Source organism: Uranotaenia lowii, chromosome 1, assembly GCF_029784155.1.
Source record: "Uranotaenia lowii strain MFRU-FL chromosome 1, ASM2978415v1, whole genome shotgun sequence".
Lineage (NCBI taxonomy): Eukaryota > Metazoa > Arthropoda > Insecta > Diptera > Culicidae > Uranotaenia > Uranotaenia lowii.
This window is the reverse complement of record NC_073691.1, coordinates 97959115-98247472: the sequence shown is the minus strand read 5'-3', so window position 1 is coordinate 98247472 and position 288358 is coordinate 97959115. Positions and strand designations below refer to the sequence as shown.

Sequence of the window (288358 nt, the reverse complement as noted above, 5' to 3'; positions counted from 1 at the left end):
ACGGGATTTAAAATCCAACGGGAAAAAAGCGGGAAAAAGCCGGGAATTTTTTCGAATAGTCGGGAATTTTTGGCTCAGTGAAAATCTGTTCAGTGAAGTTTAGTCGAAATAGGTCGAAACAAGTGGAAATAGATTGACAATTGATCACCAATCGCTTTCCAATTGACTTCGACCGATTTCTACCAGGTCGAAACGGATCCTCCTGCCGAACTGGATCGGTTTCGATTAGTTTGAACTTGCTTCATAGAACAATAAAAGGATGTTCCCGAACAGCCAGATTGCTAATCGAATAGAAATGGCAAGAACAAAAATAAGCTATTTGAAACCACACGGTATTGCTCTATTTTTTGAATGAAATTTTCAATTTACTACAGAATTGCAACGAGTTCGTGTTAGGATTTGACGAAACGTTAAATAAAATTGTGCAGAACCAACAGATGGATATTGGTGTGCGCTGCAGCTGTAATCAAAACACAAACCTAGTTGAAGCAAGTTATATTGGTTCTATGTTTTTATCTGACTGGGACCAGGTGAAGACGCTGGCTCCGGATCGTCAACAGTGGAGGTGTGGAGGTCTTTTACCACGGCCCTATGCACCGGAGGATCGGCGCGGGATCATTAAGTCATTAAGTAAGTAAGTATATTTTTATCGTCGACGCGCTCGAAAGACCTTCTGAATCGCGTGAAATTATGTTTTTCGAAAATCCTGATCTACTGAAACGAGTGATCCAGTATTTCATAGATGGTCCAGCAGTAAATTGGAAAATGCTCAAGGAACTAACTAGCGAGGTTCAAGAACTCGTTTCGAATTCGGCGTACGAGATTCTCACCATTGGGAGCTGTGGACTTCAAACTGTACATAAAGCGTTCAAGGAGGGACTGAGGGAAAGTGAATGGAACTTGGATGCATTTTTGAGGACGTTCCTCAAAAACATTCCACTTAGAAGGGCAGATTATACTGCAGTAACGGGTTCAACTATATTTCCGTTTAAATTTTGTGACTTGTGATTTTGAGACGAATATCAGGCAGAGGCACCGATGGTCCCGTTTCTCTTCGATGATTTAACCGGGCTTGTAAGAGATTGATGGAGAAAGTTGGAAAGCCTGAACGACTGAACTTAAAATCAACAACACTTATTGGAATTGAACTCTCAGAAATAAATCTTCTACCTCCTGGAAGCGTAGAAATTGGATTCTCAACTAAATCGGCAATTCAGAAAGCAAAAGAGCCTGGTCATGTTTCCGAAAAGGATATCCTTGTATTCAGGAATAGCTGTCGTTCGTTTTACTGTGTATTTTTTTTTTAAGAAAATGGCTATACCATCTCTCTTGTCTTATCCTATCACTCGGTATTTATCGTGCGTTAATCCGATGTGATTGCATACTATCCTTACCAGATACTTTCAGAGAAAAGCGGGACATTTCACGAAAAAAAGCGGGACATTGCCGAAAAAAGCGGGACATTTCAGAAACTTTTAAAAACCTCATTTTTATGACCATTCTTGTACATTAGTGAATGTTCCTTCAGCTGAAATAGTACATAAAAAGTAACAACATATGGGTATAAAATTGAATTCTCAAGAAAACTTCCATCTTTATATACTCCGAACACTCTAGTCAAGTGTTGTAGGACGAATTTGGACAATTATGTGCAATGCCTTCAATAAAAACATCATTTCGGGATATCGAAGAAAAACACAACCATTGGACATTTTTTGGATGGAACTTATTGGCGAACTGAAAAAGGAGTTCTTCAATTTGACGACCCTATTGAAGAAAATTCTTATTTTGTCTCATGGCAACGCGTTGATGGAAAAAGGCTTTTCCGTTAACGCGAAATGCCTAGTTGAACATAAAACCGAGAGTCTGACAGCCCAATGTATCGCACACGACAGAATCAACATGTTAGAGGGAGTTACAGCTATAACGATAACAAAATCGTTAATCCAGTATGTCCGCGATTCTGTAAAAATTTTGTTTGGTTTTCTGTTGTATAGAACCGGGAATTTCGTGAGACCATGCGGGAAAAAAACGGGAAAAATGCGGGAAATCAAAAATTGATTTTAAGTGGCCACCCTGGTGATTGGTTGTTGTTGTTGTTTTCTACCCGCCGGTTGGCGCGTCGATCAGCTGACAGAAAGGCTGCCAGCAGCGAGCCCAGCGGTATTGTTGTAGGGTGTTTCACGCCCTAACATCTCCTCCCTTAATACAGCCGGTGCGGGCTGACCGGATCGTCGGTCTTCTGGTTCGCGAAGAACGACGAGGCACCTGCACAGCTGTTCGCTCGCTAATATGAACTCCACATGGTCTTCTTCTTCTTTGTTTTAGTTTATTTTGGCCAGAGAATGGAACTCTATAACACCACTTTTCACTACTTTGATTTTAACTTGCACGGTTGTAACGTTATTAAGCAAAATTGAGTTATTTTGGCTATTAGCACCCAGAGTGGGAGAGATGATATTGAGCGTGTGGAGTTATGGGCACAGAATAACGCCAGTGCATCGATAAGTCAGGCAACGTCACAAAGAAAATTTTCGACACGCAGCTCACTTCAAGCAAACAACTGACAAATAAGGACAGCTGTCAGAAAGGCAAGCGAAAAAGAGCACATTTTTCACTTGTATACGTTACGAACGACACGCGTTTTAGAAAAGTGCGCGAATAAAAAACGTGCAAAAAGCACATTGTTCGGTTCGCATCACCGGAAAAAAGCAGCACTTGCCAATCGCTGCCACCTGCCAAACGACAAACAGGACGGAGAAACCCTCTAGGAGGTGAGTTAGCAAAATACCACCAGGCACATTCGGATGATCTAACCACTTCCGAAAATTCTAGGGCAACTCCGATTGTCGGCTTCCTCGAGCAATCGCTCGCCATCAAGCTCTAGCCAGCTGTGCCAACGGACAACTCTCCTAGAGGTAGGTTACGTTCTTTTATGTGAACAAACAGAGCCTCATAGAAAACTTTTTAATCCAGGGTTTTTGTTCGATACCGATTTTGGCTTCCGAACAATTTTGGATCGATTTTCCCCGGCTTCCGAATAGCTGCTACTGAGCAGGACAGGCCGTTGAATTCGATCGATCAAGCGAGTGAGGACCATCGATTTTCCTGGCAATCGATATTGGCCAGTTTGCCGAGCCGATCCTTAGTGCGCGCAGTAACTGCCCGGATCAAGATTCCCGGCAATCACGCGAGTGCGTTGGTCGTCTACTGAGTGGACAAGGCAGCGGATTAATTGGTGTAGCACTCGATGAAGGCAATCGCGCTGGTACGCATACTGGTGACCGTGTTGACAAAACAGCGAAGCATATTGGAAGACGGAAAGTCGGGTGTTTCCCGAGTGCATGCAATTAACTCGACAGACGGCGCGCTGCGTATCAACATCGGTTGGAATTTTCTCCAGCGGGCACGGCACATCGGTTGGAACCTTTTCCAGTGGGCACGGGACTCGCTTTCGCTCGCAAGCACGAGCGTGAACACCGACCTCACAGCGCCGACTGTTCGTAAATGCATGGTGCGAATGTGGATGGTGGAGATCCGGTTACCTGCGCAGCAGCTCAAGTTTGCTTCAAGGATTCCAGGTATCTGGGTCCCAAAGTCCCAGCACAAGCAAAGTGGGGAATGCAGAAGGAACCCGGCCACAGCATTCGTCGGTGCTTCAACAAGGACTTCTGATGGAACTTCCGTTTCAATGATATCACCGCGAAAGCAGATCATGTAAGTCCCATAATCATTCTCTGTAATTTTCTGGGGTGCGCAACAAAATGCTAAAGAAATCATGTAGCCATCAATTTTGAAATTTGAAATCCTGTTCTTATCTTGCCACGAATTACGCCAGATATTTGGGTAGAGTCTCACACTGCTACATTGGCGCCCAACGTAAATGAATCCAATCACTGAAGCAATCACTATTATTGTTCAGTTATTTTGAAGTTATATTTGAGAATTTTTGAAGTTTTTGTGGCATTTTGTAATTTGGTGCGACTTTTTGAATCAGTCCCACTTTTGTTCGTTACCACTACCACAAGTTATCAGCTCATTTAAACAACACTATGGATCCTTCTTGTCTAACGGAGGAAGAGATCAATTATGAATTGGCTCTGAGACACATTCCACGGCTCACTTCTATCAATCGCCGTGCGAGGGCAGTTCGATTACGTGCATTAATGATGCAGATGAAATTAGAGGAAGATTTTATGAAGATTCGTCTCACGTCATGGATGTTGAGCAAAATATTAGTACATGCCAAGGCGCAATGCGCGAACTTTTACCTGAAATTGAAAACGCATTTAAGAGAAGCGATTTGGACTTTATTCGCCAAACTCGTTCTCGCTTGATTCACTACCGAAATAGACTAGACATAATTGAAGCTCCTAGTAAATTGTCAGATACTTTTTCAACGCTGTCTCTTCTCGAACAATTCACGCTCGAAGATATTGACGACGCGCTCGGGAGAAAAAACAAACGTGCTACTAAATCTGTCAATACGAATAGTGCATCTAATATGAGTGGTCCACCAGATGTCAGAGAGGAAGCTGAGGCAATAGCAGATGAAGCAACGGCGAACGAAGGAGGAAGGCCAGCCAGGACTACCGGAGCTATTCCAAGGACGACTTCGCAAGCTAACTCGTCAGGTGCTTTCCGGGGTTTCGACGAAAATGGGAACGAACCGAGAAACAGCTCTTCTTTCAACGTTTCGCAACGTTCGGCAACAGCTCTACCGGTTCAGGCCAGCCGAAGCTTACATGATTCTGCAACAGCTAGAGCATCGGGTAGGAATATCAGGGGACGCAGTACAGCGACTAGTTTAAATCTTGGGCAGCAACACAACGACATTGCTGACTGGAATCCTTGGGAACCGCGGGACTCACAACGATCGAGGCAGCCGCACACTAAAGCCACATTAGGTTTTGGTGTCGGTGATACTCCACCACCACCTTACCGGGTTCCAAGATTCGATGCCGGTGAAGACAACGCTCGAGCTGAATACGACCGTTTGCGGGAAGAAATTTTGGCTGATTTGTGGCAACAAGGCTACGGCAGACAACACACAAATCCAGAAAACAACTTGGCTTTTGGCGAGGATCGAAGAACGAAAGCAATTCACAATTGGCGGCTACAGTACGAAGGCGAAACGGATGGAGTTTCGCTCAATACATTCCTGCTGCAAGTTGAAACCTTTGCGAACTCGGAAGACATTCCAGGAGAGCTGATTTTAAAGAACATCAAGCATTTCCTAAAGGGCGATGCTCTGCGATGGTACGTCAGCGCCTTCCGTCGTGGGAGTATTCGGACTTGGTCAACATTCAAAGCAGAAATCCGAAAGCACTTCCTTCCGAGCAACTATTCATACGTCGTTCGGGTAGAAGCTTATCACCGTCTTCAAGGAGAAGATGAGCCGTTCAGCAACTTTTATCAAGATATCGACATGCTTTTCAGTCACGTCCAGCCGCCGATGGCAGAGGAAGAGAAGCTGTTCATCATCAAAAAGAACGTCAACTCTACGTATGCAGCTATTGCCGCCGCACAGCACACTCGAACAGTCTATCAGCTAGTGGAGGCGTGCAAAGAATTCGACGACTTCAACAGACTTCAGCAGAATATGCGGCGCATGACAGTGCCTCACAACGCGCTGATAGAACCAACGTTAGCAACGCCAGCACCAACGCGTCAACACAGGACGGCGATGCAGAACCAACGCTATAGTCGCGTCAACGTGATGGAGGCGAATGCAGCTCAACAGGCGAAGTTGGAAGCAGCGCAGATGGAGTGTGAAGCAACCATGTCGGAGGAACGAAGCGACAGTACAGACAGCAAAATCGAGATGCTAATACAGCAGGTAGACGCTTTACGCATGAAGTTTGATCGCAACGAAGGAGCAACTAGATCGCAGAACCACAACCAGAACATCGTTCAGCCGCAGCAACCAAGAGAGGTCAGGGACGCTGTTAGAGATCAAGCAATCCATGATGAGTTTGTGGAAATCTAGGCAATCCATGGTTTTCACTTCTAACAATGTCATTAGAAAAATAAATTCATTCTTAGTTAAGCTATTGACCAGTACAGTCTTTCATTTACAAGACGCAATAGTTTTTGGCGACGAGAATTCAAGAATCCACTCAAGCAGTTACGATGTCTCCAGAGTTCGAAGCTAGTCTTTTGCGGATACTCGAGAACCAAACCCGAATGCTCGAAGAATTCACCCGGCAACGAAACGTTCCAGCTCAAACCACAGGCGAAGGATCCAGTCAACAGAACGGTCATCAGAATCCGGAAGATCCACGCCGGCAGAACCAGAGCGAATTTGTGATCGAATCCCTGTCAAGCGGAATCCACGAATTCAACTACGATCCGGAAGCCGGAGTTACATTTGAAGCATGGTTTACATTTACATTTACATTTACATTTATTTTACAACAATCCATCTGACAATTTAGTCTCCATGAAGTACTTAAATCTACATTATTTAACTGCCAAAGATATTGTTATTGAACATAAAATTAACCAGGAGATCAGAGTTCCTTATTCTTAATTTGAATGTTTCCGTGGAAATATTAAAATCGTACAGCTCGTAGAACCAATTGAAAACCAGAGACAGAGCTCGGATGGGTTCTTGTTGGCCATAATTGGTTCGCTGGAAGTTGATCCGCAGGAATTCAGAGTTACGCACGATACGTGGCCTGACGTTTATGTTCACGCAGGACAGGAGATCCGGACAGTCGATTCCACCATCAAGGAGTTTTTTGACAAAAACCGCACGAGCTGTGATTCTCCTTGCCGTCAATGTTTCCATTCCAAGAAGGCGACATCGGTCTGTGTATTCGGGTAGTTCATTGGGATTTCTCCAAGGCAGGTGGCGCAGCGCGAACTTCAAAAAGCGTTTTTGGACAGCTTCGATTCTATTTATCCAAAGAGCAGATGATGGGCACCAGACAACCATAGCTGTTTCGAGAGATGATCTTACTAGTGCAAAGTATAATGATCTAAGGCAATACGGGTCTTTAAAGTCTTTCGATACCCTTTTGATGAATCCAAGATTCTTATTGGCTTTGCTTATCACGTGTGAGTAGTGATCACGGAAAGATAACTTTTCATCCAGAAGTACCCCGAGGTCCTTGTAAACATTTGCTCTAGCAAGCGGCGTGTTGAAAATTTCATAATTCCAACTAATAGGACGTAGTTTCCGTGAGAAGGATACAATAGCGCACTTAGATATGCTTATTGAAAGGTAGTTGAGCTTACACCAGTTAGCAAACATGTCGACGTATGTTTGAAGTCTGTAGCAGTCATTTGCATTTTTGATTTTAAGAAACAATTTTAGGTCATCTGCGTACCCGAGCAGGCATTTTTCCGGGAAGTGTAGCAAAACGTCATTAAAGAAGATGGAGAACAGTAGAGGACCCAGGTTACTGCCTTGGGGGACACCAGAGTAGTTGCTGAATTTGGCCGATTCAAAGGGTCCTAGTTTCACTGACACACTGCGATGGGTGAGATAAGACTCGAGCCATAATACTAATCCGCTTGTCAATCCAAGGTGTCCAAGTTTTGCCAGTAGAAGTTTGTGGTTTACACGATCGAATGCAGCCTTCAAATCCGTATAAACTGTATCGATTTGGTATCCTTCTTCTATGTGTCTTAGACAGAAGGAGGTAAACAGAGTGAGGTTTGTGGTAATAGATCTGCCTGGGACGAATCCATGCTGATTGAACGATATATATGATCTCATTTTACTCGTAATAATATTTGAAATGAGAATTTCAAACAATTTGGAGCCAGCGCAAAGTGAGGTGACACCTCTATAGTTTTCAATATTCCGTTTGTCACCTTTCTTAAAAGTTGGGAACATCCATGACTCTTTCCATAGTGAAGGGAAAAAAGAATTTGATAACGAACGATTCAAGATTTTCGTTATAGGAAAACAAAGATTATCAGCACAGAGTTTCAATATAATTGGTGGGATGCCATCAGGTCCAGGGGTGCAAGAGCTTTTCAATTTCAACATCGCCAAACGTACTTCGTCGGGAGAGAACTGGGGAACAGCAATCGACACAGCACCTTCAGGTACATTATTGAGCGCTTGTTGAATTTGTAGATCATCAATAACTTCATCGGAGAAAACACTAGCAAAGTGCTTTGAGAAAAGTTCACATTGGTCAGTAGGTGAATCACAGGTTTCGTCTGACAGGAACATGCTTTTCGGGAGGCCACATTCATTTCGCTTTTCATTCACAAATGTCCAGAATTTTTTCGGGTCACGTTTAAGATTATTCTCAGTGCGAGCAATGTATTTCAAGTACAGAAAGCGATTATACTTTCTATACGCGTTACTGGCTGAGTTGAATGCCAACTTGGAGCACGGATTCCTGTGCTGGCTAAAATATTTGAGGGTTGATGCTCTTGTTCTTTTTAAGTATTTTAGGCGTCTGTTCGTCCAAGGAGGTTTCAGGAGAGGTCGATGGTGTGGCACTGTATTCTTGAACAACTGGTTTACTGTTTCAGTAAATTTGCCGACTGCGTGGTCAATCGTGGGTGCGGATTCAAGGTAGTTCCAGTCTACTACGCTAAGTAAAACGTTCAGTAATTCGAAATTGGTCTTTTTAAAATTCAGAGAGCGTTGTTGGAAATGTTCTTGGAAAGGAACGATTTGAATTTCTGAAACGTGGACAACTAATGGTGGATGGTGTTGATCATCTTTGGTAATGCTTTCCGGTGCTCTATGAACACAAGAGCTCCCTAGTGCGGTTTCATTCACAAATAGTAAATCGAGGAAACGGCTGTTCTGGTTGCTAACGTGATTAATTTGTTTGAGATCCAATAAAGCTGTTCTATCTAAAAGAGCAGAACTAGCTGACGAAAATTGAGATAGCGTAGGATCCGGTTTCGAAAAGCCTTTGGTGTGTTTTGTCCAGATTAAATTTGGTTGATTATAATCACCAAACAAATACATCATGTCTCGAGGATGCATTTGCTCAACAATTGCATCAGTGTGGTCTAAATGCTCATTCATAAATTGTTCGTTCCTTGCAATGTCTGGACTGAGATACACAACACCAACGAATATATAGTTGGATGACGTAGTTATCTTTGCCCACACTTGTTCGAAGTTGTTGGTAAGCGCTAGTGTTGACACTCTTTGTGAGGGCCATTTGTTTGAGATAGCTATGAGCGTTCCACCACCACGATTCTTCCCAGTGGTAAGTGGATCTCGATCACATCGGTACACGGAGTAGTGTTCGCCAAATAACAGCCTAGAAGTGAACTCGTCACTCAGCCATGTCTCAGTAAGAACGATGATGTCGTAGTCGTCATTGTATGTTGATATGAGGAATTCATTAGCCTTAGTGCGGAGACCACGGACATTCTGGTAGTAGATTGATAGTAGAGAACGAGAGGGGCCTTGTTTACTGGAAACAGATGACGAGGGCATGCGGAGAGTCGGAGATATCTGCAAGGGTATCTCATTTAATTGGTGTGTAGGATCTGGAAAGGCTTCAGATGAACATATACTCTGTAAGCTTTTACCTGGGAGACCAGGAGTTTCGACTGGCTTAGAGAGGTTCAGTGTGCTTGTTGTCTGTCGGAAATCCGTTGGAGAGTCTTTCGCGTCATCGTTGTGTGCGGTTGAACGTAAGGGGGAAAGTACTGGTGAGCTACCTCGGCGTGTGAGTGATCCGGCATGATAATTGGAAGCTTCAGAGGAAGCCACATGATGATGATGGGGTTCTGAGAGACCAGGGGACTCGACTGGCTCAGAGAAGTGGAATGAAGTCTCCATCAGTGGGCTTGTAGAAGTGTTGTGGTTGTGATGAATTCGTTGCTACGTCGAATAATCGGTACGCTGCTTGGTTCGCTTCAATTGTTTTGAAAATTGGTTGGTTTGCGAAATATGAGGATCTTTTTGAAGAAGACGCACGAAACCTGGACGATCCTGCTAAAGTTAGGCTCCTTCTCCGGAACCTTAGCACTGTAGCTCATAAGAAATATGTGAACTACATACTTCCGAAGAAATCAAAAGAAGTGACGTTTGCTGAGACGGTCAACACACTCAATTCCATCTTTGGCCGTCATACATCACTTTTCAATCTGCGATACCAGTGCCTCCAGCTCCAGAAAAACCAATTTGACGACTTCTACACGTATGCCGGTATCGTCAACGAAAGATGTGAAGAATTCAAGCTGTCCGAAATTGATGCCGACCAGTTCAAATGTTTGCTCTTCGTGTGTGGCCTTAGTTCCTGCAAAGATGCCGACATCCGAACGTCTTTACTTTCAAAAATCGAAAGCTCCAACCCTACAATGCCGATGACGCTGCGTTCGTTGGCTGAGGAATGCCAGAGACTTCTGAATTTGAAACGGGACACTGCGATGATCGGAAGCACCGGAAACAAGCCGTCCGTACACGCTGTGAAGCACACCCACTACCGGAAATCTTCGAGCCAACTGCAATCTGAAACGCCCAACACGCCTTGCTGGAGATGCGGTGAAATGCACTATTCCAAGTTTTGCCCATATCAAACACATGAGTGCAAAACTTGCAAACAGATTGGGCATAAAGATGGATATTGTGCCTGTTTCAAACCGAAGTCTCGCCGGAAGAGAAACAATAAACCAAAGCGACCCAAAGCCCAAGCCCAAGGAATATACTCCGTCAACCAGGTGAACATCGCAGCCAAACGGAAATTTGTTCATGCGGACATCAACGGCACAGCTGTTAAGCTTCAACTGGACAGTGCAGCAGATATCAGCATAATTTCTGAAGAGGTCTACAAGCAACTAGGCAGTCCGCCTGGTAAACAACCATCAATCAACGTTGTCAACGCTTCAGGTGACAGTATGGGTCTTATTAAGGAGTTCCCCTGTACAATCACCCTACACGACGTGGCCAAAGAAGGAAGGTGTTTTGTCTCCAACGCAAGCGGTCTGAATTTGTTCGGTGCTGAATGGATTGAACTATTTGGTCTCTGGGACGTACCGTTCAACGCGGTGTGTCGTCAGATTTCTACAAAATGCTACCCTCAAGCTGCTCAGCTAGTCGATGGCCTTCAAAAGAAATTCGTCAACGTTTTCAGCGACCAACTGGGACTTTGTTCAAAGAAGAAGGTTTCCTTAACAGTCAAGCCCGGTGCCAAGCCAGTATTCCGACAGAAACGTCCGGTTCCATACGCATCAACCGCCAAGATTGAAGAAGAACTCGAGCGACTTCAAAACCTGGGCATCATCACACCGGTTTCGTATGCAGAATGGGCCGCTCCAATTGTAGCTGTGCGCAAACCCAACGGCAAAGTGAGGATTTGTGCCGACTATTCTACAGGCTTAAATGAAGCACTCATCCCGAATCAACATCCACTTCCGCTTCCACAAGACATTTTCGCAAAGTTGGCCGGCAAAAAGTTTTTCTCACAAATCGATTTGTCGGACGCCTATCTTCAAGTCGAGGTCTGCGAATTTTCCAAAAAGCTGTTGACAATAAACACTCACAAGGGTCTGTTCCAGTTCAACCGACTTTCTCCGGGGGTAAAAACTGCATCAGGAGAATTTCAACATATTGTCGACAACATGATCGCTGATTTGGAGGACACAAGCGGATATCTCGACGACATCATCGTGGCAAGTGACACTTTGGAGGGCCACATTTCTGAAATCGAGCGGTTGCTACGTCGCATCGAAGAGTATGGTTTCCATCTGAAAATCGAGAAAAGTACTTTCTTTATGCAACAAATAAAGTACCTTGGTTTCATAATTGACGCTGCCGGAATCCGTCCTGATCCATCGAAGGTAAAAGCTATCATCGACATGCCAGCCCCCAAAGATGTTTCAACTTTACGTTCGTTTCTTGGAGCAATCAACTATTACGGGAAATTCGTCAGGTCCATGCACGATTTACGTCACCCGTTGGATGCCCTGCTCAAGAAAGAAGTCAAGTGGAACTGGTCGGAAGATTGTCAAAAGTCGTTTGACAAATTCAAGAAACTGTTGCAATCCGACTTACTTCTGACCCACTACAATCCCAAACTGGAGATGATTGTAGCAGCTGACGCGTCGCAGTATGGTATTGGTGCTGTTCTACTGCACCGTTTCCCCGATGGTTCCATCAAGGCAGTTTGTCACGCTTCTCGAACACTCACAAGCGCTGAGAAAAACTACTCCCAAGGCGAAAAGGAAGGATTGGCCCTCATTTTTGCCTGCACAAAGTTCCACCGTATGATTTTCGGCCGGCATTTTACCCTCCACACCGATCACAAGCCTCTTCTTGGTATTTTTGGATCCAAGAAAGGTGTGCCGGTCCACACAGCAAGCAGACTACAACGGTGGGCACTCGTTCTTTTACAATACGATTTCAAGATCGAGTTCAAATCAACTGAAAGTTTCGGGCATGCAGACGTCTTATCAAGATTGATTGGACAACATTCCAAGCCAGATGAAGACTACGTGATCGCTAGCATGCAACTTGAAGCCGACATACGCAGTGTACAAGCCGAATCTGTAGCAGCATTACCAGTCGATCACCAGATGATTTTGCACGAGACCAAACAGGACAGAACCCTCCAAAAGGTGCTCCAGTTTATCCGTAGCAATTGGCCATCATCCACATCCAACGCTGATTTGCTGCAATTTTTCAAAAGGAAGGACTCATTTTGCGAAATCGACGAATGTGTCATGTGATTCCAGCAACATTACGTGAAGCAGTTCTAAGGCAACTTCACGTGGGTCACCCAGGAATGCAGCGGATGAAATCGATTGCGAGAAGCTACGTCTATTGGCCTAACATCGACTGCGACATAGAAGATTTTGTTCGGAAATGTTCCAGTTGTGCCATAGCAGCAAAAGCTCCGGTGAAATCAACGCTCTCTTCCTGGCCAATTCCGACGGAACCATGGACTCGGCTACATTTGGATTACGCTGGCCCTGTTCGAGGTAAATTCTATCTGGTTATTATAGACGCTTGTTCCAAATGGCCAGAAATTTTTGCAACCAACAACACAACCGCCTCAACAACGGTAGCGAAAGTTCGTGAATGTATTTCCCGTTTCGGTTGTCCACATTCTATCGTCACTGACAACGGTACCCAGTTCACATCCGAACTTTTCGCCAAGATGTGTCAAGAATATGGAATCGAGCACGTGAGAACTCCAGCTTTTCATCCTCAGTCCAATGGTCAAGCAGAGCGTTTCGTCGACACACTTAAACGAGCTCTCCTCAAGATGGGGGAGAAAAATCCAGATGAAGCGTTGCTGACTTTCCTCGAAACCTACAGGTACACTCCGAACGCATCTCTTCCACAGAACAAATCCCCTGCTGAAGCTCTCCTAGGTCGGAGAATTCGCACCAAATTCGATTTGATGAAGCGTTCCAGACCCCAACCAACTTTGGTGAACGAGAATCAAAACAAGCAGTACAACCAGAAGCACGGTTCCAAGCAACGGTTGTTCCAGCCGAACGAGAAAGTGTTTGCTTTGATTCACATCCGAAATCAGCAACACTGGGCCCAAGGTATCGTCATCGAGCGAAAAGGTCAAGTCGTCTATACCGTTCTTCTGGATGATCCCAAACGCAAAGGATTGATAAGATCGCATGTCAATCAATTGCGTAGTAGAGCAGCATCAGACATGACGTCAACCGAGCAGCAAATTCCCCTTCAAGTTTTGCTAGAAGAATTTAAGATTCCGCAATCTAGAAGTGAAGCTGAAGACGTTGGTCAACCCGCTGATTCCGAAGCAGACGTACAACAAGATCAACTGCAGACATTGCCAGAAATCATCGATGAAGCTGGTCCATCTCATCCACGAATTCCTGAAGAGGTTCGAATTACAAGGAAACGAGCTGCGAAAATAACGCCACCCCGAAAGCGCCGATTACCATCCTATTTCCAGTACTACGAACTTTTCTAAGGGGGAGATGTTAGAGATCAAGCAATCCATGATGAGTTTGTGGAAATCTAGGCAATCCATGGTTTTCACTTCTAACAATGTCATACGAAAAATAAATTCATTCTTAGTTAAGCTATTGACCAGTACAGTCTTTCATTTACAAGACGCAATAGACGCAAATAGGCAACGTCAGGCAGACAACGTATGCTGGAACTGCGACGAAGCTGGTCACCGCTTTACGGATTGCAGAAAGCCTCAAGCCATTCTATTTTGTTATCGCTGTGGCCAGAAAGGCTATTCACTCCGAAGTTGTCCGTCTTGTCAACACCGATCGGGAAACGCGCAGGCGGGGACTCAACCACAGAGGGAGCAGAATCCTCGCACTATGTAGACAATCCCTCAAGCATTCCAGAATTTCGTCAAATCAATACGCTTATCATCAATTTAGAAAACGACAACAGACCACACGCCGTTGTAGACGTTTTAGGCGAGCAGATGACTGGATTATTGGACAGCGGCGCAAATTGTTCGCTTCTCGGTGGTCGTTTGGTGGAAGTAGTCAACCGTTTGGGACTTCGCAAAACAGCTTTGGTTGGAGGCATCCAGACAGCGGATGGTACACAGCATCGTTGTGATTCCTTCGTTAGGCTTCCGATAGCATACAACGGAAAGAACGAGACGGTTCCAGTGATTCTTCTTCCTTCGTTACCAGATTGTCTCATCCTCGGGATGAATTTCTGGAATACCTTCGGGGTGCAAGCCATTTGTAGCACCATTAAAGCTGACATCGCCGAACAGGTCGACGAGTCGGAGAGAATGAAGCCACTTAGCCAGCAGCAGCAGGAGATCCTAGCGAAGACGATTCAACTGTTTCCTGTAGCCGAAGACGGAAAGCTGGGAAGAACCGACATGTACAGCCATCGGATTGACATCGGTGAAGCCAAGCCTAGGAAGCAGCGGTTTTATCAAATGTCGAAATATGTGCTTGAAGAGGTGAATAAAGAGGTGGATCGAATGATACAGCTGGATGTCATCGAGGAGGCTCGTTTCTCACCCTGGAATAACCCGTTAGTAGCTGTGAAAAAGAAGAACGGTAGTTATCGTGTTTGCCTAGACGCAAGGAACCTGAACAGCATCATGGCGAATGAAGGCTACCCAATTCCACAAATCTCAGCGATCGTGAACAACTTGGGTGGATGTACATACATTTCTTCGATAGACCTCAAGAACGCGTTTTGGCAGCTGCCGCTGGAAGAGAACTCTAGGCCGTTTACAGCATTCACCGTGCCGCAACGTGGACACTTCCAGTTTAAGGTAGTTCCCTTTGGACTTTGTACAGCTAGCCAAGCGTTAGCTAGGTTGATGACATACTTGTTCGCGGATCTAGAGCCACAGGTGTTTCACTATCTGGATGACATCATCATCTGCTCGCGCTCATTTAACGAGCACATTACGACGCTGGAGGAAGTCGCTGCCAGACTGCGACGCGCCAAGCTGACGATATCGAAGGAGAAATCGAAGTTTTGTAGAGCGGAGATGAAATATCTTGGGTATGCACTCAACGAAAGGGGTTGGAACGTTGACGATGACAAGATCAAGTGTATTGTGCAGTTCCCGATACCGACGTCACGAAAGGAAGTCCAGAGGTTCCTAGGACTGTGCAACTGGTACCGCAGATTCATCGGAGACTTCTCCAAGATCGCTACTCCACTAACTGAACTGACGAAGGCGAAAACAAAGTTCCAGTGGTCAGAGAAGGCGGAAGACGCATTCCTTAAGTTGAAGTCAGCCTTAGTCTCGGCACCTGTACTTGCCATGCCAGACTACGCTAAGCCATTCTCCATCGCGTGTGACGCCAGCGACGTAGCGATAGGCGCAGTGCTGACCCAGGAGTGGGAAGGTCAAGAGCATCCAGTCTGCTATTTCTCACAGAAACTATCGTCATCGGAAAGGAAGTACTCAGTCACCGAGAGAGAGTGCCTTGCGGTGATTCGGGCGATTGAGAAGTTTAGAGGGTACGTGGAGGGCGTTCGCTTCGTCGTCTTCTGTGATCACGCCGCTCTAAGCTACCTGAAGCAGATGAAAAACCCGACGGCGTTGATAAGCCGCTGGTTGTTACGCCTGAATGCCTTCGACTTTGAAATCAAGTACCGGAAAGGATCTATCAACGTTGTTCCAGATGCCCTTTCAAGGATCGCCACTGCCACGGTGTTCACAATTTCTACAGTTCAGGACACCTGGTACACAAAATTGGTTGAACGCGTCGAGAAGGAAGGAGGAAAATTCCCAGATTTCCGGCTAGTCAATGGCGAGCTCTTCAAGAATTGCCTAGTCAAGGACGAGGTTGGAGCAACGACACACCGTTGGAAGAAGGTGGTGCCAACAGAAAAGAGAGCTGAGGTCATCCAGAAATTCCACGATTCGGCTTCTGCAGCACACCTAGGGTTCCGGAAGACTTGGTTGAAGGTTCAAGCTCACTTCTACTGGCCGAAGATGATGCAGGACGTAGCGAAATATGTAAAGGGTTGCGACACTTGCAAGGCGTGCAAATCACCGACCACAACGTTGATGCCGAGTATGGGAGCCATGAAACCAGCGAAACTTCCTTGGGAACTCATCTCAGTGGACTTTGTAAGCCCGTTCACTCGTTCCAAAGCTGGCAACACGGTGATGCTGGTAGTCGTTGATTGGGTGACGAAGTATGTGATTGCGCATCCGATGCGATCGGCAGATGCAGTGAAGATGGTCGAGTTTTTGGAGCAGCAGATCTTCCTGAAGTTTTCCAGACCTCGGATCGTTTTATCAGACAATGGGAAGCAGTTCTTGTCGGCATCGTTCAAAGCACTACTAGCCAAGCACAAAATATCCCACATGCAGACCGCTTTCTATTGCCCGATGGTCAATAATGCAGAGAGGGTAAATAGAGTATTGATCACCTGTATCCGTTCGCTTCTGGAGGAGGATCATCGTGCTTGGGACGAGAATCTACCAGCGATCCTTGCCGCGATCAACAGCGCAAGACATGACGTCACCGGTGTGAGCCCGCACATGGCAAACTTCGGTCGTGAACTCATTCTCTACACGGATCTGTATGACCAGCAGCACCTCAACACTTCTGACGATCCGAAGGTTGCTCAGGATCTGCGCATTTCTACTATCAACCGTATCCAGCAGTTCGTGGTGAAGAAGATTCGGAGCAATTACGACAAATCGAAGCAGCGTTACGATCTGAGAAAGCGATCGGTGAATTTCCAGGTTGGAGATGTAGTTTGGCGAAGATCGTTCACGTTATCATCGAAGGTCGATCACATAAACCAAAAGCTGAATCCGAAGTTTGTTCCGGCGTTGATCAAGCAGATTATCGGCGCAAATCTTTATCTTTTGGAGGATGTCATCAGCGGAAAGCAAGGTCGTTATCACGCCAAAGATATCAAGGCCGACTAAGCTTCCATTTTAAAGCTATGTAAGCAGCAACGCTAACCACAAGCTCAACTTGAGCAGAAAACACGAAATGAAGAAGGCTGAAGGACCAACATCATTTTGAAACCTCGCCTCAACAACTCGGAGAAATTAGGCAGAAATTCTTCCATTCGAATAACTCAACGGAACTCGTCGCTAGTACACCGATGAATACGAAGAAGTAGGCGTTCATGAAGGAGACAACGGCCTTGCGTGGGACCAGCGTCAGCTGTACAGACTCTGAGAACTCCGCCATGCAGTTCGTCAGAATTTGGGGAGGGCCGGCAACCTTGCGTGGGATTGCCGCCACTCAGTGTCCTGAAAGCAATCCTGTCATTCACAAGCAGCGTTATCGCGCTGGGGATAGTAGCACTGGTGAGTCACCGTAGCCAGGCGCTGCATACCATGTCGCTGTAATTGAAACGATTGTCAGGACACCAAAACCACAAAAACAACCGGTAGGAACACATTCAAGCTATGAAGCAGACTTCATGTTGTAGACCACGAGCAGTAAACGCCACCCAAACACGAAATGATGATGGCTGACGGACCAACATCCCACTCTAGAAACCTCGCCTCTCATACTCATCGGAGAAACAACCCGAGCAGACTTTTATGGCAAAATTATAGCAAATTTTGCTATCACGCCCTGAGAGCCTGATTTGCTCTCATTTTGCTTGACATAAGGTGGTACACAGCAAAAATGAGAGCACAAATTTTCATACTTGGTTAGCAAGGTGATGCCTTATTTTGCTAAAACTGAGACCATAACTACACCTCATTTTTTGAGAGCTTGAAGAGCACAATGATGCCAATTTAAGGCATCGCAGAATTATCTGTGATGGCAAAATTTGACATCACGATGCTTTCAAAATTTTTGGATAATGATAGGTATAATTATGTTCTCAATCACTGGTAAATTTGGCCGTACTTTGTTCTCTGAGTTTGATTTTTTTTCTTTATATTTTTGCTGTTTACTGCCTTAGGTCAACCAAAGTAAAAGCAAAATTGGTTATCATGGCGTGATAGCATTTGGTCTACTTTTGCCAAAAAAAGTTTGCTCGAGAAACCAGAATCGCCTTGAGTTATGCAACGTGTTAGCAGTATATTATGGAAATATAACATATGTGATTCCAAATTCATCGGTGTCTGCATAGCAAAAAAGTATAGTATACCTGAATTATTTTTAATTCACAATGAAGATGAGTGTGCCACTCGCTCTATGTACTGACAGAGGGACCGCTTCTTGATACGAGGCCCGTTCCGTTGACGCAACGATCCAGGATCTTTACTGAGTGTATTGTCCCGCTCCAATCCAAGCCAACTCTTCTGGCTTTGTCCATTCGTGGCTGCACCAGTGCGTCTGTACTCGGTTGTTCCACGGGTCTGTTTCATCTTACTCCTCAGAGTCGGAGTGCTGTTACTTTTCCTCTCTCAACCTCTATTCACACGTTAGATTTATCAACTCCAGCACTTCACTCAGACAACCGCTTCAACCAATCCGCTTATTGTCCCTCCAATTAAAAAAATCCATGATTGCACCGAACGTGTTGTACAAAAACATTCCCGTATGACTGGGGCCAGCTCCTGTAAGTTAAGAGTTAGGTTTAGAAAAGGAATGTTTTTTTAGCAACTCATATTATTTTGCAATACATACATAGATACCAATCATTGACATGCAGCTCAGCGTCGTGTTGAACTCCGAAATGTGACAAAGCACGAACGATAAAGTAGAAATTCCGAACCATTTTACGGATCCATCAAATTCGTTCACTCGAGTATAAGTTTTGACTTGTGACGTTGAGCTTGCTTGAGTAGTGGATCTGGATCTGGCAGGCTCCTACTTCTCTGCAGACCGTTATGATCCACTTTATAAGAAGTCTTTGTCGCTACCAGACATCGTAACCACATAAACGTTCTGGTCACTAGAGTGATTTTTTCCTTCTGTTGATCATTTTTCTGTATCGTTTTAGTCAGCATAATCCTGTTATTTCTTTTAAATATCAATTCCTCAATAGTGCACATAATTTCATTCACCATTCTGTCAACAAAAAGCACCAACATCAAAGGTAACTGGCTTCGTAGGATTTTGTGGCATTGGCAGCAAGAGGCACCAAAATTAAGAGAAATCGCGGTTGTTTTTTGTTCTCTTTCATTTTCCTTCACGTTCCAAATATGTTTCGATGCTTACTAGTCGGAACAGCCGTTAGACACCTTGGAGAATTTGAACAGGCTATGACACTTCGAGAAAACTTCTCCGACGTTTACTACATAAAGGATAATAGTTGGTAAAAACAAAAACAAAACTTACATCGCTCTATCCGTTCTTTATGAATACTTGGACATGTTTGCAGGACCAATCGACCGGAGAAACCTTTCATCGTAGTCCAGGTAATATTCCGTTTCATCGGCTGTACGGTCGTTAAATTGTCGGAGATGATGCTCCACCAATTCAGACAGTCACTGCTGCGGGTGCTTGCGATTTTTTGCGGGCACGAAGGAACACTACATTTACCCGAGGGTGCTATATAATCCACCATCGCTGCGCTCGCTTTTGTTGATAGGGCGGTGGGCCCGAACGCCGACAGCGTTCACCGAATTTTTGTCAACGGACAATTCACAAAGAACCGATAAATACGACAAAACAAAAACCGATTAACGATGACGCAGCTCCCTTTTGTGGGGACAATTCGCGCGATCTGTTTACAAAACTTTACGAATGAGAAATGGGGTGCGGCGAAATTTTTCGTGTAGCTGCACGGTCAAGAAATTTAACACAAAACTCAGTTTAAGAATAACAAAAAACCAAGTTCCATTTTGTGAATTTAATTTAGCACTTTTTTTTTGGTTTCTCACGTTTATCTCTCCGGAAATGAACAGGAAGTTGAAAATTCGTTAAAATTTCGAATAGGAGGTTTGTTTATTAAAATGTTTTAACATGTTTTTGAAACTTTTTTTCAACACATTTCTCCTGGACCAACTCACTTTGCAATGAATATTCTGGGGCAGCGCTTCTACTTGAGATAAAAAATCCCATCCAATAACAAAATTTGGAAGCTTCTAATGAATTGGAATGTTTCGAACAAATACACATACTTGTACGATAACACTGCTCCGGGAAAGAAGTATTCAATATTGGAAAATTCTCCGGTAAACATACTGTGAAAAGGGCTGAACTGTTCTAAATTTTTACGATATGATATTTTCAAGGCAAAAAAACGTCGGATAAAACATTTATTCCTATATTTCTGTTTTCAGCTGGATTAACAAACAAATTGATTGATTACTCATTATTTGATATGTTAATAACATTTAATTTCTTAACAACTAACTTCCTTTTAAAATTTATTTTTATTAAAATTGAACTGAGGACTGTTGCTAAAAATGTGTAATTGAGAATTTAATCAAGACCCAAATATTTGCTTTATTTCCTCAGCGTGTAGAATTGGAAAATGAGGAACGAAAACAGGAATCGCGAAGTGTCAAAAACAGTGAGGCCAGGCAGTGCGTGAATGGCGTGAATCGACCTTTTCGGCGCAGGGGAGCCAGGTGGTTTTGAAAAAGATCCGGACTCGTGATGAAAAAAATCAAGATTTTTCAAGACATTAATGAACTGATGGAATAACATGCAGCCCAGCTTAGATTGTACCAACAAAGATTGGCCCACAAATTATATCGAATAACACGAATTGAATATTATCTGAACCAAACCAAACCAATTATTATTATCGGTTAAACTATTTTATTACAGATTTGTTTGATGTTCACATCATTTAACTATAAATTCAGAAATAATTTGAATACTTTTTACAAAATCAGGACATTTTACGGACCATTTTCAAAAAATCAGGACAATTTCAGCGTTTTTGAAAAACCAGGAAGGTCTCTCGAAATTCAGGACAAACCTTGAAAAATCGGGACACCTGACACCTCTGATTTGCGTTTCTCTTTTAAATGCCTACTGGGATGCCAGTCATGCTCGAACTTCCTGATGCTTAACCTTTGAATAGTACGACCTAATCAAAATTTACTCTAGATTTTGACTTTGTGCATAGATTGTTTTTGTTTTATTTGCCCAAATGTTTACAAAAGATAGTGAAAAATTAAATTGGTGTCGTTTTGGTTTTGGATATTTATTTTACCAAGTGATTTTTTGGCTCAAGTTGGAATTTCTTTAAAATTTAGGATATTATAACCATACCTGCTTCTGCTTCAGACTCTATTTTACGTTAACCAGAAAAAAAACTTTGAACATGCCAGCTTGTTCGAACCTCGTTTTGGTCTTGGTATGCTATCGTTGGAAAATCATTGAAACCTTGAAAATGATACCGAACTTTGTTTTCGTAGAAGAAAAACAACACCAACTAGAGCTATCAACTTGCTGTTGACACCTTATGTACGTTTCACTTTACTATTCAAAAAACAATTCTCGAAACCATAATGATGCCTTATTTTGTTATCGCCTGAAAATGCATACCTAAGACTGCTATCATCGATGCCTCAATTTGGTATTACATATCATGTATTAAAGTCTGCTCGAGTATAACCATTTCGCTATTTATTTTGACAAACACTGATATCTTAATGATGTCTAGTTTTGCTATCAGTTGATTTGTACACCAAATTAAGCAAACCGTTTGCTGTCGAAACCTAATTTAGGTCTCACCTTGCTATCAAATAGAAATATTTGACACCTCAGTTATGCCTAGTTTTGCTATCATAAAATTGTTTTTAACAAAATATGCTATCAGTTTGCTGTTGACAGCTTATTTTGGTATTAATTTGCTGTCGATTTAGACATCAAAGTCTGCTCGGGAATCATTGCTGGAATGCCAAGCACAATCGTGAAGAAGCTCCTCAGTCCTAATGAAAAGTGAAAACCCTTGACACCACCAACGGCACGAGGCAGCAAGATGTGGAATAGAAACTACGGAGAATACTCGTCACTGAACAACATAGGCAGCCAGCAAACGCATGTAACAAACTCCGAAAAGGACGAAACGCCCCATTCGACAACACGTCCGATTATGACAGCAGTACCCGAATGCGACAAATCCCGAATACGACAACACCTGAATGCGACAACTCCCGAAAGCGACAAATCCCGAATACGTCAACCTGAATGCGACAACTCCCGAAAGCGAAACATTCCGAATACGACAACTCTCGAAGGTGACAAATACCTGATGCAATGACACACCGAACTCGACAACACCTGAATACGTTTAGCCAAGAACGCTTCACTTCGCCATTCCAGAAAAGAATCCAGCGAAGCATAGCCATCAGTCAAGGAGCAAAACGACGCAGGTACTCCCGAAAATGACACTCCAACGAATACAGCACTGCATTGCAAGTTGTGAGGGGTAGACTTCATGACGGCCGCTACCGCCATATCGACTTCAGTGTAGGCTGTGAAACTTCGTACAGGACGCACTCATACATTCGTTTACCGAGCCATGCAGAACCATCGCAGCAACCAACAAGCCTGAAGCAACAACAAACTGCGCAGCACGTAAGACTAGAGGACACAGAGCAGTCAAAAAACCTCGTCTACGACTTATCACAAGCACCATAAACGAGAACGATTAAAATGTTAAGAAACCATACAGCTATCGACAATTAAACAACTTCAGCATAATCTTATGTTGATCCATCTTAGTCTAGAATAAGAGCATAATGTTAAGGAGCATAGTATTGATTAGTATTTCTATGGTAGTGAATTAAAATTTGAGGCATGGGGTTTTGAGGATAGTCTTCGGTTGTAGGGGGTTGTCATGACACTTCCCTTCAAAAGCAACGCGAATTGGAAGCGCGGTAAAACTTCCATCTGGACTCATGACAATTTGGGTGCTAAATCCATCCTTTCCCGAGGAATACCGACATAGACATGCCTCCATATTATTGAGCTAATAATCTGTTCTTTTTGTATCTTGCAGTTCCTTTTGTGAGATCTCTTGGTTAGTCAATTGAACCAAATTAGATTTCGTATGAATGTTCACCACAAGACTGTTTGGTAGTAGAGTGGTTAGGGCGGCATAGAGACGACTTCGCCAGCTTGGCTGGTTAACTGATCACTTCTGGCAACATGGATTGTCGTTATGTATTTGTGGCTTTGTGGACGTTAAGGATCAACCGATCTGGTGAGCTGTGGGCTCATGTGTATTAGTTTTGTTGAAGTTTAGCTTCGTCGTACCGCTCAAGATATACTTGAGGATAAACATCTTGATCTGAATAGTCTCTATGTCGTTCCTGGGTTGAACAGATGTTTGAGTTTCTTGTGAGCTTGCTTCGCTCAGCTCACAAGAAACTTCTCTCTTGTGGTAGTGTTGTGTAACGTTATTAAGCAAAATCGAGTTATTTTGGCTATTAGCACCCAGAGTGGGAGAGATGATATTGAGCGTGTGGAGTTATGGGCACAGAATAACGACAGTGCATCGATAAGTCAGGCAACGTCACAAAGAAAATTTTCGACACGCAGCTCACTTCAAGCAAACAACTGACAAATAAGGACAGCTGTCAGAAAGGCAAGCGAAAAAGAGCACATTTTTCACTTGTATACGTTACGAACGACACGCGTTTTAGAAAAGTGCGCGAATAAAAAACGTGCAAAAAGCACATTGTTCGGTTCGCATCACCGGAAAAAAGCAGCACTTGCCAATCGCTGCCACCTGCCAAACGACAAACAGGACGGAGAAACCCTCTAGGAGGTGAGTTAGCAAAATACCACCAGGCACATCCGGATGATCTAACCACTTCCGAAAATTCTAGGGCAACTCCGATTGTCGGCTTCCTCGAGCAATCGCTCGCCATCAAGCTCTAGCCAGCTGTGCCAACGGACAACCCTCCTAGAGGTAGGTTACGTTCTTTTATGTGAACAAACAGAGCCTCATAGAAAACTTTTTAATCCAGGGTTTTTGTTCGATACCGATTTTGGCTTCCGAACAATTTTGGATCGATTTTCCCCGGCTTCCGAATAGCTGCTACTGAGCAGGACAGGCCGTTGAATTCGATCGATCAAGCGAGTGAGGACCATCGATTTTCCTGGCAATCGATATTGGCCAGTTTGCCGAGCCGATCCTTAGTGCGCGCAGTAACTGCCCGGATCAAGATTCCCGGCAATCACGCGAGTGCGTTGGTCGTCTACTGAGTGGACAAGGCAGCGGATTAATTGGTGTAGCACTCGATGAAGGCAATCGCGCTGGTACGCATACTGGTGACCGTGTTGACAAAACAGCGAAGCATATTGGAAGACGGAAAGTCGGGTGTTTCCCGAGTGCATGCTATTAACTCGACAGACGGCGCGCTGCGTATCAACATCGGTTGGAATTTTCTCCAGCGGGCACGGCACATCGGTTGGAACCTTTTCCAGTGGGCACGGGACTCGCTTTCGCTCGCAAGCACGAGCGTGAACACCGACCTCACAGCGCCGACTGTTCGCAAATGCATGGTGCGAATGTGGATGGTGGAGATCCGGTTATCTGCGCAGCAGCTCAAGTTTGCTTCAAGGATTCCAGGTATCTGGGTCCCAAAGTCCCAGCACAAGCAAAGTGGGGAATGCAGAAGGAACCCGGCCACAGCATTCGTCGGTGCTTCAACAAGGACTTCTGATGGAACTTCCGTTTCAATGATATCACCGCGAAAGCAGATCATGTAAGTCCCATAATCATTCTCTGTAATTTTCTGGGGTGCGCAACAAAATGCTAAAGAAATCATGTAGCCATCAATTTTGAAATTTGAAATCCTGTTCTTATCTTGCCACGAATTACGCCAGATATTTGGGTAGAGTCTCACACTGCTACACGGTTTTAACTCGAGTAAAGTGTTGCACTCCACATGGTCAGCAGAGCTTGATGATGAGGGAGGAGGAGACGTGGAGAGTAACGGTGACATCGGTGAGAAAACTGAAGACAGACTTGGGTCTCAAGTAACATGCGCTGATGAAACAGGCTGGAGTGCGCACATTTTTTTTTTATCAGTTCCAAGCGTGCAGCATAACGGTCAACGGAAGCGTTGGAACTGGCTGAGTCACCGGGTCTTGGCGCTGGAACCTCCGGTTGCGTTTGGCTGATGGATTTGAAGTTCTGATGGGCCTACAGAACATGGCTTCGCTTGTTGTCTTCCCGGCAGGTGTCGCTGAATTGGTGGTCCATCTGTAGGGCACGAAGAATTGTGCACCGGTAGGGCAGGAAGAATGTGCAAAAAACAAAGCTTCGCCGGTTGGTACGGAACTTCTCCCCCTCGAATTTTCCGTATGGCTGATTCACAACTGTCCACGAATCGTTCGATTGTGGGTGGAAAGGCGCTGTAGTGAAGTGCTAGGTGCCGAAAACGAAGAAATCGGCACTGACCAGAATCCAAACGCGTCGACCAAATCAATACCGAGTAAGTTGAGCGATTGATCGACCACGTAAAATGTGCCACGGCGCTGCAGACCGTTAACGTTGACGTCACACTCGAACTTACGAAGCAGCTGCAGAGGGGCACCAGAAGCAGTAAATGCTTGTTCTCGTGCAGGGGTGGTGGGAGGCTTCCTAATTTTCTCCCACACACGCTTCGATATAACGCTGATATCCGATCCAGTGTCCAGCTGGAGTTTCACCTCTGCACTGTTCAATCTAGCTTGCACGAATTTTCTTTTGTGTTGCACTTTGTTCACTTTTACCGTTGTTGCCCAAAAAGTTTTAATTTTGTTCTTGTTATGGGGCTTTCCACTTTTTTCCTCGTAACAGTAACCTTCTCGGTGTCCACTGTTGCCACAATCACTACACTTGTGGTCCATGTAGGGGCACTCACGAATGTAGTGAATTGCGCCGCACTTGGGGGAATGTTTTTGTTTGCACTTTTTTTGCTTCACTATTTTCGGAAAACTTTTCGGAATTCGCTGTTGATTCCGCTTCACTAGCTGCACTGATGATGATGATGATGATCCGGATGATCTTTCGATCATCGCTGTGTCTCTTTTTAGACACATCAGCCGCTGACAGTCCTCCGAAAGCTGCTCCAGGGTAACTTCGTTCCGGTCCTCAATTTTCGCCAACAGCCTAGTACGCACCTTACCATCACACTCCGATTTCAAACCGCAAACAAACAATAAGCATTTGAATTGCTCCTCTGTCAATTTGCTCAACTCAAAATCGACCGCGTTTTTGTTTACACGGCATGAATAGGAAATGTAATCTTCGGTGGACTTTTTCGTTGTTTGGAGGCACCGGTAACGCTTGCTGATAAGGGATTCAGCAGCACCAAACAAGACCCCCAATGTCCGAACGGTTTCGTCGAATTGGTGGTCTTTCGGTAGCTTCGAAAGAATTTTTTTTTTTGTTTCGATTATAGTCGTTTTACCATTTTTATAGCATTCGCGACTTTATCAACGTTACAGTTGGCGGATTGTTATTGAAAAACTTATCCGGTACAACTGTGTTCGATGTTTACTCTTGGGCTCGAACTCGCGGACATCGGCTCAGGAGACAACAGACTTGCCGACTGAGCTATATCACAAGCCCGGCTTCGAAAGAATAAAATTCACATACCGTTCATGTTCGGCTGAACCCATCTTCCGGAGGAGCAAACGGACTTTTGCATCGCTGTCGAGCCGGGTCCTTGTATCGCGCGTACCAAGCCGCAAACGTTATGTTGTTTTCCGGATCGTACCGGAACTCCTTGATGTGATGCGAAAGTGAGTCCAAAATCACTTCAGGGTTAGATGGTACCCGCACGCTCAATGATGACATCGTACGGAGGAACATCTCCTGCTGCTGTTGCATAAACTCCTGCTGCTGATTTAGCATTTGTGTCGCAAATGCTTGCTGCTGTTGGAGGAGCTGGGAAAGGAGTGCGTCGAATGATGAGCCGTCGAATGCCCGGGGAACTGTTGAGAAAGTCCCGTCGGTGGCTGCTGACCGAACTGTGTGGGGCGAATAAAGCTTGCCATGCCAGCTGGGTGGAACGGCTGTCCACTGGGGATCCCGTTGATGGTCCCATTTGATCCAGCGGATTGATCCAAAGTTGGGTTAGGATCACTCGAATTCATCACACACCGACGTCTTTTCCGCGTGGGGAACGTAATTTCGCGATAATTTACGAGACCGACTCGTCGCCACTGTTGTATACTGGGGTAGCACGGATACAAGAGAATAAATAACACGTAGTTACTAAACACTACATATTAAAATAACGATTTATTAGACGAGATAAAATCACGTCGCGACTATGCGTTTACAATACAAAACATAAGGTGATTGGTTGTTGTTGTTGTTTTCTACCCGCCGGTTGGCGCGTCGATCAGCTGACAGAAAGGCTGCCAGCAGCGAGCCCAGCGGTATTGTTGTAGGGTGTTTCACGCCCTAACAAAAAGCGTATAAAAATGTGCTTTGGGCGTGCTATTAATAATGTTTGTGGGGCAAGTCCAAACATGGCCTTTTTTGTTTATGTGCCAGTCAACGACTGGATCTATTTCCGTAGGAGCCATCGTTCCGACGAATCCTTCGCCGTTTTCGGGGTAGTCGATCCTCGAAAGATACATGTTCGATACCAACAACAGCCGAACATAACCCCAAACTGAACAACATCAACCAACAATCCTCACTGCAAATCGGAAATACAACAACGAAGCGAATTTCCATCCTGGTTCCGAACGCTGGTAGAAATTCGTTACAGCTGCTTCTTGGCCAGCATACTTCCTGGATTGGCTCAGTTTCTGAAGTAGTTTTGGAAACCTGAAAAAGCCCCCACAACACCAACTCAAACATCCAATTATACGCAAGTACAAATAATGTGACGTCATAAACATATATATGTAAAAACCTTAAAAGTAACTGTTAAATTGTTAAAATATAGGCCTAAATTATGTACACAAAGCTCAAAGTCGATCTTATCAAATATCGCTTAGGGTTCTTAAAAGTTTTCACCATTGTCGGGTTTTAGAAGTTCGAATACTCGAAAGAAGTCCTCCAAACCTTACTCGTCGATTGTTTGTTCCCTAAGGTCAAAGATTGCTATATTTTGCTCTGGATAATTTAAATTTCCGGAGGTACGCCTCTGTCGATGCTTTTTGTAACTTTGTGAGATCCTACGAAGAATCCTATGGACCGATAGTGGAAACAGCTAGCGACAGATTTTGTTTTCCTATCCCTCGGTTCCCTGCGCATTGAGAACTCACGCTGTCGGTTCTGTGCGCATTTGAGATTAGTGACCCTGTGGTAACATCAACTCCCAACCAACATATTTCTCCCATATCCCGAGTGCTAGCGGGTAACAAATTAGCGCCCAACATAATTTTGTTTTTAAAAGAATCTTTCTTAGCTTCCCTACCGAGGAGAAAATAAACAAAAGTAATACATTTTTCTATATACATTCATCGTTCTTCAAATGAGTGCTGAAAGATGGATTTAGATTATGATTCTCAGTATAAGAATATTCTTAGTCACCACTTGGAGCGTGATGAAATGGAGTACGAACTTTTGATAAGAGCTGTGAAATGTCATAATTCCGAGCCAAGAGGTGCCATCCTAAGAAGGCTGCGAGAACGTTTGAAGGAAGAAAAATATAAAAATATTTCAGATACAAATTTTCGTAGATTAGAAACTTCTATTGATGAAGAAATTGAAACTGTTGATCAAAACTTTAACCGTATACGTGACATTTTGGAAAAAAGAGTCAAATTTGATGGACTTAAGCAAAGCTTAAAGACCCGTTTAATTCACTACCTGTTCAGAGCCAGAAGAGCTCAAGACCGGGCTGAGAATGATCAGGATTTGAACGATCTTGATCAAATCACTTCAGTAATTACAGAATTACTGAGTACGTACTTTTCCCCCTTCCCTACATCTCAAAATATTCGAGATGAAGTGAGCCTTCAGATTGCTCAATCGTTATCTAATCTTCACCTGGCTCCTCTAGCTGGACCATCTACCTCTGAAAATAACACCAGAAGTAGGAAAAAACCACGAAACCGTAGAAAACCTAGTAGATCTAAAGCAGCAAAAGAGAGAAGAGAAGGAGGTGTCGAATCAGGTGTAGAAGAAATCGAAAAAATCGGTAATGTCGGCGTAAGTCGGTCATTGAAATCGATACGTAGTAATGAATCTCAGAACGATAAGCTAAAAGTGCAACCAGGGTATCCACCGATTTGGAACCCCTACGCGTTTCCCCCATACCCGTATCCATGGCCACTTCCTGGCGCTTCCGGTGAACATAAAATTCAAGAAAAAATTATTCAAAAGATTCAACTTGATCCCAACCATTCATCGAAGAACCGCAAATTGAAATATGATTCATCTGACTCGCTTTCTTCTAAGGACTCTATGCATTCGGATTCATCGTCAGAACCAGAACAAAAAAAAATCTCGTTCTAGACAAGTTCGGTATTCCCGACGGAGATATCGACCTGTCTTAGAATGGAATTTATTTTACGATGGTAGAGACAATGGTCAGAAGCTTATGAAGTTCCTTAGAGAAGTCGAGTTTTACGCTATGTTTGAGCACGTGTCTAAACGAGATCTGTTTCGATCGGGAATATATCTGTTTTGGGACCGCGCTAAAACATGGTATATGTCGGGTATTGAGAACGACGACTTCGCTAATTGGGATGAATTGGTTAGGGAGCTTAGACATGAATTTCTTAGTCCAGATCACGACCACGTGAACGAGATACGCGCCACTTCACGCAAGCAAGGCGCTAAAGAATCTTTTCAAGATTACTTGTCCGAGATGCAAAAATTGTTTAAAGTGTTAACGAGACCAATTTCTGAACGCAAAAAGTTCGAAATTGTATTCCGTAATCTTCGCTCTGAATATAAAGGTCACGTCGTATCGTCCGAAATTAATAATCTCGCTGACCTGAAGAAAATCGGTCGTCAATTAGATGCGGTTTATTGGTTTAAATACGCGAACCCCATTCCCGAACAAAACGTTCGTAGTCGTCCACAAGTCGACGAGATCAACCGCGGCGCGAAACCAGAGTCCAACCCGCCGGAGGACACGAAAAGATCAACCAAATCGCGAACGTTTTACAGGTCGTCGAGGAACGAACATGAATCATCAGGAGAAGAAATGTAAATTAACATTTTTCGCCGAGACAATACAAAAGTAACGAAACCCGACACCAGAAAGAAACCACAACCGAAAGGCTTACAAGCATTGTTAGAGACCTATGTGCTTCCGAAGAATGGCGTATGCTATAACTGCCGTCTCGCAGGACACTCCACCGTTGACTGTACTCGTCCCAAACATCAGTTTTGCGAAAAATGCGGTTTCTACAATGTCCAGACTTCGGACTGCCCGTTCTGCGCAAAAAATGAGCAGTAGACGACCTGGAGGGGCAGGTTTGTCATAACAGTTTTTGGAATCCCCTTAATCCTAACTTGACACACCATCTTACCAGTCATGGGTTTATTCCCATAACTGAATCCTCTTACGATTCCCAAGAAACCTGATTAGAAGGATTGTTCATCCAACTAAAAGGAGATGACCTTCCATTCGCTGAAATCATGGTTCTAGGTTGTCCCATAGTGGGCTTACTCGATAGCGGGGCTCATAGAAGCATTTTAGGAACGAACGCAGAATAATTCGTCAATAAACTTAAACTCCGAATTTTCCCTTCTAATTTAACGGTTTGTACGGCCAGTGGGCAAGAACTGCCAATTTCCGGTTACATTTACTTGCCAATGATAACGATAGCACCAAAGTTATCGAAACTCTTATAGTACCTCAACTCAAATGTCGCCTGATTTTAGGCACCGATTTCTGGCGGGTATTTGGAATCGTTCCACACATGCAGGCCCTGGCATTTTCACTTTCAATCGTCAGTCGTCACTCAAAAATACGCACAAAACGCATCATTCGAAAGAGCTTCACTGTCAATTCCATCCCACACCAGCTTCTCTTCACATTCGGCGAACGCTAATTTCACTCCGCTTTCACCTCGGTCTCCTTCGTTCGAAACTGGCAATCGTCAATTTCATTTCAAAACGAAATTCGAGCATATCCCTTTCAATGAAAGTTTCATTGCGTATACTCGCATACCTCCGAAAACAAACCCGGCTGATGCCGGCTGGAAAACATCAATATACACCAACAATTTGCTGGCGCCCAAGGAAGACACCAACAATTGCTTGAAGATGCACACGGTGCCAGGCCGACATGGCCGGTAGACGCATCAACAAAAATACCAACAATTGCACGGGGCACATCAAGAAATCTGTTGCCATGCGACTGGTGTGTTTGTGTATGCTATTTGCTGCCTGTTTTGCTGCATTGAAAGTCTCGTTTGACGTCGAAATTGATGACTACTGATTGCGGGCAGTTCCAAGCATCATTGAAATTCTCTTCTGCTGACTTTTGAATTTCTTTCTTTCACCCGAGCAGTGAATATGAGAGGATTCACTTTCATTCGAGTAATAAAAGTGAACTGCTCGAAATTGAAATTTGTTGGAGTGAGACGAATAAAGGGAAATTTCAATTTCATTCTTTCCTTTCGACGATGCCGAGCCCTGCACACATGCAATCAGTATCGGTTGATGAGCTGGCGGGGCTCGAGGACTCCTCAGAGTTAACCCCGGCTCAGAATTCCCAGTTAGACAAGATCAAATCACAGTTTATAGTGGCCGTTGATGGCAAGGTAGAATGTACATTATTAATATCCCATCGTATAGAACTGACTGATAAATGGTGGATAATGTGCAACACGAGACCCCATAGTGGTCATATCACCTCTTATTCACAACTCCTATCTCTACCTCCCCGTGGTACCGGCTGGGATGCTAGTAACCTAAGCGGAGATCGGGTACCCAACCCCGGTGGATGCTTTGGTCGCATGCAGACTGAGCAGGTGGCCGCACGGGTCTGTTCTCCAGGTCAGGGGCGGCGTGTTTTTTCTTTTTTTATTTTTTTTTATTTTTTTATTTATTTTTTTTTTTACAAGATGGAAATTTGACTTCAAACCATAACAGCCGGGTATTTGCTGTCGTGAGTGGGTTCGTCCCACTAAAACCACCTTGGGCTTCGTGTGCCAGATGTGCCCCTTGGTTTCACCCTATGATACTACATCAAGGGGTAGGCTGTGCTCATGCACTTATACATCTCACCCTTTTCCTCTTTCTCAATTTTTCCTCAATTTCTCCTTGATCATCGTTCTGCTTTATCCTTTTTCCTCCTTCTCCTTTTCCTCTATCGCCAACTTCAGACTGGTACGGAAGACCCCGAAACGTGTGCCGGTTAGGTAACGCTTTCATAATAACTCACGCCCGTCACAGCATCCACTATCCCGGGGACCTCGAAACGTGTGCCGGTTAGGTAACGCTTTCAAAGTAACTCGCGCCCGTCACAGCAACCATTTCCGCAGGATTTCTAACCACCAAGGCATGGCCGATTGAGAAACTACCAAGCTAGAATCCCGACACGACCACCCCGAATGGTATCTCCGCTTCCTTTTGCTGCAGGAAAGATCGTAGCTGAGTACGTGAGACCTTTTAAGTCCCACCACACGTATGAGTCCAGATTAGGGTTATACCGCGCCCTAAGATCGCGTTGCTTTTGAATTGAAGTGTCATACGAGGCCCAGGACCTTTCATTAGCTTGTCAAATTTGGTTGACTATCTCGCTCTCTCCGTTCATCATCTTTCCTGATTCTTATCAGATCGCGCATGATTTGCGAGATTTCGAGCGAGGGGCGGCTCAAACAGCGTCTGTCTCGCAGCGAGCGGCTGAATTTATGAAATGCGGCTCCTGCCAGCTAAGTCCAAGATGGCAGCCCCATCGTGGAATAGGGACTTTAGGCTAACAACCTACTGCTCCCGATTAAAAGAATTGTTACGGAATCCGAAAGAAATGACCGACCTGGAACTTTGGCGACGACTTTTAGCATGAAAACACGGACACGAATTGGAACTTGGAATGTTTTAACCCTTGCCCAACTAGGCAAACTGGAACAACTTGCTAGAGAGGCTAGCCGCCTCAAGATTGAAATTCTGGGACTGAACGAAGTCCGTTGGCCTAACACTGGAGAACACAAGACACAGTCCGGGCAAGTACTGCTTTACTCTGGCATACGAGGAGAACATGCTACTCGGAAACGAGGAGTTAGTTTCCTGTTAAGCCCGCAGGCCTACGCGGCCCTCATTAGATGGGAACCGATAAACGCGAGAATAATCGTAGCCAGATTTAGAACACGGGTTAGAAACCTTACAATGGTCCAGTGTTATGCGCCAACTGACGTTGCCGACTTGCAGGAGAAAGAGCAGTTTTACAGTCAACTGAACAGCGTGGTAGAGAAAATTCCGAAGGGTGACATTCAAATCCATTTGGGCGACTTCAACGCAAAGATTGGCTCCGATAATCAGGACCTTGAGCGCATCATGGGTCGCCATGGCCTAGGACAGATAAGCGAAAACGGAGAGCTGTTTGTAGAATTTTGTGGCAACAACAACATGGTGATCGGTGGATCGCTCTTCCCCCATCGACCAGCACATAAGGTCACTTGGGTATCCCGAGATGGCCGAACAGAAAATCAAATTGACCACATCTGCATCAGCCGAAAATTGAGAAGGAGTCTTCTTGATGTCCGCAACAAACGAAGTGCAGACATTGCATCTGACCATCGCCTCGTCCTTGGTGAAATACGACTAAGAGTTGCGCGTGTCCAAAAATGCGCGAGGAGAAAGTCGGGTGTCGATACGACGTTCGCCGGTTGGAGAATCCAGAGGTGAAAAGGGCATACGTTGAACAGCTAGAATCCCGAGCCTCGGAGCTGCCGACAGACGGAACAGTCAAAGAACAGTGGTGTGGAATCAAGAATGCCTTTATCACGACGAGCGATGGTACTCTCGGTAAAGTTTTTTTTTTTATTAGTTGATCACCCAGGTGGTAAATCCTTTTTACGGATTGCATTCCAAGGCACGGCGAGCGACCGAGTCCCCCCAGTATGCTACTCTGGGTCCATGGGTGCAATTGGACGACTCATGATACTATGTACCCCTACGCCATAAAGTCCACCTGGGGCCTCTGGCCATAATTCCCATCCGGACCTGCAACGAAGGCTGTACCCAAGATGGGAGACCAAGTCCGCGCTTAAGCGCTCTTCGGCAACTCCAGTTCGAGTCAAACTCCAGCATATATACCCTGCCTCTTGTTACGATTCAAGACTAAGGACCTCGCCTCTAACGACTTGAGATCCGGCCTTTACTCGCAAATCGAGACTAGCTTGGCTCCCACGAAAAACGTGCGCTCCGCCTCTGTTCGAGACCACTGCAAGAGACCAATGACCTCGCCTCTAACGACTTGAGGTCTTGGCTCCGCCTGGCTTGGCTCGAGGCCCTCTCCTCTTTGCCCGTCCGTGTGCCGATCGAGAGCAGCTTATCCTAGACACGCGCCTGTCACAGCACACGTCCGGGGCTTTACGAAAAACTACTCGGATGATTCCCGGCGAAGAATTCATCCTACACCGACTGAGATGACTCACCCGCCGACGACGTGAAGTCACCCTACCCGAGAGTGTTTCGCGGCGTAAATACTCTTCCCCCTACGAGTTCGACTACGAAGAAGGTCAAGTCTTATCCCGACGTACCTAAACAGCTGGGCATACGCAGAAGGTAGAGTCTTATCTTTGTATGCTTTGCTGCTAGGATCGGACGCACACTACTCGAATGCCCCCCGCCGAGAGAACATTTTACTCCGACCGTGGTCCGGTCTTCCTCCTCCCTTATTGGCTGGCAACCCTAGGGTTTTTGCCCGCCGTGTGCCGAATCGAGAGCAGCTTATCCTAGACTCGCGCCTGTCACAGCACACGTACGGGTCTTAGACGCTTGCGACTCAGATGAATCCCGACGGTGATGTCATCCTACCCGACTCAAGTGGCTCATCCGGCGGCGACACTCTACCCGAGAGTACTCCGCGACGTGAATACTCTTCCCCCTACGAGTTCGACTGCGGAGAAGGTCATGTCTTATCCCCACAGCCGCAGAGGGCGCGTTCGACTCGGATACTTCGCGACGATGACGATGGAGGTATCCTACACACAGACGCGCGACGTACCTAGCAGCTCGGCATACGCAGAAGGTAAAGTCTTATCTTTGTATGCTTTACTGCCAGGGTCGGACGCACACTACTCAGGTGTTCCCCGACGAAGGAGTCACCCTACACCGATCGCAGACTGGTGCTGGTTCCAACTCCTCTGCAGGGCAGTCATGATCCGGGTGAACCCATCGCTGACCACGCGCCAAGTGTTGGCGTCCTCGCACATCCCCTGCACGATGTTGTCGGCTGTGTCTGGTCCGCAGGCGGCAAGCATGTTAGCACGTACCTCCTCGAACCTTGGACAGCTGAACACTACGTGTTCTGGCGTCTCTACTGTGTCTCCGCAGGTTAGACAGGATGGCGAAGCAGGTTAGACAGGATGGCGAACCATGTCTTCGATCCATCCAGGATCCGATATTAGGGATCAAGCGATGGGTCCACCGGCCACGATCCGAGCTGTCCCACTGGTGCTGCCAGTTGGACAGCGAGTTCTCTCTGGCATGTTTCCGCACGTCGGGCATGTGCCTGTTCTCGTAGCAGAAGGCATCTTCCTCTAGTAAGACCGAGATGGGCATGACCCCCGCCACAACATCAGCAGCTACCGAGGACACCGTTCGGTATGCGCTGATTACACGCAGGTTCATCAGCCGCTGCACACTGCAGAGCTTTTGCAGATTGCACTGCCTGCTCAAGGCTGCCTTCCAGGTTGCCACTCCGTAACGCAGAATGGACGAGGTCACGCTCGCCAGGACCCTCCTTCTGCTGCAGCTGATCGCCGAGTTGTTCGACATGGCCCGTGAGAGGGCTGCTGTCGCCATTGCCGCTCGCTTACAGGCGTAGTCGACGTGGGCCGTAAAGCTCAGCCGGTCGTCGATCATCACCCCCAGATATTTTACCGCACGTTTGGACTCGATTGTGCACGGTCCAACTGCGATCGTCCCTGATTGTGCTGAAATCAGGTTGGTGATCAGCACCATCTCGGTCTTGTGGTGAGCCAGGCGTAGGCTCTTGGAGCGCATCCAGTTTTCCACCTTCTCAATAGCTACTGTGGCGAGTAGCTGGACTTCCTCTGTTGACGGGCCCGATGCCAGGAGAACTACATCGTCGGCGAATCCCACAAGTCTCACTCCTGTGGGGAGACGCAGTCTCAGTAGTTCGTCGTAGACGATGTTCCACAATACCGGGCCAAGTATCGATCCTTGTGGAACCCCTGCCGAGACTCTCACTGTTTCCAGTCCCTCGCTGGTCATATACTGTAGTTGGCGGTCACGGAAGTAACACTCCACCATCCTACAGATATATGCCGGAATCCTCATGTTGATGAGCGACGACGCAATCGCTGCCCAACTGACGCTGTTAAACGCGTTCTTGACGTCGAGAGTGACCACTGCGCAAAACCGATCTCCTCTCCGTTTTTTCAACCTGGCTTCATCTGCCCTCTCGATGACCAGTCGAACGGCATCCACCGTGCAACGGCCTTTCCGGAAACCGAACTGTTTGTCGGATAGGCCGTTCGCACCCTCGGTGTAGAGCTGGATCCTACTCTGTAACACCTTTTCCAGAACCTTGCCAGCAGTGTCCAGGAGACATATCGGTCGATACGCTGATGGTTCACCAGGTGGCTTGCCCGGTTTTGGCAGGAGCACCAATCGCTGCCGCTTCCACACATCTGGGAAGACCCTATCATCCACATACTGTTGCAGTGAAGACCGGAACATTTCGGGATGTTCCATGAGCGCAGCCTTCACTGCCACATTAGGGATGCCATCCGGACCCGGAGCTTTGTTCAGCTGAAGAGACTTAGCGATGTCGCGCAGTTCCTCCAGTGAAATCTGCTCCTCTACGCTCGTATCCCAGTCGAATGGAACCCTCGGCCATGTCACTGCCTCGTGCTGTGGGAACAGCTCGTTAACGATCTCACGCAGTTTTATCGGGCACGACTCCTGTGGCGCACCTCCGCTCCGCGTTTTGGCCATGACGATCCTGGAAGCGTCGCCCCAGGGGTTGTCGTTGGCGTCCTCGCAGAGTTGCCTGAATCGTGCCTTTTTACTCGCCTTAATTGCCCTGCAGAGGGCAGACCTCGCAATTGCGTAGGGTACTCTCCGCTCCGCTCTCGCTGACGGGGACCTCGCTCTCTGCATATGTCGCCTAGCCCATAGGCAGCTAGTACGCAGGTCTGCGATTTCCGCCGTCCACCAGTAGACGGGTTGTCGAGTGTCCTTCCGCTTCGCCCTCCGTGTCATCGCAGCGTCGCATGCGCGTGCGAGTACCCTCGCTAGGTCTTCCGCGGACAGGTTTTCCAAGGTCCGCTCCCAGTTTAACACTTCGACAAAGACGTTCTGGTCGAATTGTGTTGTCTTCCAGAGACGTGCTCCTGTTGTCGTACCTCTTCTATCTGCCCGCGAACTTGTGCCCACACGATAGCGGATCGCGAAGTGATCGCTATCGGTGAACACGTCGCTTACCCTCCAGTCGCTCGTCCAGCCCGGACTGCTGAAGGTGACGTCGATGATGGACTCGCTCCCATTCCTGTGGTAGGTCCTCGTGTTGCCTACATTCCCCAGGTCAACGTCTAGCCTTGCCAGGGCTTCCAGTAGAAGTTGTCCCCTGGGGTTTGTAAGGCGACTACCCCATTCTACGGCCCACGCATTGAAGTCCCCGCCTATGACAACGGGGCTCCGACCCGTGAGACCTTCGACGATTTTGTCCATCATGACGCCGAATCTCTCCAGAGACCACCGCGGGGGGGCGTAGCAGCTACAGACGAAGATCCCGTTGACCTTGGCTATAACAAAGCCTTCCTCACCAGCGGAAACCACCTCTTGTATGGGGTATCTTCCTGTAACCCATATCGCTGCCAGTTTGGCTCTATCGGTTACCCAATTGCTGCCATCCGTGGTCCGGCGACACGGGTCTGCTACTAACGCCAGGTCCAACTTTTCCTCAGACGCCAACTGCCACAACAGCTGGTGTGCTGAGTGGCAGTGGTTGAGGTTGAGCTGAACCGCTTCTATCCATGCGAAGGTACAGCCGACGCCTTTTGAAAGGCGGGGCACCTAGGGTTGCCAGCCCTGTGTCCTCCACCGCAGTGGAGACACTTCGCGTCTTTGGTGCAGCCAGCCGCCTGATGACCAGCTTCGCCGCACCGCCAACATAACCCGCTCCTATCAGCGCCCTTGCACGCAAAAGACTTGTGCCCATATTCGACGCACCTGAAGCACCTTTCCGGTTGCTGGGGGATGGCTATCTGGCAGATAGACCAACCCACCTTTAGCCGCCCACACTTGAGTGCGGCGTTTGCTGCCGCAACCGGAAGCTTCACAAAGGCCACCTGTGTCCCAGATCTGGGAGGGCCATCACGCATCCTGACCGAAATCTGGTCAGTCCCGATCTTACACAGATCCCTCAGCGCGTTTTGCACCTCAACATCCGTGGCTATCTCGTCAAGGTTTTTCACCCTGACGGTAACCGTGGTGCTGAGGGCACGGATTTCTGCAGCTCCCCCCACAATCTCTTGCGTGAGGGCGCTGTATTCCGAACTCTTGATCTGGGAGCCGCGTCGGAGCTCGAGGATCATCTCGCCGGAATGAGTTCGGCGGATTCTCCTCACATCCCCTCCGAGGCCCACCAGCCTATCGCTCGTCCTCATTTGCCGGAGGACGTCAGCGTAGGTGCCTTCGGGGGCCTTTACCACCAAAGCCTCCCCCTTGTCCCTGACCCGTTTGGGCTTGGGCTTGGGTTTGGGTTTGGCCTTAGTGGTCCTTTTCCTCTTGCGCTCAACCGTCTGCCACCCAGTTGACGCATCAGGAACCTGGCCATTCGCATTTCCTCCACCCTCTATTTCCTCTCCGCCCGGATCCTGCCGGACCGTAGGATCCCGGGCCCGCTTTTTTGGGGCACCTGGCCTCGTCTCGCCTGGTGACCCCCTTTTTCTCTTGCCGTTTCCGGTCGCCTCTAAACTGCCATCTGTCTGCACGCAGACGCTGACCTTCTTCGGGCGGGTTGTATCTGCCCGAAGGGGAGTTGCAGCGTCCTCTCGTGCCCTCGACCGGCATTCTGAACCTCGGCGAAGGGGTCTCCGCCCTCGCCGCTCTCGACAGGCGTCCTCACCGGCTCGGCGGGTTGCCTAACCGGCGAGCGCCTTAGCCCGCTTCTACCAAACGGATTGGGACAGGTGTCCCTCTCCGCCTCACTCCCATCCATCCGCGTTCTGTTGTTTCGATTATTGTTTGTTGTCATGTTGATACCACGAGTCGCGAGGTAAGTATACGGTCCACTGCGCCAGTGACCTGCTTAGCGCAGCAAGGACTGGGATACTGTGGGGTGTGTCCCGGTGCCCCACAGGCTACCGTTAGGGACTGGCGTGATTTAGCGACCTTCAAGCCTTCCAGGTACATCGGCACGGTTCAGCATAACACCTTCACCAAATGGAGTCGGTTTCCGATAGTTTTTTCCATTTTCGTTTTCCGCGGTCGTTGCATGGGTCTTCATAAGGGGGGGGGGGGGGGGGGGGGGTGGGGTTGTAGTTCTCTCGGCCGTACATCTGCATAAAGCAGACACGTTTCCACTCTGCACCACGAGGAGGTGGAACTACTTCGCAGAGCAAAGTAAAGTTTGTGGAAGAAGAAGTGAATGGATGTCGGATGAAACTTGGAGGATGGTCGATAATCGGGGAAAGGTGAAAGTCGGAATTGAGCAGGCATGTACCGGGTCAGCCAAAGCAGCCGCCCGCTCACGATATGCGGAGCTGGAAAAGGCAGTTAGACGAGCTTGTAGACGAGACAAGAGAGCCTGGACAAACTCCCTAGCCGAAGAGGGAGAAAGTGCCGCTGCCAATGGAGATATCCGATTACTTTATGACATCTCTCGCCGCCTCAGTGGTGCTAGGACTAATGCAAGAATGCCGCTAAAAGACCGAGCAGGTCAGTTATTGATCGATCGAACAGATCAGCTCAAACGATGGACTGAGCACTTCGAACAACTCTTCCGAGTCACGAATAGCGATGGCCAACAGAACCCTCAGCTTGATGCGCCAACAGTAAGTCGCATAAATGGCTTCAACTCGGAAGCGCCTTCGCTGGCTGAAATAGAAGCGGCAATCAAAAACATGAAATCTAACAAAGCACCTGGGATCGATTGCATCCCTGCTGAAATGCTGAAAGCCGACCCTACCCTGTCAGCACAAATGTTGCACCGTCTTTTCGCTGACATCTGGGATACTGCAACATTTCCGGCCGACTGGATGCAGGGTATCCTCGTAAAGGTCCCGAAGAAAGGAGACCCGACAGAGTGCGGTAACTGGCGAGGCATAACTTTGATCTGTATAACCCTCAAAGTACTCTGCAAAGTGATCCTGAACAGGATCCAGGAGAAAATCAACGCTACACTCCGACGGCAACAAGCTAGATTCCGATCCGGACGATCATGTGTGGACCACATCACAACGCTACGAATAATACTGGAACAAATCAACGAATTCCAGGACTCCCTTCTGCTGGTGTTCGTTGATTTCGAAAAAGCATTTGACCGACTGAACCATGAAAACATCTGGGCGGCTCTAAGGCGACGGGGGGTCCCAGAGAAACTAGTCCATCTCATCGAAGCACAGTACGAGGCATTTTCGTGCAAGGTCTTGCACGACGGTGTCTTGTCCGATCCAATCCCGGTAACTGCTGGAGTGAGACAAGGATGTATCTTATCACCGCTACTTTTACTAATCGTAATGGACGAGATTCTGACTGGATCGATTGACTGTGCACCGAACCGAGGATTACCGTGGAATCCTTCAACAATGGAGCAACTGAACGACCTTGACCTGGCTGATGATATTGTATTGCTCGCCCAAACACAACCGAACATGCAGAGCAAACTCGACGACGACGACGACGACGAAGTAGTTGTAAACCGCTGCCTGCGGAATATCATCCGCGCTTGATGGCCTGGCAACTGGATCTCAAATGAGGAACTACATCGCCGGTGTCATCAAAGGCCGCTAGAAATCGAGATTCGGGAACGTAAGTGGAGATGGATTGGGCACACGCTGCGAAAAGATGAAAACGAGAAGGTCATCGAAGAAGAGGCAGACCCAGAAACTCGTGGCGGCGAAGTCTAGCCGCTGAAATCCGAACTGTCGACGAGAATCTTGACTGGGACCGGGTGAAGACGCTGGCCCCGGATCGTCAACAGTGGAGGTCTTTTACCACGGCCTATGCACTGGAGGATCGGCGCGGGATCATTAAGTAAAAGTAAGTATAGAACTGACTGATGAGGCGAAGAAATTACCACCAGTTCGAATTAACCCTTTTCCCACATCACCTCAACGACAACAACAAATAAACACCGAACTAGATAGAATGCTAGAAGTCGGTATAATTGAGAGATCATACAGTGATTGGGCTCTCAGATTAGTTCCGGTAGACAAACGGGATGGTTCGGTTCGCCTGTGCTTAGACGCGCGCAAACTGAATGAAAGAACCGTTCGGGACTCCTACCCACTTTCTCACGCGGACCGTATACTCAGTAGACTTGGCCCCTGCAAGTACATTTCGACCATAGATCTTTCACAGGCTTTTTACAAATACCACTACATCCCAAGTTGAAAAAGTATACGGCCTTTTCCGTACTGGGTCGTGGGCTGTTCCAGTTCCGTCGGGCTCCTTTTGGTACTGTTAACTGTCCTGCCAGCCTTTCGAGACTGATGGATAGGGTACTGGGGTCCGGCGTGCTGGAACCGAACGTATTTGTCTATCTAGACGACATCATAGTCGTTAGCGATCCGTTCGAGGAGCACCTACGGTTCCTTCAAGAAGTGGCATCACGGCCAAGCCAGGCAAACCTGTCAATCAACCTGGATAAGTCTAATTTTTGTATCAAAGAAGTCCCATATCTGAGGTATATATTGACCCACGACGGTCTTCGCCCAAATCCAGATAGAGTAGAAGCTATTTTGAACATAGTCCAACCCACCACGCTTAGGTCATTAAGAAGATTCCTAGGGATGTGCAACTACTATAAGAGGTTCATAGCCAACTATAGCGAAGTTGTACAACCCCTAACGGAACTTCTTAAGGACAAAGCTAAGTCAGTGAAGTGGAACGATAAGGCAGAAGGGGCTGATAATTGCACCCATTCTTAAAAATTCTGATTTCAGCAAACCTTTCGATATCCACTGCGACGCTAGTGATATTGCAATTGCGGGTGTATTGACACAGTCACATGAGGGGGTGGATATGCCCATCGCCTATTTCTCCCAAAAGATGGGGGAGCCCAGCAACGCTATTTTGCAACAGAAAAAGAAGCACTAGCCGTCTTGAATTCGATTCAGAAGTTCCGCTGTTATGTGGAGGGTACTGCATTCACGGTCTACACAGATGCCTCGGCCCTTACATACATTCTTCGAAGTAGCTGGCGTACCTCGTCAAGGCTCTGTCGCTGGAGCATTGAGTTGCAACGCCATGACATGCAGGTTAAACCCCGGCGAGGCGTAGACAACGTGGTACCTGACATGTTATCCCGGTCGATTGAGGTCCTCACTGCTCCAGTGACAGGCCAAGACTGGTATAGCAAAGTATACAAAGGGGTGCAGGAAGAACCCGAACGCTATAAAGATTCCTCCATTGAGAAAAACGTCTTAAAAAAGTTAGTTTCCTCTCAAAACGAGTCGTTAGACTACCGGTTTAGCTGGAAGATATGTGTTCCACCGGAACACCGAGAAAAAGTCCTCGTCCAAGAGCATGATGACTCTCTGCACCTTGGGATCGATAAAACGATCGCCAACATCAAAAAGAAGTACTACTGACCTAAACTCGCACAAGATGTCAGTACTCATGTTCGACGATGTTCGATTTGCCTACAATGCACAGTGGTGCAGAACATCAATCTGGCTGTACGAAATTAATAGCGCCCAGGAATGAAGAGATAGATATTTGATGTCTTCAGCAACATTGTTCAGTTTTACATGGAGCATGTTATAGTACGAAAATTTTTGCCGAGGGGTCCACCGATAGCGAGATAAAAATGCTAACTTTCTTGTTTTTCAAATTAGGGCTTTGATGTCTTCGACAAAGTTGTTTATCTGATCAAAATACATAAGTTTGTTGAATATGTCAAAATCCTATCACATCACCCTCAGCTTTTACAGTCAAAGTAAAAAAAAAATCTTGAAAAAACAGTTTTTTGAACCTGACACGTTGTAGATTGGATAAAATTCGCTGTCTTTGAAACAAAGTTGGAACAAGCCACGATCTACATTTGTCTCATACACTATGATGGGTTTAGAAGTTACTGAAACTCTATAGAAAGCATTTAGTGTATTTTATTGGCAATTTTGGAAGGCTCGTCCATCGAAAAGTGCATATTTCGCAACACCCCCTTTTTTGAGATTATTTTTGATGACAAGCGGAACCAATTCCATTTGAAATTAGAGCGGAAATCGGTGGAACTAATAGAGAAGATTGGTTTTTGGATACAGTTACTTGGAACCAGTTGAAACAGTTATATTTTAGTGACAAAATTCTATTATTCTTTATATGATATCAAATACTAATTTTGTACTCTACCAAATTTAACAGATAAGTTCCATTCATTTATTTTGGGGTTTAAATGATTTGAAAAATCGAATTTAAATGTCTTTTAATCAAACAAAATATATAAAAAGATAACTGCAACATCAGCCTCCAACGAGACCGGTCGCTTTCGTTTTCGGTCCTCGTTAAACAAAGGCTATTGTTTTTCGAACTAAAAGTATAAAGTGAGAGTGGCGCGATGAGTCCATCGCCGGGTGAACCCCCCGATAGGACAATACCAACATGGATGGATCCACAGGACCTGCACGGACGATTATATTACTTGACCCTGAAAGCTGCAGATGGACATAAACTTCCACAAAACCCATTTTTGATTGGGCGATCCGTGGAACAGAAAGCGGGAGGAAAAATTGACGGCGCGTTCTTCGAGAAAAAACATGAGTGGTATGTGCTGAAGTGTAGGAGTAAAGACCAGGTTAAAGAATTGGCAAAATTAACTTGTTTGACTGATGGCACTCCGATCATTATCGGACGCCATCCCAGTTTAAACAAACGCAAATGTGTTGTTACTTGCCACGAAGCCCTAGAAATGGAAGAAAAAGTGTTGTTGGATGAGTTGTCGCCCCAAAAAGTGATTGACGTGCGCAGAATAACCAAAAAAACACCCACTGGAATAATTGGTACATCTACACTGATACTAACTATCAGTAGTACCGTCATTCCGGAATTTATCCACTTTGGATTTCTCCGAGTGCGAACTCGGTTGTACTACCCGCTGCCCCTACACTGTAAATTTTTGCCTCGGTTTCCAGCAAAAAAAATTGCTGGAAACGTTCAGCAATCCAAATTTTTGCTGGAAACCAGCAATCGATTTTCTTATTGCTGGATTTTTCAGCATTCGGTTGTGTTCTTGTCATTTTTGCTGGAAAATCAGCAATCGGTTTTCAAATTGCTGGACTTTCCAGCAATTGGTCTAGTTTGCTGGAAAAACAGCAATCGAGTTGTCAAATTGGAGAGTCTGTTTGTTTTTGTACGCTGAAGCAAGGTGAGACTCTTTTTCACGAATTTTGTTTATGTTAATACTATTTTTTTATTTTCCTCTATATTCTAGCAACCAGACATCAAGTCAAGGGTGAGTTTGTATTGGAAAATGGATTTATTAGATTCATGAAAAGAATTAATCAAATCTCTATATCAGGTGGCGGATGATTATCACATTGGCACAAAGCTGCCACCCCGGAGGCGGTGTTAATATATTCACAGATAATATATTGACAAAACATATATCTCTGCTAATTCATTTAATTCATAATAAAAAAAATGGAAGAAAACAAATGTTGTTTATTACTTATCATGTGCACAGCCATTTTCGATATTTAAATTTGAATTGAAATATAAATTTGATACCAAATTCAGCCGAATGCTATGATAGAAATAGCTGGTTTCCAGCAATCTGGATTGCTGATTTCCAGCAATTTGAATTGCTGGAAACCAGCATTGATGTTTACTGATTTTTTCAGCAATCGATATTGCTGGAAATTTTGCTGGAAAGTCAGCGGGACAAAAACCAGCAAAATTTTGCTGGTTTCCAGCAAAAAAAAATTTGCTGTGTACTGTGTAGGAACTTGTAACGTTTGTTGATCAAAATTAAGTATTTTGGCTATAAGCACCCAGAATATGAGAAATAATATTGAGCGTGTGGAGCTATTAGGAACAGAAAACGACAGTGCATCGATAATGCAGGCAGCGCCGTCAAGAAAATTTCGGCACGCTGCACAAATTTCAAGTCAAAAACGGTCACAGGATGACGATGACAGCTGTCAGAAAACGGACGAAGGCGAGCACATTTATTTTTTCATTGGAACGCACCACACGGGTTGCGAAAGTGCGCGGCAACAAAATTTAAAAAGAAACGAGCGCGAAGCAGCCATTTCATCCATCGCGTTGCGGAACGACAAACCCGACGGAAAAAACCCTCTAGGAGGGCAATTCCGACTTGTCGGCTCCATCGAGGAACCGCTCGCGTCCAAGCTTGAGCCAGCAGCGCGAAAACGGAAAACCCTCCTAGAGGGTTTTTCTTTTCATTCCTCGATTTCGCGTTTTCGGCAATCGAATTGTCGCCGCCCGATTGGGATTCGGGCATCTTCCGGATCTGTAGCTGGCAGAAGCTGAGCCGCACCATCGGCTCAAAGTTATTTGTTCGGTCGAGCTAGGACCGCTTTTACTCATCCGAGTTATCGGTGTTGGCCCATTCGGTGGCTGGTGCCTCTTCCGATAAGCAGTGGTCGAACCGAACGTCGCGCTGGGCGCGATTCGAGTATCAAGTGGCAAGGTGGAAAGGCGCATCGGAACACAATCTGGTACGTTGGATTCGGGCATTCTCCGGATCTCTGCTTGGCTGAAACTGAGCAGCATCATCGGCTCAAAAACCATTTGTTCGGTCGAGCGAGGACCGCTTTCATTCGCCCGAGTTGTCGGTGTTGGCCGATTCAGTGGCTGGTGCCTAATCCGACAAGCAGTCGTCGAACTGAACGTCGTGCCGGGCGGGAATCGAAAATCGTCCGGAGAAGGTGTTGCAGAAATCTAAAGGGGCCTGACAGGTGCCCCATTAGTGCATCAAGTGGGTCAAACTCATCGTGCCCTGTGGTCATCTGACCGTCCTTCTGCGCACAGACTGCTCGCGAATGCTTTGTCTGGGTGCGAGCATTGTAATTCCGGTTCCGACGCTGCAGCTAACGTCGCTTGGAGGATTCCAGGCATTTGGGTTCCAAGGAACAAGTGCCATGAAAGGAAGGAGGAACGAGGAATTCGGGACGCTGGTGCGCATCGGCATGCCAACGAGATGCCCTGGCGCATATTCCGTGCAGCGATATCACCGTGTGAGCAGCTCAATGTAAGTAACCCATTTTCTCCATTATTCTGGGGTGCTCGGCATTAAGCCATTAACATCAGCCGACTCATAAAATTTTGTTTATTCTTTGTTGTGGCCACAGATTGCGCCACTTACCATTCGAGGGTCTCACTCGCTACATTGGCGCCCAACGTAAATGTAACCTATCACTGAACCATCCACATTAAATGTTTCAGTTACTTTGAAGATTAGTTCGGGAATTATTGAAGTTTTTTGATACAGTTTTGTGGCGTTCTGCTTAATTTGTGTGACTTTTGAGATTTTGTCGCACGTTATAATTAGTTACCACTACCATAAGTTATTAGTTCATTTAAACAACACTATGGATCCTTCTTGTCTAACGGAGGAAGAGATCAATTATGAATTGGCTCTGAGGCACATTCCACGGCTCACTTCTATCAATCGCCGTGCAAGAGCAGTTCGATTACGTGCATTAATGCAAGAAGATGAAATTAGAGGAAGATTTTATGAAGATTCGTCTCACGTCATGGACGTTGAGCAAAATATTAATACATGCCAACGCGCAATGCGCGAACTTCTACCTGAAATTGAAAACGCATTCAAGAGAAGCGATTTGGACTTTATTCGCCAAACTCGTTCTCGCTTGATTCACTACCGAAACAGACTAGACATAATTGAAGCTCCTAATAAATTGTCAGATACTTTTTCAACGCTGTCTCTTCTCGTACAATTCACGCTCGAAGATATTGACGACGCGCTCGGGAGAAAAAACAAACGTGCTGCTAAATCTGTCAACACGAATAGTGCAATTAATGTGAGTGATCCACCAGATGTCAGGGAGGAAGCTGAAGCAGTAGCAGATGAAGCAACGGCGAACGAAGGAGGAAGGCCAGTCAGAAGTACCGGAGCGATTCCAAGGACGATCTCGCAAGCTAACTCGTCAGGTGCTTTTCGAGGTTTCGATCAAAACGGGAACGAACCGAGCATCAGCTCTTCTTTCAACGCTTCGCAACGCTCTGCAGCTTTTCCGGTTCAAGCTAGCCGAAGCTTACAGGATTCTGCCACAGCTAGAGCACCGAGAATGGACATCAGGGGACGCGGTACAGCAGCAGCTAGTTCAAGTCTTGGGCAGCAACACAACGACATTGCTGACTGGAATCATTGGGAGCCGCGGAACGCACAACGATCGAGGCAGCCGCACACTAAAGCCACATTAGGTTTTGGTGTCGGTGATACTCCACCACCACCTTACCGGGTTCCAAGATTCGATGCGGGTGAAGACAACGCTCGAGCTGAATACGACCGTTTGCGGGAAGAAATTTTGGCTGATTTGTGGCAACAAGGCTACGGCAGACAACACACAACTCCAGAAAACAATTTTGCTTCTGGCGAGGATCGAAGAACGAAAGCAATTCACAACTGGCGGCTACAGTACGAATTTAGGGGATGAATAACACGAGAGTGTTAAAATCCCAGAAAAACAAAAAACAAAAAAAAAACGGCTACAGTACGAAGGCGAAACGGATGGAGTTTCTCTGAATACGTTCCTGCTGCAAGTTGAAACCTTTGCGAACTCGGAAGACATTCCAGGAGAGCTGATTTTAAAGAACATCAAGCATTTCCTAAAGGGCGATGCTCTGCGATGGTACGTCAGCGCCTTCCGTCGTGGGAGTATTCGGACTTGGTCAACATTCAAAGCAGAAATCCGAAAGCACTTCCTTCCGAGCAACTATTCATACGTCGTTCGGGTAGAAGCTTATCACCGTCTTCAAGGAGAAGATGAGCCGTTCAGCAACTTTTATCAAGATATCGACATGCTTTTCAGTCACGTCCAGCCGCCGATGGCAGAGGAAGAGAAGCTGTTCATCATCAAAAAGAACGTCAACTCTACGTATGCAGCTATTGCCGCCGCACAGCACACTCGAACAGTCTATCAGCTAGTGGAGGCGTGCAAAGAATTCGACGACTTCAACAGACTTCAGCAGAATATGCGGCGCATGACAGTGCCTCACAACGCGCTGATAGAACCAACGTTAGCAACGCCAGCACCAACGCGTCAACACAGGACGGCGATGCAGAACCAACGCTATAGTCGCGTCAACGTGATGGAGGCGAATGCAGCTCAACAGGCGAAGTTGGAAGCAGCGCAGATGGAGTGTGAAGCAACCATGTCGGAGGAACGAAGCGACAGTACAGACAGCAAAATCGAGATGCTAATACAGCAGGTAGACGCTTTACGCATGAAGTTTGATCGCAACGAAGGAGCAACTAGATCGCAAAACCACAACCAGAACATCGTTCAGCCGCAGCAACCAAGAGAGGTCAGGGACGCAAATAGGCAACGTCAGGCAGACAACGTATGCTGGAACTGCGACGAAGCTGGTCACCGCTTTACGGATTGCAGAAAGCCTCAAGCCATTCTATTCTGTTATCGTTGTGGGCAGAAGGGCTATTCACTCCGAAGTTGTCCATCTTGTCAACACCGATCGGGAAACGCGCAGGCGGGGACTCAACCACAGAGGGAGCAGAATCCTCGCACTATGTAGACAATCCCTCAAGCATTCCAGAATTTCGTCAAATCAACACGCTTATCATCAATTTAGAAAACGACAACAGACCGCACGCCGTTGTAGACGTTTTAGGCGAGCAGATGACTGGATTGTTAGACAGTGGCGCAAACTGTTCGCTTCTCGGTGGTCGTTTGGTGGAAGTAGTCAACCGGTTAGGACTTCGTAAAACAGCTTTGGTTGGAGGAATCCAGACAGCTGATGGTACTCAGCATCGTTGTGAATCCTTTGTTAGGCTTCCGATTGCATACAACGGAAAAAATGAAACGGTTCCAGTGATTCTTCTTCCTTCGTTACCAGATTGTCTCATCCTCGGGATGAATTTCTGGAATACCTTCGGGGTGCAAGCCATTTGTAGCACCGTTAAAGCTGACATCGCCGAACAGGTCGAGGAGTCGGAGAGAATGAAGCCACTTAGCAAGCAGCAGCAGGAGATTCTAGCGAAGACGATTCAACTGTTTCCTGTAGCCGAAGACGGAAAGCTGGGAAGAACCGACATGTATAGCCATCGGATTGACATCGGTGAAGCCAAGCCTAGGAAGCAGCGGTTTTATCAAATGTCGAAGTATGTACTTGAAGAGGTGAATAAAGAGGTGGATCGAATGATACAGCTGGATGTCATCGAGGAAGCTCGTTTCTCACCCTGGAATAACCCGTTAGTAGCTGTAAAAAAGAAGAACGGTAGTTATCGTGTTTGCCTAGACGCAAGGCATTTGAACAGCATCATGACGAATGAAGGCTACCCAATTCCACAAATCTCAGCGATCGTGAACAACTTGGGTGGATGTACATACATTTCTTCGATAGACCTCAAGGACGCGTTTTGGCAGCTGCCGCTGGAAGAGAACTCTAGGCCGTTTACAGCGTTCACCGTGCCGCAACGTGGACACTTCCAGTTTAAGGTAGTTCCCTTTGGACTTTGTACAGCTAGCCAAGCGTTAGCTAGGTTGATGACATACTTGTTCGCGGATCTAGAGCCACAGGTGTTTCACTATCTGGATGACATCATCATCTGTTCGCGCTCTTTTGACGAGCACATTACGACGCTGGAGGAAGTCGCTGCCAGACTGCGACGCGCCAAGCTGACGATATCGAAGGAGAAATCGAAGTTTTGTAGAGCGGAGATGAAATATCTTGGGTATGTACTCAACGAAAGGGGTTGGAACGTTGACGATGACAAGATCAAGTGTATTGTGCAGTTCCCGATACCGACGTCACGCAAGGAAGTCCAGAGGTTCCTGGGATTGTGCAACTGGTACCGCAGATTCATCGGGGATTTCTCCAAGATCGCTACTCCACTAACCGAGCTAACGAAGGCGAAAACAAAGTTCCAGTGGTCGGAGAAGGCGGAAGACGCATTCCTTAAGTTGAAGTCAGCATTAGTCTCGGCACCTGTACTAGCCATGCCAGACTACACTAAACCATTCTCCATCGCGTGTGACGCCAGCGACGTAGCGATAGGCGCAGTGCTGACGCAGGAGTGGGAAGGTCAAGAGCATCCAGTCTGCTATTTCTCGCAGAAACTATCGTCATCGGAAAGGAAGTACTCAGTCACCGAGAGAGAGTGCCTTGCGGTGATTCGGGCGATTGAGAAGTTTAGAGGGTACGTGGAGGGCGTTCGTTTCGTCGTCTTCTGCGATCACGCCGCTCTAAGCTACCTAAAGCAGATGAAAAACCCGACGGCATTGATGAGCCGCTGGTTGTTACGCCTGAATGCCTTCGACTTTGAAATCAAGTACCGGAAAGGATCTATCAACGTTGTTCCAGATGCTCTTTCAAGGATCGCCACTGCCACGGTGTTCACGGTTTCTACAGTTCAGGACGCCTGGTACACAAAATTGGTTGAACGTGTCGAGAAGGAAGGAGGAAAGTTCCCAGATTTCCGGCTAGTCAGTGGCGAGCTCTTCAAGAATTGCCTAGTCAAGGATGAGGTTGGAGCAACGACACACCGTTGGAAGAAGGTGGTGCCAACAGAAAAGAGAGCTGAGGTCATCCAGAAATTCCACGATTCGGCTTCTGCAGCACACCTAGGGTTCCGGAAGACTTGGTTGAAGGTTCAAGCTCACTTCTACTGGCCGAAGATGATGCAGGACGTAGCGAAATACGTAAAGGGTTGCGACACTTGCAAGGCGTGCAAATCACCGACCACAACGTTGATGCCGAGTATGGGAGCCATGAAACCAGCAAAACTTCCTTGGGAACTCATCTCAGTGGACTTTGTAGGCCCGTTCACTCGTTCCAAAGCTGGCAACACGGTGATGCTGGTAGTCGTTGATTGGGTGACGAAGTATGTGATTGCGCATCCGATGCGATCGGCAGATGCAGCGAAGATGGTCGAGTTTTTGGAGCAGCAGATCTTCCTGAAGTTTTCCAGACCTCGGATCGTTTTATCAGACAATGGGAAGCAGTTCTTGTCGGCATCGTTCAAAGCACTACTAGCCAAGCACAAAATATCCCACATGCAGACCGCTTTCTATTGCCCGATGGTCAATAATGCAGAGAGGGTCAATAGAGTATTGATCACCTGTATCCGTTCGCTTCTGGAGGAGGATCATCGTGCTTGGGACGAGAATCTACCAGCTATTCTAGCCGCGATTAACAGCGCAAGACATGACGTTACCGGTGTGAGCCCGCACATGGCAAACTTCGGCCGTGAACTCATTCTCTACACGGACCTGTATGATCAGCAGCACCTCAACACTTCCGACGATCCGAAGGTTGCCCAGGATCTACGCATTTCTACTATCAACCGTATCCAGCAGTTCGTGGTGAAGAAGATTCGGAGCAATTACGACAAGTCTAAGCAGCGTTACGATCTGAGAAAGCGATCGGTGAATTTCCAGGTTGGAGATGTAGTTTGGCGAAGATCGTTCACGTTATCATCGAAGGTCGATCACATAAACCAAAAGCTGAATCCGAAGTTTGTTCCGGCGTTGATCAAGCAGATTATCGGTGCAAATCTTTATCTTTTGGAGGATGTCATCAGCGGAAAGCAAGGTCGCTATCACGCCAAAGACATCAAGGCCGACTAAGCTTCCATTTTAAAGCTATGTAAGCAGCAACGCTAACCACAAGCTCAACTTGAGCAGAAAACACGAAATGGAGAAGGCTGAAGGACCAACATCATTTTGAAACCTCGCCTCAACAACTCGGAGAAACTATGCAGAACTCTTTCATCCGAACAACTCAACGAAACACAGATGATGCTAACTCGTCGCTAGTACACCGACGAATACGAAGAAGTAGGCGTTCATGAAGGAGACAACGGCCTTGCGCAGGACCAGCGTCAGCTGTACAGACCCTGAGAACTCCGCCATGTAGTTCGTCAGAATTTGGGGAGGGCCGGCAACCTTGCGTGGGATTGCCGCCACTCAGTGTCCTGAAAGCAATCCTGTCATTCACAAGCAGCGTTATCGCGCTGGGGATAGTAGCACTGGTGAGTCACCGTAGCCAGGCGCTGCATACCATGTCGCTGCAATTGAAACGATTGTCAGGACACCAAAACCACAATAAACAACCGGTAGGAACACATTCAAGCTATGTAAGCAGACTTCATGTTGTAGACCACGAGCAGTAAACGCCACCCAAACACGAAATGATGATGGCTGACGGACCAACATCTCACCCTAGAAACCTCGCCTCTCATACTCATCGGAGAAACAGTCATTGCTGGAATGCCAAGCATAACCGTGAAGAATTTCCGCAGTCCTAGTGAAAAGTGAAAACCCTTGATACCATCAACGGCACGAGGCAGCAAGATGTGGAATGGAAACTACGGAGAATACTCGTCACTGAATAACATAGGCAGCCAGCAAACGCATGTAACAAACCCCGAATAGGACGAAACGCCCCATTCCACAACACGTCCGATTATGACTGCAGTACCCGAATGCGACAAATCCCGAATACGACAACACCTGAATGCGACAACTCCCGAATGCGACAAATCCCGAATACGTCAACCTGAATGCGACAACTCCCGAAAGCGAAACATCCCGAATACGACAACTCTCGATGGTGACAAATACCTGATGCAATGACACACCGAACTCGACAACACCTGAATACGTTTAGTCAAGAACGCTTCACTTCGCCATTCCAGAAAAGAATCCAGCGAAGCATAGCCATCAGTCAAGGAGCAAAACGACGCAGGTACTTCCCAAAAATGACACTCCAACGAATACAGCACTGCATTGCAAGTTGTGAGGGGTAGACTTCATGACGGCCGCTACCGCCATATCGACTTCAGTGTAGGCTGTGAAACTTCGTACAGGACGCACTCATACATTCGTTTACCGAGCTATACAGAACCATCGCAGCAACCAACAAGCTTGCAGCAACAACAAACTGTGCAGCACGTAAGACTAGAGGACACAGAGCAGTCAAAAAACCTCGTCTGCGACTTAGCACAAGCACCATAAACGAGAACGATTAAAATGTTAAGAAACCATACAGCTATCGACAATTAAACAACTTCAGCATAATCTTATGTTGATCTATCTTAGTCTAGAATTAGAGCATAATGTTAAGGAGCATAGTATTGATTAGTAATTCTTTGGTAGTGAATTAAAATTTGAGGCATGGGGTTTTGAGGATAGTCTTCGGTTGTAGGGGGTTGTCATGACACTTCTCTTCAAAAGCAACGCGAATTGGAAGCGCGGTAAAACTTCCATCTGGACTCATGACAATTTGGGTGCTAAATCCACCCTTTCCCGAGGAACACCGACATAGACATGCCTCCATATTATTGAGCTAATAATCTGTTCTTTTGTATCTTGCAGTTCCTTTTGTGAGATCTCTTGGTTAGTCAATTGAACCAAATTAGATTTCGTATGAATGTTTACCACAAGACTGTTTGGTAGTAGAGTGGTTAGGGCGGCATAGAGACGACTTCGCCAGCTTGGCTGGTTCACTGATCACTTCTGGCAACATGGATTGTCGTTATGTATTTGTGGCTTCGTGGACGTTAAGGATCAACCGATCTGGTGAGCTGTGGGCTCATGTGTATTAGTTTTGTTGAAGTTTAGCTTCGTCGTACCGCTCAAGATATACTTGAGGATAAACATCTTGATCTGAATAGTCTCTATGTCGTTCCTGGTTTGAACAGATGTTTGAGTTTCTTGTGAGCTTGCTTCGCTCAGCTCACAAGAAACTTCTCTCTTGTGGTAGTGTTGTGTAACGTTTGTTGATCAAAATTAAGTATTTTGGCTATAAGCACCCAGAATATGAGAAATAATATTGAGCGTGTGGAGCTATTAGGAACAGAAAACGACAGTGCATCGATAATGCAGGCAGCGCCGTCAAGAAAATTTCGGCACGCTGCACAAATTTCAAGTCAAAAACGGTCACAGGATGACGATGACAGCTGTCAGAAAACGGACGAAGGCGAGCACATTTATTTTTTCATTGGAACGCACCACACGGGTTGCGAAAGTGCGCGGCAACAAAATTTAAAAAGAAACGAGCGCGAAGCAGCCATTTCATCCATCGCGTTGCGGAACGACAAACCCGACGGAAAAAACCCTCTAGGAGGGCAATTCCGACTTGTCGGCTCCATCGAGGAACCGCTCGCGTCCAAGCTTGAGCCAGCAGCGCGAAAACGGAAAACCCTCCTAGAGGGTTTTTCTTTTCATTCCTCGATTTCGCGTTTTCGGCAATCGAATTGTCGCCGCCCGATTGGGATTCGGGCATCTTCCGGATCTGTAGCTGGCAGAAGCTGAGCCGCACCATCGGCTCAAAGTTATTTGTTCGGTCGAGCTAGGACCGCTTTTACTCATCCGAGTTATCGGTGTTGGCCCATTCGGTGGCTGGTGCCTCTTCCGATAAGCAGTGGTCGAACCGAACGTCGCGCTGGGCGCGATTCGAGTATCAAGTGGCAAGGTGGAAAGGCGCATCGGAACACAATCTGGTACGTTGGATTCGGGCATTCTCCGGATCTCTGCTTGGCTGAAACTGAGCAGCATCATCGGCTCAAAAACCATTTGTTCGGTCGAGCGAGGACCGCTTTCATTCGCCCGAGTTGTCGGTGTTGGCCGATTCAGTGGCTGGTGCCTAATCCGACAAGCAGTCGTCGAACTGAACGTCGTGCCGGGCGGGAATCGAAAATCGTCCGGAGAAGGTGTTGCAGAAATCTAAAGGGGCCTGACAGGTGCCCCATTAGTGCATCAAGTGGGTCAAACTCATCGTGCCCTGTGGTCATCTGACCGTCCTTCTGCGCACAGACTGCTCGCGAATGCTTTGTCTGGGTGCGAGCATTGTAATTCCGGTTCCGACGCTGCAGCTAACGTCGCTTGGAGGATTCCAGGCATTTGGGTTCCAAGGAACAAGTGCCATGAAAGGAAGGAGGAACGAGGAATTCGGGACGCTGGTGCGCATCGGCATGCCAACGAGATGCCCTGGCGCATATTCCGTGCAGCGATATCACCGTGTGAGCAGCTCAATGTAAGTAACCCATTTTCTCCATTATTCTGGGGTGCTCGGCATTAAGCCATTAACATCAGCCGACTCATAAAATTTTGTTTATTCTTTGTTGTGGCCACAGATTGCGCCACTTACCATTCGAGGGTCTCACTCGCTACAAACTGTTTAAAGTATGGACACACGAAAAAGAATTGCACCAGCCCTCTTTCGTGCAGTAAGTGTAGTTCACAAAACCATAACAGCGAAGACTGCAAGAATCACCCATTCTGCGGGAATTGTGAACAAGAAGGCCATTCACCCATTAATCGAGCATGTCCAATCTGGCTAGCCGAAACAGCAGCAATAAAAATTAGCACCGAGAAGTACATCTCAATTGCCGCCGCCCGAAAACTGATCCAGCAAACCAACAGCAAACAACCAACATTCGCCAGCATTCTAAAGAGGACGGACGAGCACCAACCTAAAACAAAGGACAATAGAAATTCGCAACCAACAGTCGAGAAACAACAGACCGAAGAAAAAAACCAACAGCAGCAGCCAACACAACAGAAGCGGACAAACCAACAAACTGCAAACCTCAAACCAGGCTCTCCTCCTCGGAAACGAATTACCCCTCAACCCTCACCGGCTCAATCGTCGGACGAGGCAGATGATCGTAGCAACACAAAAGGATCCCCCAGTACCCGATCAAAGGAACAGTTATTATTAAAAACTCCAATTCCCTCCCAACGCCCCCTTCCTTCTCCTTACCCCTTCCAACCTCCCCCTAGTCTTAAGAAAACACCTGACCCTCGGCCCACTAAAACTTTGATTAAAAAGTAAATGGCCTAATAAATTTATTTGAATAAAAAAAAATCTCTTCATCCCTGGGCGCTATTAATTTCGTACAGCTAGATTGATGTTTTGCACCAGTGTGCAATGTAAACCTTCCAACCGCTCACAGCAATCAGAAGTAGGTTCCCAACGAATAACAATAAAACCCTTCCAAATTCTTGCTTGGATTACATCCAGCCGCTTCCAAGAAGTAAATCTGGAAACACCCATCTTTTTGTCACTATGGACCTCTTCTCGAAGTTTTGTTTGCTGTTCCCGGTTCGTAAAATATCATCGCAACAAATCTGCCAAATCCTGGAATCCTCCTGGTTTCGCCGTTATTCTGTTCCAGAGTGCATAATAACGGACAATGCACAGTCATTCCTCTCGAAAGAATTTAAAAATTTTCTGGACAGATACGGTATCCAACACTGGGCTAATTCCCGATATCACAGCCAATCGAATCCTGTCGAGCGGCTTAATCGCACGATTAACGCGTGCATTAGGACGTATGTTCGTACCGATCATAAATTATGGGATACTCGGGTACCCGATATCGAATTTGTACTAAATAATTCTCCGCACAGTGCAACAGGGTTTAGTCCTTACAAGGTTCTTTTTGGACATGAAATTATAGACCACGGAGAACAACATCGCATGGATCGAGACACAAACGTAGTTTCCGACCAAGAACGGGTTTCTAAAAAGAAAGAAATCGATGAAAAAATCTACGATCTTGTTTATAAAAACGTAAGAAAACACTTCGATAAAAATTCACAATACTACCAAACGCGTAATAAAACATTCGCCCCTGTTTATTCAGTTGGACAGGCGGTGATGAAACGTAACTTTCGTCTCTCTTCAGCCGTAGACAACTACAATGCCAAATTAGGTCCGTGTCGCGTATTGGCCCGAGTTGGAACCAGTTCATACGAACTGGCCGACGAGAACGGCAAACCGATCGGTGTATTTTCCTCTGCGGACTTTAAACCAGCTGACCCCTGAAAAAATAAAAGAAAAATCCACAAAGAATTATATTCATCGAAACACTATTTTGATCAACTTATCTGATGTAAACAGTGACTCGAGCCAGTCAGGGCTCAGCCTGTAGGAAGCTTCCTGAAAAAGAAAACAACGATTAGTAATGGTTAATGCAACCAAGCTTTTCCGGAAATGTTTAGTTCCCTCCCGATCATCGAAATGATTTGTTTTTATGATCTTTGGAAATCGCGCGACCCAAAGATCACAAAAGTGACTTATTTTAGCTCTTAATTCACAAAATCCAATTGAAACTTACCTTAATCTCCATTCCACGTACAGCCCAAGATAGGTAGATCAAAAGGTATGACCAGACTTGTAAACCATCGACATTTTCTCTGACAGTCGCACAGCCTGCTTTTATCAGTATCATTGTTCGTGCCATCAAACGAATGCGACCGAAAACTTGCCGAACAGTCGACTACCATCAAACGAAACGACATTCATTCTTCTTTGTGTGATTGTCGAACGAAATTTCGTGTCTTGGTACACGAGAGGGATAATTTGATGGTCAAACGACCATCATTCCCGACAGTTTACGACATCGCCTATCTCTTTCACGCAGCAGAACTTACAGACTCAATAAGCAAATGCAATCTTTTCTATTCACTCCCTCCTGTTGAAAAAAAATTCGTCACTCTGCAGCGCCGGGTGATGTTTGAATGTGTTGGTCGAACAATGTGGAATGATTATCTCGATTATCTACGCAAGAGGGATGACAGTCAAACGACTAACCACAAAAAAGATCAAAATTTCGTTTGACATTTTTTTGCTCTCCGATCAAACGATTGTGCTCTCCATGATTGTCACGAACGATGTGTGGTGGTTGTCTCCGGAAAAATTCAAACGATGGTGACCACTTACAAGCCTGGGTATGACATTGCGCTTAACCTCAATCGACAGAGCCGTGTAAACACAGGGTCAAAAATAGTTACGAAATTTCGAACAATATGTATGGGATTTGAAACATAATTTCAATTTATGGAAGATTGAGGGGTCTTATTGTCCAAATAAGTAATCAGTCACATTCTTTGAAATACGTTGTGTAGTAATTCGTAAAATTTATGTTCAAATGCTTTCTTTATTTTGACTACGAGATAGTTTTTCTTTGGCAATATTGCAGTATTTCAGCAAAATATTCGAATTTCGGAGAGCATTTTTTCAGATGTAGTTGTAAACATATGGTGAAAAAATGACTTGTTATAACTTGTAATGATTGCTTCTTTATTTTAGATACTAAAAAAATTAATAAAGTTTATAAGGTTATAAGGTTATAAGGAGTTTAGCAAAAAGCAATTTTTTTTAACTGTATAAAAAATCCGCTTAAGAAATATATTTTCCATCCGCAGAGCGCTTAATGCATTGTAAATACTTTGGTAAACATTTCTATATTTTTTGCAGAATTTTAAAATTAGTAGTTTTATAATAAAACTAGTATTTAAAAAAAATTCCATACATTTCTGTGGAATTTCTATAACTATTTTTCGGTTGGCCTACTAATACATATGCAAGCAACGGAGTAGTATACCTAAGGAATCTAGCTATCCTGCGTACAGCCATCTTCAGCATTCAACTTTTTGTTCATTCTTTCCATATTTGACAGTTCACATTTTAGAATAAAAGCTTGTGTTGGTGAGTGACCAATCTAGAGCGTGCTTTGCTGTACGATATATACAAGGCAAGGTTGCCAAGTTTACGGATTTAATTGCAAATATTTATTTAAAATAAAATTTTGAAAAATTAATCATTCCCAATAAATTTGAAACTCTGATCTAGAGAAAAAGAAATAAGTTCATTTTCCTCCGGGAGAATGGGGTAATGTAACCGATAGTTCCAAGTTAACTTGTTGGCTTCGCCACAGTTACATTATAATACCTATCTAGCCAATTTATTTGGGGGCCGGACATTCGGCCAAAGGCCGATAGACCGAAAAATGTTAGGCCGATGGTCGCTAAGCCGAATGGGTTAAAAGGCCGACGGATGTTCGGCCGAATAGGCCAAATGGGACATAAGGCCGAAGCTTATTTGGCCGAATAGACGATAGGCCGAATGGTCATTAGGCCGAATGGTCACTAGGCCGAATGGTCACTAGGCCGAATGGTCATTAGGCCGAATGGTCATTAGGCCGAATGGTCATTAAGCCGAAAGGCCGTAAGGCCGAAAGGTCGTAAGGCCGTAAGGCCAAAAGGTCACAAAGCCGAAAAGTCGTAAAGCCGTAAGGCCGAAAGGTCACAAGGCCGAAAGGTCGTAAGGCCGTAAGGCCGAAAGGTCTTAAGGCCGAATGGATGCTATGCCGAAGGGTCGTCGGGCCAAATGGTCATAAGGGCGAATGCATGCTTGGCCGAAACGTCGTAAGGCCGCATGGTCACTAGGCCGAATGGTCATAATGCTGAATGGTCGTAAGGCTGAATGGATAAATATATCTACGATTATTTGAGACCCCTACCTCTTTCCAGTAGAGAGATATAAAGGAGGGAGGGGCCCTCTTTTTAGTTTTTTACATAACTTAAAAACTAATCAAGCAAATGGAAACAAATTTAGCATGGGCGGATATTTGGGAACGTGACATGTGCTAATCATTGTTTGAGGCCTTTCCTTCTTCCAGAAGGGAGGAAGGAAAAGGGTGACGGAAGTTTCATACAATTTTTATTGCATAACTCAAGAACTACAACAGCAAATGAAACCAAATTTGGCATGGAACGATATTTGGGTACGAGAAATGCTTCTATGAATATTTGGTATCCCTCACTCCTTCAAAAAGGTGGATGAAAAGGGGAGAAGAGGTCTCCCTTACAATTTTTAATATAACTGGAGAACTGATCTAGCAAATGAAACCATATTTGGCATGTGAGGGTATTTGGATACGAGAAATGTATCTATTATACATTGAAGTCCCACATTTTCCCAACGGAAAGATATTAAGGGGGAAAAGGGGGCTTCCATACAAATTTTTTGCATAGCTCGAGAATTAATAGAGCAAATGAAATAAAATTGTTTATCAAAAAGTATTTGAGTACAAAAAATACTTTTATGAATATTAAGTTCTCACCCCTCCATTCAATGGGGAGAACGGAAGGAGGATGGTACTTCCTTTTAAGTTTATGCATAATTCAAGAATTTACAACGCAAATAAAACCAAATTTTGCATGGGATGGAATTTCAATACGAGAAATTTTATTATTGTAAACAAATCCTCTCTTGCAGTGGGATGATAGAATTGGGAATAAAGGAAGGGAAGAGGAAAGCTTACATTTACCTTTTGTTTTTTACAAAATCCGAGAAAAGGACAAAACTTACCATGGAAAATCGTTTTGGTATGATTCTATGATTATCTGACACACCATCCTTCTCTCAGTGAGAAGGAACATAGGAGGAGGGTAGGTGAGCCCAATACAATCAATTTATGCTAACGAAGCCAACAAATGGAAACAATGGCATGGAAAGATGTTTGGTTACGAGATATGTTTCTACGGTTGTTATAGACCCTTACGCCTTACAGTGTAGAGAGGGGAAGAAAGGAGAGGGTTCCATGAAAATTTTGTTGTAAAGCTTAAAAACTTATCAACCAATGGAACAATATTTTATTGAAGAAGATTTTTGGGAACGAAAAAAATGGGTATTATTAAAGATCACAATCTTCATTCAGCAGGGGGGAAGGGAAGGGCAGAGAGGGGGGCTCTTTTATCAGTTTTTTAGCATAAATCCAGAACATATCAAGTAAAAACAACCATATTTTATCAGTTGGATTGTTTGCGTACGATTAATTTGAGACCCTCCTTTTTAGGGCGAAGCTTAAAGAAACATATTAAAATCAGATCTTTAACACAAATTTATAGATCAAAATTCAGAATATTAGTTTAAGTTATTTTTGTGTTGCTATCCGAAACTCCAGCTGCAGCTCTCAGTTTATAGTGGTTGCTTATGAATTATGTTATAATTTGATTTAAAAAAATGCCAACAAAACAATAAAAATATGAATAAATTCTGAAAATATCATTAGATTATGAAAGGTGTAGCAAAGCACACCGGGTCAGCTAGTACTATATATATAAAAATGAATTTCTGTCTGTCTGTCTGTCTGTCTGTCTGTCTGTCTGTCTGTCTGTCTGTCTGTCTGTCTGTCTGTCTGTCTGTCTGTCTGTCTGTCTGTCTGTCTGTCTGTCTGTCTGTCTGTCTGTCTGTCTGTCTGTCTGTCTGTCTGTCTGTCTGTCTGTCTGTCTGTCTGTCTGTCTGTCTGTCTGTCTGTCTGTCTGTCTGTCTGTCTGTCTGTCTGTCTGTCTGTCTGTCTGTCTGTCTGTCTGTCTGTCTGTCTGTCTGTCTGTCTGTCTGTCTGTCTGTCTGTCTGTCTGTCTGTCTGTCTGTCTGTCTGTCTGTCTGTCTGTCTGTCTGTCTGTCTGTCTGTCTGTCTGTCTGTCTGTCTGTCTGTCTGTCTGTCTGTCTGTCTGTCTGTCTGTCTGTCTGTCTGTCTGTCTGTCTGTCTGTCTGTCTGTCTGTCTGTCTGTCTGTCTGTCTGTCTGTCTGTCTGTCTGTCTGTCTGTCTGTCTGTCTGTCTGTCTGTCTGTCTGTCTGTCTGTCTGTCTGTCTGTCTGTCTGTCTGTCTGTCTGTCTGTCTGTCTGTCTGTCTGTCTGTCTGTCTGTCTGTCTGTCTGTCTGTCTGTCTGTCTGTCTGTCTGTCTGTCTGTCTGTCTGTCTGTCTGTCTGTCTGTCTGTCTGTCTGTCTGTCTGTCTGTCTGTCTGTCTGTCTGTCTGTCTGTCTGTCTGTCTGTCTGTCTGTCTGTCTGTCTGTCTGTCTGTCTGTCTGTCTGTCTGTCTGTCTGTCTGTCTGTCTGTCTGTCTGTCTGTCTGTCTGTCTGTCTGTCTGTCTGTCTGTCTGTCTGTCTGTCTGTCTGTCTGTCTGTCTGTCTGTCTGTCTGTCTGTCTGTCTGTCTGTCTGTCTGTCTGTCTGTCTGTCTGTCTGTCTGTCTGTCTGTCTGTCTGTCTGTCTGTCTGTCTGTCTGTCTGTCTGTCTGTCTGTCTGTCTGTCTGTCTGTCTGTCTGTCTGTCTGTCTGTCTGTCTGTCTGTCTGTCTGTCTGTCTGTCTGTCTGTCTGTCTGTCTGTCTGTCTGTCTGTCTGTCTGTCTGTCTGTCTGTCTGTCTGTCTGTCTGTCTGTCTGTCTGTCTGTCTGTCTGTCTGTCTGTCTGTCTGTCTGTCTGTCTGTCTGTCTGTCTGTCTGTCTGTCTGTCTGTCTGTCTGTCTGTCTGTCTGTCTGTCTGTCTGTCTGTCTGTCTGTCTGTCTGTCTGTCTGTCTGTCTGTCTGTCTGTCTGTCTGTCTGTCTGTCTGTCTGTCTGTCTGTCTGTCTGTCTGTCTGTCTGTCTGTCTGTCTGTCTGTCTGTCTGTCTGTCTGTCTGTCTGTCTGTCTGTCTGTCTGTCTGTCTGTCTGTCTGTCTGTCTGTCTGTCTGTCTGTCTGTCTGTCTGTCTGTCTGTCTGTCTGTCTGTCTGTCTGTCTGTCTGTCTGTCTGTCTGTCTGTCTGTCTGTCTGTCTGTCTGTCTGTCTGTCTGTCTGTCTGTCTGTCTGTCTGTCTGTCTGTCTGTCTGTCTGTCTGTCTGTCTGTCTGTCTGTCTGTCTGTCTGTCTGTCTGTCTGTCTGTCTGTCTGTCTGTCTGTCTGTCTGTCTGTCTGTCTGTCTGTCTGTCTGTCTGTCTGTCTGTCTGTCTGTCTGTCTGTCTGTCTGTCTGTCTGTCTGTCTGTCTGTCTGTCTGTCTGTCTGTCTGTCTGTCTGTCTGTCTGTCTGTCTGTCTGTCTGTCTGTCTGTCTGTCTGTCTGTCTGTCTGTCTGTCTGTCTGTCTGTCTGTCTGTCTGTCTGTCTGTCTGTCTGTCTGTCTGTCTGTCTGTCTGTCTGTCTGTCTGTCTGTCTGTCTGTCTGTCTGTCTGTCTGTCTGTCTGTCTGTCTGTCTGTCTGTCTGTCTGTCTGTCTGTCTGTCTGTCTGTCTGTCTGTCTGTCTGTCTGTCTGTCTGTCTGTCTGTCTGTCTGTCTGTCTGTCTGTCTGTCTGTCTGTCTGTCTGTCTGTCTGTCTGTCTGTCTGTCTGTCTGTCTGTCTGTCTGTCTGTCTGTCTGTCTGTCTGTCTGTCTGTCTGTCTGTCTGTCTGTCTGTCTGTCTGTCTGTCTGTCTGTCTGTCTGTCTGTCTGTCTGTCTGTCTGTCTGTCTGTCTGTCTGTCTGTCTGTCTGTCTGTCTGTCTGTCTGTCTGTCTGTCTGTCTGTCTGTCTGTCTGTCTGTCTGTCTGTCTGTCTGTCTGTCTGTCTGTCTGTCTGTCTGTCTGTCTGTCTGTCTGTCTGTCTGTCTGTCTGTCTGTCTGTCTGTCTGTCTGTCTGTCTGTCTGTCTGTCTGTCTGTCTGTCTGTCTGTCTGTCTGTCTGTCTGTCTGTCTGTCTGTCTGTCTGTCTGTCTGTCTGTCTGTTCCCTATAGACTCGGAAACTACTGAACCGATTTGCGTGAGGCAGGGGAAGGTTCCTATTATGGTTTGAGACCCCTCCCTCTCTCATGGAGGGGGGGAGGGGCCTTCCAAACAAAATATAATTTTTTGTATAACTCGAGAACCAATCAAGAAAATGGTATCAAATTTGGCATGGGAGGGTACTTGAGTACGAGGAATGTTTCTAAAAATATTTGGTACCCCTGAGAAATCAAAGGGAAAATCTACCGTCCCCACTTACCCCATAAAGCGGGGTAAGTGAAGACACCAGCAGTCCATAACAATTCACGTGATAACTTTTTTCGCTTTTCGTTTATCAAGCCCATCTCTTCAGCATTTGTGAAAAACATGTTCAGCATCACATTGAACGCGATTTTATCAAAATTGATTCACTGCTGATTTTTAATGATTTTTCAAAGTTGAACTATACGAAAAACCGTCCCACTTACCCCGGTGTACCTTAATTAAGATTTCAAAATAGAAACCGTTGCAATTTTATTTTTTACATTTTAATTAAATTGAAATTGAATTTAGTATTTTGCGCAAATAAATGAAAAGTTTAATAACTACGGACAACTAATTTCAATAATTTTTGGAAGATGTAGCAAAGCACTCCGGGTTAGCTAGTATCTATATATATAAAAATGAATTTCTGTCTGTCTGTCTGTCTTTCTGTCTGTCTGTCTGTCTGTCTGTTCCCTATAGACTCAGAAACTACTGAACCGATTTGCGTGAAACTTGGCAGGTGGGGGTATTGGAGGCAGGGGAAGGTTCCTATTATGGTTTGAGACCCCTTCCCCTAACAGGAAGGGGGGGAGGGGCCTCCCAAACAATAGTCAATATTTTGCATAACTCGAGAACCAATCAAGCAAATGGTATCAAATTTGGCATGGGGTGGGTTTTGGGGACGAGGAATATTTTTATGAATATAAAGTACCCCTCCCTCCTCTCAGTGGGGTGATAGGAAGGGGGGAGGGGGGCTACCTTAGAATTTTTCATATAACTCGAAAACTAATCAAGATATTGGAACCAAATTTGGCATGGATAGGTATTTTGATACGAAAAATATTTCAATGATTATTTGAGACCCCTCCCTCTTTCCAGTAGAAAGGGGGAGGGGCCCTCTTTCATATTTTTATACATAACTCAAAAACTAATAAAGCAAATGGAACCAAATTTGGCATGGGAGGGTATTTGGATACGACAAATATTACTATGATTATCTGGGACCCCTCCCTCTTTCCAGTAGGGAGATATAAAGAGGGGAGGGGCCTCTTTTATAATTTTTACATAACTCAATAACTAATTAAGCAAATGGAACGAAATTTGGCATGGGCGGGTATTTGGGAACGTGACATATTCTTATGATTATTTAAGACCCCTTCCTTTTTCCAGCGGGAGAAAGGAAAGAGGGAGGGAAGTTTCATACAGTTATTACTGCATTTTTCAAGAACTACAACAGCAAATGGAGCCAAATTTGGCATGGAACGATATTTGGGTACGAGAAATTCTTCTATGAATATTTGGTATCCCTCACTCCTTCAAAGAGGTGGATGAAAAGGGGGAGTAGAGGTCTCCCTTACAATTTTCAGTATAACTAGAGAGTTGATCGATCAAATTGAACCATATTTGGCATGTGAGGATATTTGGATACGAGAAATGTTTCTATTATAAATAGAGGCCCCATCTTTTTTAGCGGAAAGATATAAAGGAGGAAAGGGGGGCTTCCATAGAATGTTTTTGCATTACTCGAGAATTAAGTACCAATTTGAGTACCAAAAATACTTTTTCTATGTGAAACAATTCCTTTCTTGCAATAGGATGATAGAATTAGGAATATAGGAGGGGAAGAGGAGGCTTACATTTAACTTTTTTTTTACAAAATCCGAGAAATGGACAAAACTTAACATGAAAATCATTTTGGAATGATTCTATGATTATATGACACACTTTCAGTGAGTAGGTACAAAGGAGGAGGGAGGTGAGCGCAATACAATTTTATTAGCATAAGTTCTCAACGAATAAGTTCTAACGAAGCCAACAAATGGACACAAATATGACATGGAAAAGTACTTTATTACGAGATATGTTTCTACGATTGTTTTAGACCCTTACGCTTTACAGTGTAGAGAGGGGAAGAAAGGAAAAGGCTCCATAGACATTTCGTTGTAAACCTTAAAAACTTATCAACCAATCAATGGAACTATATTTGATATAAGAGGATTTTCGGGAACGAAAAAATGGGTATGATTATTAAAGATCACGACCTCCATTCAGCAGGAGGTGAAAGAAAGAACAGGGGAGGGGGCTCTCTTATCAGTTTTTAGCATAAATCTAGAACATATCAAGCAAAAACAACCATATTTTATTAGTTAGATTGTTTGCGTACGATTAATTTGGGCCCTCCCAGCTCAGGGTGAAGTTTAAAGAAACAGATTAAAATTATCAGATCTTTAACACAAATTTATAGCTCAAGATTCAAAAAATTAGTTTCAGTCATCTTTGTACTGCAATTCAAAACTCCAGCTGCAGCTTTCATTTTATAGCGGTTGCTTTAGAATTATGTTATAATTTGATTTAAAATAATGCCAACAAAACAATAAAAATTTGAATAATTTCTGAAAATACTATTTGTTTTTGAAAGGTGTAGCAAAGCACACCGGGTCAGCTAGTATGTATAAAAATTTCAATGGAAAGAAATCGCTCCCTATTCAAGTCACTTCAGGAGTTCCGCAAGGATCTCATTTAGGACCTCTACTTTTCATACTTTATGTAAACGACATTTCCTTTATTCTCAAAAATCTCAAAATGCTCTTTTATGCCGACGACATGAAGCTCTATTTGGAAATAAGAAATGAAGAAGACATCAGCATATTCCAGAATGAAATTCACATTTTCTACCAGTGGTGCAAAAAAAGCCTTCTGAAGCTCAATGTAAAAAAATGCAATTTAATATCATTTAGCAGAAAAAGAACAACACCAAACATCACAATTACATTAGGAGATCAGAATGTAGACAAATGTGAACGAGTTAGGGATTTAGGAATTATCTTAGACTCTAAACTTACTTTCACAGACCATTACAATACTATCATCCATAGGGCAAATAACATGCTGGGCTTTATTAAGCGCTTTTGCTTTAATTTTCAAGACCCATACACAATAAAAACACTATGTATTGCCTATGTAAGGTCTTTACTGGAATATTGCAGCGTTGTTTGGTCCCCTTATTCAATTTCACACGAAGAAAGAATAGAATCAGTACAAAAGCAATTTCTACTATATGCTCTTCGTAAATTAGGTTGGACATCATTTCCACTTCCATCATATAAAGCGCGCTGCATGCTCATTGACATACAAACACTAAAAGAACGCCGTGAATATGCAATGGTTTCATTTGTAAACGATATTGTTTCGCAGCGTATTGACTCAAAAGAAATTCTATCAAAATTAAACTTTTATGCACCTTCTCGGCAACTCCGAAATCGAAATTTATTTTTCATTAATCACTATCGCACAAACTACGCGAAAAACGGGCCAATAAATCGCATGATGGCCTCTTACAATCAACACTGCGAAACCATTGACTTTACAATGTCTCGGCAAAAACTCAAACAATATTTTAATCGAAGAAATCTTAACTCTTAAGTAGAAATTGTAAAGCAGACACTGCTTAAACCTATTCTTAAGGAAATTCACATGTATCAAACTATGTAGTCTACGTTACGGTTGACGAAATAAATAAATCTATATATATAAAAATGAATTTCTGTCTGTCTGTCTGTCTGTCTGTCTGTCTGTCTGTTCCCTATAGACTCGGGAACTACTGAACCGATTTGCGTGAAACTTGGCAGGTGGGGGTATTGGAGGCAGGGGAAGGTTCCTATTGTGGTTTGAGACCCCTCCCTCTCTCATGAAGGGGGGGAGGGGCCTCCCAAACAAAAGACAATTTTTTGCATAACTCGAGGACCCATCAAGCAAATGATATCATATTTGGCATGGGGTGGTATTTGGGAACGAGAAATATTTCTATGAATATTTGGTACCCCTCCCTCCTTTAAGTGGCGTGATAGGAAGAGGGGAGGGGGGCTCCCTTACAATTTTTCATATAACTCGAGAACTAATCAAGATATTGGATCCATATTTGGCATGTGAAGGTATTTGGATACGAAATATATTTCAATGATTATTTGAGACCCCTCCCTCTTTCCAGTTGAAAGGGGGAGGGGCCTCTTTCAAATTTTTTATATACTTCAAAAACTAATAAAGCAATTGGAACCAAATTTGGCATGGGAGGGTATTTGGATTCGAAAAATAATTCTATGATAATTTGAGACCCCTCCTTCTTTCCAGTAGGGAGATATAAAGGGGGAGGGGCCTCTTTTATAGTTTTGAACATAACTAAGAGAGTAATTAAGCAAATGGAACCAAACTTGGCATGGGCGGGTATTTGGGAACGTGACATGTTCTAATGATTGTTTGAGACCCCATCCTTCTTACAGCGGGGAGGAAGGAAAGAGGGAGGGGAGTTTCATACAATTTTTACTGCATAACTCAAGAACTAAAATAGCAAATGGAACCAAATTTGGCATGGAACGATATTTGGGTACGAGAAATGCTTCTATGAATATTTGGTATCCCTCACTCTTTCGAAGAGGTGGATGAAAAGGGGGAGGCGAGGTCTCCCTTACAATTTTCAGTATAACTGGAGAGCTGATCAAGCAAATTGAACCATATTTGACATGTGAGTGTATTTGGATACGAGAAATGTTTCTATTATAAATTGAAGCCGTACCTTTTAAGCGGTAAGATATAAAGGAAGAAGGGGGGGTTTCCATTTTTTTTTCCATAACTCGAGAATTAATCGAGCAAATGAAACCAAATTTGGCATCAAAAAGTATTTATGATTATTAAGTTATCACACCTCTATTGAAAGAAGAGAACGGAAAGGGGGATGGTACTCCCTTTCAAGTTTATACAAAACTCAAAAATTTACTACGTAAATAAAACCAATTTGGCATGGCATGGAATATAGGAAGGGAAGAGGGAAGCTTACATTTAACTTTTATTTTACAAAATCCGAGAAATGGACAATACTTAACATGGAAAATTATTTTGGTATGACTCTATGATTATTTGACACATCATCCTCCTTTCAGTGAGAAGGTTTATGGGAGGAGGGAGGTGAGCCCAATACAATTTAGATAGCATATGTTCTCAATTTATGCTTACGAAGCCAACAAATGGAAACAAATATGGCATGGAAAGGTACTTGGTTACGAGATATGTTTCTACGATTGTTATATACTCTTATGCTTTACAGTGTAGAGAGGGAAAGAAAGAAAGGGGCTCCATACAATTTTTGTTGTAAAGCTTAAATACTTATCAACCAATGGAACTATATTTGATATAAGGGGATTTTTGGGAACGAAAAAAATATTTATTAAAGATTACAATCTCCATTCAGCAGGGGGTGAAGGGAAGGACAGGGGGGCTCTCTAATCAGTTTTTTAGCATAAATCCAGAACATATCAAGCAAAAACAACCATACTTTATAAGTAAGATTATTTACGAACGATTAATTTGGGACCCTTCTTTTTTAGGGCGAAACTTAAGGAAACAGATGATTTAAAATAATACCAAAAACAATAAAAATTTGAATGATTTCTGAAAATATCATTTGATTCTGAAAGGTGTAGCAAAGCACACCGGGTCAGCTAGTAAATATATAAAAATGAATTTCTGTCTGTCTGTTCCCTATAGACTCGGAAACTACTGAACCGATTTGCGTGAAACTTGACAGGTGGGGGTATTGGACGCCGGAGAAGGTTCCTATTATGGTTTGAGACCCCTTCCCCTAACGGGAAAGGAGGAGGGGGCCATGCAAACAAAAGACAGATGTTTGCATAACTTGAAAACCGATCAAACAAATGGTACCTAACGTGGCATAGGTGGGTACTCGGGTACGATGAATTTTTCTAAGAATATTTGGTACCCCTCCCCCCTTTCTATGGGGAGATAGGAAGGAGGAAGGGGGCCTACCTTACATTTTCTTACGTAACTGGAGAACTAATCAAGCTAATTGAACCAAATTTGGCATGAGAGAGAAGTGGAATACGAGAAATGGTTCTATGATTATTTCAGACCCCTCTCTCCTTCCAGTGAAGATACAGGAAGGAAGGATAACTTGAAAACAATTCGATCAAATGAAACCAAATTTGGCTTGGAAGGGTATTTGGGTATGATACATAGTTCTATGAATATTTGGTACCCCTCCCTCCTTCCAGTGAGAAGATAGAAAGTGGGGAGGGGGCTCATTTACAATTTTCAGCAATACTGTAAAACTAATCAAGCAAATAGAACCAAATTTAGCGTGGGAAGGTATTTGGTTACGGGAAATGTTTCTATGACATTTTGACAACCCTCTGTTCCTCCAGTCGGTAAATCTTAAGAGAGGAGTGTGCTCCCATACAATTTTTTAAATCACTCGGGAACTTACCCAGGAAATTGAACGAAATTTTGCTTGGGAGGGTATTTGAGCACAAGGAATGTTTCTGTGAATATTTGGTACTACTGCCTCCTTCCAGTGGGGTGATAGGAAGGAGATAAGGGGACTTCTTTGCAATTTTTCGCATACCCAAAAACTAATAGAGCAAATGGAAAGAATTTTGGCATGGGAAAGCATTTAGATACGTAAAACGGTTATTTGCATATTTGAGACTTCTTTCTCCTTCAATTGGAGAAGACGGGAGCTCACATACGATTGTTTTGCATAAACCAAGAAATTATCTAAAAAATGGAACCGAATATGGCATGGACCAATCATACAATCGAGCAAATGGAACAGATTTTGGCATGGGAGTGTATTTTAATATACGCAATGTTTGATCTTGATCCCCTCCTTCCAGGTAGGGGATAGGTAGGAAGAGGGGTTCCTATACAAATTTTATAGCATTAATCGACAACTAATAAAGCAAACGAAACCAAATTTGGCATGAGAGAGTATTCGAGTACAAGAAATGTTTTTCTGTGATTTAGCACCTCTCCCTCTATTCAGTGGAACGATAAAAAGTGGGATACATTTTTTTTTTAAATTTCGATAGCTAATCGAGAAAATGGAACCAAATTTGCATGGGAGCATATTTGTGTACGGGAGCATATTTTTCTTCGATGGTTTGAGACCCCTTCCTCTTGCCAGAGTGGAGATATAAAGTGGGGAGAGGGTCATCAATTTTTGAATAACTCGAGAACTTATGAGACCCACTTCCTTTCATAAGGGATACAGGAATGGGGGAGGAGGTCACTCTCAAAATTTGAATAATAATTCGAGAACGAATGTGTAAAATATGTGTCCCGTGATGTTATTTTGTTACAATTTTTTTCTATGATAGCTTGAGACCCTCTGTTACCGATTCAATTCTGTTTTAAAAAAAAATCGGAACAATTCATATTATTTAATACATGTTTTGATCGCGTTACTCTAGTAGTTTATTAGTTTGTTGATTACTTGGTTTGGCTCATTTACCATGTACATAAAATTTCCTTACTTTTGCATTTATTGGAATTGATTCGGGTTTGGGAATGCCGAGGTTTATGCCAGTCTCAACTATGCCACCCTTCGTCTACAGCCGTTTAGACCACTTTTCACCGGAACTGGTGTAACGCAAGAGAGCCAGGCGGAGAGAGAAATCGTCCGAAAAAGATAGGAGGGGTTTTTTGATGGGCTGAAGTGCCGACTCGGTCACTGTTGTCGGGAATAGGAAGCGACTCACATCGTAGAAAAATCAGTTTTGTGATTCGTGAGATTCGAAGTGCGAAGTGTCCGGCCAAGAGGGCCGAAGAATAGGGAGTCGGAAACCAATAAAAATCTCCCCAACCGTTCCGAAGGGCGCTCCGCTGCTTCCTAGCGCTCTGTCGGATTTTAAATCCCGACCGCACCACGAAGAACCCCGCCAAACGGGTTCCTGATCGATCCGAAATACACCTCTGTCACCAACCCACATGGTGTAATTTTCGGACAAGGACGGACCACATCGCCCCTTTTTGTATATTGGCTCTGGTCCCAATCCTGTTGAACCGATTCAATTTTGTCAACAAAATTGCTCGGCTCGGATCGGCAGAAATAAATAGTGGTTGTTAGCCACCCACCCACGGAAGGAATCCTGTGCACCACTACCCCGGGATCATCTAATTCATCGAGACATCGTGCACCAACGAGCCCCGAGGACAGCTAGCTAGCGGAAGAAGGAAGTTCCCCTATGGTACCCCGAAAATCTGGCAAGTTCAATAAATGTAAAATGTCTCGTAACTTGTGATCGTTGTCTATATTTAAAATGAGCCATATACATGTCTTGGATGATTGATTGCTTCCACCTCGTTAAAACAAGCTTGGTCGTTCCCGTCCTCCCCGAGATCGCTAAGGAGCGACCCTGAGATCACGTAAGTACCGTTTGAGCTAGCTGGTAGTTACGGCCAAAACCTTAACTTTCAATTGGCGATCCTTCGGAAAGGAAAAATATTCTAGTCTTTGATTCGTCACTGACTAGAATATTTTGGCGTATCTCAGGGAGACTCAAGACCATCAGTGGCTTGTCTTGATTATTCAACTTTTATTTCAGCTTGCTTCATATTCGGAGTAACTTCCGTTTAAAAAAGAGTCAAAGCGGGTTCAGTCGTGTTGGGGGCCCTAACTTCAGCTATTTCTTGCCGGTTGTTTCTGTGCGTCGCCTTGTGGTTTCTTACCTACAGGATCACGAATTCTGACCTACTTATTCATTGCCTTTTGTATTACAGTTCTTTATTGCTTACGGTTTTATGATTGTGGTTCAAAATGGGGCCATCTATTAAGGAACTGCGGCAGAGATTCGTAAAGCGATATTTAAATATGCGTCCAGATCTATTAGACAGCGCCGACATAGATACAGAACTGGAAATGAGAAGATTTGTAGTTACCGGCGATAAATCAATAAGCCGTAGGAGACGCATTTTGAGAGATTTGTTGAGGCAGGAGAAAGAAGAAGGCTTACCGGAAATGATTGTACCGGGAATACCCGAACAGGAATTAATTCTTTGTCGTAATAGAGTGCTTCAGTTTCATACGGTGCTAACTACTAGCAAAGTGGCGCCTAAATATATGTATGCGTTGTTACATTTAGCGAATCGGTTAGCGGTGTTAGGTCACCTTTCAGATTTTGCGGGGAGTACAGAAGCTATTGATTTATTAAATAATGTTTGTGATAAACTTGATATTTACTTTAAAACGGATTCAGCAGATTCGAATCCAGATCAGGATATTGTTGATAATTTGTTTGACAAGGCAGAGGGAGGAATAGTAGGAGATTCGGTTGCCGAACAGGAGGCTATTGAGTGCTTGAAACGTATGGGAGTTATCTCCGGGGAGCTTGATAGACCAAATGCGAACGTTTTCCGCGATTCTTTAATAGCGTTGGAGAAAGAACTTACCGTGCTGCGAAGTAGACTATCTTCCTCTGAGCCTTCTGGCACTTCTAATTTGAGCACGGGGAACATCGAAACCTACACCGGAACAATTCCGAAGACATCAGACGGTGCTTGCAATCTTATGATCGTTACCAGCCAATACTCGAGGCCTGTAACGACCCCAATGGTGACGACATCCATATATACTTCCAATTACTTACCGATCCATACGAGAAATCAAAATACGACTCCATATCCTCAAATGTTACCATCCTATTCCAGTTTCAGTCAGGCTAACCATGTAACATCTTTCCCCCCTACTGAGCTGGAAAATTCTGTGTTTCATTCTTCGCAGCAGATAGCACCATATATTAACCTCACGTCAAATAGTGCCCAAAGCTCGGCAACTCATTCGAACGCACTCACATCTCACTTGCCACCCCCAATTAAACCGCCCCAATTACCCCAATCAATTGGACATCCTTCCCAGACTGCAGGCGTATCTAGACCGTATTCATCTGTTGCTGCGCCTCAACCCACGTTCGCGTTCCCCGCGTCAAGCGCATTTCCACCAGCCTCATTTGCGAATCCCTTTGCCTCAAATAGCACCTCACCTTACGCGTACCCGCCAGAAAGAAACAACACTGTTTCTCACAGATCCCTCCCCGTCTCACTGTGGAAAATTGAAAAATATAACGGCACAGATCGTGGTGTCAAACTGAATGAGTTTCTCGCGTTAGTGGAACAGTTGGCCCAGTCGGAAAGAATGTCTAAACATGAGCTGTTCGACTCCGCCTTTCATCTGTTTGACGGCCCCGCGAAAAGTTGGTACATGTCCATGCGACACCCGCACCCAGGGCGATTATTCAACTGGCAGCATTTAATCTTGGAGCTAAAGCGCAACTTTGCTCATCCTGAACTAGACATACTTCTACGTTGCCAAATTTATCAACGCCGACAGCAAAGGAACGAGACTTTCCAGGAGTATTATTTTGCTATGGATAAACTTTTCCGAAGTATGATGACTCCGATGGAAGACCGCGAAAAACTCGAAATCATGAAACGAAATTTGCGCAATGACTATAAAAAATCCCTTCTATGGCAACCAATTCTAGATTTACCTCAGCTTATACATGCTGGCCACATTATCGATTCGTCGAACTTCTCGATGTACAATCAGGTATTCGGTCAGGATCGTACGGTAAATGCAGTAACCCTTAATAATAACCCTACACCCAACCCTGATAACTCGCGTTCAACTCGTTCAACCCGAAATCAAAATGACAATTGGAAAAATCCCGCTAGAAAATCATCAAACGACAACCCACGACCTACGAATAGCTATCGCGATGCTAGAAACGCCCCCGGACCGAAATCGATCTCCCCTAGAGAACCAGAACCGGGACCATCTCAGTCTCGTCGCCCGATTGACTATCTCGTGGAAGGGTACAAGCCGCCACCCGCAAACGTATGTCTTAATTGCCGCCAACCCGACCGTCAAGTACAACATTGTAGGTCTATTAACGGTTTGTTGTGTTATATTTGTGGGTTCAAAGGATACGAGACCACTCGCTGTCCCTATTGCCAAAAAAACGGCAGGCCGACGACCGAAAATCGCCGAACGTCGGAAGAATCCGCGTGAGAGTCCCTGGTTTTGAACTGAGCTCTCTCGACTATGAGCCAGTTCTGTCTGAGTGGTATTCGGGTCGCGCGAATACCAATACCACCGAAGTCCTGCAAATAACCTTCCCAACTAGCTTTGATAATCGACCTTACGCCTGGGTCTACGTCCATGATCTACGCGTCAAAGGATTGCTAGACTCAGGTAATAATCGAACGCTTATCAGTGATAAGCTGTTCTCGCGTTTACGCGGGGTAAAACTGAAACCTTTATCGTTAAATTTAGATTTAAAATCCGCGGACGGCGGAAATTTATTAATACTAGGAGAAATAATGATTCCATATAAATTCAAAAATATAACAAAAATTGTTCCCACTTTAGTCATTAAGGATTTACTTGTAGAATGTTTGTTAGGAATGACCTTCTGGTCCAAGTTTAAAATCTACCCTCAGATTCGACAATGTGCCCTATTACAAGAAGAGAGTGACATTGAATCGACAGCTCCTGAATGTATGCTTACCCCTACAGAAGCCCAGGACCTAGAGAAAATAAAACTCATGTTTCAGATCGCCAAACCGGGATACTTACCCACGACTCCTGTTACCCAACATATAATCGAGATTACTGACGAATGGAAATCCAAACCGCCAGTCAGGCAATACCCCTACACTATGTCGCCAAAAACACGTGAAAAGGTGGTCGCCGAACTTGACCGAATGCTGAAAGTGGGTATCATTGAGCGCTGTCAGTCTGATTGGTCGCTTCCGGTGGTACCCGTGATCAAGCCTTCGGGCAAAGTCCGCCTCTGCTTAGACGCACGTAAACTAAACGAACGCACGGTTCGCGATGCGTATCCACTCCCCCATCCGGGACGAATACTGGGACAGCTACCCAAAGCTAGCTACTTAAGCACTATCGATCTATCCGAGGCGTTCCTTCAGATCCCTCTGGAGGAACGTTCTCGAAATTACACGGCGTTCAGCATTCAAGGTTCCGGGATGTACCGATTCACCCGATGCCCTTTTGGCTTAGCAAACAGTCCAAGTCGCCTGGCCCGAACGATGGATTTAGTTCTAGTTAATGGAGAATTAGAACCCTTTGTCTTTGTCTACCTCGACGATATAGTTGTAGTGAGTGAAACGTTTGGACACCACCTACAACTATTAGCCGAGGTAGCCAAGAGATTACGGGATGCTAATCTCTCCATAAACCTTGACAAATCCCACTTCGGAGTAAATGAACTGCCATTCCTAGGTTACCTTCTCTCAACCAACGGCCTACGCGCGAACCCTGAAAAGATAAAACCAATCGTCGAGTATGAACGGCCAACAACTGTAACCAAATTACGCCGGTTCCTAGGAATGGCCAATTATTATCGCCGATTTATACAGGACTTCAGCGGAGCTACTGCCCCTTTGATGGATCTGCTTAAAACTAAGGCCAAGACTATTTCCTGGACCGACCAGGCCGAAGAAGCTTTTTGCGCGATAAAAGAAAAGTTAATCAGTTCCCCAATCCTCGTAAGTCCGAATTTTTCAAAAGAATTTACAATTCAAACTGACGCCAGTGATGTAGCTGTCGCTGGCGTCCTTACGCAAGTCCTCGATGAACAAGAAAGGGTCATCGCGTATTTTTCTCACAAGCTTAGTACTCCCCAAAGGAACTACCATGCTTGTGAGAAAGAAACGCTGGCCGCAATCCTGTCCATCGAGGCCTTCCGTGGATATATCGAGGGTTCCCACTTCACGATAGTGACAGATTCTTCCGCCCTCACACATATTCTCCGTACAAAGTGGAAGACATCCTCCCGCTGTAGTAGGTGGAGCCTTTCCCTACAGCAATATAACATGACAATACGGCATCGGAAAGGAAAGGATAACGTGGTAGCCGATGCCTTGTCACGTTGTGTTGCTGTGGTAACGGCTGCTCCTACTTCAGAATGGTACGATGATCTCATTAAAAAAGTTTCAGATCAACCTGATAATTATGTTGATTTCCAAGTAATGGATGGCGCCCTTTATAAATTTGTATCAACTCCCATTCAACCTTACGACCACAGGTTCGAATGGAAGCTGGTAATTCCCCCCGAGAGAAGAAATGCCGTGCTCAAAGAATGCCATGATGATTTGATGCATATCGGTACTGACAAAACAATGGCCAAAGTTAGGTTGAAGTATTACTGGCCGAAAATGGCCAAGGATGTGAGGGAATATATCCAAGCTTGCTCTTTGTGCAAGGAAACAAAACCGGCCTGTATCCCAGTCGTACCCTCAATGGGTGAACAAAGGATGGTGACACATCCCTGGCAAATAATAGCGGTCGACTACATTGGTCCGCTTCCGCGTAGCAAAAGAGGCAATCAACACCTCCTAGTCGTCACAGACCTCTTTAGTAAATGGTGCATTTTGATACCGGTAAAGAAAATCAATAGCACTACACTATGTACTCACCTTCGGGATCAGTGGTTCTTCCGGTTCTCAACTCCTGAATCACTTATTTCGGATAACGCGTCCGTCTTCCTGTCCCGAGAGTTCAAAAATTTTCTCGAACAGTTTGGAGTGCGCCATTGGTTGAGCTCGAAATACCACTCTCAAGCCAATCCGGTTGAGAGAGTTAATCGAACAATCAATGCGGCGATACGCACCTATGTTCGAGAAGATCAGAGACTCTGGGACAGTAGGACCTCGGAAATTGAAACCGTATTAAATACTACGAGACACTCCGCGACCGAATTCACGCCGTACTTTGTTATACATGGCCACGAGGCCTTCGCGAAGGGATCGGACCATCAATGGTTCGGATCTAACGACGTGACTATTCCTGATCAAAGAACCGAACATCAGAAAGAACTATTTGATCAAATTTACGACCTTGTGAAAACTAATCTCACCAAGGCACACGAGTCAGCTAAGCATCGCTACAATCTGCGCCACCGGCGAAGCGCAAAGCCATTCGAGGTTGGCCAACTAGTTTATAAACGAAACACGAAACAGCCCAGTGCAGCGGAAGGGTACAACGCCAAATATGGTCCTGTATACCTGCCGGCTCGAATAAAAAAACGGATCGGAACCAGCTCCTATGAACTGGAAGGGACCGATGGTAAATCCCTGGGGGTGTGGCCAGGGGCCCACCTCAAGCCAGGGTAATTTATTGCTTTCCTGAACATTCACTTTCTTAGCGAGCCTCTCCTACCATGTAAGCAGCAATCTGTTTTTAGCAGCACCTCCTATCATGGGTCGTGCGTCTCGTGGTACTTCGGCGTCGGCTGGTTCTTTCTCCGTCTCAGAGGATTCGAATGACGTCATGGATCCTAATGTACGAAACCATTGCACCAATTAGTAATACAAAAAAAAGAAATACCACATACTTACAATGTCGATAGTAGTTCACCTGATTTCGGCAATTGTAACCGCGATTTCTTCCTCCGGACCCTGTCCTGATCATTCAAACCAGAAAAATGTTGCAGATTTCCATGTTTGCACTTCTGGAAAAAAAATACAAGTTCAACAGAGGTTTCAATTGGAGAGTATAACTTACCTTCAACCGAGTAACCCGTCTAGATCTGTTTCCTTTCGCACTTCCGGATCCTCCCATCGTTGCTCAGTACGCTTTTCCTGTTCGGATAGGAACCATAAACTCGAAATTAGCTTATTAAATAATTGATTTTTGATTTCAAATTTACTTGCAAAACAAAAAAAAGTAGCCAACCTTCCTGCGCCTGCTGATGAGAAGGTTGTTTTGTTTTTTTGACAGTTCACACAGCTGAACCGATTTGGTTCGTTTCATTCAGACTAGGCCTGAATCACCCCAGGTAGCATTTTTTAATATGTAGGTGTGTTCAATAGTCCGCTCTGTCGTTGTTAGAAATTACTTCGAAAAGAGGCGATAATTTGTTATAAGGAATCTTTCATTGAAATAATGTTTGAAGTGTAAAGTATTGATTAATTGGTAGAGTCAAGGTGTGCCAGTTTTTCGACCGATCGTTTTGTGTCCAAAGGGCGTTGCGCTGGAGACCGGAGTCATCGCGACGCTGATGGTCAGTACACGGTGGCTCGATTCTGAGCCATGCGCGAAATTTGAGCGGAGTTGATAACAACGTTGATGCCCTATGACCCCGCTTCTGCCCAGGACTCAAATAACGTGTCGGTCATCAACGCGGCAAGGCATTAGAGCCTTTAAGTAGAATAACAAAATCTCTGAGACAGAAATGAAGTATTGTCTCTAGAATAGATTTATAATAAGATGGAGAATGAATGAAGGTGTGAATGAGTATGAATGAATGTTATGGAGGACGCGTCCAATGAAAGGGAAAAGAATGAATGAGTGGTGTGAAAATGATTAACGGCTAGGTGTTTCTCTGTCATAAATAGAGAAGTGTAATACAATTGGCAAAGCATAAGTAGAGTTAGACGTGGTTCTGAATGGGTAGGAAACAGCGCGAAGGGGATAATCCTAAGAAAAGGGTGTCTATGGAAACACATAGGCGGGACCGTCAAGAAGGGCTTATTTTGGTGGAACCGACCGACTGAATAGGAAAAAGAAAGAAAATAGTCCAAGGAGCAAAGATGTGAAGCAAGCTGAATGAAGGTTGAATAATTTAAACACTGCACGAAAAATTGCATTAAATGTAATTCCAATGTTTAAATGCAATTTTTCTGGTCGAACTGGGGGAGGATTGTTACCGATTCAATTCTGTTTAAAAAAAAAATCGGAACAATTCATATTATTTAATACATGTTTTGATCGCGTTACTCTAGTAGTTTATTAGTTTGTTGATTACTTGGTTTGGCTCATTTACCATGTACATAAAATTTCCTTACTTTTGCATTTATTGGAATTGTTTCGGGTTTGGGAATGCCGAGGTTTATGCCAGTCTCAACTATGCCACCCTTCGACTACAGCCGTTTAGACCACTTTTCACCGGAACTGGTGTAACGCAAGAGAGCCAGGCGGAGAGAGAAATCGTCCGAAAAAGATAGGAGGGGTTTTTTGATGGGCTGAAGTGCCGACTCGGTCACTGTTGTCGGGAATAGGAAGCGACTCACATCGTAGAAAAATCAGTTTTGTGATTCGTGAGATTCGAAGTGCGAAGTGTCCGGCCAAGAGGGCCGAAGAATAGGGAGTCGGAAACCAATAAAAATCTCCCCAACCGTTCCGAAGGGCGCTCCGCTGCTTCCTAGCGCTCTGTCGGATTTTAAATCCCGACCGCACCACGAAGAACCCCGCCAAACGGGTTCCTGATCGATCCGAAATACACCTCTGTCACCAACCCACATGGTGTAATTTTCGGACAAGGACGGACCACATCGCCCCTTTTTGTATATTGGCTCTGGTCCCAACCCTGTTGAACCGATTCAATTTTGTCAACAAAATTGCTCGGCTCGGATCGGCAGAAATAAATAGTGGTTGTTAGCCACCCACCCACGGAAGGAATCCTGTGCACCACTACCCCGGGATCATCTAATTCATCGAGACATCGTGCACCAACGAGCCCCGAGGACAGCTAGCTAGCGGAAGAAGGAAGTTCCCCTATGGTACCCCGAAAATCTGGCAAGTTCAATAAATGTAAAATGTCTCGTAACTTGTGATCGTTGTCTATATTTAAAATGAGCCATATACATGTCTTGGATGATTGATTGCTTCCACCTCGTTAAAACAAGCTTGGTCGTTCCCGTCCTCCCCGAGATCGCTAAGGAGCGACCCTGAGATCACGTAAGTACCGTTTGAGCTAGCTGGTAGTTACGGCCAAAACCTTAACTTTCACCTCTCGACATTAAAAAGGGGCAGCGAAGATTAAATATATAAAAAAATATTTTAGCGTTAGTCATTAACATAGGAAGCAAAGAAATCCAGAATCATAAAAAGGATTAAAACACGGATTTAAAAAAAGTTGAATTAATATTTCAAAATAAAAAAAAGATGGAATATAATTTTGAAAAAAAAAAATTTAAATGATTTATAAATTGAATTTAAAATTTTGTGCAAATAATAAATTAAAATGAATGAAATGAATACCTAGGTACCAAAAATTTCAATAACTGTTGGAAGGTCAGCTAGTATATAGATAAAGTAGCTAATTTTAATTGGCAAAACATTTTGTTTTTCAGGTGAACTTACTGATTCTTGCTTGCTAGACCAATTGGAATTGTCCTATCAACAAACGAACATTTCAACCTGCGCTTTTTAGAGCTTGTCATGCATTGCCTAAAATACTTTTCGATCATTCTTACCCGCACCGTTAAGATCGTGGCTGCTTTTTAGCCGTAATTTTCAATTTTCTGATCGTTTTATTTTAATTTACTTAAGAAAACTACAGGGTCTGCTTGTTGGATAGCTCTATTTTTTCAAAGCAAAAGCTATGTTCTAAGATTTTAGTACATATCCGCTAAGCAAATGTTTATTCATACCAAACTAAATAAATGCTTTGAGCTTTTCCTTTGCTTGATTACGAGCTAAGTAAATGCCACCGAAGTAATTGCTAATCCTTATTCTTACCACTACTTATCTCATAATCTCTTATTCCACCAACAGATGCCAGACTTGCGATATCTTGACTGTCGTGTGGATTTCTCGGTCAAAACGTTCGGCGCCGTGGTAGCACTTTGCAAAGACCTCGGCATTCGGCATCCGGAAGAGCTTTCCCTGTGCAAACCATTAGAGGCCGCCCACCTAAAAAAAAATTACGCAGATTTTCCAAAAAAGAAAGTGACAATCGAGCAAAATGGTAATGGACGAGGAGAATTGTTTCGCCCTGCCTCGGACACCAACACGTTTATACCGACGATGTCAACCAGCTTCCACGGAAGCAACGGCAGCCTAGACGGGCCGACCAACGGAGGACCATTCTCCTGTGCACCAGTTCAGCATTCGCACTATAACGCAAGCAGACCAACGTTACAAAGCACACCCATCAGTTCACCAACCGGGGTAAGTATTTGATTAGTTTTTGAATAGTTCGTAAATCATGCTTGCTAGTTTCGGGCTAATAACGTTGAATAAGGCCGCGTTTTCACAAAACTCATTATTCATGTATTCAAAGATGAACGTACTTTAAAATTTAATACGTAATAAACACTTTTCAAGACAATCTGGGGTTTCAAAATATCAGAATATTTTTTTTAATGAAATGAACTTGTTTTTATACTAATTTTTCAAACACTATATTCAATGATTTTTAACACTAGAAAGACCGCACCAGTCAAAATGACTGGTTGGACACTCTGATTGTTGAATATCTTTTAAATACTTCGCTTTAAAAATTTGCAAAAAATACGAATTTTCATGAATTTTGAATCTCTACAAAACTGTGTAAGGTACACCGGGGTAAGTGGGGACGCGGGGTAAGTGGGGACGGTGGCTATTAAAACAATACTGTGTACTATTTTTTCAAACTTTTAATGCAGAATGTTAAATTTACTTGTAATCTATCCAATAACTGTAAAAGAGGTACGGTTCCGACAATAACGGATGTTTACGGTGACTTTTCGTTAATTTTCTATTTTTAACTAAGATGTGGAGTTGATGTGCATCTTTTTCAATCGCAAATTTCTCGTAAACTAGCTTGCTCTTGACGAAAAATTCTACATCGAAACAATCTTTACATTAGAAACCACCAGTTAAGAAAAGAAACAACGATTAAAAATTAAGAAAAATGAGTTTATTTTCAAAAATCTAAAATGTTGTCTCCAAACCCTACCTGGGGTAAGTGGGAACGGCTTTATGCATGTTTAGACATTTTTTCAATTTTCTCTCCTTCATTCAATACATTTAAGCGTTATTTAGCATTCGGATCATGAAAAGTTCTTGTGTTTCCTGAAATAAGTATATATTTTCGATAAAATCGGATCTCGTGTGTTGCAACATAAATTACACAAAATAATCACTACCATGAACTTTTTTCAAAATTTTGGATGGTTCGAGCAATAAAGTAACGTATTCAACCTAGAAAACACAAATTTGTTGAAAATTTCCTGAGAAATCAAAGGGAAAATCTACCGTCCCCACTTACCCCATAAGGCGGGGTAAGTGAAGACACCAACAGTCCATAACAATTCACGTGATAACTTTTTCGCTTTTCGTCTATCAAGCTCATTTCTTCAGCATTTGTAAACAACATGTTCTGCATCACATTGAACGCGATTTTATCAAAATTGATTCACTGCTGATTTTTTAATGATTTTTCAATGTTGAACTATACGAAAAACCGTCCCCACTTACCCCGGTGTACCTTATATTTTAATTAACTAGCTCTTTTAACCCTTATCCGCATTAGATTTCATTACCCTAATCAGCACTAGGAGTGTCAATTTGACACCACAAGCTCAAGTCGTTATAACTTTTGGCGTGTTAAACCGATTTAAACAAAACTTACATCAAAAGAAACCATATAATGTCAGTAAAATATGTTTAGAACATTATATACAGCTAAAGTTACAAGTTTGCTCGTTATTCAGCATGAAAGAAAAAAATCCGAAAAAACATGCCTCACGAAAACTGCTGTAGTTCATATATTACACGCCCAAAAAAATATTTGCCTTATGCATATGAAAGCTGAAGTTAATGCCTACATCATTTTTTTTTTAATTCAAATAGTTCTTTATTAAGGCCATTTACTTTTACAAGTTTCTTAGGACCGGGGGTCAATTATACAAAGCAAAAGTGTGGGGGGGGTGGGGAGGGGAGGATCGACGGAATGTCAGGATTTAGGAAGGGATGAGGAATGAGGATAAGTTTTGATGCGATTTGCACTCCGTGAACGGGTCAGAATTGGACAGTTGTCTCCAACTGTGGGTAGACGATTGTCTTCCACATTTTCTGTCGGCACGGGAGGGGGCGGCTGTGATGTGATTCTTTTCCTAGGGGGGAATCAGCATCCAACACGGGAATTGGGTTTGTGGTGGCTGCAGTGCACAGTGGTGCAGAACATCAATCTAGCTGTACGAAATTAATAGCGCCCAGGGATGAAGAGATAGACATTTGATGTCTTCAGCAACATTGTTCAGTTTTACAAGGGGCATATTCTAGTATCAAAATTTTTGCCGAGGGGTCCACCGATAGCGAGATAAAAATACTAACTTTTTTGTTTTTCAAATTAGGGCTTTCCCGCTTAATAATTATTCTACTAGGGCTACTAGAATTCTAGTAGACTTTCTAGTAGAATTCTACTAGAACTTCTGCATGCAGGCCTGCAGGCATCCAAGTAGAAAATGGCCCAGCCGATTCTACTTGGAATGAATTTCCCGATCCAGAATGACAGTTTGAATGAACGACTACGTGTACGTGTGTGAGTAAGGGCGAAACCTGTACTACGCCATTGCAATTTTCAGGAAAAAAAACTAATATGAAGAATTTTATGATTTTTATATACTTTCATTTTATTTACGAAACACATATAATTTTTTCACTAATAGCACTATAACTACACAATTAATCAATTGATCAGCGAGCGTAGATCCTCCCACTGCTGCACTCGCAGAATCGATCATTCCAACGAAACCTTTGCCTCCACGGCCTCCGTTGTGATTTTATTCACCACTGGATGGGGGTGTAAATCCTTCGCTATTCAAAAGTCCAACTCGGACGGAAGGCATCCCGAGTGCCCTGTGAAGTTGATAGATGCAAAATCCGGCACAATGCGAGCGGCACCCATGCTGATGCTGATTTCCATCGGATACGGAGGGATTTTGACGAAATCCTGACGATAAATGGATAAAGAGGTAAAAAAACTGGAAAGCTACGGTTGTACTGTTTTCTATTAGATTAATTTTCTTACCTGAATCTAAGGAATCCAAAAGGCTGTAGTTTTTCGTGGCGTTTGGCGGCCATGCTTACAAAGAACTAAAATTTTCGGCAGCTTTGCATGAAAGAACATGAGCCAGATGAACAAATCAGTGTTGTACAGGAGGGCAGTTCATCTAGTTTGCATGAACTACATCAAGTGTAGATGTATGTGTGACAGAATTCAGTTCAAAGGTTCACAGCCATACAAATACAGAGAAAAGTGACACTTGTGAATACACTGAAAAAAAGTCTAGTAGAAGAATTATTAACTGGGTTGATGTCTTCGACAAAGTTGTTTATTTGATCAAAATACATAAGTTTGTTGAATATGTCAAAGTCCTGTCACATGATCCTCAGGAGTTACAGTCAAAGTAAAAAAAATCTCTTGAAAAAACAATTTTTTGAACCTGACACGTTGTAGATTGGATAAAATGGTTCGCTGTTTTGATACAAAGTTGGAACAAGCCACGATCTACATTTGTCTCATACATGATGATGGGTTTAGAAGTTGCTGAAGCTCTATATTAGCTGCGTTCAATCGTAAGTAGCGATTGGTTTCGACTAGTTTCTGTCAAGTGGTCGTTGTTCAATGGGCTCATGTTTTGGTCGAAACAGGTCTGGTCGTTGTTCAACGGAGCAAGTTGAAATCGATCGAAACTAGTCGAAACCGATCCAGCTCGAAAGCAGGATTCGTTTCTACCACACTAACACACATGCAGCGTGTGTGTCAGACAGAGAGCATGTTTTTGTTTCGTTTTCGCCATTTCATTCTCATCAAGTGCTCTGGATGCTTTGATTCAGTCGGCAGTCGGTTCTGTGTGTTTCGAGTCGGTGGGATTGTTGCTGTGCTAACTCTTCCTACAATTATTCCTGTGCTGTGCGGTAGAAGACGTTAGCACTTGCCCCGGGGGGAATGAATGAAATAAACACTTGTCATAAAGTTATCTTATTTTAAGAAATTTAATGGTTTTACCTCTCGAATGCGTTTGAAACACGTCCACGCAATTTTTGTTATTCATTTTTTGTTTGCGGAAGGCTAAGACCAAGATGGTCTACTAATGTGAACACATCCACAAAAAGCAAACCGCCAAAATATCGTGGAACTCTGCAGATGCATGGGAAAATAAATTCAGATTGTCCCATCATCGCTTTTTCAGTCTCATTTAATATTACGAAATTTTCTATTTCAATACATTTAAGGATTCCATGAATATAAGCTTGTTTTCTAGCCCGGTCTGTCTAGAAATTCGTGTGCAAAACGCACAAAACATGCATTAGTATTGGTGTAAGTATGTTCAACGGACGACCTGGTTGAAATCGGTCGAAGTCAATTGGAAAGAGACAGATTACCAACTGTCAAAATCCATTCCTACTTGTTTCGACCTATTTCAACCTGTTTCGACTAACTTCCATTGAACACACATATTGTGTGCTGCTCTATATCATTTAGTGTATTTTATTGGCAATTTTGGAAGGCTCATCCATCAAAAAGTGCACATTTTCGCAATATCCTTTTTTTTGTGATTATTTTCGGTGATAAGCGGAACCTTTTTCATTTGAAATTAGCGCGGAAATCGGTAGAACTAGTAGAGATTTGAATGATTGGTTCAAAAAACTGTTTTTTCAAGAGATTTTTTTTACTTTGACTGTAACTCCTGAGGATCATGTGACAGGACTTTGACATATTCAACAAACTTATGTATTTTGATCAGATAAACAACTTTGTCGAAGACATCAAAGCCCTAATTTGAAAAACAAAAAAGTTAGCATTTTTATCTCGCTATCGGTGGACCCCTCGGCAAAAATTTTGATACTAGAATATGCCCCTTGTAAAACTGAACAATGTTGCTGAAGACATCGAATGTCTATCTCTTCATCCCTGGGCGCTATTAATTTCGTACAGCTAGATTGATGTTCTGCACCACTGTGCAGTGAAGCGATCTCTCTTCGCTATCTCCTTGCTTGTTTGCTGCTGCTGTTGATTGTCTTCTTGTTGGATCGGAACTTCTTGTTGTGGCGCTTGCTGGTCTGGTTGTTTTGTTCGGTGCAGATTATGTGCTTCAATTTGTCTCTTTACGATGTCGGCATACGATGAGTTGGAGTTATTATTGTCAACTATTTTGCGTGCGGCTGTTAGCGTTATTCCTTTTTCGGTTTGTAGTTTCAGAGCAGCAGATTCAAAAACCCATATTGGGCAGGACCTATCAGTAGGAGAATGGTTTTGTTTGCAATTTCGGCAAAATTTTACTTTTGAGGTACAATTTGCGCTTCCGTGGTTAGAAGAGCAAATAGTACACGCCATCGGATAAGGACATCTTGCTTTTGTGTGGCCGTAAGTAAGGCACTGCCGGCACAACATCGGTTGCGGATAGTGGGGCCTTGTTCGAACTCTTAGTAATCCAAAGTTAATGAATTCTGGTACAACAGTACAATTAATCGTCAACACCAGAGTTGGTGTGTTAACGATACCACTAGCACTAGCAGTCTTCTTAGTGATACGACGAACATTTGTTATTTTCTGGGGAGCAAGCTCAACCTCTATTTCTTTTTCAGTCATATCATCCACTTCGTTACACAAAACCACAAACTTTCGCGAATTCAGCTCTGGATGGCGACCAATTTCGATGGGCGTACCATCTTTCAACGCAGTTAAAGTGAATAACTTCCTACCTTGGTCCTTGCTACGAATTTTGATGACATACCATGATTTGCGTTTTTCATAGTAGCCTCCTTCCACCTTTCCTGCGTGTTCCTCTACTGATTTCCCAATCACGAACGGATTTTTGGGAAGCGTATAACCTGGTTTAGCACGTAAAACATATAATAAAGTCTCTCCCGCAGGTTTTCCGTGTCCATCCATTCTGGGACAGTCCGCCCAGGATGGTCTCCTGGTGAAGGACTCATCACCGCAGTTCGCTCTGTGCTTTGGTACGTATCAGACCTATATCGTTGTGAGCTGTGTTGAGCGCATTCTAATTCTCTTGTATTCCTTTCATTCTTTGCATTGAAAATGCCTGACGGCGATGATTCGGAACCACCGGTTAAGGAACGCCGAGTAAGAAAGTATCCTGAATCTTATTCCGGCCCGGTCATTGTTATCGTGGAATCTGTGACAGGTTCTAACCTTGCATGTGCCAAAATAGCCAAATATATGATGAAAACGTTTGGCGATGATTATGTACGTGCTATGCCCATATCGAAAACAAAACTGAAGATCCTCTTCCAAACGAAAGAATCGGCAAACACTCTTGTTGAGAAGCAAATTGCCGATCTCCGTTTTGTAATTCCACAGCGGTTAGTTGAATGTCTCGGGGTTGCATATATAGAAACGGATGTGAAAGATGAAGAACTGATAACGGCTCGTGCATATGAAAAATGCAAATTGATACAACAACATAACCCTGAAATCGTTGAATGTCGTAGAATTGTGAAGAAACAAGATGGTCTCGATATTCCTCTCTACACAGTTATTTTCACTTTTAGTGGATCGATCCTACCCTCGCATGTTGAGTTAAACAAAGTTCTGTACACGGTGAAGCAATATGTGTATCCTGTGCGCCAATGTGGGAAATGTTGGCGACTTGGACATCACAAAAAGCAGTGTAAAAGTCAGGTTAGATGCTACAACTGTCTAAACGGAACAGGTAATCCTGATCACAACTGCATTTCTGAAGCACCACAGTGTGTTAATTGCCACGGTCCTCACCGAGCTAACGATTTTAAAGCTTGCCCAAAAATCCAACTCAAGAAGCAAAAGGAACAACAACGTCGAGATACATTCTCGCAAGGGAAAACAGACTGGTTTTGTCAGTCTGGTTCCGATAATATTGCAAACCAACCACAAGAGATTCCTCAGCCATCTACTAATCAACACCAAGGTCCCCGCCCGAAACGACGATATGCAGCCGATGATATTGACGAGAATGACGAGCTCCCCCAACTAGAGGTAAACATTTCTAACGGGGTGTGTGAGTCCATTCAGTCAACTATCGAATCAGATGCCATGCTGAACATGATTGCAGATGTGTTCGAAATCCCCAATAATGATGTTGCCATGATCGAGAGAATTAACGAGGAAATACTCGTGAAAATGTCAGATGCGGTTACCAATCGAATGAAATCATACATCAGTACGCTGAGATTATGATAAAAGCTCACATCGAACGATTCAGAACTAACAATCCCCCTACAATGTCTGCAATGGAATTGCAGGGGAATTCAAAGTAAAATGCCTAGCCTTATCAATATGATAAACTCTTCTGATGTTAATATTGTGATTCTGAGTGAAACGCACTTGGATCAATCAGCAAATTTATCAATTCCACATCATGCGATTTTCCGATCCGACCATCGTAGCAATTCGATGGGTGTAGCTCTCGCCATTAGATATGAACTGCAACCGACGACATTCAATATTCCTGGAACTTTTGACATTCAACATACAGCATGTCAAATCAAATGCAACTTTGGAGTAGTAACAATCGTATCGCTGTACATTCATCACCAGGCTGTGGTGTCAAAATCCAGTTTTGAAGACTTTTTTTCGGCCGTACCAAAACCTTGCACAATTTCAGGCGATTTTAATGCGAAACACGTATTATGGGGAAATGCTTCAGACAATTCTCGTGGAAATTATTTAGCCGACGCTTTAGAAACAAGTGATCTAGTAGTTTTAAATAATGGATGTCCGACTAGATTTGATGTTAACCGGTCGTGGAGTGCCATCGACATCACACTGGTTTCCTCAGGTCTCAGTCTAAACTTCGAATGGAACGTTGAACAGAATCCGCACGGAAGCGATCACTTTCCTATTTATTTCGGAACGAACTTAATCAACGCGACGATACATCGAAATGGGATCAACATCAAGAAAACAGATTGGGAGTTATTCAACAATAAAATTGATGATTTGCTCTTCAACAACAACTTATGCGACTCCGGTTTCAAGACGACACACACATTTGAATAAGGTTCCACAACCCTACTGGGACGATGAATTGACCGAGGCCAAAAGAACTACTCGAAATGCCTTTCGAACCTGGAAGCGGAATTTGACGTCAGAAAATTATAATACATATAAAGAAACAGAACGTGATTTCAGGAAAATGGTTAGAGAGAAGAAGATAAAAAGCTGGCGAGCTTTTTGTGATTCATTTAATAGTGACACATCGCTGCAAACTATGTGGCGCTTAGCTAGAAGTTTTAAGTCGCGTACGTCTGCTTCGAGAAAGATGGTTTCACAGCAAGTCGTGATTGATCTTTTGGACAAATTAGCTCCTCAAACAGCAAGAAAATCTAAAATGAATTTTTTGGGATGTCAATGTACTGATCATTCATCTAACTCACCTTTCACAGTGAAAGATCTGAAAACTGTTTTCAAAACCGGAAAAGATTCGGCACCTGGAATCGACAAAATAACATATTCAGTTATAAACCGACTACCGCTTTCGGCTCTTCGACAACTAACGGGAATTTTCAATGATATATTCATCAATGGAAATATCCCTCAGGCTTGGAAAATATTTAAAATAATCATTATCCCCAAACCAGAACAGAATATAGATTCGGTTTCTGGGGTGCGTCCCATTGCGCTTGCATCTTGCTTCCGCAAAGTTTTCGAGTTACTGATAAAAGAGAAATTAGAATGGTGTATGGAGAGTAACTTCAAATTTCCAGATGAAATAAGTGGTTTCCGGAGGGGAAAAGGAACGATGGATGCTCTGTTTCCTTTAATCGAAGAAGGATCAAACGCTCTTAGTTGTCAGGAATATGTCGTTCTCTGTAGCATTGACATAAAAAGTGCGTATGATAATGTTGAAATAGAACTCCTAATCCGAGAATTGAGAGCATTAGAAATCCCTGAATGTATTATCCGCAACATATACATCCTATTCGAAGAAAGAATTCTATCGGCGGAAATTGGAGACTCCAATACCATCACAAGGACTACGTGGAAAGGATTACCACAGGGTTCACCATTGAGTCCAATCTGTTTCAACATAATGATCACCAGACTTTTGCAAAATATTCCGCAAAATGTTATCAAAATCAACTATGCAGATGATACAACTATAGCCAAAAGAGGAACAGATGTAAACGCATGCTGTGATGCCTTACAGGCAGCAGTGAACTCGTTAGTTTATGGCATAACAGATCTCGGTTTCGAAATATCTCCCACCAAAAGCAAGTGTTTACTGATCTCGACGCAGCAACCGGAAAATCCTCCTGACATCCTGATCAACGGCCAACCTGTGGAATACGTGAAAACGATGAAACTCCTGGGCATGCACATAACACGGAATCTTAAATGGACCTATCACATCTCTCAAATTAGGAAAAAAGTGGCACCATTCATCAATTTCCTGCGATGCGTTTCAGGACAATCCTGGGGTGCACATCCTTCCTCGCTTCTCAAAATTTATAAAGCTAGCGCTCGATCAATCATCGAATATGGTTCCATTTTGATGACGAAACTGAATCAACGGGATACTCTCACTTTGGACAGAATCCAATGGGCATGTATTCGCGTATGTTTAGGGTCAACTAAAACTACACATACCGGATCACTAGAAGTCCTAGCTGGATTATGTCCTCTGAGATTTAGGAGAGAAATGGCGATCATGCGGTTTATCAACAAACGAGCTCACTTACAAAATTGGAATGAACTATTCAACCCACACTGGAATCCGCATTAGCATCAACAGAATTTCAAAAAACCATCCACGATTTAAACGATTTCTTTCCTTTGCAGAATACCTTACAAACACATCCATGCTATCTATTTTCACCAAATCTGCGGAAATATGAGATAGATATCGACTTGTCGGTGGCTGCTCTCTTAGCACAACCCAGCCAGGCTAGTACAAAGGATACTGTAATGAATTTCATTGAAGAGAAATACCAAGGAACATTCTTACTAGCAACAGATGGTTCGAAAGACTTATCAAATGTAGGATATGCAGTTGTCAACAACTTTAACATTCCTTTCACATCACACAAGCTGTGTCAAGTAGCTTCGGTATATACTGCGGAACTTTTGGCCATTCGAAAAGCAGTTGAAATAGTTTCGGAAAGTCCAAACGGAAACTATGTTATAATGACCGACAGCATGAGCTGCTTAACAAGCCTGCAAAGCTTCACAGCCAAGTCGTCGTATTCAGTAGCTTGGTATGAAATCAAGGAAATGGTGAAATCCCTTCAATTCCGAGGATCCAAATTAACGTTAATTTGGGTACCATCACATCGTGGAATTCCTTTGAATGAGTTAGCCGACCAAGAAGCTAAGGCCGCTTCTAGACAAAGTTCTCCTGATACTTATATGTTAACTACCAATGAGATATCGTTCCCGTGCCGTCTTAGGAGTCGACAACGATGGCAGGCAGCATGGAATACTGGAGTTAAAGGTCGCTACTGTCATAGTATTTTATCTTCCGTTTCGTTACAACCGTGGTTTGCCCAGTATGACTTTAGTAGAAGAGAGATAGTAATATTATCGAAGCTCATAAGCAACCATTCACGTCTACCAGCTCATCTCTACCGGAACCGAATTATCCAGAACGACACCTGTGAGTGCGGCGCGTCTAACGCAGATCCAGATCACTTCCTGTTTACCTGTTCAAATTATGGAACAAGGAGATGGACGATATGGAAAATCCTGTTGGAGAAAAGAATTACACCAGATGTTCAAATAATGCTCAAAAGTCTTAACACAGAAGTCCTCAAAGTAGTAGCAAACTTTTTTATCGATTGCAAAATAGATTTGTAAATTTGATTTATGTTTTACCACTTGGCCCGCTATGTGTTAAAAGTTAAGCCAAAATTGTATAGTTTTAAAATAAAAAAAAAAAAAAAAAGGACTCATCACCGCTTCACTGACTCACGCATCCAACAAAAAAAAAAATCAGTTGCCTTTTAGATCCGAAATAAGCACACTCTTAAAATGCGACTGGTCGGCTCGAAGGCAGAGAGTGAACTCCCAATGCCTACATCATGAAGACAAGAAATATTTTTTTAAATTTTTTTTTTTAATGAAATGGTCACAAAAAGTTCAAAAAAGTGGTCTAAAAAATCTACTTTTCATTCGATTGCTAGTAAATACTGTTTGAGCGATAATAGAGTTTTAGAAAAAATATGACAACAAACTTTATTAAAATTCTAACTTCTTGGTTGGATTTCGGCATTATTTTGGCTCTCGGCTTGGCTCTCTTCCCAAATCACCACCCACCGTACCTTCTCCGAGAGCAAACAAACACGTTTTGCTGGACGTTTGTTGTCATATTTTTTTCTAAAACCCCGCCATCGCTCAAACAGTATTTACTAGCAATCGAATGAAAAGTAGGTTTTTTAGACCACTTTTTTTTAACTTTTTGTGACCATTTCATTGAAAAAAAAAAAAAAAAATTCTTGTCTTCATGATGTAGGCATTAACTTAAGCTTTCATATGCATAAGGCAAATATTTTTTTGGACGTGTAACATATGAACTACAGCAGTTATAATGTTCTAAACATATTTTACTGACATTACAAGGTTTCTATTGATATAAGTTTTATATGAAGTTCATAATAATTCAAACGACTTAAATAGATTTTACTTTTGTGGTGTCAAAATGACACCCAAAGTCGGAAAAGGGAGTTTTTTTGTCCAGGCTTCCAGGGTTCGTCCATAAAAAAAGTAAAGATGCAATACTGAAGAACTTTTGAATTCATTTAGGGTCCTCGAAGAAATTTTTGTATTTTGAAGCTTCTGAAAAAAGTAACAGGCCTTCAAACTTGCTATGGTGTCAAAATGACACCCTAATGCGGATGTCACATGTGAATAAACGTGCAAACGAGAAAAACGCTATTGAAATACCAGCTATATTTTCAATTTTTCTCTCAAACTAATAATTCACCGTAAGTTTTTTCTTAGTGAACAGTTCAAGTTAATCATTTTTCAATGTTTTCTGACAAAAGAAAATAACATTTCCTACAAAAAACAGCAAATTAGAGCCAAAAACGCCCCGTGTGACACTTTTGCGTAGAATCAGAACACATGCCGATGCTAGTTCTACGAAAAACTGTCACACGGCTACAATTTTTCTATCATTTTAAAAGCTCGCATAGTTCCTTTTTTTCCTAAAAACTCAAGTTAAGCCTTAATTTGGGAAATACGTTCCTCTTTGTTTATAAAAATGTATAGTTGAGAATGGATCCTTTAAGTAGTGCCTACCGAAAAATGTTTGTGAAAGTTTCTCTGAATAAAACACTCAAGGCTTCTCGCTCCTCCTCCGCCCTCAATTTTAGTGTTTTTTCAGTGGATAACATTATATTCAACAGTTTAAACTTATCTTAAGAGAATTTTTTGATGAAATTTGCATTTTTAATAGAATTTTCTCTAGTGTGACATTTTTGCGTAGAAACATTAACATAAAGACAACCACCTTGATGAAAATTTCGTATAAATTCAGAACAAAGTATACTTGTTTGTGTTTTTATTCGAAACTTAACACTAAAAAAGAGTGTTTCCAGCAAAAAAGTGAAAATGACCTAAAAGTCACATGGGACAGTCTTCCTTAGAACGGCAGTATAACTCAAACAAGATACATTTTTTTCGCTTGTTTTTGGTTTCATTTGCATTCTACATTCAAGAAAATGAGCCGTAGTTGCACAGAAAAAATTATTTACTGTAGAATTACAGCAAATATCCTGTAACAAAAAGGAGCAGGACATTTACCGCAATTTTACAGGTCGTAAAAAAAATACACGACATTTATTTTTACGTGTGCATATTTTTTTACAGGTTGCTTTAAAATTACAGGTCTGTAATTTAAAGCCGTGTACACTGTACAGGGTTGTAGTTTCTTCCTCATAAAAATATATTTGGTATCATATTAACGAATGAAATGAAATGAGACATAGTAAATACCAAAACGCCAATTTTTTAAATGATATACATAACAATTTTATTATGCAATAATAAAAAAATGCTCTACCTCCGTCTAAAAACGGCTGGTTATACAATCGTTTTCAATACGGCTGGTGTTGCTAAAACAATCTGGCGGCCAATTTTTCCTCAATGGCTGCCATTTTGATCAACAACTGGAACATAACCCGAGGAGACAATTTCATCAGGTAGATATCTGTGAGAATATCCTCCAGGTCTAAACAACCTTTATTGGATTTAAGCTCTTGTATTGATGAAACTTAAGATTTGAAATTTAGAATCTTTACAGAAACTTTGAAAATGATGGTCACTTTCGAGTTTCCCGAAAATGTTTAACATTTAGAAACCAATTAAAGATGTTGGTGATGTCGCTTCTCGGCTGGTGGCCTTCGGTTGTCCTCGGTTACAGCTTTGAAAGCCATCCAGGTACTTGCAACACGTTCAGAACCTTATTAGGGCTTTCTTCGCACATAGTCGGTATACTTTTCGATGATACTCCGAAGTACGAGGCCGAGGCATTCAGTTCCAGTACCATCTGGTTGAACAATTGGGGCTTATAAAGCTCCTCCAATAATGGGAGGATTTTTAATAGCTTCACGCTCGAAAAAATCGGTCAGCAAGTGCCAAAATGGTCCCGGTGACATCACCTAAAATGATAATATTATTGTAATTAGTTTTTTTTTCTCTCGATGGATTAATAAATAAGTTCAACATTGCAAATACTGCATCTAATCTTGCTTTCTTTCAAACTAAATTAACTGCTTTCACTTACCTGATAGAAAGTTCCACATCAGATTTCGATACACCCAATCCAGGTTTTCCAAATACTGGAAAGTTGGCTCCGCGCATGGCTACGATAGTGCCCTAGCGAAAAAAAGGGGGTGCTGATAATCTCGGGTTTTTGTCCCGGTACGCCTTTTCCGTTAGCACTTGGCCTCCCATCGGGAGAAATTCAAAAGATGCTGGAGGCATAAGCGACGACGTTTCAAAACAACAAACAGCACAATTTTTTTGTTGCAGTTTGTCGCTAATTTGATGAGGTAGGTCCTTTGTCTATGGTTTCGTTTCGGTGCTGCAAAGCTCCGGCCTCATTTTTGAAGATTCCTACCGGAAGCTGCTGATTTCGGCTACGCAAACTTATTTAATCTTCAATTCGGCCGTAAGTGACTTTCGGATGGCCTTCTGCTACCATGTTTTGGCTTTCATAAATCCAATGCCATCCTCACTGGGTCTGATGGCAACATCCAGCTCCGGACGATTCGCTGAAAACTCTAGTCCCTGCTTTAGTCGAGGTTATCTGAAATAAAAAGCACGTCTCAGTTATGCTATCAGCACTTATCTAATCTAAACAAAACTTATTGGTAAGCAGATTTTTCTAAAAAGAACTGAAAAATTGTCCTTTTGCACTTTTTCCTGTTCTGTGGCTGGAGTAAACACATCACTGGTAATTATGATTTGTTGTTGCGGTTTGTTGTGATCACGATTTTGAAGTGTCAAATTTCCATTAGTAGTGGTGGTAAATTTTTCACTTGCTTTGGTGAGAGTGTGAGTACGAAATACCGCCGATAGATGGCAATATAAAAAAATTAGCCATAAATGGAATCGATTTTTGTTCTAAGAGTCAAGTCAGTATGATCAGTGGCTATAGTATACATGCTACTGTAATGAACTGAAATAAATAACCAAAAAATGATTTACTCAAATTCTGTTAAACTTACAAAAATTTCGAAAACTGCTAAGTGCTGGGACGGCAGCTCACAGATTAGCAGCTTGGTGAACTTCCCGTAGCGACGGATTCCTCGTATTCACCGTTCCTGGTCAATAGAGATGCCGTTAATGTTAATGTTATTTCGACAGATATGATAGCGAACTGTTTAAGCAACGCGTTTTCCTCTGGTTAATTTTCTTTTTTACGAACTATTCCATGAAACGAGTCTAACACGATAATTGATTTTGTTTTTATTTGGATAAACAAAAAAATTTTACAGTCCTGTAATTTAGAACCAGCCTGTAAATAATGCTCTCATTTAAAAATAAATGCTTCGACCTGTAAAACTACAGTACATGTCCTGCTCCTTTTTGTTACAGGACATTTGCTGTAATGTTAAATGATTTTTCTTGTATTTTTAAACCAATCAATTGGAAATTACTTGTTTTTTAAATTACAGGTTGTATTATTTTACAGGAAATCATTTTCAATGACACGTAATAGTCATTATTTTTTTCTGTGTGATTTATGGTGGGCAGAAGTGTGTCATTCCTTATGAAATTATTGATTTTCGATGCGAAGTCATGAAGATTTGTAAAAAAAAGTTCCCGGGTTAGCCGCTGTGTGGCGCTTCAAGCACTTGACTCCCAATTTTTTTGGTCTGTTTTGTTGCTTGTTAAAATATCTTCTTCTTCTTTCTTCTGTTCGAAGTTATCATCTGACAACTTCTATTTTGTGGCCCAGTGACTGAGACTATATGGCCATTTTCATAGGTTGTCTGCAAGACGGCTAGCCGTATTGCTTGGCAACGGGTCGATTATGTGTACAAGTACCTTAGTGTTTTATTGTTTATAATTTTAAATTAGCTTTTTGGACAAAAGCAGTAACTTCTCTGTAAAGCTCATTGTCGTTCAATTTCAGTAAATCAGTTAGACACGTAAAACGTAATTCGAATGAATAATTGGACCTCAGGTTGTTAAATTTTGGACAAAATAGTATCGAGTGTTCTGCTGTTTCTGGGGACTGACAAATGTTACAGTCACCATCGTCTTCGATTTCCATGATGTTCAGCTAAATCTCGAGTAGTCGTGCCCTGTGAGTAGTCGGTTTATGAGGCGAATTTCGTGTCCTTCAAGATCCTTTTTGTGAAACCACGGTGTAGGCAAGTATTCTGGATAAACCTTTCTGAATGTCTTCCCTTTCAGAGTGCCTTGTGCGTCGCAGTACTCTTCGTACCATCTTTTTGTTTCTACGAGCTTCTGTTCTTCAAATTTATTGAACGCATCTTTCAAAAAAAATTGGTTTTCCAAAACTGGAGCAGTGTCAGACAGCAGAGGTGCAAAGCATCGCATCATTTTGCATGCAGCGTTCGACTTTTTCCCGACCAGATCAAACTAACTTCATCTTCGGAAGCGTCGGCTTGCGAACATAGCACGCCGACTTTTGATTGTAAATGAACGCATCGCAACGACGCTGTGGCACGATTGGTTCAAATGACTGCATCTCTTAAGTTCATTCCGATGCTTTGCGAACAGTTCGCCTACTGATTTTAAGGCGACGTCAACCGAAGGATCCGTTCGTTTGAATTTATCGGGGATAAGTTAAAACGACCTTATCGAGATAGGGTCGTTTGAACATTCAATTGAATGTTCACTTTTGAACGTTCAATAGAAGTTCGTCTGATGCGTTCGGCAGCCTAAGGCAAGACGCCGAGCCGTGTTTGGATGGGATGGATTATTGGTATGGTGCATTGCTTGCGTGTGATGTTCGGTCGTCGCTCAACGATAGAGGGTGTCGGGTGTCTTGTAGCGCGCGGACGACTTGGTAAAGAGAATGAGGCGCAGTTACAGTTTTTATTTAACGGTGCAATTTTACTGAATAAAATGCAAACCGCCCAACTACGGTTGGGCTTGTAAGGCTTGTAAGAGATTGTTTATTCTTTTTCATTCCATGTTAGGTTCAGAACTGAAGCAAACCGTCAATACCCGCGAAATTTAATTCAAATTTTCAGATTTCAGATTTTAGATTCAGATTTCAGATTCAGATTCAGATTTCAGATTCAGATTCAGATTTCAGATTTCAGATTCAGATTTCAGATTCAGATTCCAGATTCAGATTTCAGATTCAGATTTCAGATTCAGATTTCAGATTCAGATTTCAGATTCAGATTTCAGATTCAGATTCAGATTTCAGATTCAGATTTCAGATTCAGATTTCAGATTCAGATTTCAGATTTCAGATTCAGATTTCAGATTCAGATTTCAGATTCAGATTCAGATTTCAGATTCAGATTTCAGATTCAGATTTCAGATTCAGATTTCAGATTCAGATTTCAGATTCAGATTTCAGATTCAGATTTCAGATTCAGATTTCAGATTCAGATTTCAGATTCAGATTTCAGATTCAGATTTCAGATTCAGATTTCAGATTCAGATTTCAGGTTCAGATTTCAGATTCAGATTTCAGATTCAGATTTCAGATTCAGATTTCAGATTCAGATTTCAGATTCAGATTTCAGATTCAGATTTCAGATTCAGATTTCAGATTCAGATTTCAGATTCAGGTTTCAGATTCAGATTTCAGATTCAGATTTCAGATTCAGATTTCAGATTCAGATTTCAGATTCAGATTTCAGATTCAGATTTCAGATTCAGATTTCAGATTCAGATTTCAGATTCAGATTCAGATTTCAGATTCAGATTTCAGATTGGAAATGGACTTCCGCTCATTATGAGTTGATGTTTAACATATATGAGTTGATGGGTTGATGATTAAATATATTGAGTCCCAAATTCATGGCGTACACCATTTGATTAAGACCCGAAATCAGGAATTTGGAATTCATTTATTGGGGGTGGAATAGAAAAAATGAAAAATTTGGTAATATTTTGTTCACCAGAACTATCACTAAATGTAATGAAATGATTAACTGTTGGTGGTAAATTTTCAAACATGATTTACTTTTCAAATGCCAATTAAATTCCATATTTTTTTTCGTCCCGATGGAATGAACACTTTAAATGGAAATGACGTTTGGGTTGGTGGCAAAGGGATATAACTTATACCGTTTAAATAAATTACTTGGTAGCAAAGGGCTCCAAACAAAAAGTAATTTTCAGTAAGCAGTGAATCTGAAATCTGAATCTGAAATCTGAATCAGTAATCTGAATCTGAATCTGAATTCTGAAATCTGAAATCTAAAATCTGAATCTGAATTCTGAAATCTGAATCTGAAATCTGAAATCTGAATCTTAAATCTGAATCTGAAATCTGAATCTGAAATCTGAATCTGAAATCTGAATCTGAAATCTGAATCTGAAATCTGAATCTGAAATCTGAATCTGAAATCTGAATCTGAAATCTGAATCTGAAATCTGAATCTGAAATCTGAATCTGAAATCTGAATCTGAAATCTGAATCTGAAATCTGAATCTGAAATCTGAATCTGAAATCTGAATCTGAAATCTGAATCTGAAATCTGAATCTGAAATCTGAATCTGAAATCTGAATCTGAAATCTGAATCTGAAATCTGAATCTGAAATCTGAAATCTGAATCTGAATCTGAAATCTGAATCTGAAATCTGAATCTGAAATCTGAATCTGAATCTGAAATCTGAATCTAAAATCTGAAATCTGAAAATTTGAATTAAATTTCGCGGGTATTGACGGTTTGCTTCAGTTCTGAACCTAACATGGAATGAAAAAGAATAAACAATCTCTTATAAGCCTTACAAGCCCAACCGTAGTTGGGCGGTTTGCATTTTATTCAGTAAAATTGCACCGTTAAATAAAAACTGTAACTGCGCCTCATTCTCTTTACCAAGTCGTCCGCGCGCTACAAGACACCCGACACCCTCTATCGTTGAGCGACGACCGAACATCACACGCAAGCAATGCACCATACCAATAATCCATCCCATCCAAACACGGCTCGGCGTCTTGCCTTAGGCTGCCGAACGCATCAGACGAACTTCTATTGAACGTTCAAAAGTGAACATTCAATTGAATGTTCAAACGACCCTATCTCGATAAGGTCGTTTTAACTTATTGACGTCGCCTTAAAATCAGTAGGCGAACTGTTCGCAAAGCATCGGAATGAACTTAAGAGATGCAGTCATTTGAACCAATCGTGCCACAGCGTCGTTGCGATGCGTTCATTTTTTCCAACCACAAGTTAGGCGTCGTGGCTGATCTTAACCTTTTCAAGAAATAATCAGCTTGCGACTTTTTCTCGACGACGTTTGCGCTGAACGTTCATTTGCACCTCTGGTCAGACAGTCCCATGTTGGCCAATGCATCAGCAATATCGTTTGCTTCAATGTTGATGTGGCTAGGGATCCATTGAAAAGCAGTGCCAAAACGCTGTGCTATCTCTAGAATCTCTACAATCAGAGCAGGTGCTTGCAAGTCATCGAACGTGTTTCCAAGGATGGTACAGGCGGATCTTGAGTCAGTGTATATAACTGCTTCCGGTATTTGTTGATCCTCTATACACTTCATGGCTATTCTGATGGCAATAATTTCGGCAGATGTGATGCTTGTTTCGTCGTTCAAACGGTAAAAGTATCTAGTTTTAGCACATTCATTGTATGTATATGCCAACTGCACAAATGTTATCTTTTTTTGAGGCGTCCGTGAAGATTCTCCTGCGTCGACTGTATTTTTTGTGCATAGTAAACAAAACCGCTTGTTTCATAATTTTTGGGCTGATATTCTTTTTAGTTAGCGTTATTCCTTCCAACTGTGTTGCAATTTCGATGTGGGATGTTTTATTGAAATTTTTGGTCTTGGTAATTTTATCGTAAGTGTGTTTATTCTTGAGGTACATTATCTCTTGATAGCTGTATCTATTGATTGGTGTTATTCCTGTGTCATTCAAATTTTGAAGTTGGTATGCTACTATGTTGTTTCTACTGATACATCTGGCAATTTCTTTGCAAACAACTTTTTCCTGGCACAGGTTCAGGGGTTGCTGTCCTGATATTGCCATGAGTGCATTTAGTGGAGTGGATTTTGTGCAGCCGGTCACCCTGCGAAGACATTGATTGTTAACTACCGCTATTTTCCTTTTATTTGTGTTGTTCGCGTTATTTTGAACAGCTACACCATACTCTGTGATGCTTCGCATGAGCGCCTTGTATATATTGCTCATAGTTTGAGGATGTGAACCAGTTCGCGTGCCAGATATTATTTTAAGCATGTTTAATCTATCGTTTATTTTTCCTACTGTTTCTCGTGTGTTAATAATACCAAAGCTTAGTGAACGGTCCAAAGTAACCCCAACCCGGGCAGACTTTTATGGCAAAATTATACCTATTTTTGCTATCATGCCTTGAAAGTAAAATGAGGTATCATTTTGCCCGAATAAAGGTGGTACAATGCCAAAATTTGGGTCTCATTTTACATATACGGATACCACATTCATGCCTGCTTTAGGTTTCATTGAAAGCATAATGAAACCTCGTTTTGCAACTATCTCAAAACTAGATTGGATAGCAAAAGGATACCACTTTTTGGCATTGCACACATCCACAATTTGGCATCGTTGTGCTGTCAAAAATGTTTCGAAAAAAAAAAATTTCTAAACGAGGTATTAATAAGCATTTAAAAAAACGAAAATATGGCATGAATGTGCCATCAGCGTATGAAAAATAAGAGGCAAATTTTGACATTGTACCAGCAAAATTTAGCACAATGATACAAAATTAAGCTTTAAAGACATGATAGCAAAATTTGGAATAATTTTACCCTTCATGTCTGTTCGGTTGTTTGGTTTGGTCATCAGATTCTAAATTTTTCCGGTTAAATCTCTAATGAAAACAAATTGATTCATTTGCAGCGAACCCTAGACAAAACGCCTAAAGGCCGGCAATGTATTCGCCTTCAAAGATATGAGAATTAAAAAATTGAAAGAATAACTACACTACTACCAACTACGTTGTTGCACTTTTCACAAAGTTTTACATGGAAAACAATGTTATGTAAAAAATAAAAGTTCATGGTAAATATACAAGATAATTATCTCTGTGCAGTTGAACCAACATGAATGTCAAAAATTGTTGTTATTGAATGATTTGTTGTTAAAGCACCATAAAAACTGAAGAAGTTAAGCTTATATATTTACATAAGAAGCAGTATGAAAACAAAAAAATAATCATTTTTAACGGAGTAATTACAAAAAACGTAAAATACAACTTAAACGGCTTAGTTTAATTTTAATCAACTGTTTCAACTATTTCTTATTTGTATGAATCAAATAAAAAAAATACTGCTGTAATTTCATTGCATACTTTATTATTCAAGGAATTGTCAAATCAATTTCGACTCTTTTCTTAAAAACCGTTTAAATATATTTTTTTTTTCAATCTATATGGAGAATAAGTATTTTGATTAACCTTACGCTAGATGAAAAATTTATTATTCAAAGTATTTCTTTTCGCACGAAGTAGCAACGTTTTAAACCACAAGAGGGCATAGCTTGAATTTAACCGATTTTTTTTATTACCGCAAAATTTTATTATTTCACTTAACAAATATGCTGTTTTGGAAGACATGTCTTAATTTCACTTAAAGCTAAAAGTTTAGTTTAAACACTCGTTTCAACTTACATGATCCTAACGAACGACACAATTTGTTTTCTTTTCTTGTATTATCTAGATGTTTTTTTTTTTGCTGATTCCAAAAGCAGCGACATAAGACATATGGTAATATCGTTTACAACAATGTAGAAATGGTACCAAGGCACTCCGACCAGTGTCTAAGGATTGATGGAGTTGAGAAGATCGAAGTTGGTTGATGAAGACTAGACTCATTGATCCTCGAAGACGGTTCCAGCCTCCTTGCCATTAATAGGTGACCGGAAACAAGTAACAATGTACTGCATTATGTAGATATCAACTTCTAGATGATAATTCATATACCTGGAAAATAATTGGAAATATTCTGATTAATCTTTGTGAAGACTTAAAATTTTAGCTTTTAAAGGAATATAAATATCATCTTTTTTTTTCAACTAATGGATAAAAAGTGCGTAGTAAATATACTTTTTTTTAAATGATTTTCTACGACTTTTAAACATATAAAACAAAATATATTTCATTGATTTTTATATGAGAATGAAACGGAAAAAAATACACTTGCAGGGGTGTACGGTGTACTTCATCTATTTGAATTAGATTACAGTTATTATACTTTGATTCTTTTTTTCAGATACATACATTGTGGGTTCGTTCGCGGAAGTGTCACATACATGAAAAACTTCCAGCTGAATTTCAAAATCGATAATTTTGAGTTTGTCTACAAACTGAAAACACTGGGGAAGATTTATTCTTCTACGTTTCATTTCCAAACATTTGATTCAAATTTATATAAGTTAATAAACCAATGATGTAAATATTTTGTTTAAAGAAAAGAATATGCTTTTAATACATTGTCAATAATTGATTGTAAAATTTTAGGAAATAAATCATAATTAAGTCAACATTCCACATTTTGTTTTTACACATTATTCATTCAATTTGACCTGAAATATCGTGAGCAACTTTCGTTTGATCAGCTTATCGAAACATCACCATAAAGTTGAGATGCGTTAGATAAGCTATAAAAAGAATGGTGTTAGTTTTATTCACTTTGATTTGATGAATAACAGAAATATCGATCCAGGGATCCAGGGATGATTGGATGGGAAGAATAAATTCAATCGTTCCTGGACAAGCAGGAAATGGAAACGCTAGCAGCAATACCTATATAAACAAAGTACATTTCAATTGTCCAGGATGCAATACTACTAGATAGAACTTGGCTAATTCATAAGGTGGGAAAACTTTTAAGGGAGACAAAATTGAAGATAGGTACTTACCACTTTTTAAAAGTATCCAAAACATAAAACCAGTGAAGATATGGGCCAATTTGTCCTAGCTCACGCAAACCAAAAAAATCCAGCAAGAACAATTTGCCTGCTTTTGGGATGACTGTCGGAAGCTCTCCTATCAGCGATTCTGGCAATTCAGACTCCTTGTTTGAAATGGAAACTCCTGACACTGTGATTCTGAAATATTATTGAATGCTAGGTTAATGCTGAATGTCTTGCCGAACGAGCCTATAGTAGTCGCTTCAATCTTACCGTGTCCAAAATTGGCTTTGGTTTTCAAGCAATGTTTCCCGGCTGCAGTAACCTCCAGGCCCAGACAATAATTTGCTCATTTTGATTCGTTTTAACTTCACTGAATCTTCTAGGAATCGTTTCGGTCCGTATCACTACGAAAAACTCGCCGCAAACACCTTCGAATCGATACTCGATATTTGTTTATTTTGTTTTGTTTTGGTTGATGCTTACGATCCAGAGGTGCCAGGCCTACTGATTTTTCTGAAATTTTACAAAATCTCTCGCGAATTGTTCTGTTTTTTTTAATATTATCATTTTGAATGCACCGAATTTAACTGCTGTATGATAAATTTAAAAAAATATTCTATCGTAACATTTCATAAGGGCGAAACTAGCAGTTAGCTCGAAACGAGAAAAACGCGTTTGAAATTTCGGAACATCTTATCAAATACAATTAAAAAAATCGACCACTTTATGTTCAACAAAATCAAAAAATGTGCATTATATTAACTTATTGTTCGTTGGTTGTCAATAACTTCAACTCTTTTTACTTAATTTCAGAGATTTTGGAGTTTCGCCTTTTTTGTTTTCGATTCCAGTTACGCCTGCAAGTTTTGCCCAATTGATTTGCCCATTTTTGTTTCGGTTTTGAAGTTCCGCCCTTTGGTCCTACACGCAAAAACTAATAAGGCTATTTTGTCACACTCGGACAACTCAGTTACGCCTATTGGCCCTATACGAATAGTAAAATCAACTCCATTTGAATAGGCGTAACCAGCGTGCCTACAGCTACGGGTGGTTGCATATTGAGGAAAAGTAGGCAAGGGGTACCAAAAGTATCTCATTGGTGGGGGGTGGAGACGAAGCGCTTTTTGGCAGCGAATTTTTCGCCCACCATGCCTACGATTACGATTGCCTGTCACAAGATGGACTTTTTTTTCAGGGATTTTCATCCTATTGGACGATGCATCCCGTCGACCACAAGATGGACGATTCCGTGTATTGAACACACCCGAAGCTGTACACGCCCTGGGCGTAACTTCACGTTCCAACGAAAATTCATCAACAGGAAGTTTCGCCCAATTGAATTTTATCAATTTTTTGGAAGTTTAAAGTAATTTTCTTCTTTTCATACGCTCGAGACTTATGGTCTGAAAGGTTCTGTCAGAAAGTAAATAAAAACCTTCAAATTATGGAAGAAATAGATGTTAAAATTTAACTATTTTTAGAGAAAAATTCCTTGATACTAGAAAAGTTTCAAAAAATTCAACTTTATGTAGATTAAAAATAAAATAGTTTTTTGCAACGGTGAATCTGCGAATACGCGGTAATTAAAAAAAACTTTTTCGGTCAATTGAAGTAAACAACAGAACAAAGAAATATTTAATTATCCTTCGCAAATGCAAATCACCCGTTTCAGATTGTTGATAATTGGTTCGTTATTAAGCGTTGCTTTTTAATATTTTTTTGGAAATTAAACGATTTCTTAATGAAGCTTGGTTTTGCTATCAAATGAATGGAATGTTAAATTATACTATCATTATGGTCTCAGGTTTTAAGTTTATGAAAATTAAGGTTGCCTTAACAAAACCTCGTTTTGGCATCACATTATATTTTACACCAAAGTATGCTATCCGCTTGCTATTGATACCTTAAGCCTAGTCCACACTAGGAGACGGTTCGTCTCGAGACGGTCTCAGCGTCTCCCATTTTCTTCGGGAGACACTGAGACCGTCTCAGGTTTCCAACAACAACAACAGACAACAAAGTTCGTCTCATAACAAAAATCGCAGTTCATGTTGCCTAGTGTGGACTAGGCTTTAGTTTAGTCTCAGTTTGCTTTCAAAATAAATAATTTTGAAGCCTTATTGATGCCTATTTTTGCTAACATGTAAAAATCAATACCAAATGATGCTATCACTTTGCTATTGAAATCTTGTTTTGGCCTTATCTTGCTATCGTTTTGGGCATCAAAGTCTGCTCGGGAAGGTATTTATGACTCCTTACGGTTTCTAGTTGGGTTCCTTTGAGATTAACCGTTAATTTTTTGTTGCTAGCTTGGAAGATGATTGCTTTAGTTTTTTCAGGATTGATAGCAAATTTCAAAGACTCTGCCACTTCGACAAATTTGTTCATATATTCTTGTGCGTTTCTGTTCAATTCGTCTAATTTATTGCCTGTCACTAGCAGACTTGTAAACCATCGACATTTTCTCTGACAGTCGCACAGCCTGCTTTTATCAGTATCATTGTTCATGCTATCAAACGAATGCGACCGAAAACTTGCCGAACAGTCGACTACCATCAAACGAAACGACATTCATTCTTCTTTGTGTGATTGTCGAACGAAATTTCGTGTCTTGGTACACGAGAGGGATAATTTGATGATCAAACGACCATTATTCCCGACAGTTTACGACATCACCTATCTCTTTCACGCAGCAGAACTTACAGACTCAATAAGCAAATGCAAACTTTTCTATTCACTCCCTCCTGTTGAAAAAAAAATTCGCCACTCTGCAGCGCCGGGTGATGTTTGGATGTGTTGGTCGAACAATGTGGAATGATTATCTCGATTATCTACGCAAGAGGGATGAAAGTCAAACGACTAACCACAACGAAGATCAAAATTTCATTTGACATTTTTTTGCTCTCCGATCAAACGATTGCGCTCTCCACGATTGTCACGAACGATGTGTGGTGTTTGTCTCCGGAAAAATTCAAACGATGGTGACCACTTACAAGCCTGGTCACTAGGATGCCGAAATCATCGGCAAATTGAACGAGATTTACTGCACTATGATCGATCTTATGTAGTTCTAACGTGTACAGGTTGAATAGCGTAGGTGAAAGAACATCCCCTTGGGGTAGACCTTTACTGATCGTTCTGGAAATCGTTAAGTTTCTTATCTCGAGGGATATCTTTCTATTTATCAAAAACGAGGATATCCATGTTATTATGTCTCCTGGTATACACAGATTAATAAGAATATTTTCCAATTTGCTTGGATCTACTGCATTAAAAGCGTTACTTAAATCAACACAGATAAGGGCAACCATTTTCTTTTCTCTCTTATATTTTTTAATGGAATTAACAACGAAAGAAAGACAGGTAGTTGTGGACATGTTCTTTCTGAACCCGAATGATGTTTCTCGCAGAATTTTATTTTTATCTATGAATGCATTGAGATCTTCTAATACTGCACTGTTTATAATTTTTGTGGTTGTAGGAATGAGGCTTATCGGTTGTTTTCCAGATGGTAAATTTTGGTCCCTCCCTGGTTTAGGGATTGCAATCACTTTTATAGATTTAAGAGTGTCGTCAATAAAACCTCTCTTCCACATTTTATTCAGATCGTCTATTATGTTGATAATCACATCCGGGTTGATGTGTCGCAATGTTTCGTAGGAAATACGGTCACTACCTGCAGCTGAATGCTTATTCTTTTTAGCTAGAATTCTATCCCATTTATTCTTATTCATTAAATCTTGTGTGGCAACTGGAATTGGCCATTCCCAAAACTGGGGATCATGTTTGCCGAAATGAAGATCTGAGAATTCTTCAGCTAGCTTAGAATCCTCGTACATAACGTTGTTTTCTTTCGCCCTAACTCTTTTGCCTGTCAATCTACCAACTTTTAACCACAATTCCTTGGAACTAATGAACGGATTCAATTCTTTAGGGAACTCTTCAATTTTTTTCTTTGTTTCCTCTCGCTTTTTCCTCAAGAATATCGACGCCTTTTTTTTTTATTCTAAAAGATTTTGAAGGTTCGATTGCGAGTTAAATTTTTTTCTTGCTATGCATTTTTCTTTCCATGCTTGCTCCACTTCGTCGGTCCACCAGAATTTAGGCTCCCTCGTATCTTTTTTCCTGTTAACTTTATAGGTCCTTCTGACTACTGGGAGTAGATCCTCTACAGTTTTGATTTCCCTTGGATCTAACTTAGCCATCTCTTCATATATTTTTGCTGTGTTGTAAATGTACTTTTTAGTCCTGTGCTGTATATTGCCTATCAATGTTTCAATGACTATGTGATGGCTACCGATACTAAAATCTTTAACATTCCACTGTATCGCTGACATCAATTCAATCGAACATAACGTGACATCAATTGCCGAAGACCTCGCATTTAGTTGAACGGGGATAAAAGTTGAGGAGCCATCATTAAGAATCAAAGTATTGCTGTTATTTATTACATTCATCAGTATTGTACCTTTCCGGTCACAATCTTCACTACCCCATGTGTAGTGATGTGCGTTAAAATCGCCTCCAATCAAAACCTTTTTATAATTTCTAACGCTGTTAAAAATTTTTGTTACATCTTCTTCAAATTCCGCAGTAGAGATAGATGGGCTCATGTACACCGATATAACTACCAGATCAAGTGATAGTATTTTTATAGCACAGGCTTGTGTCCAACGACCGATGTTGGGCAAAGGGATTCTAACAAAGTTGTAGTTATTATTCAGAAAGATTGCTGCCCCCCCATAGTGATCATCTCTTGCCTGAGAGATCAAATGATATTTGGAAATTTTGTATCGATTTGTATTGATGTAACATTCATTTATCCATGATTCAGATATAAGAGCAATATCGTATGAAACCTCAACTAGAGTATTAGTGAGTTCTGCCTTATGTTTTTCTAAGCTCTGTATGTTACACTGAATTACTTTTAAAGTAGCCATTTTGGTATAATGTATAGATTTTTAAAGTATATGTCTAACTGAGTTTTTATTTTACTGATTGAAGTTACTGACATTTATTTATTTGTCGTAAATCGAGTTTGCTAATTTAAAGTACTTTTGTGTACACATTTTAAACTTACTTTTCGTTGTTTCCTCGTTGTCAAGCTGTTGTAAGAAGTCCGCATAGAAGCTCATTACAGTTGCTTGGGTTTGCTGGCTAGCCGTCATCTCTGCTTTTTTTGTGGCCATCTGGATCAGATGCTCCCACCTTTTATTCTCCTCTACGTTGTTCGGATTAGTTGGTGTGCCTGTCGACTTTTGTCCGGTGTTTACCTCCTTGATGATGTTGTTGCGTTCAGTCATGGTTTTATCCGTATTTGCGAGATTGTCGGATCAAAGCCGTTTTCCTCCAACTGGCTTACCATTGGGTCTGTCCGGGGAGGCTGGGTCATTCGGCCGAAAGTCATGAGGCCGAAAGCCATTCGGCCGAAGGTCATTCAGCCGATGGACGTTAGGCCGAATGGGCTATCTGGCCGAACAGGCCACTAGGCCGAATGGGTTATTCGGCCGACGGTTATCCAGCCGAATGCTGTTAGGCCGAAAGGACGCAAGGCCGAAAGGATGTTCGGCCGAATGATCACTAGGCCGAAAGGTCATAAAGCCGAATGGTTATTAGGCCGAATGGTCATTAGGCCGAATGGTCATTAGGCCGAATAGTCGTAAGGCCGAATGGTCGTAAGGCCGAATGGTTACTAGGCCGAATGGTCAATAGGCCGAATGGTCGCAAGGCCGAATGGTCGCAAGGCCGAATGGTCGCAAGGCCGAATGGTCGCAAGGCCGAATGATCACAAGGCCGAATGATCGCAAGGCCGAATGGTCGCAAGGCCAAATGGTCGTAAGGCCGAATGGATGCTAGGCCGAATGGTCGTAAGGCCGAATGGCCATAAGGCTGAATGATCGTCATGAATGGTTGCTAGGTCAATAAGAAATCTTTTACACATGTCGGCATGCTAAGCCGAAAGGTCGTAAGGCCGAATTGCTGATAGGCCGAATGGTCGTTTGGCCGAATGGCTGTTAGGCCGAATGTTCATAAGGCCGAATGGTCATTAGGTCGAATGATCACAAGGCAATCCATTAGGCCTGATGACCATTCGGCTTGATGACTATTCGGCCTAACGACCATTCGGCCTAACTACTGATCGACCTAACTACTGAGCAGCCCGACATGCAAGAAAGCGATAATATGTCTTATATTTATTTTATTAGTCATCGAAAAAATATTGTTTCGCACAGACTTATTATTCTAAGAGATACTAACACACTCATTAAAATAACGGTTACATGTGTCTATTGGGTTGTAGTAGGCCTTATAGGCCTAGCATAAATTCGGTCCAACGACCATTCAGCCTAACAATCATTCAGCCTAGTGGCTATTCGGTCTAACGACCTTCTAGCATCCATTCGGCCCGACGATCATTCGGCCTAATGACCATTCGGCCTAGCATCCATTCGGCCTAACGACCATTCGGCCTTGTGACCATTCGGCCTCATGAACATTCGGCCTAGTGACCATTCGGCCAAATGACCATTCGGCCTAACGACCATTCGGCCTAATGACCATTCGGCCTAATGACCATTCGGCCGAATGATCATTCGGCTTAGTGACCTTTCGGCCGAATGACCATTCGGCCTAACGACCATTCGGCCTAGTGACCATTCGGCCTAATGACCATTCGGCCTAACGACCATTCGGCCTTGTGACCATTCGGCCGAATGACCATTCGGCTTAGTGACCATTCGGCCTAGTGACCATTCGGCCTAATGACCATTCGGCCTATCGCCCATTCGACCTGATGACCATTCGGCCAAATAATATTCGGCCAAATAACCTTCGGCTTAATGCCGCATTCGGCCTATTGTCCTATTCGGCCGAACATCCGTCGGCCTTTCAACCCATTCGGCCTAGCGACCTTCGGCCTAACATCTTTCGGCCTATCGGCCTTCGGCCGAATGTCCGGCCCCCCTGTCCGGGTATACTTTGACTGCGGGTACAATTTTTCTTCGTTCCAAGTTTGTTAGTTGCCATTGTTCACGTAGATTATGAGAGACGCCCTGTTTCTTCGATGAGTTTTCGATCGATGGAAACTCATCCAGATTTTCCAAGGCAGAATAAGAATTCTGGGTCCAAATAGGCACCTGTTCAGTCGCTTCAGCAAATGTCATCGTTCGCTTTGCCATCAACGATTTAATGTTCTTTTGTCTCTCTTTTTCAGGACACTCATCGTGTTGCGACATATGATCGGGAGATTTACAGTGTGCACATTTTATCGGGTTATTACATTTTGCGAAGTCTTCAGAATTATCATGTTGGACAGCACAGCCCACATCGTTTTTTCCCTCTGCAATTGTCTGCCCGATGATTGAACCTGAGGCAGTTCTCGCAGACAATCAGTTTTTGAAAAAACGGTCTTACTCGGGTTGAGCAAGCGAACAATCGAATTCTATCTGGAAGCTCATTCGATCTGAACATTACACTTATGCGATTCGTGGGTACTGGTTGTTTATCAACATACCGTGTCAAGCGTTGAACCTTGATAATGGGAACATCACACTCAATATCCGCTAAAATCTCTTCGGGATCGATCTCCGTCGGGACTCCAAAAATAATTCCGGTCACACAAACCAGATGTTGCGGCATATATGCCTTGAAGACGCTACTTGGGTCTTTGTTTACTTCCTCCATAATCATGTTTGCCTTGACAAAACTATTAAAGTACACCATGATACGGTTCCTTCCATTCTGCTTCATATCTATTATGTTTTGCTTGAACTTCTCCTTTTTCCGTAGAGTTGAACCAACCATAAATTTGTTAATCCGCGCTCTTTCTACTTGTTCCTTTAGTTCGAAATAAACCCTATACGGGGTCGAATCCGCGTGTGTATAGGTGATGTTGATGAACTCTTTCTTTGCTGAACCACGTTCTTCATCCCGTCGCACTCGCTGTAGCTCTAAGCTAGCTGCTCCAGGTTCATCCATACTATCGTCGGTGAGTTCCCTCGCTTTCCTAATTGAGTTAGGTGGATCCGCCATTTTGGATTTTACCCACGTCAATGGCGTGCTTTTTCTACAGAGAAATCACTGTTAATCACTGTTTTCTTTTCACTTCTACTTCACAAAGCACTCAAATGATTCGAAGAAGTCCCTCCGTATATCCAATTCACTTCCAGAATCACTTCTAAATCTGTATCCTCTACTCCACTCGATATACTTAAAAACGCGTCTGTCTCACTCGTCGTTCGCGAACAGAAAAAAAAAAGTTGTTAAAATATGAATGATTCAAAATTTCGAAAATTTTCTTCCATAGTTTGTTCTGAGTTGCTTAACGGATAAACCAAGCATAAGATTACTTTTTTGGACGTAGCAATTGGCGTTGAGGATCAAAAATGTGAAAAAAGAGTGCGAAATAAGAATAGCACCACTTGAGTTTTTCAACAAAAACAAGATTATTTTTAAAAATTTACTGTGTAAAAGTAAATAATAATGCTTCTACGAGTTATTTGAATAGATAACTTACTGCATTTTAGGAGTTTTATAGAATTTTAAAGGTTTTCAAATGTATTAAAAGGAGGTTTTAAGAGATGCTCCTCTAGCGTTAAGGAATTTGATATTTGAGCTATAAAACTTTATCAAACTGCTTGATTTCTTCATTCAACTGATTGAACATTCTTATTATAAGAGGAAACACATCTTACCTGTCGGCAATTTATGGGGTTTGAACCCAAGAGTTTTCTTGCCGATACCGGGAATCGAACCCAGTACGCCTGGCATACCTAGACCAGACTCGCGCCAGCCTATCTGATAGACCACATCGGCGTTAAGATATTTCAACATGGGTGCACGGTATAGCTGCATTCGCCGATGTAAATTATATACATAGAAAGAAATAGTTTTCAACTTGCTTGAGAACACAAAAAAATTTTGAGTTAAATATGTTGGGTATATGAAATGCAATATTGGTCAATCGAAAAACTTTTAAGGAAAAACAAAAAAACGCGTACAATTGACAATGTTGATTCATTATTTTTATTTTCACTGATTTCCGTTGCACGACATAACTTGATGAATATAATTCCCAAAATTCACTCGGTCCATGGTACCGTTATTCCATTTCTTTGATGTTGATCAGTTTTTTTTTTTTAAATTTACAAGTAGTTTTATTAAGGCATTTAACTCAAAAAGTTTTTTTTGTGCCGAATATTAATTTCACTTTTGTGTGATGTTAGTAAGAGGGGGGCCGTAATCGTCGCGGCTACTCAACTGTTAATTAATTTAACTAGAGGAAGGGAAAGAGGATTGTGTAGTAGTGCCCAATATTCCTGAAATTTCCAGCAAAAAATGGGAAGAGCGCTTCATCAGTTTCATCGATCGAATCGCCTCAACGGAGCTGAGACTATCCGAATAGATGAAATAGTGGTCTACGGGCAGTGTGCGAATGTGTTCCAAGGTACAATAAATAGCGGCTAGTTCAGCAACGTAAACGGATCATGGCTCTCGAAGCTTGAACGAAGCTTCAAAGCGCTTATTGTACACTGCGAAACCAGTCGCGCCGTCGATTCTAGAACCATCAGTGAAGAACACAGTAAACGAAAATTACCGAGTTCGGTAATTTTTTTACCGAAATCCTAACATGTGTAACTCGGTAAACCGTTCGGTAATTTTTTTCATGGCAGAGGAATGACAGCTGTCAAATGTTACAGACCTTTTTCGGTAAAAATTACCGAAACTCGACTGATCATATCTAAGACCATCTGTCAAATTATTGACAGTTGTCAACGTGATACCTCGTTAGAGTACCGAATTACCGGTATTGTTGAACCGAAATGTCTGTAATTATTACCGAAAGGCCAGTAATGTTTAACCGAAAAACTATATGAGCTCGTTAATATGTACCGAGCAAACTGTAGAGTTTACCGAAATACCTGTAATTATCACCGAAATACCTAACATTATTACCGAAAAACCTGTAAATACAATCGAAGCATTTGAAAATATTACCGAAATACCTTGATATTTTTACCGAAAGGCTGTAAAAGCTCGGTAATATTTACCGAACAATCGGTAAAATTTACCGAAATATTTGTAATAATTACTAAAATATCGGTAAATTTTAACGAATGAAGTGAAAATGTCCGGTAATATTTACCGAATAATCGGTAAAATTTACTAAAATATCTGTAATAATTACCGAAATACCGGTAATTTTTACCGAAATTTCGTTGATATTTACAGAAAACTGTAAAATTTTTGGTTATTATTGCCGAAACCCGTAAAACGTACGGTTATTTCAGCTTATAACGCACAACGCATAACGTGAGATGATCAGAGTCTCCAGAAGGCACTTAAATCGAAAAATTTCAATTCTGATGAGCACAGATGAACTTAATAAAAATAATTATAATAGAACAATAAGAATTATAAATGTTTTCAAAGTCTCTTAAAAATATTATAACAAAAATATTAATAATTAATTAATAATAAAAATATTATAATTATTATATTTTTTTTTTTTTTTTGTTTCGATTATAGTCGTTTTACCATCTTTATGGCATTCGCGACTTTATCAACGTTGCAGTTGGCGGATCGTTATTGAAAAACTATCCGGTACAACTGTGTTCGATGTTTACTGTTGGGCTCGAACTCGCGGACATCGGCTCAGGAGACAACAGACTTGCCAACTGAGCTATATCACAAGCCCATAATTATTATATGTTATAATTAATATATATTATAATTAATATTAATAATCAGGTCCATCTGTTCTTATCAGAATAGAAATTTTTCGCCTCGAGTGTCATCTGGAGACTCCGATCATCTCATGTAATGCACTGTGCATCATAAACTGAATTTACGGAACATTTTACTATTTTCGGAAACAATTTTACAAATTTCGGTAAATATTCAATAAACATTGGCTCTAGCTTCCAAGTTTTTTAAAATAGGCCTAAAAATAATATTGAATAAACACTTAACTTCATTCATGATGAATAATTTAATTCATAATTCAAAGCTTTTAATAATTTACAATTTATTCAAACAAAAATGCTTTTTATTAATAATATATGTACCTACTAAAACACATTGATTAGAATCGAACATCGCACCCAATTGAACAAGATTATTCGACGTAAACCTATCCACTTTCGGCCTTTTCGGCCACCTGCAGCTCAACTTCCCCCTACATGGTTGTTTTCCTCGACCAGACCACAGTAAGGGTGGAGTCCGTTTTCTGCAACAGAAAAAATTTGAAGAAAAAAGAAGTTGAAATAAGGCCGCATAATTTAATTAGAAACCAATTGGAATTAGTTAGCAAATTGATATTTCAGGTAGAAAAAAATTATTTGAATGATTAAGTAATTATCGAAATATTGTTTAGTATAATAACTTGAATTAAAAAAAAATTGGCATCTACAAAACATAAATTCTGATACGAAAGATTCTTGCAATTATTGTCATTGAAAAATAACAATGAAATTTGATATTGCATTAAGTTGATTTTCACTATAGAAAATTTACCACATTGGTTACTCTGGAACCGACCTCGGAAAAGGTGTATGTAGTAAAGAAAGGGCCAGCTTATCCAAACCACGGTCTTCCACCACACAGACACTAGAAGTAAAATGGTTTTATTTTAGAACAAATTTTGTGTTTAGCAAATCAGTCTAACTTACCTTTTAGGAATAAGAAACTGACTCAACGTATCTGAGATGTCTTTCCATATTGCGCTTAATTGTTCGGGTATTTCCAGGCCACTAGCAGATTCGTATGCAAAACAGTCATCGATTATAGTTCTTTTTCCTTCATTGTAGGTTTGCTGGTAGTTACAATTTCACTGCAAACGTGAGGGCTTTCTAACCGAAGGGGATGTAGTTCATACTGATCCACTTTACTACGTTGCTTGCGTAGACCGCGTATAGCTGATGCGGCTGAACAGTGTTGCCCCGCTTCCTGAACGTGTCGATTTAATTGGTCTGGAATAAGGAAATACTCACTCTGAGGAATTCCAAAGTATTACCTCGTTTCAATTCGATCGAAGGACGGTGGCACACATGCAAACTTGTTCGTACTCAACAGCTGCTTGAATATGGGCGAAATCCTTTTGTTCAAATTGTGTCCAACATCCTTTCCCCGGCCGATAGCTCGTTTCTGAAATAGCTCCATGCAACTGAGGACACCGTTATGCAGAGGTGTTAGCAGCGAAAATGGTGGACAAAGTGTGAAAAGTTGAATCGCTGTGTACTGGAACGGTCACCGCACCGTACACAGCTGGATCAGATCCTTCTGGCTAAACCGGGTACGAATGGGCTGCAACAGGGCCGGAAAAATTTGCACTTTAACGTTGTCAGTAAGGCCTGAGTGAAAAAGAAGATCTCCTCCTGTTCCATAACGAAGTGAGGGTAGCCTAGAGGGTTTAGTTGAACATCGGTGCCGAAAGTTTGTACAACCAAACCTGCAAGGCTATGTTCCAGATATCGATTTCATTTGATTTTCCTTATAAGAAAAACAAACGATTTGAGATGCGGTGTTGAGAAGAGATAAAAAAAATGCATCTTACCCGTGACGATCCGGACAGGATCAGAACCTGCGTCTCTGCCCACTACTTTTGTGTGGTAGTCAAAATATTACCTCTTGTATCGAACATCCACTACTCGCACAGCTAAACAGTTCTTGAACCTTGTCCATCTTGCCACAGAACAACCTGCCAGGTAGGTGGATTCAAAAGATTCCCTTGAACATTACCAGGATGTTGTTGTTGTTTTCCACAGCCATGTGAAGGAAGCTAAAAAAACAGATTAATGAATGAAATAGAATTGCATGGAGTGGATGAAAAAATAGAAAATTACACTTAATTTTACTACTTACCAGCAATTTCATTGCCCACAATCGAACAAAAAACTTTTCACAACACCTCAACACACGGAACGCGTGTCACCATCTTTGAAAAGAAGGCGACGGCGATGATTGCTTCTATTCATCCCGCTCGTGCACACTTGAAAACTCGAGACAAATGATTACGGTAGCAGGAGTGAGAGGGAGACTGCTTAACTGCCGTAAAATGACAATAGAATTTTGACAGCCAGTTTTAATTTACAGTTTTCGGCGTTTTTTACCGAAAATTAATTGTAAAGTTATTTGTTTACATACAAACAAACGAGTTTTGGTAAGTCAACAAACGGTTCACGAAATTCGTTGAAAACAAGACGTCAGATTGAACAATTACCGAAATATTTCTAATTACAGAACTGTTTCTGTAAAATAAATTACCGAACTCGGTAATTTTCGTTTACTGTGAACATTTTTGTAGGGTCAATTTCACGTACTTTTGATGCAAAGATTGAAGGAATGACGTTGGGTCGGACGTGATCTGGTATTCCACGGATGTCAGCATTCATGGACAGATCGAATCTTTTCAAGGAACTGCTAATCGGGTAAAAGTGACTAGTGTCCGAATTTAATAAAGAAGGATTTCTAGAGTTTGTTTTGATTAGGTCGTATGCGCCACCTGACATGTTTCGAGAAAATCGCTGTTCAAGTTTCGTAACATATTTTCAATTCTAGAATTTAAAATCTCGCTATGAATTATCTGAAAATTTGATATGCTTTGTAAAAATAGATGAGGAATATGCTTTTGTATGCGATATTGGTATTAATTCAGCTCTTCGAGTGAACAAGCACTTGCGACCTTTTGCCTTACTTGTTTGGTACAAACGTCGTTTTGCTTCATGACAAATTTCATCTATAAACTTGATATCTGGTGTTTTGTACTTCTTCAATCCCTGCTCACTTGGTCAAGAACTAAAGTTCTAACATGTTAAGACTCTTCTGAAGAGTTGCGCAATTATTGGCATTTGATTTAAAGGATTTTTTCATATTGCAATTAGCCAAACACCTTAACACAAACACAAAACAAATAAAAGAGGACTTACGTTTTGTTCTTTGTAACATAATCATGATCTCCGCGGGTGATATGCGCTCTACAGAATCGTACGGCGGTCGTGGAGCGGGCCCTGTCAAAGTGTCTACCTCCACTCCAGTGGAATAAGCTGCTATAGCATCCGGGAATCGGTGCTGCGAAACTGCCCATCCTGTTTCTGTTCGACTGGAAGTTGCTGGTTACTATCTGTGACTCTGAGAGCCTTTGGAGAAGTGCAGGAGTTAATCCAAAGCGTTCAGTTATGTATGTTGGGCTGCCACTGTGGAGAAAAATATGAAACTCAGAATTTAAAAGCAAAAATAGCACTAATTGTACTTACCAGGTAACAAACTGCACTTATTTATTCCATCGAAATAGCTAAAACTATTGTCACCAAAGATTTACTTTAAAATTATTAGCCATTTCATCTCTTAGTATCGCGTTTTCTGCAAAAATGCAAAAGGTCACAAGAACCGAAACACCGAACTGGTTTTTACCATGATGGCTCTAGATATGGTGATCTCAGATGCCAAATCGCCATTCCGCCATATTGAAAAAAGTTTTGACAGCCGGCTGTAGTGTTTACGAAAAAAGGGGTCAAGGGATGCCAGGTGTTAGTGATAAAAAATCAGATGGGAAAAAAGTGTGTATATGTGCAGAAGCCAATCGTAAAGGAAAGTTAAAAAGATTTAAAACCGTACTGGGGTTTAGTTTATTTTATTATATTTAAATTGAGTTTTCGGAAAAAAGCAATGATATGAGTATATTCAATGAATTAATTTGTATTCTAAACACTTTTTTTCAATAAAATTACAATACAGTTCGGTCTATCCGTATGTTCCGAAAAAGAAAAACTTTTTTTGACCGTTATGATAGAAAGGATCTTAAAGGGTGGAACAAACAACTAAAACCCTAAACCGGATGTTTGCTCCTTATATTCTTTTTACCTTATCCAAAGAGCTATTTTGTTTCCCTTTAATCGAAACGAGTTGGATGAAAATAAACGTAAATCGGTTCTGCTAAAGGAATGCTCTAAATTCTGCTATTGATCATTTTCATGTACGATTTTATGATTCGAAATGCTACCCATCAGATCCGGATTACTCGATTGGATCTTCTGGAGCAGCGATGGCAACAGACGGGGTCCTCCTGAAGCAGCTTTTTCATCTCGATGAAGATCGAGTCCTCCTGAAGCAGCTTTTTCATCTCGATGAAGAACGGATGTTCCTGCAGGAGGGCCAGCCGCTTCTCGGACGATGGAATGTAACGCCTCGCTATGTTACCATCCGATTCGATGACTTTCTGCTGCTTCTAGATAGCTCTTGAAAGAAAAAAGTGTTGAATAAGCATAAATTTATCATAAGTAATGCAAAATTAATGTTATTAACCGCTACCGACAAAGCTGGCACCGTCGTTTATAGGTCCAACTTCTTCCAGCTTTGCTTACCAGCCCGGAGCTCAGCCGGAAGATTTTGTTTCGATTCTATGAATTATATTTGCAAAAATCAAGGCGAAATCTTTGTCTAAGCAATATTTTGATGATTGGCAAAACTTCGTGTTTTACAAAAAATCAGAGCACCTGGCATCCCAGCCAGCCAGCAGCCAGCCGAACAGCCAGCTGTCAAATTTCGGCTCCTCCTCCGCCTCCAACCCTCGTCTACTTTTTGCCAAAGAGAGACCACCATATCTAGAGCCATCATGGTTTTTACGACCTTTGTTTTGCACGATAATCCAAAGCAGTGCAAAAAGTCGTTAAAACCAAATTGCACACGAAAATGAAAAACTCATCATACGTCCTAAATTCAAATCATTCTGTAAAAGTTATTTAGTGATAAAATGAAACCAATTTTTTAGCAAAGATAAAATACATGTTTAGCAATCGTTTGCAGCAAATAACTCAATTTTGTTTATATTGGTTTATATTGGTTTATATTTTATTTATATATCATACGACCTAATCAAAACAAACTCTAGATTTATTTCTAATTGACTAAAAGTATGAAAATTGTTTACATATTTTACTTGCGGATTAATATTCATAAGCCTTTCCTAATTTTTTATCACCAAAGGATTCATAGTTACACTTCGAATTAGGAAACGTAGCGATTAATCGAAGAACCGATTTTTCAACGGCATGACTCCCGCCAGTACTTCGAGACTCATCGTATGTGTCGACTGCATACAATATGGCAATACGCAAACAACGATACTGTATTCGTTCTAGTTTAATCAAGTGGGTTTGCGCGGCGGACCCAAAGCAAAAGCTTCCATATTCTATGACCGACAGTATCGTTGTTTGGTATAACCTGATGAGGTCCTGTGGATGAGCACCCCACCAGGTTCCAGTAATCGTTCGAAGAAAATTGATTCTCTTTTGGCATTTTTGTGTCAAGTACCTAATATGTTTTCCCCAGGGGCATTTAGAGTCGAACCAGACACCCAAATATCTAAAACTGAGAGATTGAGTTAGAGTTCTACCCATCATAAGGAGCTCTATTTGAGGAGGGGAATGCTTTCTTGAAAAAACTCAGACTCGGTTTTACTAGGCGAAAACTCGATGCCTAGATTCCTGGCCCAATGTGATGAATTATTTAGAGTTTCTTGTAACGGAGGTTTAATTTGAGTGCCTGTTTATATGAACAACACAGTCATCCGCAAGTTGTCTTAACGTGTAATTTTGTGCCATACAAGCACCGATTTCTCGGACATAAAAGTTGTATAGCAGGGGGCTTAAATATGAGCCTTGGGGTAGACCCATGTAACTAATTCGTTCGACGATGGTTTCTTCATGACAAAAATGCATGATTTTTTCAGACAACAGGTTATAAAGAAAATTATTCAATATTGGTAAAAGTCCGCAAGAGTTAAGATTACTAGATAGCACTTCTATGGGCACCGAATCGAATGCCCCTTTGATGTCCAGAAATACTGCCCTTTTTGGGCAAACGCCAATTGAATGTCTGATGAAAGTAATGCTAGACAGTCGTTCGTACCCTTGCCTCTACGAAATCCGTATTGTGTACTTGACAAGAGATTGTTTGATTCAACCCATTTATCCAGCCGAAAGAGAATAATTTTTTCGAGCAATTTCCGGAGACACGAGAGCATTGCGATCGGCCATGTCTCGAGATAACCCATCCACGAATCGCCTCCAGTACCCACGTTTCTTGCCCCTGATCAAGTTCTTAAACTTGCGTTCCAAGGACAAGTAACGTTGGAACTTCTCTGGCAATCCAGTTCTGCGAAACTCAGCAAACGCCTTGCACTTTTCTCCTCGCGCACGTCAGCAGTCTCCATCCCACCATGGAGTGGGAGGTCGTTTTTGTATCGTGGAATTGTCATTCCGTCTGACCTGTGCCCCGATTGCACAGTCCACAATTGTTCCGGACATAAAGCTGTACTCTGCCTCCGGAGGTAGTTCTTCCGTTGATTCGATGGCTTCAATAACACCTGATGCATACTTTTTCCAATCTATATTTTTTTGAGGTCATAAGGAATATTGATCTCTTCAGGTGGACTACGACCACTGGTGATAGAAATATTGATAGGCAGATGATCGCTTCCCTGAGAGTCTTGGATTACCTTCCACGTACAATCCAAGCTCAGAGAGAAGAAGCTAAAGAAAGGTCTAAAATACTATGCTGTGATTGGGATCCATTAATTCGAGTCACTTCCCCATTGTCTAAGACAGTCATGTTGAAGTCGTCGCACAGCTCATAAATAATGTTAGCACGATCATCATCACGTGAGCTGCCCCAGCCCACGCCATGGGAGTTGAAATCTCCCAGAACTAACCGGGGTTCTGGGAGAAGTGAAACAATATTCGCCAATTGGTTCCGGCTCACGCTTGAATTTGGCGGAATATATACCGAGGCAAAAAAGAAATGCTGATCCCCAAAAGACCGTCACCCCCTCTTTGCCCATTTCGATCCAGGCGAATAATATTGTGGCTATGGAAGTTGAAATCAATGTTTGGAGAGAGCCAAGTTTCGCATAAGGCGAACACATCACAATTCAAATTGTGTACCAATACTTTAAAGGAGTCTAATTTTGGTAAAATACTTCTGCAGTTCCATTGCAATACAGAAATAATTTCTCTTACCTCAGTGGACTCCAAGATGAACGAAACAATTTCCGAGAATTTCATCTTACCATCAGACGAAAAGCTGGGCAAACTGTTCGACGATGGATCAGATGCAGTTTCTCTGGGAATTGTTACATTCTTGTTAGTTACTGATGGTCCTGGATTCTGAAGGGAAGCCTGGGGTTTTGACTTCCTAGAAAGTGGAGGGAAATCCTTCGGGGACGGATTAAAATCCGGAGGTCTCTGAATAGGAGGGGTAGAATAACTATTTCCACTTTGAGAATTTTTAGTTTTATTAACTTTGCTGGCAGCTAATCTGGGTTGTGTGTTAGTTGTGCGTTTCCTTTTTGGAGCCTGTGAATCATTGTTTTTAACAAATGGCCCAGCTGATGTTCCTTCTCATGGATCCTCCCCTTCAGATTCATTGTCACTTAGAAGGCCAAACTGGTTCTCTGAGACGATTGGCAAAGACTTCATCAGCATGTCTCTATATGATTTTTTAGAGCGAGTTTTCAAAGAAGTCTTGATTTTTTCCCGGCGCGATATGTACTTCGGACACGCCGAGAGAGCATGAGATTCCTCGCCTGTGTAATACAAACACTTGCTCATTGCTTGTACTTCACACGAAGCTTCCGCATGCTTCTCCCCGCACTTAAAGCAGCGTGCCTGGTTGCAACAGTAAGCAACCGTATGATCCAACTGTTTGCAGTTCTGGCAGAACATGACCGAAGGCACATAAAGTCTCACAGGTAGACGAACCTTCCCGATCGCAACGACCGACCGACCCGCCGACCGTGGCCTAGAGGATAGCGTTCAAGTCTTCTAAGCCAGAGGTCATGAGATCAAGTCTTGGTCACGGCGAACAAAGTACTCTTTCTGTGGGTTGGTGGTGTTAGCATTAATAAGATGCTAGCTATTATATCCTTGAAAGATGTACGCTTAGTCTTAAGTAGAATTTAGATCTCTTCAAAGAAACATGAAGTTTCACTGAGATCCTATGTGTATGTGTTCGTTTAATCAGGAAGTGCAGTGCCGGAAAAGGTAACCCGAAAAGAGTTCGACAGGGAAAATGTTCTCTTTTCCCCCTCGTCAGATGCTGATTTCAGTTGACGCGCGTCCAGCACCTTGACCGTGGGAAGACCAGGGTCTTTGAAACGGCCAACCCCGGACTTCACAAGATCATCGACGGTCAAACCCTCCTCGATTTCCACGTCACGAGCGGGAACGTAAACACGGTATTCGATCGTAAACTTCGGGTCACAAGCAATGACATTTGCTTCCTTCAGGCTACCAACAACAATGCGCATCTTGTGCGGTCTCATCGGCTGGTAGCTGATTACGGAAGGGTAAGATCGATCAAGGTCCCGGGCGATTGAAATCACATTGGGTGATTTCCCATTAGTTTTGGACCGCATGTAAACTACCTAAGGGCCCGTCGATTCAGGTTGGTAAACCCGACGGCGAGGGGGTAGTTCAGGCAACGCGTTGTCTTTTTGAGATGAGGGGTTCATTGTAGGAGGTGATGTTGATGGGGTGTTGCCAAACACATAGGGAATTTGAGTGAAAGGGGTTTGTGGGAGGGGAGAAGGAGTATCTCCCGTTTCCGAGAGGTACACAGGGAGGGGAGACGGAGTATCTTCCGTGTCCGAGAGGTACATCGGAGGGCCAACTACTTCCTCGGAAATTATTCCCTCGGAATTATCCTGCCGAAATGGAGGATCTTCACCCGTCTCGCCGTCGTCATCCATTAGACGGGAGTTTTCCAATCTAATGGGTAGCGGAGAACAAAACCCAGACTTAAGAAATTCTATGTAGAAAAATTTTTTTTTTTTTAATATAAAAAAAAACTTATAAGTAAGTAAAAAAGCAAAAGTTAAAATAACTATAGTAGGTATTTAAGAAGAAAGAAGCAACTTTTTGGAAAAAAACTCAAAAACATAGTTCCAAAAATGTGGTCTTTTGTTGTTGACCGACTATATACAGCAGCCGGGCCCTACCGGGCCTATTGTCTCTGCTGTAGAACGATCGATGATGCTAACGATCGAATGTTTCGACTAGCTGAGTTTTCGAAACAGCGTGCGGTTCTTAACTGCGATTATAACACTGTCGCACAAAACCGTTTGATGGGGTTGTCCCAACGGTATGAAAGCCCGGATAATATACAACCTTTTATGTTTTTCCACTCACTGTTGTTAAGCGATGATGTTGATCAGATCTTACCAGATAAATATACGATTGCAAAAACCTGTTTTTCAAGGTTGTATACTGTTTACCGGAATACCATTTACCGGACTGTACTATTTACAAAATTCCATTTACCGGACTATACCACTATATTACTAGCTGACCCGGTGCGCTTTGCTACACCTTCCAAAAATAAATTTAATTTGTAAAAATTTATTCAAATTTAGATTTTTAAAAGCATTTTTTTAAATCAAACCTCATCATAGTTCAGAACCAACAACTTTGAAATAAAAGCTGTAGCTGGAGTTCCGAATTGCAATTCTAAGATGGTATATATTAATTTTGTCCCCCACTGCTTGAAGAAGGTAGGCTGATTTACCCGGCTCGAGTTTCAATAAATTTCTAATTGAAAGAAAATAATTCGCATATTGTAATTTATTGCACTTTGTACTTTATGGAGATAGAATTATAAAAATCGATCAATAGCGTGGATCGAGGCAGTTTTTTGAGTAAATTCCTAATATTCTGTATTATGAGCACTTCCAGCTCCTAATGGGTCGATTCACGATGACGTATTCTCCCTTTTGTGGTGACAGTTCGCACGTCCTGTTTACAAAATTTTACGAACGAGAAATGGGGTGCGGCGAAATTTTTCGTGTAGCTGCACGGTCAAGAAATTCAACTCAAAACTCAGTTTAAGGATAGCAAAAAACCAAGTTCCATTTTGTGAATTAAATTTAGCGCATTTTTTGGTTTCTCATGTTTATCTCTTTGGAAATGAACAGAAAGTTGAAAATTCGTAAAAATTTCGAAAAGGAGGTTTGTTTATTAAAATGTTTCAACTTAATTTTCAAAACCCTTCTTTAACACATTTCTTCTGGACCAACCCACTTTGTATTGAATATTCTGGGAAAGCGCGTCTACTTGAAACAAAAAATCCCATCGAAGGTCCAAATGTGGAAACTTCTAAAGAATTCGAATGTGCCGAATCGATTGTACGGAAATTTCTTCTGTTATTTTGACCGGAAACTGTAAACAAATGCACATACTTGTACGACAACACTATTCAGGGACAGAAGAATCCAATATAGGAAAATTCTCCGGTAAACATTCTGAAAGAAAAGGCTGAACTATTATAAAATTATACGATATGATATTTTCGAGGAATAAAAATAATGTCAGATAATTAAACCACTAATCACACTGACATGAGACTTAGAACCAAATTCCTCTCAGTTTTTGGCTAGAAGCCTCCTATCCCCAGACAGGAAAAATCGCCCGAAAACGGCCCGATTTTTGTCCGTACATCTGCTCGATCGGTCCGAAATCGTATAAGAAATCGGGCCGAGTTTAGTAGAAAATCGTGCGAAAATGAAACACTTTTTCGGGCGACGATAAGTTTTTTCAACCAGTTCGAGCAGATCAAATGTCAAAACAAGCGGACCGTTTTCCAACTGAATCTGAACGGTTTTCGAACCAATTCTGGGCCGATTGCCATCGTCCCTCCAAAATGAAGGACCGATTTCGGGCCGAAACCGAACGCATTTTCGAACGAATTTCAGACCGATCGTACGGATCGAGCCTTTCAAATGTCAAAACAAACGGGCCGAATCCGAACCGAAACCGAACGCATTTTCGAGAGATTTTCGGGCCGATTGTACGGATCGAGCATTTCAAATACCAAAACAAACGGTTCGTTTTCGGGCTGAAACCGAACGGATTTTCGAATAGTTTTTGGACCGATTACCATGGTTGCCAGTATTTTAGAATTTATTTTATTTTCCAATTTTTTTTTATTTACATACAATTTACGAATACAATCCATTATAACTCAGTTAGTATACCAATATTTAAAGCTAATTCTGAAGTAACTCAAATCATTTGTTTGGTAATAAAGAATTACTTTTGACAAATCCTGAATCTTTGCCCTTCTGCCTGAATATATTTGTCTCAATTGAACTGCTTAGCCGTGCTGTTCTTCTTAGCGATTCTTGAATCATACAAATCTAATGGTGCCTAAAATATAAGTACACAAAAATGCACTTCCTGCCTTATTATTGTAGAATATACATTTTCCTAGCCAAAAAATATTTTATGTTAAGTTGCAATATGTCATTGCTTAGCAATTGTCTCGGGACTCCACACAACAATTAATTGCTTTTCCGAAGTTTTATCGGTGGATTAACCTCTTTGCCACATTTGTTTGCTTCCACCAGGAAGTCACGGAAGATGGCAGATTATGAGTTTTCGCTCGACAATTCTCGACGGGCCAAGATGCTCCTTTTGCCAACCTAAAAAGATAAATTTGAAATATTTTTCTCTTTTTTTTTTTATTTTATCAATGGATCAGTTGCCATCGAAATTGTTAAAACTCTTTTAGCCGGAATTTTATCAAATCTCAATAAATTAATGTTTCAATCAATGTAATTGACAAATGGTGATTGTATTATTTTACTCACGGAAATCACAAAAATAATCTAAATAGCTAGGGCTAGATCAATGAAGGAACTTTAAAGTAGGAATAAAACTTTTAGAAATATCATTTTTAGTCAATGCCTGACAATATTTAGATAAGGAAAAAATAAATATATAATCCATTGATTTTTTTGGAACTAGTAAATGAGAATTACGTATTACGAAACATTGAATAATGGAATTGAAAATATTGAAGAATTCCCAAAACTAGGAAACTTCTTATTCACGTATTGTTCAATAAAAAATCCAATATGGTGATTGAATGTTCCTTCGAATTTTTCTATAAGAGATTTTTCAATGAAGGCCTGTTCACAAATTCAGAAACATGTTAATTCGATACCTTATAAATATCTGACTGTAATATTCTCGCTACTCAAACCTCACTTATAGTTTAATATTAACGAAGGAACGTTTTTATGTTCAATTCAATTCCAAACAAAAATCATTACCTTATTTTCAACAGGCAAAAACATCATCGTAACGAATTTTCGTTATGTTCACCACCGGTACAACAGTTAACTGTTAGCACCATTAGAAGACTTATTACTTGATGACTTCACCTAAGGGAATTCCAGATAGATGTTGCATCTCTTAGTTGAGCTGGATGAAATTTTGCTATATTGTATATAATACAATGTAGTACTTGTTGAAAGAGATGATGCCGCCATGATTTTAACTTGTTTGTTTTTCTGCCAGTTCTAAAGGCTGATATCGAGATCATCGGGTCCACTGGCCAGCTGTGTCTGCGGCAATGTTCGATCTATCGACACACCCGTCGTGTTTCTCTAGGTAGTGCAATTTCATGGAAGGTTTCATTAACCTTAAATCGTATGAATGAAACGGTGGAAACGGTACGACAGTCCGTGGCCGAATGTCCCGGTATGCCGAAATTTCCATTAACGGAGAAGCATCTCCGAGAAATGATTAATCCAAAACGTTGTTAGTCACGAGAACGTAGTTCGGCTTTTTCGTTTCCTACCAAGCTGGAAGAGAAAAAAATTAATTATTATTTCAGGTATAAATAGCTTTTATTTAGTTAAAATTCTGATTATTAGTCGGAATCCAGAATATGTAGAATAAAAGAATCTAAATAACGTTCAAATTTACATTGAAATTTGCAGTTCAAAGATTTCATTTGATTAGGATTATTTTGACTATATAAACACAATTCGACACACCCAATTAACAAAACGTATAAAAGTTAAGTATCAAAGTTAAGCTCTTAAAGGAGAACTCATCCCCCAAAATCTGATACCACAATAAAATGGAAATCAGAATAAAAAAAAATATCGCCAGGTTCAGGAATCACACCCATACCTGCAACGTCTTTGCGATTAGCATCTCAGAGGATCAGGGAACGCCCTGATAAAATTTGCGCTCTAAAATGATAATTAAATTACCTATTGTTGCTGCTGCTGCTGTTGCGTTTGCATCTAAATAGGTCCTCCCGATGATCCTCCGACTTGACACTGATCTTGGAAGTCTTAAATCACAAGCTTTCAATCAGGAGCGGGATTTCATCCGTTTTTTTGGATTGAACATCATCATGGCTTATTGTGGATGCCGTAGAATTTTAACTCGAGGAGGGTTTTTTTTCTGGTCCGTCTGTTTTCAAAGTTCCTTTGCTCGGTTTGCTTCGATGCTTGCTGTTGGGCTGTCTGTTGCTGTGGTTTGATAACGGAGGGCGGAGATTTGTCAACGGTCATCATTGTTGGGTTGGCTGTTTGTGGGGTGTCTTCCTAGTTGTTTCTGCTTGTTTTTTTACACTGAACCTCGAAAATACCCAAACTTGAGAACTTTCTCCGCCAACCCGAATGAAACTCCCTCCCTACAGGTTTGGCTATTCGAGGCATAACCCAAAGTTAAGCTCTTAAAGGAGAACTCATCCCCCAAAATCTGGTACCGCAATAAAATGGAAATCAAAATAAAAAAATTACTGCAGGTACGGGAATCACACCCATACCTGCAATGGCTCTGCGATTACCATCTCAGGATGCTAACCGCTCGACCACCGAAGATTTGTTGAGAGAGGCAGCTACATCATCGTATATAAGCGAGACGTTCTGCGAACGAAGCGGGAATAAAAGTTATCCCCCAAAAAAAACAGTTCTTCGCTTTGAACTTACCCCCCAAACCTAAATCTGCCACGAAGGAGGTAACAGAATCAGATGCGCTTACAACAAAAACCCCCCAAAAAACAGTTCTCCGCTTGAAGGACAAGTTTGGCGTATTGGCAAGCTGTGATTTTTTCACAAACTTAAGTTGTCAATCTAGAACTTCGGTTTGGCGGGTGGCAGTTCTCAAGTTTGGGTATTTTTGATTTTCAGTGTATTGCGTTAAAATAGCATGAAGTCTTGTGGTTGTTATAACTCCTTTTGAAAATTTCAACCACCATGGAATGTTTATTTTAAATATCTTTTAACATTGTTTAACCCAATTTTCTTATTATTTTATCAAAAGTGAAATTGTGTTATTAATTTCCAATATTGCATTATTTTCAAGTGAAAATGGATTTATTCTAAAGTTATAGAAACATTAAAAACCGTTAAATTTCCATTTGGGCCAATTTAAGGTACGTAAACAAAAATTAAAAGAATAGCTTTTCTGCAGCCAGTTTTAATAAATAAAAAACATCTTAATTGATTGATTTGCTAATTTATAGAGGCTTTGAATAAGCTATATAACATCTTAAGTTTTGCCTCAGTATTCCAAATTTTAATTATTTATTTTGAATTCGAGGCGTGATTCAATATTTCTTAATACCTAATCGAAAGAAAAATAGGAACAAGATGTGACGTAGGCTTACCGTGGTCGATGCCACGAATAAATAAAATATTTCGCAAACATAGGATGGCAACATTTATTTAAGGTTGCTTAATTTTCTACACCCATTTTCTTTCCCACCTCAAATTGTGAAAAAAGCGACTTACGTGCATCTTCGCTGCCTTGCGGGTTTCACCTCGGTTGCTTTGATGCGGCTCCTTGGCTCTGTTCGGTCCACGCCTGGGACTCGCACCAGTCACGCCCACCCACAGCAATCCGTTCCAATACAATGCGGTGTGTGGGTCCACACCTGTTGTTTTCACACACGCTGAACGATTCGTACCACCTTATCGATTCACTCTCGTTCCCTCTTGTAAGGCTGCTTGCTGACACTCGACGATTCTTGGGCACCGCCAGGTGCACCTCTTGACGTGTACTCTCACTCCTCGTGCGAATATTCGGCACACACCCTCGACTTCCGCTCGTGCCACAGTAGAATGTCATCCGCTGACCGATGATGCTTAAATGCCTACGGCCTCGTCTCACCGAAACCGCACCTTGTCGGCCCACACGAATGGAAGTGCAGCACCTCGTCACTCCTGGCTCTAAGGAGGGTTGTCTTCCAGCGGCTTCCTAACTCTTCGCTGTTCGTTGATCGCCAAGCAAAAACTTAGCACCCCCAGGATGCTTCCAATCGACAAGCCTTGTGCCTTTCTAGGCCGTCGAAATAATCCGGGCTGAGATCGAGCTTTCGGTCGCGACACGCATGCAAACAAAAGTATTTTCCAGCAGACTGCGTCCGAGGAACGGAATCGGTTGATTCCTCAATTTGTCGGCTGGCTTGATCCTTTCCGCTTTCCGGAACAGGAAGTTCTATCCGGAAGATTTTTGCCAGACGCGTGGCTACCGGAATGATTACCACATGTAACAAAAGTTGTTACCGATGTTGGAGCAACAGGCTGATGAAAAAGGAGGCTTTGCAAAAAGAAGTTGCGCAAAAGAAAGTTGCGCAAAAGAAAGTTGCACAAAAGATTGCGCCTAGAAATTCCGCATAAAAAAGAAAGGGGTCCTGTCGAAGGGAAAAGTGTCGGTCAAGCTTGTAACGATTGTTGCGATTCTGTCACTTACGGTTTCCGACCCCTTCGTGATGTTTTTACAACTTTTGCAAGCGATCTTCTTGTTGGTGTAACCGGCAGTTTTTGTTGGAATTCTGGCAGAGCGAATCTGTAAAAATGCCTTGTTTAATCATCGGCAATGTTGGCGTTTGTTGGCATTCGCTTACCTAATCGGTTTCCTTCCCGCTCGCTCGCAACTTCGCAGGTTCCCGGTTTTGAGTTTCCGAGCGCCTCGTGGTGGGTCACCGACAAAATTTTTGCGCGATCGCAGGGTGTTTTTTCACCCGAAAGCGGTTCTGTTTCAAAGTTTGTTTTTGGTCAGGAATGAATCAAATTTAATTTTGCGACTACTCACACTTGGCCTTTTCCGGTCCCGGTTGTTGCCTATCAACCAAAATTTCCCGCTTCGCGGTAATCTGTTTTTTCAGTTACCAATCGGCGGAGCGAGCCTGTAACGACACGACTGTTAGAAGGCTTCTTGGTGGCGGTAAAAAAAGTTTCGCTTACCTGTCGGTTAAGCAATCCCACGCTCGGAAATTCGTTCCGACCGACGAGCGTCTTTCCGACCGATGGCACCTTTTTTCTTTTGCAAGCTCCTTTTCTTTCTCGCTTTTCACGGAAACTGACCTGACAGATCAATGCTGCCAACACGTCAAATTTTGCTTTTTGCTGTGCTCCTTTATCGACTGCACGCCGAGCGATGCCAACTCAAAATTAAAGCGGCTTTCCTTGCCTTTGCTTCATTTCAGTGTTCTTAACACTCAGAGAAATTTATCTGCGCTTTTTCAGTTTCTATATGAGGGGAATGGGTAAAAATGTAATGTTTGCAATTTCGCTCAAATATCGTATCAGAATAATAATGCAAAATATTAAATGTAACAAAGATTTTGTTATGTTGATGTTTTCTAAGAAAACGATAATGGATTAAAAAAAATATAAAAATAAGACTTTTTTATAGTAATTTAACCCAGTTAATTTCTCCTCGAAAAATAAACTTGATTATTAGTATACAATCAATCAAACATTTTTGAAATTTGATTGCACCACAAGAATTAAAATTTAAATCTTGAAAATGATAAATTTAATAAGCAAATAGTTAATAATTGTGACAGCGGTACTCACCTTGCTTTCCACTTTGAAAAGAACACACCGAAAACTGATTTAAAATAATCCAAGTGAAGCCACCACCTCTGAGCGTGTCCAGAATCTGTATCCGGATACGATGTTCGGGATGACATTCCACCAAAGCTCGTACACACGGGACTTTTTCTTGGAAGCTTTATTTGTATGGAACGAAGTTTTCTATAAAAACAAAAAGGGGTTATAAAATGATATAAATAAAAATTGATTATTTAGTATTCAATCAATCAAACATTTTATAAATTTGGATCTAGATAAGATCCAAAAGAATTTAAATTAAAATCTTGAAAATGATAAATTTAATAAGCAAATAGTAAATATTTGTGACCACGGTACTCACTTTGCTTTCCACTTTGAAAAGAACACACCGTAAACTGATTAAAAGTAATTCAAATGAAGCCACCACCTCTGAGCGTGTCCGGGATCCGGATCCGGATACAATGTCCGGGATGACACTCCATGGACACTTCCTTGGAAGCTTTGTTGGCATGGGTCGATGTTTTCTGTGGGGACAATAATGGGTTAGAAAATGATGTAAATAAAACTTGATTATTTAGGATTCAATCAAACATACCTTTTTTTTTTTTTTTTTTTTTTTTTTATTTATTTATTTATTTTTTCCTCGGATAGGGAAAGCCCAGTGGAGTTAAGCTTATTCCAAGCCTCTTCTCCAACAGGCACAAAACCCTATCAAAACAGTTTAACAATTCATTTCAATACAATTTTTTTTTTTTTTCACAAAATGTAAAACCATTCCAGTGAACAAATTATCGCTCTTTGAAGGAATGGTAGGGACTACTCGTAGGCTATTTCACAATTTTTTAATATAGAGTTGTGGTATATTCATTAGTTTGCAGCGTTGTGGTGGTGGCGGTGGAGGGTGATGAGGTGTTTTGATGATTGGCGGTGGCGGCTGGATGGAGTGGCTTGTGGGCGGCGGTGGTCTGGGTGGAGGGGCGAGAATAAAAAGAATAACAATTTTTTTAGCTATGTGGCAAGAAGATACTAGCGGAGGAAACGATGGATGTTTTGCTTGCAGATCGACAGCAGTTGTGATTTGAAACGGGAGGACGTTGGGCATTGCTTTAATGTGTCTGGTAGATTGTTGTATAGTTTACTTGCGAAGTAACTGGGTTTCTTCTTTCCAAATTCTGTTCTAACCCTGAGCAGACGAAGGTGATTTGCATTTCTGGACGAGCGGTGAGACGTCATTCTTTCGAAGTGCATGTTGTGATGGGAATCCCTGCTTGTTAGGAGTTTGTGGGTATATACCAGAGTTTGAAATTCCTGGGCACCTCGTATGGGAAGTACTGAATCGTCCATACTATATAACAGTTCGGAAGGGTACAAATACGGCAATCTAAAGACAGCCTTTAGCGCTCTATTCTGCATGGCCTGTAACTCCCTTAGGCGGCTTTTACAGGCTTTACCCCATAGTGACACCAGATATTGTAGTCTCGAGTGAAACAGCGCAAAATATACATTTTTCAGCCAGTGGGTTGGAATGAACGCAGAAATTTTCCATATGGCACCAACGACCGGAGCGAGTGTTCGTTTAAGATGCTCTATATGGGCTGCCCAGCTTAAGGTATCATCGAAATGTAGTCCTAGATATTTAAACTCGTTCACTCGTTCAATTAGAGTGTTGCCTATACGGATTATTGGCAGCTGAGGTATGGAGCGACGACCAGAATTGAACAGCATGTACGAAGTTTTCAACAAGTTTAACGAGAGAAGATTACAGTCGAAGTAATGCTGAAGGATTTCCAGATCGTTTCCAATCCATTCCACTATCTGGAGAGGATTGGAATTGCTGTACGATATCAATGTGTCGTCGGCAAAGAGCCGAACTTTGCCGTGCAGATTCAACAGAGGGAGATCGTTGATGAATATCAAGAACAACAGCGGGCCCAAGTTGCTTCCCTGCGGTACTCCCGTTGATATGAATCTTTTACTACTTGAAGCTCCTTTGAGGGAAACAAATTGATGGCGAGATGTTAAGTAGCTTTCGATAAGCCGAAGGGGTTGTCCACGTAATCCATACCATTCCAATTTCTGTAACAGCAAGGCATGATCAATGGTGTCAAACGCTTTCCTCAGGTCCAAAAATAGGGCACCAGCATATCTACGGTTATCCAGATCATCGTACACGTCCTCCAAAAGTTCGGTTGTTGCAGTTAGAGTGCTGCATCCCTTTCTGAAACCATACTGGCGTGGGCTTATGAGGTCATATCTAGTTAAATATTCATTCATTCGAGTGACGAGTAGTTTTTCAATAACTTTATTCAAGACAGAGAGCGTTGAAATTGGACGGTAGTTTGATACATTTGATCTGTCACCTGACTTGAAGACAGGAGTTACGCGGGCTAGTTTCAATGCATCAGGATAGACACCAGTTTCGATTGTTTCGTTGAAGATGTCTGTCAAGATGTTGGAAAAAGCCAAGTGATGGGCTTTCACTGTAGCTACGGAAATATTATCTGGACCAGATGATTTGTTGGTGTCAAGGTTACTGATCTCTAACAGAACCTCTGCAACAGATGCCGGTCTCAAGAACAGGGAGGGCGGATGCGAACGAATAGCATTGAACTGTTGAATATCTCTGGTGCTGACGATATTTGTAGCCAATTGAGGCCCCACGTTGCAAAAGTACTCGTTGATACTGTTCGATACTTGGGCTGGATCGGTTTGTACTTCATCGCCAAACTTGAGGGTGATGGGGTTGTGTTCTTTGGTGTTACGACCCAGGGCTTCATTTAGGAATTTCCAGGATTGCTTCGGGGTTGCCGTTTGCATAAGTCGAAAGTAGTAGGTCCGTTTGCAGTGGCTTTTAAGTTTTGACAACCTTTTAGAGATAAGTTTCAGGGCAGCTTTAGACTGTTCGTCCGCAGGATTCCGTTTACAGTGCTTCCAGATCTTGTCTTTAGTTGATATTAGGTTCCAAGCGTCGAAGGTCATCCACGGGCAATTCCTCTTCACTTTTGCTTTCACTGTTATTGTTTTTGTGGCGCGATTTCGAGTGTTATTATATGTGTCAACTATAAAAACAATTTTTTCATTTGCGGATAGATTTTCTGGGATGTTCATCAAGGCTTCTGCAAATTCAGTGTTCAGCTGCTGGTGGTTGACGATGCTTTTGCTCAGGGATTGGGCCTTTTTATCGGAACTGGTTGACAGTGTGGTAACGATCATACTATGGTCGCTTGTATCCATGCAAATGGTTTCGTTTATTGTCGAGCCGATGATACTCTGAGAGCAAGCAACGTGGTCGAGTATATTCCCACTGGCCGGACGGGTTACAGCATTATTAACAACGAACATGTTGTGTGACTCCAGGATCCTCGTGTACTCTCTGACGGTGTTATTAGACATGTTGACTGGCACATTGGTATCTCCGAGTAGAATCGAGTCAAGACATTTAATATTACTGGCCAGCTTACTTTCCAGCTTCTCTACGAAATTGGCGAACCGAAATACAGGTGGACGATATACAGCGTGTAGAAGTAGCGAGCTATTACCCAAGGGGATACGTATTCGTATGTAGTGAAAACCTTCATCCTCCTCTATTTCCTCGGTGTCAGCGTTTAAATCGCTACGTGTGTATACGGCCAATCCCCCATGCGATGTCTCGCGACAAGAGAATATTGCATCGAATCCATTTATTGTGAATAACTGTGTGTCGCCTGATTTTACCCATGTTTCACCCACCACAATTATGTCAATAATTTTAGAGTACCTATCTAGGAGGTCTCTGAGTATGTCGAACTTCTCAATATTGTTCATTCCACGAATATTCCATTGGAGTAATTTCAAACCCTTATCATATACTACTTTATATTTATTTTTTAGAAAATCATCAAAACACTCATATAAAAAGTTATTATTCGCACTTGTAGACATTGTTGAAGAAAAAGACTATTTGCTACAGAGATTTTTGTTATTATCGACGCTTGTTGGGGGGTTCGACGATGGACGATGATTGCAGGGAAATATCCAGGTTGGAGATCTCGAGAGCCCGCTTAGATTTTGGTGGTTCAAGCTTCACTAAATCCTCCTTAGCACGAACAATCTCGACCTTTGAATCGGAACGCCGCTTGGTAAGGATTGCTCCATCTCTACCGGGCCAAACATACTGCAGACCAAGTTGTTCCTGGGCTCCACGTACTTCCCGCAGCAGGTCCAGTCCTGTTGTGGTCAATTCGTCGCGTATAACCACTCTACCAACGGATTTTGTATACGGATTGCCAAGTTCAGCAGCATTCAATGGGCCTCGCAGTTTCTTTTTCATAAAAAGTTGTTCCTTTGCATTTTCTTCTCTGAAGACGACCTTTATGGGCGGATGTTTACCATCAGGCTTTGCTGAACGCAATCGCTTGGCTTCCACAATCGCATCTTTCGCAAGGTCACAACCTAATACTGTCGCTATGTTCGCGACGACGTTTCCTGTGGCCTCATTTTCTAATATTGGAACGCCTAGAATCATGGCATTTTTCCTGAGAGCCTGCCGATTAAGCCGATCCACTTCCTTTTCAAGTTTTCTAATATCTCCGCGCATTTGCGATTGTTCATCCTGAACGTCTCTGACTTCATGCTGAAGAAAGGTCTGGTCGATTTTCATCTGGCGAAACTCGTCCATGAAGCTGTCGAATTTATCTGCTAAGAACTCTTGACTCTTCTCGATTTCCTGTACCGTCTCTTTCAGTTTCTCCTGCGTAGCTATATTTACCAATTTCAGTTCCTTTAGTTCATTTTGGGTTGCAATGTTGGACTCCTTCAGGTCGCGCACTTCGTTCAGCATTTTCTTCATTTCGTTTAAAATTCGATCCTCGGCTACTTTATTTCCTCTCTCTCGGAAGTACATCGCTTGGCAATCACTGTTACAAAAATAGTCGGTTTGCTGTAGTTTCCGAACTGCATTTCCCCGAATGTTTTTGCAACGGAAATGCGCACACTGGTGACATTGTGAACACTCGATTATTTTATTCGGGTCGTTTTCTACCCGTTCGCATACCACACAGATAATTTCATCAGACTCCATTCCGATTTAACAGTGGTTAACTGTAGAAGTGAAATATTTCACTGCCGATCGCGGTTGAAATGTTGCGCAACAACTTGATGTGACAGCTTGACGCGAGACGCTACACAGCTGTGTATCAACAATAACAGTGAGCAAAGTGAATAAGAGGAAAACAAAATGGATAAAAAATGAACGTTTTCACCTGAATCCTCGGTGTTTTATATCGTTGAAATCCTTCGGGTAAGTTCCAAACACTCCGGTTTTCCAACGTAATCTTCGTCACCACCAGCAGTACTATTCGGTTCCACTTCTTTTTTAGTTTTACTGTGGGAATTACCCCTGAAATTATGACACGGACGGTTGAGCAAAATAATAGGCGGCTGTATTGTTTTCTTCCTTGAGATGGCCCTGCTTTTCATCAAATTATTGCTGGTCAATATTATATGGCTTCTTCTGTTTATACCGCTCAAAGCATTTCTGAGCACGAACAGCGGAAATGTCAGAAAAAGAACTGGGACAAATTTCAAACACACAATTTACACCAATCCTGCACTCAGAGGAAATCTTATTATAAATTTCATAAGATACATCTTATGAACCACTTTTCTGCGTCCAAACTAATATTTTATAAGAGTCTTATGAAATTCTTTCAATTTTCATACGATGTTCTTATGAAAAATAGAAGAAACGGCATTGTGAAAACGTGATGAACACATTCATTCATAGCATCAGTTTTTTTTCATCATCTAACAGAACGAAACAATCACCGGTTCATAGTTATTATATTATAAATGTTATTGTTATCTCCGGAACGGTAAGTTCGATTTGATGTTTTTGGTGTGAACGTTGAATATATTAGTAAACTAAAACACATTATTTGTTTACTTTTCAGCAAGCTGATCGGCAAAAAACGAAAGGTCGAAGACTGAGGTGCGGCAAAAAAAACTTTGATGGAGCCGTCTGTTGATGCGCTGCTGATGGTGACCATGAAGGATTTTTTTAAACAAATTTGGCAAACAATAAAGTGAATGTTTTCAGCATGAAATATCGAGAATTTTTCTTATTAGAAAGTGATTTACTGTTTCCATAAGAATCTCTTATGAAAAGCAACAACCTCTCATTGAAGTAGGCGTTCATCTTCAGAATTCATTCGCGTCATAAGACAATCTTATGAATTTCATTAATTTTTCTTATGGCGCCACTTCATAAGAGAATCTTATGGCATACATAATAGTATTTTTCTGAGTGTGCAGCAAAACAAAACACGCGCCCGGATTGCTGCGATTGAAAACTGCTCGTGTTTCGTTTTGTTCATCGCAGCACTGCAAAAAATATCGTCTGTTTTCGAGCAATCGAGCAGGCGGATGGAAATCGAGCCGAAAACGGATCGAATTCTAACCGCTGGAATTCGAGTGCTGGCATCTCTGTTTTGCAATCGACCCGATTGAGCAAACCTTCCTGACAGGGTCGTCGGTATTGCGCGGCAGCAATTCGAGCATGAAAATTTCTGGTATCGACATTCTCGTTGATTTTCGCGTATCCAGTCAGTGTGGTCAGTGGTTTATCTTTTATAGGTTTAAGTCCATTAATTCCAGCTGGATTAACAAACAAATGGATTGAGTTTTCATTATTTGATACTTAAAACATCCAATTTATCTTTCAAATTATTCTTTATCCCTAAATTGAACTGAGAACTTTTGCTAAAAACGTGTGAATGAGAATTCAATGAGGACCCAAATGTTTGCTTTGTTTCCTCAGCGTGTAGAATTGGAAAATAAGGAATCAAAACAGGAATCGCGAAATGTCAAAACCAGTGAGGCCAGGCAGTGCGTGAATCGACCTATTAGCTTCAGATGGTGTATTTTTTGGAATAAAAAAAAAAGATATACAAATTTGAAAAAAACGATGAAAAGATTTTCAAACAGCTTTTTTCACAATATTCGCCTTTCGAAGCAGTTTGAATATCTATTTTTCGCGCCAAAATTATTTTAAAAAAATGTTTCGTCAAATGCCAAACTCATGGCCATGAGACATTATAGCTTGAAGTTTTCCCAAATAGCACTTATCATGGTTTGAAAATTAACGATTTTATACAGTGCAATTTTTTTTGAATGCATTTATTAAAGTAAAAAATATTTTAAAAAAATATCAGTTGCATCATTAAATAAATTCTCAGCGTTTTTTATTTTATCTTTGAAAGTCAAATATTTAAAAATGTTGGCGTAAACAAATTTCTAAGTTAACATTTGTCCCGTATATTGGGGAAAATGTAAATGCAAAGCTTATTTTCAGATGCGTCAGAGTAATGGCTTTAAAATGGATTTAATACGTATTTCTGTTTGTTTGTTTTATCAAGTTTCATTGATATATCTGCAGTATTCCTGCAGAATTCCTGCAGCATAAATTTATGTTTGTTACTCCACTTTTAACAAATTCGGTTCAAAGCAAATGACCTTCATTTACAAAGACATTTAAGAATTTCAAACATCCGCTTTAATTTCAACATTCGAAATACCCCTTCTGGTCTTTCCAACATATTGAATCATTTTGAAGATGAATTTCTTAAAAGTTCGACATTTGCCCTCGCCCCACCGTGTAAGTTGACAGGAGGGAATATTGTTTTGAACACTTTAAGGCAGGCATGTCAAACTCGTTTAGGTGTGCGGGCCGCATTAAAAAAAAAATTATGACGTAGAGGGCCGCAGCCAAAATCAGTTAAATCGGTACATTCACCTTTAGTTTTTTTTTGCAGTAATATTTTACATAAAAATCAGTGGTGTTTTTTTGTGACAATTTAAGACGGGGCTACGCGGGCCGCATTGACCTAGACGGCGGGCCGCATGCGGCCCGCGTACCCCCAGTTTGACATGCCTGCTTTAAGGGTATACTAAAAATTTCTCATAAAAATTTTGCTTCCAGTTGAATATCAGTTCTAAAGTCTCACTTTAGAAGCAGATCAAAAGTCTCTTTTATGCAGCCAAGTAACACAAAAACACTTTTCATGTTAAGTACGTGCTTGAATTGGTATTGGTAAAATATAAAGCTCCCATTTTCATTCCTAAATTCGTTTCAGTTGTGTCTTTGGGCCGAAGTAACAATTTCTAGAAGAAAATATATTTATTCATTTTTTTTTTGTTACAGAGAAAAGTCGAACGTTTGAACATGCTCTAGTGTTCCTTGAATGAAAATTCTTTCGGAAAATAAATTCCCTCACTTTTGGTCAATAAAAATCAATTTATTTCACTGATACCTTTCACTTATGCACACGTCAGTCCTATCTTATCTAATTTAAAGAAAATGCTCTTGATCAATTCATGTGTCAGATCGGGTCTTTAAATCTTCTTTAAATTTAATTGGCGCTTGATAAAACTTCAGCTAAGTACATTTTTATTTATTTATTTATTTATTTATTTATTGGTCACTGTCTACGGCAATTTAATGTCATACAGACTGATTACTTAATCTTATCTTAAAACTATCTTTACTTACATTGAAATCAAAATATACATACACTTGGTTGAACAATTTACAAGATATGTCAAGCGGGTTATAAAATTCGTTCCTACCATAGTTGTTCAATCTCAGAGGCTCAAAACCCCGTAAGGAACGAGAAGGTACATGAAACGGTATCATTTCCACGAGGCTAGCACTATCAATATTACCGGATATGACGTCGAATATAAACAGACGACGAAGTAGTGTAATACGTGAACCAATCGGTTCGATGTTTAAAATTCCACATCGAGCATGGTAATGTGGTAGGCGTTGAGGTTCGTTCCATGGTAGGTTAGGCAGTGCGTATCTCAGGAATCGCTTTTGAACTGACTGGAGTAGCTTCAATCCTCCGATCGTGTTTGGTGCCCAGACTTGAATATTGTACTCCAATCCACAGCGAACAAGCGAGCAATATAAAGCTTTGAGAGTTGTAGTATCACTGAATCCTTTGGTATTCCTGACCAAAAATCCTAGGACTGTTTTTGCTTTTGCCACCGTTACAGCTAAATGTTCCTTGAATGATAGCGACTTATCTACAATAACACCGAGATCTCGAATAGACTCAACTTTTTCAATAGCCACGTTATCAGCTGTGTATTGATGCGAAATTGCAACCCTACTTCTGGTGAACGTAATAATCTTACATTTTTTAAGATTCACTTCCATCATATTCACTTTGCACCAAAGCATAAGCTTATCGAGGTCCTGCTGTAGTGACAGGCAGTCTGTGTAGTGAGCTATTGAGCGGTACATTTTGAGATCGTCTGCATAGAAAACTAATTCGGAATCGATAAGTTCACAAAGGTCGTTCATGAAGAGGTTGAACAAAAGTGGACCCAGATGGCTGCCTTGAGGAACACCGGATGGAACCATCATATTTCGAGATTTGATGTGACCTTGTCTGACGAAAGCAGTTCTGCCTTGAAGATATGATTCAAGCCATTTCACCAGCCAAGTTGGGAATCCCATTTTGTCCAATTTATCAATCAGGTGCTTGTGAGGTAGTCGATCGAAAGCCTTTGAGAAGTCCACGTAGATTGCATCCACTTGCGTCTTATTTGCCAAAGAACTGCTAACGAAGGGGACATAAACCATCAGGTTTGACAATGTTGATCTCTTTTTTCTAAAACCGTGCTGACATTCATCAATGATATGGGATGAAACTGTGCTCATTGCGTTAAAGATCAACAGTTCGAAACCCTTTGCCAAGCAATTCAATATAGAAATTCCACGGTAATTCTCTACAAGGTGAATATTCCCGGATTTATGGATAGGTGTTATTGCAGCAGTTTTCCAGGCTTTTGGGAAGGTTGATGATTCCAATGATTTATTAAAAATTATGCTTACTGGGAGTGCCAAAGAGTTACAGCATCGTTTAATAAATAGCGGGGGGAGACCATCTGGTCCAGCTCCCTTTCGCTCGTTTATTTCTTTAAGAGCCTTTGTCACGTCGCTTGGGCTAACTCTCATTTCGGGAATGCTGATATTAAACGATTTTACTGCAGTCAAATGTTGAGTGCTAACGTTATTTTTGTGATCAACGAAAGTGGTTTTAAGAAACTCTGTGCACAGTTGAACTGCCTCAGTCATGCCAGTTGATTGACGATTTCCATACGACAGATTCAGAGGAAGACCAGAATTACCTTGTTTGTTTCTTACATAGCTCCAAAAAGATGAAGGATCATTTTTGAATTTACGTTGGATATCGGCTAGGTAACGATGGTAACTGGTATCTTTTAGTTTTAAGTACTCTAACTCTGTTGCTCTCACATGTTGCTTTGACACGTCCGTGGGGTTGCGTCTATATAGTTTTTTAGCTTTTCTCAAACGATTTTTAAATTTGGATAACTCCCGATTCCACCAATCAAATTTTTTGGAGGTATGACAACGGCGCACGGGTACGTTTTTGCTCAAAATATCATTTATATAAGAGTAAAAAGCTTCAGTCGTTGAGTCTACGTCAAGCATACTGGTGGCTAAAATGGTTGGCCAATTTACTTGCTGAATGATAGTATCGAGTTCGTCAAAGTTGCAGTTTCTAAAATCATATCTTGTATCGCTGTCCTCGTCAACATTTTCGAACATGTTCGAGCAAAATGAAACTATGAACGAAGGGTGATGAGCATCCTCACGCATAAGTGGCTGCGGGGATTCAAATAACTGGAAACTAGTAGAGTCGCTAGAGAATGCTAGATCCAACAGACGTCCGTTGGAGTTTTTAATGTTGTTTATTTGATGCAGTCCAAAATCCGTTAAAGCGTTTATGACGATGTATTCCTTTCCTATTTTTACATGTTCAACAAAATGTTTCCGATCTACCACTGTAGAAAACATTGTATTCATATTTCTGTTATCAATATGATTCAAAAATAATTTTGTAGGCGAAATGGGTTAAAAATTGTATGTAAATTCTTTACTGTTAGTATTTTTTTTCAATTGTCCGCAAAGTGTCATAACATTATTTCATTAGCATCAGAACTAAATTTATATTTTTTCGACAACAAATGCTACCTACATAAACACGAACTAATTATGGAAGTATTTTTGCCAATCTTTCAATTGGTGATAAAATACCAACCCGAAAAAAATTGCGTTGCTTTTCCAAAGACGTTGTCATGATAATTTCACCATTTCTGCGTTATAGTATTTTCAACCACGCAAATTATAACACCAATTTTGTAAAGTACGCATGAAACATTATTGAAATTACTATGCACCTGGTAGTTTTCGATAAATGTCAATGTTTGTTGTCGAAAATACTATGGTCATGATGATTTGATCATAATTTGTATTACAACTAGCGTCCGCATATTAATTTCGATATTGTGGCACCAATTCATATCAACAAAACACTACGCACATGGTACTTTTGAGAACAAACCATATTTGACTCAAAAACATCAGTGCGTATGCTAATTTTACTATGGAAAACATTCTTGTTGTTTATGCTTATTCAGGATCATTAATCATCAAACCCGCGAGTAAACAAACAAATTTTGAGCTGCTTTCAAGTTTCATAACTTTGAAAAAATCTTTCCAGGGCATCGTAAGAACACACTAACATTGACCGACGTGTGTCGGAAGTGTGAATTTCAATGTTTTACATGAAGTCATAATGTATGCATGCAAATGAACAAACAAACATGCATAGTAATTTTAATATTCAAATCAAGCTCCTCGTGTATACTAATCTTTATCATAACACATACTAGTTTCATCATGAAACACACAGTAAACGAAAATTACCGAGTTCGGTAATTTATTTTACAGAAACAGTTCTGTAATTCGAAAATTTTCGGTAATTGAATAAACTGACGTCTATTTTTACAGATCTTCATTAATTCACATCTAGAATTACCGAAGCTCGATAGTTTATATGTAAACAAATCAATTTGCAATATATTTTCGGTAAACAACGCCGAAAACTGTAAAGTAAAACGGAAAATATCGTTTCTTTCAAGACAAACGTCAAAATTCGATGGCAGTATTTCTCATTCTCCTTCTCGCTTTTGCAACCGTGTTCAATCGTGTGCTCGAGAAGCCGTCCGCCAAATTATTTAGCAAGCAAGGGTCGCCATGTTCGTCGGTTCGCGTGCGTGGAATTGTTGGTGGATTTGTTTATTTCAGCGTCAAATTAATGGTAAGTATGAAATAGTTAATGGTGCCCCATCACTCTCACTAAAATCAGCAAAGCCGTCACACTTGCTGCAATAGGATTCGTCCAGCTGGAGCAAAAGTGCACAGCAGATGGAATGTCCCAATCAGCAAACATCCGCGATTTTTTTTCCTTTAATCAACTTGCATTTCCGTTTCTTCCAGAGCAGAACGACACCACTACCGGAATGGGAATTAATATAGTGGCGGCCGCAACATGCAGTTTCATACACATAAATAAAGGCAAATGTTTATTCAGAAACATAACCATATAACTTTAGTTGTTTTATATTAATTCTCACAATTACCTTTTACCGGATTTTTTGTAATATTATCGAAATACCGGTAACGTTTACCGAAAACTGTAATATTTTCGGTTATGTTAATCAATTTATTGGCCATATCGATGAAAGTTATGTTATTTTATTAAGAACATTCAAGATTATGAAAATTACAGATGTGTTAAAAATTAGAAGAAATCAAAAGACCTTGAAAATGATCGAGTAGAATTTGATTCAGAAGCATTTTCATCACATGTCATCAACGATCAATCGTTCTCACTGCAAGCCACACTTGCTGGAAAAACCACACTTTATCAACTACTTTGGGGTGGTGGGGTTAACTCTTTCTGACAGCCTTACTTTAAAATAGTTGATCGGTGCTAAACAAATTCATGACGTGTGATGAAAATCGCTTAATTTCAAGGTCTTTTGATTTCTTCTAATTTTAACACATATGTAATTTGCATAATCTTGAATGCTCCTAATAAAAGAACATAACGTCCACCGATAAACCAATAAATTGATTAACATCACCGAAAATTTTACAATTTTCGGTAAATATTACCGACATTTCGGTAATAATTGCAGAAATTTCGGTAAAAACTACCGAGCTTTCGGTAAAATTTACCGGTTGTTCGGTAAATATTACCGAACTTTAACAGCTTTTCGGTAAAAAAAAACACGGTATTTCGGTAATATTTACAAGTATTTCAATAATAATTACAGGTATTCGGTAATAATTTAAGGTATTTCGGTAATAACTACTGGTGTTTCGGTAAACTCTACTGGTTGTTCGGTATACATTACTGAGCTTTTATTGCTTTTCGGTTGAACATTACCGGCTTTTCGGTGTTAATTACAGGCATTTCGGTTCAACAATACCGGTTGATCGGTAATATAACGAGCTGTCACGTTGACAACTGTCAATATTTTGACAGATGAACTTAGACATGATCAGCCGAGTTTCGGTATTTTTCACCGAAAAAGGTCCGTAATATTTGACAGCTGTCACTTCTTGGCCATGAAAAAATTACCGAACAGTTTAACGAACTCCACATGTTAGGATTTCGGTAAAAAAATTACCGAACTCGGTAATTTTCGTTTACTGTGCATATCAATTTTACTAGACACGAAGTAAAAACATGCATCATTTCATTGACAATTTTACTAAAATGCAGTCGAATTTACTATGCTCAGCCAAATTTAGCACATGGTAAAATAGCTATGCGTAAGGTATTATAAACAACAAAACATATTTGACTCAAAAATATGGTTGCCTGTTGTTCATTTAAACCACGGATTTAGTAGTTTTACTATGCTTTTTTTTGTGTGTAGGCGTCATTTATGTCCACGTGCTGTGTACAATTAAGCAAGAAAAACATATCTAGGTTGCATATCGCCCCCACGTGCATAAGAAATATAGGTACTTGGTTGAGCAACAGACGCCTAATTGTTAAATTTTTCCAGCGATCAATGAACATGCTTTGGTATGTTACTATGCTTTGGTTACTATCCACTTGCGACGACATTTGCTTGACCATAGAGACGAAAAACAAACCCCTCAAAGAAAAGAAAATCTCTAAAAATGGATGCCATGACTTTTCAATTTCAGATTTTGACAAAAAAAAAATGTATATGTTTTATTCGATCGGCAAAATGTCAATCTGGGTCACATCTAGGCGTCATTCATAACCATGTGCTGTACAAATGAGCTAGGAATCAAGTAGAAAAAAAATCACATCAAGGCTTCATATCGCCACCCCTTGCATTGAAAATATGCTTGGTTGAGAAATACGCGCCCGAATATTCCCACTGATCAGTATGCTATGCCATGGCTACTATCCTCTCACGACGTTGGCTCACGACGCCTCGACCATGGAAACGAAAAACAAACCGCCCAAAGGAAAAAAAAATCTCGAGAAAATGGATGTCATGACTTTAATTTGTTTCGAAAAACTACAAATTTTGTATGGTAGCCCCCCCCTTCCTTAAGTCGGATGGAGTTTTAACTATTATAGAAACCATCTCCCAAAAACCTTTAGATGCCAATTTTGACGATTATCGGTTCAGTAGTTTCCGAGTCTATAGGGAACAGACAGACAGACAAACATTCATTTTTATATATATAGATTACAAATGTCTTTTTTTCGGACTTTGCACTAAATACACTAATTGAATGTTATTGTGAATTAACAGAGCTGAGTTTGACAAATATTTAACAATTCAGAAAAAGTTACTATTCATTTCATTTTACAGCAACACTTTTCTTTGAAAATGTCTTTTGTTTGAAAATGTCTTCGAAATTTGTGTCATTATTATCTTTTTTCAATTTTCAGTTAGGGATTGGCAAATTGCACTAAGAATTAAAGAATTTAGAAAAAAAAAAGAATTTAAACTTTCTTGTATTTAGATTATTTTTCTCTTAACAGGCAAACCCTGAATGAAAGCAAATCTATTTTGAGTATTTGGAATAAATACAAAATATTCACAAATTACTTAAATTTATAGTTTATGATCGTAAGATAAGAAACTGTTATCCAGACAGTTAAATTTAATTCTGAATTTTATTGTTAATTTGAATCAATATTCTAAATTTGGCTTTATGAATCTGGATTTTCAGTTATATTAAAACGTTAATTTAAAAGCTGGATTTTCGTTGATCTTGATTTTAATTCTTTTGGTCGAATTTAAGTGTTTATATTCTTTAATTTACTTATGGTTGACAGATTGTTTTTTTAGATCTTATATCTGGTACGAAACTTTTTTTTGTATTTTTGTGTATTGGTTCAAATTTTTCTCTATACTTTAATGTTCGAAATTTTAGGTTGCATGCTTTTTACTTTAAATTTAATTTTTATATTCTTTCAAGTTTTTAGTACTTGATGATATTATTGATTACGATCCTTTTTTCTGACTTTTGAAACTGAGAGTTGGATCTAATATCAAGATAAAGTCCTATATAGCAAAAATTTTCAAAAGTTCCGATTAACCGCTGAGCATGAAAGGTAGTGTGGATTTTTCAATGTTTCCTGATCCTCCAATCCGTTTTTAAGATAATGATTCAATTTAATTGGAATCACAAAATTAATAACCTTCAATTCTCAAACTAACTGGATAAAATCAACAAAAAATAAATTAAGGTGATCTTTTACCAGTTGTATGACTTTCTATTGGTGTTACCAAAACTAAAATGATTCGATAATGAAATGTTTCAATTCAATATCATAAATTTGTTTTGAGTCTATTGGAAATTATACAGCCATATTGCTTAAGTTGCTAAAAGAATATGACATTTCAAAAAAATTAACAGTGAACGAACAAACATCTATAAAAAAAAATCTTAGAATTGTCTGATTCTGATGCAAAAAATTACAAATTTTGTCAATATTCTTCATACAGGCTTTGCTATACTTCGTAGTTGCGGAACCCCGTAGGGAAAATCACATCCAAGTATCCATTTTACTGGTGCCACGTGAAAAGTACACTTGCAACGAAAATGGGCGCCAAAACTTCCTATAGAGAGATGAATGCACATCAGTAAGCTTTGATTGCTTTTGGCGCCTTCCTACTCTGGGTGATTCGAATAAAAAAATGGAAATTGGGTGCCATGACTTTTATTTGATACGAATAAAAACTAAAAATTAATTTTCAAATTCCACAAAAACATTTTTGAAATAATATCTCCGTTGTGTTATTCTTCGCGTGAAGACGAACACAACAAAAAAAATTGCATGCAAATCGGATGATCCAGTGAAGAATTTTGCGTGTTTGCACATTTCTGTATGGTCTGTCTCTCTCCCTGTTTTATATATATATATATATATATATATCCCAAGTAACAATTTAAATTCTTTAAGAAACTGCAAGGGCGCTACAAAACCTCGTTATAAAACAACGTTTAGTTATATTAACCCCATTAAAACATCTATATAACACTTATAAGAGTAAAAAGGCCCACCTACAGGAGGTTCTGAAGTGAACATTTCCAGCACCCTATAAAACCATCCGAGAGCAGGTTGCAGATAATTAAATTAAATCTCGATGCGTAAAAATAATTTTTCGTGAATTTTTTGTCCGAAAAGGGTTTTGAATTAGAATAAAATTAGCGTACTTAACAAAAAAGAAAAAGATTTTATTTGCAAAGGCTAAAAGAGTGACTTTTATGTTCCTATTATTATATTTATCAACTTCTTGATATCTCTATGTGTAAAGTTGTTGCGCGTTCAATTTTATCGATCAAAATTGAGAAAAACTGGGAGATAAACCGCGCGCCCATTTAAAGTGACGAAATATAAAAGTTCATTGCAAAATTTTGTTTTACAATCAAACTTTCACCGGATCTGTTTCAATGATATATGGTTTTTCCGACTAGATGACAAAATAGGAGCACTAAATAATAAAAATTAAAACTCACTGGGTATAAATCGATTAGAAAATATTTATTTTAACATTCAATTCATACAAAAAACACTTTCACATAGACGGGTACCGCAAGCTAATTCACTAAAATCGTAAGTCATTTCACTTCCGTGGCACTTCCCGAAGCTGTATGAGTTCTCCGGATTCCGAGAGTTAGCCTTGCATGCTGTAAGTCCTTGGGAATTTGTGCAGGATTCTGTAAAATTCACAATAACTTTAGATTTAAAATATAATAGATTAATTGAACACCTACCAATTTCTTTTTGCTCCGTTTATTTTGCATTGTTTCTATATTTTTTAAACGGTGTCGTGAGCGGCTTTTCCCTATTTTCTGCATGTCAATTTATTATGAAATCTGCTTCAGTTTTAATATTAATCAATAGATTAATCGTTGGAGAAAACCACTCCAAGAATTCGGATCCGATTTCTAAAATTATTTTCAATTTGTTTACGTTTAAACCAAAGGTGCCAAGTGTCCAGATCGATGCAGGATTAGCTTGATTTTCAAGACACCGTCCATATTAAAAAAAAATTTGAACTGTCCTTATTATTGAAAAAATAGTCTTGAAAAGTACCGATTGGTCCTGTTTTTCAAAAAAGAGTATCAACTATAATTATGTAAATTTAAAGTTGAACAATAAGAACATGAAACGTATCCGTAATAGAATAAATCAACCCATTGAACCGACGATAATCTTCGGTGCAAATAAAATATTTTTGAAAAAACCACCTGGCATCTCTGATTACAACCTCCCGATTTTTTTTTCTTTTTTTGAGCCTTTTGACAATTCATGCACGTTCATTTAAGAATACCTACTCCGGTTTTATACGAGGTTTTGAAGTTGCTGTATAGTGGCCTTGAATGCGGATATAAAGACATTAATATAAAATAATATTAAACTAGATACGGGTTTTATAATTTATTTTATAGTCGTTTTGTAGCCTTCTTGGAGATACAATATATAACGATCTTCGCCAAATAAGCTTTACAGCGATCAACACTTTTTCAATGCCTCTAAAAAACCTCCCTTTTTTCTTACAAAACTATTAGGAGTTTAAAATGTTACTTGGGTATATATATATATATATATATATATATATATATATATATATATATATATATATATATATATATATATATATATATATATATATATATATATATATATATATATATATATATATATATATATATATATATATATATATATATATATATATATATATATATATATATATATATATATATATATATATATATATATATATATATATATATATATATATATATATATATATATATATATATATATATATATATATATATATATATATATATATATATATATATATATATATATATATATATATATATATATATATATATATATATATATATATATATATATATATATATATATATATATATATATATATATATATATATATATATATATATATATATATATATATATATATATATATATATATATATATATATATATATATATATATATATATATATAGATTATTACATTAAATTAGGTGTTCAGTTCAATAATGAACTGTCCAGAGCCCTATAGTTCATTAATCACTAAAATTTTTTTATTCGACTTAAATTTGCTGATCACAATCAAGTATTTTTATGTAGGAGAACATCCTGTAGTGTCAAAAAAATTTAAACTTACAACTAAAAACTATCCGAAAATTAAACTAATTATAGAGAGAACGAATCTCTGCGATGGAAGACTGCATCGATTTGCCTCTGAAAGTGGAGATGAATTTGTTGGCCATCCCTTCGATCGATTCAATGCCCGCAATCCGATGAAGATCTTTGGTGCTGTGCCAAGGTGGAAGCCGCAAAATCATTTTCAGAACCTTGTTCTGAATCCTCTGGATGGCTTTCTTCCTCGTCGCGCAGCAGCTAGACCAAATCGGAACTGCATACATTATCGCTGGTCGGAACACTTGCTTATAAATAAGCATTTTTTTCTTCAGACAAAGTCGGGATTTCCTGTTGATGAGAGAATAAAGAGATTTAGTGTATTTATTACATTTAGATTAAATATCTTCAATGTGATTTTTAAAAGTAAGATTCCGATCAAGTGTAAGTCCCAAGTACTTCACGTGATCAGACCATTCTAATGAAACCCCATTGAAAGTTATGGAATGATTTTAATAAGGTTTTAAAAATTTTGCTCTTGGCTTATGGGGAAATAAAATAAGTTGAGTTTTGGAAGCGTTTGGAGAAATTTTCCACATTTTCAAGTAATTCAAAAAAGAATTTAAATTTTATTGCAATCTACTGCGTACCACCCGTAAATTTCGACCTTTGACTGAAAGCAAAGTATCATCAGCAAATAATCTTCTGCCTTTTCCTTCTGGTACATCAGGAAGATCAGAAGTAAAAATATTGTATAAAATTGGCCCAAGTATATTACCCTGAGGGACACCAGCTCTAATGGATGTCCTTTCAGAGCGTGAATTTTGATAGCTTACTTGTAAGGTTCGGCTAGTCAAATAATTTTGAATAATTTTGGTGAGATATACAGGAAATTCAAATCGAGCTAATTTAGCTACTAAACCTTTGTGCCAAACACTGTCAAAAGCTTTTTCAATATCTAGAAGAGCAACACCAGTTGAATAACCTTCAGATTTGCTAGCGCTAATCATATTAGTTACACTCAAAAGTTGATGTGTAGTAGAACGTCCTTGACGAAAACCAAATTGTTCATCAGGGAAAATAGAATTCTGATTAATGTGAATCATCATTCTATTCAAAATAACTCTCTCAAATAGTTTACTTAAAGAAGGGAGCAAACTAATTGGTCGATAACTTGAAGGCTCTGAAGCACTTTTTCCAGGTTTTAAAGTTGGAGTTACTTTGGCATTTTTCCATTTATTGGGAAAATAAGGAAAGTGAAAACATTTATTGAAGATTTTAACTAAAAAAATTTAATTGCTTTCAGGCAACTTTTTAATAAGAATATAGAAAATCCCATCTTCCCCTGGGGCTTTCATATTTTTAAATTTTTTGAAAATCAATTTAAGTTCATCAATATTTGTCTCACAAGAACTTTCAAATACATTTTGTTTAGAAAGAATATCATCAAATTCTAGGGAAATTTGAGCATCAATTGGACTTACAACGTTTAAATTAAAATCTTGAGCAGACTCAAACTGTTGGGCCAATTTTTGAGCTTTTTCTGCATTAGTTAAAAAAAGTTTATCCCCGTCTTTCAAACTAGGAATAGGCTTCTGGGGCTTTTTCAGAATTTTAGTTAATTTTCAAAATGGCTTTGAGTAGGGTTTTATGTCCTCTACTGCTTTGGCAAAATTTTCATTACGAATGAAATTTAAACGACGTTTGATCTCTTTTTGAAGGTCGCAATAAATAAATTTCAAATAAGGATCCCTAGTACGTTGATATTGGCGTCGACGAATGTTTTTCAGTCGTATCAAAAACTGAAGATCATAATAAATTAAAGGTTGATTAAATTTATGTTTAACTTTGAGTATTGAAGCGGCTTTAGCATTGACTATTGAAGTTGTCAAATTTTCTACAGCCAAATCAATATCTTCTATTGAATTCAGGGGAACGTTTACATCCAAATTACGTTCAATAAAATTCTTATATCGCTCCCAGTCAGCTTTTTGAAAGTTAAAAGTTGATTTTGAAGGGTTTTCAAAGGGACTTTGGGATAAAGAAGAAGTTACTGGAAGGTGGTCCGAATCGAGGTCCGCATGAGTAACTAATTGACTACAATGCTCGCCTAAATCCGTTAGAACCAAATCAATTGTGGAAGGATTTCTAATCGAAGAGAAACAAGTACATATGTCCATTAGGATATTCAACAGTATAATAACCTGCAGAGCAGTCATTAAATAAAATATTCCCATTAGAATTTGATGAAATATTATTCCAAGATCGGTGTTTTGCATTGAAGTCACCAATAATAAAAAAAATTAGATTTATTTCTGGTGAGTTTTTGTAAATCTCCCTTCAAAAAATGTTTCTGTTCACCGCTGCATTGAAAAGGCAAATATGCGGCAATAGTTATAATTTTCCCTATAGAAGTTTCTAATTCTATTCCAATTGTTTCTAAGACTTTTGTATTGAAAGAAGGAAGAAGTCTAAACTTGAGACGACTATTGATGACAATAGTGTAGTACCGGACGTCTTACGTTCCGAATGTCGAACCTTTTTTTCGTTACGCGTTCCATCACCCGAAGCCGTTTTCTGCGTCTGTACGTTCTAAATCTATTTTCTCAACTGATTCTTTCACCGTACTTTTCCCTACACGCCCTGAAGAACATTCACGCACATCAATACACATTCGCAATTCAATTCGAACCGTCGTTTGCTATGGGTCGATTCACGATGACGTATTCTCCCTTTTGTGGTGACAGTTCGCACGTCCTGTTTACAAAATTTTACGAACGAGAAATGGGGTGCGGCGAAATTTTTCGTGTAGCTGCACGGTCAAGAAATTTAACTCAAAACTCAGTTTAAGGATAGCAAAAAAATAAGTTCCATTTTGTGAATTAAATTTAGCGCATTTTTTGGTTTCTCATGTTTATCTCTTTGGAAGTGAACAGAAAGTTGAAAATTCGTAAAAATTTCGAAAAGGAGGTTTGTTTATTAAAATGTTTCAACATATTTTCAAAACCCTTCTTCAACAAATTTGTTCTGGACCAACTCACTTTGCATTGAATATTCTGGGAAAGCGCGTCAACTTGAAACAAAAAATCCCATCAAATGTCCAAATGTGGAAACTTCTAAAGAATTCAAATGTGCCGAATCGATTGTCCGGAAATTTCTTGTGTTATTTTGACTGGAAGCGGTAAAACAAATGCACATTACTTCTACGACAACACTATTCAGGGACAGAAGAATATAATATAGGAAAATTCTCCGGAAAACATTCCGAAAGAATAGGCTTCACTATTATAAATTTGTACGATATGATATTTTCGAGGAATAAAAATAACGTCAGTTAAACCACTAATCACACTGACATGAGACTTATAGTACAAAATTCCTCTCAGTTTTTGGCTAGAAGCCTCCTATTGTGGACATTGTGCGGCAGCAATTCGAGCATGAAAATTTTACTGGTATCGACATTTCCGTTAACTTTCGAGCAGCGCCAAAAATCGAAATCGAGTGTCCAGTCAGTGGTCAGTGGTTTAACTTTTAAGTTATTCCAGCTGGATTTCAGATGGATGGACAAACAAAATGATTAATTTTTCATTATTTGATACTTAAAACATCTAATTTTCTTTTTAATTTTATTTATTCCAAAATTGAGCTGAGAACTTTTGCTAAAAACGTGTGAATGAGAATTAAATGAGGACCGAAATGTTTGCTTTGCTTCCTCAGCGTGTAGAAGTGGAAAATAAGGAATCAAAACAGGAATCGCGAAATGTCAAAAACAGTGAGGCCAGGCAGTGCGTGAATCGACCTATTCGACTTGTGAATTCATTCGAACACACTCACACAGCTGCAGTTAACGGGAGGTATCGGCCATCCCTTTATCCGCTAGATATACATGCTCAACGAAACTTAATCATCTGTTGCATACATTTTATTCTATTGTATTCATTTATTTTATTTATTCACTCTTATTCTCTACAAATAGCTACACCCCCACGTTGTCGATCAAGTCGGTCATTTCGCAAAATTTTAAAGAAAGCATTGCTTTTCAAGTTATTGTCTGGCTTTAAAAAAGTTTCAGTGATTGCAGCAATATGTATGTTTTGAGTTTTTAAAAATAAAAAGAATTCATCTTGGTTAGCCAGCAAAGATCTAGCGTTCCAATTCATAATATTTAAACATCTATTTGGATCCATGAGGGAATCGTAAAGTCATAATAATTTTGTTAGCATAATTAAAAGAAGTTTGGAAAGCTTCAAACATTGAATTTGCTTTCAACATAACCCAGCCAACAATTTGGTAGGTACACAGAAAAAAAATCTGAATCCTTAACAACACTGAAATTAAAAACCTGTATCATTACATGACGTGCAACGCGATTTATTGATGTAAATTTACAAATTAAAAAAAGTTGAATCCTTAACAGCACTGAATTCGTATGACACAAATATTACTTGACACGGAACGCGATCATTTGATGTAAATTTACATCACATATGATGTAAATAAAAAGAAGCATCACATACGACGGAATTTTCAGTGCGAATTAAGTATTACACGTCATTAATATTTTACATGTCTTTAAATTTTACACGTCTTTTGAAGTTTACAGACGTGGAATATTCAACTCGCACTGAAAATTCCATCATATGTGATGCTTCGTTTTTGTTACATCATATGTGATGTAATGGAAATAGAAATTTCTTAAAATTACACTAAATGGAATGTGATGAGGACATTGAATTTTAATTTAATAGGATCAGACAAAATTAAACAAAGTGTCAAGTCAAAGTCGTGCAACAAAAAGTATTTTTTTAAGCAGTTTTCCCGCGATTAAAGTTCCCAGAGATCTTCGTGAAGCAGGAAGCGGTTCTGGAAGCAGAAGTTATTCAACTTTGGATCCGGTCTTCGAGAAAAAATTAAAGTGTAAATGTGACTCCCAATATAAAAAATTGTGAGATTAAAAAAATCATTGTCACCAAATGAAATAAATTAAATTAATTACAAAAAGGTTTTATATTTATTATGACATGAGATAATTCCATTATTTAATCATGAATACCAATAAATAAAACAAAACAGATTCCAATTGGAAAGTTTTTCTTCCAATATTCAGTGGTTTAATAATTTACATCATTTTTATTTTACATGTAGCCATACTTTACATCATTTTTTATTTTACACGTTGCAACATTTCACTGGCGTGTAATTTCCAACTAGCACTGAAAACTCCGGCATATATGATGCTTCTTTTTATTTACATCACATGTGATGTGATTTCACAGATTTTTTTCGTTGTGTGTATATCAAAAGATATAAGTACGTCTATGTCGAAACAAATCATCGTACATGACGTTAGAAAAAAGCATATACCTACCAAAAGTGGAGGCAATATACGTACATGTTTTCGTTATTTTCTGGTTTACGACATCGACAACATCATATGTGATGTCATTTACGATGTTAGAAATACTTTGGTACTTTATGTCGCATTGGCGTCGTTTTGTACGTTACATTAAAGGATTCGATTCATGCGCATTTACGATGATGGGAGGATTGACAGTTCCATCCACACTTTATGCGATGTGTGTTTTACCCTTTTACGACTTGAAGCGATGTGATGATAAATTGGCGATTTAAGCTACCCTTAATGCGAGGTGTGTTGAACTCTTGTACGACTTGAAGCAATCTGACGATGAATTGGCGATCTAAGTCACCCTTTATGCGAGGTTTGCCGAACTCTTGTACGACTTGAAGCAATCTGTCGATGGATTGGCGATTTAAGTCACCCTTGATGCGAGATGTTTTGTACTCTTGTATGACTCGAAGCAATCTGACGATGGAACGTCGATTTATGTCACCCTTTATGCGAGATGTGTTGCAGTCTTATACGATGTTAAGAGATTTTAACATCAATTGACAACTTAAGTCACATTTTATAAGATGTGTGTTGTAAACTTGTACGATATGATGCAATTTGACATTTGATGGACTCTTTAAACGATATTTTATGTGAGTTGTGATGTACTCATGTACGATTTGTATCATAAAACGATTTTGCGGACCATTTTATGTAGCATTTTATGTGTAATATTGTGATTGAAATACGACGCTAGGAAGAAATACTATTAATTGATGATTTTTATTATAACTAACATTGAAATGCACTACATATATTTTCGTAGGAACCGCAGCCGGGCATTGTTCCGCTCGCTACTTTCCTAACTGCCACCGCCTCCATGCCTCCCTCAGGATCTTTGACGCCTCTTTCTTCCGGGTTTACAGCGGAAATTGTCGGGCCACAATTCTGTCCGTGAACATTCCTTGATACTCGTAGTATGCACATGCAAATCGTCGGGTAATTATCCGGCGGATTTTTTTTTAATCTGAGCCTAGTAGGGGAGAGTAATCCTGTTATTTTTGAAAGGAAAATGTGAGGTTTCTGTGCAACGTTGTTTTTCCAAAACCTACCTTTATTATGTTTTTCATCCGTTTGCTTTAGTCGTCAACTTTCACAAAATTCAAATGCTTATACAAAATTGCAAGCACGATCGCAAAATTGCACATCCACTGAACACGATTTATCACGATGAAGTTTTAATATCATGATGAGATGTGGGCGAACGCTAAGTAGCTGGTAATACGAATCTGATTTGATCGCATTAAATATATTTATATCGTGGGTAAAGTGACCGATTATACGATTATAATTATACTTGTTATAATATTTGTAGCTATATCGGAAAGACACGGTGTTAATTTGCCTACTAATGTGACATTCTAGTAAACATACAACGTGATACGAAAGACGATGCTTACGTTGTATTCTTTACGAATTTATTCGAAGTCATTTACGATTTCGATTCGAAAGTAATTTGTGTACCAATAAAATGCTTCTTAAGAAATCTTATGCGATCGTTATAAGATTTCATTTGACATCGGCGGAAATAAATACGACTTCATCCAACATATCCTAACTAAGTCGTATTTCATTGGGAAGGTGCATCTTCTACGATGAATAAACGATATGGTCGAATGGTAAGTGTACATATTTACGATTCCGATTTGAGTTGCATCTGTATACGAGTTCGACGATGATTTCTTTTACGATTTCATGTTGGCTGGGAAGTTGCATCATTTCCATTAAATTTTGATGCAAAAATTTTAATTTTTCCTCAGTAATCTCACCCAAATCAACAAAATTGTAAGGATCAGAAAATGAAGGAGAAGAACAGGTATTTGAATTTGAATTTCGGGGACTTTCCCAAGCCTTCGCATGAATTGAGACTTGGTTTTTTCCCATTTTTATTAGTTACTAGCTGACCCGGTGTGCTTTGCTACACCTTTCAGAATCAAATGATATTTTCAGAAATGAATTCAAATTTTTATTGTTTTTGGTATTATTTTAAATCAAATTATGATGAAATTAAAAAGCAACCACTATAAAATGAGAGCTTCAGCTGGAGTTTCAAATTGCAACACAAACCATAACTTATATCTTGATTTATAAATTTGTTTTAAAGATCTGATAATTTTCATCTGTTTTCTTAAGTTTCGGCCTAAAAAAGAAGGGTCGCAAATTAATCGTTCGCAAATAATCTAACTTATAAAGTATGGTTGTTTTTGCTTGATATGTTCTGGATTTATGCTAAAAAACTGATTAGAGAGCTCCCTCCTTTCCTTCCCTTCACCCCCTGCTGAATGGAGATTGTAATATTTAATAAACATTTTTTTCGTTCCCAAAAATCCTCTTATATCAAATATAGTTCTATTGGGTGATAAGTATTTAAGCTTTACAACAAAAATTGTATGGAGCCCCTTTCTTTCTTTCCCTCTCTACACTGTAAAGCATAAGAGTCTATAACAATCGTAGAAACACATCTCGTAACCATGTACCTTTCCATGTCATATTTGTTTCCATTTGTTGGCTTCGTAAGCATAAATTGAGAACATATGCTCACAAAATTGTATTGGGCTCACCTCCCTCCTCCCATGTACCTTCTCACTGAAAGGAGGATGATGTGTCAAATAATCATAGAGTCATACAAAAATGATTTTCCATGTTAAGTACTGTCCATTTCTCGGATTTTGTAAAATAAAAGTTAAATGTAAGCTTCCCTCTTCACTTCCTATATTCCATGCCATGCCAAATTTGGTTTTATTTAAGTAGTAAATTTTTGAGTTATGTATAAACTTGAAAGGGAGTACCATCCCCCTTTCCGTTCTCTTCTTTCAATAGAGGGGTGATAACTTAATATTCATAAAAGTATTTTTCGTACTCAAATACTTTTTGATGATTATGATGAAATTTGGTTTCATTTGCTCGATTAATTCTCGAGTTATGCAAAAAAAAATGGAAACCCCCCCTTCTTCCTTTATATCTTACCGCTTAAAAGGTACGGCTTCAATTTATAATAGAAACATTTCTCGTATCCAAATACACTCACATGTCAAATATGGTTCAATTTGCTTGATCAGCTCTCCAGTTATACTGAAAATTGTAAGGGAGACCTCGCCTCCCCATTTTCATCCACCTCTTCGAAAGAGTGAGGGATACCAAATATTCATAGAAGCATTTCTCGTACCCAAATATCGTTCCATGCCAAATTTGGTTCCATTTGCTGTTGTAGTTCTTGAGTTATGCAGTAAAAATTGTATGAAACTCCCCTCCCTCTTTCCTTCCTCCCCGCTGTAAGAAGGAAGGGGTCTCAAACAATCATTAGTACATGTCACGTTCCCAAATACCCTCCCATGCCAAATTTGGTTCCATTTGCTTTATTAGTTTTTGAACTATATAAAAAATATGAAAGAGGCTCCTCCCCCTTTCAACTGGAAAGAGGGAGGGGTCTCAAATAATCATTGAAATATTTTTCGTATCCAAATACCTTCCCATACCAAATTTGGATCCAATATCTTGATTAATTCTCGAGTTATATGAAAAATTGTTAGGTAGCCCCCCTCCCCCCTTCCTATCACGCCACTGAAAGGAGGGAGGGGTACTAAGAATTCATAGAAATATTCCTCGTTTCCAAATACCCCCCCCCCCATGCCAAATATGATACCATTTGCTTGATGGGTTCTCGAGTTATGCAAAAAATTGTCTTTTGTTTGGGAGGCCCCTCCCTCTCTTCATGAGAGAGGGAGGGGTCCCAAACCACAATAGGAACCTTCCCCTGCCTCCAATACCCCCACCTGCCAAGTTTCACGCAAATCGGTTCAGTAGTTTCCGAGTCTATAGGGAACAGACAGACAGACAGAAATTCATTTTTATATATATAGACTAGCTGACCCGGTGTGCTCTGCTACACCTTTCAAAATAAAATTATATTTTTTAAAAATTATTCAAATTTTTTTTTATTGTTATTTCTTTATTTGAAACGGCTCATACCTTTAGGCTTTAAGGAGCCAAACTCGTTTTGTTTGATTACAATTGTGTGCTTATATCTAGTTCACTTTTTGAAGAAAAGATAGAAGATAGATAGGGAAATGTGAAAATAAAAAGAATTATAGACGAAGATCAATAGCTTTTAGGAAAAGATATATTTCGAACATGTAGTCCAAGTCTATCACAGCCAGCACATCTCTCACTGGAACATAGGGTGGTTTTCCTCGGGCCCTAAGGGAGTCTATAAAATTCGTTCTGGCGACAAGATGGACCTCGCACGACCAAACAATATGCTCGATGTCATGGTAACCTTGGCCACAACCACATAGATTGCTATTATTCAAATTATTATTGGTTTTATTGGCATTATTTTAAATCAAATTATAACATAACTCATAAGCAACCGCTATTAAATTAGAGCTGCAGCTTCCATGATGCGAGGTCTGCTTGCCGGAAAATTATAAACGAGGCAAAACAAAAATCATGGGAAGATTTTGTACAGAGCATTAACCCAGAAACCCCATCTTCCGAAGTATGGAATCGAGTGAACCGTCTACAGGGCAAACGAAATACCTCCAAGATCATTCTTCGACTGCCAGCTGGAGCGACCAGTGACGGTCCAACTGTTTGTAATGCACTAGCAGACGATTATGAACAACGTTTTTCGAACACAAGTTGTCCTAGAAGACTTCAAAATCACACAATATCCATGTTCACTACAGTTGACCGACCATGTCTGGGAGAAAAATACAACCAAGACTTTGGAATGCAAGAACTGCTTTGGGCATTGGAACGACGCGGAGGTAACTCCACTGGTCAAGACAACGTTGGATACCCCCTATTACAAAAAATGCCGATACCATCCAAACGGGCACTCCTAGAGCTCTACAATCGAATATGGACTTCAGGTCAATTTCCGCAATCTTGGCGACAGGGTGTTGTTATTCCGATCCCTAAACCTGGCGGAAATCGCAGCTCAACAGATGGATACAGACCAATTACACTCCTTAGCTGCATAGGTAAAATACTAGAGCGTATGATTAACCGTCGTCTTATCACTCATCTTGAATCCACAAACCGGTTAGATCGTCGCCAGCATGCGTTCCGCGCCGGTCAAGGAGTCGACACCCACCTGGCTCAGCTTGAAAACCTCTTAAAGTTTAACGATTCAGAACACATAGAACTTGTTTCACTTGATATTTCCAAAGCATTTGACACAACGAACAGGGTACACATTCTAGAAACTCTGAAAAAATGGAAGATTAAAGGTCGCCTATTAAATGTTTTGTGTAGTTACCTACAAAACAGAACCTTTAGGGTATCTGCCAATGGATCGCTCTCAAACTCGCGAACAGCAGAAAATGGAGTTCCTCAAGGATCAACACTATCCGTAACACTGTTTTTAGTAGCCATGCAACCGCTGTTCGACGTCATTCCAGAAAACATTGAAATCCTTCTTTATGCAGATGATGTGCTTCTCATTGCAAAAGGTACAGACAAGAATAAAATTCGCCAACAATTGAGGGCAGCTGTCAACGCTGTCATTAAGTGGACAAAAAACGTAGGTTTCACAATATCGGCTCCTAAATCAAAACTGATACACATTTGTGGCATTAAGCATCGTAAGCGCAGTCGTCCTATTAAGCTTAATAATGAACCTATACCTCAAGTAAGGAAAATAAAGATTCTGGGAGTGCTACTTGATTCCAAATAGCTATTTCGCCAGCACTTTGCAGGTGTTAAGCAGAGCTGTGCAAATCGTATCAGGATTTTGAAATTACTTGGATACAAGCTGAAACGAAGTCATCGAAAGACTCTTCTTCAGGTTGGCAACTCATTGATTACCTCCAAACTTATGTATGGGGTTGGTCTAACTAGTTGCAATATTGATCTCATGGATGAAATGTTTTCTCCCGTTTACAACGAAGTTATAAGACTATCTTCTGGTGCTTTCCGCTCGAGTCCTGTTGAGTCCTTACTAGCTGAATCTGGTTGCTTACCATTTCGGCTTCTACTAACACAGAGACTGGCACAATTAGGAATTCGATTAATTGAGAAAGGTATCGATCGGTGTTCATCCGTTATCGATAGATCTAGGCAGATTTTCCAGTCAATCACCAACTCTGCTGTACCAAACATCTATCCAGTAGCAAGACTATCTGACCGTTTATGGCACGATCAAATGCCGAAAATTGACAAAATTCTACGAAAGGGCATCAAAGCAGGTAGTCATCGATCCGTTGTACTCCCGAAGTTCAACGAATTCATAGCCAATAGATATTTAGGCCACGATCATATTTACACGGACGGTTCCAAACATGCCAATAAGTCAGGAGCTGGAATTTACGCATCGCCAAGGAAAATCAGCCGTGCTCTACCAGGTGAATGCAGCATTTTCTCTGCTGAAGCGTATGCTTTGAACGTTGCTGCTCAAGAAGCGAACAGAAATCAAAACACTCTGATTTTAACCGACTCAGCCAGCTGTTTAGATGCACTTCTAAAAGGAAATTCGAAACATCCGTGGATCCAATCACTGGAGAATCTTTTAATAGATAAAAACATAACTTTTACTTGGGTGCCTGGTCATGCCGGAATACCCGGAAATGAAGAAGCAGACAAATGTGCAAATATTGCACGCATCAGCTCCACATCATCTGTTGACTCCAGAATTCCAGCTCAAGACGCTGTACGATCCATAAAAGCTATCATATGGATGACCTGGGAACATCGATGGCGTTTAAACCAATCATTCCTAAGACAACATAAATATGCACCAACAAAATACGTAGACCAAAAATGTCCTTCCGACCAGCGCGTTCTCACAAGATTACGCATCGGGCACACTAGGCTGACACACGCTTACTTGTTTGAAAGAAGTCCTGCTCCAGTATGCCAGTTCTGCGGTGTACGAACTACTGTCCAGCACATTTTGACGGATTGCCACGGGTACAAAGAAGCTCGAGATGAATACAACATAAATGGAACAATTTATGAAATTTTAAAAAACGAAGACTTGCATGAAAAATCACTCTTAAAATGTTTAAAGAAATGTAAAATCTACGAAACATTGTAAAAATTAATTAGCTAGACACGAATGCCATAATGCTGGTAAAGTGTCAAAAATAAAACCTAAAAAAAAAAAAAAAAAAGAGCTGCAGCTGGAGTTTCGAATTGCAACACAAAGATAACTTCAACTAATATTCTGAATCTTGTTCTATTAATTTGTGTTAAAGATCTGATAATTTTAATCTGTCTGGAGGGTCTAAAATTAATCGTATGCAAACAATCTAACTTATAAAATCTGGTTGTTTTTGCTTGATATGTTCTGGATTCATGCTAAAAAACTCATAAGAGAGCTCCCTCCTTTCCTTCACCTCCTGCTGAATGGAGGTCGTGATCTTTAATAATCATACCCATTTTTTTCGTTCCCAAAAATCCTCTTATATCAAATATAGTTCCATTGATTGGTTGATAAGTTTTTAAGCTTTACAACAAAATGTATATAGAGCCTCCTCCTTTCTTCCCCTCTCTATACTGTAAAGCGTAAGGGTCCATAACAATCGTAGAAACATATCTCGTAGCCAAGTACCTTTCCATGCCATATTTGTATCCATTTGTTGGCTTCGTAAGCATAAATTGAGAACTTATGCTAAAAAAATTGTATTGGACTCACCTCCCTCCTCCTATGTACTTACGATGGTGTGTCAGATAATCATAGAATCATACCAAAAGGATTTTCCATGTTAAGTTTTGTTCATTTCTCGGATTTTGTAAAAAAAAGTTAAATGTAAGCCTCCTCTTCCCCTCCTATATTCTCAATTCTATCATCCTATTGCAAGAAAGGAATTGTTTCACATAGAAAAAGTATTTTTCGTATTAAAATACTTTTTGATGCCAAATTTGGTTTCATTTGCTCGATTAATTCTCGAGTTATGCAAAAAAAATTGTATGGTAGCTCCCCTTTTCCCCTTTATATCTTTCCGCTAAAAAAGATTGGGCCTCAATTAATAATAGAAACATTTTTCGTATCCAAATATCCTCACATGCCAAATATGGTTCAATTTGATCGATCAACTATCTAGTTATACTGAAAATTGTAAGGGAGACCACTACTCCCTCTTTTCATCCACCTCTTTGAAGGAGTGAGGGATACCAAATATTCATAGAAACATTTCTCCTACCCAAATATCGTTCCATGCCAAATTTAGTTCCATTTGCTGTTGTAGTTCTTGAGAAATGCAGTAATAACTGTATGAAACTTCCCTCCCTCTTTCTTTTCTCCCGCTGGAAAAAGGAAAGGGTCTTAAATAATCATAACAATATGTCACGTTCCCAAATATTCGCTCATGCCAAATTTGGTTCCATTTGCTTAATTACACGGAGAAAAAAGTATAGTATTTTGAACAATAATCCACTTTTATTCAATTATATTTCTAATTTATTCTCGGCTAACTATAAATATCAAACTTTCAATTATATTTACAATAGATTATCAGATTGTTTTTGTGTGCTCAACAATGCATATAATAGATTCAATTATACCGATATGATTGATTTTGTGCACTCAACTATAAATATGATAGATTCAACTATAATCGGTGATTGATGTCATAAATTCAACAATAATTATAGTAGATTCAATTATAATATTATGATTGATTTAAATATAAATATGATTGTTTCAATTATAATAATATAATTGATATAATTATAAATATGATAGTTTTAATTATATTTCTATGATTGATTCAATGAGGTCAACTATAAATATTCTAAATTGAATTTCTCTTTATATTAGAAGTTATCATCTCTACAGATGTTTTTTTCGGATTAATTTTATGGCACCTTTTATTTTCTTTTAATTTATTCTTTAACCATTTCGCATCTAATTTGTTTAAGCATCCATTTTTTGTTCGCCGCTTCGATCCCGGAAGAGCTGGCTAGAAGTACCAATATTTATATCCTGATTTCTCTGTCTGCTGTTGGAGATGCATGATTTGGAGTTTAAAAAGTCGTTCCCAGAAGGCGTCCTAAAAAGCTGCCGCATCAGAAGAGGATTGACCTGGTGGAGAGAAAATGCAATAATTTTAGTAATCAATGAAATCTAACAAAAGATACTACTAACCATTCTGATACACGACACTCCGGGGGTGACTCACTGGTGCTTTTTATCGATGGATTTGATTGGCAGGAAGATGGGTAGAAAGTTTTCCTCGAGCGTAGATCAGACGTCGAAATTGACGAAAAAACGAATACCTCTGAGGCCATCCGGCGAAATTAAACTCCAGGCTCCAACAAGCATGCAAGATATCCCGAATCAAAATTCTGAAACTCGCAGCCACTCCACTCCACCGTTTCAGTGGCCGAATTAATTTGGATTTCTTGGTTAGACTTGATGCACTGGGGAAAAGTCTATTTGAACAAAATTTCATTTAATGAAATAAATCTTCGATAAAAATAAACAAATTTCTTACCGGTTGTTTCCCGACCAATTTTAGCTTCCCGACGTTTCCGTTTTTTTCTTCTCCAAAGCCTCAGGGAACGCGACGTTGCTGGCCAATGATAAAAAACAGTTTCTCCCCTCGGAAAACGGTCCGGCTGCTGGTTAACCGAAAAATTTGCCGATTTTTTTTCTTTTTTAATTTGCTGACACGCTCATGTGCAATTTACTCAAATGTTGGTTAAATCTTGTATGTGTATGTATTTATTTAGGTTTCACACGACCAATTATAAAAATATAGTAAAACTTACTATATTTATAGTTCAACGCCTAAAATCAATCATACGACTGTAGTTGAATCTATCATATTATTGGTATTTGGACGAGAGCCGTAGAACAAACTACTCTGCTTGGCAGTTAGAACAGGATTAAATTTATTTCTAATGACATACTTATTACTAACATAGAATCGCTTACTATGATCTAGACGCAATTCAACACCACGTGTTTCAACACTCCTCCTCGTTTAGATCTCCGATGATTCCAATTCGATCACGCAGGAACTTGATTCGCTGGTGCTGCAACGGCTTCGTCAGAATATCTGCTTGCATGTTTTCCGTCGGACAGTACCGCATGTTGATAATACCTTTTACATGGAGATCTCGGACGTAGAAGTATTTCGTCTCGATATGCTTGCTCCGCTTCTCGATCCGATCACCTTCGACGAGCTTGATCGCACTTTGATTGTCCTCGAAGATGGGGATTGGCGTGGCGGTATCTTCTCCAAAATCGTTCAAAAGCTTCTTCACCCAAGTTAGCTCTTGACAACCTTCGGTGAGTGCGATGAATTCCGCTTCGGTGGTAGATAGGGACACACAAGTCTGTCGGCGAGATCCCCAGCTTACGACACCTCCTCCGAATCGTATCAAGAAACCAGAATTGGATTTCCGGTCACGATGATTACCAGCCCAATCAGCATCAGCGTACATTTCCAGACCGGCTTGAGTGGCTCCTAGATGTAGGCGATGTGAACTGGTTCCAATCAGGTAACGCAAAACCCGTTTCGCTTCTTGCCAATCTCGCTGTGTCGGACGACTTGACTTCTGAGCTAAAATGGACACGCTGGCTGACACATCAGGGCGAGAGTGAACGGACACGTACAGTAGACCTCCGATGAGACTGAGGAAGTTTCTGTTGTTCGGAAGTCGATCGTCCTCCTCCTCCTCCTTCTGCTGTAGGTGTGCAGGGTCCAAGGGAATTTTCGATGGTTTCGCGTTTTCCAATCCAAACTTTGCTGCGAGTTTCCGGATGTACTTCTGCTGGCACAACGAGTAGCTTCCATTCTCTCGCCGTATGTCGATTCCCAGAAAATGTTTGACATCTCCAAGATTCGTCATCGCAAAGTTCTTTTCCAACACGGCTAAAATTTGTTGGAACTCCTTCTCCGTTTGTGTGGCAATTAGGACGTCGTCTACATAAATGATGATGTAGGCGAAACAATTGCCCCGCTTTCGAGTATACAGGCATGGATCAGCTTCGGACGACTTGAACCCCATATCTCGAAAAACGCCGTCTATTCGTTGGTTCCATACACGGGCCGACTGTTTCAACCCGTATAGACTCTTCTTGAGAAGGCAGACTGTGTTGGCTCCTCCTTTAGCGTACCCCTCTGGCTGGCGCATGAAAATGGTTTCCTCCAGTTCACCGTTGAGGTAAGCCGTTTTCACGTCGACGTGCTTCACGATCATACCACGACGACTTGCCACAGTCATCAGCGTCCGGAATGTCACCTGCTTTGCGACCGGGGCAAAAACTTCATCGAAGTCCACCCCGAACTTCTGGGTGAATCCTTGAGCGACCAGTCTGACCTTGTGCCTTACGATGTTGCCCTTCTCGTCTTGCTTCGTTTTGAACAGCCATTTGCAACCGATAGCCTTACGATTTGGGGGTAACTGGACCAGTTCCCAGGTACCGTTGGAAATTAAAGAACGGTACTCCTCGTCCATCGCGTCTCTCCACAAGGCAGCATCCGGTCCGGCCCACGCTTCGGTTGGTGTGCGTGGATCAGCACTATCCGCTGTGCGCCTCGCGACCAGTCCCAGCTCAGCATCGTTCGCCGCTGGTTTGGATAACGACATCGTTTGGTTGGTTGTACCACTTCCCTCGGTTGCTGTAAAACGATTGGAGGACAAATATTTGCTCGGAACAAGAAAATCTTTTAACTTGCCTGGAATTGCGCGCTCCCTTCCGCTTCGCCTCAACGCCTGTGACACGGGCGGATTTGAAACTGTTTGCGTGGGGAGCGCAGAGGTTGTCACGTCACTGGATGGGAAGTTTTCTTGGCTGTCTTCTGCTTCAACAAAACTATCGTCGCTGACCTCGTCCATGGGAGGTACATCGTTCGGCTCACCATCGGCGTCGTTACCTTCAACCTTGGTCCCATCGATTTGCACATCGCCACTCAAGTTTAACGGTACCAACTTGGGGCGGCGTGCTTCGCTGGCTGGATCCTTGGGTTTCTCACTGATGAAAGTAACGTCTCGAGAAAAAACAATTTTCCTCGACTCCGGATTCCACAGTCGGTAGGCCTTCGTGTCTTCGTCGAATCCAGTGAGAATGCACTCCACAGCTTTCCGATCCCACTTCCGGCGTTTCTGTTTGGGAACATGGACCATCACCGGCGACCCAAACACTCGCACGTGACCTAGATGTGGTTTCTTGCCGCTGAACATTTCCTCTGGCGTTGATCCGTGACCTTTTGTAGGAGAGCGATTAATCAAATAAACTGCTGTTCCGGTAGCCTCAGCCCAGAATCTCTTCGGTAGATTTGACTCGAAAAGCATACACTTCGCCCGTTCCACGATGGTTCGGTTCAACCTCTCCGCCAGTCCATTTTGCTCCGGCGTGTATTCCGTCGTTGTTTGATGACGGATTCCTCGACGACGCAGACGATCTTGAAGTTGCTTGTTGATGAATTCCTTGCCATTGTCCGTGCGTAATGTTTTCACCTTTTTTCCCGTTTGGTTTTCCGCCATGCTAACAAAATCGTCGAATGCTCTGCATACTTGGTCGGCTGATTTTTCCGGCAGGAAATAGATGAAAACTCTGCGAGACTTATCGTCAGTGAAAGTCAGGTAGTAACGACTGCCACCGAGCGATTCCGTTTCCATAGGCCCACAGATGTCAGAGTGAACCACTTCTAACAGTTCACTTGCACGCGAACCAGACTTGCTGAACGGAAGTCGGGTTTGTTTTCCCATCGCACAGATTCTGCAGTTTTCGTCGTTGGTCGTAGCTCCAGCATCACTCATATCGACACCATTCACCAAACCGTTTCTCAATCGTTTCAGGCTGCTAAAGTTGAGGTGACCCATACGCCGATGCCAAAGTTCGGGACTTGTTTTGGACGAACATGACAACGCACACGACGACTCTAGTTGGTTCAGCTTGAAAAGGTTTCGCTCACGACTTCCTGTCGCCATCACCGTTCCTTCCTGGTTGGTAACCTTGACACCGTCGATGTTGAACGTCACTGTGTGCCCCCGTTTGACAATTTGATTGACCGACACCAGATTCGCCGATAACTCCGGAAGTACTTGTACATCGTGCATCACAATCGGAGGGTCTTTCGGACAGCATTCGGGCAAAATTTCAACCTCACCTGTGGCGACTACTTTCATGGCTCCTTTGTTCGCTGCTATAACCGTTCCGCTGGACTTCTTGACATTGAGCAAATTTTTCTCCGACTTCGCAAAGTGACACGATGCTCCAGAATCGAAGTACCAGCTGTTGTCTTCCCCAGCAAACGTGGACAAAACGGTGCACCAAGCATTACCTGAGCGTTTCGAAGTACATGCTTTGGCAAAGTGACCGAATTTTCCACATCGTCGACACTTGGGACCGTTGCTTGATGATGGTTTTTCCTCGGGCTTCGGTTTGTGACCATGCTTTTTACCAGCAAAAGCAACACCAGACGACGGCACTCTCGTTTCTTGCAGCAATTTGGTCTTGATGATGTCCGCATTTATAGCTGCTCCCGAATTTTCAAGCGCCATAATCATGGGGCGATACTCCTCAGGTAAACCAGCGAGCAGTAACGTGCCCACCCATTCGTCGCTGATATCGAAACCAATGCCACGCAACTGATGTGCGGTTGCTATGACACTGTTTACGAAGGTTTCCATGGAATCACAACAATCCAAATTAGTCGTGATGAGTTTCCGCAACAATCCAACTTTCCGGGTTAATCCGGAATCTTCAAATGCTGCTTCCAGGCGTGACCACGTTTCTCGAGCGGTTCGCACGTCCCTCACATGCACGTAATTAACGGGGTCGAGCAGGAGAATAATTTTCCCACGTGCTCGTCTATCCTTATCTGCATCCACGTTCTCGAAACTTCCGTCAGGGTTCTGACCCGGCTTGACCGCTTCCCACAGGTCTTCCAGCTCCAAAAATGTCTGCACAGCGAACTTCCAGGTTGACCAGTTGTCTCGTCCCATCAGAAGCTCGATCGACGGCAGAGCCAAGGAATTCTGGCTGCGACTGTGACCGGCGCCCGGCGCGTTAACTCCGTTCGGATTGGTTTGACCATTCATCTCAAACTGCTTGATGATTCAAATCTTCAGTTCTTGATGCGCTTCGATTTCTTCACGAACTCTCAAAAGGCCCATAACCTATTGGTATTTGGACGAGAGCCGTAGAACAAACTACTCTGCTTGGCAGTTAGAACAGGATTAAATTTATTTCTAATGACATACTTATTACTAACATAGAATCGCTTACTATGATCTAGACGCAATTCAACACCACGTGTTTCAACACATATTTACAATTGAATCAATTATACCACTACAGTTGAATTTATCATATTCACAGTTGAATCAATTATACCACTACAGTTGAATCTATTATATTTATAGTTGAATGCCTAAAATCAATCATACACTTGTAGTTGAATCTATCATATCTACAGTTGAATCAATTATACCATAACAATTGAATCAATTATACCATGACAATTGAATCTATTATATCCATAGTTGATTGCATAAGGTCAATCAGTAGTTTGTAGTTGAATCTATTGTATTTATAGTTGATTGCATACAATCAATCATACAGTTCAATCCATTATATTGATAGTTGATTGCGTAAGGACAATTAGAAGCTTGTAATTGAATCTATTGTATAAGTAGTTGAATGCGAAAAAATCAACTGTATTTCGATTATTGGTATAACAAGCTGAAACAATTGGAACAACTGTCGTCTTTTTTCTCCGTGTAGTTATTGAGTTATGTAAAAATTATAAAAGAAGCACCCTCCCCCCTTTATATATTCCTACTGGAAAGAGGAAGGAGTCTCAAATAATATTAGAAATAATTTTCGTATGCAAATACCCTCCCATGCCAAATTTGGTTCCATTTGCTTTATTAGTTTTGAGTTATGTATAAAAATATGAAAGAGGCCTCCTCCCCATTTCTACTGGAAAGAGGGAGGGGTCTCAAATAATCATTGAAATCAAAATACCTTTCCATGCCAAATTTGGTTCTTATATCTTGGTTTTAGAGTTATATGAAAAATTCTAAGGTAGCCTCCCTCCCCTCTTCCTATAACCCCACTGAGAGGAGGGAGGGGTACCTGATATTTATAGAAATATTCCCCGTCCCCAAATACCACCCCATGCCAAATTTAATACCATTTGCTTGATTGGTTCTCGAGTTATGCAAAAAATAGTCTATAGGGGGTCTATAGTCTGTTAGGGAGAGGGGTCTCAAACCATAATAGGAACCTTCTCCGGCCCCCAATACCCCCACCTGCCAAGTTTCACGTAAATCGGTTCAGTAGTTTCTGAGTCCATAGGGAACAGACAGACAGACAGAAAGACAGACAGACAGACAGAAATTCATTTTTATATATATACTAGCTGACCCGGTGTGCTTTGCTACACCTTTCGAAGTCGAATGATATTTTCAGAATTTATTCAAATTTTTATTGTTTTGTTGGCATTATTTTAAACCAAAATATAACATAATTCATAAGCAACCGCTATAATGAGAGCTGCAGCTGGAGTTTCGAATTGCTACACAAAAATAACTTAAACTAATATTCTGAATCTTGATTTGTGTTAAAGATCTGATAATTTTAATCTGTTTCTTTAAGCTCTGCCCTAAAAAAGGAGGGTTCCAAATAAATCGTACGCAATCAATCCAACTAATAGAATATGGTTGTTTTTGCTTGATATGTTCTGAATTTATGCTAAAAAACTGATAAGAGAGGTCACCCCCCCCCCCCCCCCCCCTTCTGCCCTTCCCTTCCCCCTGCGGAATGGAGATCGTGATTTTTAATAATGAAACCCATTTTTTCGTTCCCGTTTCTTCTTGTATCAAATATTGTTCCATTGGTTGATAATTTTTTAAGCTTTACAACAAAATTTATATGGAACCCCCTCCTTTCTTCTCCTCTCTACACTGTAAAGCGTAAGGGTCCATAATCAAACAAACTATCATACAAAATGTAACAAATCAAAAGATCTTCAATCTTAAGTTGCATAAATATACAAATCTTCTATATATATAAAAATGAATTTCTGTCTGTCTGTCTGTCTGTCTGTTCCCTATAGACTCGGAAACTAATGAACCGATTTGCGTGAAACTTGGCAGGTGGGGGTATTGTAGGCAGAGGAAGGTTCCTATTATGGCTTGAGACCCCTCCCTCTTTCATTAAGGGAGGGAGGGGCCTCCCAAACAAAAGACAATTTTTTGCATAACTCGAGAACCAATCAAGCAAATGGTATCAAATTTAGCATGGGGTGGTATTTGGGTACGAGAAATATTTCAAAGAATATGAGGTACCCCTCCCTCCTCTCAGTGGAGTGTTGGGAAGGGGGGAGGGGGACTACATTACAATTTTTCATATAACTCGAAAACTAATCAAGATATTGGAACCAAATTTGGCACGGGAAGGTATTTGGATACGAAAAATATTTCAATGAATATTTGAGACTCTTCCCTCTTTCCAGTAGAAAGGGGGAGGGGGCCTCTTTCATATTTTTTACGTAACTCAAAAACTAATAAAGCAAATGGAACCAAATTTGGCATGGGAGGGTATTTGGATACGAAAAATATTTCTATGATTATTTGAGACCCATCCCTCTTTCATGTAGGGAGAAATGAAAGGGGGAGGGGCCTCTTTTATAATTTTTTACACAACTATAAAAATAATATAGCAAATGGAACCAAATTTGACATGGGTGGGTATTTGGGAACGTGACATGTTCTAATGATTTTTTGAGACCCCTTCCTTCTTCCAGCGGAGAGAAAGGAAAGAAGAGGGCGGGGAGGGGTGGGGGAGTTTCATGCAATTTGTACAGCATAACACTGAAATTACAACAGCAAATGGAACCAAATTTGACATGGAACGATATTTGGGTACGAGAAATGCTTCTATGAATATTTGGTATCCCTCACTCCTTCAAAGAGGAGAATGAAAAGGGGGAGGAGCGATCTCCCTTACAATTTTCAGTATAACTGGAGAGTTGATCGAGAAAATTGAACCATATTTGGCATATGAGAGTATTCGGATACGAGAAATGTTTCTATCATAAATTGAAGCCCCACCTTTTTTCAGCGAAAAGATATAAAGGGGGAAAGAGGGACTTCCTTATATTTTTTTGCATTAATCGAGAATTAATCGAGCAAATGAAACCAAATTTGGTGTTGCGGGGCGAGAGAAATAAAACGCTGAATCTTGGCAGCGGATGTGATCAGCTTCAAGCTGCAATTTTATTTTTAGAGATTAGTTATCAAATTTTAGATTTTGATTTGATTTGAGGTTAAACTTACAAATTCAGTTTTTCAACTCCTAGACTTGGCACCCGAACAATATCTTTCAGATAATTGGCGTGGTTTCTAGCTATCTGTTGATTTGAGTGAGGATGAATTATACAAATTTTCTTAAGGATTTATAATTTACAGTTCGTACCTAGCTGTTACCTATCGCCTTGCGAACAGTGATTGGTACTCGTGTACCACTAATGTGAGGTATTTTAATTGGTTCTGCGGTAATTCCGGTAGTTACTGGAACTATATTTATAGGTTAGAATAGAGTAATCTTATTGGCAAAATAAAGTTCTAGAAATACCTTTGCGAGATTGTCCTATTGCGGTTCCTATCGCAGAGCCACTAAAATGAACTACAATACGCACAGAACTACTTAAATATGGATAGCAACGATAAATATAATTCTACACTGTTTTATTAAACTCGTGGAAATTCCGGGAAAAATTGTAGCGACGCTTGGTGTCGAAGACGAAGAGAATAATGCCGCGAAATCGTTCAGCCACTGAACTGGAATTTCGGTGCGGCCTGTCAGAAAGCGATTAGGCAGGGATGCCAGTTTCCAACATCCCCCCTCCCGTAACACTGGTATCTGGAGTGTTAGATCCAGGGTTTCCTCCTTGTGTGACCTCTAAGACCGCTAGCTTTGACACAGACTGACGAGTGAGTCCTTTACTTGTCTGCACGACTGCCCGTCTGATACGCCCATCTGACCCCGGAACCAGTTCCAACACCCGCCCTCGAGCCCAGCCATTTCTTCTTGCTTCATTTACTACAACAACCAAGTCTCCCAAACGAACCGGTTTCGTCTCACCGAACCATTTAGACCGTTGCGTCATGGTCGGGAGGTATTCGCGCACCCAACGACTCCAAAAGCGATCAAGTTGTAGATTTATCTGGCTCCACGCGTTTCTCAACCCATTGGCTTCGCTGATCGGTCCCGACTCCGGTTGTTTGACACCATTGCTGCTTCTCAACAAGAAATGGTTGGGAGTTAGTGCTTCTGCTTCTTCTGACTCGATGGGTAAGTAGGTCAACGGTCGACTGTTGACGATTCCTTCAGCGTCTACCAGCAGTGTGTAGAAGGCCTCGTCGTCCAACTTTCTTCCCGGAATCATGCTCCCCTCTAGCGCTGTTTTCACAGAGCGTACCAGGCGCTCCCACGAACCGCCCATGTGAGGAGTGCCTGGTGGAATGAATACCCATTTCGTATCCACGTTGGTGAACGTGACTGCCATGTTTTCGTGGAACTGTCGGACTTGTTGTTGCAGGATATTGTCAGCGCCCCGGAAATTTGTCCCATTGTCTGAATGGATCTCGATTGGAGCTCCTCGCCTTCCGATGAAACGACGAATGCTCATAATGCACGACTCGGTGCTCAAACTGTAAACGACCTCTACGTGCACAGCTCTGATGGTCAAGCATGTGAAGAGAGCGACCCATCTTTTCAACGCTTGTCTCCCAGACTTCACTAACATTGGTCCAAATAGGTCCAGACCAGTGTAACTGAAGGGACGAGTATATGCGGCAAGTCTTGCTTCCGGTAAAGGTGCCATCCGAGGAACCTGGGGTTTGGATTTATAGATTTTACACCACTGGCATTGTCGAAGGACACGCTTCACTGTTTGTCGAATACGGGGAATGTAGAATCGCTGGCGCAACTCATTGACGACGGTTTCGAAGTTGCAGTGGATGTATTTTCGATGGTAGAAGTCTATGATCAAGTCGGTTAGTCGATGGTATTGAGGAAGAATCACTGGATACTTAGTGCACGTTGACACACGTTTTGCTGCACCGATACGGCTGTCGACACGAAGAACGCCGTTTTCATCCAAGTACGGTGACATTTGGCGAAGAATGCTTTGTTTCGGTAGATCATTTCGTTGTTCTGTCGATTTTCCTCGATTGTGAACCGCAACGCTCATTTCGGCAGGATATGAACACCATTGGGCATTCCCGAACAGTGAATTTTCGGCATCACGGAGTTCCTGCTGACCAAGATGTTCTGGAAAAATTTTCACACGGTTTGTCTTGAGGGCAATGTAACGGTTCACATAAGCAGTGGTTCTTAAGACTCTCTCCCATTTAGAAAATCTGGTGAAGTCGACAGTTGTTTGAGTTTCAGAAAGTTGATGGACGAGACAGGGTATCTTGAGTTCTTCAGTAGTAGTCGTAGACGATCTAGGTTGAGGCCAGTTTTCTTCGGACTCTTTCAGGAATTCGGGTCCGCTAAACCAAGCGGAATCTTGTTGGATCTCAATCTCGTTGAACCACTTCGTAGCATGATCTGCAATGTTGAGTTTCGAAGGGACCCAACGCCATTCGGAGATTTCACTGTTCGAGAGTATTTCGCCTACACGACACGCAACAAACTGGGTGTAACGTCGGTGGTCCGAACGAATCCATGCGAGGACAGTGCTTGAGTCAGACCAGAAAACGGTGCGTCGAATGTTCAGTGAATGTCCGTCTACGATGAATTTCCTCAATCGAACTCCTATCACGGCTGCTTGCAACTCAAGACGAGGTATGGACCAGTGTTTTAAAGGGGCTACCTTGGTTTTAGCGGATACTAGAGAGCAGATAAATCCTTCAGGAGTGGAGACGCGAAAATACGCTACAGCGGCGTAAGCTTCTTCGCTTGCGTCAACGAAAATATGGAGTTCAAGATCTTGATAAAGTTCCCGGGATGCTTCTTGGAAGTAACAGCGAGGAATGGAAATTTCGGCAATCTTCGGGAAACATTTCGTCCACCGTAACCATTTTTCGAAGGCATTGTTGTCTATTGGCTCATCCCATTGCGTTCCTGCTCTCCAGACATCTTGGAGGAGAATCTTCCCATGGAGAATGATAGCTGCAAGGAGCCCGAGAGGATCAAAGAAGCTCATAAGGCATCGTAGCAGTTGTCGTTTTGTCGGACGGTTACCGGTGGCTAGCAATTCGTTGATATCTGGAGGTAGAATGGTCGAGAACCCCAGGCTATCTTCTTTCGACGTCCAGTGCATACCTAAGATGCGTTCATAACCCCTTGGGTTCTCCAAGTTTAGCGATTTCGGCTGTGAGGTTTCGGCTTCTCCGAGGCTTTCGAGGACCTTAGAACTGTTAGACATCCAGCCTCTTATGTTGAATCCACCCTTGGCATGAATCAATTTGACTTCACCCGCTATTCGTGACGCTTCTTCTTCGTTCTCAAAACTATCTGCGTAATCATCAACGTAGGTTCTTTTAACTATTCCCTCTACTGCCCTGGGATATTGTTTTTCGTTTTGCTTGGCGTTCAGAGTCATAACGTAGTGCGCAGATGCGGGAGAACAGGTGGAACCGAAGGTAGCTACGTTCATGGTGTAAACTTCTGGTTGACCTTGTGGATCCGGGTTCCAGAGAAAGCGCTGAGCTTGCCTGTCTTTTTCGATGATTCTAATCTGGTGGAACATTTCCGCAATATCCGCTGAAATGGCCACGGGAAATTGCCGGAAGCGAAACAGGACCCAAGGTAGAGGATTGAGTTCGTCAGGGCCTTTCAATAGCATTGTGTTCAGAGAAATTCCGTCTACGGTGGCGGAAGCGTCCCATATCATGCGCACCTTCTCCGGCTTTTTAGGATTGATGACTGCTCCAAGCGGAAGAAACCAAGTGCGTCTCGGGTCGGAATCGATCAGCTCCTCTTCAGTTGCACGGTGGGCATAGCCCTTTTCGATGTAGTTCTTTATCTGCAGTTCAAGATTGAGTCGCAACTGAGGCTGACGGTTCATTCTACGTTGCAAGCATTCCCAGCGTTTGTATGCCATCGGGCGACTGTCCGGAAGTTCAAATTCGTCGAATCGCCAGAGTAGACCCGTTTGAAATCGATCACCACATCGTGACGTAGTTGTCTGCAGAATACGTCGTGCTCTTGTGTCAGCATCTGACTCTATCTGTATCGCAGGTGATACACCTACGTCCTCTCTTCTGAAATAATCCCGAACTAGATCGTGCAAAGAATTGTCGGCCGTACATGAACAGGTGTGGTAGTTGACCATGGATAATGAGCTATTCTCCGCTACTCCGCCATACAAGCACCAACCAAGCCTTGTTTTTGCTGCTGTAGGCGCTCCTGGCTGGCCTTCTTTAATGCGCAATGGGACAGTTAAGTTGAGATTGTTCAAACCAATGAGCAAACGAGGAGTTATATTGGTATACGAAGCGACAGGAAGCCCTTTCAGGTGCGGAAATTGTTCGGAAAGATGCGAAAAATCGAGAGATTGCTTGCTCAGGGATAAGTTCTTGACAGTACGTGAATCTTTCAAACAAACTTTCATGTTGTTCTGGCCGGAGATAGTCAAGTCTAAAACTTCCGATTCTCTATCAGTTCGAGATATTTTGCCTGTCCATGTCAAACATAAAACTCGTGGAGTTCCCTTCGCACCTAATTCTTTAACAAGAGATTGCTCAACAAGTGTGAGAGAGGATCCTTCATCAACAAAGGCATGTGTATCAATTGACTTTCCTGCACCATGAACTGTTATCGGAAGTATACGGAAGAGGAACTTGTGTTCTGGGCTACGATGTGTTAGACATTCACCGGATACTGGTGCTTTCTGCACCGGAGCTGATGGAGTAGGATTTGTTCGATTATTGGATGTTGATGCGGATGACTTGTTTTGGAAGGAGCGATTTGAATGGAGCAGAGGATGATGACGAGTTGTGCAGCCTTCGATTCCACACCGACTGTTGCTGCGACACGACCTTCGACCATGGTAGTTTAAACAATTGCGACAAATACCTTCCCTTTGTACCGTATGCCAACGACCATCGACATCCAATGACTTAAATTTCGGACAATCTTTGAGAGGATGATTTTGAGTACAAAGCAAACACTTTTTCGGAACAGCGACCTCCTTCGATGTAGTTGGTGTTTCTGAATGTGTGTGTAGAGCGCCACGCTTGGCCCTAGGCTTGTCTTCCTTCACTAACGCCCCACGATACTTTGTCACCTTACCGACATGCTTGACCAAATCCGACATGAAATCACCAAATTCTCGTAGACTGACACTCGCCAAACCACTGCTGTAGACTGCCCACTGATATGCAGCAAACGCCGGTAATTTTTCAACAAGTTCCGATAAGAGAGAGGGATTGTTCATATGTGCTTGTTGATTCGCTGCTTCAATGTGGTCACAAAGATTCTGCACCTCCATTCCAAAGTCGGCCAGTGACCCCAGGTTCTCGGGTTTTGGAGCTGGTAAGACGCGGATCTTTTCCAAGAGGGAATTGATAAGTGATTCGGGACGACCGTAGAAAGCGCGAAGGGTCTTCATGATGAGCGGAACAGCATCAGGGAGCATGAGCTTGCTGCGAACAGCTGCTAAGGCAGCACCTTTCAAAGAGCGCTGTAGGCGGTTTAAGTTTTCCACGGGGGAGTAACCGCAGGCGAGGGTGGTGTTGGTGAAAGTACTCACAAATATTGGCCAATCAGATGGATTGCCATCGAAGATGGGGAGATCGCGGGCCATTAATTGACGTGCCGCAAGTTGTGATTGAGATGGTTGGTAGGTATTTATAAATGGGGTATATTGTGGGCGTTCATTTGGCTCAAGGCCTAATTGGTTCATTAAAGGCTCGAGGGGGTCATATTCAGGGGCAGACATTTCATTTTCAATTGGGGCATACATTGGAGCAGTCTTACCTTGTTCGTTGATGTGGTTCCTGGAGGGTGGAAGTGGTACCGTACTTGTTGCTGGCTGTTGTCTGTTGTTAGTCGGCTGCCACGGTTGCTGGGTGAAACGTTGTTGATGGCTAGACTGATTTGGCACACGATGTCCGAAGTCGGTCGGCGCTCCTGGATTCGTCGATGGATGCGACGGGTTTCTTCTCGGCGTTTCCGGCTCGAATTGATCCGAGGGATTAGCTGCTGGTGTGATCCGAGGGGCTGAATGACAACCGGATCTCGTAAAAGTTGGAATTTGTCCTGAGGTACCGGTGGTAGTCCCTGCATCGACCTGGGAGGCAAGCTGAATTGGTGCGGCAAGAGGTGGGGCCAGCGGAACTAGTGATGGGAAAGTAGGTCTGGATTTTGCTGCCCGGCTGACCGCATTTGGCTGGTTCGACGGCTGATATTCAAGACCAAGGTGCTCCTGATTCGACCTAGCACCTACGTTGGCACTTCCTGTTGAATGTTGTTGAATACCAAACGATTTGGTTTTGGGACCCTCCATTTGTAAGCGGCCTTTTTGTAGCAGGACGGATTCCCACTGGTGAACACCCATGACGGACCAGGAATTCCATTCCTGGTTATCTGGCCAAGGTTTGGCATTTTGGCTGAGAAATGCGGATGGATTTCTTCCTGCGCTGTTTTTCGGATACGCGCCAGTGCTTCGACCTTGCTGCTGGATCCTCGTGAGGACTTCCCTCGGTTGTTGCTCGGTGATCGCGCTGCTCATCGGCGGCTGCGGCTGACCACTTGGAGCTTGCGTTTTGTTGAGCCAGTTTTCCACTCGCAGGCGGTTGCCCCTGCGACTGCCTTGGCTCCTAATGCTTTCTTGTTCTTCTTCTTGACCGTTGTCTTCCTGGAGCAGATTGAATCGGTCTTGAACATATTGCTGTTCCGCAGCAATATCGTCCAGTTCCGCCTGAAGCTTCGCTTTACTAGCCTGGCGTTCCAGTGCGCGCTGTGCATCGAGCTGCTGCAACTGGAGAGCGGTCTGGCGCGCGCGAGATGTTACAGAATGCACGCTACCATCCGGAATGCAGTTCCGACAGCTCCAGGGGACCTTCTCAATAGAACTCGTCACGCCGGCACAGAGTTGGTGCCACCACTGATCGCAGGTGTCGCACTGCACCATGTCACACATGGAATCCGGCTTATTGCAATCGACGCAATTGTACTGCTCCACTGTTGGCACTGGAGTGCTGGTCCGGACGGTGTCGGTGAATTCGGCCATTGAATTTCTTGAAGAAATTGTTGCGGGGCGAGAGAAATAAAACGCTGAATCTTGGCAGCGGATGTGATCAGCTTCAAGCTGCAATTTTATTTTTAGAGATTAGTTATCAAATTTTAGATTTTGATTTGATTTGAGGTTAAACTTACAAATTCAGTTTTTCAACTCCTAGACTTGGCACCCGAACAATATCTTTCAGATAATTGGCGTGGTTTCTAGCTATCTGTTGATTTGAGTGAGGATGAATTATACAAATTTTCTTAAGGATTTATAATTTACAGTTCGTACCTAGCTGTTACCTATCGCCTTGCGAACAGTGATTGGTACTCGTGTACCACTAATGTGAGGTATTTTAATTGGTTCTGCGGTAATTCCGGTAGTTACTGGAACTATATTTATAGGTTAGAATAGAGTAATCTTATTGGCAAAATAAAGTTCTAGAAATACCTTTGCGAGATTGTCCTATTGCGGTTCCTATCGCAGAGCCACTAAAATGAACTACAATACGCACAGAACTACTTAAATATGGATAGCAACGATAAATATAATTCTACACTGTTTTATTAAACTCGTGGAAATTCCGGGAAAAATTGTAGCGACGCTTGGTGTCGAAGACGAAGAGAATAATGCCGCGAAATCGTTCAGCCACTGAACTGGAATTTCGGTGCGGCCTGTCAGAAAGCGATTAGGCAGGGATGCCAGTTTCCAACATTTGGCATCAAAAAGTATTTGAGTACGAAAAATACTATTTCCATGTGAAACAATGACTTTCTTGCGGTAGGATGACTGAATTGGGAATATAGAAGGGAGGAGGAGGCTTACATTCAACTTTTTTTTACAAAATCTGAGAAATGGACAAAACTTAACATGGAAAATCATTTTGGTATGTTTCTATGATTATCTGACACACCATCCTCCTTTCAATGAGTAAGTACATAGGAGGAGGCAGGTGAGCCCAATACAATTTATGCTAACGAAGCCAACAAATGGAAACAAATATGGCATGGAAGGGTACTTGGTTACGATATATGTTTCTACGATTGTTATAGATCCTTACGCTTTTCAGTGTGGATAGGGAAAGAAAGGAGGAAGCCTCATATAAATTTTGTTGTAAAGCTTAAAAACTTATCAACCAATGGAACTATATTTGATATAAGAGGATTTTTGGGAACGAAAAAAAGAAGTATGATTATTATAGATCACGACCTCCATTCAGCAGGGGGTGAAGGTAAGAACAGGGGGGTCAGTTTTTCAGCATAAATCTAGAACATATAAAGATAAAACAACCATATTTTATAAGTTAGATTGTTTGCATACGATTAATTTGAGACCCTTCAGACAGAAGAAGATCTTTAACACAAATTTATAGAGCAAGATTTAGAATATTAGTTTAAGTTATCTTTGTGTTGCAATTCGAAAATCCAGCTGCTGCTCTTATTTCATAGCGGTTGCTTATGAATTATGTTATTATGTGATTTAACATAATGCCAATAAAACAATAAAAATTTGAATAATTTTTGAAACTATCATTTGATTTTGAAAGGTGTAGCAAAGCACACCGGGTCAGCTAGTAAATAAATAAATAAATAAATAAATAAATAAATAAATAAAATAAGGGTCCATAATAATCTCGTAACCAAGTACCTTTCTGTGCCATATTTGTTTCCATTTGTTGGCGTCGTTAGCATAAACTGAGAACTTATTCTGAAAAATTGCATTGGGTTCACCCCCCTCCTCCTATGTACCTAATCACTGAAAGGAGGATGATGTGTCAGATAATCATAGAATCATACCAAAATGATTTTCCATGTTAAGTTTTGTCCATTTCTCGGATTTTGTGAAAAAAAAGTTAAATGTAAGCTTACCTCTTCCCTTCCTTTATTTGTTGACATAAAAATTGTTTGACATAAAAAAAATTATCGTATTGAAATACCATCCCATGCCAAATTTGGTATTATTTGCGATGTAAATTCTTGAGTTATGCATAATTTTGAAAGTACCAACCCCCTTCCATTCGCTCCATTGAAAATTTTTTGATACCAAGTTTTATTTCATTTGCTCTATTAATTCTCAAGTTATGCAAAGAAAATGTATGGTAGCCCCCCTTTCCCCTTTATATCTTTCCGCTAAAAAGGTGGGGCTTCAATGTTAATAGAAACATTGCTCGTATCAAAATTCCCTCATATGCCATATATGGTTCAAATTTACTCGATCAGATCTCCAGTTATACTGAAAATTGTAAGGGAGACCTCTTCTCCCCTTTTTCATCCACCTTTTTGAAGGATTGAGGGATACCAAATATTCAAAAAAGCATTTCTCGTACCCAAATATCGTTCCATGCCAAATTTGGTTTCATTTGCTTGATTAGTATTTGAGTTATGTAAAAATTAAAAAGAGGGCTTCTCCTCCTTTATACCTCCCTACTGGAAAGAAGAAGGGGTTTCAAATAATCATAGAAATATTTTTCGTATCCAAATACCTTCCCATGACAAATTTGGTTCCATTTGCTTTATAAGTTTTTGAGCTATGTAAAAAAATATGAAAGAGGTCCCTCCCCCTTTCAACTGCAAAGAGGGAGGGGTCTCAAATAATCATTGAAATATTTTTCGTGTCAAAGTACCTGCCCATGCCAAATTTGGTTCCAATATCTTGATTAGTTTTCGAGTTATATGAAAAATTGTAAGGTAGCCCCCCTCCCCCCTTTCTATCACCCCACTGAGAGGAGGGAGGGCTACCTTATATTCATTGAAATATTCTCCGTTCCCCAATACCACCCCATGCCAAATTTGATACCATTTGCTTGATTGGTTCTCAAGTTATGCAAAAAAATTGTCTTTTGTTTGGGAGGCCTCTCCCCCCTTCCTGTTAGGGGGAGGGGTCCCAAACCATAATAGGAACCTTTCCCGACCTTCAGTACTCCCACCTGCCAAGTTTCACGTAAATCGGTTCAGTAGTTTCTGAGTATATAGGGAACAGACAGAAAGACAGACAGACAGACAGAAATTCATTTTTATATATATAGATAGATGCTTGGAGAGGGCAACCCATTTTCAATCACCTCTGAGAACGATAAACAACGAGTCTGTGGTGCAGAATTAGCACCCAGCCGTGATTCCAATGTAGGCCGGGGCTGACCGCGAACAGGCAGGTTGTTTGCCGGCCTGACGTGTGGAGACGAAAAAGAGGAAGGAGGAGAGGAAAATTTTCTGACAACTTTGGGATTTTCCTTGAAGCAATAATTTTTGCCCTAACGGGACAGTCTAGAGAATTCGAGGAATGATTACCTGCGCAATTCGCACACTTGAAAAATTCTGTTTGTGGTTTATCACCACCAAAAAGGCATTTAGATTATTCATGATCGAATGAGCCGCAAAGCATGCATCTGGCATTCATTCTACAATTTTTAGTGCCGTGACAAAAAGCTTGACAACGACGACATTGCGTAATATTTTGAAGGAAATTGATTGAAGATTTTCGAAAAGGTTCGAATTTGACTCGACAATGAAACATAAGCCGAGCCTTTTCAAGAATTTGCAAATTAGGGGCTGTCCATTAATGATGTCACGCAAAATTTGGAAAAAAATTTATCCCCCCTCTCCCCTCCGTCACATATTGTCACAAATTCCGTAACCCCCCTTTTGTATTACGTCACGTTTTCCTAACCCCCCCCCCCCTGGAGTAAATTTTCAACTCATAGAAATTTGATTAAAAATGTTGCTTTTTCAAATTCATCAGATTTATTCAAAGAATTGATAAAAAAGGTTAACAACTTTTAACAAGCCTTCAATCCAACCCCCTGGCAACTTGACAGTTAAGTCGAGTTTGCTGTGCCGTCTTAAAAATTGTAGATGTCGCACTAGTCGCGTTTGTTTACAGGCATCCTGGGTCGTCCCTAGCAGCGGCAACGTTCATTTTCCATTGAAACCACTTGATTTTGTTTCGGCATCCTTGGATGCAATTCAACTGACGAAATACCATTTTAAAAGGACACATAATCAAAAGTGATGCAAAAAAGAAAAATAAATAACTTTATAATTAAATTTTAAAATAGTTGTCAATGAAATTAGTAATTTTATTTCAATCTATTTGTGTTCCATTCTCGGTTCCAACTTAATAAATTTTCTGTTTATAGCAAAGATTACAAAATGGCCATCTTTCATCCGGATCCGTTGTGTTTTTGTTACAAGGCGTCACCAGATAGAGTTATGAATTTCTTTCATTAAACATAACGTGGTTTAAAATAGTTCCGCTATTTCCTTAAGTTTATTACGGTAAAATTTTAGCCAGCTGAATGTTATGAAATATTAGTTTAACAAATATGTTGAGATAGTAAACACTGAGAATGAAAGCGGAAACGAGTTGAGGTGATGGCTTTGCATTTGCACAAGTGACGTACAGATAAAATTTCGGCAAGTTTGATTAAAAAAATTAGTTCGTAGCATCAAATGTGAAGATTGCAGAAATGAACTTTTCTATAGTTTTATTGGCAGATTAGAAGTTAATGCCGATGTGTTAAAGGTGTGCAGAATAACCGAGTTGGAGGTAAAAATTGTAGAACAAAATCATCAAAGTATAAACTTATTGTTTATTGTTTATTGTTGCTTTTAAATCGTCTGACATATTTGTCTTAATGATAAAACTTAATTTAAGGTTACATAAATAAATAAATTGCTCGAGCGATGATTTTTCAACTATTATTTCTCAATTCGTCTCTTAGATAAGATTCAATACGACGTTTAAAGGTTGTGGTACATACATTGAAGTCGAAAAGCGTATAAAATCGTAGGAAGCTAATTTTTGCAGACCGTAAAGGGTCGTTACTACCATACCGCGTACTTCTTGATGGCTTTCACTCGAGTCTCGATTTCGAAGAGCTCTTTCTGGAGCATAGATATTACAGCGAGATAGCAACCATGAGCAGTCGATTTCATTTCGTAAAACCTTCGCCACGAACAGAGATTGGCCGATGACATGACGATCCGAGAGTGTGTGAAGACCCAGTAAAGCACAACGCTGGGCATACGGTGGCAGGTTTAGAGGATTCTCCCAAGGCAACTCCCGAAGAGCATATCGCACAAATCTTCTTTGAATAGCTTCAAAACTTGCAATCCATACAGCTTCAAATGGCCACCAAACAAGGCTATTATTATGATATCATGATAATTCGAACTCTGACACGGATTTCAAATGATGCACGGGATGTTTATAGAGGATTAGCCGAACACATTTTGGATCAAGATGCTTTAGTTAACTATCGAAACTTGTTGTTGGAATTATGTGTTGATTTTTATCTGAAGTTTCGGATGGAGTCCTTCGCTAAGCAACATAATGATTCTAAAGAATCTCTTCAAAAAAAACTTACAAAGTTAATATTGTTTAGAAATGAATGAAATGTTGTTTTAAAATTTACCAAACCAAAAACCAATTACAAAGATTTTTGAATTAAAATTAGCTTGTGTATTTAATAAATAAAAGCCATTTGAAACGCTGACTTTTTTGACCATATTATCGTGTTTTTTCTTTAAACATCAACTCCCTTTCCGCTGGTGATTCTTAATAATTGTTTTTAAAAACTTTTTTTTTTCAATAAAAAAAAATATTTTTGAAACCTTAATTTGTCGAACATTTCATTATCCACCCTTTCGATATGTTTGTTGAGTGAAAATGAGATTTTGACAGAACCAGAGAACCAGAAAAACTGGCACACGCGATTAGTATGGGAAACGTCAAGTTGCCAGGGGGTTGCTTCAATCATTGCTTAAAACACATTTCAATCATGAGTCCAAGGATTATGTTGATACCTACCTACCTAAGGGTCCAGCGCCTATTGACCGGCGCATAGGGCTGAGATAAAAGATCTCCACTGCTGACGATCCGGAGCCAGCGTCTTCACTTGCTGCCAGCCAAGGTTCTCGTCAACTGTGCGGATTTCAGCGGCTAGACTTCGTCGCGACGAGCTTTTGGGCCTGCCTATTCTTCGATGCCCATCTGGATTCCAGTCAAGCGCCTCTCTGCAAATCTCGTTTTCATCTTTTCATGTTGATGACTTTCCATATCAATGACCATCCATCCAAATCTTGTTCCTCTTCTTCAATCCATTCGCAATCCAAATCTTCTCCACAGGTTAGAATAGCCAACCAATCCTGTTCACGTTTTTTTTTTGTAATGATAAGTGATGTCACGCTCAAGCTGACCCCCCCTCTCCCCCATGTCACAAATTGTCACAAAAATCAAAACCCCCCCCTCCCCCCCTAACGCGTGACATCATTTATGGACGGCCCCTTATTAACTTGATCCTTTTTAAAATGGATCAAATAAAGCTCAGGAGCAAAACCAACACTACTGATATTATTCGTGTTGGTTCTTTTCCTCATTTGAATTACTAAAAAACCTAACAAAGAATTTAATTCAGTTGTGATCTCATCCGGTGTCTGATCGCCAAATCAACAGAAGCTGTAGCGAGAGCATTCGTTGAAAACGTAATACTAAACTATGGAGTACCAGATGAAATAGCGACAGATCGAGGGACAGAGTTTATGTCCGATCTTTTTACGAAAATGTGTGAACTTTTGGAAATAAGCAAAATTAACTCGACAGCTTATCATCACCAATCGATAGGCGCCTTAAAAAACTCTCATAAAAGTTTGGGAATTTTTTTAAGGATTTATTCGTCAAATTCGCCAGGGAAGTGGTCTTCATGGATAAAATTTTCCCAATTTGCCTACAATACTACTGTTCATCTGGAGACGGAAAAAACGCCATTTGAAGTGGTATTTGGAAAATTGTGCAAATTACCATCGAATTTGATTAATAGTCAAAGTTCAACACCAATATATAATTTAGACGATTACGTCAAAATGCTGAAACACAAAATTCAAACAACAAATAGAGAAGTACAACAACGGTTGATAGATAAAAAATCAGAGAGAATACAAAAACTTAACAGCAATACAAAGGAATTACGATATTTTCCAGGACAGCTTATATTGATCAAAAATGAAATAAAGTCCAAATTTAACAATACATATGAGGGTCCTTACCCTGTTACAGCAGACAAAGGAACAAATGTCGAAGTGAGAGTCAAAGATAAAATTGAGACAATACACAAAATTAGGACAAAACCATTTGTAACAAAAAGCTAAACAAGTAGAGTTTAGAAAGGACGTGTGGTGGATAATGATATTTAGTTGTAAAACAAATGTAAAACAACGCTTTTCTACAAGGTTATTTTTTGAATCATATTGATAACAGAAATATGAATAAAATGTTTTCTACAGAGATAGATCGGAAACATTTTGTTGAACATGAACAAGTTTTATCAAGCGCCATTTAATTTTAAAGAAGATATAAAAATCCGATTCGACACATGAACTGATCAAGAGCCTTTTCTTTAAATTTGATAAGATAGGACTAACGTGTGCATAAGTGAAAGGTATCAGTAAAATAAACTGATTTTTATTGGCCAAAAGTGAGGGAATTCATTTTCCCAAAGAATTTTTAATCAAGGTTCCTTGATTAACTAGAGCATGTTCAAGCGTTCAACTTTTCTCTGTTACAAAAAAAAAATGTTTTCTTCTAAAAATTGTTTCATCGGCCCAAATACACAACTGAAACGAATTTAGAAATGAAAATGGAAACTTTTTATTTAAAAAAATTCTGAACAAAATGTCGTACTTTTTGCTTACATACCAGTTCAAGTACATACTTAACATTAAAAGTTTTTTTGTGTTACATGGCTGCATAAAAGAGACTTTTGATCCGCTTCTTTTTTGAAAAGTGAGACTTTAGAACTGATATTCAACTAGAAGCAAAATTTTTATGAGAAATTTTTAGTATACCCTTGAAGTGTTAAAAAAAATTTCCGCCTGTCCACTTACACGGTGGGGCAAGGGAAAACGTCGAACTTTTAAGAAATTCATCTTCAAAATTATTCAATATGTTGGAAAGGCCAGAAGGGGTATTCTGAATGTTTAAACGGAAGCGGATATTAAATTTTTTTAAATGTCTTTGTAATGAAGGTCATTTGCATTGAACAGCATTCGTTAAAAGTGGAGTAACAAACAAATTTATACTGCAGGAATACTGCAGATATATCAATGAATCTTGATAAAACAAACAAACAGAAGTACGTATTCAATCCATTTTAAAGCCATTACTCTGACGCATCTGAAAATAAACTTTGCATTTACACTTGCCCCAATATACGGGACAAATGTTAACCTTCCCATGCCGTTCGCAAAATATCTGTTAAAATTTTTTCGGGTCTGTTTAACCTGCAGTTAGTTATCGTTCCCCTGGCCATGAATAATAACCGATTTTGATGATATTATATTCGTTGTTTAGGTAATTTAATCTAGTTTCTCAACATTATGAAATAAAGTCAATATGTTCTAGGAAATTACCAGTGGTCGGTTCCGAATGAAAAAAGTCCAAAAAATGAGCTCTTTTTGAAATGCTTATAACTTCTGAATGATCTATTGTTTTGATCTAACTTAACGATTTTCAAAATTGTTAAGAATTTACCTTTCTATAGATGTACAAATATGTACACTCAGAAAAATACTATTATGTATGCCATAAGATTCTCTTATGAAGTGGCGCCATAAGAAAAATTAATGAAATTCATAAGATTGTCTTATGACGCGAATGAATTCTGAAGATGAACGCCTACTTCAATGAGAGGTTGTTGCTTTTCATAAGAGATTCTTATGGAAACAGTAAATCGCTTTCTAATAAGAAAAATTCTCGATATTTCGTGCTGAAAACATTCACTTTATTGTTTGCCAAATTTGTTTAAAATTAAATCCTGCATTGTCACCATCAGCAGCGCATCAACAGACGGCTCCATCAAAGTTTTTTTTTTGCCGCATCTAAATCTTCGACTTTTCGGTTTTTGCCGATCAGCTTGCTGAAAAGTAAACAAATAATGTATTTTGGTTTACTAATATATTCAACGTTCACACCAAAAACATCAAATCGAACTTACCATTCCGGAGATAACAATAACCTTTAACATTAAAGGAAAACTATAATAATTATGAACTGGCGATTGCTTCGTACTGTTAGATGATGAAAAAAAAAACTGATGCTATGAATGAATGTGTTCATCATTTTTTCACAATACCGTTTCTTCTATTTTTCATAAGAACATCGTATGAAAATTGAAAGAATTTCATAAGACTCTTATGAAAAATTAGTTTGGACGCAAAAAAGTGGTTCATAAGATGTATCTTATGAAATTTATAATAAGATTTCCTCTGAGTGTAGGGGTCCAGTGGAAGGTTTGGCCGCTATCCCGGAACTTCCGGTAGAAAAAATTCTTACTTCAAAAAAGTCACCCAATTTTGGCTTTGCATTGCTGTATCTCGCTTACCAATGGACCGATTCTCTAAATTCAAATTTTAGTTTTTTTTCGATACTTTTTTATTATATTCATTGAACAAACTTTGTTTCTAAAACAATTTAGTTTTTCAGTATCTCTGAATGAAACTAACAACTTTTTTGACATTTTCCAACTCTCCCTTGGGTTGATGGGTTCTCGGGGGTTTGTCATCGTGATTTCTCGGATATTTTCACTAAAACTGTCCACTTTTTATATGCCCAGAGATTCATTGAAATCTGCCCTTTCGATTGGTATACTTTTTGTGAAGTTTTTCAAAAAATTGTAGCAACGTTTTTCCAATATACTGAAAGCTGCCAGATTTCAACCAGTCCAGCACACATTTTCAGACGGTTGGCGTACTAAATTAGCACCCCTCCGTGTAGTCTCAAGAGAAACGAAATCCTTTAGCTCTCTTTTCGCTCACCAAACCTACCTACAGTGCTGCCTTTTTTTTTTTTCTTTAAAATAAAACACTTTTTGATTTTTGCGTATTTTCTGTAAAAAATAGTTCTCAAAATTGGTTCGAAATAAAACTTATTGTAGCATTGTTGTTTTCAAACTCTACTGCAGAAGAGTCTATAGGAACTTTTTTTTTTAAATTTCGGTGCTGTCGGTTATTTAAAACTATTTCAACGTTTCCGAAATTTAATAAGAAATAATAAAATTCAAAGAACAAGTTGAATTTTTTTATGTCGTTGCCTGCACAATCCGTATAAAACTAATAAGATAGTTTTTTTTTTAATACATCGCTAATTATTTTTTAATACATCGCTATTTATTTGAACGCTAAATAAAATAGTGAAATTATGGGAGGATATAAAAAAAAGATTAGTTTTCAATTCAGTGTTATGAGTTTTTACTTTTTAATTTATTACTTTTACAAAGGACATAGGACTTCGAAAACCAATATAATAGTTTGTTATTACTTATGAGGGATTTTCGCTAGTTTTTTTTAAACACTTCAATCAACTTGAATTTAAATGGCAATTTTGTCTTTTGGAGTATAGGAGAATAGGATTTTCAAAATTTAATCACACTAGTCAAAAGTGTCTCCAGATCATATCCTTTCACCCACCCTCCCAAACAAGATTATTTGCTTGGATGCAGAGGTGACCTCGGTCCTAAAGCACGAATTATTTCTTTCATCCCTTTCTATTTTTTCATACCTATCTATTAACTACTAGGACGTGGCCGGCGCCGCTATTGACGATCAAAGAGAGAGCATCAGTTTTGGGCAATGTGAATGAATGTCAATCCCAGACACCATTCATTTGACCGTTGGACAAAATTGGTGGCCTCGGTTAATCACGGAGTAGCAACCATTGGCGATGTGGAATTCGTTCTACTGAGCCACGCCTGCGATCATGGGATTCGAAATGCAATTGATTTAGTATAATGGTCACACTAACACAGAGTTAAAATGAATCTTCTGAGAAATTCAATCGAAATGTTAAATATCAATTCATTACAAACAAATATAACAAAGCATTTCGGGTTCAATGTTTAAAGGTGGATGTGAGTAGTCAATCAAGCTAAGCTAAGCTAAACAGTTGGCAACCCTGCCTACAGGAGGAATCGCCGTGCCGCGTGGTTTGTAGATTGAATTTTGTTTGATTTTGCTCATGCTGATGTAATGTAATGAATGTTTTATTGTTGGAAGGTCAATGATTTGCTAATAAATATTTATCATAACTAATGTAGTTCTTTGAATCTAAAATCTGAATCTGAAATCAAAAATCTGAAATCTGAATCTGAAATTTTGAACTGAAATCTGAATAGGAAGTCTGAATCTGAAACCTGAATCTGGAATCTGAATCTGAAATATTTTTTTTTGTATGGTTTATTTAGTGAGGGATTAACCTATTGTTTTCACCCTCTTAAAAAAGTAGTTTTTACAGTTTAGATGACATTGAATAGATCACTTTGTTTTAAAAATCTGATCACTAATTTTTCCTTTTTCCGATCGTTTTCCAGTATTTCCGCTAGGTTCCCTTCGGTTAGTACATCTCGTCTCAAGTTTTCGTATTTTCGGCATTCAAGTATGATGACCGTCAATTCGATACCACATGTTTCGCATATCGGTGTCTCCGCTCCCTCCATCAAATGTTTATGGGTTATCCAGGTGTGGCAATTTCTTAGTCGAGTAAGGATCTTCTGTTCTCTCTTGTTTGTAACATCTTTCCATTTATCAGTTGTTTGCTTTATTTCTTTGAGTTTTACATCTTGCTGATTCCGCCAGTTCCGCTCGTGTTGAAATTTTATATTTGTTTTTAACCACTTAAGCGCGTCCGCTTTAGGGATTTTCGTAACATGTCTTTCTCCATTCCTTCCTAAATTTGCAAGTCTATCAGCCTCTTCATTTCCAGGGATTCCAACGAGACTGGGAATCCAGACCATCGTTACATTTTTAATATTTTTATGGGATAAAATATGTTGGATGATTGGATGTTTCGTTCCCGATTCTAAGGCGGCCAGTACACTAGCCGAGTCTGTGTAAAAAACCGTTGGAGAAATAGCTTGTTCAAGTGCAACGTCAATAGCTATAGCTTCAGCCGAAAAAATGGATAATTTTTCGGGCAGGTTTCTATAAATGCTCTCCTCTGTTGGATTGTAAATGCCAAAGCCTATTTTACCACTAGCTAGTGATCCGTCTGTGTAGATTTCTCTTCCGAAATCGTATTTAGTGGCTTTTAAGTTAGCGAACATTCTGACGCTGAGCTCTTATTGCCACCTGTTTTGAAATGGTTTTTAACTGACCAATCCATTCGTGGCGGCTTTTCATTCCATTTTGTTGTAGTTTCGGTAAGAAGACGATATATTGGTGGGATACGATCGTTAATTACTGCAGCTAGCGCATGATTAGCTCTGTTAAGCAGATAGTTTTCGCTATTGGTCGCCCTTTCTGCAATCCAAATCGCTTTCCTCGCCCAGTTTTCAGCTACCAGAAATTCGAAAGGAAGTACTCCATTCTCTACATAAAGCGCTTCAATGGGCGTCGAACAATGCCCCGGATATTGTTCTAAGCATATTACAGTAAACTGTTTTTAGGCTCATAATATCAACAGGATCGAAGATTTCCCAACCGTAGAATAATTTCGATATTATTGTAGCAAAACCAATTTTTAACAGCGTTTCTCTATTACCTAGGCTAGTTATTATTTTAAGAAAATGAATTCGAGTTGAGCATTCTTTGGTTAATATTTTTATATGGCTATTGGCATTTCCTTTTTGGTTTATATGAACTCCTAAAATTCTTGCGTTTCGTGTTTGAATTATTTCCGAGAGCCATTAACTTTTTCAATTTTGAAAATCGGTGTCTGTCTTTTGTGCCGTGGCATGTGTGCAGCAAGGTACTCTTTTTGGCATTGATTGCGAAGCCATTTTTTTCTGCCCAAGATATTATGCGATCTATTCCTTTCTGAAGTCTTTTTCGACAGATTGCCACAAACTTACTTCCACAGATCAGAAGAATATCATCTGCATAAATAAGTACCGATATATTTTTGGTAATGCATTTGAAGATATCATTGATGACCAAGATGAATAAAGTAGGGGATAGAACTGACCCTTGAGGTACTCCGGTTTCTTGTGATCGATCTGATGATATAGTTCCACCTACTGCAACACAGAAAGACCTATCTTGTAAAAAGTTCGTGATGACCTGGAATGTTCGATTTCCATCTTGGGCTTTTTCAAGAGCTCTCAGGATACCTGGTCGCCATGTTCGGTCGAATGCCTTAGAAAGGTCTAGCGAAACTAACTCCGAATGAAGTTGATCATGTCGATGTTCAGTTAGAATGTCCTTAAGCTGACTGAGGTGACTGGTGGTACCTCTGCCACTTCGGAATGCGTGTTGGTTCGGGTGCAAAAGATTGTTTTTTTTCCAAATGTTGCTGTAGCCGCCGGTTTACCATTCTTTCGTATATTTTTCCCAGGCACGATGTCAACGCAATCGGTCGGAAACTATTCAACTCTCCCGGTTTTGGAATAGGGATAATGATACTTTTCCTCCATTGTTTTGGGTATTCACCACGTTGCCAGAGTATGTTAAAAACTTCTAAAATAATCTTTTTCGCTTCAGGGGGCATATTTTTGACCATACTGTAAGTTATTTGATCTAATCCTGTTGATTTACCAGCGCATTTACTAAGAGCAGTATTTAATTCGAGTCCTGAGAAATCTACATCTATGCATTTGTTTTCGGGAATAGACGGCGGCGGTGCGTAATTGATTTCCTGTAGTGTTTCAGAATAATCACTTGCAGTGAAACTTTTCTCAAACACATCAGCAAGATGGTTTGCGATTTTTTGTGGGTCATCAGTGAATTCACCTTTGATAGACATTCTCCTGGTACGGTTCGCTTTTCGCCCAGTGATCTTGCTGAATTTTTGCCACATTTCGGAGACAGGGGTTTTGGGATTAAAAGAGTTACAGAATTCGCTCCAAGCATGATTCTTCCCTTTTTCTATAGCTGATCGTGCATCAGCTCTGGCTTTGCGAAAATCTTCATTTCGGGCTTCCCATTCAAATGCTGTTCTATCTGTTCTTCGTAGTTTTTTCCACTTTTGTTTCCGGTTTTTAATAAGTGCGCCGATTTCTTCTGTCCACCATGGAGCAAATTTGGAGGCAGTATTTCCAGTCGTCCGTGGTATCGAACGCCTAGCAGTTTGGAAAATGGCCTCCGTGATGTTCTCAATATTTGGTTGCGATATGCAGAGGAGTTCGTCGCTTATTTCTTGGTAATACTTTTCCCAATTAGCTTCTTTAAGCTTCCATTTTTTAACAGCAGGGACAGTGGGACAAGCACTGTCCAGTTCGATTTTTATGGGGAGATGATCACTGTTGCTAGGGTCCGATTGGGTGGACCATTTAAATTTGCCTATGAGGTTGGTTGAGGCGAAAGAGACATCAATTGCGGTGTCCTGTTTGTTCTGATGGGGACTGAACCTCGTTTTAGAACCATCATTTAGTTCTTAGTGAAGTTAGTGAAATTGTCCCAGGTGAAATGTCTGCTATTGAAATCTCCTCCAACAAGGTATGGGGGGGAGAGGTTTGACATCAGATCTCTCAACGCCCTGTCCGCTGTGTTGTAATAGCCTGATTTGAAATGGTTGTAAATACAGATCAGAGTTACTTTCACTGGGGAAAGTAGTCTGACTGCTACCGCTGGGATTTGTGTCTCGATTTCGATCAAATCGTGTGGAGCCTCCTTCAAAATACCCATAACAGCTGGACCTTTTCTACTTCCCGGATAGAACTTCGAGGAGTAATTGTTGTAGTTCTTGGTTAACAGCGCGTTGTAAGAATCGGTCATGGTCTCCTGTAGCATTATACAAATTGGCAACTTACCCCAGATCATCCGTGTAAGTTCCGCCTCGTTACACCAGAAACCACGAACATTCCATTGAAGGACAAGGAACTGTCCCCGGGAACGAACGGGCTTTGGTCGTGATACTTGCATGGGTGCTGGGTTTCTGGGAACGGGTCCTCTGCTCGTACCTTCGCCGGGATCCCATCTAGGGAAATGTGGATGTGTCGTACTGTCGGTTGGTTGATGTTCAATGGACGTGATACTGTTCGGAAAATTGAGTTTGAGGAACTTACTTGATTTGCTAATAAATATTTATCATAACTAATGTAGTTCTTTGAATCTAAAATCTGAATCTGAAACCAAAAATCTGAAATCTGAATCTGAAATTTTAAACTGAAATCTGAATAGGAAGTCTGAATCTGAAACCTGAATCTGGAATCTGAATCTAAAATATGAATCTGAAATCTGAATCTGAAATCTGAAATCTGAAATCTGAATCTGAAATCTGAATCTGAAATCTGGATCTGAAATCTGAAATCTGAAATTTGAAATTTGAATCTGAAATCTGAATCTGGAATCTGAATCTGAAATCTGAATCTGAAATCCGTGAGTTTGAGCCCAAGAGTAAACATCGAGCCCAGTTGTACCTGATAAGTTTTTCCATGACTGTCTGCAAACTGCATCGTTTATATAAGTCGCGAATCACATAAAGATGTTAAAACGACTTTAATCGAAACAATTTTTATTTATAAAAATAATAGATTTCACAGTTGCAGAAAATTGTGCTTGAATATAAAGGAATAATGTATAATACCATCCGTAAACATATAGGTACATATATAATATAAAATATCAAAAAAGATTCAAACAATACCTACAATAATATAACATTCATTACGTTATCAGCATCTGCACAATTAATCAACAAACCACGCGGCGAGACGGCAGTTCCTCCTGCTGCTGGGTTGGGTGGTAGATTTTGTGAGCGACAAAAAGAGAGCTAAAGGATTTGTTACTCCCGTGGCTACGTGAGGGGTGCGAGATTTGTACACCAACCTGCTGAAAACGTGGGCCAATCTGGTTGAAATCTGGCAGCTTTCAGTAAATTCGAAAAACGTTGCTACAAATTTTCAAAACACCATACAAAAAGTATGTCCATCGAAAGATGAGATTCTAATGAATCTCTTGGTATATAAAAAGTGACCACTTTGAGCTCAAATTTTAGAGAAATCACGCTAACAAAATACCGTTAACCCACCGACACGAGGGGGATTTTGAAAAATGACAAAAAAGATGTCAGTTTCATTACCATATACTGAACAACTGAGATTTTTGAGGAACCAACTATGTTCTACGAAAATAATAATAAAGTTATCGAAAAAAAACTAAAATTTGAATTTAAAGAATCGGTCCATTGGTAGGCGAGATACAGCAATGCGAAGCCAAAATTGGGTGACTTTTTTGAAGTAAGAATTTTTTCTACCGGAAGTTCCGGGATAGCGGCCAAACCTTCCACTGGACCCCTACATATTTGTACATCTATAGAAAGGTAAATTCTCAACAATTTTGAAAATCGTTAAGTTAGATCAAAACAATAGATCATTCAGAAGTTATAAGCATTTCAAAAAGAGCTCTTTTTTTGGACTTTTTTCATTCGGAATCGATTACCGGTAAAATCCTAAAATATATTGACTTAATTTCATATTGTTGAGAAACTAGATTAAATTACCTAAACAACGAATATAATATATCATCAAAATCGGTTATTATTTGTGGCCAGGGGAACACGGAGAAAAATATATAGATTTATCAGTTATTTTACGCGTCTACATGAACATAAATATGGTTGTTTGGTTCTGACCCGAAAATACGTTCAAACCAACAATCAGATGATACTTTGCCACGAAAGGATAAATGGCTGATTTAGCGATCGCATCGATGCTAAGAAGCCAACAGGAATTTTCATTCATTCATTCGTATGGCTGTTTCTACTGTAAATGCATCGTAGATTCAAAATATTAATTGAATTAATTTGAACAGATAAAATGCATTGTTTTTCATTGTTGTTTTTAATGAAACGCATTTTTATTTATTTTTTAATTAATTATATTACGATCAGTGGCATGATTTTTCATTTTGACCGCTGCACTGTTTGATTTTTTTCCTTCTGCTGGGGGAGCAGCCGCCATGGCCCTGAAACAAAATGCTGTTAATTTTTTCGGTGGAAATTGAAAAGCCGGCGCCCTGAAAGAAAATTAAAGTTATTGGGAAAATATGATTGTGCTGAAATTTCAAATAACTTAAGAATACTTACGCGATATGATCTTGTTCATGACTGTTTTTTATTCGACCTTCCGGATTGGCCCTCGGGGGCCAAGTAAACCATCTCTATATGTATCTGAAAACATTAAAATATTGTTTTTGTATTAAGAAAATCAACTGAAAAAATGCATATCATATTTACCTTTCCGCACTGTATAAAATCAATAATTTCAATACCATGACAAGTGCTGTTCGGGAAAACTTCAAGCTGAAATGTCTCATGTCCACGAGTTTGGCATATGGCGAAACATTTTTTAACATAATTTTGGCGGAAAACGGAAAGATATTTAAACTGCTTCGAAGGGCAAGGATGGTGAAAAAAAACTGTTTGAAAATGGTTATTAAAAATCCTTTTCGTCGTTTTTTTTTTAATTTCTATAGCTTATTTTTTCAACTCCAAAAAATACACCATCTAAAGCTAATCAAGAACTGGAAGTGCTCATAATACAGAATATTAGGAATATACTCAAAAAATTGTCCCGATTCACGCTATTGATCGGTTTTCAAAATTCTATCTTTATAAAGTACAATGCGAATCTTTTTCTTTCAATTAGAAATTTATGTAAACTCGAGCCGGGTGAATCAGCCTACCTTCTTTATACAGTGGGGGACAAAATTGGAAAAGATGGTGGAGCTCCCATGTAAGTTTAAGATAAAGAGTTTTTCAAAGAAGGGACCATATTTTATAAGAGAGTTTTTTTTTGCGTACGGATATTTTGCATAATTCAAAAACAGATGTTACAAATGTATTTATGGAAGATCGTTACATCCCACTTTGGGAAAAAGGTGGAAAATCCATAAATTTTGACATTATTTAAGTCATTATGAAGCTTTAAAAACAGAGTACAAATTTCAGATCCTGTAAAACAAATTTAGAGATCAAGTTATAGTAAATAATATATACCATCTTTGAATGGCAATTCGGAACTCCAGCTGCAGCTCTCATTTCAAAGTCGTTGGGTCTGAACTATGATAGTTTGACTTAAAAAAATGCTTACTAAAATCTAAATTTCAATTAATTTTTACAAATTACATTTATTTTTGGAATGTGTAGCAAAGCACACCGGGTCAGCTAGTACTACTACACTCAGAGGAAATCTTATTATAAATTTCATAAGATACATCTTATGAACCACTTTTTTGCGTCCAAACTAATTTTTCATAAGAGACTTATGAAATTCTTTCAATTTTCATACGATGTTCTTATGAAAAATAGAAGAAACGGCATTGTGAAAAAATGATGAACACATTCATTCATAGCATCAGTTTTTTTTTCATCATCTAACAGTACGAAGCAATCGCCAGTTCATAGTTATTATAGTTTTCCTTCAATGTTAAATGTTATTGTTATCTCCGGAATGGTAAGTTCGATTTGATGTTTTTGGTGTGAACGTTGAATATATTAGTAAACCAAAATACATTATTTGTTTACTTTTCAGCAAGCTGATCGGCAAAAAACGAAAGGTCGAAGATTAAGATGCGGCAAAAAAAAACTTTGATGGAGCCGTCTGTTGATGCGCTGCTGATGTTGACCATGAAGGATTTAATTTTAAACAAATTTGGCAAACAATAAAGTGAATGTTTTCAGCATGAAATATCGAGAATTTTTCTTATTAGAAAGTGATTTACTGTTTCCATAAGAATCTCTTATGAAAAGCAACAACCTCTCAATGAAGTAGGCGTTCATCTTCAGAATTCATTCGCGTCATAAGACAATCTTATGAATTTCATTAATTTTTCTTATGGCGCCACTTCATAAGAGAATCTTATGGCATACATAATAGTATTTTTCTGAGTGTATAAATAAGAAAAAGATTATAACAACTTTAAACTTAATTTAAAAATTAAACAATAGCATAATTTTTAAATTTTATTAGAAAGGGCGTGTGGTGGATCCGCAACTTTGTTTCATCAATGTTACAGTTCGTTTATGCACGCAAAGCATAAACAACCTCAATTGATTCAATATTCCGTTCTGAGTTTACTGCTCTCAACATGCTTTACTGTTTTCTGGTTTTCAGACTTTAAGGCACAATTATGCTAACGGTCACACCTCATTCAACGAATCATCATCCAGCCTAGGTGATGCCTTCGATAATCTGGCATACAGCCCGTGTGCTCCCAGCCCAGAGGCACGTTCGCGATTGGTCAAACCGAAAACGCTCGTTGAACGTGCTAGAATGAATGTCGGTTGGTTGGATTCGTCATTGTCGATTATGGAGCAGGGCATACGAGAGTTCGACACGTTACGTCTGCGTTTCAAGTATTACACGTTCTTTGATCTAAACCCGAAGTACGATCAAGTGCGGATAAATCAACTTTATGAACAGGCCAAATGGCAGTTGCTGAATGAAGAAATGGAATGCACCGAAGAGGAAATGCTCATGTTTGGAGCGCTTCAGTTTCAGGTCAATTTACAGAACGAAGTACCTCAACCCGATTCAGGCATTGACACCTCCAGTTTAGAGAATGCTGCAGATGATGATGTCGATGCAGCATTGCGCGAGCTACAGATAACTCTAGAAGGTCCAAACAGTTGTAACAATGGAGGGGACATTACACATATACCAGAACTTACAGATTATTTAAGATTTTTAAGGCGAGTGTCAACAAAATTACTTGAATAACTAGTCCATTTTTTTATTCCATGATTTAAATAATCCAAAGTTTTCTTTTACAGACCGAAGAAATTTACCCTGAAAGGGTACAGAAGGTATTGGTTTACATATAAAGATCTACATCTGCATTTATACAAAAGTCGCGACGATTCGCGGTCCGGCAATTCACCGCAGGTTTTAATAAATCTTCGCGGTTGCGAAGTGACTCCCGAAGTAAATTTGGCGCAGAATAAGTACAACATCAAATTGGAAGTGCCATTGGAACAGAACGCGAACAGTGAAATGTGGATCCGTTGCGATAACGAGGATCAGTACGCCAAGTGGATGGCTGCATGCCGATTAGCGTCAAAAGGCCGATCACTGGCTGATAGCTCTTATGACAGTGAAGTATCCAGTATTAAGTCGTTCCTTAGTATGCAGAAACCGGCACAGGCTCCAGCAGTCACCATCAATCCAAACAACATCGAACCAGCCGAATATTTGTCACCGCGGTATATCAAAAAGCTTAAAAACAAAGCAGTGATGCGAATGTTAGAAGCGCATGCTAATGTTAAGGATCTCTCGTTGGTCGAAGCCAAAATGAGCTATATTCGGGCATGGCAGAGTTTGCCTGAGTTTGGTGTTACACTTTTTGTAATCAAGTTCGACGGCCACAAAAAGGAAGAATTGCTTGGTGTGGCCAGCAATCGAATTATGAAGATGGACATCAACACTGGCGATCACTTGAAAACCTGGCGATACAACACGATGAAGGTATGTAATAAAAATCTGCTTGATTCAAACGAAGAAACGACATGCTTATTACAGTATTAGCAAAGATATTCTATTCTATCAAGATACCGGCTGAATAGTTTTTCGAACAAGTAGCAAAAATAATATATTCCAAGATACCTAGCTCTTAAAATATTTCATATAAACGCCAACGGACAATCTTTTAACAAACCTTAACACCATCTACTGACAGAAAAGGTCAACATTTCTCGATAATTGAATTTGTCACTTGTACCCCTCGTTCCCGTGGGTTCAAATGCAATCTAATCTCGCGTGAGCTTTCATTAAATACGTCGAATGAAACAGAAACACCGAACTGAGAAAAATGCTTCTGAAATTTGAAGAGTGTTTTTCAAATCCTATTTTCATTCCTTCGCCGATAACCCTTCAAAAAATACGCAATATTCATGGAAACTAATTGTGTCAGATATTCCACATTATGAATTTAATTTTTTGCAATTTTTAGATCTATTTTTTAATCATATAGTAACATACGACATATTCAAACATAAATCGTTCATACGCCTGAACACAATCGTCGTTTGGAGGGGAAATTTGTTTCATTCGTCTCTTTTCTTTCGTCCTTTGATTCGTTTAACTTCCACTTACGCCCAAATGTTTCTGATGCAAATAATATGGGCAATCTTCAATTTCTGGCTGTTTAATAGGTGAGATATCTATACCCCCAGGCCCTTTTAAAACCTTGAGCGAACAATTCCGCCCGTAGGGTTGTGGTAGAGCGAAAAATTTTCCGCGTAGGGCTGCGTTATACATAAAAAATTGAGGTCTCAACGTTTAACGTGCATCTGTCCAGTCAGCTACACGGAAAATAATAAAAAGGTAAAATTTACCGAGACAGCAAAGGTGAACGCTCGCAAAAGCCAAAAAGGTAACTTCTACCTTTTCGAGGTGAAACTCACCTCACAGCGAGGTAAAATATACCTGAAACGAAGAATGAAAAAAGGTACAATTCACCGAGAAAAAATGTGAATCTAAAAAAGGTAAATTTTCCTCGTAGCGAGGTGAAGTTCACCTGAATTGAGCTGAATCAAAAAGTATAATCCACCTAGAAAGAAAGTTAAATCCAAATAAGGTAAAACTTACCTCGTAGCGAGGTGAAGTTGACCTGGATTGAGCTAAACAAATCGGTACAAATCATCTCGAAAGAAAGTAACTATTTGACGATTCCGTTTATTGAGGTTAAGCTGTTTTGCCGTTTAGGAACAAGTTTTGCTTCGTGCACAATATGTGAAAATCGGAACAAAATGGTAAGTGTTTTCTAAGATTTCATTTAGTTGTGCTGGTTCTCTTCATAATACTTTGCTTTTGTTTCAGATCGGCCCAAAGAGCTTCGTGTTGTATTCCCGTCAGCCTTCAGATATTATTCCGGAAAAGCCGGACCTGACAAGCTTGGCGAACAAAGGACTTGCCTCAACAATTTTTGAAGAACACGGTGATATATTTCAAAAATAAATATTAGGTAACAGTCCTTATTTATTTCAAATAAATACCATTTTTCATGAATTGTGTTTTTTTTTTAAATTAATTTAATTGAAGAAACCAATCAAACAAACTAGCATTTACCTTTTAAATCAGTGAATGGGAAAACGGTATTATTTACTATTTAGCTAGGTGAATGAGAAAATGGTAAAATCTACCTTTTTGCTAGGTGAATTGAAAAAAGGTAAAATTTACCTTTTTGCTAGGTGAATGAAAAAAAGGTAAAATTTACCTCGAAAGAGGGGTGGAAAAAATTCACCTCGCAAAAAGGTAAATTTTACCTTTTTTTTATTTTCCGTGTAGTGTAGCTGATTGCTCATACACACAAAAAAAAGCATAGTAAAATTACTAGATCCGTGGTTTAAATGAACAACACGCAACCATATTTTTGAGTCAATAATGTTTTGTTCTTGATATTACCATGCACATAGTAATTTTACTTTGTGTTAATTTTGGCTGCGCATAGTAATTTTGACTACGTTCATAGTAAAATTGTCAATGATAGAATGAGCTCTTTTACTTCGAGCATTGTAAAATTGCAATTTTTCATTATCGTAATAACACATTAAAATGAGTACCCTATCATGATATACATCACAAAATTACCATGCGACATTGTATAAAGACCTCGAAATAAAATTCATTTGTTACAAATTAAAATTTTTATTTTTTTAAATTATTTTTCTTTATATTTCAATTCATGGTGGTAGCACCACCCACGAATGGGGCACAGGGGTTGCATCACACTTAGCGTCTGAAATGAAAATGAAAAAAAAAGGGAAACAATTAATTATAGGAAATACGAAAAGGTACAAAAACTGTTCAGTTTGCTTGTTCAACAAGCAGTAGAAAAATTAGAAAATAAAAACACAATTTCACTCACCTGAAAGCCACCATTTAACGGCCCAGCAGATGTACTGAAATTGCGTTCCGCAAACAGTGGACCAGCTCACCGGTTAGCAGCTTTCGTCACAATGTCCTCCGACGTTGTTCAATATCCGAAATCGAGGGAGGTTGAGGAACTCGAGCGCATTCGCCGACACTAAATAAATTAAGAAAAAACAGTATCACACATGGAATTGAAAAAAAAAAAATGGTAAATTCGCCTATCCGCTGGTGAATGAAATAGAACGAAATCTCACTAACCTGAAAAATTTCCGATCAGACTAATCTGCTGTCCCGCTCCGGGTGCGTTGGTTCAAAGGCTCGTTGAGGCCCTTTCCAGCTGGTCGTCGACACAATCTGGGAAATCTTTCGTCAACAATATAGGAAAATTGTTCTGTTAGCATATTTCATAAGCAGTTAATTAGAAGTAACAAAAAAAAACACAATTTACTCACCTGAGGGAATACATTTCCCGATCCGACAAACCGACAATCCGATAATTTTTGTTCGCGTTCCGAAATCGCGAACGGCTGACCCTCAAAAAACAAACACTCGAACGAAGCACATAGTGAAATTACTATGAATTATAATGCGCATAGTATTTTTGACAACACAAATGACGGTGTTTCAACATTACCATGGGCATAGTAATTTCAAGAACACGAATTGTGTAATATCAAAATATCATGCGCATGGTAATTAAGACACGAGAAAATTACTATGAGCTGTCAAAGTTCGGATAGTAAAAATACTATGTCGTAGTATTATCGCCCAGATTTTCGGTAAAAAATACTAAATCATGGTTGAAAATACTAAATGATGGATATAGTAAAATTATCATGACTCTGTATTTGAAAAGCCCATGCATTTTTTTTCCGTGTACACGGAAAAAAATTGCATGGGCTTTTCGAATACAGAGTATTTGAAAAGCCCATGCAATTTTTTTCCGTGTACACGGAAAAAAATTGCATGGGCTTTTCGAATACAGAGTCATGATAGTTTTACTATATCCATCATTTAGTATTTTCAACCATGATTTAGTATTTTTTACCGAAAATCTGGGCGATAATACTACGACATAAAGCTTAGTTCTTTTAGAAATGGGACACTTTCATTTGCAAATAGCTCGTTAACTAGTTATCGGATATTCAAAATTTTGACAGCATTTTGTTGCCTGTAAAAAGTACTATTCGGCCTATTTTTTTCAAAATTTAAAATTTACGCGTTTTTGAGATATGTACGATGCAAGAGAAAAAGAAAAAAATAATTTTGCACAGTTTCCTTTAAAATTCGTCATTATCAAATTGATAGCTGACAAAACCGTTGATTATTCAAAGAATTACTGAGTTTTTGTGGTGGATAAGTATGCAAACACTGTCAATAATGTCCACAAAGTTCAAATCAAGCATTGGAGTGAAGCACATGATCGGCAACAACGGTTAAGGATCATCAAGGAAGTCAAGTCTCATATCAGCATTTTTAATTTTCAATAAACGAAAAACTAAGGGTAGATCGCTGAAATGTCCAACACAATTTTCTCCGATAAGCTGAAAGTGTTGCCTAGTGATGACTCATAGAAATCCAACCTCAAACAACCATTTTTTGATAGTTCCAAAGCTCTTAAGCTGTAAAACTGGTACCGAAAAAAAAACGTTCAAAAATGTGGTCAAAAATAATCAAATTTGTTCATTTCGAAACAACTGTATCCACTAAAATGCTTTCAGTTTCCAGTTTCCAGAGAAGTATTGGACCATAAAGTATCAGAAATTGAAGAAGGAGAGTGAAGCCACCTAAAATATAGATTTTACGAAGTATAAGTTGCAGAAACTGATTAATACCATGACCGAAAAAAGTGTGCGCCGGCCAATGGGAGATACCAAGAATAAAGTAGAAATTTCTTTAACAAAAAACGGTAAATATTTTTTTTCAAATTTTTTCATGAAAGATCATAACATTACCTTCTTTTTCTTCATAGAAAGTATTTGGTTCCAACGAATGGTTTTTGAGATACAGGCATTCGTAACTGTCCCATTTCTAAAAGAACTAAGCTTTAGTATTTTTACTATGCGAACTTTGACAGCTCATAGTAATTTTCTCGTGTCTTAATTACCATGCGCATGATATTTTGATATTACACAATTCGTGTTCTTGAAATTACTATGCCCATGGTAATGTTGAAATACCGTCATTTGTGTTGTCAAAAATACTATGCGCATTATAATTCATAGTAATTTTACTATGTGCTTCATTCGAGTGTTTGTTTTTTACGGGCCAGCCGTTCGCGATTTCGGAACGCGAACAAAATTATCGGATTGTCGGTTTGTCGGATCGCGAACGGCTGACCCTCAAAAAACAAACACTCGAACGAAGCACATAGTGAAATTACTATGAATTATAATGTGCATAGTATTTTTGACAACACAAATGACGGTGTTTCAACATTACCATGGGCATAGTAATTTCAAGAACACGAATTGTGTAATATCAAAATATCATGCGCATGGTAATTAAGACACGAGAAAATTACTATGAGCTGTCAAAGTTCGGATAGTAAAAATACTATGTCGTAGTATTATCGCCCAGATTTTCGGTAAAAAATACTAAATCATGGTTGAAAATACTAAATGATGGATATAGTAAAATTATCTCTGTATTTGCGCGATTTCGGAACGCGAACAAAATTATCGGATTGTCGGTTTGTCGGATCGGGAAAATTATTTCCTCAGGTGAGTAAATTGTGTTTTTGTTTGTTACTTCCAATTAACTGCTTATGAAATATGCTAACAGAACAATTTTCCTATATTGTTGTCGAAAGATTTCCCAGATTGTGTCGTCGACCAGCTGGAAAGGGCCTCAACGAGCCTTTGAACCAACGCTCCCGGAGCGGGACAGCATATTAGTCTAGTCGGAAATTTTTCAGGTTAGTGAGATTTAGTTCTATTTTATTCACCAGCGGATAGGCGAATTTACCATTTTTTTTTCAATTCCATGTGTGATACTGTTTTTTTCTTAATTTATTTAGTGTCGGCGAATGCGCTCGAGCTCCTCAACCTCCCTCGATTTCGGATATTGGACAACGTCGGAGGACATTGTGACGAAAGCTGCTAACCGGTGAGCCATGGCGCACTGTTCGCGGAACGCAATTTCAGTACATCTGCCGGGCCGTTAAATGCAGGCTTTCAGGTGAGTGAAATTGTGTTTTTATTTTCTAATTTTTTTACTGCTTGTTGAAAAAGCAAACTGAACAGTTTTTGTACGTTTTCGTATTTCCTATAATTAATTGTTTCCCGTTTTTTTTTCATTTTTATTTCAGACGCTAAGTGTGATGCAACCCCTGTGCCCCATTCGTGGGTGGTGCTACCACCATGAATTGAAGTTAATGAAAAATAATAAAATAAATAAAAATTTTAATTTGTAACAAATGAATTTTATTTTGAGGTCTTTATACAATGCTGCATGGTAATTTTGTGATGTATATCATGATAGGGTACTCATTTTAATGTGTTATTACGATAATGGAAAATTGCAATTTTACTATGCTCGAAGTAAAAGAGCTCATTCTATCATTGACAATTTTACTATGAACATAGTTAAAATTACTATGCGCAGCCAAAATTAACACAAAGTAAAATTACTATGTTCATGGTAATATCAAGAACAAAACATTATTGACTCAAAAATATGGTTGCGTGTTGTTCATTTAAACCACGGATCTAGTAATTTTACTATGCTTTTTTTTGTGTGATAGAATCCATACACAGTAAACGGAAATTACCGAGTTCGGTAATTTTTTTACCGAAATCCTGACATGTGTAAATCGTTAAACTGTTCGGTAATTTTTTCGGTAAAAAAACAAACGAACATCGGTAAATGAAGAATCGATTTACCGATGTTCGTTTATTTTTTACCGAAAAAATCACCGAACAGTTTAACGATTTACCAGGGAGGTGGCAATCTAGTTCTTCTTTCGAACAAGAATCTTCTTCTGTTTTTCTATCCATCGGGAGAGACGTTTATGGTGTTTTCCTCTCACAGCAGTACGAAGTCTCAAAAGTCAAAATTTCAACTAATGAGGAATCAGAATGATTGATGTGTTAGTGTGCTATCAACTATACTTCTCTAGCATTTGACATTTAGTTCGGGTCCTTGACAGCAAAATGTCAGGTTTGTTATGGGCCCACAAAATCGTAGGCCCGTAATTTTGATGGTTGTCAAATTCAATGACAAAGGATAGGGATGCCATCTCCCTGCAATTTACACATGTTAGGATTTCGGTAAAACAATTACCGAACTCGGTAATTTTTATTTACTGTTTAGCGAATGTGCTAGGTTTCTCTTCCTCTGCAATTCGCCGTTTGGAAGAAGGGACGTAAGCAACATTGAAATGGGCAAGCAAGGTTTTGTTTCATTCGTCATTTTGAAAGTCAAGCGTAACATTTCAAAAGGGCGAAACTGCCAAATGTAAACAAATCGAGTTAACAGTCATTCCGAATGCACGCGGTTGCACTTTACCTATCAAACGCGGTTTCATCTTAAAATTACTTAAAACTTTCAAAAAATTGATAAAATTCAATTGGGCGAAACTCAACCCCCTGGCAACTTGACAGTTCTGGCGAGCTTCGTGTGCCTGATTCAAAATCGCAGATGTCGCATGTGTACCGCTTGTTTACATACTTTTCGAGCCATGCGTGTGGAAAGGGCACATCATCAAATGTGGTGCGAATCAGGCAAATTCATAACTTTCGAATGAATGAAAAAGAGATTCAACCGAAGTTATTATACACATTCAATATTCTACCTATTTATTTATTGTATAGGAACAGTTTTTCCATAAAACAGGAAATGTTCTGCTATAATGTGAAAGTTTTGCCATTCTAAAATTTCCATATGTATCGCAGTTTATGAAAATCATTCGATGATTGTTGTGGTGATGTTTTGTTTTACATTTATTGTGTACGATTGTCCACAATTGTTTCGGTGGAAGGGATACTTGTTCCAAAAAACTGCCGTATATTTGTGGTTTATTTGGATTAGTCCAGTAGTTTTAGACCTAATAAATGATACACAGATTTACGTCTGTGAGTTGATTGCATCGACTAAACTTTTGAAAACAGATCGTTTTACATATAACTGAGCTTAAATTTTTAAATTCGAATCATTTTTTCATTTGTTGAATCAATTGAAAGAGAATATATTTCAATATGCGTCCTTCCGACATGTTAAGTCGCTTGATTTTCAATTTGACAGAACCAGAGAACCAGAAAAAACTGGCACACGCGATTTGTATGGGAAACGTCAAGTTGCCAGGGGGTTGGCGAAACTTCATGTTGATGCATTTTCGTTGGAGCGTGAAGTTACGCCTATTCAAAATGGAGTGAATTTTTCTATTCGTGTAGAGCCAAAAGACGTAACTGAGTTGACCGTGTGTGACAAAACGGCCTAATTAGTTTTTGCGTGTAGGATGAATGGGCGTAACTTCAAAACCAAAACAAAAACGGCCGATCAATTGGGCGGAACTTGCAGGCGTAACTGAAATCAAAAACAATAATAGGGCGAAACTCGAAAATCTCTGAAATTACGTGAAAAAAGTTAAAGTTCTTGATAACCATCGAACAATAAGTGAATATAATGCACATTTTTTGATTTTGTTGAACAAAAAGTGGTCGATTTTATAAATAGGATTTGAATAGGTGTTCCGAATTTTCAAACGCGTTTTTCTCGTTTCGAGCTAACTGCTAGTTTCGCCCTTTTTAAATGTTACGCTAGAAGTCTTACATTTTATACATTAAAAGGGTTTAAATTGATTGTTGTATCACACGGAGAAAAAAGTATAGTTTTTCCAACTATATTCCGCCTATATTGAACTATATTTCTGATTAATTCTCGGCTAACTATAAATATTAAACTTTGAACTATATATATAATAGATGATCTGGTTGATTTTTTGCATTCAACTATACAAATGATAGATTCAACTATAATCGTATGATTGATTCTATGCATTTAACAATAAGTATAGTAGATTCAATTATACTAATATGATTGATTCAATTATGAATATCATAGGTTTAAATATATCTATATGATTGGTTTTTTGCATTCTACTATATTTATATTATTAAGATTACTATACTATACTATCGCTACATCAAAATTAAATTTTATAATCATTTTCAATTTCTAAATTTATTTTGAATAACTCATTCGTTTGGATACACTGTTGCAGTACAATAAAAATGGCATGCATGTTCGGTCAGACTCCCAGTGACTCAGCGCGAAATCATATCCACTCAGGTGAAATAATGTTCGAAGACCTTCCGGAAGCTTCCAGTGCGGAACCAATCGGTACATTTGGCCCCGAACTGCTGATGTTGCGAATGATTTACTGCAAAAAAAAGTTTCTCTATCACTTATTCAACACAAACGGGACAAGACTTACCTATTTATTTCCTCCTCCTTGTTCTTCTTGAAACCGGTCCCCACCGCCATCAAATGAGAAAAGATTAACCGCCCAAGCAACCAGAATTCCCTTAAAAAGGTTCCATAGAAGCTTAATCAGCTCTCGTTTGTGTCTGAAGAGAATGCTAATCAGCCCAAAATTTAAGTTCTTAAAGCTACTTTCAAGTTCGTTTAGGTGGCTGTAGAAAACGCTATTCAGCTTCTAAGAGAATGTCAAGAAACTTCTACGCGCCGAAAAAAAAATCAATTGACAGATTGCTCTGACAACCACATGTCAGATTGCTAGGTTGCCGGTCTATCACGGTCTATCTCATTGATTTTAATTATATTGTTTTGATTACAAAAGCTGCTTACACGCCTAGAGAATTGAACCGCTGTTCTCTAGGTTGCAATGAAACTCACCAGCCTCTCGACCAATCCAGCAATAGCTAATTGCCACTGTAATGATTAGTATTTAAACTTAATGTCATTTGAGATGATTGAGTGGGTTGGTCAATAGAAGGTACCTTATTTCGTTCAAAGGACTTTCAGTACACAATATGAATCATAACAAAAATTCGCATAATCAAAAATTTATTCGAACATCTTATTTAACATTTTTAAGAAAAATTCGAAAAAATCTTGAATTCCATTTGTAAATATCAGTACAGATATAAACAAAACAAATACCATGACAAGAAATTGACAGACATTTCTGACATGTCGCGTAGAATTCCCATATAGGTTCTTTAAAACACCTTCAAGTATCTTAATGGTGCGCTTTATAATGTTATGCGAACGTTATCGACCTTCTTGAAAAACATTTTTGACATGTCGCTTAGAATTCCCATATAGGTTCTTTAAAACACCTTCAAGTATCTTAATGGTGCGTTTTTGAATGTTACGCGAACGTTATCGACCTTCTTGAAAGGAGTTCCATTAAAAGCGCTTAGAAGTTCCGTTATCGATAGTTTAACCTTTCAAAGGGCGATGGAAGTTCCTGAGTAACTTTTACGCGACAAAAGTCACCTGAAGTTCCCGTAATACATTTTTTCAGCCAAATGTGAACTTCGGAGTTCGGAGTTAAGTAAAAATGCGACTTTTGGTTGCTTGGGCGGGTTGTCCTTACTCTGCCCGGGATCTTGTAAACAAAACAAATTACTTTTTTTTTTTTTTTGTTTCAATTATAGTGAAAGTGTCTGCTTGGAACAAAGGCCTTGAAATTGATTTAGAATCCAATACGCGACCATTTTCCTCCAGATCAGCCTTCGGGATGGAAGAGATCTCGGCACCGCGGTTTACCCCCGAGATGTGCAGGTTGCGAGCCGGCACGGCCAGCTTGGCAACCTGGGTAGCGGTTCTCGGCAGCTGGCGGGCCACCTGGGTGGCCAAACGGGCAGGCAGCATCGATATCTTGCGTGTCAACTCTGGATTTCTACCGGTATGAGATGGTTTTTTACGGGTGTTCCTCCTCGAAACGGCAACTGGCGAAAACTCTGCTTATTTTTCTGCTCAACAGTTCAAATTATGGGTCAGTGACAATGACTGTATGCCCTGTGAATGAGTTCACTGTATTTTATTATATCTATAGTTGAATGCAAACGCTCAACAACAAATATGTAGTTGAATCTATTATATTCAAAATTTAATACCTAAATTCGATTATACAATTGTATTTGAATCTATCATATCTATAGTTGAACCAATTATACTACTTAAGTTGAATCTATTATATTTATAGTTGAATGCCTAAAATCAATCATACAAATGTAGTTGAATCTATCACATTCACAATTGAATCAATTATAATATTACAATTGAATCAATTATACCATCACAACTGAATCTATTATATTCATAGTTGATTGCATAAGGTCAATCAGCAGTTTGTAGTTGAATCTATTGTATTTATAGTTGAATGCATAACATAAACCATACAGTTGAATGCATTATATTGATAGTTGATTGCGTAAGGACAATTAGAAGTTTGTAGTTGAATCTATTGTATAAGTAGTTGAATGCGAAAAAATCAACTGCATTTCGATTATTAGAATAGCTGAAATAATTGGAACAACTGTCGTCTTTTTTCTCCGTGCAATCATATAGGTATATAATGTTATAATGAAGCTTTTTTAGTGAATATCTCAGTTTTTCAAATTTTGTTTCATTCAACGTAATGAAAGCTCACGCGAGTAATATGCTTTTGTTCAAATTTGGAATACATTTGCAAAATGTACTCTGACATACTTTCGCCAATTTTTTTAGAAATACTATGTCACTTAATTGAGAACCTGACTCGTTTTTGCGCATTCAGATTCCTCAATTGAAAAAAAAAATCTTCAATTTAAACAGATAACTTATTTGTATATCTGGTTGAGCCTGATCATTGATTCCAAATTCCACGGAACAGTGCTGAGGATATTGCGATTAAGGCCGATGGCATAGTGAGAGAGATGCGATGCGAATTGGCGAACACGGCCAACGCGAACTCGAGCGGCGGAACAAATTGACATCTGCTTCGGCGCGTTTTGAGTATGTCAGGTTTAAGCGATTCGCATTCATTTTCTTCAAATGTGGTTCGCCGCTCACTATGTCATCGGCCTAAGGGTTTTGATGACTTGGCCAAGTATTTATTTTGATTGGGATCCTGATTTATGTTATAACATGATATATAATACAGATTGTTTTACCAAGGTCTTAATTTAATTTAGTTTAATTCAAAATCTTAAAATTGCAAAGTTTTCCAGTTTATGTTTAAACTTCTAGTAGCCACTCGAAAGCAAGTGATAAATAACATAATTAAGGAATTCAAAATTTTAAAATTATTTCATATCAGGAAATGCTATTTCGCTTTTGTTTTTAAACCAGCCATTTCTATAACAAAAAAGCAGAAAGTAGTGATTTCTAACTGAAAAATGAGATTTAGAAAAAAAATTCAAACCTGTCCACGTGGACATCCGAGGACGGGTTTAGGGTTTGCCAAACGTCCACGCAGAGGATAGAGGGGGGGCTAAAATCGCATTTTTCTATCCACGTGGTATCTGAACGGCCCCAAGTAAAAAAAAAAGCTTTGAATAGCGAATGACGACTCTGATACCGAAAAACCGTGCTAATTTTGGAGAGCCAAGGCCACGTAGAGAAAGATCTCAGTGTGTTTGTCAGTGATTGAATTTTGCTGAGCATGAATTGATCAACCATCTCTCGCTCAACGCTTTACTCGGAAGCAAAGGTTGCTTTGAGGCAACGAAAACGACAAAACCGATGATGCATACGCTCTCACATGGCCCACCTTCACGAAGCAATATAAATACATTCGAGGCAGCGAATCCAAAAAACCAAACGAATGGCTCTCACTCATCTCCTGTTACATTCTTGAGGAAACCGAATTCAAAAGGCAAACCCGAGTCTCCTCGTTTGTGCCTGGATCGAATACCCGAGGTTTTTCTGCTTTTGCTATTATTGCACAGCAACCGCACGCATGCAGTTAGTTTTTTCGTTTCTTTTCCTCCCCTCTCCTTGCTCCATACGCTGCGGGCCTATGCAACGCAATAAGTTCGGTTGTTGTCATTGTTGCATCAACCTTTGCGGCGAGGTTGAAGATGTTCTCCTCAACGACAGCTATCGGCTTGAGTCCATCAAATTCAATAACTTAAATGAGTATGTGTGCCTCGTCTTCTTCATGCATCATGTAGCAACCGAACGTTGAGAGAGTTCGTTCGGAGTAGCGAACGAATAGTGTCTCTCGGAGCAGATCCTCCTCATGGGGGGAGGTTTGAATGAATGTATATGTATCGTCTCCTGTATTACTATACGAGGCCTCAAAGTGTGTATTTTGAATGCCTCTGATGAGAAAATGGTTGAGGATTTCAATCACTGGTGTTTGTTGAGCAAATGAACCTTCAAAATGCTAGTTATTTCCGACCGTGTAATATAAATTAGGCCCGTTCAATAGCCAATTGAAATTGGTTTCAATCGATTTCGATTGGTAAATGGTTGTTCACTCAGCCAATGTTTTGGTCGAAACTAATCCAATTGACGTTCATTGAAGCCAATCGAAATCGATCGAAACGATCGAAACCAATCGAAAACGATCAAGCTCGGAGGCAGGATTCGTTTCTATCGATTTCTATTACACTAACACAAATGCAGTTGTTTTCTGTCAAAAACAGCTGATTTGGTTTGTTGTGAAAAAAATATTTGAAGAAATGAAAGCGGTGTCATTCGGTGCGGTGTTTTCTGTCGTGTTCTGAGTCGGTGGTGCAGTGCTAGTCGTGCGGAGTCAGTGGTGCTGATCGGTGGTGCTATGTCAGCCATGTTGGGTCTGCGTGGTGCTGTGCCTGTCATGCTGAGTCGGTATTGCTGTGCCAGGTATCCTGAGTCGGTGGTGCTGTGCTAGTCGTGCTGGTCCGTGGTGCTGAAAAAGATGTCGGTCGATGTGGCGTCGCTGTTCTGTTAGGACTTCATTTTCACAATACATCTGTCAGTCGGTCTTGGATTATTATAATAATCAAATAGGAAGTGCCAACTATACTATAAATAGGAAGTGAAATTTGGTCTATGTTGTGAAATACGATAAAATGTCAAATAAAATATAAAATTTATCGATCCACTGTATTTTATTTCATAATATCATGATTGTATGTTTTAAAAATAATGATTATTTTTCTATAAGGTACACCGGGGCAAGTGCAAACGGTTTTCACCATAGTTCAACTTTCACATGTCCTAGAAAAATATGTATATGTTCAAAAATTATCAATTATTGTTCGTTGCATCACTAAAATAGTTCTAAACAAATTCCCGTTGAAAGTGAAAAATAAAAAAATGTTGGTAAAAAGTAACGATGCTTTTGTGAAAAAAAAATTCAAAATTTGCACTTGCCCCGTTTATGGGGGCAAGTGCAAACACAATACTTTTTCCTAACTAATTCACAGATGAGTCAGTGTATCGGTCCTAAAATGAATTGAATACATGTTCCGGTACGTTTTATCAACTTTTATTCATATATTTGCTGTTTTTTTTGCAATATTGATAACTTTTTGGAACTCCATTTTTGGTGACTGTTGTTTTAAGCAAAATACCTTCATTTACTAAGGCATTACGGAACTTTGAACATCCGCTTTAGATACAACACTTTTGTACCCTTCTGACCGTTTTAATATAATGCTGAACCATTTTGGTGATGAATTTTCTGAATTGGCTGATGTTACAAGGCTTAAAGGTGCGTTTGCACTTACCCCAGTAGTGTCGTTTGCACTTGCCCCGCAGTGTGGGTTAACAAGAGCGAATATTATTTTCACATCTTTCGGGGTGTACTGAAAATTTATCATAAAATTTCTGCTTTCACTTGAATATCGGTCCCAAACACTCACCTTTTAACGAAAATCCGGATTTGAATGCACTCTGTGTAGCCAAAATATGCTAAACAAAAACATACTGTTCATGTCTGATACGTACTTGAATTCGTGTGTTATCAAACAGTGCCATGTTTTAGTGAAAAATTTAAAGAAAGAATTTTTAAATGAAGAGTTAATCACCGTAAATTTTATTTTGTGAAATTATTTATCGGCTATATCGGTGAAATTTATATTCTTTGAGAAAGAATATTCAAGAATTGAAAGATTATAGACGGATAGAAGATTAGAATAAGATGAAAGATGTTGAAAATTGAGCGGAAGGGTAATTTTAATTTGAACACTTTTCATCACATTTCATCGATTTGTTCCTCACGGGCCTACTACCTTGCAGTGGTTGAGACAGATAGAATTGTAGCAACCACCACACAATAGTAGGCCTAGCGTGGTTCGTCCCACAAGCGGAAACTTGCAGTACGAACGAACTGTCGTTCTTCTATCCGTCTATAATCTTTCAATTCTTGAATATTCTTTCTCAAAGAATATAAATTTCACCGATATAGCCGATAAATAATTTCACAAAATTTAAAGAAAGTTTAGTTTATCTATGTCAGATTGTTCGTTTAGGTCTAAACAACAATTTCTAGAAGAAGAAATTTGTAACAGAGAAAAGTTGAGCGTTTGCACTTGCCCCGAGTTTGCATTTGCCCCGGTGTACCTTAACAAAAATTTGTCGCTTTTGTGCTTTTCTTATCCCTAAAAATTGTTCATTATTCTAAACAAATTCCTTTTTTGTATTCTAATATAGTTCGAGTCAAACAACAAACTTTCTAATCTGAAATTATTCGGACAGCTTGTATACAGGAATGAATTGCCATTGAGATGGCCAAAATGATGAATTCATTACAATTTGCCTTGAGTAAACCGCCTTTTCGAATTCTGAACGAAGCTGATAAAGATAATTACATCTGAAAACACTGCGCCAGTGCGTTAGTATTAGTATTAGTATTAGAATGGCTGTTCAATCAACAGCCTAATAGAAATCGATCTAAGTCAATTGGAAAAACAGCTGATCAACTGTCAATCCATTTCAATTGATTTTGATTGGGTTTCGTTGAACACACTTATTGTTTTTTTTTCTTAGCGTGTTTTACTGAATAAGGCATTTCCCCACTTGTCAAGCGAACAGCTGATTTCTCATGTTTACATTTTCTCGGCATATCGTGGTAGGGTAAACATAACAACAACATTACGCATGTTCAATGACCAGATAGTAACGAAATAAAATTATCAATGCAAATGTAGTGGTTTGGCGAGCGCAGCTTGGTGAGGAGAACATAAATTCTTTATTTAATCAATTGTTTATTCATAACAAGTTAAGACATGAAAGTATGTTAATAATTTTAATTAAAGAAGTTTTTAAAAGAAAGCATTGAACAGTGCTTATCATCAAAGGTCAAAATGTTGAACTGTCGGTGTTTACATTTTTCAAAACAAAAACAAAAAGTTACCCTACCACAACCTGTCTCGGAAAATACTCTATAGCTGCATTTCTGCCGCAGCATTTGATGGTGGCGCTTTTGGATTTTGTCCGTCGATTTCTGCAAGAGTTCTTGTAATGGATATTTTTTCAAGTAGTCTGGGACATCAACTCTTTGCTAACGGTGCTGCCACCAGCGAAAAAGTATTCAAGCTTTCAATTTGCATTCAAGCTTGCAAACACATAAGTTTTGCAGTTTTTTCGGTTCTAACAGGTTTTTGCACCATGTGCTTAGATAGGGAGTATGACATTTGGCATAAAACCATTTGGTATAATGCCTTTTGAAGTAAAGCCATTAGGTATAATGCCTTTTGGCATAAAGCCATTTTTGGCATAAAGGTTATTTGGCATAAAGGCCATTTGGCATAAAGCCATTTGGCATAATTTCAGCTTACCGATTGGTGACTGTTTAAATGAACTTCCATTTTTTTTTAAATTTTGCGGCGTTGCCGCAAACATCGAGGATGCAGGGGGTGAGGCGGCACAAAGCCACCGAGGCTCCCCAATCCGAGGTGGCCGCCGACCCGCCGTCGGAAGCGGCGGCCTTGTTACATTGGTCTAGGTTTACTGGGGCCTCCTAAGTTTACGTGAAAGCTAGGGGTGATCCCTTAGCCCCTTCCGCCGCGCGATAGCGTGAAGGACAATATTTCATGAAAGTTCGAACGCGCAGCGTGAGGAGTCGGTTCAAGATTAGATCTAAACGCCTTATCTATTGCGGTTTTACAAAAGTTAACACGATGCAGACAAACAAAAACACCAGCCTCCTTACGCTGCGCGTTCGAACTTTTATGAAATATTGTCCTTCGCGCTATCGCGCGGCGGACAGGGCTAAGGGATCACCCCTAGCTAGAAAGAAAACTCGCAACGTTGTCCGAAAAGGGAATCTCAACGCGACCACACGAAAAAAGAAATTATGCCAAATGGCTTTTATGCCAAATGGCCTTTATGACAAATGTCCTTCATGCCAAATTGATTTTATGCCAAATGGCTTTATGCCAAATGTCATACTCCCGCTTAGATACCGTGGTCCGGACCATGATGGAATCTAGATATGGTGGTCTCACTTTGGCAAAAAGTAGACGAGGGTTGGATGCGGAGAAGGGGGCGAAATTTGACAGCTGGCTGTTCGGCTGGCTGCTGGCTGGCTGGCTGGGATGCCAGGTGCTCTTGTAATATATTTCTGGTTTACGTCCTGATCGAAATAGTATGTCAGTTTGAATCACTTTGCCATAACAGACTAAAGCTTAAAACTTCAGAAACTATCTCGTCAACGCTTGACGCGACATCTCTCAGTCTCTAGAGGCAACCGCGTTAGGCTTCCGAGCTTTTTTTTGTTGAGTTCCACAGGCGATCTCATTCAATTTTGCAACCGGCTAAACGAGTTTGCAAAAAGAGGCTACGTGGTAAAAAATTGCAAGTACCATCAATGTCCTTGAGAAGAAAAAAATTGAAACGGACAAAAGTCCATGAGTTAGGGATTCTGGAATGCGATGTGACACCCACAACTGCCGAGGGCTCTGCCCTCGATTGCAGCGACTTAGCTTGGGGTAGGGGTTAGCTAATCGTCGTCGATTATCGCAGCCTCATTTGGTAGAACTCGCTCGGCGGTGAAGATCAGGGCTCAGCACTGTGCCAGTTAGCCTTTGCACGAAACAGTGAGTGAAATCACATGTTAATAGAAGCCAATCGGAACATGTGAAGTGCTAAAACCACAGAGAACAGACATACAAGCTACACAGCAAATTTTTTTTTGCTGGAAACCAGCAAAATTTTGCTGGTTTTTGTCCCGCTGACTTTCCAGCAAAATTTCCAGCAAATTCAATTGCTGGAAAAAACAGCAAACGTTAATGCTGGTTTCCAGCAATTCAAATTGCTGGAAAATCAGCAATCCAGATTGCTGGAAACCAGCTATTTCTTTCAACACAACCGGCAGTATTTAGTATGAAATTTATATTTCAATATAAAATTAAAGTTTAATATTGGCTGTGCATATAATAAGCAATAAAAACAATTATTTTCTCCCATTTTCAATTAGGGATTAATTTATTTTCCAAAAAAAACTTTTTTTTTTCACAACTTTCTAACACCGGCTCTGGGGTGGCCGCTTTGTGCCAAAATGTTGATCATCCGCCACCTGTAAAAATAGTTTTGATTAGTATCTTCAATGGAATATCTACCTGTACAATAAAAACTTACCCTTGACTTGATGCCTGATTGCTAGAATATAGAGGAAAATAAAATAATTATATTAATTTAACCTAAATTCGTAAAATAGAATCTCACCTTACTTCAGCGTACGAAACCAAAACAAACTCCAAATTGACAACTCGATTGCTGATTTTCCAGCAAACTAGATCAATTGCTGGAAAGTCCAGCAATTTGAAAACCGATTGCTGATTTTTCAGCAAAAATGACAAGCACATAACCGAATGCTGAAAAATCCAGCAATTCGAAAACCGATTGCTGGTTTCCAGCAAAAATTTGGATTGCTGGACGTTTCCAGCAATTTTTTTTGCTGGAAATCGAGGCAAAAATTTACAGTGTAGCCCACGAAACTTGTGTAAACTTTCCAACGATAGTTTTGAACAATTTTTCTGTTTCTTTTGGCTGGACCTTTTCGAAAACTGGCCACCTGAAAATTTGATTTGTAACTTTTGAACGGCACAATGGATTGCACTATTTCAAGTCAACTTCTAACGTATTTTTTGAATGTCAGCATTTGAAATTTTACACACTTTTTGGAAGATTTTTTGTTCGAGCTTGTGCATCTGTTCTCTGTGCTAAAACTAAATATATCTGTTTTACTTTAATTATGTATGTAGATCGATTAGTTTTCTGCAACTACGGTCGTTGGAAGAAACCTATAGGCAAAAAGTGTTGTTCAGATCTTGGGCGCATGGCAGAAGCCAAGTTTTAGTAAAGGCTAAGTTAAATCAGATTAGTAAATTGAAGTAAATTGAAAGTAAATTATTAATACTGTTTAGGTGACCAAGTGTGTGATTCGAGGCAATCACGCAAATTCGCCGAAAGGTGGAGATAAAGAGTTGTCAGCAGGTAATATTCTCGGTGTTCAATATTACCATTTGTCGAACTAATTAACCCGTTGAACACAGCCATCCCATCGTTCAACGTGGGCGTTTGCTGGGAGCTGAAGGTCACATTTATCGCTCAGACTGTGGCGATGTTGATCCTGTGAAGTTGGCAAACATCATCCTGAGTCAACTGTGGAACACGTGTTTCTACTAATAAAGCATCGACCGAGCTATCGCTACCAATAGCTGGAGAGCCGTCAAAAGGTGGTAGGAAAAACCGCTACTCTCCCTGTGGTCCATTGTAGAAACCGGGTTCTCTTGGTCACTTCCGGCGAGCCTTCAAGCCAATTGTCGCCACGTGCTGCTCGCTACAGTTCCTTCGAAACGATCAACCATCCAGCGTTACGGTTTAGCCAAGATCACAACCACCTCAGCATGCGGTGGCTTGGCTAGTTGTTCTGATTCTGGAGCCGAAGAATCAGCAGGTTTGGAACCAACGGCACACCACATCACAAGGTCAGATTAGATATAAGGAAATTGTATTTAACCATTAAGAGATAATAGTTTTCGTGACGTCACATAGGGAATGAGGATCCGTTTGAATACAGCTGTTAAAATCATTCCAAATTTTGTTATGCTCTAGAGTGTTTGGGTTTTGTTTGAATCCGTTGACGATTATACCATTTTGGGGTTGTGTGGGAGTAAGGTTTGATTGTGTCGCAGGGTTTTGGGTGTCGCATCAATTTCCAGAAATTTTGAAGTTTAGGGCCGCAACTCGGTTGGTCGGTTGGATTATTGAATGTTGATCTAGTAGTTCTTAACTGTAAGCCCGCCTTGAACTGAGTCTCAAGCCGGGACGGAAGACACGCATCGACAGCCTCTAGGGTTTCTGAGAGTGGCGCTTAAGCTGTTGACAGCTCGGGTACAAACACATTCGTTACACTATGATTTTTTGTAAAACACGAAGTTTTGCCAATCATCAAGATATTGCTTAGACAAAGATTTCGCCTTGATTTTTGCAATTATAATTCATAGAATCTAGGCTGGTAAGCAAAGCTGGAAGAGGTTGGACCTATAAACGACAGTGCCAGCTTTGTCGGTAGCGGTGAGTAACATTAATTTTGCATTACTTATGACAAATTTATGCTTATTCAACACTTTTTTCTTTCAAGAGTTATCTAGAAGCAGCAGAAAGTCATCGAATCGGATGGTAACATGGCGAGGCGTTACATTCCATCGTCCGGCTGGCCCTCCTGCAGGAACATCCGATCTTCATCGAGATGAAGAACCAGATGAAGTTTTTGGCACTTTTGAACGAGGAAACCGATGAGCTGAAATAGCAAAATAGGCGCAACGTTAGGCATCTGTATTCGTGGTCTATTCTTGGGTCTAATTTATACAAGAATTGAACCAAAGAAATTAGATCCAATCCAATGAAAAAACTGGCAACTGCACTCGTGTTACATTATCTGTCAAACGGTTTAGAACTGCGTCAAATTGGATCCAAATCTCATCAGTTCTGGATCAATCCTTATACCAGCTCTAAGAAAAGTTGAGTTGAAACTGGTATAATGGATCACCAGTGCGGTTGCTCGGGTCGGAATTTGGGTCTAAACCGGCTGTTTGGACCACGGATACAGGTGCTCTTAGGCGCCTGAGCAGCATGACGATAAGTCCGATGAGTAGGTTGGGGAATCAGTTCGATCCACTACCGACTGTTGATTGTCCGGAATGGATTGAGCCCCTGAAGGATTCCTGCAGGTGATTCTGTCCAATTGCTAGTCATCCTCGAGTGCAGCAAAGCTCCAGCTCAGCGCTGCTCGTGGGTGGTGGTGAAGGTAGATTAACTGAATATGTTAATATTAAAAAAAGGGCTTAAGCAGTATTTACATGGTGCAACAGTTATTTGAAAATAAAATTTCGAATCGAAAAATCGTTTATCATTTAATCATGAAAATTATAAATTGCAGAATTTATAGCATTCTTTTAGCAGAACCGATTTATTTTTATTTTCATCCAACACTTTTCGATTGGAGGGAAACAAAATAGCTCTTTGGATAAGGTAACAAGAATAAGGGGCAACAACATCCGGTTTAGGGTTTTCGTTGTTTGTTCCACCCTTTAAGATCCTTTCTATCATAACGGTCAATGAAAAGTTTTTCTTTTTCGGAACATACGGATAGACCGAACTGTATTGTAATTTTATTTTAAAAAAAGTGTTTAGAATACATATTAAGGTTGTACTCCAGTTACCCGAAAACCATTGCCCAGAATGAAAAATCCCCAGAATTCCAATCGCCAGAAAGAACCATTCCCCAGAATTTTTTTCCCCAGACGAACCATTCCCCAGAAAAATTTTCGCCAGAATGTACCATTTCCCAGAAATTTTTTCACCAGAATGAACCATGTACCAGAAATTTTTTCGCCAGAAGAACCATTTCCCAGAAAATTGAAAACATTTATCCTTACTAGAAATTATTTAAAAAAAAAAAGAATTGTTACAAAAAAAATGGGGTTTCATAACGGCAAAGCCGCTACCAACGAGGATGAAGGGGCTGAGGCGGCACAAAGCCGCCGAAGCTCCCAAATCCGAGGAGGCCGCCGACCCGCCGCCGGAAGCGGCGGCCCTAAGACATTGGTCTAGGTCTGCCGGGGCTTCCTAGGTCTGCGTGAAAGCTAGGGGTGATCCCTAAGCCCCGTCCGCCACGCGACAGCGTGAAGGACAAAACGTCTTTCAAGTTCGAACGCGCAGCGTGAGGAGTCGGATACCAAAACGGTTTTTTAAAGGACCATGGTAAGCATTGAATCAATTAAAGTACCCAAACCATAAACAAAGCACAGTATTGGTTATAAAATAAATTTCGTTGGAAAATTTCAAAGTCGTAGTTTCATTTAAAGAATCATTTTGAAAAAAATAATTTCGATTCATATGAAATATTCAAGAATTCATAAGAAAATAAAACAAATAAAAATACTACACTCAGGCAAATTCTTATTATTATTTTCATAAGATGCGTCTTATGAACCACTTTTTAGAGTGTAAAATTGTTTTTCATAAGAGTCTTCCCGCATAATCAAATATGATACGCTGAATCTTAAGTATTATTTCGTTCTGATTACCTTAATAGTAACTTTTCACATTGTGTTTTGGCCAACCCCCTGGCAACTTGACAGTTCTGGCGAGCTTCGTGTGCCTGATTCAAAATCGCAGATGTCGCATGTGTACCGCTTGTTTACATACTTTTCGAGCCATGCGTGTGGAAAGGGCACATCATCAAATGTGGTGCGAATCAGGCAAATTCATAACTTTCGAATGAATGAAAAAGAGATTCAACCGAAGTTATTATACACATTCAATATTCTACCTATTTATTTATTGTATAGGAACAGTTTTTCCATAAAACAGGAAATGTTCTGCTATAATGTGAAAGTTTTGCCATTCTAAAATTTCCATATGTATCGCAGTTTATGAAAATCATTCGATGATTGTTGTGGTGATGTTTTGTTTTACATTTATTGTGTACGATTGTCCACAATTGTTTCGGTGGAAGGGATACTTGTTCCAAAAAACTGCCGTATATTTGTGGTTTATTTGGATTAGTCCAGTAGTTTTAGACCTAATAAATGATACACAGATTTACGTCTGTGAGTTGATTGCATCGACTAAACTTTTGAAAACAGATCGTTTTACATATAACTGAGCTTAAATTTTTAAATTCGAATCATTTTTTCATTTGTTGAATCAATTGAAAGAGAATATATTTCAATATGCGTCCTTCCGACATGTTAAGTCGCTTGATTTTCAATTTGACAGAACCAGAGAACCAGAAAAAACTGGCACACGCGATTTGTATGGGAAACGTCAAGTTGCCAGGGGGTTGGTTTTGGCTAAATGTGTCTTTGCTAATATGGATAAAATATCATTTCGGAAAGATACGGTTAATACTTCTTTAAGGAAATTGATTATTTTTGAAACACGTCGAAATGATAAAAAAATATTCGGGAAAGATAAGATTAATCATTTTGGAAATTAAAAGATTTTTTTTGCAACGCGCATCGTATTTTCTGCTGTCACGTCAACAAACATGACCACATTTTCACCATTTTTTGTTTTCTGTTCCGGATTGTGGGAAGTAGCGTACGGAACCACCAAAGACTACGTGGAAGTCGCCGGGGATGACGACAGGTGCAAGTGATGAAGGTAAAGTAAAAATCTTTTTATTTAGAGGAAATATATTAGTTGAATCCATTCTCTCCCACTGATAGAACTCAGCGAAGAAGGAATACCGGAATCTGTGGCAAGCTAAATTCAGACCAAGCATGGAACATCTAGAAGGCGAAATGGTCAACATCTGGAAAATGCTTGCACGCTGGGCCAAGTTGAACCATTAATGTTTGAAAAATAACCATAATGGCAGTTTAGTGGATCAAGTCGTTTTATGAGTTTTCAGTGAAAACTCATAAAATGAGATTCTACAGAGAACTTGAATAATGGTTATTTTTCAAGCATGGTCGAAAAAGTAAAAATGGGTCGAAATTAAAAGAAAATATCCGTTTTTAAATATGAATCGACTTAAATTTCATTCAATATATAGAAATTCAATAAGTTTCATATTATGCATTATGTATTATAAACATCATTAATAAACATAATTGTAATTGTAATTGTAGCACTACTATGTTGCATTAGCGGAAGAAAGTTTTGTCGGTGGAGGGAATGATTGTGTCGGCTACTGCTACGGATAATGCGCTGCTGCCTTTCCTTTAATGTTCAGCCGGTGCCTGTGGTTCAGCTTCCGGCTGTGCTGTGATTTTGATGCCAGTTTTTCTTGGTGTATATTCGGAACCTCCTGATGCAGCAAACGTAGGGAGTTCCGGAACATTCTGTAATAAATTTTCCGTGGTTATTAATTTTGGAACAGTTCACAGAGATTTCCAAATTGATATGTACTTACCTAAAGACGTAACGGCAGCTGTTATAATTTCGTTGAGTAGCAAACCGACGAATTTTTGTCTGCGGTGGAACTGCTGCTGCTTCCGACCCCAGATAACCTAACTCTCGTCTGAAAATTGAATTTGAAAGAGTGACGTTAATGATCTATCTGAACACAATTTCTATTTATTGAATTAACATAGATATTACCAGAACAAAACTTACAGTTTGTATGTCAAGCAATTCAAGAGATTTTTAAGAAATTTAGTCCAACGTAGAATCACAAACAAAACAAACACTTCAGCGAATGAAAATATGGCTCCTGTTTTTTCAGTCATTTTTTTGTTTAATTTCAACCATTATCAAAGTTTTCTTCATAAACTCGGAAAATGGTTGAAATTTAACAATTCATAACGGTTGAAAAATAATAATTTTAGCAGTTCTACTAAAAATACCATAAAATGTATGAAAAACAATCATTTATGGTTAAAAAAATATGAGCGTGTGCAATTTCAGGCTATGACGATGGAACCACAGAGAACAGACGTACAAGCTCGAATAAAAAATCGTCAAAAAAGTGTGTAAAATTTCAAATGCTATCACCCAAAAAATACGTTAGAAATTGACTATAAACAGTGCCATCTATTGCGCCGTTCAAAAGTTACAAATCAACTTTAAAGTGCCCGGTTTTCAAAAAGGCGTAATCGTATATGAGCTCACAAAAAATGAATCCAATGTCTCAGTAAAATGGACGGCTTTAATATATTGCTAAATAAATGAAATCAGAGTTACTTTTAACTGGGCGAAATTTCACTTTCTTTATTTTTGCACTACTATGACTGTTAAGATTACTAACAGCTTCGGTTTAAGTTTTCGCACTTCTTGAACAGTAATTTATGTAAGAAAATGCATCACCTATGTCCAGTCAAATACAAGAACATTCTTGACGATCAATCTTACCCAGCAGTTGTGATTCTAGGCATCTCAAAGCGGGTTACTTTCATATATCACTTTAGCATCCAGCTGTTTAAAGCTATGTATTCCTAACAAATTTGAAGAGAAAAGATAATATCTAACTTTTATGATTATTTTTTTCATGCAACATGATAAACGTTCGTTCATCAATTTTCGAACGAAACTTCAACAGCGATTTTCTTGAAGCATGCTAAGCAGCACATACGACCTTTAGAAAACTGACTGAAACTTAGTCAGCTTTGTTCTGACAGTTCTCTTTGGTGTGTTTGGAGTCATCTGGTGACCCAGCCAAAAGACAAAAATTGGTTCATAAAGGGTGTTGGGATTTTTACACAACTTTCTTGAGCTAGCTTGTATGTCTGTTCTCTGTGTTAACAGTAATGCAGTTACCCTATTTTTGAAGTTTAATAACTTTTTTTAATCATAAGTCAAATCGGAAAGCAGTGTTCGGAAAAAAAATATCCCAAGTAACAATTTAAGTTTTTTAAGAAACTTGAAGGGCGCTTAAAAACTTTGCTATAAAACAACGTTTTGTTATATAAACCCCATTAAAACATCTTTAAAACACCTATAAGAGTAAAAAGGCCCACCTACAGGAGGTTCTGAAGAACACATTACAAGTACCTTATACAACCATATGGACTCAAAAGGGCTTTGCCGAAAGCTGGTACAAGATAATCAATTCTAGTGGCAGATGAAGAAATTATTCATGAAAAAATCTATTCTGAGAACGGTTTTAAATCGCATTTAATAAAATATAAGAATCCGACTCAAAAAAAAAGGAAATTTCAACGACAAAAAAACGTCATGGTTCATTCCTGTCAAAATCAAAAAGCATAAAATAATAATTAGATATATATGGCAAAATGCAGATGTTATTATCAAAATTGATGAAAAATTGGTTGCGCTTCGAAATTTTTCGATTGATTTTTCGAAATAAGGGCAAATAAAAAGCGCCCCTTTATGATTTTGCTAAATTAAAGAGCTCATACATAAATTTTGGTTATTCGATTTTTGCAAATGTCATGTTTTCCTCTCATTTGTTAGTATGTAAAAAAATATTTAGTAGAATAACGATATCTCATGCATGAAATGAAAACACTTACATTCTGTGATTTTTATTTGAAATAAATATTACTAAAGGAAAATTGCGTTTCATCTACTGCAAGCGACATTTTTCGGAACAGCTGATGATTTCATTAAATGACAACACATAATTTCGAGCACTTTTTGTTCATTTATTACACACAATTATTAATTTTCAAAGAGTCACTCTATCACTTCTTAATATTAATTTGATCACTTCTTTATATTAATATGATGTAGTCGGAAATTGCATTTATGCGGTGCTCTTCAAGGATCGATCTAGCCGGATTTCTTTTCCAACGCTACGGAATCTCTCCGGTGATGAAAATTCCGACAGCCAACGGGGTACTGTGTAGGCCGTTTTTGATGCTGCGTTGCTCGAAGAACTGTCTTTTGGTGACCTCCCATCATTAACATCCGGATATTTGTGGTATGATTGAGACGGAACGCAACATCAGGATAGCGGCAGGCCTGGCAAAGTAGGATCAACTTTTCCACCATGATTTCGAAAGCCCTTGAACCTACGGAAGTTGCAAACAATTAACATACCGCAATTGAACGATGCAATGCTATCAAAAGATGGAAATTTACCTTTTGATTGCTGCAGTGGATTTGGAAATTTATCACTTAGCTGCCATTATTGATACTTGAATTGGCTTAGACTATGGTTGCCACATGACAGATTTATCGAGAAAACTATAGATTTTTGAGTTTATTTCTGGTACAGATTCTGTACGAACAGGTGACAAATTTTTGAAATTCGGTACAGATTTTCATCGTTTTTCATAAAGTTTACTAAAATAGAATTTGAAGTATGGTCGAGGCAAATCAGATGACTATTTAAAGACAGAATCAATAAAAGATACGAAAACTAAACCAAATTTTCCGAATGAAAATACAGATTTCAATATGGCAACGCTGTTATCCCTATATAGGCTTTTTATCCGTCAGAGTTTTCTTTTCTGTGATATTATAGGCTTTTTCAATGTAGTTTTGACGTTTTCCAGTAGTTGTATAAAAAGGTTTTGTAAAGGTTGTGTAGCTGCCTTCCAGACCGAAATAAAAATGAATGAGAGAAATCAATTTGAATTCAAGTTGAGTTTTAGTAGAGAGTTGTGTTAGGGTTCTGTAACTATCCTGAAGGGTATTTATATTGTGATCTTCTCGAAATACGCTTTACAGCCTTAAACGCATTCTCAATGCGATTATAAAACCTTGCGCTTTTCGTATAAAACCTAAAAGTGTTTAAAATGTTACTTGGGTATTTGTCATAGTTCAGGCTTTAAGAAAAACCGTTTTTAAAATAAATCAGCCGAAGGGGACCAAAGTTATTCATAAAAAACTGGATTTTAATGTTCCTCCTTAACAAAATGTCTCAAAATCCCATACAAACTTTAGGCACAGAGGTCAGACTTAGCTCGAACAAAAAATCGTCAAAAAAGTGTGTAAAATTTCAAATGCTATCACCAAAAACTACGTTAGAAATTGACTACAAACAGTGCCATCTATTGCGCCGTTCAAAAGTTACAAATCAAATTTTCGTGTTCCCAGTTTTTGAAAAGACGTAATCGTATATGAACCCACAAAAAATGAGTCCAATGTCTCAGTAAAATGGACGACTTCAATTTATTGCTAAACAAATGAAATCAGAGTTACTTTTAACTGGGAGGAATTTCACTTTCTTTATTTTTTCACTACTATGACAGTTAAGATAACTAACAGCTTTGGTATAAGATTTCTCACTTCTTGAACAGTAATTTATGTTAGAAAATGTCCTACACGCTGGAAATTATTTAACCAATTATCGTTAAAAAGTAACCATTTTCACACCTTTCCGCGTTAAGTTATTTTTTGGTTTCTTCCATAGAAGTCATTTTTTGACTTCTCTTGAGAAGTGGAAATATGGTTACTTTTTAACCGCAAGAAATTATTGCGGAGAAGTTGAAAAACGGTTAATTTTGAACCATATCGCAGAATGGAAGGAAAACAGGTAATTTTTTTTCTTAAAAATACTTAGAATTGGGATTTCGGATCGAAAGATAAATCATCATCCAGCGTTCTAATACGAATTTATTGGCAATTTCTTAGCACACCTGACCAGGAACACGAAATTTAACTCACCCTTACCGCCGCTCTCAGTTTGGCCGACCGACTCCGGGGATTCGTTCGACCTCCTCGTCACCCGGAAGCACCACATGTTTGGTCAGTTGCTGCCATCCGGAGCACGGTTTCGTTAGACTGTCCATCGCCTGCCGTTCGTGATAAACGGTGTGGCTGGAGTAGCGCAGCGGCAACCGATTGGCCATATCGTTCAACACGTTACCCATGACGTGCCGCTTTACGACAGTGTCCTCGAGCGAGTGGAACGTTATAGCCACCAGTTTGCCACTAAGCTTCAGATATCGCTGGGCCAGCAGCATCCCGTAGTTGATTTCGTTCAGTTCGTTGTTGACAAAGATTCGCAGCGCCTGGAAAGTTTTCGTGGCCGGATGGCTTGGTCTTTTAAATTTGTCCAATCGGTGCATTCCCGTTCCGAAGCAGGACTGAACGATGTCAGCCAGCTGGTGTGTGGTTTCGATTTCACGCATTGAGTGACGAGCCTCGATTATGGCAATTTTTCTGTACTGTTTTTCTTCCCCGTAAATTTTCAATATCCGGCTCAAATCGGTTTCGTCAATTTTGGCCAAGACTTCAGCGGCCGTTGGACTGTCCTGGTATCGATCCTTATCTATTCGCATATCCAGGGGACCGTTTCTGCTAATTGAAGAACCACGCAGTCCTTCTGCATCGAGGAACAACCGAAATCGAATATGAATCCGTCAATGGAATTTTGTCGAATCTTTAATTCTCGCAATTTTGCGGGAAGCTCGGAAAAACCTCCCAAGTACAGGTATGATTTGTTTCGGGTAACAGGAAGCCAAATCAGTTGCAATCCTATGAGCAATTGGATCTCGATCCAATGCAATAGTTTTGGCTTCCGGAGCAGTTTTTAAAATTTCTTTGGTGTGACCTCCCGCGCACACAAATAGCTCTCCTTTCTGAGGTTTCAAAAACGTGACCCGGCCATAACCGGAACATGGCCAACATTCGTGGCAAAGTTTCTGCTTAAAACTAATCCTAATCTATGAACACCGCCGGCTAATACCTTCATCATTGCTTGTTCAAGTATTCCATAAACTGCCGATGAAAGCACGTCCCGGCACTGCTCCCCGGACAGCTCGGTGGCAGTCGATTGAAGCATCCTCGGGTGTGCCTTCAGGTGCACGTCGTTAACCAGATTCTCCAACGCTCGATGCTGTCACGATAGATTTTCGTCGTTCACGGCAATAATGTTGACACCACCCAGCACTCCGGCCAGCTGATCCCGCAAAAACTGTCCCAGATCCCGCCCGATTTTACTCTGATCCACCGGCCAACGTTCCAGCAGCTTGAGAAAGCGATTGTAGTGCTGGGACATTATACGCACCGACCGGAAGCTGTAAAATAAATTCTTGTATAACTATAATCTAATAGTTACTAATCTAATAGTTAATCTAATAATTACTAAATACTTCAGAGACAAATTAGGTAGAATACTTACAATAAGTTGTATAACTTTGGCTTCAAAAAACTTTTGATAAATACGGCTGGCAAACGGGTTTCGGAGTGGTGGCATGGCTGGTTATCACCCCCAGGGTCGCTGACGATGAGAAGCATCACACTCAATCATGCTCCGAGCAAACAGCAACAGGTCAGCTGGTCGAGCGGCAATCATCTCGATTTTATCTTTTCTCTGTGGAACCGGAATTGCTGCAAAAGGTAGTTGAAAATGGAATTAGCATTGCTGTAGACTAACTATATGTTTTTACTTACCATGGTGCACGGAGTTTATCGGAATCAATCGATGCCCGTATTTGTTGATTTCGTTTTTCAATCCGTCGGAACCGAAACAGCTCCCGGTTCAACTTATCTTCTTCCTTATCGATCGGCACTTCCTCTTCCTAGTGATTCGGGATGCTGCGGGGCTTTATTAGAAAATCATCACTGTTGTCGTTGAACACGGTTCCGGAGACTTTGTTAACGACGACCACGGTTGTTGCTGGTTTTTGTTTACCACCGGGATGTGTGCTAAGCCGGGATTGACGGATGCTAAGGGATCGTACCGATTCCGTTTCCGAAAATGTTTTCTCTCAACTACGGTGTCCGGTACCATCGCAATCGCTAATCCGCCGACGGAAGAAGACGGTACGGAAGATCCGTTTAGTTTTCCTGCAAAGAAATTTGATTTCAAATTCAAAAATCATATTTTAGAAGAAAAAATAGAATTACCTTCCAGCAGAGTTGCCATTGTTTAATCCTTCAGTCGACAGTTTAACAAATCCGGTGGAATCAAACGTTAAATAAACATGGATTAAAAACAATAAAACGCGTTCAATTTCGCCATTGTTCACTTCCAAATTAAAATGGCGAAAATTTTCCTATCGAATTTTTAACCATATTTGGTTAATGCTCAAAAACTTTAACAATGGTTGATTTTGGAGCTCAAAAAATTCTTAAAAAATAACCATATTGGCAGTTTCGAGGCAAAAACCATAAAATGGTTATTTTTTAACCAAAACTGGTTAAAAAAAAATTAGCGTGTATGTCCAGTCAAATACAAGAACATACTAAAGTACTGATTCTACACTCAGGCAAATTCTTATTATAATTTTCATAAGATGCATCTTATGAACCACTTTTTAGAGTGTAAAATAATGTTTCATAAGAGTCTTATGAAATTCTTTCAATTGTCATACGATGTTCTTATGAAAAATAGAAGAAACGGCATTGTGAAAAAATAATGAACACATTCATTCATTGAATCAGTTTTTTTCATCATCTAACAGTACGAAGTAATCGCCAGTTCATAGTTATCTTTAGTTTTGCTTCAATGTTAAATGTAATTTCTATCTCCGGAATGGTAAGTTCGATTTGGTGTTTTTGGTGTGAACATTAATATATAAGTAAACTAAAATACATTATTTGTTTACTTTTCAGCAAGTTGGTCGGCAAAAAACGCAAGGTCGAAGATCAAGATGCTTCAAAAAAAACTTTGATGAAGCCGTCTGTTGATGCGCTGCTGATGGTGACCATAAATGATTAAATTTAAAACAAATTTGGTAAACAATAAAGTGAATGTTTTCAGCATGAAATATCTAGAATTATTCTTATTAGAAAGTGATTTACTGTTTCCATAAGAATCTCTTATGAAAAGCAACAACCTCTCATTGCAGTAGCCGTTCATCTTCAGAATTCATTCGCGTCATAAGACAATCTTATGAATTTCATTATTTTTTCTTATGGCGCCACTTCATAAGAGAATCTTATGGCATACATAATAGTATTTTTCTGAGTGTAGGCATCTCAAAGCGGGTTACTTTCATATATAACTTAAGCATCCAGCTGTTTGAACCTTTGTATTTCTAACAAATTTGATGGAAAAAGATAATAACTTTTATGATTATTTTTTTTATGCAACATGATGAACGTATTACGAAACTTCAATAGCGATTTTCTAGAAGCATGCAAGCAGCTCATACGACCTATAGAAAATTGACTTAAACTTATTCAGTTTTGTTTTGACAGTTCTCTTTGGTGTGTTTGGAGACATCTGGTGGCCCAACCAAAAATCAAAATTAGTTCAAAAAGGGTGTTGGGATTTTTACACAAGTTTCGTGGGCTAGCTTGTATGTCTGTTCTCTGTGATGGAACCACGGCTGCAGGTGACCTCAAGAAAAAACCGGCAAAAGCTCAGAGGAGGAAGACGTTCGCGGACACATCTCAGTTTTCCGATTTTATCTACCTCTCCGCCACCGTAAAAGATCAAGAGCAGCAGCACACGCGATCATCGCATATACAAGAATTTTAATTAAAAAAGGTGAATATTTAAAAGTTTATTAGGTGTAAAATAATATTATGAAAAATAAAAGTTTATAGAGCTAATTTTGGATATTATTTTTTTAATATTTTTATCAATACAACACGATATGCTGTATCGTCCTTTTTCTTATGAGACGATCATTCACTGAAGATTCCACGTACGATCCAACTCGCTTCAAAACGAGTAGAAAAAAGTAAAAAAAATGAATGGTTACTCTACTTAACGACCCGTTCGCTGTATCGTAAAGTGCGTCCAAACGATTCCATTTCATGGAAAAAAGACTATCTTAATCGTACATTAATAATCCAAAACTATAAAGCTAATCTTTCGTGTGTCTTTGGAAGAAGATAATGGAAATCGTTATTGTATAATACTGATTTATGCGGGTTATGAAATTCTTCCAGCTTTCATAAGAACATCTTATGCAAAATAGAAGTACCGGCATTGTGGAAACAAAATGAACACATTCATTCATTCCATCAGTTTTCATCGTCTAACGAAGCACTCCTGGTGCAGCTTTTAATTTTTTAAAGTGAAATTAAATTGTATTTTTAAATGGTAAGTTTTTCTTGTTGTCGTTAGATTTATTTGCAAACTAAAATATATTTTCTGGCTTACTTTTCAGCATGCTGACCGGCAACAAACGCAAGGTCAAAGATCCGGATGTGACAAATTGGAACTTAATTGTGTGTGACTTAATTGGTACCGGTTGTTGATGTGCTGCTGATGGTGACCATGCATGAATTTATTCCACACAAATTTGCGAAAGAATAAAATGAAAACATCAAATATTTTGAATTTTTATTATTATACGTGAAATTTCCTGTTTCCATAAGACCATCTTATGAAAAGCGTAAACTTCTCATTGAAGTAGGTGTTCATCTCAGAATTCATTCGCTTCATAAGACAATCTTATGAATTTCATTGATTTTTCTTATAGCGCCAGTTTATAAGAGAATCTAACTAGCAGTTAGCTCGAAACGAGAAAAACGCGTTTGAAAATTCGGAACACCTATTCAAATCCTATTTATAAAATCGACCACTTTTTGTTCAACAAAATCAAAAAATGTGCATTATATTCACTTATTGTTCGATGGTTATCAAGAACTTTAACTTTTTTCACGTAATTTCAGAGATTTTCGAGTTTCGCCCTATTATTGTTTTTGATTTCAGTTACGCCTGCAAGTTTCGCCCAATTGATCGGCCGTTTTTGTTTTGGTTTTGAAGTTACGCCCATTCATCCTACACGCAAAAACTAATTAGGCCGTTTTGTCACACACGGTCAACTCAGTTACGTCTTTTGGCTCTACACGAATAGAAAAATTCACTCCATTTTGAATAGGCGTAACTTCACGCTCCAACGAAAATGCATCAACATGAAGTTTCGCCCAATTGAATTTTATCAATTTTTTGAAAGTTTTAAGTAATTTTAAGATGAAACCGCGTTTGATAGGTAAAGTGCAACCGCGTGCATTCGGAATGACTGTTAACTCGATTTGTTTACATTTGGCAGTTTCGCCCTTTTGAAATGTTACGCTTGAAATCAAATATGAAAAATTTAAAAAAATTAAAAGAGCAAAAATGCTCTTTCGCTCTTTTCAACATCTGTAAATTTTCTCCTCACTTCTCTATCCACCTTTATCAATTTTCAATTCTGATATTCTTTATTCAAGAACATACATTTCACCGATATGCCGAAAAATAAATTTACAAAAAGTTGTATTAATTCGGAGTACTACTCTATTTGTTCTTTTTCAGGCGTGGAACGTAAACTGGGAAATAAAGTGTATGATGGTCCAGTTCCAGGGCGAGAGTATTATCTTCTCATCGCTGTCGGCCGATTGCAAGGTGATTCACGAATTCATCGGAGGCTACATTTTTATGTCAATGCGCTCAAAGGAAACTAATCAATCGCTCAATGAAGAACTGTTCCACAAACTTACCGGCGGCTGGAATTGAGAAGCGTTTGTGTTTGACAAATTTGTTTCATTTTCTCATGAGTACGGATCGAACCGCGTACCGCGATTTTCTGTTCTTAACTGTAGATAACAACACCACAACAGACCGAAAAAGGTATGGACCCCAAAATTTCTGTCAGCTCTTGTGCAGTGCGGTGCAATGAATATCAGAGTGCTGACAAGCGATTCGAAACAACAAGCTACTTTTTAAAAGCCTCTTGAGACAAGTCAAAACTCCCCATAAAACGAAGCGCACATCGTGCTATGAAGTTATAAAATATGTCTAAAGGTACACAGTAAATGAAAATTACCGAGTTCGGTAATTTTTTTACCGAAATCCTAACATGTGTAAATCGTTAAACTGTTCGGTAATTTTTTCGGTAAAAAGTATACGAACATCGGTAAATGAAGAATCGATTTACCGATATTCGTTTATTTTTTACCGAAAAAATTACCGAACAGTTTAACGATTTACACATGTTAGGATTTCGGTAAAAAAATTACCGAACTCGGTAATTTTTGTTTACTGTGTATACGTTATTTACCCACTACAATATGCCAAAAGTGTCTTCTGAGCTTAATCCAAAACGTAAAACCATACTAAATTATACGCTTTGAAGCAATTTGTAAGAAATAATTTTATCCCTACACAGTAAATGAAAATTACCGAGTTCGGTAATTTTTTTACCGAAATCCTAACATGTGTAAATCGTTAAACTGTTCGGTAATTTTTTCGGTAAAAAGTATACGAACATCGGTAAATGAAGAATCGATTTACCGATATTCGTTTATTTTTTACCGAAAAAATTACCGAACAGTTTAACGATTTACACATGTTAGGATTTCGGTAAAAAAATTACCGAACTCGGTAATTTTTGTTTACTGTGTATACGTTATTTACCCACTACAATATGCCAAAAGTGTCTTCTGAGCTTAATCCAAAACGTAAAACCATACTAAATTATACGCTTTGAAGCAATTTGTAAGAAATAATTTTATCCCTACACAGTAAACGAAAATTACCGAGTTCGGTAATTTTTTTACCGAAATCCTAACATGTGTAAATCGTTAAACTGTTCGGTAATTTTTTCGGTAAAAAATAAACGAACATCGGTAAATGAAGAATCGATTTACCGATGTTCGTTTCTTTTTACCGAAAAAATTACCGAACAGTTTAACGATTTACACATGTTAGGATTTCGGTAAAAAAATTACCGAACTCGGTAATTTTCGTTTACTGTGTATGGTTTAATGCATATGTCTTCAAAAGCTGCAATGTTAACATTCATATTTATTAAGTAAACAATAATTGTGTAAACTACTTCTGCTATTTAACCCTATTCCACACTAGGCAGCATGAACTGCGATTTTTGTTATGAGACGAACTTTGTTGTCTGTTGTTGTTGTTGGAAATCTGAGACGGTCTCAGTGTCTCCCGAAGAAAATGGGAGACGCTGAGACCGTCTCGAGACGAGCCGTCTCCTAGTGTGGACTAGGCTTTATGATTGTTTAAAGTAGATCGTTTTTCGTGTTAATATTTGCTTTGCTAACGGTTTTACTGAAACCGAAAAAAAGTTATAAATTAACAAACATAAAAGCAATAATAAATCAAATCAAATGTTGGTTGCTGATAAATTTAAATATAAATTAACCTTTTTCTGTAACAAATTTTGTACGAAACATATTGAAATAAATGTAGGTACTTCTAAGCAATTTTGTTTTGTTTTGTTATGAAAGAACGTTTCTGTTTATTTGTACACGACCGCTAAAATCATCACGCTATGTTTTTTTTGCGATTGCTTGCAAAAATATTAAGATATTTTCCTGTGGTCATTTCTTTGGCTTCCTGAACACCCAACTGGTACGCTTGGTCGTAGATTTTTTTTCACTTCAGCAATGATTCCGTAAGTAGATATTGAAGAGGCTTTTCGTGGGCGATGCCACATGAATAAAAATGATGGCTACAAAGGATTATGGCAAGACACACCCACACTTCCCCAAACCAGCGTGTACTCACCGCATTTTCGCCGAATGGATCCCACTGTACGGCACCTCGCCTGCCCGGCATGCGTCCGCCGCCTTTCGACCGAGCGCCGATCGGGTGGCACCTCGTGCCTCTTCCGCTATTCGGCCGCCCTACGCCTGGGGCCGATTGGTGGCGCTGTCGCTGCTGGTCGGCCGCCCTACGCCTGGGGCCGATTGGTGGCGCTGTTGCTGCTGGTCGGCCGCCCTACGCCTGGGGCCGATTGGTGGCGCTGTTGCTGCTGGTCGGCCGCCCTACGCCTGGGGCCGATTGCTGGCGCTGTTGCTGTTGCTTTCCCTTGTGGACCCTCTCTGCCGGAATACCTCCACTTTTCTTCACGGCAGAGTCCCGGGGCCTCCGAGTTTTGTTGTGCTGCTCGGCGATTCGGAGTGCCGATTGGCAGCACTGCGGGAACTGTGGCCCTACGCCTGTGGCGCCTCCTGGGGTCTACCAGGGGCTGCTGGTCTTGGTTGATTCGTGCCTCCGTCCTACACTTGTGGCGCCTCCTGGGGTCTACCAGGGGGCTGCTGATTTTCTTCGACTCGCCCGAAATTGCCGCACCGGAAGGCAGTTGAGGTGAGGGGAGAAAAAAGAGCCCTGAGGAAGCAAACAAACGCGTTAAATTTTTGGCCTACGGGTTGCATTTGTTCCACTTACGCAACTTGGTCTTGCGGCTCTTTCCTTTTTCTTTTCCTGCTCTTTTTCTTTAATGCCGCCTCTTCTGGCCGGCTCGTCTCTCCGGTTTTCTTTTTCCTTCTTTTTTTTTTTTTCTTTTATTTTCGGCCGATTCCGCGACACCGATACTGGTCGTCAACCTTCCGGGAATACGCTCTGAAGCGGGTTTCTGCTTTTTCTCCGGCAAAATTTTGAGGCACGCCGTCCTGTAGCCACCAACACGTCCGAGCACCACTTACTTTTACCGAAATGGCCGATCTTTTCCGCGTGGCCCGTTTGACAGCTCTTGTTGCACGCTGCGTTTGCTTTCCTCATTTTTGGGTACTTTTGGCATAAAAAGTACGCTTGGCGCATTTTAACCAATTTTGGTTTAATAATAACAACACGCTGATTTTTCTCTATATGGGGATGGGTTTTAATGTGTTCATTTTGCCAATCGCTCGTATCGTGAAATATTTTTAGGACTAATAACTTAGCTTTAACCTTAAATGCAACACAACATTGCTGCTTTGGTAGAATTTTTCATGGATCATGATAAGGATCCATGAAAAATTCATAATCACGCCACTAGGAGTTCGAAGGAGATATGAAAATCGACGGCTGTGTCGAGAAAACCTCGTACTGATGTCACCCTGCAGTGGTGAGTTTCTTCAAAACTAAAGACAATAAACTATATCTCTACGCCAACGAATCTTGGCAGAATCCAACAAAATTTAAGCCAACAAGTTATGGCAAATGTGTCGATCATTACCAGTATATCTGGCAGAAAGAAACTCCTTCGAATCCTTAAAACAATCTACTTAATAACATCCACCTCAGCAGCATACGAAAATCCAAAATCAAATGGTTATTGATAGAGATAATAACCTAGATCTTACAAATAGAACTTAACAAACGAAATTTAGGTGGGAACTTAACTGGTTTATACTAAAAGCAACAGAAGTCTAAGGAAAAGAGGGATTTAATCCTCTAAATTACCAAGGGCCCGGAATAGAGGTTATACCGCGCCTCCAGATCGCGTTCCTTTTGATATTTCCTTGGCAACCCCCTTGACAACTGTGCATGATCCATTATGTATCATTATGTGAGGTTGGTGATTTGTGGTCAAGTCTGAATCGGACAGTTGAACTGTCGACACCATTTCAGGCGAGGGTAATTTGTGGTTCCGCTGCGCGTATTTTGGGGTGTGGACCGTGGTAGATGGTGATCTCATAGCTTGTGGTTTTGACAAAGTTGGTAGATAACTTTTGGTAGATTCGTCTTGATCGGGAAGTCTTAATCGGGAGTTGTCATGGTTGATTGAAGCTGGTCTTGATCGGGAAGTCTTAATCAGGAGTTGTCGTGGTTGAATGAAGATAGTCTTGATCGGGTAGTCTTAATCGGGAAGTCTTGATCGGGTGGTCTTAATCGGGAGTTCATTGTGGATGTACTTGTTCGGTTTTCTTATTTCTGGGAAGCCTGGTCAGCTATGGTCCTCCGGACTAGGAGAAAGTCAGCAGGAATCTTGCAACCTCTTTCAAGCTACCGTGGGCGTTGTCCTGATTCGTCTTGTTGATGCTGTGCTGAATAAGCGGAGTTCGTGTTTGCGGGACAAAATCGGATGTTGCTGCTGCTGCGAATGAGCTCCTTCAGACGGGCCCTTCTTCCGGAGTCGTCGAGCAAAGCAGATGGTTGTGGTGCTGACGATGAACGTGTTTTTTCGCATCGGCGATGCTTTTGTTGGCAACCTTGGGTAGCGGACATAGCTGGACTTGTTACTGTACTCACGAGGAGGTAGATGAGAGATGTTGCTCGCTGCGTTTTCCAGATGCACGATTTTTCCCGATCGGCCTAACGGTGTTTCCTGCGCTGTTGCGCTTGGTTGACAGGCTTTGGCTGTGGTCATAGCTGGATTATCTTAGTCTGGTTTGATGTCCTTCACGTGGTAGCGACCTCGCTTTCCGGTGACGACATCCTCCAGAGTGTAGAGATTGGCTCCCAGCTTTTCTTTAACGATAGCCGGAATAAATTTGGGGTCCAGTTTCTTGTTGATATGGTCCGCCTTCGAAGAAAGAACAAACGAGCGGCGCCATACTAGCTCGCCCGGTTGAAAGGACACAGTCCGCTTCTGTAGATCGTAGCGCTGCTTTGTCTTCTCGTGAGTCTTCTTGATCCGCTGTTGGATGAACTTGTGAATCCTGTTGATCGTAGATAGCCGCATCTCCTGCGCGACCTTTGGATCGTCTGACACGTTTAAGTCCTGCAGAGTGTAGAGGTCCGTGTGCAACAGAAGTTCCCTTCCGAAGTTAGCGAAGTGCGGGCTGACTCCGGTTGATTCGTGCTTCGCACTGTTGATGGCTGCGGTGATGGCGGCCAGGTTCTTGTCCCACTCTCGATGATCTTCCTCCAACAACGATCGAACACAAGTGATAAGAACTCTGTTCACTCGCTCGGCGTTGTTGACCTGCGGTGCGTAAAAAGCGGTCTTCATGTGGATAATGTTGTGACGGCTTAGCAGCGCCCGAAACACCTGCGACTCGAACTGCTTGCCGTTATCTGATAAAATAATCCTTGGTCTGGAGAACTTGAGGAACACCTTTTCTTCCAAAAACTCGACCATCTTGCTCGAATCAGCTGCTCGCATCGGGTGAGCGATGACGTATTTCGTGATCCAGTCGACAATTACTAGCAGCACAGTGTTGCCTTTCTTGGATCTGGTTAAGGGTCCGACGAAATCGATAGAAATTAGCTCCCACGGGACCTTCGCTGGCTTGAGCTTCCCCATCTGCGGCATCATTCTTATATTGGGCGCTTTACTAGCCTTGCACGTAGTGCATGCTTTGACGTAACGGGCGACGTTGTCCTGCATCTTCGGCCAGTAATAGTGCTGCTGTAGTTTGTGCCACGTCTTCTGGAAGCCTAGATGCGCTGCTGATGGTGCGTCGTGGTATCGACGAATGAGTTCTGCTCGGTGGTTTTCCGGAACTACTTTCTTCCATCGATGCGTGATTAAACCAGCCTCGTCCTTGCAATGACAATTTTTGTAGAGCTCGTTGTTTGCGATACGAAAGTCGGGATATTTGTCGCCTTTCCTTTCTACCTGCTTGACGATGTTCTTGTACCATGGATCATTCTTCTCGGAAATCGAAAACACTAGCGAACAGACTACTCTGGATAGCGCATCTGGTACGGTGTTGCAGCTGCCCTTCCGGTACCTGATTTCGAAGTCGAACGCGTTGAGTCTCAAGAGCCATCTGCTCATCAAGGCTGTGGGGTTTTTCAAAGTTTTCAGGTAGCTGAGTGCGGAATGGTCACAGTAAACGACGAAACGTACTCCTTCTACATACCCACGGAACTTTTCTATCGCACGAATAACTGCTAAGCACTCTTTTTCTGTGACTGTGTATTTTCGCTCCGACGAAGATAGCTTCTGGGAAAAATAACTGATCGGGTGTTCTTCTCCCTCGATGTCCTGCGTCAATACAGCACCAATCGCGACATCGCTAGCGTCGCATGCTATTGAGAACGGTTTTGTGTAGTCCGGCATCGCAAGTACTGGCGCGGTGACTAGAGCTGACTTGAGTTTGAGAAAAGCTTCTTCTGCTGCTGTTGTCCATCGGAATTTGATCTTGGCTTTCGTGAGCTCCGTGATTGGTGCGGCGATTCGTGAGAACTCTGGAATGAAGCGTCGATACCATCCGCATAAGCCTAAGAATCTTTGAACTTCCTTTCGTGTACTTGGAACTGGAAATTTGACGATGCTCTCCACCTTTTCCTCGTCGACCCTCCATCCTCCTTCACTGAGAACGTAGCCCAAATATTTTATGCGTTGGCGACAGAACTTGGATTTTTCCGGAGAAATGGTGAGATTCGCCTGACGTAGTCTGGTTGCCACTTCTTGAAGAACTGCTACGTGCTCGTCAAACGTTTTGGAGCAGATAATGATGTCGTCCAAATAATGAAAGACGAATGGCTCCATGTCCGCGAAAAGATGTGTCATTAGTCTTGCGAGTCCTTGACTTGCCGTACAGATGCCAAAAGGAACAACCTTAAATTGGTAGTGACCACGGGATGGTACAGTGAATGCTGTTAAGGGTCGTGACTTTTGTTGGAGCGGCATTTGCCAGAAGGCATCCTTCAAGTCAATTGAAGATATGTACGAGCATCCTCCGAGGTTATTGATGATTGCGGATATCTGCGGTATCGGATAACCTTCGTTCACCATGATCGAGTTCAGGTGTCTTGCGTCTAAACATACCCGGTATCTGCCATCTTTCTTCTTCACCGCTACCAGTGGATTGTTCCACGGTGAGAACACTGCTTCTTCGATCACGTCTAGGGATAGCATTCGGTCGACTTCTTTGTTAACTTCCGCTAGGACGTACTGCGACATTGGGTAGTACCGTTGTTTCCTTGGTGGCGCATTTCCGACGTCGATTTGATGTTCGTAGATCTGCGTCCTACCTAGTTTACCATCTTCTGCCTTCGGAAATATGTGTACCACTTGGTCTAGTCGCTTTTGCTGTTCTGGTGAAAGCGCCTTCATCGGTTCTGCATCTTGTTCAATTTCATTGTTCATTATCGAGAAGCACACTGCCTTGACGCCAAACGTTTGCCAGAAGTTCATGCCCATGATAGCGCAATCTGGCAAGCTAGGCACGAGTAGAACCGGCAAAATTTCGCTTCGATTGTTGTACGATATTGGCAGACGTGTGAAGTGATTGATCTGGTGTGGCGTTCCATCCGCTGTCTTGATCCCACCGTTCAGTGCTTCTTTTCGCAGTCCAAGCTCTTCTACGATCTGTGCTTTACTGCCACCTAACAAAGAACAGTTTGCACCACTGTCCAACAAAGCTGTGACTTTCTTTCCAAGAACGTCCAAAACGGCGTGTGGACGATTGTCATGTCCGGGATTGATAATGATAGAGTTGATGTCTTGTAAATCGGGAGGTATTGAAGGTTGATAGCTGTGTTGCGAAGAATCTGGCCCTCCATCTACCACCTCCTCGCTGCGGCGTTTTCCGCTTCGCTGTTACAAACAAGACAGCTGCGTAACGTGTAACCTTTTCGACCGCATCTGTAGCAAAAGAGAATTGCCTGTGCCTTCGTGCAATCCGGAAACCTATGCCCCTCCTCATCGCAGTTCCAGCAAAGCGCTGGGCGGTACGCTGTATGCTGAACAGGATCTAGATCGTACATGTTGCTGCCTGCTTGCTGAAGCTGCTGGTTCTGGAGCTGTGGTTGATAGTGCTGTTGGAATTGCCGTTGAGGCTGCTGTTGTTGAAGCTGCTGCTGCTGTTGAAGCTGCTGCCGCGGCGCCCATTTAGCTTGCTGTTGCAACGGATGTTGTATTCGATAGTTTTCCGCTTGACTGCCTTGCCGATTCACCAAATTGTTCTGACCTGCCGAAGTTGTGGGCGATTGTTGACGCTGTTCCGGTCGTTGTAGAGAATGTTGCTGCTGTAGTCCTGTATTGAAACGATTCGATCTGCGCTCCAGTTGAAGCTTCATGGCACAAACTTGCTCGTACAGCTGGTTGAAGTCCCCTTGCAAACCGTTTGCTTCTTCTGGATCCACTGGATCTGCTTCAGTTTGGATAGCTGACGTTGAAGCCGCACCTTGCTGGGCCTCGTTCTCCACCGCATGTACTCTGTTGAAGCGTGGCTGTTGTATCGGAAGCCGATGCGATGGTGCTGAGTATGATGTGGCTCCGTACAACTGCTCGTCCGCCTCCACTGCTTGCAATCTCCCGAAACGCTGCTGCTGGTGTTGCTGAGACCGACTTGTTGTTGCTGGTGTTGCGAAGTTCGGTTCTAGTAAGTGGTTGTGCGGAATTGGAATCCTGCGCTGCTGGTTCAGCAATAGCCTTGTTTCGTCGAAGTTGCTGCAGACGTTGACCAGGTCCATCAATGTCTTTGGCTGAGCGGCTGTTACTATTGTTGCATAGTCCATGTTCATGTTTTTCTTGACTATGAACAACTTCTCCTCTTCCGTAAGTGGTGGATCGATGAAGCGGAATAGTGTAGAGATGTCACGGAAGAACTTATCGAACGTTTCGTTGGCACCTTGAAAACGGAAGCTGGCTTCCAGCCTCAGGATCTGCGCATACCCGCTTGGCAGAAACTCCCGTCGAATTTCTTGCTTGAATGCTTGCCAGGAATACAGACGACGTTGGGCAAGTGCTCTGGAGTACCAGTCGAGGGCGTCTTCAAGCAACAGGTGCTTGATAGAAGCCAGAAGTGTCTGATCGTCGATTCCCTCTGATCTGGCAAACGTCTCCACCCGGTCCAAGAAAATGTTGAGGGACGTGGTGTCCTTTTCGCCTCGGAACTTGAAAGGCCAATTGTGAATGGCCTTCTGCATCCGCCTGTCGTAGTTGCTACCACTCCGGTTTGTAAAGCTGTCGTTCAACTGCTGCTGCCTCCTTTGTCGTTGTTGAATGTCGAACCGCAGTTCGTCCAGAACGTTCACAGCAGCCAGACCAGCCGAACTACCCGACCTCCGGATGATTACTTCCTCCAAGTCCCTCTGTCCTTGTCTGCCTTCTTGGAATGGAAGAGAAGACGGCTCGACATCCGCTTCTTGCATCCGTGCTCGTGCTCCTTCATCATTTCCGACTGCTTGTGGCCTCGGTGGAATCGTCAACGCATCGCAGGCATCCCTACTGCTACTGTTCTCTGCCTGGATGGTTGGGACACTAGTTGAAAGGCTAGTGTTTTCTGTTTCACTTAACACCATATTGACTGCACTGTTCACGCACTCTATCTGAGCTAGCAGCGTCTCTACAAGCTCGCACACGACCCTACGCGTTTCCTCTAAACTCGCGACCACTGGAATCAGTGATAATCTTTGCCGGTAATGAAGCAATCTCGATTTCGCGCAAGCCATTTGATCGGCATTTCTATTCTGCGTGGCTAAATCAACATGATTTCTCAATTCTACCACTGCCCTCTGGCAGACCTCGATGTTCAACTCCGGCGACATTACGTGTTCTGAATTAACATAGATGGTGTCTCTAAGGGTGTCCTCTTGGACAAGAGCTTTTAACTTGACAACCCTAGCTCTTCTAGAGCATGGGGCTAGATTTGAAACATGGCGCAAGGCCAATTCATATTCCATCTCCTCATCATTAAGATGATACAAATCAATTTGTTTATTCATCATTCTTTATTAGGTTTATTAGGATCAAAAAACCAGACAAATGTGGACTTACAGATTACAAAATTACGATACGATACAAAAATTGAGCGATAATAATAATAACATAACAGTAGGTTTAACTAAATTACTGTTACAATCAAAAACATACTAATATCATCACAAATACAAATGATATTTTATTTTTCCCGAACAAAACTTAAGCGGTTCGTTTTTGTTGGGCGCCATTTATTGAAGAGGCTTTTCGTGGGCGATGCCACATGAATAAAAATGATGGCTACAAAGGATTATGGCAAGACACACCCACACTTCCCCAAACCAGCGTGTACTCACCGCATTTTCGCCGAATGGATCCCACTGTACGGCACCTCGCCTGCCCGGCATGCGTCCGCCGCCTTTCGACCGAGCGCCGATCGGGTGGCACCTCGTGCCTCTTCCGCTATTCGGCCGCCCTACGCCTGGGGCCGATTGGTGGCGCTGTCGCTGCTGGTCGGCCGCCCTACGCCTGGGGCCGATTGGTGGCGCTGTTGCTGCTGGTCGGCCGCCCTACGCCTGGGGCCGATTGGTGGCGCTGTTGCTGCTGGTCGGCCGCCCTACGCCTGGGGCCGATTGCTGGCGCTGTTGCTGTTGCTTTCCCTTGTGGACCCTCTCTGCCGGAATACCTCCACTTTTCTTCACGGCAGAGTCCCGGGGCCTCCGAGTTTTGTTGTGCTGCTCGGCGATTCGGAGTGCCGATTGGCAGCACTGCGGGAACTGTGGCCCTACGCCTGTGGCGCCTCCTGGGGTCTACCAGGGGCTGCTGGTCTTGGTTGATTCGTGCCTCCGTCCTACACTTGTGGCGCCTCCTGGGGTCTACCAGGGGGCTGCTGATTTTCTTCGACTCGCCCGAAATTGCCGCACCGGAAGGCAGTTGAGGTGAGGGGAGAAAAAAGAGCCCTGAGGAAGCAAACAAACGCGTTAAATTTTTGGCCTACGGGTTGCATTTGTTCCACTTACGCAACTTGGTCTTGCGGCTCTTTCCTTTTTCTTTTCCTGCTCTTTTTCTTTAATGCCGCCTCTTCTGGCCGGCTCGTCTCTCCGGTTTTCTTTTTCCTTCTTTTTTTTTTTTCTTTTATTTTCGGCCGATTCCGCGACACCGATACTGGTCGTCAACCTTCCGGGAATACGCTCTGAAGCGGGTTTCTGCTTTTTCTCCGGCAAAATTTTGAGGCACGCCGTCCTGTAGCCACCAACACGTCCGAGCACCACTTACTTTTACCGAAATGGCCGATCTTTTCCGCGTGGCCCGTTTGACAGCTCTTGTTGCACGCTGCGTTTGCTTTCCTCATTTTTGGGTACTTTTGGCATAAAAAGTACGCTTGGCGCATTTTAACCAATTTTGGTTTAATAATAACAACACGCTGATTTTTCTCTATATGGGGATGGGTTTTAATGTGTTCATTTTGCCAATCGCTCGTATCGTGAAATATTTTTAGGACTAATAACTTAGCTTTAACCTTAAATGCAACATAGATAGGGCTCCAAGTTCTACAGGTTGAAAGAAAATAAAACAATTTAGATTTTTGTTTCGTATGCACCGTTTAATGCAATAAAGTATATACGAAATTACGATACATTGAATTGATATCATCCTGGGTTAGTCCTTTGGTCCATGCCGGAGGAGAGAAGTGTACGTTTGGTGTACTGTATCCTTGTGCTCCTATAAAGTTAAATTTGATTAATCAGTTACCGTAATTTGTACGAAATCGTCTTGTAGCGAACTTTCCAAAACCCGCACTGCAATAATGTGGTCCGATTGGACGTAAGGGAATCTGTCGTACCAAATACAGGTTAGGTGTTACAATGGATGAAGGATTTACAAAAGGTTCGACTTACGGTTGCTAATTTGGCAATATCGAGACTACCTCGACCTCGATTAACCTTGCGAAACCGCTTAAACTTCACTATTCGATAACTATTCACTTTAGTAGCTCTTCCACCAACCTTTTTCACTCTATCTACGACTAACTTTTTCCTCTTCCGAAACTATGCTTCCTTTTTTACCGTCTAACTGAAAAATGTCCTTTTTCCCTCCACCCAAAATAATCTCCACGTAGTGGCTACGTGAAAAACTACATAATTTTTATCCACCTGATTTTCACGTAAATGCTACGAAATAAGTATGCAAACGCGTCCTTATAGGAATTGGAGTTTCAAGAAAGTCAACTACATTTTACGTGAATTTTGAGTGAGTTCAACGCGATTTATTTTTGAAAGCTACGGAGAATGTTTTTATTTTTGGAATGAAATTTGCGTCAATTTTATTACTATTACTTTTCCTTTTTATTATTGTTTTGAACTAAATCGAAAGTTAAATAAAAATACTATGAAACTTAATATCAAAAAAATCTTTTATTTTTAATTTGGGTTTCCCAAATGCAGTTTCTCGGATCATCATGTGTCGATTGTGTCGGAATCCAAAATTGCACGGATGCCGGTAATTTTCTTGAAGCTGGACTGTTGGAACTTCCAACAGTTGAAATCGATGCTGTGGTAGGGGCCGTGTATAGAAAACCTCCTTCCGGGGCCACCTGACTGTTCTCATCTCCGATACTTCCGGAATCTTCCTGACTATAAAAGTCTTCTTGAAGCCAGTACTTTCCGATCCTTCTTCTTCTTCTTAGATTTCTTGTACAGGTCTCCTAGAAAAAGAAATAAAGAAAATAATATAGATTCAGTCGTCAATACGAAACCAATGAAACTTACCGGAATATTCGCCTTGCCAGCGAAAATGTCACGTCCGAATGTATAAGTAGCTCGCTGATATTCGGATACATGAAACATCTCTCCCTGGAAGGGGGACAAGATGTATCAAGGCTGCCCAAAAAATTTTTCGAATTCACCAAACCTACAAAAGTTACAACTTTATGCAAAACAAATTACTGCTGGTTTTCATTTGACTTTCGTACCCAAGGGAAGTTCCAACCAGATCTTAATGCAAACGACCTTGACGTACCAAACCAATCATCGACTGATTTTCCACATCCGGATCACATATTTTGGTTATAAAAACATTATCTTTCAGGATAAATCTTCTAAAACCAGCGTCCAGTTGAGGATTTCATTTGGAACTGGTAATCGGAAACCTAAAAACAAACAGGTTTCGCAAATAAACTTTATTTACAAATGCAATCGGTATGTATAACTAAAAAAACTTACCTTTCTGTGCCTAATATCGGTCGCCAAGTTTTTTCTCGGAACAAAGATGGTCCCAATAAAATTCTGCTGGTGTTTTTTTTATTCCACCACGTAAAATAAAAAAAGGAAGTGCCATTGCGGTTTGCTCGTCCAACGGCGCGCCGTTTTGCTGTGGCGCTTGTCGCGAAATTTTTTGGGAACTACGAAAATTTCAAAACGTAAACAAATTCAGCTGTCGGAAGCCTGCTTTTTTTCTTATAAGAAAAATGATCAATCGCACCAAAAAATTGATCACAACGGAATTCAAGACACCCACTTAGAATTTACGTGAAATTCAAATATCATTTACCGGTTGACATGTATTAGTTACGGGGAAGTAATGTGGTTGCTACAGGACACACGTAGAATCGATGGGATGCATCAAAAACTTAGTTTACGTGAAAAATCCCGTAAAATTAATTTCTATATTATTTTGGGTGTCCTTTAATCTATTCTACACGGTAAACAAAGTTACTCTGTTCTGTATAAAAATCCATACAGATTCGAGAAAAGTGTCTCCACTTAGTTTTATGTTTGGGCGCTTTACACAGAGCGTGAGCAAAAAGCTTTTACATATTCGAAAGCTTTCAACCATGGTTCAACCATAATTGCAGTTAGTCAATTCTGTATATTTTGACATGGGGATGCCCATGCATTTTCAAGATTTTTTCAGGGAAGTAAAAATTAATGAAATTTCTCAAAAAAGGACAAAATTTAAATCTTTTGCGCAGCATTAAAATCTTTATTGTCAAGTCATTCTGGTGCCTAATATTCTTTTATATTTTTGTTTTTTTTTTTAAATTTCATTTCGGCAGCAAACTCAAACAAAATTCAACTTAGAATTTCCAACGTACGATCGTCTTTTTTGCGTTATTGAAATGCCAGAGGAAAACCCAAAGAATCTGTAAAAATGAAATTTATTTTAATCTTTTGTAACAATTTACAATCAATTTTGTTATCAGTTTGTAATGTAACAAAGTAATAAACATAGAAAACAAGAAATTCTATTGATATAGTTATATTTCAAATTGAAAATACATATTTTTTAGCGCCAGTAGTCAATTGGAATTTCAATTCAAAATTCTTAGGAATAATTTTGTTAGATTGGATTCGTAGGTTTTATCTGATTGAAAATGACAATTATCCACCTAGAACAATTAACCACTATAAAGACACCTTTCTGAACAGTTTTGATAAACAAACCGAATTGTTCCGGTAAAAATAATTCCTCAAAGCAGCTTTTGCTTTTATGCAGCTTGAAGCTAAAATGTAACGTTTTATTAGATACATTTTTTATCAAATTTAGTAGATAATAACTTACATTTAGTATTATTTTTCCTCAGCAAATTACTTGATTGATCGCCGGTGTTCTAAGTCAGTTTTCGTGAAGGTTATCTCTTTTCGTTAGACCTGATTAGAAATTATTGGCTTTAGATTTTCGGTACTTTAACTGACGTTTTCGTTGTACTTACGAATCCGGTCTACGGCAAATATTGTAGACCCAGGACTACCTAGTTTATCTGAATTCAAATCAAGAATACGAGATGCACTTTAGCTCTCACGTGTGTCGGCTTTCGTTTCACCTAATTTGTAGTGAATAATTTTATAAATATACTTTTTTAAAGTCAGTTGCACATCGTACTTACGGAATTCAACTTTAGCTGATATTAAGCTCAACGAAACGATCTCAAATTAACGATTTATAATCGGTTTAACTGATCTAGTACGATCCTCACGTGCGAACTGTTTCCTCGCTTTTATCTAAATAATTTAGGATTAAATCCGCGTTAAAAAACTTCTATCTGCGAATATTGTATTCTACTTACAGACTGAGCTATAATTATAATTTATCCTCGAGGAAATAAATGCACTAAACCACTAATAATGAAATGAAATTTTCGACAGTATAGAACGACTTGCACTTTCGATTACTGTTTCCGTTTAAATGATGACTCATCTTCTTTCTTTTGCATGACATCCGCTGTCACGACATGACATCGGCTATCAGGGTTTTGACAGTTGCTCCTTTCCAGCAGGGGTGTTCGGTGCTGCCCAGTGGGTGTATCGTACACTCAACAATCCCCCACCCGTAAACCTGGTCCAGATTAGATCCCTGAAGTCGTCGTCTTAATCGGAGCAGAGTTACCACTAATATCAAACGTCGGGCTAGCAGAGCTCTCTGGAGCCACCATTTCTGCTGCATCAGTGTTAGCTGTGAGCTCGAGTACAGCAAGATTGGCCGTTCCGCGTCTGAATACTCCTCCTGTCGTGCGCACCATGGCCTGGCGTATGCGACCATCACTGGAAACGATAGGTTGCTCGATAATACCGCGTACCCAAGCTTTTCGTCGATTTCCTTCCACGATGTACACGAGATCACCCTTTTGCAGTGGAGTTGTTTCGGAGAACCATTTCGCTCGTTGATTAACAATTGGCACATATTCTTTAATCCACTTTTTCCACAGTACGTCAGCTAATTCCTGCGACCTTTTGTAGGAGTCACGCAGCGCTTCTGCTGGATTCGTTGGCTTGATGACCTCTTGTGATTCGTTTGGATTCAAACCACGTAGAAAACTATTCGGACACAATGGTTCATTGGCTGCTTCCTGTGACACTACAGTCAAAGGGCGACTGTTGATGATATCTTCTGCTTCGGCGAGTGTTGTTAAAAGAATTTCGTCGTTCAACTTACGACCATCGTCGAGAGCTCCCATGATGCTTTTCACGGAGCGCACCATCCTCTCCCACGCTCCTCCCATGTGGGGCGTTGCTGGAGGTATGAAGTGCCAGCTGGTGGTGGCACTAGTGAATTCGTCGGCACAAACAGTTTGGATGTCTCGAACTTGTTGTGTAATTTCTTTACTTGCTCCACGCAGGTTCGTACCGTTATCAGAAAAATATTCTGAAGGTGGGCCGCGGCGGTTTACGAAACGTCGAATGGCCATAAGGCATGACTGCGCGGATAAACTGTGCGCCACCTCCAAATGCACTGCTCTTACGACCAAACAGGTGAATACAACAACCCAGCGCTTCTCTCTTCTGCGTCCAACGGCAACCTCAATAGGGCCCAAATAATCCAGGCCGACAAAGGTGAATGGCCTTTTAAAGGGAGTAAGTCGTTGTATAGGTAAAGAGGCCATACGTGGAGTCTTCGGCATACATTTTCTCATTTTGCACCACATACAAGATTTTTCCGTACGCTTGATCAAATTCGTCAAACCAGTTATGACAAATCGCTGCATTATCTCGTTCTTAACAGTTTCTCTGAACCCGTGTCCGTATCGTTCGTGGTATTGGCGGACAAGAAGCTCAGAAACGTAATGCATTTTTGGCAGAATGATAGGAAACCGGAGATCAAATGGCAAGAATTCGGCCTTTTCAGTGCGTCCTTCCATTCGTAGCACGCCGTTGGAATCAATTAATGGAACTAGTTTGAATAACGGACTTGATTTTTCTAACGGTATCCACTTCGTAGAAGGAAGATTTGCGTTGCGTTTGAGAGTTTTAATCTCGTCTGAATAAACTTCGCTTTGTGCCAATTTAAAAAGTACATTTTCGGCACGCTGATGTTCGTCTTGTTTCAAAGGTAATTTTTCAGAGGGAATTTCAACTTTAATAATTTTCTGTATTTTTACAGTTGTCAACACGGCTTCTATAGGTTGGCCTTTACGCCTGCGACGGCAGTTAGAGATAAAACGAAGGACGCATGCTACAGTTCGAACCGCTACGTTCCATTTTGAGAACCTTGAAACATCGATGAGACTGCTGGGAAGCTCAATTTTATGGAAAAGATGAACTGCTTTTATTTCCGTCTTCGTATTCGCTGATGGCAGATTCTGCTGAGGCCATTCTGACGAGTGGAGGTAGAGAAAATCGGGTCCCCGGAACCAAGGACTTTCATCGGAGAGGTTCGATAAGAGGCCCCACTTCGTTAATAAATCAGCCACATTCATTTTGGACGGAACATACCGCCAATCGGTCAGCTTCGTTAGGCTTAAAATTTCACCGATTCTAAAGGCAACAAATGATTGATATTTGCGTTGATCTGATTGGATCCACGACAAGACTGTACGTGAGTCAGTCCAATAAAAAATTTGATCTACGTGAAGCGAATGATTGGTCTTGATGGTGTTTCCCAAATTTGCACCTTGAACTGCTGCCTTCAACTCGAGTCGCGGGATTGAAAGTTGCTTAATCGGAGCAACTTTAGAACGTGCCATTACTAAAGAACATTTTACGACATTTTCTACTGAAATTCTCAAATACGCGACACAACCAAATGCGTTTTCTCCGGCATCCGTGAAAATATGCAGTTGTATTTCACCGAATTGATCCGACGATGTGTTTCCAAAATAGCTTCTGGGTACCCTGATGTTTTCCACGATAGAAAATCCTGCAATCCACTGGTTCCACTTTACCAAAGAATCCGAATCAATTGGCTCATCCCATTGACATCCCGTTCTCCACAGATCTTGAATGAGCATCTTGCCCAAAACGGTGAATGGTGCCAGAAAGCCAATCGGATCGAAGAGGGACATGACCGTACTAAGAACCGATCTTTTAGTAGGTCGTTCCGTTGATGTAGATGACACGTTGGCGGGAATAGCAAAGGAAAATACGTCTAATTGAGTATCCCAAGCGATTCCAAGAACTCTCTCGTGTTGTGTCAACTTGTCCCGATGCAGATGAACCACCTGATCTTTGGGTCCAGCGTGAGCGCCCAAACTTCGCAGAACTTCCGGGGAGTTTGATGTCCAATTAGTGATTTCAAAACCTCCTTTCGAGTGGATAAACCGAACATCCTTCGCCCGCTGAATAGCTTCGTCTTCAGAGTCAAAGCTATCGTAGTAATCGTCTACGTAATGGCGATTAATTATCGCGTCGGCTGCTTCAGGATGACTACTGGAAAATTCCTTTGCGTTGATGTTTTTCACAAATTGCGCCGAGCACGGGGAACTTGTGGCACCAAAGGTGGCTACGTCCATAACAAAAACAGTAGGAGATTCTTCTTGAGGAAATCGGTATAAAAATCGTTGAGCTTGTTTATCAGCTTCTCTGATTTGGAGCTGATGATACATCTCCCTTATATCGCCTCCCACGGCTACTCTTCTTTCTCGGAATTTGCAAATTACTGCAGGGAGCGATGACAACAAATCGGGGCCTTTTAACAAGTTGGAATTCAGCGAAACACCTTGGACAGTGGCCGCAGCATCCCAAACCAGACGTATTTTCTGTGGCTTTTTTGGGTTTAGCACAACATTTAAGGGGAGGTACCAGACGGACGCGGGATCAGTATTTTCTAACTCACCTTCGGTCGCCTTGTGACAATAACCTTTTCTCAAATACCCCTCTATTTGCTGACGGACAGCTTGTTGCAGTTTCGGATCACGAGAAAGCCGGCGTTCCAGAGCTGCCATCCTCTTCGATGCCATGGGAAAGCTGTCGGGAAAATTCGGTTTCTGGCTCCACAACAGCCCCGTTTCGAACCGATCTCCTATCCGCACGGTGGTTGCTTCGAGAATCTCACGAGCTCGTCTAATGTCTTCTGGCTCTACGAACTTCACGTGTGGTGACGGGACTTCTTCCAGAGCGTAATAAGCTCCCATCATATCGTGTAATTCTCGATTACTAATGGATTGGATTAGATGGTGGTTGATATGATGACGATGAGATTTCTTCTGAGAGTCGGGACCGTAGATTGTCCAACCTAGTGCAGAGCGTACGGCGATTGGCTCACCAGGACCGCCTACCCTGGATTCCAAAGGAGCAAATAGGTGCAAATTGTCAAGCCCTATAAGCACCCTAGGCACATCGAGTTCAATTTGTGGTAATGGAATTCCTTGCAGATGGCGATACTTTTCCATAGTTTTATGGGTACTATCCGTCTTGCGGGGAAGTTTCAATTCATCAACGGTATGAGTTGAATTCAATTTAAATTTCTGTTCGGAGTCTAGAGCGGATATCAAAAAGTCGATCTTCCTTGAGCTGTCTTCGTGGCGCTTAATATTGCCGGTCCACAGGATGACTAATGGTTCATGGATTCCTTTCGCATTCAGAGACTTGGCTATCGAATTCTCAACCAGTGAAGTGGACGCTCCCTCATCAAGAAACGCTAAAGTGTGTATCGATCTTTCTTCGTAGTAAAGCGTTATCGGAATCATGCGAAAAATAACTGTGCGAGATTTTTTGAAATGCACGTTGCATTCGGCTACGGCGTGGTGCACTGTTTCTTCTATGCAATGCAGAAGTGAATGATGGCTTGCTTTACAATTTGCAACATTACACTTCCCTTTGAAGGTGCATTTAACTTTCCCGTGGTCACTTAGGCAGATTAAACATAATTTCAATCTGTCTACTAGCTTTCGGCGCTCAGCAAGTGGAAGCGAAGAAAAATCATCGCAGAATCTCAATTTATGGTCCGTTCTCTTACACATCGGACAAGATTTTCGTGATCTAGGTACCAAATAACTCTGCGTAGCTGCAGCTATCTTCGCATCATGCGCATTTACATGCTCCTTCTTCTTATGCTTGTTTCGCCCCACGTCGTTGGAAACCCTACTTGAGGAACGCTCGCCTTCGAAGTCTGCTACCTCAGACACCTCCGCAACTATTTCGTTCATGAAATTCGTGAACATTCGGAGAGGAGTTCCTACATTTCGTTTTTTGTAACGGACCCATGACAGCTGATACTCCGACGGCAGTTTGTTGACCAGCTCTCCGACGAGCATAGGATTGCTCATGTGATCATGCAGCTTTGCTGCCTCCAGATGGTCACATAGTTGTTTGACCGCGATACCAAAGTATAGAAATGTCTCAAGTCTATCAGTGCGAGGAGCTTGAGCTCTGCGAACTTTTGCTAAGAGGGACTTCAAAATTTTCTCGGGATTTCCGAAAAGTTGGCGTAGATCTTCGATCGCTTCCGGAACGGATTCAGGTAGCAGTAGTCGGCTTTGAACAGCTTCTTTTGCCAGACCCTGCAAGCTATCCTGAAGGCGCTTCAGGTTGTCGGTGTTCGTGAAACCGCAAGCTGCGGTTGTAGTTTCATAACAGCTTATGAAGAATGGCCACACCTCTGGCTCTCCTCGAAATACAGGCAAGTGTTTTGATGCAGCCTGACGTGCAGCTAACTGCTCTTTCGTCGGTCCCATGGCATTCAAAGTTCGCAGATGGACTTCCGGATCAGTTCGTTCTCTTCGCTCTAGGATGTTTCTTATGACACTTCGTTCGTTTGCTGTCAAATCGAAACGTTCCTCCAGTTCGTGGAGGTAAGGCGAAAATTCTGCTACGTTTTCTTCCGGATATATCCCAGAAACCATTCTCGAAGTCATTCTAGGTGGTCGTTGTTCAGGTAATAGTGATGAATTGACCTGCTGACGTTGTTCGGGAAACAAATCGTGCTTCTTCAAATCGTCGTTTTGTTTATTTCCTCGTTGACAGAAAACCGTGTCCATGGAAGCTTCCCCGGTAACCAATTTCTTGGGAAAAGCTCCCCTAACATCACGGTGTGCGTCTACCCAACGTTCCGTTTTGCCTGAGGCAGTATCCGGATCAGATTCATCATCACTTTCATCGGCATACTCCTGGCTCAATTCAGCTTTCATTTGCTGAAACTGCTCCCGCATCGACTTCTGACGGACAAGAAATTCCTTATGATCGGCCAACTCGTTTTCCAACTGTTGCTTCTCCAAAAGCAGCCTTTCATCCAGTTGCTTTTGTTGCCATTCACGTTTCTTTGCGATGACCGTACGTTGAAACTCCATCCGCTTCTGATAGAGTTTCCTCTCTTCTAGCAATTGCTGCTCGATTGCAGCGGTTTCCTTTTCGAGGGCAGACAGCGATTCATGAATAGATCCGGTACTCTGAGACTTCCCAGCATCCGTACAAACTTCACTTTTGGTACTACCGTTTCGTTTGGAAGCAGTTTTCTTCATCGGCTTCCTAATCTTCGGTACTTGTAGCTCATTTCTACATTTGGCGCACTTCCACGGTAGGGATGCAATGGCTTCAGTGACTCCAGCACAAACATAATGACTCCAGAAGCTACAATCGTCACACTGAACCATATCATCCGCGCTGTCCGTATCCTCACAAAGCACGCAATTCCTGTTGTCGATCGGACCTTCAATTGCCTTCTCCGGCATTGACTTCTCCGGCAATGACTTCTCCGTCTTTGATTTCTCCGGCAATGACTTCTCCGGCTTTGACTTCTCCGGCAATGACTTCTCCGGCTTTGACTTCTCCGGCTCACGTCCCAATTCAGACATCTTTTTTGAGGTTATGTCTGGTCTGGTGTGTAAATCTTCAAGTTTGTTCCGGTAAAAATAATTCCTCAAAGCAGCTTTTGCTTTTATGCAGCTTGAAGCTAAAATGTAACGTTTTATTAGATACATTTTTTATCAAATTTAGTAGATAATAACTTACATTTAGTATTATTTTTCCTCAGCAAATTACTTGATTGATCGCCGGTGTTCTAAGTCAGTTTTCGTGAAGGTTATCTCTTTTCGTTAGACCTGATTAGAAATTATTGGCTTTAGATTTTCGGTACTTTAACTGACGTTTTCGTTGTACTTACGAATCCGGTCTACGGCAAATATTGTAGACCCAGGACTACCTAGTTTATCTGAATTCAAATCAAGAATACGAGATGCACTTTAGCTCTCACGTGTGTCGGCTTTCGTTTCACCTAATTTGTAGTGAATAATTTTATAAATATACTTTTTTAAAGTCAGTTGCACATCGTACTTACGGAATTCAACTTTAGCTGATATTAAGCTCAACGAAACGATCTCAAATTAACGATTTATAATCGGTTTAACTGATCTAGTACGATCCTCACGTGCGAACTGTTTCCTCGCTTTTATCTAAATAATTTAGGATTAAATCCGCGTTAAAAAACTTCTATCTGCGAATATTGTATTCTACTTACAGACTGAGCTATAATTATAATTTATCCTCGAGGAAATAAATGCACTAAACCACTAATAATGAAATGAAATTTTCGACAGTATAGAACGACTTGCACTTTCGATTACTGTTTCCGTTTAAATGATGACTCATCTTCTTTCTTTTGCATGACATCCGCTGTCACGACATGACATCGGCTATCAGGGTTTTGACAGTTGCTCCTTTCCAGCAGGGGTGTTCGGTGCTGCCCAGTGGGTGTATCGTACACTCAACACGAATGAAACGACTGTTCCCTCAAGCTTATATACAGGAAGGAAAAAAAAACAATGATTGACAAATCACACTGCATTTAAGTTTAATTTAAAAATTCAAATTGCATGGACTATTAAATATTATGGAGTATTAATACTTACATTTTTTTACATATGAAGGTTCCGCTGAATGGCGATGAGTGGATTGTTTCCGAAGATTTTTCCGGTCCAACCGATCATCTCTTGGTCCAGCTCGCTCCCCAGATTTTTTCACAACATCTGTTCTATGCCTACGCATTGACTGTGCCTCGAAAAAAAAAAAACAAAAAGAAATAATGAGAATAAATAAAATTAACACATTTAAAGCACCTTGGCCCTTATTCTGCGCCTCGAGTGACGTGACGATAGTAGAGTCAGCCAAGTCACTCTATTCCAGCAGTCGGTTTAGGTGAGGATTGTCACTTCGGATGAACTTTGTGAGTTCTTATCCTATTCTCGTAGTCACCGTGGGTGAGAATCGTCGCATTCGGGTGACGATTTTAGGTGACAATTGTCGGTACCTTTTCAGGTCGCGACGAGATAGAAATCCAATGAAAGATTTAAGAAACAGGGAATAATTTGGCTCCAAAAGTTCAACAACATTTAAGTATGACCATTTTAAAAACAATTTTCACGAATAAATCTAGATTCGCTGAACTAATTCGGCAATCGATGAGGATTGTCGGTACCTTTTCAAGTGGTGACGAAAAAGAAATTTAACAGAAAATTTATGTACACGGAAATGAAAGGCTCTAAATAGTTAATTAAATGATAAAGAATGATAGTTTTCAATATGTATGGTTTTTTTTTATTTATTGAAATTTTTGCAAAATGTGAAAACGTGAAAACACGAACACTTTAAAAATAAAATATTAGTAATTAGTCCGTTTATTTTCACTATTATCGTTAGTATCATTTTTCCTCGAAACCTTTTTCGACATATGTAACAAAAATTACGTATGTTGTTCCACCTCAACTGTTCCGCAATTTCAATGTTTTCCGGCATATTTCCGTGCTTAGGTTCTTGGGCGCAGCCTCGGAGATGGCGCAATCATGTTGTAAGTTTTTGTCCAGTTCTAAGATTGCGACCACTTTTCCAAATCTAAAAAATAACAATAAAATCCATTAGTAAAGAATCAGTACGCCACAATCAACTAACTGTTCGGATCGATAATTTCCGGCATGCCACGGTGGTAACCTCGGTTGGGGAAAATATATAAACCGGCACCATTCGGAGCCGTCGGCATCTGATTTTGTTTTTTCGGCAATAATACCCAAATCCGAACCCAGCTTTGATGAGCGAAATTTCTACTTACGTCGCACAAATTGTCCGTTTATCATCCTCAAGCAGCTTGCTGTAACCGTACCATCTGATGATGGCCATTTTCGAATCGAAATTCTAAACCGTTACACAAAAAACTAATTTGGAAAATTCGAAGCGAAAGCAAAATCAAAACAGCACCAGCTAAATTCTACCATTTCGACAGATGTGTTCATTCGGCCACTCACCTAGAATGAACCTCTGTCACTTTACCCATATCGACTACGGGAATAAGGTGACAAATCTCACGGTGACTCCGAGGTGAGGTGACAAACATCACGTCACGCGCGGCGCAGAATAAGGGCCCTTACCATTTTTTTGTTTTTTTTTAATTTTGGTTGACATCTTCATGATCTGCCTTAAGCTTCTCTTGAAGAGGGCCTTTTCATTTTCCTCTTCGTACTTGAATCGGGAATTGTTCCGCTTGCCGTAACGGAATGGAGCTGGCCTTCGTTCTGCTTCTCGGTGGTGGAGGCGGCACCCGCATAAATGAGGATTGTATCCAAACGATTATTTAAATAGTCCAACGACTATTTTATGAAGTGTAAAATAACGTTTAGCAAACGATTATAGAAACTGTAAAATACATAACATAAATCGTGAATTCTAAATTGATTGTATTTTGAATATGTTGTTAGGTTATGTAACTATTAAAACGGTTGTATGGAAAAACTTTTCTACAAACAGTTATGTTAAGATCCAAAATCTGCTTATGGATAACGTATATCCCGTTCATCAAACTATAACTGTTTCAGTTTTTTTCTAAAAGTTCTCTGGTAACGAAACATTAAAAGTTAAGGTTTTGAACCGACCTGACACATCGTTCTTCCAACATCATTCATACTTTTCTATAAACCGTACTTTAATATAGCACGCACACATGCATGGATTTTTTCTTTATATTCTGTAAAATGAAAACACTGAATATAATGTTCAAAAATAATGATTTAATGGATTTCAACATAGTTTCACTAATTTTAATATTACATATCATCCTTCTCCTGGAACGGCTATTGGCGATGTGTGTCCATTTTCTTCCGGTAAGAGAAATACCATCCCGAATAGACCAAGATCATGGTTCTACATTGTAATAACAACCCAAGTAACCATTAAGCCGTTTAAAACGGCCCTTAGCTGGCTTTATAGTGGAATGTAGAAAATGTATCACTAAGCCTAATGGCTTTGAATATCAATAAAGTGCTAATTAAAAGCCGAATTTGGCCTGCAATTCGGCTTATATAAGGCTTACGAAGAGCTGTCAAAATAATTTTCAGTGGGTACAACCCACTGGATTAAAAAAAAATAAAGAAAAATATTGTTTTTTTTGTTGTCTTTTTCCCTCCAACGCTGTTTTGTTACCACCTATCTCTATTATCCCATTTTTTTGTAATTTTTTGCCAAATACAATGTTGCTGAAGAATCGAACCCTTGGTGGTTCTTGACTTACCATTTTTCAGTGCCTCAGCTAGATGGACCATTTGATCCATGCATGAGGCAAGAATATTTTGGTGTATTTAAACTAACATCCGATGTCCTAAACTCTTTTTTTTTTCCTTTCACCCAACCGCTACAATGACAACAGGTTGTTTTTGTGATATTAGCTAGGCAAAAATAAAAACGAAACAGCAGACTTTTTATAGACTTACATATATTTATTGCTAACATTTTGAAATTTTCAGCTCAATGTTTTTATCATTCTTCACTTTATTTATACTTATATATTCTTCACATTTTTCACAATTCTGAAAGTATAAACTCCATCAGCAGCAGAAAACTTACCCTTTTCAAGGAACTCGATTGACTCGCTTGGGGAATTTATTTCTCTTGTTCTGCTCTACCGGACGGTTCCCTTCGGAACTCCCTTCGCTTGGCTCGGAATGGAACTCCAGATCCCATGGTTCGGTCTTCCACTCCATGTCCGCCGGTTCCAGCTATTTGGTCAGCGGAAGAAAGAACTGGTGGCTGTCCTGAATTCAATTTTGGCGATAGTAAAATCCGCTTCCGCTCGTCAAAAGGCAGCACGACGGTGATTGCTGTTATTTTGAAGTTTTACCCACCTGATGTTTATTTTTGGTTGAAGTTGACACAACAAAGCCGGTAAAAGGCATTACATTTTCTTGACTTAGCTTATACAGGGCTTATTTGTGTTTTGGATGTCACATGGCTTTTTGGCATTTGTAATAGTTCCATACAGCCAATTGGCACTGAAATGCTGTTCAACTTCCTTTATGCGGCTTGATCCAGTGCTTAATGGTTTGTTGGGAATGCTTTTCGTCTTAACAATGAAAAACAATGTAAGTTCTTGATCCTTTCAAAAAGTAAAATTTGTGTTGTATTGTGAAATTACCGTAAATATGGCGATAACCATGAAATATACCCAAGTAACCATTAAGCCGTATAAAGCGGCTTTTATTTGGCATTATAGTTGAATTTAGGATATGCCCAACAGAACCAATTAGCTTTGAACTCCATTTAAGGGCTGATCAAAAGCCGGTTTTGGCCTGCAATTCGGCTTCTATACGGCCTATCCTCAATTGTCAAAATATTTTTCAGTGGGTACAACCCACTGCATGAAAAAATAAAAAAAGGAAAATATTGTTTATGTTTTGTCTTTTTCCCCCTCAAAGCTGATTGTTGTTTCCTATCTCCTTCACCCACTTTTTTCTCAGATGTTGATTTCATGCCGAATGGAATACGGCTGAAGAATCGAACTCTTAACCCTTTCCTTCCCACGATGTTTTTCACGTTTTAAAAATAGAAATATTGATTAACAACTAAAGTTCTAGAACAAAAGATGCTTTATTTTAGTCTACTTTTATGATCCAGTTGATAAATTTGGGTTTTGAGGTGGATCATATATGCTCCATTGGGAAGATAACAACACAGAGGGTGCAAATGAAAAATAAGAAATACCGCCCAAAATACAGGGAATTTCATCACCTTTTTGATCACAAACTGAAACGATCCTATTTTGTGAAATATTTCTTGGGTATATCCAGCCCTCAAAAGTCAGACTATTGAAATTTTTGAAATATTCAGTTTTGCCTTGAACAATGGCCGCCATGACACTTTTTGCCAGAGAAACAAAACATGCCGTTTTTCGAAAAAAAATCAGTAGCTTTTGCAAGTATTTTGAGACATGTGGTCATTTCAGTAGATGAAATACCTATCCTGAAGAGAAAAAACATTTGACGGAATGATTTTCATGAGTATTGATAAAAAACTTAGCAAGATGAAAAGTACCTTTTGTTCCCAGTGTATCACCTGTGATCCACTTTACTTATTCGAAAATTTATATGTTTTAGTGGAAATCTAAGCAAACCATCATTTGATTTTGCTTGCACAAGCAATTTGCTGCATGTCAATATTTTTGTTTGAGGATAATTATGAAAACTTGTGAAGTTATTGAACATTAAATGACGAATTGATTTAAATTTAAAAAAAAAATCAACTTTTGCGCAGTTTTTGATCTGCCGAGCAAAAACTAGTGAATCGATTTCCTTCAAATTTTGTGCAATGATTCTCCATTCATACTTGCACATTCGATGAGAAAATGGTGTTGATCCAAAGCACCCAGTTCAAATGCGAGCTATGCGAAGTTGTGGATCACCTGTGCTACCATGGGAAGGAAAGGGTTAACGCACAGCTTGACGGTTTTTTCTAAGAACTAATCAGTGCGCCTCTGCTTGATAGGCCATCTCATACATGCATCAGTTGAGAACAATTTGACTTATTTAAACATACGATACTCGAGAGTTACATCCGATGCCCCAAACCAATTAATCGTTAATCTCAACCCCAACGCTGTAAAAGCGACAAAAAGATGTTTCTCAGATAGTAATTTAAGAAATAAGAGATATAACAGTTGACATTTTAATATTTCATTTATTTCACTTTTTCATTTTATCACTTTTTTATTTTATCTTTTTTTCCCCAATTTTGTAAAATGGGAAATTCACACTAGCACCAGAAATGTTACCTTTTGAAGGTACTCGATACTCGTTTGGGGCTGGGATTCGTTTGACCAGCTTCTTCATGGTCGATCGGGAGGTTTCTTCAGAGCCAGGTCCTAAGAGCGGTGCAGGTTCTCTTCGGGTGCAGATGCAATGGCACGTGCTCCATATTTTGAATGTTCCAGCTAGTCGAGAATTGACGATTTCTTTTCTTCAGATCAATTGCAAACACCAATCAATCGCTACGCCGGTAAAATCCGCTTCCGCTCCACAAATGGGCTGCTGAACTGGAGTTTATTTTGGTTTTTGTTTGAAGTAGGTACTACCCAACGTTGTTTACTGTTATCGAAAATGACATTGAGCTCGTTAAAGGCTAGACAATTCATCAACTGAGCTTGTACAGGGCTTATTTGACTTTTGAATGTCACAGGGCTTATTGGCATTCGTAAAAATACTTAGCAGCCAATTGGCACTGAAATGCTGTTACACTGTCTGTACGTGGCTTATAAGGGCATCCGCAGCAATCGCGAGCAAAGTGAAAATGCTCACGAGTTTAATCACTTCCATACCGCACCGGGGGTTAGTAAGAAGGTGAGCAAAATAGGGCCGTTGCCGTCGGGACCGACAAAATCACCAAATTTGCTCACTAGAAAGGGGCGAGATCAAACATGCACTGAAAGAATTCTACCGTTTTAAGCAGAATTAAACAAACGAACGGAAAGCTGAAACTTTTTTTTATTACGCAAAAACTAATTCCATGATATATTTCCGAAAAGCCCTTCAAGTCCGACGATTGCTTTCTGAAAATTTTGATTGTGCATTCCGTGTAGTAAACATTTTACTGACTCCCACAACCTTGAGTGAAGTTTCGAGGATTTTTATCGGAGTAATAATAATCGAGACCAGTGCGCTGTGCAGGATTTTTGTATCCAACCGTATGGGTGGCATTCCATTACTGTCCCCACCAATTCGGCTTTCGAAACGGGGTCTCTTAATAAGTTTGCAACTAATGGGACCCAGTTTTTCGGAGCAGCAACTATTTTCGGATAGAAAAAGAAGTTGAAGATTTTAGCAGAATTAAACAAACGACGTCGCAGCGTGTGGATGTTTGTTGATATTCATTTAAAGAAAAAAAGTGTATGAGATTAAAATTGTGGATGATTTTTTTTTCTGAATAACCAGTTGAATTCGCAATTTCGTTACATTTTTTCGGGTTTATCCATGCAGGAATTGAACGAGAAAGTGCAATTGCTGGTTCTGATAGTGAGTTATATTTATTTTGTATTTTATAGGTATTGTTTCGGATTTTTTTCTACCTAGAATTTTGATAACATTTTTTCCTTTCTCACTCAATTTCAGATAAACAAACTCGAAGCATCGTATTTTATGACCAAAAATGATCATGTAAACTAAGAGCATCCGCAGCAATCGCGAGCAAAGTGAAAATGGTCACGAGTTTAATCACTTTTATACCGCACCGGGGGTTAGTATATGGGTGAGCAAAATAGGGCCGTTGCCGTCGGGACCGACAAAGTCACCAAATTTGCTCACAAGAAAGGGGCGAGAGCAAACATGCACTGAAAAATTATAGACTACTAAATGTTTATTGATGATATTCTTTATTTTACAAAATGTTGAATAAAATGCATGATAAATTCAATTTAAAATAACAAAATAGTAATGATCGCATGGTAACTTAACTGGAAATGTGCTTTGGGATTTTTAATGACTGTCTGGGTGGCACCATATGCGAATTATTTTTCTAAAGATCTCTTAACAGTTTAGAACAGTTAAGATTTCCTAAACAGTTTATAAAATACTATGACCATTTGTGAACGTATATCGATATAAGTTTTTTTGGAACTTCTTTATTCATCACTTTTTTTAGAAGAGGAAAAGGTATATTTCGAAAATGGGGCCCAAGTCACGGCCAGCACATCTCTCACTGAAACATAGGGTGGTTTTTTCTAGGGCCCGAAGGGAGTATCGATATAAGCTTGAATTTCATGATTATTCCACGTACGATATTGTACAATGTCTTAAAAATAAACAGAACGAGTTCGTAAGAATCTAATTTAAAAATTTATCAGGCAACTGTTTAAAATTTTTTTAAATTATGAAAAAAATTCAATGCATAGCATTCAATGTATCTTTTTAACCATAACACAGTGCAATATTTGAATACAATTGAAAAAATAATTTATTTTCGAATGAATAAATAACTGCCGCTTTGAATTTATTAATATGAATGATTTTTTAATTCCCTTTTTCAGTGTAACAGTTAAGACTCGCCCGCGATGCTCACCCAACTGGTGCGCGAAAGAGTGTGTATCCTAAAACCGGGCCGCTGAAATGAGCAAAACCGGGCCGCGTATATTGTCGCTGAATCCCCAAACCGGAGTTATCGTCAATGAGCGCTGGCGACATTAACTGGCGACACTCACTGGCGACAAGTCAGTTTGTTATTATCAGGGCGTGTACAGCTTCGGGTATGTTCTTATACCAAAACGCAGAAAAAGATTTTTTATTTATAAGGAAAGTGCCGCAAAAACAAAAGATTTTTTTCTTTGGTTTCAGTATAAATAAAAAATCCTTTGGTTCAAATGCATTTTCCTTTGTTTCAAAGATTTTTTCTTTTGAAAAATCTTTGATTCAAAATATTAATGCTTTGATACAAAAACCAGTTTCATTTTACTCAAAGTTATTATCTTTGCTCAAAGGTAATTTAGATATAGATTTAAAAGCATTTATTCATTGAACCATTTTCCATGTATTCCAATTGGTAGATTTTTACCCTGTTGTTTCGAAGTTCCTATTCGGAGTTTGAATAATAAAAAGATACAATTTTAATTCTTAAATTCGTTTTTATTCACAAACACATAAAACACTGGTTCACTAAAACCGAGTAGGGTCCTTTATATCGTTGACATAGTTTTGCATTTTCCGTGGGCCGGTCAATAAACTTCCGAAAGCCACTGCAGCTGCTGGCTGGTCCGACTGGTGATTGCCGTTGAAGATTGGGCCGAAAGAATACGACCACGGGATTTGGGAAGGTACTTTGCGCAGCTTTCACCATGTTCGAGAGACTTGGAAATCTATCCGTCGGCCGTGGTCCTGTAACTATACAAGCGTTTTAGAAAATCTTGAATTCACTTAATGAAATTATTTTATCGGCTATATCGGTGAAATTGTATATTCTTTGAGAAAGAATATTTAAGAATTGAAAGAATATAGACGGATAGAAGATTAGAATAAGGTGAAAGATGTTGAAAATGAGCGGGAGGGTAATTTTAATTTGAAAACTTTTCATCACATTTCATCGTTTTGTTCCTCACGGGCCTACTACCTTGCAGTGGTTGATACTTACCAGTATCAACCACTGCAAGGTAGTAGGCCCGTGAGGAACAAAACGATGAAATGTGATGAAAAGTTTTCAAATTAAAATTACCCTCCCGCTCATTTTCAACATCTTTCACCTTATTCTAATCTTCTATCCATCTATATTCTTTCAATTCTTAAATATTCTTTCTCAAAGAATATACAATTTCACCGATATAGCCGATAAAATAATTTCATTAAACAAATTTACGGTGATTAACTCTTCATTTCGAATTCACTTAAATATTCACTATTTATTAATTTACACTTACCATTTTGCATCCTGAATCCTCCTTATTTATTGCTTACTCCGATTCACTGGTTTGATTTTTAAAACGAGCGGCCGAACTTTATTTATTAGATTTTTCGGTTTCCTGTTCTTCTTGCAAGTCAATCCAAAATTAAAATTATTCTTTTCCGTTTAAAACATTTTTCTTTGGTTGAAAGAAAATTTACTTTATTTCTAAAGAAATATGCAATTGAACAAATTTCTTTTAAATCAAAGAATTTGTTTGAAATCAAAGTCCAAAATTATTCAATTCAAAATATTTATTCTTTCTTCAAAAATTATTCTTTTGAATCAAAACTATAATTCATTGATTCAAAGAAAACAGGAGTTGGATTCAAAAAAATGAATGTTTTGAATCAAAGTCAGATTTAATTCGTTCCAAAATTCAAGTTTACTCTGCGTGAATACACGGAATCGTTCATCTTGTGGCAATCGTAATCGTAGGCATGGTAGGCGAACAATTCGCTGTCAAAAAGCGCTCCGTCTCCACCCCCCCTAATGAGAAACTTTTGGTACTCCTTGCCTACTTTTGCTCAATATGCAACCACCCGTTGCTGTATAGGCACGCTGGTTATTACTTTACACAAGCGTTGCCAGTAATGATATTTTTATATATTTCACAACGTCGCTGGTTGGCAAGGTTGCCGATCACCAGCGCGAAAACTTCGGATTTCAACTTCAATGACAATACTCACTCATTGGTGCGTTTGCTCTAAGAAGTATTAATTTAAGATTAAGATTTTCTTCAAAAGTTTTCTCAGTGCAATGCCAAATTTAAAAATAATTATGCTACCGCCCGGTGCGCAAAAGAGCCCGGATCGGAAGGAATATCGCAACCGGACCGATAACTGTCAAACCATTAGTTGTCAGTTTGAATCTATCCGGTTTCCCTTCGAAATCTGTTGGATTTCCTGACAATTTCTCCGCTGCCATACAATGACAGATATCGAAATCGATCAGTTTAGTTTCGATTCGAATTCTGTCAGTTTTTCTTGCGACGGGCCATCATTTGAAAAACGATCGGTTATTTTTCGTGTTTGTCGCACGCCGCGTTTTTGTTGCCGGTCAAAATTTGACGCCTGTTAACAAATTAAGTGGCTGGCCTTTCAAGTTCTCCACAATCTGCTTCATGTGTTTTAAAAGCGAAGCAGTAACCTCGGAGGATGACGTTAAATGTGGTCAGGAACTACAGAAACAGCAGCGCGAAACAGGCTCCGTTTGTTTGGAGCTGCAGTACAAGAAAGCCATCGTCGTCCGGCTGCGGGGTGTTCGCGGCAGCAGAGCACCCCCCAATCTGGCACACCATCTGCTTGGCTTTGACTTGAGCAAAGAACTGCTTCTCACCAATTTGCAGCAACCGGGGGTGCTTCCCGAGCAACTGCAGCATATTTTGCTGCTGGATCAAGCCTTGGAGGAAGGTAGGTATTTATGATTTATTTTTGTGATTTGTTGTTTTTTAGTATTTTTTTTGTAGGCCAACTCAATTCCCCAGCCCAAGAGCTACTAATCGAGCACGGCTGACCCAAAATGAGCGCACCAAAAATGAAATCCGAAAGGGTTTTGTCGAGTTTTTGGAAAGCGAAGCAGTAACCCAAGTAACAATTTTAGTTTTATAAAAAACTGGAAGAATTCTTCCAAACTGCGCTATAAAACAACGTTTAGTTTTATAAACCCCATTAAAACATCTTTAAAACACTTACAAGTGTAAAAAGGCCCACCTACAGGAGGTTCTGAAGAACACATTAAAAGTACCTTATAAAACCAGGTTTCGTCAGATGAAAGTTGTCAAGTTTGAGTGAAATTTTTTTTGAGTGAAAATTTAATTTCTTACAGCGGTTTTGAAATCGAATTGACGAAAAAATATCAGACTGAGTCGAAAACATAATAAGATGGTTCCACTTTTCCAATTGTTGATATTCCGTAATATTTAATTGATCAATTTAATTACATGATGTTAAAAGCTACCTCATTCACAAATCTGATGCGCTTTAAAATTTATCGATTGATTTGTCGAAATACATGTGAAAAAAACGCGCCCCATCACAGTTTTGCGAAATAAAAGATTTCAATAAATGTATATTTCGAAACATGAAAAATAATTTTGAGTTTCTGTCATTTTGTTTCTCTATCAGTATTTTATACAATTTTTGTGCGAGTAAGGTGTTAGCTCTTATATGCTTCATAATATTAAATGCTTCATAATAACAGAACGAATGAGATTTATTTTCTCAATATTTTCAATAATTCATCAAAATGGCGTTTCGTGATTCCATGAAATAATTAAAAAAAAAACAGAATGCGATTCACTTTTTATTTAAAACTCAATTTATATTACACTACCTTTTAATCCGGCTCCAGCTGTCGAATTCCCTGTACTTGTTTGGGAAATAGTCATTCGTCGTCATTCTGGTTTCATATAGCAGCTCCGGAACAACGGCCCAGATTGTTTTCCGGGTGTTTTCCTGGCCACATTCCGCCACAGCTTCGCAGCAATTCCAACGGCTAATGCGACGGCACAGTTGGACTTTTCTGGATCTGTTGCTGGTGAGAAAAACCATCCGGTACCGGCAAATCAATAAACATCCGGACTCGGCTCAGCGACAGGACTTGAACCTGCAATCTCCGCATCAGTACAACGGCCTGAACGATGCGATTGCGCCGAATTGTGGACGACTGGGCCAGGCAGGGCATATTTCCGGCTATTACCTATACCAATTTAAAAAAAAAATTAGCTACAAGTTAAAAATTACGATGGAAAAATTACCTTCTGATTGCAGAAATCGTACGCAAATTTCTCGTCGGTTTTGTTTTTTTTTCTCTTCTTCTTATTTGTTTTCCGAGCAGCTGTTGGCACTTGACGTTTTATGACATTTTGACAGGGTTTTATAGCGAGGTTTTGAAATTGCTTTATAGCGGCCTCCAAACCCGCTATATACACGGAAAATAAAGATATTCTTGAAATTGATTGAGGTTTTCAAAACAGGTTTTATAAACGTCGTGTAGATACTCTGAAGATAGTTTTTGTAATGGTCTTGTTGAAATACGCTTCACGGCTATTAAGGCTTTTGCAATCTCGTTATAAAACTTCCATATTTCCCTATAAAACCATCAGGAGTTTAAAATGTTGCTTGGGTAACATTCTCGGAGGAACTACAGGAGCAGCACCATCATCGACCGGCTGCAGGAGTGTTTGCCGCAAAACACCCCCCAATTCGGCACACCATATGTTTGGGTTTGACCTGAGCAAAGAACTGGGACTCACCAATTTGCTGCAACCGGGGGTGCTTCCCGAGCAACTTATTTTGCTGCTGGATCAAACCTTGGAGGAAGGTAGGTGTTTATGATTTATTTTTGTGATTTGTTGTTTTTTAAATTTTGTTTTGTAGGCCAACTCAATTCCCCAGCCCAAGAGCTACTAATCGAGCACGGCTGACCCAAAATGAGCGCACCAAAAATAAAATCCGAAAGAGTTGGGTCGAGTGTTTTAAAAGCGAAGCAGTAATCTCGGAGGATGACGTTGAATGTGGTCAGGAACTACAGAAGAAGCAGCTCGAAACAGGCTCCGTTTGTTTGGAGCTGCAGTACAAGAAAGCCATCGTCGACCGGCTGCAGGAGTGTTTGCCGAAGCAGAGCACCCCTTAATCTGGCACACCATCTGCTTGGCTTTGACCTGAGCAACAAAACTGCGACTCACCAATTTGCAGCAACCGGGGGTGCTTCCCGAGCAACTGCAGCATCAAACCTGCTGCTGGATCAAACCTTAGAGGAAGGTAGGTATTTATGATTTATTTTTGTGATTTGTTGATTTTTAGCATTTTTTTTTTGTAGGCCAACTCAATTTCCCAGCCCAAGAGCTACTGATCGAGCACGGCTAACCCTAAATGAGCGCACCAAAAATTAAATCCGAAAGTTTTATGTGAGGAACGTCGCAGAGAAAGGGAACCCTTTGTTGGCTTCAAGCTTTCATTTATGGATCTCTCAGTGAGCCCGTTAACGCTTCGCGGGCAACGTAAGAATCCTTTTGCTGCAGGAATCCGACCGGTACTGACAATCGAGCGCAGTGCCGAACAAATCACTAGAAAGCTCATCAATCAATTGATCACGATGAACAAATATAGTTAGAAGCAAACGATGAACAACCCAGACAGCAAGTATGAAACTGCCCTGAAAACTCACGCCCGTCAGAAGTTGCGGGCCGAAGTTCGACAACAGCTTCGTAACTTTAGTCAAAACGAAAGCACTACACCGGCGAAAGCTGCAGCGGATGGGGTGCTAGAACCGGACGAATGTGTCGATTCGGATAAAATACCTGAAGCACTACTGGAGCAAATCGGAAAAATTTTAGCAATAGGAGAAATTCTAGCATTATCGACAGCATTGTCTCAAAAATGACAAAATTCTTAAATCTCAACGCAAAGACTCTTCGAAGCTAGTGAAGGTGAAACGTCCGGTAGACGAGATTGATCGTAATCCCGAGCCACTACAGCAGGAAGAACCCGCTCAAGTAGTCAGGCAAGAAGATCCCGGGGGTTCATCTATACTGAGAATTATCCTTCTTCAATGTCGAGAACCCGGTAGAAGTTCGACTGGTTCGGGTGAATTGGAACCGGATCCAACAAAATTTGAAGATACAACCAAAAACCAGCTTCCGATCGAAACACTCGAAGCAGAACTCGAAGTTGTGCCACCACAATCGTCACTGCTTCAGCAGATGTTGCTCCATCAAGGGCCAAACAATCATCCCAACTCATCGCCATCTCTTCTCAAGAGGATGCTCTTGGAGGGCGGTGCTAGTGATCGACAATCGCCATTGGAAGGTTCCAGCACCATGAACCGTCGTAGATCGGAAGATCAGATTCCGATTCCTTCGCTAGATGAACATCCTGATGGTGAATTGATTTTCACAAGTACCTGTAACCGGCGCTGTTTGCCGATAGGTTGGTTACGTCTGCAGCACAGTTACCATTCATTTACTATTTTTTTTTTGCTTATTTCAGCGGAGGCCAAATCACGGGAGTTACTTCCTGCCGGATGTGTCTTCAATTTTATCGCGGAGGCGAGATGCACAGATGCTCGAAAGCCGATGTTTCTAGCTCCGGAATATGTTTCCTCCTACGTTTGTATGGAGTGTACGGCCAAAACCGAGGCGAGGTCTAATTCGATTCAACTTCGGAACCACTTGAACGACAACAGATTATAATATTGATTCCAGTGCTGGTCAAGCTGTTCCGTGCATCACAACAGGACACTCTGAAATTCGATGTCAACTTAGTTCCGATGTTGTGCCCTCCTCAGCCGTGGAGCACACCAGAGAATGGTGGGTACATACTGGCCAAATCAGAATTAATTCGTTTGTCACAGCAAGCACACCAGCAAACTGAAAGGATAGCCAATGTTAAAAAACAAGACATGTACCCAAATTTAGATTCATTGAACTAATTAGGCAGTATTCCGTGGAGAATAAATGAAGGAATGTTCCTGAGCCACTAAGTTCTCTACCACGGATAGAAGAGTTGAAACCACGGAACGAAATGTCTAATTATGACAAATTCGATATGTTGAGCAAGAAAATCTCCCACAAACGAAAGCAGGGTGATATGTACAGTTTGTGGTGCGATGCTATTTATAGACTTTCGCCAGCCAATCATTTCCGCAAACGGGTATTCTGGCTTCCACAAAATATAGATTTTCGAGGACGCGTTTACCCTATTCCACCACATCTAAATCATCTAGGACATGATCTGGCCCGATGTCTAATGGTTTTTCATGAAAAGAAACCGTTAGGCCCAGACGGATTTGACTGGCTGAAGTTACATTGCATCAATTTGACGGGCCTGAAGATATTCTGTCGCTGATCGCCTTAAATACGCAAAAGAAATTATGGATGATATTTTGGACTCAGCAGATCTACCACTGTCGGGAAAAATGTGGTGGAGCAAATCTGATGAACCATGGCAAATACTTGCCTGTTGCATGGAAATCGCCAAAGTTCACCGATGTCCTGATCTTTCTAAATTCCTGAGTGGTTTTCCCATTCATCAAGATGGTTCATGTAATGGACTTCAGCATTATGCAGCTCTTGGTCGTGACAAACTTGGCGCTATTAGCGTGAATCTCGCTCCCGCTAAAAAGCCACGAGACGTTTATAGCGCTGTTGCTGAACTGGTTGAAGAACGTAGAGCCAAAGATGCCGAAAACAATATAAAAGTAGCGAAAATTTTGGAAGGATTTATTCAACGCAAAGTTATCAAACAAACTGTTATGACGACAGTCTACGGAGTGACCAGATATGGAGCACGCAAACAAATCGCCCGTGAATCAGAATACATTGATGAATTACCTAAAGATTGGGTGTGGCCAGCCTCAAGTTATCTGACGTCGAAAACGTTTAATGCCCTCGGCGAAATTTTTACTTCAGCAAAAGAAATTCAAGACTGGTTCACAGATTGCGCGCGACTTATCTCGGCTGTTTGCGCACAGAACGTTGAATGGACTACTCCGCTTGATCTTCCGGTAGTGCAGCCTTAGTTAGCCTTACGCTGCTAACCTCGAAAGATACTATAGTATACAGCAGCAGTACCATGAAACTGGTTCCGTTTGTTTGGAGCTGCAGAGTGGCTGTAGTGCAAGGAAGCCATCATCGAGCTGCTGCAGGAGTGTTTGTCGCAGCAAAGCACCCCGAATCTGGCACACGTATCAGCTTGGGTTTGGCCTCATCGGTTTGCAGCTACCGGGGAAGATCAACTTCCCGACCAACTGCGCATTTTGCTGCTGGATCAAGCCTTGGAGGTAGGTTTATGATTTATTTTTGTGTTTTGTTGTTTTTAGCATTTTTTTTTTGTAGGCCAACTCAACTCCCCTGCCCAAGGTCCAGCAGCAGATGCCAAACCACCCGGGATTGCCGCGCTAGAAAGAGCTTTTCCAGGCGCGAACCGGAGTCAGTTGGTGCACCGGCTCTCAAAACACAGGGTGGGGAATTTTTGGTGTTCGAAGCAGCCGATCATCTGCCCCATTGGGCAAATCCAATTCAAAATTTCCAACACAAAAAGTGATTTTTTTTAAATTTTGTAATTATGTATTGCCATCCAAAATTTATTAAAAATATCCATAGAATATTTTTTTTGTTTTATTTCCAAAAATTTGGAATCCGAATAAAAATAAACATCAGGGCAGAAAAACAACAAAAACAACAGGGCAAAGCGTTCGGATTTTTTGTCCGATTTCGATCGGAAAACCGTCAAATTTTGATGGGAAAACAGGGGAAAACCATCTGATTTTGGTAGGAAATCTAACCGATTTCCGTCTTGAAACGACCCGGTTGTTTTGACAGCTCACTCGCAAAAACTTATCGTCGTCAGGAAAGTTGTTTCACCAGGGCACTGAATTCGTCGGAAATCGGTTGGATTTCTCGTCAGAATTCTAACCGATTCATGGGTTGAACGGTCCGAAATCCTACCGATTTTGGGCCGATTTTTCGATCCGGGAGTGAGTATCCCAAAACCGGTCCGCTGAAATGAGCAAAACCGGGCCGCGTATACTCACTTATTGGTGCGTTTGCTCTAACAGTGCTTGATGGTTTGTTGGGTATGGTTAATACATAATAGGTGTGTTCAACAAAACTTAATCGAAATCAATTGAAATGGATTGACAGTTGATCAGCTGTTTTTCCAATTGACTTCGATCGATTTCTATCAGGCTGCTGAATGAACAGCCAGACACTAATACTAACGCGCTGCTTTTGCTGTCATTTTCTTATACAACTGTGTACTTGAAGATTTCGGGCTTTATTTAATAATGAAAATTATAATAGCAATCGTCTGTTACTGTACTGATGTTTTTACTTGATTAAATGAAAAAAAAAACCTTTTTTTTCAATGATTTATCGATTCTTCAAAACGGTGTTTTGTGCCGCGACAATTGTTTCTTGGCAAAGGCTGGTTAAATTGATTAGTCCCAGCTCGCAGAAGGGCCGATCGATCGCCACGAGGTCCGCCGCCATTGTTTGGCGAACCTATTGTTCCATCCATCATCATCATCAAACTGGTCGTACTCGTCCGAGACCGAGTCGAGACGTGGATGCCATATTCAACCAGCAAGGAAGGGCCAGCGTTCGTTTGGTTGGGTTCTTCAGTTGACGTCACCTTTGAGGATCAACGGAGGACCACGTGGTTGTAGCAGTCCATATACACTGGAAAAAATTTATTCCAAAAAGTGCTAAAAAAAATTGTGAGTTCTTTTTATTCTATTTTTCACTTTTTCTATTTCTATCTTATTTCCCTTTATATATATTTTGACAATTTTGTGCTTCGCTTATATTTTCAACACGGAGGGCATTCGTTTTCCCGTTGAAAAATATGAGCGAAGGCGGGGGGTTATACCCTCCAACTGGGGATGATGCGAATTGCACCTATGAAGATGAGGAGCATCTGGAGGAATCAGCTGATGCTGGTCCTTCAGATGCAAATCGTTCTCGGATGGATGACAATGTTGGATCATCCCCAGTGGAGAGTAGAGTCACCCGGCTCCGAAAATATGCTGAAGGCTCATCTTCCTCTGGGCCATGGGTGGTTTTCATCCGGCCCAAAAAGAACGGAAAACCTCTTAATGTGGTACAGATCACCAAAGATCTGGCGAGGTGGACCTCTGTAACCAGTGTTACAAAATTACGTGCGAACAAGCTGCGCGTTGTTGTGGCTAACTCGAAAGCTGCAAACGAGATTGTGGCCAGCAAGTTTCTAATTCTAGAATATCACGTTTACATCCCGTCTCGAGACGTAGAGATTGAGGGCGTGATCACAGAAATGAGCCTGGATGCGAAGTACATTAAATCCAACGGCGTTGGTAAGTTCAAGAGCCTCGATTCGACTTCTGTCGAAATCGTGGATTGCCGTCAACTCAATACTGCCAGCGTCGTAAATGGAGTTACAAAGTACTCGCCTTCAGCTTCATTTCGTGTGACCTTCGCGGGTACCGCCCTCCCTCACTACGTCTTGATTGACGGAGTTTTAAGGCTTCCTGTGCGACTCTTCGTGCCTCGACCCATGCATTGCCAAAATTGCATCAAGTTGGGGCACACAGCGTCGCACTGTTGCAATAAGCCACGCTGTCCCCAATGCGGGGAGAATCATGGGGCTGGAGCATGCTCAGCAATAGAGCAGAAATGTGTCTATTGCGGGGGCTCACCCCATGAAATCTCTTCGTGCGAGGCATTCAAGAGTTGCTGGGATAAACAGAATCGCTCTTTAAAAGAACGATCGAGACGTTCTTATGCCTCTATCTTAAAGAGCGCTTCTCCACTGGCCCAACCTCATTCGAGTAACATCTTTTCTGTGTTGCCAGTTGACAACGAAGAGGCGACTGACGAGGAGAATCCTTTTGTTTTCGTTGCGAACTCCCGGAAACGTGCTAAAACAACTCCCAAGACACCCAAAATACCCATGAAAATCCCTACAATGAGCCCTCCAATCAGTGTCCCTAAAACGCCGAATGCTGCAGAACAACAAAAACAAAATCCTCCTGGATTCCGCACGATATTTTCACCACAGAATAATACAACTCCAGCAGGGACCTCAAAGGCCCCCATGAAAAATGCAGGTTTGTCAGAATCCACTTCCCAGCCGGGATTGTTTAAGTTGGCTGACATTCTAAATGGAATGTTTTCGTTTTTCAACGTTTCTGAATCCATCAGAAGCATTGTAACAACAATGCTTCCTGTATTAAAGACATTTTTGAAGCAATTGATGCAAACTTGGCCCCTCATTTCAGTGTTTATCTCTCTCGATGGCTAATTTACGCCGAGAGGTCGGAGATATCACTATGTTACAGTGGAATTGTCGTAGTATTATCCCTAAACTGGATCCGTTCAAATTTCTTCTTCATGAAACTAGTTGCGATATTTTTGCCCTTTCTGAAACATGGCTTTCTTCTGAATCAAAAATCTCCTTCCACGATTTTAACATTATTCGTCTGGATCGCAACGATTCTTATGGAGGGGTGCTTTTGGGGATCAATAAGCGCCACTCCTTTTATAGAATCCACCTCCCTTTATCAGGAGGAATTGAAGCTGTTGCATGTCATATAACTATAAGAGGTAAGGACTTATGCATTGTCAGTTTGTACTGGCCTCATAGAGTTGCAGTGGATCGAAGTCACCTAGAGGACCTGTGCTCAGTGCTTCCTGAGCCAAGGTTGATCCTGGGTGACTTCAATTCACATGGAACTGTCTGGGGAGAACAAATTGACGATAGTCGTTCTACTCTTATATATGACATTTGTGACAGTTTCAATTTAACAATTTTGAACACGGGTGAAAAAACACGAGTACCTAAACCTCCTGCAAGACCAAGTGCAATTGACCTCTCACTCTGCTCAAATTCACTATCATTGGATTGCCAGTGGAAGGTAATCTCTGATCCCAATGGTAGTGATCACTTGCCAATCAAAATTACAATCACCAATGGGGCCAGCACTTCAAATTCAACAAATATGGCATATGACCTTACAAGACACATCGACTGGAAAAAGTACTCGGACGAAATAACAGATGCCATTGATTCTATGAATGTTTTACCTCCTTTGGAAGAGTATCACTTCCTTTCACGTTTGATCCATGAAAGTGCACTTTGCGCCCAAACAAAACCCATCCCAGATTCACCTGTTCTTCGAAGGCCCCCAAATCCATGGTGGGACCAGCAGTGTTCCAAGCTTTATAAGGACAAATCAAAAGCATTCAAAGATTTTCGAAAACATGGAACCCTCGTCCTTTTTGAATCATACGTTTCCCTTGAAAATCAGTTCAAAAAATTGATCAAAGGGAAGAAAAAGGCGTATTGGAGAAATTTTGTGGGTGGTTTATCAAGGGAAACATCCTTGAGTACCTTATGGAAAGTTGCACGAAGCATGCGTAATCGATCATCTACAAATGAAAGTGAAGAATATACACATAGATGGATATTCAACTTCCCAGACAACCAGAAGTCGTATTTTGTTTTACAGATTATGTACATCGTATAGAATGTTATTTATACTCATTTTCGTATATCTGCACTTACAATGTGCCGTCCATGCATATTCTTTATCGTATTTAAAAGCATTGCATGATTTTATTACGACAAGAAGTATTTATGTACATATGAACTCGAGCTTTGTGTACAACAATTCGCAAAAAATCCGTGAAACGACCGATATACGGTGATCAGCCGGGATTGAGAAATTTGGTCGTGCTATGCATAAAATAATTCGAAATAAAAAACGTATATAACTGCATTGATTCGTAATAATGTGCATGCAATCGTATACCTTTGCAAATTAATTCGCATGTATGATTTTCGTAAAACGTATTTGCTGGCAATCGTAAAAGTATATAAAAAAGTTCAATAAAATCGTTTATGATAATGGGACATCGATGATTGGAATCGTATTAAAGGAGGCTTCAAAATATTTTTAGATCATCGATGACGTGTTCTACGATTTAAAAGATTTAAGTCATAGAAATATACGATTTGCTTTTGGTTTAATGCCTTTGAAGCAAATCCCCTTGAATTTATATATTCCAGATGGTGTCGAGGAACCATCATGAGCTGCTGATCGAATCGTCAGGGGATCAAGTCCACCCAGTGAACATTTTGGTCTGTATATTTCAGTTGTTTCTGAGATATACACACTTTTGTACAATCTGAAAAAGTTGTATAGAATATTCTATATGAGCCTGTACGTACCAAAGTGGAGGCAATATACGGACCAAATTTCGCTCACCTTGAAAATATAAAACTTTGTATTGCGTTTTCAACAATTTGATAGCAACTTTACTTTGCATAAAATCTTAGGATTGTACAACTTTCAACTTTACATTGCCTGTCTTACAACTTGATTACAATTTCCTTTAGCAGGTAGCCTGAGGTTTGTACAACTTTCTTCGCCATTTAATACAATTTATTGTTACTGTATCCCAAAGCAATTATATTTTTCCCTTATTACGATTTTACTATGAATCGCCGTGAACATAAAAACAATAGAATTTGATGTTTACTGCGAAAAAAATTGAACCATATACAATTTTATCTGTCTCTTTTCCCTCAGTCTCGAACTCACAATGTTCCGATCCCTGTCATTCGATACTTCCTCGGCGCCATTTCATGTTGATGCAAACAAGCAAATTTGTTCATGTACAGTTGAGAGTGCCGTTTAAAAATCAGTTGATCGTATAAAATACCACTGACTGCATCATTTCGGACTCCAAATCTATTTATAGATGCCGTTTCTTGATATGCAACTTTAACCTATCTCATAGACCTGGGGTGAGCAACCTTTTGAAGCAGCGGGCCACTTTTAATTTGAAATTCTTTCAGTGGGCCGCATCAAAATAAAATTTAATATTTATATTATTAGAGATGTTGAGAAAGGTTTCAAAATTATTGTTATTTTTTTCAAACCAGATTTGTTAATGTTACAGTTAACATTTTTGATTCTAGAAAATATTTACAGATTTCATAAATTTTAAATTTAATTTAGACACCTATGGGACAAGATTTCTAAGGCTGAATCTTAAAAATCTTTTTTTTTTATAATGCTTTATTTGAAACGGCTCATACGATTAAGTTTTAAGGAGCCACACTCGTTTTTTGTTTTTCACAATCATTTTCTTAGTCTAGCACTTTTTTTTTAAAGAAAAAAGAAGATAGAAAGGGAAATATGAAAATAAAATAGGGTTATAGACGGAGATCGATAGCTTTTAGATAGAAATCTTAAAAATCTGACTTTGGTAATGTGGATGTCTAATTTTTAAGTTAAATGACTCCTTTTAATCAATGTTTTGCATGATATGTCTATGAAATTTCTCAAAATAGCATCATACATAACACAAGTTAACAAAATTCACATTTTTCCAAGGTGCAAAGAATCTCATAACTGATTTTGACTTATTCGGGGGCGCTGAATCCAAATATGTATTCAATTAGTTTTTTGTCAGCTCTAGTTTTCGAGATAATTTTAAAAAATGAAAAAAAAAATTATGTCCTTTTTTGACAAAACTGTTAAACACAAATACCTATTGACTCAATGATCAACTTAAAAAAACACAAGTAATTTTGAAGAGAAATGAATCCAACTGTGTTAGATGCAATTTCAGGGACTAGATAAGAGAAAATCGATGTTGAAAAACATGCGAAAAAAAATCGCCTTGTCTCCCGGTAGGACTTGAACCCACATCTATCGCCTCTCCGGGGCCCATGTATTAACATTCTACTACAGGAGACCAACCTGGCGAGTCAAGACCCATCTCTGGGTCGCAGTTTAAAAATAGTAATTTTGAATTCTGAAAAAATATATGGAAGTTTTTTTTATGTTATCCAAACCTGCAAATCAAACTAAATTGAATCTTTGATATTTTTAAAACCGTAAGTCAAATTATTCCGCAGTCTGCAACAAACTTGCTGAAAAAATTAAAAACTTCAATTCAAGAACATTCTTTAATGAGGTCAGAAGAAGTTGTAATCTTATTTTTTGAATTTCTATAAATTGCAGAATTCAATTTTTGAAACCGTTTTATCTGTGAAACAAAAATGTGTTTTTATTTATTTATGTATGGGCTTGTGATATAGCTCAGTTGGCAAGTCTGTTGTCTCCTGAGCCGATGTCCGTGAGTTCGAGCCCAAGAGTAAACATCGAACACAGTTGTACCGGATAGTTTCTCAATAACGATCCGCCAACTGTAACGTTGATAAAGTCGCGTATGACACGAATAGCCTCATAGGTGTAAAGTGTCACTAATAAAGGAAAAAAAAAAAAAAAAGTCGCGAATGCCATAAAGATGGTAAAACGACTATAATCGAAACAAAAAAAAAATTATTTATGTATGAAAGATTCAACCTTCACCCAAAATTGATCAATTTAAAAATTTCCACACGCCATATTACCGAAACAAGAAGCGATATCCGAATTATGTGAAATGTTTTGAATAAAAGACGCCAATCTCTTACAAAATCAGTTGAAACATAGGCACCAAAAATGCTGTTTCACTGAGTAATCGTTACAAACTTTTTGGTTTGAATCACAGAATTACAGATATTCTTTTTGTCGAGGTATCAGAATATCACTGAGTTCTATCGATATGAAAACTTTAATCGTTAGCCCAGTTTTAATTATAAAATTTTCCTTATTTCTGTCATTAATCAAGAACAAAAATATTTCACTTAATCATACAATTTGAACTTTGTTTGAAACGAAAAATCAAGTCTAAACTACCTCCTTTATAACGTATTTCTGATGAATAAAAAGAACTAAAAAGCTTAAATCTTAAAGTCAACAATCTGGATGATTATGGGAAAAATGCAACTTAAAACAAGCGGCGTGCAAATCAAGTTATCGATATATCATGTTTTTGGTTTAGTAGGTGCTATTTTATGATAATTAACAATCTTTCGTGAAAAAAATCGTGAAATAAATTTAATTTGAGATAAGCTCCGCGGGCCGCACAAACATGCCTCGAGGGCCGCATGCGGCCCGCGGGCCGCGGGTTGCTCACCCCTGTCATAGACGATTCTATTACAATCAATAATTGTATTCAGCGCTGTGCGATCTTAGCTAGCTATTTACTGTACTGTTAAACAATTCGACAATCTGTAGATTGTTTAAATTCCATAATACGATGTTCTTACAATTACTGTACGACCTTTCATGGAAATAATATGTCATCATAGATCGCAAGCATGAAAGATTGCTTAATTGTACAGTGGGATTAAATATTGATCTTTACACAATTCTACTGCATTTCAAAACAACTTTATTGATCTTTCTATACGATTAACAAAATATTATCGTGTATAATGAACTGTACAAACCATAAACGATAAAATATAATTTGGTTTAGCAACAACATGATGTTTATACAATTCCAATCTTAACTGGATGCTTTTACAATCTACAATAAACACTATATTACAAATTCTGGATTTCTAGATTCGATTATCACAGAACCGGATTTTTTTAAGCGTCGGCTGTGTTTTTGCAAACGCCGAATGTATGTGCCACTTTTTTCATTTTTATAATTTTTTTTCTTAATTAAAACAGCCTTCATTTTTGCATCAAAATTCGTCAAGGATTTCCAATTTTTGCAATTGTTGACATAGCTGATTACGATATTGCTAAGCATAGGAATTGCATTATTAACAATTATTTACCGATTATTTAAATCTCAATAAGCGACTTTGAATGACATGTATCAATAGATTGTTTAAATTCCATAATACGATGTTCTTACAATTACTGTACGACCTTTCATGGAAATAATATGTCATCATAGATCGCAAGCATGAAAGATTGCTTAATTGTACAGTGGGATTAAATATTGATCTTTACACAATTCTACTGGGATTTAAATCAACTTTATTGATCTTTCTATACGATTAACAAAATGTTATCGTATATAATGAACTATACAAACCATAAACGATAAAATATAACTTGGATTAGCTACAACATGATGTTTATACAATTCCAATTTAAACTGGATGCTTATACAATCTACAATGAACACTGCTTTACGATTTCGGGTTATCTGGGCAGGCGCTAAGAGTATCAGCAGCGGTCAGGTGTCAAAGCTATAATAACACTCCATTTTGACACTTCGACGGCGCACCGCAAGGTTTCAAACCAGGTGTTATCTTGCTCCTGGGTGTTAAAAAAGCGAGCCAGAAGTCAAATATGAATACCGACCAGCTCCTGATTTGACAGGTGCTAAAGTGTCTGGGGAAAATTTACAAAAGAAAATAGCAACAAACAACAACAACACCTATCGATGCGTCACCAGTGGCAAAAATGGGAACCAGTTTAGCACTTACCAGTGCCGCAGACACCAGATACCCAGACTGATCAGTGGCGGTTGAGCCCATACAACTAGAAATCGCCCAAAACCATACGCCATCTATCGGGGCATCGTGAAACCATTGTGCATCATCAAGAAAAAAAAATGCACTTGATAATTAACAAGCCAAACGAAAACTGGTTTCATTGAATCACATATTAGTGTTTGAAATTCTTTCTTAAATATTTTCACTTTGGTTTTGGTCTTTAATGTTGAATTGTTTTTTTCTAATTTACTGTATCATGATTAAAAATGAATGTTGTTCAAACTCCTAATTTTTTTGACTATTTTGTCCATCGTTATCTGTTCAACTTTTTTCTAAAAGAAATTTTTGAAAAACAAGGGCAAATATCCACTGCATTTAAGACATTTAAAAATGTCTGTTTCAAATCTATTTCTCTTTGTTTCCAAAAATATTTCACCTTTGACATTTAGCCAAATTCTTCGATTTGAAGTTTTGTTTAAACCATAGTCCGAAAGTAATTAGTATACAAAATGAATCCATTCTTCAAAAAATTATAATTTTGAATGAGGTTCATTTCAATAAATAAACAATGATTTCACTGTATTATTTTTCGAATTCAATACTTTTCCACACAGCCAAAATTAATTTTGAATAATAAAAGAACATTGCTGTCTTGATGCAAACGAAGATCATTTTTATTTTCTTGTCGTTGCATGAAATGTCAAATAGCGTATGCCTGTGTGAGTGAATTCGTTTTATGTTTTGATTTTGATGTGGCGAGTTCACGTTCGTTTTTTTATACCCATTGATAAAATCAATTACACGTGCGATATTCAATAAATGGTTCAAAATTTGACCAAGAAAAATTATGAAAACGTGTAAAACACTTTGTCAGTGTTGTTTATCGTCGACGTTTTCAGGTGATGTAATCACCATCACCATCAGTTCTCGCAGGCTCTGGACAAACACACGGCTCAACTGCTGTTCGGTCTATTGGAGAAGTACCGGCCGGAAAACCCGATCGCCAAGATCCAACGATTGAAAGCTAAGGCTGAGGCCAAGGCCGTTGGCAAGGAGGAACCTCCGGCAGGACGCCAACACCATCGTCAAACTAGTCGAGCAGAAGAAGGCTAAGCTGGTTGTGATCGCTCACGATGTTGACCACATTGAGCTGGTCATCTACCTGCTGTGCCGTAAGATGGTTATCCCGTACTGCATCCCGACTGGGAACATTGGTGTTCCGTAAGACCTGCACCTGTGTTGCTCTGACCCAGGTGGACAACTCCGGCCGCGCCAATCTGTCCAAGCTGGCTGAAAACATCAAGACCAACTTCAACGATCGCTACCAGGAGATTCGCAAGTGCTGGGGAGGTGGTCTGCTCGAACCGAAGATTATGGCCCGCATCGCAAAGAAGGCTAAGGCTCGGGAACTTACCCAGAAGACGGTGTAAGTCGTAGATTTACAATGATTATTGTAAAATGAATATCTTTTGATATGCTAGGAAATTTTGTTTCTTGAAAATGATTATAATGAAAACTTTTTTTTTTCAATACTAAGAAAGTGTTTTCGAATTTTATGAAACTGAGTATATGATATGATATATTATATATGAATTCATTGATTCAAAACGTTCAAAACTTTTTTTTCCTTTTTTTCAGGAAAACGTTCGATGAAAAGTTGGTCAAACTAATGGAAAAAAAACTTGTATACTAGGACATAATTTATTAAATTGATCATTTTTTTCGTTGTGAAAAATGTCACCCATTCGTTTCGCTTCACTCACTGGAGACGGTCGAGTTTGTTTTCTCTCGAGTGTGTGGCAAAAGTTTTCATTATTTGCCCCTTATACCTACCGTGTAGTGCCGCTATCCGAATTATCCGGACTTATGTACCGTTACACCGGATAGCTTAGTTCAGAACGGCAGTGAAATTCTAACGCTCGTGTAGCTGGTTCGTCAAATCACCCAGCAAATTATCATCCCGGCTGAATACAATAGCCTTGGTTCAGCATCCATTCGCCATCAAACAAAGGACCACGTTGTTGGCATCAGGTTTGATAGAGTGGTCCACATTAATAGAGTGGTTCATTTTTTTTTCCCAAAAAGTTTTTGGGTTTTTATTTTATTTTTTTTATTTGGTTTTCTTCTTTAGCTTTCCTCTTTCGTTATTATTACTATATAAATTATAAGATTTTTTTTTTTTGAAATTTATATTATATATAATTTTTTTTTCTTTTTTTTAATTTAATTTTAAATTGCGGTTGCATCTCCTCCAGAGCCCATTAGTTCGGAAAGTCACCGGCTGATGGATGACGACGGCGAGACGGGCAAAGATCCCCCTTTACGGGAGGATATTTCCGAGGAAATTTTTTCCGAGGAAATTGTTTCCAAAGAAACATTACAAGACCACCCGATGTACCTCACGGACACGGAAGATGACCCTTCTCCTCTCCCAAAGACCCTTTTCCCACAAATGCCTTTTGTGTTTGGAAACTCCACGCCAGCATCAACCCCTCAAGCAAACTCCCCCGTTGAAAAAGATAATGAGTTGCCTCAAACTGCCCCTCGCCGTCGGGTTTACCAACCTGAATCGACGGGACCTTGGGTAGTTTACATCCGGTCCAAAACTAATGGGAAATCACCCAATGTGATTTCAATCGCCCGGGACCTTGATCGTTCTTACCCTTCCGTAATCAGCTACCAGCCGATGAGACCGCACAAGATGCGCATTGTTGTTGGTAGCCTGAAGGAAGCAAATGCCATTGCTTGTGACCCGAAGTTTACGATCGAATACCGCGTATACGTTCCCGCTCGTGACGTGGAAATCGACGGAGTGGTAACCGAAGAGGGTTTGACCGTCGATGACCTAATGGAATCCGGGGTTGGCCGATTCAAAGACCCTGGTCTCCCCACGGTCAAGGTGCTGGACGCGCGTCAGCTGAAATCAGCATCAGGCGAGGGGGAAAAGAGAACATTTTCCCTGTCGAACTCTTTTCGGGTTACCTTTTCCGGCACTGCACTTCCTGATTACGTTGCGATCGGGAAGGTTCGTCTACCTGTGAGACTTTATGTGCCTTCGGTCATGTTCTGCCAGAATTGCAAGCAGTTGGATCATACGGCCGCCTACTGTTGCAATCAGGCACGCTGCTCTAAGTGCGGGGAGAAGCATGCGGAAGCTTCGTGTGAAATACAAGCATTAAGCAAGTGTTTGTATTGCACAGGCGAGGAATCTCATGCTCTCTCGGCGTGTCCGAAGTACATATCGCGCCGGGAAAAAATCAAGACTTCTTTAAAAACCCGCTCTAAGAAATCATATAGAGACATGCTGATGAAGTCTTTGCCAATCGTCTCAGAGAACCAGTTTGGCCTTCTAAGTGAGTATGAATCCGAAGGGGAGGATCCATGTGAAGGAACATCAGCTGGGCCATTTGTTAAAAAAAATGTTTCACAGGCTCCAAAAAGGAAACGCACAACTAACACACAACCCCGATCAGCTGCCAGCAAAGTTAATAAAACAAAAAATCCTCAAAGTGGAAATAGTTATTCTACCCCTCCTATTCAGAGACCTCCGGGTTTTAATCCGTCCCCGAAGGACTTCCCTCCACTTTCTGGTAAGTCAAAACCCCAGACTTCCCTTCAGAATTCAGGACCATCAGTAGCTAACAGGAATGCAACAATTCCCAGAGAAACTGCATCTGATCCATCGTCGAACAGTTTGCCCAGCTTTTCATCTGATGGTAAGATGAAATTTTCGGAAATTGTTGCGTTCATCTTGGACTTTTTCAGTGTACCAGCAGGTTGGAGGACTATGATTAACATGTTTGTACCTCTTTTGAGAGAAGTCTTGAAAAAGAAAGCTTGTACTATGACCCTCATCGCAGAAGCAATTTCTTTTGATGAATAACTCGTCCACTGAGGTAAGAGAAATTGTTTCTGTATTGCAATGGAACTGCAGAAGTATTTTACCAAAATTAGACTCCTTTAAAGTATTGGTACACAATTTGAATTGTGATGTGTTCGCCTTATGCGAAACTTGGCTCTCTCCAAACACTGATTTCAACTTCCATAGCCACAATATTATTCGCCTGGATCGAGATGGGCAAAGAGGAGGTGGCGTTCTTTTGGGGATCAAGAAATGCCACTCTTTCTATCGTATTCCACTACAACCATCTCCAGGTATTGAAGTCGTCAGTTGCCAAGCTAGAATTAAAGGCCAAGACCTTTGCCTAGCCTCGGTATATATTCCGCCAAATTCAAGCGTGAGCCGGAACCAATTGGCGAATATTCTTTCACTTCTCCCAGAACCCCGGTTAGTTCTGGGAGATTTCAACTCCCATGGCGTGGGCTGGGGTAGCTCACGTGATGATGATCGTGCTAACATTATTTATGAGCTGTGCGACGACTTCAATATGACTGTCTTAAACAATGGGGAAGTGACTCGAATTAATGGATCCCAATCACAGCATAGTATTTTAGACCTTTCTTTAGCTTCTTCCTCTCTGAGCTTGGATTGTACGTGGAAGGTAATCCAAGACCCTCAGGGAAGCGATCATTTGCCTATCAATATTTCTATCACCAGTGGTCGTAGTCCACCCGAAGAGATCAATATTCCTTATGACCTCACAAAGAATATAGATTGGAAAAAGTATGCATCAGGTGTCATTGAAGCCATCGACTCAACGGATGAACTGCCTCCGGAGGCAGAGTACAGTTTTATTTCCGGGACAATTGTGGACTGTGCAATCGGGGCACAGGTCAGACGGAATGAAAGCTCGACGATACAGAAACGGCCTCCCACTCCATGGTGGGATGGAGACTGCTCACGCGCGCGAGGTGAAAAATGCAAGGCGTTTATTGAGTTTCGCAGAACTGGATTGCCAGAGAAGTTCCAACGTTACTTGTCATTGGAACGCAAGTTCAAGAACTTGATCAGGGGCAAGAAACGTGGGTACTGGCGGCGATTCGTAGATGGGTTATCTCGAGAAACGTCACTGCACACGCTTTGGAGAACAGCTCGAAACATGCGAAATCATACACCTTCGAACGAAAGTGAGGAAAGCTCGAGTCGTTGGTTGACACAGTTCGCGAAAAAGGTCTGTCCAGACGCAGTACCAGCTCAGAAAAACTATCGGGATACAGAGAATAGTTCCGAAACGGAGGATCAATTCTCGATGGTCGAACTTTCACTTGCGCTCTGGTCATGTAACAATTCCGCTCCCGGACTGGACAGAATCAAATTCAACTTGTTGAAGAATCTGCCAGATACCGCTAAGAAACGCTTGTTGAATTTATTCAATAAGTGTTTAGAGATGAACATTGTGCCGCATGAATGGAGACAGGTGAAAGTTATCGCCATCCAAAAACCGGGAAAACCAGTTTCTGATTACAATTCGTATAGGCCGATCGCAATGCTCTCGTGTCTCCGGAAATTACTCGAAAAAATGATTCTCTTTCGGCTGGATAAATGGGTTGAATCAAACAATCTCTTGTCAAGTACACAATTTGGATTCCGTAGAGGAAAGGGTACGAACGACTGTCTAGCATTACTTTCATCAGACATTCAATTGGCGTTTGCCCAAAAAGAGCAGATGGGGGCAGTATTTCTGGACATCAAAGGGGCATTCGATTCGGTGTCCATAGAAGTGCTATCTAGTAATCTTAACTCTTGCGGACTTTCACCAATATTGAATAATTTTCTTTATAACCTGTTGTCTGAAAAAATCATGCATTTTAGTCATGGAGAAACCAAAGTTGAACGAATTAGTTACATGGGTCTACCCCAAGGCTCATGTTTAAGCCCCCTGCTATACAACTTTCGATCGATGCTTGTATGGCACAAAATTGTACGCTAAGACAGCTTGCGGATGACTGTGTTGTTCATATCACAGGTAAAAAAGGCACTCAAATTAAACCTCCGTTACAAGAAACTCTAAATAATTTATCACATTGGGCCAGGAATCTAGGCATCGAGTTTTCGCCTAGTAAAACCGAGTTAGTAGTTTTTTCAAGGAAGCATTCCCCTCCTCAAATAGAGCTCCTTATGATGGGTAGAACTCTAACTCAATCTCTTAGTTTTAAATATTTTGGTGTCTGGTTCGACTCTAAATGCCTCTGGGGAAAACATATTAGGTACTTGACTCAAAAATGCCAAAAGAGAATCAATTTTCTTCGAACGATTACTGGAACCTGGTGGGATGCTCATCCACAGGACCTCATCAGGTTATACCAAACAACGATACTGTCGGTCATAGAATACGGAAGCTTTTGCTTTGGGTCCGCCGCGCAAACCCACTTGATTAAACTAGAACGAATACAGTATCGTTGTTTGCGTATTGCCATGGGTTGTATGCAGTCGACACATACGATGTGTCTCGAAGTACTGGCGGGAATAATGCCGTTGAAAAATCGGTTCTTCGATTTATCGCTACGTTTCCTAATTCGAAGTGTTACTATGAATCCTTTGGTGATAGAAAATTAGGAAAGGCTTATGAATATTAATCCGCTAGTAAAATATGTAAACAATTATGAAACTTTTAGTCAATTAGAAATAAATCCTTCTTTATTAAATTCGGACACGAGTCACTTTTACCCGATTAGCAGTTCCTTGATAAGATTCGATCTGTCCATGACCGCTGACATCCGTGGAATACCAGATCACGTCCGACCCAACGTCATTCCTTCAATCTTTGCATCAAAAGTACGTGAAATTGACCCTACAAAAATGTTCTTTACTGATGGTTCTAGAATCGACGGCGCGACTGGTTTCGCAGTGTACAATGAGCGCTTTGAAGCTTCGTTCAAGCTTCGAGAGCCATGCTCCGTTTACGTTGCTGAATTAGCCGCAATTTATTGTAGCTTGGAACACATTCGCACACTGCCCGTAGACCACTATTTCATCTATTCGGATAGTCTCAGCTCCGTTGAGGCGATTCGATCGATGAAACTGATGAAGCGCTCTTCCCATTTTTTACTGGAAATTTCAGGGATATTGGGCGCTTTGATCGAAAATTCGTACAGGATTACCTTAGCTTGGATCCCGTCTCATTGTCTTATTCAAGGCAATGAGAATGCGGACTCATTGGCTAAGGTGGGCGCGTTACAAGGTGAAATTTTTGAGAGGATAATAACTTACAATGAATATTTTTCAATACCTCGCACTTTAGCGATTAACGCTTGGCAGTCTAGCTGGAATAATGGCACAAAGGGACGTTGGTTCCATACGATTATCCCTAA

General features: G+C 40.5%; 8 protein-coding genes, 5 long non-coding RNA genes and 1 pseudogene across 15 annotated transcripts in view; 6 read left to right on the top strand and 8 right to left on the bottom strand.

Moving 5' to 3' along the window:
- Positions 1-6132: 6132 nt before the first annotated feature.
- On the top strand, positions 6133-12663 carry LOC129737669 (uncharacterized protein K02A2.6-like). The gene is made up of 2 exons (XM_055728831.1): positions 6133-6363; positions 10006-12663. Exons 1-2 carry the CDS (start codon positions 6133-6135, stop codon positions 12661-12663), a joined length of 2889 nt encoding a protein of 962 aa, XP_055584806.1.
- Positions 12664-12719: 56 nt separating this feature from the next.
- LOC129737668 (uncharacterized protein K02A2.6-like) lies at positions 12720-13889 on the top strand. Its single transcript, XM_055728829.1, has one exon. It carries the CDS (start codon positions 12720-12722, stop codon positions 13887-13889), a length of 1170 nt encoding a protein of 389 aa, XP_055584804.1.
- Positions 13890-26860: 12971 nt separating this feature from the next.
- LOC129737665 (uncharacterized) lies at positions 26861-39575 on the bottom strand. The gene is made up of 4 exons (XM_055728826.1): positions 39386-39575; positions 38421-39344; positions 36689-38373; positions 26861-27136 (listed from the first exon to the last, which is right to left on the bottom strand). The coding sequence occupies exons 1-4, from the start codon at positions 39573-39575 to the stop codon at positions 26861-26863; spliced, it is 3075 nt and encodes a 1024-aa protein (XP_055584801.1).
- Positions 39576-72855: 33280 nt separating this feature from the next.
- LOC129737664 (uncharacterized) lies at positions 72856-78423 on the top strand. The gene is made up of 4 exons (XM_055728825.1): positions 72856-74909; positions 75020-75288; positions 75466-78183; positions 78263-78423. Exons 1-4 carry the CDS (start codon positions 72856-72858, stop codon positions 78421-78423), a joined length of 5202 nt encoding a protein of 1733 aa, XP_055584800.1.
- A 3032-nt stretch (positions 78424-81455) lies between these two features.
- LOC129742751 (unc-112-related protein) lies at positions 81456-235824 on the top strand. 2 transcript variants are annotated; one of them, XR_008736554.1, is made up of 5 exons: positions 81456-82011; positions 199148-199725; positions 199807-200497; positions 205923-206083; positions 206214-206228. XR_008736554.1 is itself a non-coding variant. In XM_055734696.1 (4 exons), exons 1-4 carry the CDS (start codon positions 81616-81618, stop codon positions 234114-234116), a joined length of 1866 nt encoding a protein of 621 aa, XP_055590671.1. In that variant the 5' UTR covers positions 81456-81615; the 3' UTR covers positions 234117-235824. The 2 variants fall into 2 exon arrangements, 1 of the variants encoding a protein (XP_055590671.1); XM_055734696.1 differs by lacking the exons at positions 205923-206083; positions 206214-206228 and adding an exon at positions 233916-235824.
- On the bottom strand, positions 84433-84995 carry LOC129742790 (uncharacterized). The gene is made up of 2 exons (XR_008736556.1): positions 84857-84995; positions 84433-84778 (listed from the first exon to the last, which is right to left on the bottom strand). It is a non-coding gene; the product is annotated as an uncharacterized LOC129742790 (long non-coding RNA).
- On the bottom strand, positions 96204-104761 carry LOC129742776 (uncharacterized). Of its 2 annotated transcripts, none has more exons than XM_055734727.1 (3): positions 104618-104761; positions 104354-104542; positions 96204-96600 (listed from the first exon to the last, which is right to left on the bottom strand). In XM_055734727.1, exons 1-3 carry the CDS (start codon positions 104695-104697, stop codon positions 96549-96551), a joined length of 321 nt encoding a protein of 106 aa, XP_055590702.1. In that variant the 5' UTR covers positions 104698-104761; the 3' UTR covers positions 96204-96548. The 2 variants fall into 2 exon arrangements, with proteins under 2 accessions (XP_055590702.1, XP_055590695.1); XM_055734720.1 differs by lacking the exon at positions 96204-96600 and adding an exon at positions 103127-103415.
- Positions 126457-132466, bottom strand: LOC129742836 (uncharacterized). Its single transcript, XR_008736566.1, has 4 exons — positions 132361-132466; positions 132003-132182; positions 127452-127985; positions 126457-126818 (listed from the first exon to the last, which is right to left on the bottom strand). It is a non-coding gene; the product is annotated as an uncharacterized LOC129742836 (long non-coding RNA).
- LOC129742832 (uncharacterized) lies at positions 164828-165536 on the bottom strand. Its single transcript, XR_008736565.1, has 3 exons — positions 165400-165536; positions 165051-165337; positions 164828-164987 (listed from the first exon to the last, which is right to left on the bottom strand). It is a non-coding gene; the product is annotated as an uncharacterized LOC129742832 (long non-coding RNA).
- LOC129742809 (uncharacterized) lies at positions 202678-203701 on the bottom strand. Its single transcript, XR_008736560.1, has 4 exons — positions 203356-203701; positions 203162-203266; positions 202899-203057; positions 202678-202769 (listed from the first exon to the last, which is right to left on the bottom strand). It is a non-coding gene; the product is annotated as an uncharacterized LOC129742809 (long non-coding RNA).
- On the bottom strand, positions 226390-227467 carry LOC129742819 (uncharacterized). Its single transcript, XR_008736563.1, has 2 exons — positions 226850-227467; positions 226390-226779 (listed from the first exon to the last, which is right to left on the bottom strand). It is a non-coding gene; the product is annotated as an uncharacterized LOC129742819 (long non-coding RNA).
- LOC129742762 (probable methyltransferase-like protein 15 homolog) lies at positions 228371-230831 on the bottom strand (annotated as a pseudogene).
- Positions 235825-266121: 30297 nt separating the features above from the next.
- LOC129748377 (uncharacterized) lies at positions 266122-266892 on the top strand. Its single transcript, XM_055743016.1, has 2 exons — positions 266122-266719; positions 266776-266892. Exons 1-2 carry the CDS (start codon positions 266431-266433, stop codon positions 266820-266822), a joined length of 336 nt encoding a protein of 111 aa, XP_055598991.1. The 5' UTR covers positions 266122-266430; the 3' UTR covers positions 266823-266892.
- A 16538-nt stretch (positions 266893-283430) lies between these two features.
- The window catches only part of LOC129737663 (uncharacterized protein K02A2.6-like), a 12235-nt gene continuing 7307 nt past the window's right edge, over positions 283431-288358 (top strand). The window contains exon 1 of the mRNA XM_055728823.1: positions 283431-283859. Coding sequence (XP_055584798.1) covers positions 283431-283859 — 429 coding nt within the window. The remainder of the gene's footprint in view (positions 283860-288358) is intronic.

What these genes read in the sequence shown, in the direction of transcription:
- LOC129737669 (XM_055728831.1), top strand. Translation starts at nt 6,133, where the DNA reads ATGTCTCCAGAGTTCGAAGCTAGTCTTTTGCGGATACTCGAGAACCAA. An exon ending in ACTACGATCCGGAAGCCGGA is followed by an intron (nt 6,364 to 10,005) that starts GTTACATTTGAA and finishes ATACTTCCGAAG; the next exon opens with AAATCAAAAGAAGTGACGTT.
- LOC129737668 (XM_055728829.1), top strand. Translation starts at nt 12,720, where the DNA reads ATGCAGCGGATGAAATCGATTGCGAGAAGCTACGTCTATTGGCCTAAC.
- LOC129737665 (XM_055728826.1), bottom strand. Translation starts at nt 39,575, where the DNA reads ATGACAACAAACAATAATCGAAACAACAGAACGCGGATGGATGGGAGT. An exon ending in CGCGAAGTGTCTCCACTGCG is followed by an intron (nt 38,374 to 38,420) that starts GTGGAGGACACA and finishes GCCTTTCAAAAG; the next exon opens with GCGTCGGCTGTACCTTCGCA. An exon ending in TCAAGAACGCGTTTAACAGC is followed by an intron (nt 27,137 to 36,688) that starts GTCAGTTGGGCA and finishes CTCCTCCAACAG; the next exon opens with CAGCAAGCATTTGCGACACA.
- LOC129737664 (XM_055728825.1), top strand. Translation starts at nt 72,856, where the DNA reads ATGGGGCCATCTATTAAGGAACTGCGGCAGAGATTCGTAAAGCGATAT. An exon ending in ATTGACTATCTCGTGGAAGG is followed by an intron (nt 74,910 to 75,019) that starts GTACAAGCCGCC and finishes GTGGGTTCAAAG; the next exon opens with GATACGAGACCACTCGCTGT. An exon ending in CAAAGGATTGCTAGACTCAG is followed by an intron (nt 75,289 to 75,465) that starts GTAATAATCGAA and finishes TTCCCACTTTAG; the next exon opens with TCATTAAGGATTTACTTGTA.
- LOC129742751 (XM_055734696.1), top strand. Translation starts at nt 81,616, where the DNA reads ATGCCAGACTTGCGATATCTTGACTGTCGTGTGGATTTCTCGGTCAAA. An exon ending in GATTATTTAAGATTTTTAAG is followed by an intron (nt 199,726 to 199,806) that starts GCGAGTGTCAAC and finishes TTTCTTTTACAG; the next exon opens with ACCGAAGAAATTTACCCTGA. An exon ending in GGCGATACAACACGATGAAG is followed by an intron (nt 200,498 to 233,915) that starts GTATGTAATAAA and finishes GTTCTTTTTCAG; the next exon opens with GCGTGGAACGTAAACTGGGA.
- LOC129742776 (XM_055734720.1), bottom strand. Translation starts at nt 104,697, where the DNA reads ATGAGCAAATTATTGTCTGGGCCTGGAGGTTACTGCAGCCGGGAAACA. An exon ending in CAAAGCCAATTTTGGACACG is followed by an intron (nt 104,543 to 104,617) that starts GTAAGATTGAAG and finishes ATAATATTTCAG; the next exon opens with AATCACAGTGTCAGGAGTTT. An exon ending in TTGGATACTTTTAAAAAGTG is followed by an intron (nt 103,416 to 104,353) that starts GTAAGTACCTAT and finishes ATTATTTTCCAG; the next exon opens with GTATATGAATTATCATCTAG.
- LOC129748377 (XM_055743016.1), top strand. Translation starts at nt 266,431, where the DNA reads ATGTGTTTTAAAAGCGAAGCAGTAACCTCGGAGGATGACGTTAAATGT. An exon ending in GGATCAAGCCTTGGAGGAAG is followed by an intron (nt 266,720 to 266,775) that starts GTAGGTATTTAT and finishes TTTTTTTTGTAG; the next exon opens with GCCAACTCAATTCCCCAGCC.